This window comes from Haemorhous mexicanus, chromosome 1, assembly GCF_027477595.1.
Source record: "Haemorhous mexicanus isolate bHaeMex1 chromosome 1, bHaeMex1.pri, whole genome shotgun sequence".
Lineage (NCBI taxonomy): Eukaryota > Metazoa > Chordata > Aves > Passeriformes > Fringillidae > Haemorhous > Haemorhous mexicanus.
This window is the reverse complement of record NC_082341.1, coordinates 48,526,566-48,777,242: the sequence shown is the minus strand read 5'-3', so window position 1 is coordinate 48,777,242 and position 250,677 is coordinate 48,526,566. Positions and strand designations below refer to the sequence as shown.

General features: G+C 39.3%; 1 protein-coding gene across 22 annotated transcripts; it reads left to right on the top strand.

Annotated features, from left to right (window-relative positions):
- The first annotated feature begins 40,764 nt into the window (after nt 1–40,764).
- ARPP21 (cAMP regulated phosphoprotein 21) lies at nt 40,765–238,069 on the top strand. 22 transcript variants are annotated; one of them, XM_059849099.1, is made up of 23 exons: nt 40,772–40,902; nt 96,321–96,476; nt 133,421–133,589; nt 135,274–135,436; nt 135,836–135,877; nt 136,283–136,315; nt 137,203–137,292; nt 141,359–141,503; nt 142,760–142,838; nt 144,164–144,223; nt 145,132–145,272; nt 160,811–160,919; nt 162,684–162,785; nt 169,078–169,115; nt 171,193–171,252; nt 173,746–173,978; nt 184,626–184,856; nt 189,153–189,322; nt 190,835–190,939; nt 193,336–193,599; nt 201,217–201,343; nt 235,979–236,130; nt 237,278–238,069. In XM_059849099.1, exons 4-23 carry the CDS (start codon nt 135,275–135,277, stop codon nt 237,533–237,535), a joined length of 2,601 nt encoding a protein of 866 aa, XP_059705082.1. In that variant the 5' UTR covers nt 40,772–40,902; nt 96,321–96,476; nt 133,421–133,589; nt 135,274; the 3' UTR covers nt 237,536–238,069. The 22 variants fall into 22 exon arrangements, with proteins under 22 accessions (XP_059705090.1, XP_059705082.1, XP_059705109.1 ...); XM_059849088.1 differs by lacking the exons at nt 40,772–40,902; nt 96,321–96,476 and adding exons at nt 99,188–99,466; nt 100,525–100,799; XM_059849068.1 differs by lacking the exons at nt 40,772–40,902; nt 96,321–96,476 and adding exons at nt 99,530–99,607; nt 100,525–100,799.
- The last annotated feature ends 12,608 nt before the right edge of the window (nt 238,070–250,677 follow it).

Sequence of the window (250,677 nt, the reverse complement as noted above, 5' to 3'; positions counted from 1 at the left end):
GGGTGGGACAAAGGGGGTCTTCTGAGCGGTCTCTCAATGACAATTGTGAGGCAGATTGGAGGATATTTCGGACAGACTCTCACAAAGGGGTAGCAAATTTTGTGATCTGATCTGACTGGGATACAATTTTAAGAATGTTAGTGTTATGAATAGTAGACATTTGTGATTATGTTTTGATGCAATCGGTCACTAATCCTTTGTTTCTGTGACAACTGTTTCTATTCTGCAAATCCAGATAAATCTGCATTGTATCAGATCATCAGCACTGCCTCAGACTGCTTTTCACCAGCAGAAAGTTTATTTCTGAACTCTCTAGGATCTTAAAAAATGTTAAGCTGTAGCATTTCGATCTCTGTAGTATTGTTGATGGTTGTTACTTTCTTTAGGTCTGACTTTTCGAATTGTAATGGTTTATGTACAGCAGAGCAGTGGCAAACATTCTTCAAGAGGCATTGTCCAGTTAGAGAGAGAATGATCCATCCTACCTCAGCTGCTTTTAGGCTTTCATAGGTTTAGGATGTATTCTTGTTGTTGAGTGTGACCTTTCTTTGGCACAGACACTTTGTCTCCACTCTTTAAAGACGATTGCCTGCTCTTTTGGTAGTGGCTGCCATGCAGCACAAAAACTTCTGAAGTCCCTTTTTAATCCATTAAGAGATTGGTTCATTTATTGTCTGCTATTGATTATTACTTAATCTTAAAACTTCTTCCCTCAAGGAAAAGAAAATAATCTTTTCAGGTTTGTTCTGAAAAGAAAAAGCTCTGATGCAGCTGACTGAAGAGACTGTTCAGCTTTGAATCAAAGTGCATTTATTTTCATTTTCTAGCCAAGTTTCTAGCTAAGAGATTTATCTTGAGCTAAAGTTTAGTGAATATTGCCAGGTTGTTGATGCCCCTAGAGTTGAATTTCTCTGTTTACTTGTAGGGCAGATGCAACCAAGGTAGCCCTGGCACATGATGTTTCCTAGATCTGTTTTCCTGGTTGTAAAGAAGACTAGAGCCCCCATTAGAGATTCAGGACTAACCACTGTTGTTGAGTGCTCTCCACTAAAGCCATATCTGTGGCTCCCAGGCTGCTATTTTTTAAACACTTTGGGTTTAAAAAATAGCAGCCAGTGGTATTGGTGGGGTTCATGTAAGCAACATGTAAGCCATGCACAGAAGCAAATGTTTTATTTTGTCCCACTGTGTTGAACAGGCAATGAATGGCACACATGTACACAAATCCCTCAGTGTCCTGCACCACTTACTTAGAAAGGAGTGAAAGCCTTCAAATAGGACAGAAATGTCTGTTTAAGGAGCAGGAAAAAAGCCTCCCAAACAACATTCAGGTTTGTTCCTGAGGAGCAAAACTGGGAATGCCAACTTTTCTGTGTTTTTACACACTGACCCCTGTGCTCCTACCCACTGCAGGGGCTCCTCCCTGGCTTCTCATGGCTTTGCTCTCTCTTGGTTCATTCTCATGTCCCCTGACCACCCACTGAGCAAGAAAAGCTGTAGGTACAGGCATAGAGCTGAGAGGTGCATGTGCTGACAAGTCATGTAGTAGGTAAATTGCTGTATGGATATTGGGAGGTCATGCACAACAGATGATGGCTCAGTTCATGCTGAAGCCCTTTTCCTCCTGGGAAGAACTCGGCTCTCTTCTCAATCCATCCAGACGTAATTTGTATGAAATTTTCAGGAACACAACTATTGTTATGATTTCTGCTACTTTGTCAGATTTCCATCAAGTTAGAGAAGAGCAGACAGAGATTGATGAAGGTTTTCTTCATCAAAAAAAATCTAGAGGGAAAACTAGGCAACTAAAAGTACTGATTTAATTAATTATACTTTTTGTCCAAAATTAATTTTTAGCTACACCTTGTATTTAATTATGACAAGGAATTTGAGAAAAGAGAGAATTTTTAGTGCTTCCTGTACATTTTGTACAAAGTTTGTGATCAAACCATATATCTTCTATATCCAGAGAAAGATAAAAGCAAAGCTGAATGGCTTGATGCAGTATTGTAATCTCATAAATATGAAAAACAAATCATTACCCATAATTATGAAGTGCAATAAAGAATAACAAATATTTCTATTTCTATAGTAGGGGTTTTGTTATTTGTTATTTTCTGTGTTGTGGTATTTTGTTTTGAATATTTGTTAGGTAAATGGTGGGTCTAAAGGGCTTTTAATTACACATTTTTATACCCTAAAAAAGAGCTCCCTTGCATCTAGCATCCCACATATAGCTGCAAACTTTTAAAGGGGCTTTTCTTTCCTTCCTTGGTCTTCAAGAGGCAAATTTGGTAGACCTTCTATCTGACATTTCTGGAGCCTGAAATCCCTTATTTCCTGACAGAGGGGTCAATCCTCTCATCCCTTCCTGTTTCCATCCCCTCTCCTGGGCAGATGGGAGTTACAGAAGTGCTTAGCACTGTCCCAGCTCTGCTCTCTCTAACACGTAAGAAGGGCTGCTGTTGCCAAAGGCTGTAGCTGAACTGGGCAGTCTTGAAAACCCCATACCTGATCATCAGCCCTGTATTACCTGTATGTGTATGGAAGGAAGCAGTGAAATTCTTTTGGCCAGAGGCTCTAAGAATATATACAGCAAAACCCATGTGGATAGAGTTCTGAATATTTCCCTAATCCTGACTAAGGCTTTAACCTCTCCTGGTTTTATTTCAGTTTTATATCTTTGAGGTCAGAGGATTTCCACCTCTGGAAAGAAGAGGGAGCTGGCCCTGTAGCTCTCACTGTGGGAGTGATTTGTTGATCAAGACATATAGGCAGCAAATATACCCATTTCCCCTTTAATCCACTTATTAATACTAGATTCTTTTCCAGTATTGAATATTAACAAGCAAAAAGCCGTAAGACATTTGCCTAGGAAAATTCCTCCAGTCCCCAAATCCATTTTTCTCTGCAAGTTATAAAACATAACTATCATAAAAAGATTGATAGTGATTCCTTTGGGCAGAATTTACAATCCCTCTCAATTATTCAGATGCACTGCCTTTAGAAGGGTGCTGTGCCTCTGCAGTGGTGCCTGGAACCAGCAGGGTTCTTCTGACATAGCCAGTGAAACATTCTGCAACATCATGAGTTAAGTGCACATCAGTGAGTAGGAGTGTATTGGCTGCTCAATGGGTTCCCGTCTTCCCCTTTACTCTCAACATCTACAGCACCTGTGCTTCCAGCTGTGAAAGTGAGAAATTGTGCCAGTCAGTCCAGCTAGGATTCTGGTCAGCATTACATATGTTGTTATTGCATTACTCACTCTTCTTTTTTTTTTTTTCCTTTCTTTTTTTTTTTTTTTTTTTTTTTTTTGGTGGGGTAGGGGGTAGAAAGACTATTTGTTGTGTACTTACTTTACAGCTCCTCACTTTCCTTGCAGCAGAGAAGTTTCCAAGCAGATTTTTCTAACCTAAATCATTTCCCTAATTAGTTTAGCAAGACATTTTCACAGCCATCTCTCCTGCAATGGTACCATGTAATTTTGAATGTGCTTGAACTTTCCAAGCCACTCATGCTTAATGTGAATGTTCCCAGGCTTGCTGTGGCCAAGCACTGATTTGGGATATCCTGCCAGGTTGCAGGATCATAGGGAGCTTGATGTGGGAGGCATTGAATAACAAGTTAAAGCTGGTCCCACAACAGAGCTGGAGCTATGTGTGCACTTCTACAAGAAAGGAGGAGGTGGAGAACAGTTGTCTTTGACTTAAAGCCAGGAAACCCTACAGGAATGTGAAAATCTTCTCTGTGAACTCAGCATACAGGTAAATCCCAAGCAAAGAAGCTGTACTGTAGTTTATTAATACATGCATGTAGAGCTTAAAGCCTGATAAGGGTCTTGTTTCTATTCTTCCCTGTACTGACCCTTTTTGGGAGCAGGAGGTACTACTTAAGATCTCTCTATGCAGTTTATGTGGTTTGAATCTTGTTCTTAGGTATCTAATTCACTATGTGTGGTGAGCAAGGAGGTGGGAGAGAGCAAAAATCAAGAGTGTAAATGTAGGTGGACTCATGGGTTGTCTTAAGATACCAAAAATAATGCAGTTACTTAAAGAATCTTGCCAAGTACAACTCACCTTTTATATCTACTAACTATGTAGGGATGCCTCTCAAGCCTAGGGATGTCTAAAATGATGGTAGATCCTTAAATACAGACATATGGATCCCACTATGGAGGTTTCTGTCTCTGTTCTGGATTTTGCTTCAGTGGTCTAAAGTCTAATTTACTGTGGGATTGGTGAGCAATTCACTCATGCCTTTCTTGGATAAGAGCCTTTAGTGGTAACTATTACTGCTCCTAATAAGGATATGAGGATCCCTCAGGTTCATCAGGTGTACTCCAGAGAAGCTCCTGTTGCTGGGAGTGATGACATTTCTCATTTAATATAAGTATTCAGCTATCAGCCAATAAAAAGAAAAAACCCAAACCAAACCTGATTTAAACGTCCTGCACTAGTGCCTCCAGCAGCTACTTGCTTCATGATCTCAATAACAATTCTAACCAACTCTCCCTATTAGAACTATTTCTGTCATGAGTTTCTTGGAGAGAAAAGGTGATTTGGGTTATTTCCCCCATGCAAATCTCTAACCCAAGAGGGCCTGCTGAGTTAGGAAGAGGAATTTCTAAAATCTGTCATGAGAAACGCAATGACTAACTAAGGAAAAATGCTCAGCATGATAAAGAAAGCAAAGAGAGCTCGGGCAAGCATTGAACTCAATAAGAAATTGGGAGATGTGATTAACTTTTATGTGGTATTTTTACTTCCATATGTGTCCCTGTGATTTATTCAAAATTTGTTTTCTCGCAGTTTTTTTAAGGCTTTGTGAATAACAAGTGAATTAGTGATGTTTATTCAAGTGAATGTTTGTAAAGCTGTTTTATTGTGTAGATACTGCTGCATCTCAGCATTACTTTTCAATTTCATTTTAGTATAAATTATCTTCTTTCTAAAGCTAATAATCCTAAAAGAATTAATATTAGAAAGTAATGCTATCAGTGACAAAGCTCATTAATGGCTTTTTATCACTGCAAACTGGTGAACTATGGCCAAGATAATTGGAATAAATGGAATATACCTCTTCTTCAGCCAGGTATCCCTTACTCTACTTTACATTAATTATATTAAGGTTTTGTTCTGGTCAAATAAAAGTTGAGTGGCTTGTCTGCTTTTCTGAAAGTCTGAGCAAATGTCAGGTGTGCTGTTTTGAGAAGGCAGAAAGGTTAAACCTGCAGCAGTCCAGATAAGGACAGGCAGAATTCCCACAGAAAAGGGGGACATAGCTTTCTGGAAGGAAATGATGCTCATTTTGGAAATTATGTTTGTTTTTTACTAGTGGATAGCTCAGGCTTGCTGGAGGAGGGCAGATTTTCCTTTTTTAAATAAACTGTTTGTAAGAAGTGTATTACTATTTTTGTTTTAAAGTCCAGTGAAGGCTGGTCTGCCCCAGCCTTCTCTGAGAATGCACCTGCACAAAATAAATGCTCTTTTGATTATGGACCTTAACAGTCCTTTCCAGAGAGATAGCCTTGTCTAGTAATTCCACATTCAGAAATTCAAGTGTAACATGTTTTTAACATGCTTTAGTACCCTTATTAAAGCTCTTAAGAGCCCCTCTCAGAGGCCTGTAAGCACTAGCTAAAGACTCTAACTAAAGAAAAAGGAGTATTCATTTGAGTAGGAGCTCTATGCTCTGTCTCTACTGGGAAACACTGGTTTACAACCCAAAGATAGAACACTGGTTTACAACCCAGCTCTATGGTCTGTCTCTACTGGGAAACACTGGTTTACACCCCCTGTTTTCCTGACAGCTTTTTCTCTGTTATACCTCAGAGTGCAGCAAACTTGCATCCTGTAACAGCTTCTGCATTGTCTTTCCTTATGTTATCTATCTTCATGAGGTACAAAGAGCTCATCCCTTTACTCCATTTAGTTGAAACCTTTGTTGTTGATACTTGGAAAACAGGATTGCATTCAAAAGAGAGCAAATCAAAGTGTTAGGGCAACCTGTTCTTCCCTCTTCTCCCTCTCCAGTCTGGATTAGTTAAGGTAAGGAAAACTATTCCCACATGATTTTGTGCCACACAGAACAAGCAGGAAGAGTGCTATGGGGTTTAGGTTTTGAAAGCATGAGAATAAATGTACTACTCATTTATGGCAAAAAGTAGAAGAAAATTTTAACAGTCTGAGGGACTGGTACAAAACAATTCTTTTTTTTTTCCCCTCCTTTTGATCCAGTGCAAAATAAAAGAAAAAATTAAGCTGTGAGAGACAGAAGGGGAAGTTCTGAAAAAACTCTTCTGAAACCGAGCACAAACTGTTCCTCCCTTATTCTTTTCTTCCACAGTTTATTTAGGAAAAAAATGTTTGCAGTGGCCATGGCATAGTACATTTACTCAAGTTCAGACAGCTTTTACTTGGTATTCCTCTGGCATTTCTGGTGGGAAGTAACTGAAAGGGTCTATTTCTTCCCTTTCCTACACTTCATTTATTGAGCAGATCCTGCATCTGGCAGACAAATCAATTGTAAACCAACAGACTTCAGGGAGGTTTGGTGCCATGATCCATGCATTTTTCAGCAATTCAAATGGAATGAGTTCTTTTACCCATCCTAAATGTTTGCTGTGTTAGTGCAGTACCTCAGCCAGTACTCAGGACCTGGGCAACTAAATGGAGTGAAATAGGTGCTTGAAGAGTCACATAATGTATTAACCATTTTTTTAACTTAATTCAGGGCAATATATATAGAGCTGACATCAAAAGCCTTTCATAGCTGTTCTTTAATTTCAGCTTCAGTAATGAATATAGATCCAATTAGAAGGAAGCTGATACATGATGAAAAGAATTAACAATACCCCTAATTTCCACATTGAAGTAATGACTGCTGTTATAGACTTCTTGATTTCAATCAGATATTCTCAAAAATGAGAGTAGATTTGGATTCATAATGCTCAGCTGATGCTACAAGTCACACTCTCTCACGTTCTCTCTCTTTCTTTGTATTTTAAAAAATAAATTAAACCTTACAAGCATAGGCCAAAAGCTTCTTCCATGTGCTATGTGTCTTTTTTTTGCACATTAATGTTTACCTAAGAAGCAGATTACAACAGCATGTTACTGGTTGTGGAGGTTTGCTGTAGCAGACCCAGAGCATCAGGTATGTGAGACAAAAGTTGAGTCAGGGTTATTGTGAGTCTGGTATAGGTTTTGAAAGCTGTGTGGCACTATCTTCAGATCAGACCAGGGGCTCTTGCTTCAAAGCGTTTTGATGGTATAGAAAGGAATGTTGGAAGAGCTGTCACAACTCAATGTCATGATGATTTATCCAGTTTTACATCACAATCTACACAGACTGTGAGGAAAAATGCCCCTGTGAGTGGTCTCTCTCAGCAAGTGGTAATGCACCTCTTTCAGAAATACATGCTGAGCTAAACTGGATGAGAGCCTGCCAGTGAGAGAGGATTACTTGTGTCTGCTACATGACGCTTTGTGTCAGAAAATGCTCTGTCTCCAGGACTGCTCTAATTTCTATGCCTTATTCCAGTTTAAGAGGAAAGAAAGAAATTTGTGGACATGCAATACACTGGGAATGAATCTATTTATGCATTCTTTCATCTCATTCATCTACCCTCATGGTAAGATCTGGGGATGCTTCTGATAGTGTCTGTATTGACTGTGCTTTTCCTGTGCATTTTTGTAACCATTGGGATTTGGTACTGTAGGGAAGCCACAGCAGCAGTTGCCACATGTACCTTTTCGATGTGGGCAATATATCAGGTGATGATGTGAGGTCTCTTCAGTTTGTCTTGCTTTCCTGACATTTTTCAGTTGGTCTGTATGTCAGGCTTCAGTACCTGTGGGAGCAGGTGGGATATGTGGTATCTTTTCTAGAGACACTGGAGAATATTATATTTTCTGAAGCAATAAAGTCACAGAGTTTAACTGGGAAAATAAACCTATTTGGAGAAATTGAAAGTGCACTGGTTTGTTGTCACTGAAGAAAAATTCCCCAAACGGTCTCACCTTTTAATAAGGGCTTGACTGATGCACAAGCTCAAAATGGGAGCTATTGCTAGTGTCTGGCAACAGCATCTGTAATGCAATATAGATACATCTATCCAAATCTGCTTTGAAGAACACCTTGCATGCAGTTGAGCTGCTAATCTAAGCATGTATTGGTCACAGAATTTTAATCAAGTAGCTTGAATTAGAAAATTTCAGCAGAAAGGACACAATCCTTAAATTGAAAGAGAAATTGCATGCTGCTGAATGGATGTATTTTTTGTGTTCAGATTTGACTCAACAAGCAAGTAGTTTTGGGATATACTGTGTTTATTCCAGTTATGAAGCATATGTGTGTTCTTTCTGGAATGTGCTTTCTTCATCTCAGCAGGTTTTGTACCTTATAATTAATGTTAGTAGCCCAATGTTAGTATTCTTGCTTCTTTCTGTTTCTATGTTGTTGCTGGAGAAACTAAGATAAAGGAGCCTGTGTTTAGTATCTGAGATAGTGGAGAGATGGCCTGGCATGTAACTTGGTCCAGAGCCAACCCTGAAACTATTTTACATGTAGAACAGAGTGTAGAGGAGACATGTGGATGTCAGAAAACAAAGTTGGGAAGTGGCAGCTGCATTCTGAAGGAGTGTTAGGAAAGGAAGCATTGAAAGTATCTTTCTGTTTAATAATACTAATGCATAATCCTATGTCTCTTGTACTTAAGAGCAGCAACAATTCTGTATATAATATGTTTGCTGTTCTAGAAAAATGTAACTTGATCATATCTACTATTGCCTGAGATACATATGGGACAGAAAATATTGAAATAAGTATTTTTGAAGCGGGGTTTGTTTGGTTTTCTTTTTTTCTTTTTTTCGTTTTGTTTTGTTTTGTTTTTATACTAAGCAGTATGCTTGGGAGCAAAATTTCTGGAGGACGATAAATCTTTGATATGTGCTGATATGAGCCCATAATGGTAACTCTTAATTCCTTAATATGCTTCCTTCCTCTCAGTCCCTTATTTCATGCTGCATTGTGCACAGCATCAATTCAGTTGTGTTTCAGTAAATTTCTACTTAACCACTTCTCAGCTGTTATGAATTCAAAGCTTTTTCTTTCTTTCTAGAAGCTGTTCTCCAGTTCCAAACTGCATTGTTGTTATGTAAAACATTTGCCTAGAAAATACTAAAATTCAATCTAGGTTGTTGGGGGTTTTTTGTCCTCAAATTAATTGAAGAAAGAATGTTTGAGTATTAATATCTTTGAGGGGTTTGTTTAGCTTGCCAGCAAATTCTTTTAATTGGTATTTTGGTACTTATTTTAAAATGTAAAAATTGGTGCTGGTTTGAAGGTACTAAACAAATATTTGGAAAGAGTTAATAAATATTAATTCATGCTTAAATGTATGAAAATTAATTAATTTTTTTGCTGTTAAAGGTTTGCATCTCAGATCTTGTTTATAGTGCAATTTATAAATGTATGTTCACATTGTGTGTCGGTGATCTGTCCCTCCTTACATTGTGGCTGCAATGTGTGGGTAGGTCATCTATTACAACTGCACCAAATATTTGAAAACTTGCCTTCTGTATAAGAAGAAACTCCTTAGCCATCAAATTTTAGTAATTGCTCTTGTTCACTACTGGTGCTTCCATTCTCACCATAATATATTTAGTAACCCAAGAGTGCAGGAGAAAAAAGGAGTGGATAAAAGCACCAAGATCACAGAGGAAAAAGCAGCATTAAAATCCTAAAGACAGGATTTTAAAAAGCCAGGAAGCCTGGGAAGACTGAGAAGCCTGGCTGTGGAACTACCAAATTGGTGTATACCTAGAATTTATAAAGATTGCCAATCCATTTCATACCTAAACCTCCAGCCATTCCTTTCTTAAGCACCTCTGATAGCATTGGACTATGATAGGCACTGCTTGTGCATTCCATTTCATAGTCTCTGTATCTCTTGAAATGGCACATCCAAAGTGAGGGGCAGAGCTTGTGGCCATATCCATCGTCCTCCCTGTGGTTACTGTCTCTGAGATAGTGGCTGGGTCATAGACCACTACAAGCAGACTAGCCAAGACCCCAATCTGAACCCCCATCTGAGTGAGCCCAGTCATATCTCCTGAAGCACCAGCAAGTGCGCCGTGTAGATGGACAGAAAGATTACAGCCTGCTCTATCAGTTTTTGTGGGGCAACCCTTTACTTGAAAAAAAAATGCAGAATTAATTTTCTCTAAAAAAAAAAAAGGCAAGCCAAAAAACCCAAACCCACATTTGGAGTAGATATCAAAAGGAGATGTAAATGCAGACTTCAATAGTTGTACTTGAAACCAGACTTTAGAAGCTGCAAGTAGCCATTGTGTATACACAAATGCTGTGATTTGGGTCAGTTTTAGGGGTTTACCTTTGGGACTCATGTAAGAAGGCTCAATATCCTGGCCTCCCTCAAAAGAAAGTGAACTGAGACAAAACAGGATGAGTCTGGACCTACCAGTTCTATTAGGCCAATCTATCCTGACCTATTCAACTTGAAAATGTTGTGATCGTTGGACTGTTAATATTTGTGCAATTTTTCTGGTGGTAATGTCTTCTCCTCAGCCATAGAGGAAAGCAAGGCCTTTGTGAGAGGAGTTTTACACTTTAATTTTTCCTTCTTTTCTCTCCTCTGATCAGCAAATAGAGTGGAGACTGTAGATGGTAATTGTTTCAGATGTGTGCTTTTGAAATTATGATACATGGTTTCATTTTTCTATTATGCAGCTTCATGGAATCCTGAAGAAATTACTCATGGTAGGGAAGTGCAGGCCAATTAAGGCTTGCAGGATCAGTGGCTGTCTCTGTTCTGTAGTCTGAAGTGTTGTCGTTATATTGTGTGTTAAAAAGAATTGGTGTGCCTCAAAAGTATTTTTATTTTGCTTTTAACATATCAAACTTTTGTACAAGACCTACTGCTATGCTTTTCTCTCCTAATGCATGGGAGTCCAGAATGTTAAGCTGCACTGTATTAAATGCTCTAACCAAGAAAATCTGCATTCTGATGGTGTTGCACAATAAGCAATTAAGCCTTGCTGTGCTGGGCCCAAGCAGGTGGTTTGATTCAAACTTAGCTGGTTTTGTGGTTTTCTTGATCAAGGCCTCCTCGTGAATGCTCTGGTGCAAGTTCCCCTTCTCTACCTGCTGGACTAACTATAGTATATTATTCATTGCCAACTCTCAGCAACTTTCTTGGTATTTGGCATGTACAGTTTATGTACACATCCCGTCTCTCTCAGGCAGTGTCACACAACGTGTCTCTCAGGTGGAGGGAGGGTGTTTTTCCAAAGTGGAAACCTCTCTGCTTCCTTCTCAATGAAGAGAAAGGAGAGTTGGCTTAAAATATGAGTATTAAATGTACTGTCTCTAAGTGCTGTCTTTTAAAGACAATGAAGAAAGATATGTGTCATGATTTGAGAGGAAGTGAGTTTTTTGGGATGCTATGGTCAAACCAATAGGTGCTCAGATTTGAATATTTGCACCTGGTTTGGCCACTGAGGACATGGATACGCCTCTGAGAACACAGAGGGTTGAAAGCTGTGAACTCCTGGGGGAAAGTCTCTTGGGTTCCGGTTCATGGAAGAGAACAAACCTCCCCTGCCCAGCTCCGAGCTGGGCAGGGGAGGGGAGCCATGAGGCCAGAGGAGGAAGGCCACCAGGCCGGGCCTTGGGCAGAGAAGGGAGGTGAAGGCCCCTGCAAGATCGAAGGGTGGAGGAGCACTGAGAGAGATCGGGCAGCCCACCCCCAGGGGAGAGAGAGAGAGAGAGAGCTGGTGTCTGTGCCTGTGCCCCCTCGAAAATAGCACGGCCGGAGTGAAGGAGAAGGGGGGGGGTGTCAGTGCCGGCAGGGCAGTTGTGGGAGTTCTGGATAGGCAGGGCCTGAAACTTTTAACCCCTTTCTTTCATGCTGGAAACCTTGCAAATGCTGATTCCTCCTGGAGTTGAATGAGAGAGACAGAGATGAGATAAGAAGAAATGGGCCACGAGAGAAGCTGAAAAGAATCTTGGGTGGGAGGAGGTGATGGAGTGGCCTTTGGCTGGACTTTTCTTGTATGGCTATGGACAGAACCATTTTTCCTGTGACACAGAGACTGCATTTAGGGGGGAGGCAATGGCTTGGAGCCAAGAGAGTGCAGTGATGTGATGTGAAGGAGTGGCTTGAAGAGAGATGACGAGTGAGGAGGGTGGTGGTGGTGCCCTCCATCTCCAGGGAAGAAAAAGAAGAAAATGATCTCTGTTCTCGAGACCCCTCGGCCCCAGGGGGTGAAATTTGGGGGGGGGAGGTTGGGAGGGGGGGGACAGGTGTCCCAAAAGTGAGAGACTGTGCTCTTTTTGGAACTGGGCAGACCACCCTTTAAAAAGGAAAACCCTAGAAGCAGCTCTGGTCCATGTGAGGTGGTGAGAGCACTGGGCATGGAAGGAAGATGTCACGATGGCAGATGATCACCGAGCGGTGCCACGTGTGACATGGAAACACAAGAAGTTTCAACTGTGTTTCCTGGGGAAGCCTGTGGTGCAAGAGGGACTCCTCGCTCCTTGATGAACTGAGAATTGATAATCTGAAGGGTGGTGCTAGACTGAGAGTGGGTGATCTGAGGGGCCATTGGAAATTTGGTGGGGGGGAGGAGGAATGTTTTTGGAAGGCTTTCATCCTGAATTCTGTGTGTTTTCTTTAATAGTTGTAGGTCAATAAAATTTTTTTCCCCTTTTATCCTAAGTTGGAGCCTGCTTTGCTCTATTTCTGATCACAGCTCACAACAGGCACCAGGGAAGAAGTATTTTCATGGGGGGCACTGGCATTGTGTCAGGCTCAAACCATGACATTATGATTGGATAGTTTCTAAAGAGAGGAAATGATGAAACAGCCAGTGAGAAAATTATGTCAAAAGGGTAGTCTGGGAGGCAAAAAAGACTAGTTTTTTGGGGGGCATAGTAATATTAGCTATTACAGCAGCAATAAGATTTTTTTTTTTTTTCATTAAGTAATCTTAGTCTGAAATTCGTGCCCAAAGTCAGCTGTAGCTAGCTGCAGATTTACTGCTTTGATACAGATCATAATAATGAGAATGTAGATATACTGTTCTTTGTTTATTTACTTGTACTTTTGAGGGGTAAAATACTTCAGGCAACAACTAGTTCAGAGGTCTTGGATTTGGATGACTTAGCGGTTGGTTGGTTGGTTGGTTGGTTGGTTGGTTGGTTGGTTGGTTGGTTGGTTTGGGGTTTTTTAAGTAGATTATCTTTGGAATCTGTTTCCCTTACTATTAGTGGTACTGTAACTAACAGATATATGGTACAATTAATGAAATGTCCTATAGATAAAACAGAATAATTTCATAGACCCTGGGAAGCACTAATTGTTTATGCAGACAAATTTCCAGCTAAGAATTTCTTAGGAGTATTTTCAATTTTTAATGTCATGTAAATTATTCGTACACTAACATAAACAGGAAAGCAGGCTATGATTTCCAGAGCTTTTGAGTAACGTTTGTTCACATTTCTTTCATTCATTCTGCATTTTTATTGTATACTCCTTCCCTCTCTTTCCCACCCTGTTCATCCATTAAGGCTCAGATAATGACCTCACTGCATTTCTGTGAAATACATTTATCGCTGGGATTCATTATTCTGTCATGACAAGGCTATTTTTAGCCCAGACTCCAGCTGGCAACTGAGAAGGAACATAGGAAGGGAAATTGCCTCAGGTGCTATTAGTGTTATCTAGTTGCCTGTAGTGTCTGCAGTTTAATGTGAAGTGTCCTGGAGTGCATGGCTCTAAAATTATTTTTTTTGTTATTTTTTTAGCCTAAGAAGAAATATTCCAGTCGGTGGGGAAAAAAAAAAGAAAGAAAAAATATAAACTTAAAATAAATACATGGCTTTGGGGGGGACTACTTCAAATCTCATAATTAAGGTCAGGTAGAAAAATACATAGCAGCATAGTTATGATGAAATTTGTTCCTTTTGCATCATTCACTTTACACCTTAGCTGTGCTGGGCAGAAGCTCACTTCATGTTGGCACGTCCAGAAGGCTGGGGATATTCATCTAGAGACTTGTGCTTGGGAGTGATAGGTAAATAACATATTGCCACTTTTGTACAGCACAAAATGTTGAGAGTTTTAAGGACTTATTTGGAAAAAAATGACTTCTGGAGGTTTTTCTGCTGCTTTCACTGAGTTGCTGATAATTTTAATGTACTGTCCTATCTGTGGAAAAGAATTTGGAGAAATTTTCCAATTCCTCTCTTTCTCTAGATCTAGTTTCAAATGGGCCCATTGCATGTACTGTTTTCCTTACAAAAGATTTCAAGAGGTACTAACTCTTGGAGTAGAAAAAAAGAGAGTGAAACTTGCTGTTCTATGCCTGGCAGCCTTGCCTTGGGGAATGGGAGCTTAAGGCAACAGTCCTGCTCACAGTGCACAGATTTATGCATCAAAATTTACCAGTTTCAATAGAGAAGTTAAATGAGTGGGAAACATTGAGCTATACTGGAGAGATCTTCCTTGGGTTTAAGCAAATATTTTGGAGCATGGTCCATCTTTCATTGCTCCAGAATCTGACCCGGCTTACCACAGTCCAGGACTCCTTCTCCTGTGGGAACAGACTTGCATATTTAAAGTTTTTATTCTGATTCCATACATTGTTAAGAAGATTGATAAAACTGATTTTGATAAAAATTCAACATTTCCATTAGAAGAAGTACCTTATTTTCCACGCATTAATCTGTGGTGCATAGTGTCTCTGTAAAATACTCCTGAAAAATCATTATTTTACTGCAGTCCAAATACCGTTTATGAAAGCATGCATGTATTGGAAACCTTTGTAGTAAGACTGTGCATATCAAAAATAATTCCTCTTAGCCTCACTAGAGCTTGATGTGTAACAACTCCACCCTGATTTTCCTCAGATACTAGACTGAGCTGGTGAGAGCTCCTCTTGAAAACCCATAAAACTACAGTAAGTTTTCATGGAAATTAGCTGTTCACCTCTAGATCTTTTTATTTAGCATAAACAGCTATGGTGCCTCTGTGATGCACGTAACTAACTTGATAGAGACAGCTACAACCTGTGATGGGAGTTACATGCCTCTGGGAACTTTGTGCTACCATGAAATGATTTCAAGGCATGCTGTTTAATAAAGGAGAAAGATACGCTCTTACAAAATGCAGCTTTATGGTGCTGAGAGGCATGGCACCCAAGAAATTAAAAAGTGTAGCCAGGGGGGAGAGGGGAGGAGAAGGGAACAGCAAGTTATTTCTGAAAACTGAGATAGCAATAGGGTCCATTTTTAATGGCCATTGCCAACACTTCTACATTTAGCTGAGTTAAACAGAGCTCCATGCTCCATGCTCAGGCATCATTACTTCCAAATGATTCTAAAATGACTATAATATTCTCCATTATATCCTTAATTAAGCATCAAAGGACAAAGAAGCTTTGCAAACGAAGAACGTGTCTGTGTGAATTGTTTTGAGGAGGGAATTGTTGTGCATGGCATCTCTTCATGGTTCTGGAAAAGCATGATGAAAAAAAACCCCTTTCTTTAATTTTGTAATATGTTTAATCAAATTATGTGTTGTGAACCTGTGACTGGATAATGGCTTTACAGTGACTGTTTAATGCTAAAGTGATAATGAAAATAGGTTTAAGGAGCTAAACATAAAGCAACTACTATATGTGTAAATCTATTACCTTTGTTCCAGGAATACTGAATAATTGGATTTAAACAATAGATAGTAAAGTACTGGTGAAAAAACAACCCTCTTCTGGCTTTTAAAGCTCCTAGAAATCTCATTTAGCAGCAGTTGAAGTGGGGGACAAATGGTTTTTAAACTTTAGAACATTTAAAAATCACAAGATATTAACTCAGCAAAGAGAACATGAATTAAAGTGATGAATAGAAATATTCTGACTGGCTTGGAAAATAATCCTTTTCTTTCAGACACTTGGAAACTAGCATATTCATTAAACAGAAAATTCAATTAAATTAAGCTGAAAATATGTTGGTTTCCAAGTTTCTGAAATGCCACCGTATTCTCTGTGCCTTTAAAAAGCTCTCTTCTAAATGATAGTGGCTGCACTTCTGCATCCATGTTCCTTTGGGTGGTGTCCATGGCAGTAATACCTATAGATGCCAGCTGAGTTGATTCCGTGGTATCAGGCAAGAGGCTCATGCCTGAAATGTGAGGCAGCCTGTGCTGAAGAACACAAGGAATTATGGCACTGGAGAGGCAAAGGACTGACAAGCATATAGGAATGTATGAGAAAGTATAAAGGCAGAGAGGAAATAACAGCACTTCCTGAACCTCGAATGGATGAAACCTCTCTGAAAATGGAAAAACATCTCTCTTTGCAGCTGCAATCGTGGGGTCCAAAAGACCCCTAATATTGGATATTTCTGGAGTGACTCAAGAGCTAGCTAAAGAAATAGAGACAGCTAAAAACCAGGGGAAATTCAGCAAACCCCACAGCAATTCCTCCATTTAGAGCTCAAATATTTTTAGGCACTTAAATAGGACAGAGAAAAACACCAGCACAGTGCTTCAGGGATTAAATGCTAGTCATTAAAGAAAAAAAACAGTGGCCTTTGCTAGTTCAGAGCAGAATTCTGTTATTGAAAAAATGTTATGACCACCCTCTGCAGTTGCAGCTAATAAACAGTTACATTTAACTAGTAAATTTCTCCTAAATGAATGGAATATTACTTATGAAAACCCAACATTTCCAAGTGGTTTGGTTTTCTCAAAGAAGGTTAGCGCTGCTTGACACTATTTCTCTGGTTTAAAGCAGGTGAGTGGAGGTATCTGAAGACTGTGTGCATGTAAACACTTGAGGTGAAGTTCTGTGTGGCCCTGGGGAACAGCTGCTGAAAGGGCTATGATGCAGGACACCTGAATTCATCCCAGGCTGCAGAACAAAGTCTGGGCTCTTCTAAGACCTTGTATGGAAAGAAAAACAGGCCAGTTTATTTAATGAAAACTGTGGAACAGTTTAGGCTATATGCATGTATATATATCAGCCTGGTTGCAGATACTGAGATTAATTTAATGACAAAATCAATTTTCACTGACTCTATCTTCCTGTTTTGATCCGACAATTAAGCTAGAAATGGCTGTAGCTCACTGATGGTTTCATAGCTCATTTTTGCATGATTTTACAATTAGAACCATTGGGTTTTTTTCTGAAACTCTTTAAAACTTTCACTACCTTTAATAAACATAGGGATGTGTCAAAAGCATGGTTTCCTACATATTGAGTGAAACTTGATGTTGAGGAAAGGTCTCATTAGTACCTAATAAAAGGGAAACAAACATAAACCATTATGCCCGCCACACACAAGTGAAGCCTGAATCTGGTCATAACATTATATAGTGAAACATAATCCTTAGCAGGGAGACATAGGAGAGATCTGGGGAGCAACGCAGGGTTTACGGGACATGAAGGAGGAATGTATAACCATGGAGCAGGAGGCATGGAAGACAGGTTTCAACTGTTAAGGTAGGCATGGAGCAGCGCCCCAAAAGTATGGCACAAACCTGCAAGAAAACGAGCATCCTTAAGGTGGTGTGTACACCACATCTCTGAGGTGTGTAGAATAGCTTGTCCTGCATCACATTTCCAGTGTTGGTAGCTGGTATCTGTATGGCAAAGGAGGTCTGTGACACTGTGATGATCTGCAGTTTATATTATGTTGTTTGCCTCTGACTGGACTTTTGCGTCATGTGTTGTTTTTTCTGTCTCAAAGTGGATGAAAATAACTCCAACTGTTTGTGAGCTTGTCCCAAAATGAGCTTCCTGTGGTGCCTGCTTAAAAGCATCCCAATTGAATTTTCTCCAGTGTTTGCTTAAAATGATTAGCAAGCAGGTTTTAAGCATTAATATATCTTCTAGCATCACTAAGAAAAATGAATGCAGCTTGAATAAACTGCCTCTCTTACTTCAGTGACTGCTCTGTGCATACATATTTTTTCCAAATATCCAGGGTGCATAATGTAGCTATTGTGGTTGTTTAATTTTATCCCCTAGCAGTTTGTAAAATATTTCAGGAAACCAGTAACTCACATCACAAAGAGTAAATATAATCTTTTTTCTCTTCCTTTTTTCATTTTCCTCCAGTTGATTGAAAGTATTCTGTATGTGAATCTCTCTGGTTCTTCCTCGTTGCAGCAAACATCAAATGGGCAAATAATTTTCTGCTTTTCTTACATGGCATTTCTAGCATTTCCTTTCTTTCCTCTGTTCTGAATGATATCTTAAGGTGTTATAACTGAACTTTTAATATTAACTCATTTATTTGATAAGTCCACAACTACCTGTATTGATTTTGGAATATATTTAGGCCATTATATTTGAGGACAGGCTAGGATTGAGGGGTCAGAGTGGAGCAAAAGTCATGCTGCAGACAGATCTGCTAATTTCACATAATTTCCAGTACACTTCAGTGTAGTTTAGAAGTTTTCTCTCCTTCTCCCCTTATGTGCTTTTATTTTGTTAGTTATTTTTATTTTTTATCTCACCTTCAAATTTGCCTGCATTTAAATGGTGATGCAGCATTTACTGAAGGAGTGGAATTTTTTTTTGTTTTGGGGTGGTGGGTTTTTGTTTTATTTAATTAGGGTTATAATATTTTAATTTTTTTTATATACCAAAAATAAAATTTTTTAAAAAATAGAAAATGCATATCCTCATAATATGAAATCTTGAAAATTTTAGTTGTAAGTAAGGTGACTTATGTTCTATGTGACTGTGGGATGAGGAGAACTGTCATATCAGTGCCTAATGTACTGAATAATGGGCCTTCTGCATAAAAATGCATTTGCTTTGTTCCTATAGTGACAGATGCAAGGAATTAATTGCTCTTAGCAAGAAATATTCATTGAAGATAAGGCCTGAAATGAACACTGACACACCACTGTGAAACACCCTGAAACTGTTTCATGGTGACAAATTACTGCTGAGGTATATAGACCCTTCCACAAAAGTGACACCTATTGAATTTATTAGACAGATTATATAGAGAAGACTGAATCATTTTTTGTCCTGTTTGTGGAGCTGATATTTACCAGCTTCTTCTAATGAATTGGATATAGGCTACTGAAAACAGAAGTCAGATGGTTTTGAAATCTCTTGCACTGACTGCCATGGATCATGCAGCCACCAACAGTGTTTGTGCAGCAGCATTTTTTCTGAGGAGGTGGACAGACTCAGATTTTCAGGCTTAGGCAGTTCTTCTTTTTCTGTGAAATTGTTGCAATCAGAGCTGTGAAACCCCAGTGAGCACAGTGAGGCATGCAAACTGTTTGTATATTGCACAAGCTAAGGCTGGATGTGATGATCAGCTTGCAGCAAAGGAGGAACCTGAAGGGTTGAAAGTTATGCAGTGGAGCTAGTGTCAAAAATCAAATTTCTCAAGTGAAGGAGCCAGTGCAGTCAGTGAAGTGTAAGCAAGCATTTCAAAATCACCTTTTTGTAGGGGAATATGTGCTGCAATAAGTTTATTTTTTGGATGTTTATCTTTGGATACTTTTGTTAAAATACTTTATTTGGTCACCAGTAAACTTGAATGTAGGCTAATCTTAAATTACGTCTCTTCTTTACATGTAGCCAGAGAAGATTTTACATGACATTTCTTATCAGTGTTTTGCAAATAAATTAATATAATGAACTCTAGTTTACACAGAGTCAAGCAGAGATGCAGGAAAGTGACTGAGTTACTAATTGCCCTCACTTCCCAACCAGTTGACAGAATCAGCAACAAAAGCAAATCTGTCGATCACAATCCTGTGTTGCTTTCTACAGTCCAGTTTGTATAGCTACAGGTAATTTTAGTCCCTTAATTTTGTTATTTTGGGGGTTGAGTCCAGTTTGCTATAGCATGGGGAATAAAGGCTTTATCTCCTGTATCAACAGGTCACCAGTCACTCAAGAATCCAGGAGTGTGGCAGTCCGTGGGCTCAGCATGCAAAGTTCACTGAGTTAATTTAATCCTGTAGTTAAAATGCAAGTGAGCAAGCTTGTAATTAAGGGCTCCTTTATAATTTGCAAAAGCAGAACCATAAAGAATTTCTGTCTTGCGCCTCCATCTAAATTATTATCAATGATCTCTTAAGAGCTAAACAGAGAAGTAATCCTTTCTCAAAGTATTCTGAGGGAGAGGAAAATAAAGTGCTCTTCAGCAGCTTAGGCTCAAAGCATCCATGAGACAACTTTTCAAAAATAGGCTATGTTACTGAGCATTTACTATAGGTGAGCATCCCATGACATGTCTACTTGTAGTTGTTTCAGAAGGGTTAGATCAACCCTTGCCCATAATTTTGTATAAACCCAATGCCCTGTTTTGATTCTGCTCTGCTTCCTGGTTTGCTGGATGCCAATATATGGCTGACTGCCCTAACACCACAAGCAAAAATACAGTGAAAAAAAAAAAACAAAGACGTATAACCCAGTATTTTCTTTCCTTTTACCCACTACAGAGCTACCTGTGGAGATAAATAATCTTCTGATTTTAGTTCAGCTTTCAAGCAGGGAAAGTTTTCCCTCACTTTCAGGCTTCCTAATGAGTTCTCCACAAATGTGTAAATGGAGCAAATATATCTGAGTAGCAAATTCCAGCTCTATTTGGCCTGATGGATGTGAAGACAATCCAAGGGTATCATGTTTCTGTGGTGAAATGTTAGAAGAAATTCTCTGTCATGTTAGCCAAAAAAAAAAAAAAAACCAACCAAAAAACCCCAACCAAAACAATCTCTTATCCTTTTTTTATTCCCTTCAATCCTCCATTCTCTAATATCAGGGCTCAGCTAGACATTTGACTCCCTGCCAGTCCTTTCCTTCTTTTTGCCTACTCTAAAATATCACCTGCATCAGAGAGTGGCAGAAATCTTTCTCTATACAGCTTTAAAGCTTTCTGAACCCCAGACCTCTCTGTCTCAGAGGAGCTATGGGGATGCTCTAGCCGATGAATTCTGCAGCATTGCACTTGAGCAAGATTGTGCACATATAATGTGGTGTGAAAAAGGAAATTTCAGCCTAGCAATGTCAGCCCATAAATGCTTTGGATCTTGGGAAAGAATTTTTTGATATTCTTCTATATGTGTAATTTTAGTAATTTTTTTTTCTCCCCAGTGATTTAAATTAATTTGAATCAAATCATTAGGTTCAGTACCATCAGAGTGGTACTGAACATAATGACTCATTCCTAAATTAATATTGTCTATCCTGAACAACTCTTGTCTTAATGACTGGAAGTTTCATGCTCTTCACAAAGTCAGCTACATTCAAATGAGTTCTGCAACAGTTCATTAGATAATGGTGTAATTTATATGTCTGGGTCAGCAAGTGTTTTTCTGCTTCGACTTAAAACGGACAAAGTGCAAGTAACTAAACAGGTCTCCTGTAATTTTTTTACATTTCTCTGAGTGGGAAAAAGAGGGGTAAAAAAAAGAATGAAGCACTTGAATCAGGAAAAAATGCAGTGTACAGTACTGCAGTTATTTCCAGTTCCAGCCTCATTTCTTCCTTGTACAGAGAGTCATTATGAAATAAATCTTCTTCCCTTTCAGCAAATTCTGTCTTAAATGATGTGCTTGACACCAACACTTGAAAGGTTCAATGCTAAAGGGATCTGTTAGTATGAAGAATAAATGTACATAATTAGTCTGAGTTCAGTGGTAGGTGAAACCTCTGTCCAACGGAAGTCAGTCATTCCAGATGCTTGCTGTATGTTGGACCTCCTGCCTCCCTGCTGTATTTCATTCAGTGGAGGAGAGACTGCCAACAGCACAGCAAGAGCCTCCTACAAATGCTTTTCTGTGGCTGTAGAGCCCACATGCTAAATGGTCTGCAAGCTATGCACAAGGAAATTTATCTTCTGAAGGACTTAAATAGCATAGCCTTCATTAAACAAATAGAGAATTGTTTGTCACCGACATATTTTATGAAAAATCCTTTCCTTAGGATTTTTCCTCCTGAGAAGCTGAGAGGCCTGAGGAACAAAATGTAAACAATGTTTATCTGCTGCTGTGGAATGCAACAGGTGGATCTGTGATTGGTCTCATCTGGTTGTTTCTAATTAATGGCCAATCACAGTCCAGCTGTCCAGACTGTCTCGGTCAGAGACAAGCCTTTGTTATTCATTCCTTTTCTATTCTTAGCAAGCCTTCTGATGAAATCCTTTCTTCTATTCTTTTAGTATAGTTTTTAATATAATATATATCATAAAATAATAAATCAAGCCTTCTGAAACATGGGGTCAACTTTCTTGTCTCTTCCCTCATCCTGGGACCACTGCAGTCACAATTGTTATTAAATTTTTATCAACTGAGCACCAAACCTCGTTTGTTGTTTGTTTGTTGGTTTTTGTGTTTGTATTTTTTAACTGATTATCAACTCTGGGTAGTGACTATTTTTATGTATTACCCAGCCTGCCAGTAAATGAGCTTCTCTCTTGTACACCTGTGTTGACAGGGTATGGCATTTCAGATTTAAGTAATCTTGGCCTCCTTAGGGGAAGAATCTGTCAGTTGTTCCCTGTAATGAATGATGGGTTTATGGTATGAGGCACTGCCTGTATTATTAGCAGCAAGGAGAGCACAGCTGTCCTAGATTGTATAGTGCTGGTTTCTAGTTATGGTAGCTGCAGTAATGAATGAATAAATGATATGAGTTGACAACTGCTCTGCTTTATAAAACATAACACTATTTTTGCTTAATTTCTGTGTTACTGTGAACAGCAAAAACTTCCTATCTTCCTCCCACAAATAAGAGAGAAGTGGTGAGAGAAAATGAAAGAATTATTTCCTTCTCTTTTCCATTTACTGGCACAAGGTGATTATCTAGCTATTGAATCCTTTACCATGACTCTCTTTCAAAGCAATCTTGCAGTGAATTTATGTGACTGACCTTGCTGGCGTCAGTTACTTTTGTAACCTGAATATGCGGGATGCAGCACATTTATTTCATTGTGTTGTTGATCTTGGAGGAAGGGAAGGAATAATGCTAAAAATGAGTGACCAAGCTGACAGAAATTACTTTTGATACTGCTGTTTGGAGGGGCTCAGAATAATTCAAGTATAGTGGTTGTGAATCATACCCACATCAGCAGATTTGATATCTGGAAGCCACTTTACCGAAACTCTTTATCAAGCTGTGTCTCTGTAGCTTCTGGGTTGTTGGTGTTTGCTCAGTCCCCAGGGTGTCTGGGGATGGGCTTATAGGCCACTTTTCATCTGCCTGCTCTGCTCTAACTGCTCACTGTTAGTCGTCCCATCTTGCTGCTATCCTTTTCAAGGATTTGAAGCATATGAATTTCTTACCATACCAAGGTAAATTCCTGGGGCTATTAGTAACAGTCATTTTTATAATAGATGGAATCTGTAAGGATCCCAAATGCTTCATAAATTTTCAAAGTACTTTTTTTTTACACTTTTGGTTCTAATTTTTGCTAAGGTTCCTCCATTTCCTCCTTGTGTCTGGTCTTGTGTTTATGTTTTGTTTTTTGTTTTTTTTTTTTCCAGATAAAAATGTATTATAGAACTCAAAATGATCAGGAAAGGATTCAAAAGAACATTTTAAGTTATGCAGTAAGAAGTTGTTTTGTGTATCAGGTCTAGAAAGCGAAGAATGACTTTTTTTTCTTTTTGTTTTTAACAGGAATTTCTAAACTATATATGGTTGAACAAATTGTTGGGTATATCACAAAGTCAATGACTAAATTTTTAAGCAGAACACTGAACAAATTCATTAGTGAAATATTTAACTTTGATTCCATAGAAGCTGTTGTTCAATCGTGTAATTTTCTCCTTTGGCAGATTTTCAAAGTTTTCAAAATATCGATTGTTCTGTAATTTTAGCCCCCACAGCTGTGGCATAGAGTTAATTTCCTTACTAGAGAAGCCAATCTACATAATCAAGATCTGAAACAATGGTATGTTTTCTGCTTTTCCTGCTGAGTGTTTGCCTAAAGTAATTTTTGTCCTATCATAAACTACTTTCAGGAATATGTAACACAGAAGTTTCACATAAAAAATAATGCAGTGAATAATTTCATGTTCCTGCAAACTGATTGTATGCATAAATGTATGCACTTCTAGTGTCACTGGAAGAATAGTTTCTAGCCTTCCCACTTCCTGGAGCACTGTTCTTTACACATACACTCCTCTTCTGCTTGAAAACCCATGCACCCTTCATTTCCCACAGATAGCCCTAAGAAGACTCCCATTTTCCCAGAGGTGTGGAAAGAATTATATTTATCCAGATGCCCACATAAAGTCTCTCTTAGAATATGTCAAAACAATGACAGTTTAGAGAGCTGACAGGCACATGCAGCAGTGAGCCTCTGAGAGGTCTCAAACACTTCATCTGATGAAAGCAAAGTAGTAACTGGGCAAGAAAAAGCAGGGACAACAAAAGAACTTGGATAATTATTCCTCCGCAGGTGAGTTGCTGTGCAACATCAGTGGGGACTGGAAAGATACAAAGTGTTTAAAAATAAGAATTTCTGCAGTGTTGTTGCCTGCTGGGCAGTCTCTTGCAACATAGGTCCTGGCTTCTCATGCTTAAATCCGTGAGTTTTGGTAACTTAAACATTTCGTGCAGAACGTGTCATTCTGTTGCAGGGACCCAATCAGCTCCACCCAAGGAGATCACCACCAGTTCAGTGTAGCTTCCTTCCCAGGATAAAGAGAGAGGATACTGTGCAGGTACACAATTTGTCCTCCACTTTCCTGGTGATCAAAATTGAGATCTGTGCCTGTGAGAGGCCTGGAATTTAGGAATATTTTAAGTCACCTCGTATGCCTTAAAAAACTGACACCTAAGCGTCCTCTGGTCTATATGTCTGTCTAGTGTCACATACCCAATGACATCTGCAAGGATGAAGGGAATTACTCAGCCACATCCTCAGACAACACTTTGAACAACTCTCCTGTTCTGTCTTTAATACCAGAGAGCATTGCAAGCTGTGATAAGCCATGTGGCTGATCTGCATTTCAGTTCCTCCACAAGCTACAGCAGTCAAACCATTTGCATAAGTACAGTTTGCTCCTCTAGACCACAGCTTTGAATTCACACCACATGTAGAAAGCTAAATCTCCAAAGCAGAAGAGGACCAAAGCGCTGGTACTTAAAAGGAAAAGTCACTGGCTCTTTCAGTGAGAAGAAAAGAATTACTTGAAAAATAATAGTAATCTCTGTTCATGAAATATGGATTTGAGGAGCTTGCACACTGGTTACTGGAGCAGAGGGTGCATGGAAACTGAATGGGAGCTCACACTGCTCTTTCAGAGCCCAGTGCTGTGCTCTTCCACATGCCAACACTTTGGAGAGCAGAAGTTATTTGGGTTTAGGAAGTCCTGAGCTTAACATTAAAATATGCATTCTAATGCTTGGACCCTTTAAAGAATAGGTCAATATTTCCTACAGCTGGGGAAACTGAGTCACAAAGAATAAGTCCTATTTAAGGACTAACAGTGAGTGTGTGATAGAATCAAGAGTAGCATTCAGTTCCTTCCTTGTCATGATCTAGGGTCAATAGCACCCTGCAGGTGGTGAGGAGCAGCTGTGTGAGCTGGGGTTGTTTATCCTGGAGAAAAGGAAGTTGAAGTGGGACCTTATTGACCTCTACAGCTTCCTAGAAGGAAGTTGTAGTGAGGTGGGGGCTGGTGTCCCAAGTAACAAGTGACAGGATGAGAGGAAATTGCCTCAAGTTGTTTCAGGAAAGGTTTAGATTAGATATTAGGAAAAATTTCCTCGCTGAAAGAGTAGTCAGGTATTGGAACAAGCCTCTCAGGGAAGAAGTGGAATAGCAATCCCTGGAAGTGTTCAAAAGGTACTTGAGTGCAGCATCTGGTTTAATGGTGAATACGGTCTGCTGGGTTAATGGTTGGACTCAATGATCTTGGAGGTCTTTTCCAGCCTTCATGATTTTTTACATTGGATTATTGCTTCTTCCCAAAATGCATCTGGTTCAGAGTCATGCTGACACCCCAGCCCTTTTCTTTGTTTTTAATTGTTAAATTATTTAAACTAGGGGATAGCTACATGTTATTTAGATTTTTTTTTCACTGAGATTGAGACATGTTTATTTAATTTAGGAAACCAAGCAAAGCAGCCTTCTAACTATTGTTACCTTTTTAAATAGGCATTAAATCTAAGGATCTCTTTTCAGGTTTTAATTGTTTGTGTTTCCCTTAGTTTAACTTCACTACTGAATGTTCTAGTTACTTTTATCAAAATTTAGGCTTTTGCTTCATGTAAGTATGAAGCTGTGCTACTTGCCTTTCAAGTTATTTTAATTGTCCTAACTAATTGAACTATTTTGCACACAGAAATACCATTTAATTGGTTAATGTCTGTGAAGATTTTGGGAAAGTTTCTATGATAACTAAGATGCAGATAAAACCGTGTTAGTTAGAGATGATAAAAGTCAAAGTCTGTCTCTTCTTTCCAAGCCTAATGTGGTTGGAGCATTACTCATTAATCTCAGATTTCTGATGAATTTAAATATTGAGTGTCATGATTTTATCTGTGTCTCCTGCTGCTCTCTGCTGTCTCACTTCTTAAGCAACAGGGATCAGATAGTGCCACTATTTTCAGGGACAAAATGTGTTTCATTCAGTGAGACACCTTAGCTGTTCTTGTGAACGAACAAGCAAACTAATGTAGCTGAAGTACTTGGGAATCACTTTACCTTACAGAAGAACATTCTCTATCCTGCTTACTGTATTTTTTTCCAGGCTCTAACTCTAAATGGTCTTTCAAGGCTCTTTAATCACAGCTTTGTAATTATAAACACTGTACCTGTGATTCACAGAAAACTCTAAATTTGCTTAAATCTGTTAGCATCCCTGAAAGGCCAGGAAGCCTTCTGGAGGCTTTTCACATGGAGAGCTAATGGTAAAATACAATGCATGGAAAAGAAAGTAAATTCTGTTTTGTTGGAAGAGCCTTGCTGTCCAGACATTTTTGGCAAAACATGCCAAAACATTTGATGAGTTCGGGTCAGAATTCCTGTCTACTGTGCCAACCCTCTGACACAGACACTGAGTCACATGACACTGTCTTGACCTCATCCTCAGAAAACTATGCCTTCACCAAATGTCTGTATATCTCCTGGTCTTTAGATGTGATTTCTCAGCTTCTTGGGTGTGCATGAGGGAAGGTTAATGATATATACAGGCATATTACATCAACACTTAAGGGTGGATTTTTTTGAAGCCTCTCTGTGTGTGTGTGAGAATGTAAGACTTTGAGAATGGGGGTTGCCCCTGTTGATGTCACTGTTGAGAAGTTTTGACATTGGTAAAGGGTATGTGGAAAGGAGGGGATCTAATGGTGGGACCCATTGAGTAACCAAAAAAACCTGAGCTTAGTTGTGATTTTTAAGCTGATATCCATGAGTTTTAGATGCTAAACAGATTTGCTGCTGCACAGGGCTGATTTAAATGAAGAGTATGACAAAACTTGAGAGATATCCAGTTGACACTGAGTATTGCTTCTTGACTTTTTGGAAATGAGGGGCTCCAGATGTAACCAGTGATTTTGCGCATCTAAGAATGAGAGAGCACCTGAGTTGCACATCTGCCCTGTCAGCCCTGCAGTAGGGTTCTGTCTTTGAGCATAACCTCAGAAACTATGCAGGATCATTGGGCTACAGAAATGGGTACAAAAACCAGTTGAATGAGCATTATATTTGGTTGTGGTGCCATGTTCAGATCCCTAAACGTGAGGGAAACATCCCCGCCTGCAGTTTCACAGCTCAGGAGCTTGTTCTTGTGAAACAGTGTGCCCATGGGCTCATCAAGTCACAGTACCTCCCTCTCCAGCTCCTCCTGGCCCTGCCCACACTGCCTATCCAGGGCACCAGGAGGAGGCAGCCTGAGAGGAGACACCAAGCAGCATGAGCCCTGCTTTCACTTCCTCCTCACTCCCTCTTCCAGGCACACCCACTGCTGGTCAGGGTCCACCAACTCCCAGAAGATGAGCATGGGACATGCTAGGGTGCTCTCCCCATCATCCAGATAGAATCTAGTGTTGAAAACTTTCTCTTTCCTCATTAGTTCTTTAGCTGCTATTTTTGCCAAGCCTTTTTTTTTTTTATCCCATGAGGGCTTAGGGCTTGTTTACGAGGGATTAAGTCCCTTGAAGGGACATGGTAAAGGATCTCTGCAGTTTGCCAGCATAAAGCTTTTCATATCATTAAAATCACAGGTGTGCTTTCTGTGGGAGAATGAGTTTTCCTTCTTTTCTCCTTTCTCTACCTGTGACAAAGGAGGAACTACTCCTGCTTTTCAGTGGCGCTGTAGGGTTTTTTTCCTTATTCATAACATTCCCCCTACCTCATTCCACACATCCCAGGGAGCGTCAGACCACTGCTATAGCACTGCAGGTTTGAGTCATGCTGCTTCCTTCATCCTCTGCTGCCTGACTGGCTGTGAAGGCATCCTAGCAACTCCCACAGCCTCTGAGTGCAGCAGGATGGGCAGAGCTACTGGCAGAGTTTGCTTTCAGCTCTCGGTGCTGAAGCGGTTGACAGATGTTCGGAGGATTTCTTGTCTCTGGACCAGCACTTCATCTGTTCCAAGTTATTCAAAACACAAACAGTGGGTTGGCAGGAGTGAAATATGTTCAGAACAGGATGTCAAAACAGAAATATATTTTTAAAAGACAAGTGTCAAAAAAAAAAAAAAAGGGAAGGTGTTCATGCAGTTTATAGGAAGATGTACTGAAATAGTTGAAATTTTCTTCTTTTAACCCCTTGGGCTCCCATCTGACAAACTATTCCACTATGTCTATGGTGGTTTTCTTGCTTAAATGTTGACAAGGGCATTTTGGGTCCTGGATCCCTGGTTTGCAGATGGATGGATTTGCCACATTTACAAGGTGTTTGGACTACCATCTAGCAACATAATTTGGGACTATCCTGTCAAGCGTACTGTTGTAAAATTGAAGTGAGATCCTGCAAATGTGTTGAGTGGTACTGTTCAACAGAGTGGTAGAGGAGACATTAAGTGAGAAAGAAAATTATTCCAAAAAAAGAGAGGAGCAGGGCAGAGACAGAGAGGAGAGCATGGCAGAAGTAAAAGATGGCTTGAATTTAGAGAAGAGAGGCATCTCTGTTTATTTCAAGTCATAGTCAATATAGAAAGAAGAGTTTCAGGGTCCTGTAGCAGATACAGCTTGCCTGAAGCCTCCTTTGGTTGCATGTGCATAGTAAGGCATGGGTGGTAGCTGACAGCAAAATGAATCAGCACCAGAGCCCTCTGAAAAGGTCTGTGCTGCTTTGGGTGAGTTACTGCTAACAGGGTACTAACTGGAGTTAGTAACTCCAGTCCCAGAGAGAAAGATTCCTCTGCAAAACCAGTTCTAATAAAATTTGAGAGAAAGGATAGGGAGCAAGTGTTTAAATAGGCAATAGAAATGAAGACAAAAGTAAAATTATTTAAATTATGCTTTTTTTTTTTTATTTAGTGTGATTACCTCAGCAAAATAGAGGAACAAAAAAATATAAAAACAACAGTCCAAGAATGTTGAAAGTTTTAATGTCCTATCAAAATGCTTTTTGGTCAGCAAAAGATCTGTCACTATTAGAATAAGGATCTCATAGGATAAGAGTACCATCCCATTATTGCTCTGCTCTAATAAATCAGCAAAATGCTGCTTTGCTGGCTTTCCCCAGTTGCAGAAATGATTCTTTCTTCAGCTGTTGATGCTGTTCTTGTGGGTATCATCCACATAATTTTCTGTTCTCATTTTAATCCTTGTCATCAGGACAGAGTCACGCAGTAACATTACCCAATCTAATGATAATCTTTGACCTGCAAATCAATCTGTTGCTATGCTTTATTTTTGATGAGAACATTTTTGATGACAGTGGATACTTGGTGTCTTATTGCTGCTCAGTGTCATGACAATGTGCTTGGTAGGAACACTTTGGGATTTTTAGAAGATTTCTGTTCCCATGGCATATCGTACTGATGCTCTGGCATTCTCCATTTTTGTTGAGATTTGATGTGAAACTGAAAGCTCTGAATGTACATGCATGGTGGATTTATGAATTCTAGTTTTGAGCTTGCAGAACTTTTATTACCTTTATAACAGTCTGGACTGTGACTTAGTGCCCATTCCTTTTTCTTCCCAATTGATAGATGGCTGTGTGACTAGTTAAAAGTGGGAGGACTGCTTTTGTTTTTACATTTGTGCAATTTTGCTTGCTTCAGCCCAGCTGAACCTGACTGATATTAATGCCAATGAAGAATTGAGCAAAATCTGCCTGCTTTGAGTAGATGTTTCATGTATTTCTTCTACACCCTCTTTTTTTTTTTTTTTTTAATGTTAATGTAAGCAGATTTTGTGAGTTCTTATTCATGAAGACAGCACATAGCCAGGGAAGGTACTGCATTTTTGTCTGAAATGAAAATTATGATTTTTACCCATGTTAGGTTCATAATAAATGTCAGTTTGGATCTGCTTCTGTGCATTTGTGGGTGGACGATACTTAAACATTCATACTTAGAGCATTAAAATACTTTGCAAACTATTATAGCCAAGGGCATTGTGACACCTACTTGCCTTGTGCAAGAATCATTGAGTGGGTGTGGAGAGGAATGGACAGAAAAAGATAAAAAAGCCAGCCTGGGAGATCTGTATTTCATATAATTTAATCCAAACAATGATATGCCTTTATTCTCTCTAACCCCTGGGCTTCAGGTATAATTGCTTTCGGTCACTGGAGGCATTTTGGCTTGTTGTGTTGTAAATCTCAGGGAGAGATGATCTGTAACTGGCTATGCTGCCTGTCTGCTGAGTGATGCTAGAAGCATCCTGCTGCCTCCAGCTGCTCTTGCTTGTGTTGGTGGACAGTTTTTGAAGCAGACTCAGCAGGCTGAACGTAGATCAGACTCTAAGTATGGATATGAACCCATAATGCTGGGCACAGACTTTTGACATGGGAAGTTAGAAGACATATTTTCTATGCAAGGACACTTAGGAGAGCCCAGATACAAAACCCCTGCTCTGCCATAGACTGGAAACTGGGGATGTTTATAATTTCTGTCTTGATGGCCAGTAGAAAACAGCTGAAATGTCACAGCCTACACTTAAAAAGCATTCTGATTTGGGGCTTTTTTCTTCCCTTTTCATTCATCTTTGTATTAGGACAACTTTATTTTAAATTGATTTTGTTATTAGTGGATCTGCTCAGCAGCAGTGTACCTGTTATATATATTGAGAACCTGACTCCTGACTTTAGCTGGTGCAAGTGACAGTGTTTTAAATTAAGCTGTCCTCCCTGCAACTATCTTTCTTTTCTTTATCTCCCCACCCAGACATAAATAACCGGGCAGAAGAAGGCAGGTAGTGTTATAAATTGTCAGGCTACACAATTGCCTCATGTTTTGCATTCTGTTCTCTTCCCCCATTATCATCCATTTTGAACTAAAAGTTCATCCATTTGTGGTTCTGCCATGAGAAGATGTTAAGTAAATTGATATTGTAGTATTCAAATAAGTATTAAATAGTACAAATATATATCGATACATTGATAATGCTCAGCAACTACAACTGTAGTGCTTTATTACTGACATTTAAAGACCAAGGGAAGTAAGATCTAATGTAGGGAAGAGTGATTATCTCTCACAGTGTCTAATTTAAAAGTCGAGCTGGTTTTGCTCGCCAGTAGGCCCATGATCTATTAGTCCTCTGTTTCCCTTACACAGTAAGTGTTCCTCTAATAAAGAGTTTGCTATTTGCTTCTAACACATCAGTATGTTGTCCATCCTAGGTCTTCATGGTGGTTCTGCTAAGCAGTCACTGTCAGGAATCTAAATAGGATATGGCCTCTTGCTTTCCTGAATGCTCAGCCAGAAACTCAAGGCTCAGTGTTGGCCAGGCACTCGAGGCAGCTGATGGGGGCAGCATTCTAGGGGAGCCTGGCTACCTCTCTGGGTGTTTTCATAATGGCATTTCAGGCTGCCTCACTCTATTCCAATCCTCTCTGGCTGGTGCTTTGCTGTATTTCTAGTGGAACCATAACAAGTGTAAGCTGGTTTTCATTGCAGTTACTTCCTTAAACATGGCTCAGCTGTTGTGCAGCGTGCAAGGATCGTGTCTGAGTTGCAGAAAAGTACTTACATAATACCTAGAGCTTGTTGCCTCCACTGGGGCTGTGAGGAGATTGTGGGGATTGTGACTTCTCAGGGGCACACTGCTCCAGCCTGTCATGTGCATGCAAAAAAGACTACTCCAGTTCTTTATGTCAGCCCTAAGTTTTTGTCTATATTTATTAAAACATGCAAGGGTGTGCCTCAGTTCAGCTCAGAGAATTCTCAAAAGAAAAAGGCAGAGCAATATACACTCCTGTCCAGACTATCATGGGCATTTCTCATTCATGTCTCAATAAGTATAAGACAACAAGTGGGTCAGTACATGCTGATGGCCTTAAAGGGTCCCTTTCCCTGACTCATCAACTATACCAGTGACCAAGTTTGTAGGGGCAGGACCCGTTGGGGGAGAAGATGGGTGGAGATTACATTTTGGTTTTTGTGTTTAGTTGGGTATTTTTTTACTTTTTTTAATCCCTAGCACTTTCTAAAATATCTAGTCATGTACTAGGAAATAAAACCTTATCTGTGTTGCCAGTTTCCTCATCAATTTGTCTGAATGCTTCCCATTCTGTATAACCTTCAGATGTTATGGAGAACTCCACAGGCTGTAACCTGCTATCAGTTTTAGAGCTGAACTCCCCTCCCATTGCCACAGAAATTTAGATGGGGTGGGGAGGGAGGTTTGCATAAAAAGCAATGACACAATATAGTCCATGATTTTGTTGTAACAAATCAGGCTGATTTGCCAGATGAGTTTCTGCTGTTGAGAGCAGACAATGCAGCTCTTGTGTCTGATTTTTGGAACTCTGGGCATAGAGACCAAAAGTGCAACCTCCCTCCCTTTTTCACTCTTCTGAAAATGTTTAGAACTGTGTTTTTGACAGTCAGTATTAAAAATAATAATTTAAAAACAGGCATTTACATACTTGAACCAATATTCTGGGATAGTCTTTTGTGCAGTGCCAATCTCAAAATATTATGCAGTGCTGTTGATAAAGCTCAGAAGGTCTAGAAACTAATAACACCTGAGAGAGAGCATGGTCAGTAAACTACTCTTCACGTTTCTCCTTTTTGTTGAGATTTCAGTGGTTAAATCTTCAGGCGGGTTTTTCATAGAAATAGTCACTAAGAAAACCAGCTTCAGCAGGAGGATGACTATAAACTTTATTATATTTATGCTGTCAGCTTCCAGGAGAATACAGGACTATTTGAATAGATGGTCTGATTCCATGTAAGGAATCACTGGCCATGAAAATGAATACCAGAGTGACAGTAGAGGTGTATTCCAGGCTGGAGAATAATCAGGAGAATAATATGTGTTTGTCCATTTAGGTGTTAGTCTTGCAAGTTAAGCTGATTAGTGACAGATATAGATAGGGATAGGGCAATGATTTGTTATCCACTATAACAAATACGTCTAAAAATAAACATATGACAGAATAAACACCATGAATCGGGGAAACTGGGTTTTTTTTCAGAGAGATAAGAATGTCTTATTTCATCCAAAACTGGAGGCAGTCACGCTAATGAGTGGGAGATGATTGTGATATATCAGAAACAGGGATTGGAGTTAGTACTAATCTTTGCTCTGGTTTTTCCTTGCAAGTAGGAAGCTTTCTAAGAGGGGAACTCGGTGGTAGAATGTGAGTTGGCCTTGGTAAGTGATGCTAAGGAAGGAATTCACAACAGAATGGGATGAGCCACACATAATTTGGGGGTGGAAGGGGGAGCCTGAGTGAGTGAAATATAATTATGCTTTCCTAGCTGGTATTGCTGCCTTGAAGTTACCTTCCTCCCTGTATTGTGAAGACATTTTCAGTGCAGTTGGAAATGTGTTGCTAATCAACACACAAATGTGAACACTACTAATATAAAACCATTGGCATTTGTTAAGAGAAAATATAAAGGCTTTTCATCAGGAGGATATTTGTGCTTGCTTGTATCACTTCTGACAGTGATAAACTTGTGGGCAGTGTCATTTCACAAATGAGAGGTTAAAATTCTGACAGATTCCTTGAAACATGAACCCAGGGTCTTTTTAAGGTTCTTGTCAGTGAAAAAGTCTAGAAGTTTAGCCTGCTCTGACTTGCCATCGAAACATGGACTTGTTAATTCCGTTTCAGATCTTCCTTTTCTTCTGCTTAGAATTGAGGATTAAAAAAAAAAAAAAAAAAAGAGAGGAATATTTCAGGAAAATACATCGTATAAAGACAGGAATTGCTGTACTAGCTATAATGATGCATCTAGTCAACCACCTTTAATAAGCTCCTGATGCCCTAGATCATTTGGGCCAGCCAGCAATTCAAGGTGGGTGTTGGAAATTAAAGTTGTCTTTCAGAGCTGCACCCCCAAGCCAGAGACGGATGCCATTTCACCTGCATGTTCTGCCAAATGATCCATGGTGTGCAGGGGCACTACCTCTGCAGTGGAACCTTGTTTTAGCTATCTTGCTAGACTTCAGTGTCACCTTGCCCCTCATGATTTACAGAAAATCTTTCTGTGAAATGAAAAGTTTTCTATGAAAACTGGAGGCTATTGCAGTATGTGACATCTGAAGAGCAATTGGAGATATATGTATTTCTTTTTTTAGTGTTGCTTTCCAGACCATGCTCTTTTAGGGTGAGACAATAAAGTCTCAACATTCCCCCAAATCATCTTTGAAACCACTCAAACATGTTTTTCCGAGAGATGGAGAATTAACTAGGGTTGAACTACTCTTGGCTTGAAGTATTTTGTATCGAAGTCAGAATAGCTTTTTTTGCATGTTCCCTTGTGTCAAGAATATGTGTAAATAAAAGCAAAATAGAGACAGATAAGTGTACTCAGACAATGATGACACAGTCTTGTTTCCTACCAGGCATGTTTCAGATATACTTTTTCTAGTTAATCTCTAATCATTAGTGTCCCATCCTTTGACAATCTGGGTTTGCTAGCAGCTTGTATCAGTCAAGTGTTGAGGCCAGCATCTTGCACTGAGCTTGTTCTCCCTGCTCATCTCTGCTTTCTCTTCTCCTCAGATGGTGCAGTTAACACACCTCTTCCTCCTCGTAGGGCTGCAGCACTCACTAAATCCTGGTCCAAATGACAATCTGGGATAGCATCACGGTGCCTGTAGGGATGCTATCCCAGATTGCCAAAACCAAGTGGTCTTTCCTAAAACCTCTGCCACAGCAGCCAGCCTGCCTGTTTGTTGGGTGAGCTGCTTTGTGAATGGGCTGGTGCAGAGCAAGCAGCTTGGATGTTGGTGGGTTGTGTGTGTGTGTATGTGTGCACAGGAACATCCACTTAGGTACCTGCAAGGGGACTTGTGTGTCCTGATCCCTGCTCATTAAGAATTTTTAATTCTGCTTCTTGCTTCAGCCAGGCTCTTGCATCATCCAGGGGCATTTTTGGGTACCTGCTTAATGCCAAGCTGCCATCTGATTTTTTTTTTTTCTGATTTTTAATTTTTTTCTGTTTGGGGGAAAAGCAAGCTGTGTTTGAGCACTACTTCACATCTCTAAAAATAAAAGTTGGCTTTCTAAGTGCACAGCATACTCCCTCTCTCTGCCTCTCCATCTCCCCCCACTTCCCTCTTCGGGTTTCTTTCTGCAGGAGAGACTGGGAGGGGGTCATTCTTGGCAACCACTGAAGATGGATTCTAAGTGGCGCACAAGTGCACACATAGCAATTTGGCACACAGCAGGGACTGGGGGCAGGAGGCATTTTGGATTTGTCAGCTCATTGGCACAGCTAGGTTCTTGTCAAACAGCAGAAGTTGTCCAAGTCCCTGGTGGCTGAGATGCAATTGGTGAAGCTGTGCTAGTCTGGAAAAGCAAAAATGTGAGGTCACAGGATCATTTTCTCCCTCATGCTGCAGCACAGTTGACAAATTAGCTCATAATCCAGCATTACCTCCTCAACTCCTATTCCCTTTCCTGTCTTGTGTGCCCCAAATTTTATGTGAGTTCTGATATCTATTCTTTGCCTCTGTATCTTCATTTCCCTGTCATTATGTATCAACAGTTCTGTTAATTTGGATCCTATGAATGGCTAGGAAATTTTAGAGACTTTCTTGTGGTCAGCACAAGCTTGTGCCCAGGAAAGATTTTGTCAAGCCCAGGGATTTCTAAAAGGTGATGCATGTACTGAGGGAGTTACGCAAGCTGCTGCAAAGCAGTACCCAGTATAGGGCTGAATCAGGGGTTGTTTTTTCCAATATTGCTGCTGCCACTGATGTGCTATTGATGGCCTGTCAAGAAGTATATAAAAATTGAAAGTGTATTATGTTCCTGGTCTAGGAGCTGAATATAGTCGGCATAGAATGACACAGATTTCCTTTGATGAGATGCCTCACACTTTCCTAAACTCATTTTCTGAGTTAAATTATTTTTTTCACTGTATTTTTGCATGACTCAGAGATGCCTTTTCTATTTCTGCTTGCAAGCAAAAAGCATTGGAGCTTTTTATGTCTGTGCTGTTTGGGGGACGTGCTTTCATCTGCAGGTAAATACAGTGTAGCTTTGGGAATGATTGACTTCCTTCCGTGACTCTGTCAGTTGCTTCACTTTGTGGTATCAGAATTTCTTTAAGGAATCTCAGTGACAGGTCCATGTAACTGTGTGGATTAAGTTCCTGCCTCGACCTCTACTGCTGTAGATGTTGAGTCCTAACATCTACATGAAGGGAGTAGGAGGATGCTGACAGGTCCCTGCTTTTGTGTGTTCACAGTCCTACACCTGGTGCAGCACTGCACTCTGATATGGTGAGGGGGACTGCTTCTCTTTGAGTAGGTGCAACAAAGTCCTCAGTAGTTATTTTGGAAAAAAAATTAAGCCAATCTGTCACATAAGGCTTGGCCTGGAATTAATCTTGGAGTAACCTGATGATCAATCCACCTTCCCCAGTGTGGTAGAGACTGCATAATTACAGACTTCTGTAGGAATGGAGCTAGGATGTTCTGGAAATCTCACCTCAGGAGCAGTGCAGAGGAGCTGCTGCTCCTCCTTATCTCCCACAACACAGCCCTGCACATCACACAGACTGCTCTACACACTGGATATGTATTGCTATTCTTCAGATGAACTGATATACTTAAAAAACCGAAACAGAATGAAAATTTAATGATTATTAGTAACCGAAGATAAGAGTAGATCCAGATCCATGTGCATCAAAACATTCAAATTTTTGTTTGGGTAATGAAACAGAGTTCAAAAATAAGACTCTAGTCTAGAGATCAAGGCATTCTGCCAAGTTAAAATCCTGTTGCAGAAATATGTGAATATTCCCTTGTATATCAGACTAGCTGGAAACTTGGATATTGCTTTTATCTTATAAGAATTTATTCAAACTAATCAACTAAAATAGAAACAGTTTTAAGTTGCAGAGGTCTCCCTCAGAGTTTTGTAGCTTTAACTGGATGGGTAGTTTCTTGTAGATGGGGAAAGGGACAATTTATTTCTTTCATATACCCTGCCACAGCTCTAACCACCAGGTGTTTTGGAGAAATAAAAAAGGTATGAGTTTGATTGGCCTGATCTTCAATATAATCTACAGATATAAACCTACAGCAAAACCTCTTCAGTTTTGCTGTGACAAAGTACAAATGAGTTGACTCAGTGGCAGATATTTGGAACAGTTGTATTGAAAACTAGAGGCATTTCCACAACAAGGCAGAAGCCAAGTGTTTCTTTTGAGCACCCAACTCTTGTGGATCTGATTGTATCTATTTTTGTCCTCTAATATCCTTGGGAGTACATTCAAAAACATGGGTAGAGGGGTTGGACTAAAAAAATGCTGTTCTTTTCATTATTGTAATTTTGATTCTTCTGATAATCATAGCAAGCTAGGTCAACAACATCATGGGAGACCACACACTCCGTAGAAATTCTACAGCACCATATGAAACAAAATCAACATATACATGAGAAAACTCGATAGTAGGGTAAAATCTCTTGTGGGAATTGCATGCAGGCATATCCAGCTCCAACACTAGCCTCCTGCCAGCGCCTGAACAGCTTGTTTCGTGTTCTAAGGGCTTGCACAATATTGAGTGATGACACCAGCTGTGCTCAGGTTCTTGAATTACAGCTCCAAGGATGGTGGCCATCAGGGGACACACAGGGCCTGCAGGAATGATTGGCTTGCTGCTAGACTGAAAAGCAGAGGGTTGGGAGCTGAGGCTGAGAAAGAAATAAGTAGTTTCCTGAGTCTCTCTGGTTTTCACTATAACTCTCTTGGAGAATATGGCTTTGCATGTCAAGTTTTTGTTCTGATATGCTTACCTTCTAGTGGTACGTGCTGGCAGGTTGTCCCATATGCAATAGAGGCTTGAAGGAGGCAGTCTCATCCCAGTGCTCTCAGAGGTGAAATAGTCTCCTACCTGCACTCAAGCTTTGCAGCTAGATTTGGCTTTCATTTGGCTTGAATTATCTGTCATGAGGATTCTGGCTGAGGACACACGTTTCCTGAAATGGATATACAACACAAGCCTCAGCCACAAAGATTCCTCACTAAACAGATGTCTGGTACCTTCCTCTCTTAAGGAAAGCTGTAATTTTCTTCCATAGCAAGCTTAATGCCTTTGACAGAAACTGAACAAAGCAAAGACCAATATAAGTAATTTGTTTATATAGGTGGCTGCACATAGTCACTTAACTGCTTGTGTCAGATAAAGACAAAGCAGACTTCCCATGTTCCAGTTTGGCATTATAAGGACTGGAAGACGTGTATCTGAATCCACATTCCTTAAGAGAAATGTTCCTTTCTCTAGCAGGCTGGATTATGTAGCTTTCATCACCTGACATCTTTTCTCTGAAAGGCTGTAAAATACCAAGAAAAATTTCCAAATCTAGCAAAAATTCTATTTGAAAGATGTATATGTACATTTTATTTTTAATTGTTTTGTAAGATTTAAAGATAGGTTTTCTTCTTAAATTGAAATATGTTTAAACTGAGTTACTTGAATGATTAGTCAGGGAATGAATAGACATTATTTGGCTATTGCAATTTGGCGAGCCCATCTTGATTTAGTCAGCTAGCAGTGAAAAAAAACAGTTAGTAGGGAAGGAGGAACCTGTCCAGATCTTGGCCAGGTTTATATATTACTATCACAAGAGAGAGTTGGCTTTGGAAATTAATCAAGTTTCTTTTCTCCAGGGACCAAAGACGTTACTCAGAGGATGCAGGAAAAATGTAGGGATTCAGCTATGTCACATTTTCTCTCTAATTGAGCTGTCTAGGGAGCCTCCCACGTTTTGCTGAAGTGGAAACATCCAGTTTCATTTTATCTATCTTTCTCACACTGCAGCAGCTCTCTTCTTTGGAAGCCAAGGTCACACTGCATTTACTTTTGGTGTTTGTCCCTTTAATTCTCCTACAGTTTCTCAAATGCTTCTGGTGTATTTTTAAATTTTAGCTTATAATCACTATTTCCTTTTGTTTTAAGGCACCATCTGGTCCCTGATATAGTTTAAAATAACAATCTAGCCAGGACACAACAGAAGGACTTTACACCTTTCACAACCCAGTATGAGAGCTTCCCCACCCATATTTTTCCACAGACACTGTCACCATCAGATCCTGTTCCCTCCAGAGAGGTCTTGCAGAAAGCAAGGTCTTACAGCTCTTGCTTTCCATCCATTTAATCTTGAACATAGTCATTTCATGGACACAAAATGGATGCACTAGAGAAGCTTATAGCTAGGAATGTGGGAGGTCTGCTGTAAACAGCTCAGTCAGAGAATTTGTAGTTGGAGCTCACGTCGGCATTTAAGCTGCCCTCTGGTGCTTACCACTTCTGCAGTGCATGTCTTCATCGTGTCCCCTGGTGCCTGGAGACATCTGCAATATCCAGGGAGAAGAGGGAATCAAGCATTGCAAAAATCATCTCAAAAAAAAAAAAAATTGGCCCCCCTTCTGTAGGTGTTTTATTTTAAGCAAGATGTTAACATGCTATGTTATCATTGCAGGTTATGCTGGGCAGGAAGGTTGTTTTTTTTTGTTTTTGTTTTTTTTTTTTTTTTTATTTTTATGAGTCACTTACAGCATAGTTTATTTTATCCTCATACTGTGTGCAACAGCACTGTCTGTCATGGTGCTTTCCCAGTAGCCACAAATCAAAGCGTGATACTAAGCAGAGTGATCGTGTGACTGTCACCCTCAGCACAGCTGAGCCTTAGCCTGGTGTTACTCCTCTGGCTGTTGGAGGATCTGAGGTTATCAGTGCCAAGGTAGCAGAGACAATAAATACGAACGTACCTTTTCCTGCTGAAAGGACCTAAACAACTGCTGGAGACGAAAGCAGGCTAATGTAATGAACGGGACTTCTGTGTTGGTTATCTGTCTGGTGGGATATTCACTGCTTTTTTTGGTTTGTTTTCCTATTAACTAAAGGCAAAGGGGAACAACTATTTCCCTGAGAGTTGCTCTGACCCTGTATCATGCTCCCGTCCCCGCTGCAGTCCCCGGTGCTGGCGGCACGGCTGGTTAATATTAGCCGCACAGCTGATGGTCCCGCTTGGTGCCCGCCCTGCAACAGGTGCGGCACGGCCGCCGTGCTGGAATCCCGCCCGGCCTGATGCCGGCGCTGGCACAAGCCTTCCCATTATATCAGGAAGGGCCATGTCCCGTCGCCACGATGCCCTGGCACCCCAGGCTGGCCCCAGCTGTCTGCAGGACGTGGAGCCGAACGACAAGCACCCAGGGAGGCTGCTGCGGGAAGAAGCGCACCGGGATTCCTCTGGAGCGGGAAGACGGGACGTTTCTGGACAGCACTTATGAACTGTGGCTGTGGGGTAAGGAGAAGGTTTCTGCAGAGCCCCAGGCCCGTGGTTTTGCGGCATTGCTACTAGAGGAGGGAAACACAAACAAATAAGTACTAAAAGTCAAGTATCAGCACTCTGAAATGAGCAAATGCGGGTTGTGTTTGCTTATCCTGTTGGCTGTAGTTTCTTTACAGCACAGTACTTTGAGTTTGCATTAATTTTAGTTGGCACTCTCTGATTTTAGAATGCTCCTGTGAAAAGTTACTGTCAATTAAATGAATGCTTCTGTGAAAAGTTAGTGTCAATTCCACTGGTGATTACGTAGTGATGACGTGTTTTAATAATAAACATGGGACAGATACTGAAAAAGAAATCAAATGTGCTGGCTGCACTTCTGGGGAGGTGAAGAAGTGCTATTGCTGTCCTCTAAAATTATCTGATCTGTCTGCTCTGGCATGATATCTTAAGGTCTCCCATCTCTTTTTTTATAATTTCTTTTTTTTTTTCTTTCATTTTCTTAAACCATAATAGCATCTTTTGGTAAGAACAACAAAATATCTAGGTGGTGTTTATGTAGCCTGAATGTTAGAGGAAGGAGGAGACGAAAGGGTTGTAAGGTTTTACAGGATCACTTCTAGTGTCCTGTTCCCTTAATTTGACCCCTCTCTGTTGACTGTGTGAAAAAAGGCAGGGCTGTAAGGCAGGTCAGAAGGGATCTGTGTGCCACAGTGTAACTTGTGTGTGCTGGTGCTCTGCCTACATGCATCCTCAGGGATGGAGCCAGGCAAGCTTGCTCAGGGACTCAAGCAGGCTCTGGCTCCAGTGTGGCAGTCTGCTCTGTGCTGGAGAACAAGTACTGTTGCTGCTGCTGCTGCTGCTTCTAAATTAAAGAAAAAAGAAAAAAGAAAAAAATAAAAGAGGGGCTCATCTCTGCATTCAGTGATTTCTGCTCTGAATTGGTCACAACCTGGGGCAGTAGGTCAGCCTGAAGTAATGCTCCTGGAGAGTTAGATTGATGCAAGGGACTGAAATCAGTGGGAATCTCTCCCTTCACTATGGTAGGTTTTGGGTGAGTACAGTCCTCACTATTTCTATGTGTAGCTGTGAAACAACTTTTTTTTGGGAGTTGTGGAATAAATAAGCGCTATCTGGGCCAAATAAGTACAATAGGGAACTGATGAGAAAGGTCCAACTTCATAAGTGTCAGGTGTGTATATGCATAGACTAGGTTTAAGTTCCTTCCAGGAGAGGTTTTTGATTGAAGCCATTAAAATTTAGGCATTGTTTTGACATGAAAGTGAGAAAATACCTTTTCTCAGTGCTTCCTGTGGGGTTGTGCCACAAAGAGGTGGCTTTTTGCTGCGGGAACCCTAATGTCTGAGGGGATTGTGAGATCCTTCCTGGGCCAGTGCCTCTGGCTGAGGACACTACTACTGTAACACTACTACTGTCGTGCAGCTCCTGGCCTCTGCACAGGCAGCACTGCGCTGGGGTTTGGCATGGTTGTTTGGCAATGAGGACACTATGTAAACTATGACAATCCCACACATCTCACAGTGCCTTGAGTCATGCTTCCAGAGAAACCTTTCTCTAGCTCCCTCTCTATTTCCCACCGCCCACCGACACTGGTTTCTATTCCTCTTATTTTGATACGTGAAGCAGAATCTGCTGCGCCTCAAGCTGGTGCTTCAGCCATGCCTGAGCAGGAGCTCCCACAGGGATGGGTCAGTGCCGAGGGTTGGTGTTGTGCTGAAGGGACATGTGCCAAGGCACAGGGAAGATACATGACTATCTCCCTTTGAAAGGGAGATTTTTGACTTTGAAAGGGCCTCTATAAGCAGCTCACAGAGAAGCCATTTGCAAATTTGATGCCAGTTTTTAAGGGCAAGATGAAAGTGGATTTTGCTGCCACTAAAATCAGCAGCCCCTTAGGAGAGGTGCAGCAGTCTGCATCACTGGAGAGCCAGATCTGTCGCCCCACTAAAGACCTTGTATCCAGGTAGGAAAGCATTAACAGACATGTGGATCTCCAGCAGTGCTGGGTACAAAACAGCATGTTACTAAAAGTTTTATTTGTTTTTTAACCACTATGATAAAATGCTCAGCGTTACAAGAGTTTGAGAAGAATAAAATGTTTATCCTATTTTGTACACAAATTGGTGATCTTGGAGAAAAGTTAGAGGGCATATCCAAGTAAATTTTACAATTAATCTTTTATAACCAAGGAGGTCATGAAGTCATTACTGCTTCTAGAAATTGTTTATATATTTTTCATTAAAATTATGTATCATTTTCAAAGGAAACTGACATTATGGGTTTATGAGCTCCTATATTACATTATGTAGTACATCATTATCATAACTTACCCTCCTATCATTCTACTAATTTCTTGGAAATTTAGCTTGTAATTTCACAACATATTTCAAGAAAACCCAGTTACATTTAGAAGCATTGTGGGAATCCTCTCTTGTTCTGTAAACACGTTACCTGGTAAGATTTATTTTAATTTTCTGTTAAGGAAGTAGAAGAATATACTCTAATGGCATACAAATCTAGGTAGTGAGAAAAGCAATCCCTTTTACTTTCTCAACTACCCCAAACATCTGCCTTTTCCTATGCCCTAGGAGTGTACATACATATATGCATTTGAGAATATAATTTCTAGCATGTAAAGAACCTGTGCTAAATACTTCAAAAATTGACCTTTTTAGGGTCATTACAGCACTGCTGGTGAAGCTGATGATAGCCAAGCATGCAAGCAAGGTATCCCTTGGTAATAGACTGACAGTGTTGCTCTTCTGTGAATTTATCAAGTAATGCTCTCTTCTACTTCTAGCACATCATCACAAAAATGTGATGATGGCCTGTTCCCTCCTCATTGAGGTCTAGAGAAAAAGAGCAAGGGAGAGAGGATGTTTGGCAGAGCAATTGAGAAGAGAAGAATGGTACAATTTCTACGAGATGATACTCTCCAGAGCAAAGGCAATATGCAGACAGGTTTGCCCACAGCTAGAATTGTGTATTATTGAGAAATCTCACCTCCTAAAAATCAAAAGAGAGAAGGGAAGTTACTGGAAATACAGAAAAAGGATGAACAATCTTACTGGAGGCTGCAGGGGTACATCAGCGGGACTACATGACGCATCTCTTGGGAAGGTCTGAGGAGGACATACCCCTGTGGAGCTGAGTCTGTTGCTGTCCTGTTCTTGCCTGACTTGTTATTGAAAAACTCCACTAGAAAACTAGAGTAATGTTAACATGTTCTCACTAATCATGATTACATTTAGATGTCATTCTTATATCTAGATCTCAGATGTATCTAATTATGGTTTTTCCCTGTACTTTCCTGGCAAATTCAGACATTTCTCCCTTGTTGCTATGATGGGAACTGCATCCTTATTTACTCCTTCATCTCTTCCCTGCAGCGATTAAGAAAGGTTAGGTGAAAATTTGTGTATCCCTAGGCTAAAGACATCCATATGTGAACATGCAGGAGAGAGCAGGCAGGCACCGCAATTATTCACAGGGAAGGAAACCTCCATCTATTTCTCCTTCAAAGAAGGAGGTGAGTTGTTCATGAAGCATGCAGGCAGGTTGGCTTCTCCTATATTAGGAGGAGGTCGTAGGAAAGGCTCATAAAGAAGGTGCCCACTCAATCCTTATCAACATGCTGGCTGCTTCAGGCAGGTCAAGTGTTGATGGAAGAATGACAAAATGGAAAACGGCAGCAGCCCAGGCCCCTGGCCCCTGAAATGGTGGATCCCTGTGCAGTGCAAAGGCCCAGAGCAGGAGCAGGGCATGTGACTACCAGTGATGGATGATGGTGAGACCTCAGAGGGAAATGATATAATAAATGGTTGGTCTGACACAGTAGGAAATGTTTGCATAGTGAAGTGATGGGTTATAAAAAAGAATATTTTTATCTTTTCTCTTAGGGAAAAAAGGTACAGAGGCAAGGACTCTTATTTGTAATAGCCAGGCATGAATAAAACCGTGTTTGCTGCGTACAGTCAGTGTAATCTAAAGCTGATGCAGATCCAAGCCAAGTATTGCTGTAGGTTTTCAGTTGCCATAGTTAAGGTTACAAAACAACTTCCCTCACAGCTTGTCTAATGTTGCTATCTGGAGCTGAGACCCCACTACTGTACCCATGGTTAAAACAGTGTCTTTTCTTGCACTTGTTATCAGGGCTGCCACTAAGACTGGAACAATCAGACAGTTTGCCCTAGGCATTGGCTCATTATATGTGATACATGATAATACATAGAGGAATGCAGACTCAACTTCTCCCCTGAAATCCCCTGAAATTTCCAGGTGTTATGGCTTATTATTTACAATAGCATTTTTTTTTCCCCTTTGGGAAAAAACCCCTTGTTGTTTGGGATTTGTTTGTTTGGTTGGCAGATTTTTTGGTATAAATTTTCCTCTCTTGTTCATTTTTATTTGAATAGCAAAAATAGACCTCTATTACTGCTCCTGCAGCTGTCCATTAAGTAAGCTCTCCTAATGCTGTTTTTTTCTAGGTAGATAAATACTACCTGGAAGCAGCATTGCCAATTAATAAATAATTTGATTATGAAATCTATTCATTGCTTAACTGCCTGAAAGGGATTATTCAAGGAACATCTCTCAGGTTTTTTTTTTAACAAAGCAGGAATGGGGTACTACAGTGAGCATATTTTTGACATTTTGAGCTAGTTTCAACAGTCTTGCCCTCAGCTCCCTGAAACCAGTGAAACAAAGTTCCCTCTCTTTTATTTTTCCTTATAAACACCTAAGAAACACATAAGAAATTTTATGTTGAACTTTTCTTTTCTCTTAGTATGTGTCTGAGGGTTAGTGAGGAGCAAGGGAATGAGAGTACTGAAATTACCTGCCTAGCTGCGATGTTTAAGGTCTTGTACAATGCCTTTCAAAATACTTTCTGTGGGGAATTTTTGGTGGCTTTCTCCCCCTCGAGAATCTTCCTTCATGCAATGTCAGCTATCCTGCTATCCATGTTTAATGGACAACCATGCTGCAGGAAAAAATAAACTCACTAAAAATTCCATTTTATGCCACTGAGTTCTAGTTTCCAGAGATTACCCTGCTGAAAGTATGAGTTTTTGTGGGCCACTGGTAATTAGTTAGTGAATAAGGACCAGAAGAACATTTGAGGCCCCTCCCAGATATGGTGCTGGTGTCTCCAGTGGGTCTTCTAGGACTGTTCAAGAGAGTGAGAGTTTAGAAAATCAGCACTGAAGTTAAATTATATAGTTTGTGTGGTTTTTTTCATATATTTATAATTTTGGAAGATTTGTCATTTCAGTGCCTTCCTGTGCACCTGATTGCATATCTCCTGTTTTTATCATCTGTGATAAGGATTTCTGGGACTTAGGACTTGGCAGGGAGGGAGAACTATTTTGGAATAGGCATGTGACCTATGATCTGACTTAGAATATCTGGCAAAGACCCAACAGTTGCTGTATAGACCTAGTGAGTACCAGCATTGGAAAGTGAGAACTGCAAAACAAAATAAAGCATTTTTTTCCCAAACCCATCCCTTAACTATATTAACTCAGTGATTGAATAGATTCTTGCTCTTTCTTGTGCTTCTGCAGTACACTAAGCCCATGTTAACTGGATTTTAGGATTACCTGCTGTTCAGTACAGTATTGACACCACAGAATTATAAGGCAGAACTTTCTAGCCACTGGAGTATACAATATTAAATCCTGCAATATAGTTTCCATAGTATTGCATTACATTCTCTCCTCATTAATCCAATGTTCCCTTAACCCTGCATTTTTAATGAACAAATAATTATTCTATTACAGATAACTCTAATAAGGTCAAACCTATTTGGTAAAAAAGACTACATGGTTTTACATAGGTGAAAAATAAGGGTGGAGGAAATATGCATGTGGGGAGGTGATAATTATATACAACACAGATTGGTTCCAACATCATATTTATCTTAATTATAAGAATATGTTTGAGAGAAAAAGTTTCCCTAGAAGACAGCCAGCTAACAGCAGTGGTTTTAGCTGGCTGCTCTTTTTATTTGTACGTTTCATATGCTTTACAGAATAGTTGTCTATATGGTTATCCCCACTTTACAGATGAGAAAGAAATTTACAATTTCTTGAAAATGAGAGAGTTAGAGGGCAGCACCAGTTGCCAGCCATGCTGTGTCCTCTTTGACTTTCTGAAGAACATTTTTACAGCCACCCATTGCAGGCTCCAAGCAGCACATACACATCTGGGGGTTGGATTTCAGCCCCACTGCTCTCTTTTTGCTGACACTGCAGTAATGAGCTGAAACAAGACATTATTCCCAGGGCTGTGTGGACATTGCTAATGCCAATGACTGAGTAAAACTTATTTGTTGTGACAAGGTGATACTTGTATATTACACTAGATCTTAGGTTGGTAAACAAGAAAACCTCTACTGATTTTCATTTCACATAGGAAATAAATACTGAAGAGGAAAAAAGGAATATTTTCAAGCTGGGAATGTATGTTTATTAGGTTTCTGAGAGAGACTCAGGAAAAAATACAAAGTCTCACATAGTAACTAAGGTTAAGGAATTTTGCCTTGAAATTAGAATCTGTTTTCCTTTTCACATTTCCAGACACTGGGATTATAAAAGCAATGTCAAGTCAGTAAGCTTCAGAAGGGCAGGGAACTGAGCTGCTCATTACCTTCCCAAATGCTTGCCAAGGCCTCAACAACACCCTGAATTTAAAGCCCCAGTGGTTGTGTGAGAAGACAACATGTGGAGGGGCAAGAGCTGTTGCTTTGGTTGGCATCGGTTGGTTGTGTTGATAGTATTGGCAAGAGACAATGTCAAAAGTTTCAGGCCCCATCTTGCTGAGATGAGAAAACAGGCATGGACACCATCACTGGTTTCATTGTGACCCAGGCAAATACAACCGTAGTCCTTTGGTAAGCTTGGCTGCCGAAAGTTGGGAAACGTAGCTGAAATGAGGTTTTAGAGAAGGATATGTCTGATTAAGCTTATACTAGAAGTCTGCCAGGAAAGCTCAGGGGTCCTCTGCGGATGTTTGAGCTGTGTTTGATTGCAGGAGAGAGAGGAGATCTCGACATGGACCCTTCTTTTCCTTTGCTAGCCCAGGAGATGAGGAAGGGCCCTGAGAAACTGCAGTGTTTCAACCACAGGCTCTTAGAGCCTGAACTGAAATTCCAGGATCATGCAGCATATTTGGATTAATAATTCTTCTATTACTACTTTTACTTTTGTAGCATTATTTGCACCATATTCTTGACAAGTTGCAGAAGAGATTGGTTTGCCTGTTTTACAGGATGGATATAAAACTTCCCTAGGTGGGCTGATCACCGAGGCAGTTTTAATCTGACTCCTCCTCATAAAGCCTTCTTCTGCATTGCAAGGAGGCTTCAGTGAACATCACAGCTGAGACAAAGATGGTTTTGAACGGCAGATTATGGGACAAAATCTTCCAGCCAGAGAAGGCTTTCATTTTTCAGAGATATCCATGAAATCTGGAGATGTCTACTTTTGCTTTCATGAACAGCTTAAGCAGAAGTGGACATCTCTGGATTTGGCTCTCAGAAAGGGTGATGAATAAGTCTTAAATGAGCAATTTTATTGACAAATACCTCATTGTGTGATGTGTGAAAGGATGTGGTGCTTTTCACTGAGTCAAAACTGATCTGTGCCATAGCAGCTGGATGGATGACTTACCACACAGGGGTCAGAAAATGTCTTGTGACAAATGGTCAAACGCAGCACAGGGCTGTCCTGGGTATTCTTCTCAAGATGGTCAACTGTGATCAGAGGCATCTCTGCACTGTCAGACTCAGAACCACCAGGTCCACAGTTCATATCAATTTTTCTGTTTGTTATGGGGAAGAGGTGGGAGACTACATATTCATCTAGCTTGGGATCCTGCCGAACAGCAAGGACCAAACCCTCCTTTCCCTTCTACAGCTCTTTGCCTTCAGGCATTAAGAAGTTTAGGAGGGACTTCCTGAATGGTGTGGCATCCCAACCATCCTGTTTGTTAGACACATCCCTCATAAATTTGTCTGGTCCTGGCACAGGCTTATTTTATTCTTACTGGCCTCTGCAGCATCCTGTGGCAGTGAGTCACAGCTTAATTACACCTTGTGTGAATAGGTTCAATGCCTCACTGGAACCAGCAATTAATACTCTCAAAGAGACATTTTCTGTGTGAAATGTACTTTTCATCAGCGCTACCCCATGAGAGGAGCTGCCTGTTTAAGCTCACAGGAGATAACAGTTTCAGGGGGAGAAGGGGCCAGTGCCAGCAGTTGTGTCACCAATGAGCCAGAGGAGAAAGTCAGGTAGTGCCAGCGTGGTGTCACACACCTCACATTCCCCAGTGCTGGAACAATTAAAAACCCTGCATTACACACTGAACCCCAGCTGCTTATTTGGTTCACTGTGGCCATGGAAACATCTGACCTATTTACACCTTCAGCAGAGTGAGTGGTGGCTGGTGGAAGAGAGGTGGGAAAAGGGGAATGCTTTGAATTTGGATTTTGGCAACTTTTAATTAAGATGGATGCATGTGCACGTGTGCTCAAAAGGGAGAGTCAGAGGAACATGGCCTGAGCAGACCCAAGGGTTCCTGCTCCACTGCAGCTGTGGCATCAAATCCTCCTTGAGGAAACATGATTTGCCCAGAGCCTCTGCTCTGCATACACAAAATGACACCCACCATTTCCAAACATCTTATGGAAATTCCTTCTTCTGTCACTTTGTCAGCAAAGTACTTCACGCTGTCTCTGCAGCATTTTTTCTTGAAAAGGCTCCGGTGGATGAGAATCAGCTTGTTCTACCAAGGAAGGAAGGAAAATGAGTCTCATTCTGCACAAGGCTTGCCCATGCACCTCACAACACTCATCTGCTCCTTGCCTATTTCTCAGTACAGATGGGAAGATGGGAAAGAACAATGTGAAGTCATTTGGACATATAAGATGGAACAGGAGATTTCATTTAATTGCAGCTGGGGCATTTTCCTAGGCTGAAGATTCCCATGACAAGATAATGGCATGTAAGTTACCAGGCTGGGGCACAGCGTGTATCAGACTGAGCCTCCAAATCCTATTCTTCTGAGGGCATGTATTGATATAAATGGGGATATTAGCTTTTAGATAGCAGTTACCTGAAATGGACCCTAGCTAAAAGGAGATCTGCGGAGAGTGGAAAATATTAAACGCTAGGTATAAAGAAGACTTCTGCAGATACAACGTAATCACAGTGAGTATTAAGAGTAAAAGGAACATCAAGACTTTAAAGATCTGTTGGGAAATCTTGAGGAAGAAAGGGTGTTCACTTTTGATATTAGTGAGTGTCTTTACTATCCCCAAAGCATCTGATTGATAACCATTGCACCAGACCTCAGGAATGCAAAATTTGGTAGCTCTTTAAGATGAAAGCTCCCCCTCCGCATGCTTTTTAAAATTTTTTTTATTGCACATTTCAAAACCATTCATATTCTGGTAGGTAACAGTTTTTTATCCTGAAAGTAAGGGTTGACCGAGGAACAAACTGTGCAAATTCTGTTCTCAAACACCAAAATTAGAGAGAAAATACCATCTGTTTCCTCTACAGCCTACTTCCCCCAGTTCCAGCGATATCTTCTCGTGGAAAAACACTCATGAAGCTAACAACAGGACACACAGCAATGCACCATAATGCAATGGTTTCTTTGTGTGTAGGGTTCCTCATTAGAGGAGGTAGCTGGAGGCCCTATTCCCAGCTGGATGGGGAAGATATATATAGTGCTCTGTGCTGCTGGGCTCCTGCCTGGGCTGGGTGGCATTCCTCTTCCACAGCAAAGGCTTTCAGGTGGCATTCCTAAGAGTTTTCTCCTCACTTGCTACAGCAAACTGATGGAGCTTTGACAGCAGCTGTGAGTCATTTCAGGAAGAAATCCACTTGAGTACTCATTATCACTTCAGCATCATTTACATTTTTCCCAGTCTGGGTGAATATTTGTAGTCACAGGGCACAGGCTGTTTTCTTTGTCCTGGGAAGCCCACACAAACAGACTTTCTACCTGTAAGCTCTTGCCAGAAGCTTTGCAGCTGGATGCCTTTTTTTTTTTTTCTGACTTCTTTTTTTTCCCCCTCCTCCGTGTCCTTTGTAGATGAGTTACACAACACTGTTTTTTCCTCCTGCAGAATCGCTGAGCAAATTTCAAGGCTGCGGAGGAGGGGGAGGAGAGACTGATGCACTGAGCCACCTTTGCCCATCCACTTGTGACTGGGGTATAATAGGTGCAGTTGATTTGAGACTGCCAAGAGTTTGCTGCCAAATTGAATTTTTCATAAACTGATTACTGCAAAGTGCTCTTGGCAGAGGAAAGTTAACACCTTTCTAACAAGCTCAGCTCAGCACAGCTCATAAAGAGGGATACTGTAATTATAATCCTCTTCTGTATCCTTGGCCAGGATTTCAGATTTTCCGAGAAACTGTTTCCACCCTCATTCCCTCACCCATGAATAAATCCACTTAAGGCTTTTTTTTTTTCCATAGCTGTTGGTGAAGCATAGGAAGACTCCTCTGCTGGTGTAAAGCAACCAACCTCCATTGATTGCAGTGCTCTGAGTTACTTTAGTGCTGTGCGGGTGATAGTATGATTCAGACATGGTTGATAAAGTTAATGGTAATCTACCCTTAATAACTTAATCTTAGCATTTTTCTCTAAAGAGAGCTATGGAGCCAGGGAAAGGCGTTGGCTGAACTACTCAAATAATTCATCTGACAATTTCTGCCTTGTGTTTTCTGCTTGCAAAACACTCATCCAGAAAGCTTTTGCTTCATAAAGGATTTTATTCTTCATTTTGTGTCAGTGGGTTATAAAATAGGGAGGTAAATTTAATTCCTCAAGTTGCAGTGTTGTTCTTGCTGCCCAGATGACTGTCACCCTACAATCAGAGACAGGCCACTTCCAAGGAAGAAGGACAGTCTCATACCTGCAGGCAAGAGTACCTTTGCTCATTCAGAGACAAAAGTGGACAGAGTTCCCCAGAATTTATTTAACTTTCATGAACACTCACAAAAAGAAAAACAGAAAACAGATTTTAGGAGCATCAAAGCTGCTATTTGCAATTAGCCCAAATCACACTTAGAGATCAAAAAACACACACCAAGAGTATTATTTTGGACAGACTGCATCCCTTTAGTTTAGCTTTTGGAAGCTGTCCCCACTCAGTCACCGTGGAGGACCTGGTTTGTGGTGGTGCCTTGATGTGAACTCCAGTCAGATATTCCAGTGGGTGGGCAGGGATCCCACAGTGTGAAACATCTGCTTCCCAAAACATATGCTGGGTATAAGCAATGCCTTAAAATAATAATGAAAATCATAATTTCAGATCTCCCATGCCTCAGATAACCTTTCTAGCAGGTGCCCCTAGGTTAGAATAAAATGTGCTATAGCAGTGGCAACAGGGAGAGAGCATGTCCTTGTTAATTATTCTCTTTGCTATGCTCTTCCTCCATATTTATATCATTAAAACATGTCAGGGCTTCATACGTGCCACTGACATAGACACAACAAAAAGCTTTTACTACTCCAAAGGGGGAGCATTTATGGAAGTGCCAAGGAGTGAACAACAAAGGCCCAATGTACTGCTAGGTCCATCACCAGCAAGAGCTTCTGTGGAATAATCCACATGGTGTACAGGACACACATGGACCATGTGGTTCTGGTTTAAAATAATGCCATCTGTTTAGGAGATCTGAATGGGTTTGATCTGCTTTGAAACAAACAAGAAAAAAATGAGTACTGGGGCTTTTATTCTCTTTGGTAGTGCAAACAGGCAAGATGTTTCTAAGTCGAAGAAGATCCTCTTCTGCTTGGCAAGAGGGGTGGCTGTGCTGGCCCATGAAGCAGGCAGGGAAAATTGGGTCATGTTTACAAAAATTACAAACTCTCAGTTTACAAAAATTGAGAGTTAATTTAGTGAACGTAGATATGTTGATATTCATAAGTCTAATGATAGATATGTTGATATTTATAATTCAAAATTTTTCCACTATTTTTTTCCACTACTTTTTCAAGTATTGCATCACTTGAATAATTTTGTGGACCAAAAATTTACAAAAGCTTCAGGTGGGAGAGGAAGAAACCTGTGTGAGGTCAAGTAAGGAATTCTAGTTTAGATTTTACTCCAGGAAAATTTATTTTTGCTACCCATTAGCATCCATTTTGAAATGAAAAGTCATTTTTATTTGGAAAATAAAACTTTGAAATTAAAAGTGAATTTCAGTTAGACATTTTATATTATGTTGAATGTTCACTGAAAATTGCCTAAACCAATGCCAAATCCTCTCAAAAAATGCTTTGAGTGGCTTGAGCCAGTGTGTGCCAGCTCTTCTCATCACAGAGATATTATCTATAGCAGTAGGAGTTCTGGTGTTAAAACAGAAAGGGCATATCATGAAAAACTGCAATTTCAGCCAGATAATTCCTTAATATTAAGGAAACTTATTGACATGAGAAATGATATTGAAATTCACTGTGTGGTAAGAGAGATAAAATGGCTGTGAAATGATAAAATGTGCTATAGTTAGGTGTCAAAATAATTTGGTGATAAAAAATCATGTATTTGTTGTTTCAATGGGAAAAACTATGTTTTATTGTGGTTTAAATGCTTCAGAAATTGAATAGCATGTCAGTAAGGAAGAGTTTTAAACAGATGAGAAAGTCAAAATATTTTTTTCTGATTTTTCTCTTTTAATCAACTAAAGAGTTGAGAGAAAGACAAGCTGCAGTTGCAAAGTTCAGTTGCTTTGTTAAAAAAAAAAATTCTTTCATTCCTTAAAAAAGCTACTCTTAAAGAGGAGTATATGAAGCTGACTGGGAAACACCAACATTTTTCTTGCTTCTTTGCAAAACCACTTGTAACTGCAGCACAGCTTTAGTGAGATGTGTCTGTCAATCCACTCTTTTGAGTTGGGAGTCGTTTCTTTTGGTCAGTGCTGAGCCAGGAAGATTGTGGCATGTTTTTCTTCTTTTCATGGCTCCTTCCTAACACTTGCATGATTATATACATAGTAAATACATTTTGATTCAGCTTCCAGAAGGACGGTGGCTTGTAAGACACCGGTGTCAGGATCTGCCCTGCCTGGTATGTATGTGTCACTCAGTTCTTGAGTTGAAGGAGAGACTGATGCCAAAGACTCAGATGCTCTTTCCCTTCATCCACAAACCTCCATGCAGTGGGGGACATACCAGAGCAGGGGACACAGGTTTGTGAAAGGGAGTGTAACTGCAGTGATTTCTCTGTAACCTGTCACTCATCCTCACTGCTGTCTCCCAGCAAGCCTGTTCCCTCACCATCCCCAGCAGGAATGGGGGCACAGTGCCTCTCTGGACTCGCCCAGGCATGGGTCAGGTGTAGCAAGGACCAGAAAAACTTTTTGGGTTTTCCTACTCTGCCTCCTCTAGGCAGAAGAGAAGACAGTGTTTTGTTTCCTCAGGTCCGTTCTAGTCCTTTCCCCTTTCTTAACCTAGATGCCAGATTTGGGGGGGAGGGGGGGGTAACAATTCTACATTTATCTTAGAGAAAATGCTGAAGTATTGTTTTGATTCTGAACTGGGAGCTAAAATGCTCTTGACTTTCTCAAGGCACAGAATTCTAAAAATTCACTTAATGTCCTATTTTACTGGCTTTTCAGTTGTCTGTTTTCCTCTGGTATGTCAATAGCGCGCAGTGCTGGTTTTCATCTTTCATTTGGTCTTGTTTGCAATAGCTGAAATACTTATTTTAATCTATTCTTTTTTTAAACGTGAAGAGCAGCTGCTACTCAGTGTTGACTAGCACATCTAAACATTGCTTGTAGATCACAGGGTTTCTTTTTCAAATTCTAGTTGAAAGTGTTTTTCACTTGGCCTAATCTTTTTTGTAGGTATCTAGATACCGTACTTTTGAATTATTATTTTTTAAAAATAAAGCAGACTCTTTTTTCTCAATTTGCACGGCATTGTTATGTTAGACCATATAATCCAGCATCAAACATTTATTTAGACACATATCTTGCCTAATTTCATTCAGCTTGGAGGCATCAGGCAGAACCCTTGAGCAGTTTGTTTCCAGTTGAGAGATATTAATGTTTCTGTGTGATAAAGTGTTGTTGCTTTCTTCAGTTTCATCCTTCTCTGGCATTAACACTGTAAAGGCAACAAGTGTTGGTAAACAAAGCGCTCAAAGAGCCAAACAACAAACCCACACCAGTGAAAGCAGAGTGACGTGAATTAGAGACAAGAGCCATCTTTTGATCCACTAATATATACTTGGTGTGCACATCTAGGTTGCGGTACAGTGCTGTCATTTACTCACTGGCTGTATGACAAATTAGGGGCCCTTGTCATCTCTGACCTGTGCCTAAGGAAAATGAGCTTTTAAATCTAGGATCTTGTGTATATGTACTGCCCAGTTTGCTGCCAGAGAATGTTGCATATATGTATGGTATCATCATCTGGTAAACAAATGGTATTTGCAGTTTGGTCAGCATCATTAGTTAATTAGACTCTGGTTGTTTAGGCACCTGGAACAAGCAGTGGGAATTTAAATTCTTCTGATAAAAGGATTTATTTGTAATGACTTTCAACCCATAATGAGTTCTAGCCAGGGGAGACTGACCATTAGCTGATGACTCAAAGCATTACTGTAAAGATCAGAGTCACACATTCAATTTTATATGGCTTACATACTCTCATCTAGAGCACAGATTGTAAAAACAAGTCTTTTGGCTCCAGTTTTTCAGTCATTTAAATTTGATACAGTCCTCCTATGCCTGAAAGTAAACAGGCAGGATACAGTAGACTATTTATTTTATTTCTTTTTTTTTTTTTTATTGCTCTTCCCCTCTACAGTTTCAAGAGGAAAAGAAGCTGAGTTTTTAATATTGTGAGAATGCTCAGCCCTTTTCTGCTGGGAGATGTCAGAAGCAGCTGCAGACCTAAATGAAAGGAGCTCATCTCTGAAAATTTGCTATGCTGTAATAAATGCAGGGTTCTGCTGGTGAGCTGCTGATTGGCCCTTTAATGTCTTTAGCAGTATTCCAGGGCACTGTGGTTCCTCCTGATCCCTTCCCCCCACCCCCCCCCCCCGCCCCAACCTTCCTGCCCACCCAGGCTCAGGATTTCATCATGTGAAGGCAAAGATTTCACTGCAACACTCAAGGGCCACGCTGAGTTTGAAGAAAGGGTCGTGCTTAGTTTTGTCATCCAGCCAGCAGCTTCCCTTCAGTCTGGATTGATGTTTTTTACTGGCATATTAGCTTTAAACATTTGGCTCCGTGAGTCACATTCATATAATGGGAGTTGTTGGTATGCAGCAACATGGGGGTTGTTATCTATTTATTTTATCTAAGTAACATAAGTTATGCAAAGAAAAATGTGTTTTTCCAGCACCCTTATGACATATTTTCATTATTAGTTACAAAGCACAGTCAAATGAAATCCAAGAACTACCTTCCAGCCTCCAGGTCCCTGCTTCTCCTTCATTAATCTGTGATCATGGGCATCTGCCAGTCTGGAGGCTTGAAAAGTTTAGGAACATGACAGATTCCCAAAAAAACCAACTTTTACAGCTGGGAAGTGAGCATAGCATATGTGGATCTTGGTAAAAGGATCTCTGAGTTTGAAGAAGACTCTGGGAAACTGTTTGGTTTGAGAGATGTTGAGTCTAGTCAAGCTGTATTTGATTATGAGATACATGAGGCACACGGTATTTTGGGCTGGCGGGTGTGATCCCAAGGAAAGGGGGCAGTATCACTGATGGGCAAACCAAACACTGCCTGGAGCAGCTCTTGGTAATGTAGAAGAGCTACTAGATACTTATAATGGTCAAGACAATCACTCTGAGGCAAATGGGCATATGCAGACAGATGATAAAACCACAGGATAGTTTGGATTATTTGGAGATTATCACAGCTGAAGGGCAAGAGTACTTTCACTGCTGGGTACAAATAGGACTAAACTCAGCATAAAACCAAAAATCTCTCTGACAGAGAAGGAAACAGGCCAACTGTTGGGATCCTTCTCAGCCTAAGAGGGACATTTCTAGGCATTGATAAACACATGGTTTGAAAAAGAGCCGTATGGGGTTTATGAGACTGTAGCGAATGTGGTGATTGGAGCCCTGCAGGAGGCACTGAAGCTGGCAGGACTGTGGTCATGTGCCGTCGCCATAGTCACTAAAGCTTCATGGTTAAAGGCAGCAGTCCCCCCTGCAGCAGGAGACTGGATGTCTGAAAAAGCCAGGGCTTCCAAAACAGCAAAGGATATTGTAGCAAAAGCAACTGAAGATTTCTAGCAGTCTCCATCATTTGTCCTGACTCAAGAAGGCATGAATGAGAACATGCATTGTATTAAGTGCATGTTTGTGGGGGGAAAGAGTCCCATGTGAAGGCATGCCAGCTACAGTAAGAAAGAAGCATCAGATGACCCAATGGTGATAAACCCCAGTATCCTCAGGCAAGTAATGCTCTGGTAACCTCTCACCCTGCAATTCAGCCCATGCCTGTATGTCAGACCAAGCAACAACCACTGGAGTTAGAAGTGATCTCTGGAGTCTGGAGGATGGGACATTAGTGGTGAGACCACCAACATCCCCATGACCAGAAGGTGTAAGGTGTCTCCACCTCATGGGAAAAGATCTGCTGGTAAAAAGCTCATTTTGTTTTGTAAGCTTAGAATCCTAACCTGAGTCTACCCAGCACTCAGCTGGCAGGTGTAGTGTTATAAAGAAAAGAATCAGCAATCATCATTAAAATGAAACAATGGTTTTTCCATTGCTGGGAATATTGCAGTAAAATACCACCAGAAAGCAACTTGGTCTGAGTGACATGGTAAGTATTAACATCAGAAAGTCTTTTTTTTTTGTCTTAAATTCCCCTCACTTTTTTATTTCAGATGATGCTTTTACATTAGTTTGAAGCTTTTTCAGACCATAGTCTGAAATAGTCCATTATATAAGACTTTAGCTACCCCTTTTCTCTAAAGTTGCTCATTTGTTCTTCTATTGTAGGAAACCTGTTTGTAGCTAGGATATGCCAAGAAAATGAAATGGTCTTTTTGCTCCTTTTTCCCAGCATGCTACTCAGCTGTCCCTAAATCTCTCTGCTCTGTAATACTGAATGCTTCAAGGCAGAGGGAGATAAATAGAAAGAGACCAAAAGTACCTTTTTATGGGGCAATTTGCCATTTGGCATGAGTCTGTCTGAGTCAGAGTTTAATTGTATTTGCTGATCATAGTTTTGGAATAGATATTTTAAACTAGATGTTATCTATTGAAAAAAAAAATAAAGGAGAGGGTTAAAGAGAGGCAAATTCACACTTTAAGTTGTTTGTGCGCTTTTAATTTTTTTTTTCCCTTTTGACATAAACAGTCTAGGAAACTGAGAACATGCATTATATTAAATGCAAGTAGAGACTTTGGAGTTCCAGTTTACCAATATGTGCAAAATCCACATATATAATTAATCCCTGATGTTGCAGCCAGGATGAATTCATTCCAAGATCTATATAGAAGACTTTAATTCCCTGTTTTGACAGAGACCAGCCATGTTCTCAGACATGTTAGATTAGATACTTGAAGCATTGAGGCTGTGGTTATACTTTTTTGCCTGAAGTGCCCTCAGTGCCCTCATTGTTGTCAAATAGTTTCAGTGACATTGCATGCATGAGCAGCCAACACAGTTTGTTCACCCTAAAATACCATAGCCATTAGCTAATGGTGACATGTTTGAGGGACATTTTTTCAGTTTGTTTTAGGGAATGGGGGATTTTACTCCCTTATCCGGTGAACCTACAGTTTGAAATTCCTCTGCTGACCGTATTGTGAGAATGAACTATAAGGCTGTAAACTGGAAGTATGAGCTATTGAAAAAAATAAGTATTTTGGGGGTGTCTTTCTCTGTATTGTTTCTTAAAGGATTACTCAAGCTGTATAGGAAACATCCTGGGAACTGCAGTGGATTTCAGGAAGGGCAGGTGTGGAGGCTGATGCTCCCACGTCCACACTGCCTGGGGAGCAGGCACAACTCTCTTAGATTTTGGCAGGTGAAGTGTGACTCCCGGCAGCCTAAAGTTTCTTACTGGCAAAGCTTTGCTTTTCCATCAGGGGTCCCATGCAGGTGTTTCATACTTGATCAGGAGAAGAATCCAGCTCTCTGTGGCTAAACTGTTTCCAGGTGCAGGCAACAAACTTCATGTTTGTCTCCTCATGCTCTGCCTTCCTCAGAGTAACTGTCGAAAAAAAACCTTTTCATAGCTAATTTTCCTTTAATGATCGCTGTAAATAAAAGAACAAAAAACCCCATAGAAAATGGCCTCCAAAAACCCAACCCTGAAAACAAACCACTGAGAATTTGGGGTGGAGTTTGTCATGGCTGTGGACTGGGATGGGGGAAGAACATCAAGATCTATGTTGTGTGTGGGCATTTACCATGATAGCTTTTCCCTCTGAGAGTGATTCCCAGGTTTGTTTTATTTTCAAACTTAGCCTCCAAAGAAAGTATGAGAAATGGAATAGATCACATATAAAGTGCCCAGGTTGCATGACACTGGTTTAGGTCTTTCATTCTTAAACTGTGAAGAACGTTGTAGGTTTCCTAAATCATGAAGGATACATCTGTGTTCCTCCGGCAGTGCAATAATAAAATCAGCAAAGGCTGATGCTCCTGTGCTGCTCCATCACTCACAATAAATATTTGAAAGGCACTATGGCTCTGCAGTAAATGAGGCTGTCAAAGAAGGCCACTTCCAATAGCTCATACTAAATTATGGCATGTGAAAAGTACTGCAGATTAGTGGCTCTTCATTCATTCAGCGCTTAATGGCCAGTCTTGAGTGGCAGGCAAGAAGAGGGAAGTTGGTACTATTCAGCTATGTATTATCTATGGAAATACAAGGGAGATGTCTTGAACCCAGTTCTGCTGCCTGCCCTGAACCTTTCAAAAGCCATGGAGCTTCAGTATCTCTGAAGAGGTTGGCAGCAAGTGCTTGGGCCTGACTCCTGTGGATGCTGTACATTGTACTACCCACCATGCTCCCGCTTTGTGGAGTATTTTCCTCTTCCCTGATGTCACTGAAGCCATTCAGGCTGAAAATGTGTATGGCTCTTTGTGTATCTGCAGTACAACCAACATCAATGTCTCCTCACTCTTGGTGAGTAGGAATAACCCATCCTTGCCTGCCACCAGCTCTCCTTGCAGCCTTGGTCCTTCTCTCTGCTTGCAGTAAGCACCAAATGGCACTCCCAACCCTTATTTCTATTTTTGTGTGGATTAGATGGATAAAAAGCTCCACAGAAGGGAATTATTAGTAATTGTGGAGTGAATTGTTAGCATTTATTGTGCCTCTGGCAAACTCTGCCTTTTTAAAGGAAGTGCCAATAATTAGTTATGGTGTTTTAATTAAAGAGAGCAATCTATAATTAACAAAGGGATGTTGTACTTTATATCTGACTTTTATTGTTTTTATTAATCAGCAGTACTACACAGATATTCTGAATTGTTCTTACTGCTTTTCTGAATATTTTTTTTCCCTACTTCAAGGTGCACTAATTGAGTGAAATATTTTCATCAGGCTTTAAGACTCAGTCAAACTGACAGGGACACTCTGTTCATGTCATACTGGTGCTTGTGACAGTGTTGTACAAGATACTCCAGACACTCTTCAGAGAATGTAAATTTAAGTTCTTGGGCTTTAGTTTCAATGTTTTGCTTCTTCTGTTGTGTAAGTTACATGCTGAACTTAAATCATATAGGGAATTTAGAAATTTAGGTTACTACCCAGCTTCTTTTCTCATTAGTGGTCATTTTTATTAACTGAGTGGTTAGGTGTCATTGTATAGTATTTAGATAAAAATAACTTGCATCATTGCCCATAGGAATAAAATACTTTTCAGTTATTCTTTTTATTTCTAAAATTTCGCTGTGTGGTGAACTCAGACATTCTTAATGTCAGCAAGATGTGTATCCCAAATGGCCAGTTTGACTGTGAAATAGATTTTGTTCTTGTAAATCGTTGTTCTGCGTGTGGTTTTTATCTTACTCTGGATAGCTGAAATTGGTATTAAAACCTAGTAAAGACCAGGGATGGTACCTGAGCAACTTCCATTTCTCTGTATTTTGCTTTGGAGACGTATGCATTCAGTTCTAAGTGTCTAGCTGACAATGACCGTGGACATTAATTTCCTACAAGATGCATAGGACCATTCATCAGTTTGTGTGTTCTTTAGAGACATCAAGAGGCACTGTCTCCAGGATTGTATGCTCCTTAAATAGGTTGCTGTGTTGCAAAAGCTGGCAGAAAATTTCCTGAACAACTTCTCACTACTGGCATTAGCAGTTAACACCTTTCTTGTGTATGACAGGCCATGTGAAAGAAGTGTGTGGTCACCTAAGCTCTCTGTGAAAAGCAGAGTAAAATGGTTCAGAGCTGTCAGTACTACAAGATTTATATTAATTCCTTGCTGTTATGTCCTGCACAGACCATGCAGCCTCTAAGCTGATAGCCCCCTGATTTTAATTTTCAGGCTAAGTCCCTTGACACTTTTGCAGTCCTCACAGCTTTGGTGGCGAAGATGTTCCTGCAAGTTGTAGCCTGATCAAGGGATTGTAACTGCAGATTTAGTCTGAACGTTAATGGATGTTGAACTGATGTAGGAGGGGAGGGGGAGGAAGATATTTTCTTTCCAAACAGACATGCCTGTAGCCAGGTGAAATTGGTGTGATCCCATCAGTCTCCTTCTTAAAAGGCTCTTGCTGGGGCTCGCAGAAACAGTGATGTGATCCCTGCCTCGGAGCGAGGGACACACGTACATGTGTGTATTCATCCAGGCTTTGCAGTGGGGGCAAAAAGACTTTAGCTTTTTTCCTCCTATTTCTCCCTCCTCTTATGTCTTTCTTCCCTCCTGCAGCTCTAGGTCTAGATGTAATTGCTATTGTTTGTTTTGAAATCATTTGGGAAACTTAAAAAAAGAAGCTTAGCATACTGCTATCTTGCATCAGCCTTATTTTCCTTATTTATCCTTAAAGATATCTTTTAGAAAGAGTAGCCAGGCTTTACAATGTCCAAACTGACTATAAGGTGAATCTTCTCAGATATCCTAGTCACCTTTCCTCCTAGCTCCCCTTCTAACTAGTGTCTCAAAATAAGAGAGACCTTTCTTGAGGCAAGAGCTTACCTACACTTAATTAGAGATTTAACCATAGCCTTAAATGCTTTTCCAAACAGAATCATCAAGTGAATCACAGACTTGTAAAAATCCCTGGCAGGGAATCATTAGTTCTGAGGCTTCCAGATGGTTAACCATGCCCTTGTTTTCAACTCCACTGAAGAGTGCACAAAAAGACTCACAGCTAGAAATACTAGGGCTTACATTTATTTATTTATTTTATTTTGGTTATATTCCCATGAACACAAGTTCATGATCTTCTTGAAAGGAAAGTTGGAGAATGTTGGCATTTACTAAAAAGGAAATGTTTTCTTGTGCCAATGTGTGCATGAGCTAATGCAGTTTTCTAGGGTAATGGAGAGAATGTCCTGAAAGTCCCTCTTCCTAATTGCTGCTGAAGGAAAGAATGGAAAGGAAGAGGCAAGAGAGCAAAAGATGGAAGGAAAAAAGAAAAAGAAAGAAAGAATTAAGAAGCTTGTAACAGTGAAAGCTCACTGCTCAGGACATGTCTCTTTTTGTGTTTGAATGATTTTTCTTTGTAGACAGCCTTGCCTGGCACTATTTTTAGAATCTCTTTAATAATTGAGCTCTCGTGATTGTGCTCAGCAGTTAGAACAGGCAGGGAAAATAGCATGTCAAAGAAAGTATGCACCAGGGTAATAATTTAAATCAAACCACATTAGACTGTGCTCCCTGTTCTTCCCTCCCCCTGAAAGGTGAAATGCTGCAGAACACTGAGCACAGGGGGAAAATGAAAATTGGTCAAGTTCACAACATGTAATAAAACCTATCAAGAGAGTTTATGTTTTAGAGGTGGAACACAGGAAGAGGTGATCTGGTCAGCTGTTAATGAATTGCTGTGACTGGGTGGTTTACGAGGGGAGTGCCTCAAGTTCCCACTGTCATCAGTGAATTAGGAGAGAAACAGCATGCCTCTAACTTGCAAGGAGAGGATTGTCACGGAGGAAAAACATTTGTCAAACCACTCTGAAAGATTCACAAAAGAGCAGTCCAGTGACATGCAGGAAGTTCCAGTGGCATTGTCACTGTTTGGTACGTTTGTTTTTTGCCTGGCTGTACAGCCAGGTCCGTGGCAGTCCTGACATAGAGCTGGGTGCCCACTCTGTTCCTACCAACTGCCTCATACAGGCAAATTTTCCCATCCTGACTGCAAAGTATTGTCCCTAACACCTCTTCTTACAAGCAGCAAACCTGGGGCTCCCACAGGAAAATGGCTGAGGTGTGGACAGTAAATCTACAATCAATGAATCACTAACCTCTCTTGAAAATACAGAGACAGCAGCACCTATGGCAATTTTTAGGTTATTACCACACCCTCTGATTTTTTGTGAACTCTGTCCATTCTAATACTGCTAGTTCAAATACCATTTTATCATAGTTTTGTTTTTCATTCCATTGAGATAATGTTTTTTATGGTATGTCCAGGCCTGATGACAAGGTTAAGTCCTCTTTAAGAATTTCAGACATTTAACTTGCAGTTCCATGTTGGTTCCCTCGTCGTAGATTCCATGTTACATTAATATACAGACTGAAAACATTTTGAAACAGAAAAAGAATATAATGTATTAGGATTGGAACTAAGTGCTGACTGGCTTTAAAGATTCAAAAATAGAAAAAAAATCTGTTATCGTCTCACAGTGTAATATTACAACACAGTAATAACCAGAAGCGATTTTTGAATAAACCCTTGGGAATTGGTAACAAATTCATAATTTCAAAAATGAAATTACAAGGTTCAAGCTTCTATTCCCTAGAATTTTTATTTTAACACAAAAAATCTTCCTCTTAAGAAGACTGAAAGACATTGAGAATTTCTTAACAACAAAAGAGCCTGAGTGTTGACCTGTTCTGCTCTGCTTGTCTGCAAACTGTGTGCAAACTTGAAAATACATAATAATCCACTGGGAGTGGGTGTAAAGCTGTTATAGATTATGACTATAAAGAAGCTGTATTTGCCTCTTAGAAAGTTTAATTTTCCTATCAGCGCATGGAAGATTCTCCTCAGCATTTTTTTATTCAAACCTTTTACAACTACTGGAGTTTATTCTTTAATATTTAAACTCATATTCTTCTCTCATATGATCTTCTTCCACTTCTATGACAGTTTCTATAAAATAATAATATTGACAGTGTGATATGAGAGATATCCTGTGATAAGCTGGTGTCAAAGTTATTGGCTTCCCTTCAAGTTTTAACTTGTCTGTCAGAGTGAAAAGATGCTTTTCAAAAGCAATTATAATAGCTTAAGTCATAAAGATCCACTAAAAATACTAGAAGTATCATACAAGACATTGGCCTTCTCTCCTGTTCTGACCTAACTTGGAAAGGATTCCCTTTGAAATTCAAAAAGAATATTAAAATAATTCACTTCTCTCTGTTGTCTTTATTAGTTGGGCTTTTATTTCCTTTAAAAAAAAGCTTTTTCTTTTTTTTTTTTTTTTTTTTTTTTTTTCTTTGGTTGTAATAAGACTAATTTTAAAAGATATTTTCTTGTTTTACTTACAACTAAATTTTAAGCCCCTGAGTTTTGACCAAATATGAATTTTGGTATCCTCACTCATGAATTGTAAGCTAACCTTACACTCAGCTTAACCTGGGAGCTGTCAAGCAAAACAAAAAGCATGGAAGTTTATTTCCCAGGGTAAGTTATTCTTCAATAAATGTGTAGATAAATAGATCCAAATTGTTAGCACCGAAGTGTGTATTGCCTGTCTGCAGGCAAGCTAATTTTAAAATTAAAATAAGAATATCACATAATAAATAATGAAGAAATCCTGGCATGCTTACTGTGTCAAAAACTGGTAGTTTGAAGACTAGGCTGAGACTGTCAAAAACTGGTAGTTTGAAGACTAGGCTGAGACTGTGATCACTGGAGCAACTAGTGCAGGCTTGCCTGGGCTATGGCATGGCAGGAAGAAGCACAGAAATTAGGCCAATGTGTACCTGAAGGCAGATTATATATGTTCCAGTTGTCTATAAGTGGTGGCTTTGGGACTGAGATGTGACTGAGGGACTCTTTGTTAAGCCTATGATCCATACTTTTCTGATCTATCATCATGGGAAGATCTGCCTGAGAAACTCTTGAGTCCTGTTGGTGTCAGGAGGAAGGGTGTGAGCAAGATGAGATGTGGAAAATGCTTAGGACAGTCTGCTGCAGACTAAAGGGTCCACACAGAGAAAGCCCAGGAGGGCTGTGGGCTGTACATGACAGATGTCCAAGGACTGGTGACTGCAGCCATGGTGGGACAGCAAGGGGGAAAAGGGCAGAAGTGTTTGGGGCCAGTACTCTGATCTCTCTCCCTGGGAGGATGGATAGGATTTAGTCTACGTTACACCCCCACCCAGGAAAAAATGCACAAATTTCTGTCAGACAGCACCTGTACTAATCAAAAATAGAAAGAATGAGCCGTAAGTGTCCAGTATCACAGCAAATTCCTTAGTCCCTGAAGAGCAAAATGTCTTTGCTCTGGATTTCTTCTTTGATCCTCTGCTTGCCCTGTTCCCAAAGTGCTTGCTCTGTCCTCCCCCTGTCCTCTCCCAACACAGAAGAAAGATGTGTTTGGGGCTAGCTGAGAGCTTGCACACACAGCTTGGCTGCTTGACCACTACCCAAAAGAACTGGCAACAGACAACTTTTACCTGTGTTTACCTCAATAAAAGCAGTGTCTTGGGATCTGCCTATCTGCCCTTGTCTATAAAATTTGTAGGACCCAAAAAGTCCTCATGAGAGTTCTCTATTCCAGTGGCCAGGAGGAATTCCTCAGTTATGGGGGAGTAAAGAGAAGAAAGGGAATGTCACTAGGTAGCATGTAGGCAGTACCATCACTTTATCGAGCTGGTCTCACAAGTACACTGAAAGAGAAGTTTGGCCTTCAGTTTGAAAAGAAGCTATTTTAAATTTGTTAATGTCATATGTAACAGAATGTTTATAGCGCTATCTAAATGCTAAACAGAGGGAAATATCATTGCCAGTCAGTGGGCTTTTATATGAATAAAAGAAAGAAGAAGTAAACTTTTATTTGGAGACTTATCAACTGATAAGAAGTTAGTGGTGGAATAACAGAGGGATAGAGATATATGAATAAGCAATAAAAAATTAATTATATTGTTTTCTTTTCAGCCTCATATTTGATTATATGCTTACTGAGTGTCAGCTTCTATTTATTGTGGAACTTAATGTTGGAGTTATATCTAAATATGAAATAGAAAATTAAAAAAAAAAAAAACAAAAACAAACAAAACCCCAGAAACATTAATTCCTTGGAACAAAAAAATTTCATTGTTTATGGTTTAGAGGTTGGCTGATATGCAAAGATTATGTGTGAGTAACATCTCTCTGCAGAAAGGTAGGAATATACATGTATCATTATACTTGCAGGCATTCAGCAGAATGGCAATTTTCAACTTCACAGACTTTCCTAAAGCTCAGCTGCATGAGCCAATTGGATCCATGAAATTTAAAATGAGCTCAGATTGGTTTGAAGGGATTAGAGCTACAAAGAGCATCCATGGAGTGGTGAACTTGGCCTCTCTGAATTATCTCAATCCAACCTCAGAAATTCTAGTTGGAAACTTCATTTGATGGAATTTGCAGTGTGCTGGAGAGCATCAAGTGGACCTGTGGTCCCAGAGATGGCTTTGTGGCTTAAATGTTGTGAGCTCTCAGCTCAACCCTGACTCGTTGGAAGCTACTTAGTATTTGAGGGTATTTAGGTGGATTATATGTCAGCTGGAAAGCCCATGAGTCCTAACTGTCCATGTAAGCTTGTAACTCTACTTCTGTTCCTCTTAACCTTCTTTTTTTTCTGAATTATGAGTAATGGGAATTAGTGTTTAATTTAATAATTTTTCAGTGGTGGGAGAAAAAGAGGAATTCAAAATTTAATTACAACTTTTTTTTTTTTTACCAAAGAAAGAGACAGAGCTAATAGTCAACTATCTGGAAAATCGTTCATGCTTCACCTTGTTAGCATCTCCAGTATTCTCTGTATAAAAACAAAGATATCTTCTACCACAGATTCCTAAAATAATAGTTCCTGTTTTTGTTACATACAAGTGTCCCAGCATTATGGAGATTAAAGTGAGGCCATATCTTCAATAAGAACTGCGGTGGCTGAAACACCTGTATTGGTAACAGAAACAAAAGATACCTACTGGTGGGAAGGCACCCATTTCTTTTTACTGTGTGTGACATTCTCATCTCCTCAGTGTTCAGCCATTAAAATAGAATGAACTTCTCAATGTGCATTTGTTTACAGAGACAAGTGACAGAGGAATAATTTAATTTGGTCTTCAGTGATTTTCTCAAAAGTGAAAGTCTACCACTCCTCCTACTGAGATCTTTGTGCAGGTAACAAAGGATACTGTTCTAGAGAGAAAAAGAGCTTTTACAGGTTTCTAGGATCACTTGATGTACTGGTAGGTTTTTAAATTGTGACTGCCAGCAATTGTATCAAAGCAGAGCTCTAGTCACAGACTCATTGCACCATCCATCCACTTGATAAAAGACAAGTTCTTTTAAGGAAATGCTGAAAGGGAGAGAGATGAAGATATTAAAGGCTCCTATATTCATGGACACTAGACTGCAGAACAGTGCAAGGGTGTCTTTGTATATAATTTCTACAGAATTATAAAATCTTGTCATCAGCAGTTTTATTTTTATAAAAAAGATTTAACAATAAAATATTTTAAAAATCTTTTCCACAGGCAGATAAATATCTATCTTGTGTTTCTCTCTCCTCTGAAAGCTTGAGAGAAGCTCCTGTTTTCACGACAGCACATTCCTGCCGTTGTTCTTAACCAGATTGTCCTCAGCTAACATGCTATCATTATCCTTTATTAAGATACCCTTTACAAAATGGCCATTGCTTTCTGTGTCAATCTAGTGAGACTGAAATAACTGTTAGTATGCCTTTTAGTAGTCTCATGGTGAAAATTCAGGTAGATACAGCAGAAGGCATCTGAGTATTAATTATGTAGGAAATACAAAGCCTGTCCATTGTTATAAAAATAACTTGGGACAAGGCAACAGGCAGTTGTGAGATGCTAAGTTAACTGAAGGGTTCATTTCAAATTTTATATTCATTTAGAAACTAATTTAAAAATTTACTTGTAAACACATGGAAATACCAATTATGTTCTGAAAGTGTAAGTGCATCAACATTAAGAGGCCAAGCACTGTCCTTCTTACATGGCAATGTAATTAAATCTGGCTGGAGGACCAAGAGCCAAAACAGTTCAAGCTGTTCAAACTGTATGCTCAGTCAGTTCAAGAGGACATACACATAATCTATATATATAAATATATATTCGCTGAATATATACTAGTGGTCTATTCTGGTATTTCATGCATTCATTCCTCTGTTCTAAAATGTTTCTTTGAATTGAGAGTGTTTTATTAGACTAATAAGTAATTTAAGGCTTTGCATTACATTTGGGCAAGGATGTATTTCTAATTTATTTTCATTAGATACTCAGATGTATAAATGCACTTACAGCAAACTTACAAAGCCCTCAGGAGGCAAAAATTGCCTTGTATTGAAGAAATTTTATGGTACAATTAAGGCTGACCCTAGATAACTGATTAGAAAAGCTTTATGCTATCACTGCAGCATTCAAGGTAAAGTGCTAACCTGGCATTGTTATGGCTTCTGAAGTTAAATGGAGTTTCCTGATAGGTATGAGCAGCTATTTTACAATATTTATTCATTAATATGTACAGATCCTGTATGGTTTACTATCATTACTTCAAGCAGGAACGAAAATAAAGGTTTTAAGAGCACTGTAAATATCCAGTGTTGGCATATTACAGTGCTAATACGCTGTGAGACAAATTTTCAAAAATATTTGATGTTTAGGCTGACTTCTCAAATGAAGCTAGATTGCAGTTCTGTAGTTCAGTCAGACAGCAAAGCTGCAGAGGAAAAAATCTTGCTCCATTAACTATTCTGATGAGAAAACCAGTTAATGGGACTGGACCCAGTATGCCACCCCATCACACTGACCAGCAGCATCACCATCCAGCCTGGGGAGGAGGGAGGAGTGTGCAATCATAGAACACAAGGGCTACTGATGTTTCATTCTGTTAAGATTAAAAGCACCTGTTTGCAACCCTCTAGGCTGAAGAACAATGCTAAATTATTAAGTTTCAAATATCTAATTAAGTATTCAGGTGCACATGCTTTCTAATTCAGCAAATTCTGGAAGTTTGCAGAATATGAGGCTTTGGATTTCACTGCCTTTTTGAAAAAAATGCATCTTTAGACAGTGCTTGAGATAGATCAAAAATATGGTAGGATGGAAGCAAGGCTAGTAGAAAGACTTCTACATCCCTGCACGAGATTGTTGTTTATACACAAGTTCATGGAATGTAAGGGGTAAACGTGTTTATATTTGCATCACCTTAATCAGCAAACAGAAAGAGAGCAGAAATTGAACTTTTAATATCTGCAGTACCTTCCCTAGTACAGGCTTCAAAGCACCAGCCTAAAATGATCACAGCTTTTCTTCAGAACCTACATTTCCTTCACCATAAGGAAGACAATCCCTAAAGCAGATGCATGGCCGCTGGCATCTAGTCAGAGACTGCTGTAGGTGGAACAGGTGGCACAGCCAGGCACTACCCTTTAAAGAACAACAGCAACTATGAATAAAACCCACTCTTATTTCAGTAATTTATAGTTCTGCCTAATTGTCTGCCATTCTCTCTATAGAGACTTTCCAAAGTCTATGCTTTGGGCAAAATTTCATTGAAATTTCATTCAGTGCCATTCAGCTGTTTCTAAGAACAAATCTAGGCAATAGTATTGTCTGGCTTTCCCTTACCAAAACCAAGCAAGTAGAAGAACCATTCTGACAGACATTCCTTTAAAGACTCATTTCCCTGAAGACCTGAATCAGATCTTTGAAAATACCATTGTTTTAGAGATGTGTATTTTTATTCTTCCCACGAGCCCCTCCACTAAAATTACACATTTTGGAACTACTACTCCAGACATGTGCAGAAGAGATTTCCTTTAATTTTAGCAGGAGTTTTTTAAATAATTTTTCTCATGTTTTCACAATATTTTTCAAATTCTCTAAAAACTTTCATTGTCTAAAGCTGCAGCTTTACAGTGAGTTCAAGCAGCCAGTCCTGGCAGTGTTGTGGATCTGTTTAGGAAATACCAATGGACTATTGATTTTCTGCCCCTTGCAGTCTGGTTTTTTTTTGTTTGTTTGTTTTGGTTTTGGGTTTTTGGGTTTTTTTTTTTTTTTGTTTGTTTGTTTGGTTTTTTTATGTCATAATATGCTGCACAGAAGTTTTGGCTCACAATATTAATATCTGACACTATCTGACATGCACAGATCATATGTGCCTCATTTCTCATGAGGACCTTTTAGAGGTCAGAGCTTTCTCGAGAACATGATATGTGTGTTTTATCAGCTCTTTAGCATATGGTGCTGCCTATAACATATTTAATTATCTGCAGAGATTTACAGTTGGTCTTAGTTGAAATGGTTGATCAGTCAAGTCACTGACAAGCAAACAGCTATGTTTACTTCTGCTGGTACTTTGTTTGACCAATTTACTTTGATCCCTCTATTAAAGAAAAAGCCATTTATTCTGTTTTTGGCTCAGCAGAAAATGAGTCTGATGGCCTCTGCCCTAACTGCAGTTCTGCTTCTGCAGGCAATGATGGAAGGTGGGTTTCAGTCCCACCCTAGTAAAGGTGTGAGGGGAGCTGAGTGGGATTCTCTGAATCACTAGCAGTGACAAAAGCAGAGACAGTGATGGAACAGTCTGGATGATGAGAAATCAGGCTCCAGGCAAACCTGAAAAGGAGATATAGAGAAAACAGGAAAAGGCCATAAATAACTATATCAATGATATTGGTGTGTGTACCTTAAGGGTTGTCAGAATAAGCTGGCTACACTTGGGTTATGATGAACATTAGGATACTAAGGAAGAGCAGTGGGTCTGTGATAAATCTCAGGTTTGGAGGCTGTGATAAGCTGCGCAGGGAGAACAAACATGGAATGAGGAGTCCAACTGGATGAGAAGGAAGTCAAGATCACAATCAGGAGCTTTCAACAAAGCATGACACTTGAATTCGTGCACTATTTCCAAAACCTGAAGAGGCTCTTCAAGGACCTTAGATACAAGCTTTACTTTTTTGAAACTTCTGTGAAGTTTCTCCCATTCCAGCCAAGTATGTACTTAATCCCTTTTAGCGTTGTTGCGCCTTAACAATAGTAACCTACGAGACCTCCGCTAGGAAGTGACAGAATTAGTTTTGCCTGTCACTTTAATTAGCTTCTCCCTGCCCTGCACATAAATAATTTACTCTTTGCAAAAGAGACTTTAACTGCATGATGAAATTTTTCGCTCTGGACTCATGCTTTGTTCATTGCAAAGAACAGTTCTGATACAGCAACAAATACAAACTGAGCAGTTAAGGATTCTATAAATCTACAGATGTCCTCCCTCACCAGCTGGGAAATTAGGGATTTTACAAAGGAACTAAAAATAGAGGTAGAAAATTATCATAGTGGAATGTTTTCCTGAAGGATTTTTTCCCTTACTTCTGCCATGTTGTTTTGATGCAATATCAAAACCAGAGAAAGGCAGTGACAATTTTACAAGTCCCACCTGAACAGCTCCATAAAATGTTGCACTAAATGTCCCCTTAACAGATTCAGTCACTGATAGTGTGAAAATTACAGTACTGTGACACTGGTTGCTTCTGTAATGGATTCAGAGAGCCTTTTCTACCTTGTACTGAACAGGAACCATAATACTTATGTGGTCACTTCCTCTCCGCTGAAGGTGCAGTGACTTCCATGTCAGCTGCAGTAACTGGGAGGGGAGAGGCAGAAAGACTGTCAAATTCAACTGCAGCAGCACCTAAAACCATTCTTTCAACTGGGAGTGAAATGTTCATATCAACAGAAATTTGAGGGTCTGATCTCTGTGAGCATTTGAAGGATTCAGCATCAAATGAAATCTGTGAGAGAGGTACTTTGGACATAAATGATGCCATTGAACACATTTCAACTCTCCAAGCAAGTAGAATGTCTCTTTAGCCTATGCTTTTTTTTCCAAATCTGAGTCTCAATTCCTGTAATTTAAAATTGAGTTAGTATTGCTTTTTAACCCTGTAGATATTTAAAAATAAAAAGTAGAATTTCAATAACTGCTTGAGTGCTTCAGTGGTATGTGCTGAAATGTCTGTATGTAAATTGTTCAGAGGAAGGTGTAAAGTGTGAAGCCAAACCATTAGCACTGATGAGAAATGAAACACTGAGCAGCTTCTCATAGCATGGGTACCATCCATCCCTGGGGCTGTATGCTTTGAGGAATCTGCTAAGCAGACCATGTGCTTAAAAAATCCTATGCTAATGCATCCTCATCAAGGGAGTAAATTGCAGCTGCACAGGCCAAGAAGCAGGAGCTTAGGAGTAGCCTTGAGAGTGAAGTGAGCTCTAGGGTGGAGTTGAGCATGCTATATACAACACAATGAAGTTTATTGCATGGCTTTCATCATGCAGAATTTTCTGTAATTGCAGAAGAGTTTTCCATAAGACCAAGTTTTCTTTCTTATAAGAATGACCGCATTTTGTCTTGTTTATTGGTGTTTTGTTGATTGTGACTCTTAATGGAGAGTTTTTAATGTGTTTCTTCTCAGCATCACTCTTTTTTTTCTAAATGAAATTTACTGTTCTATTTGGAAGAGAAATATTACCTTTCTTCTAAACATGAAGACTAGGATCTGTTCCATCTCTGCTGGAGGCAGTTTTGTAATAAAGTGTTTTAATTACAAGTAGTCTTGCTGTCCATGATAAAAGTGCATAATCATGCTGTACTGTGAGCTATGACTGATACCTCTGCCTTTTTCTTTCCTTTATTTTGTCTTTCCCTGAACCACATTGTTGGCAAAAACACCATATATACTTTAATTTAGTTACTTGGATATGCTGATCAGCTGGTACTCATTAGAAATACCTAAGTAATTTATCTATGGAGTGGGTTTGTTAATTTGATTTTGGAGTTCAGTTTGGGGGGCAACACAAAGAACATGTGGCATGTTGGGGAAAGAAAAATCATGATGTAAACTAAAAGGCATAAAATGGAGCAGATATGCAAAGTGGAGGTTCTCCTTTATCTCCTATGTCAAGTCAGAATTAAGGAGTCAGTTTTGGAGGGTCTGCTACTGGCAGGAGAGTAGCCAGAAAAATAGATTAATAAATTTATGAAGTGCTTAAGCTGAGGTAGAACTAATTTTCTTCACAGTGGCTGGTGTGGGGCTGTGTTTTGGATTTGTGCTGAACACAGGGTTGATAATATAGAGAGGTTTTGTTATTGCTGAGCTGAGCTCACACAGAGCTGAGACCTTTTCTGCTTTTCCTACTGCCACAGTGGCCAGGAAGTGCATGGGAGATTGGGTGGAGATGGAACCAGGACAGGTGACCCAAACTGACCAAAGGGACATTCCAGACCATGAGACATCATGCTCACTATATAAACTGAAGGGAAGAAGGAGGAAGAGGGGGATGTTTGGAGTGATGGTGTTTCTCTTCCCAAGTCACTATGTGTGATGGGACCCTGCTCTCTTGGAGCTGGCTGAACACCTGCCTTCAATGGGAAGCACTGAATTAATCCCTTGTTTTGCTTTGCTTGTGCCTGCAGCTTTTTTCTTTCACTATAAAAATTTCTTTATTTCAAGCCATGAGTTTTATGGCTTTTACTCTTCTGATCCTCTCCCTGATCCTGTGGTTGGGAAAGGAGAGTGTGTGACTGGGTTGTGTGAGGCTGGGTTGCTGGCTGGGGTGAAATCATGACAGCTTGTCTCTCAGTATAAGCTCAAAATCTTGTTTAGCCCCTTTGAACTCTGAAGGGCCCTCTGCTTTTATTAAACAACAGAAAGCATATTGGTACTGAGAATGCTGAGTTCATAAAACCAGATGTGTCTAGATTACTCTAGTCATTGAGTAATCTAAGGTTTTTGTTTTTCCCAGCAAACAGTGAATCCAAACACAATATAAATCATCAAACAAAGTTATTCTGCATTTTTACATGAAGTTTCTGAATCCTCTCTAATTTCTTTTGTGGAAATGTGTCCAAACTTAATAAAAAGGCTAGTAGCATTCCAAGTTTGTTTGTGATCTGGGGAGACAAGAAAAGCAGAGTTTGATGTGTCAGCCTGTCCCTTTTAGTGAAAGAGCCTCGAGGGGTATTATCCTGCAGGTGAGATATAAGTTTGATTTAATTCCCAGCCAGGACCACTTGAGTATTTTCTGCCACTAGGTCTAGTGATAACAGGGAAAAACAAACCAGTCAACAAGAAACAGCAGGAATTAAATGGGTGTCACTGGTAAGCCAAAGCTGCCTCTAGGTGGTTTGCCCCCTGCAATAACTGTCTTTTCTCATGATAAAGAAAGCTATCTTTGCTCATATGAAGAATGTTTGAGAAGCCAAGCCAAAGAAAGGCAGAGCCAGGGTTTTGCAATGAATTTTTCTGGCAACTGAAAACACTTAAGAAAAAAAAGGGTTTCACAAAGAGTATATATTTAAAAAGTACTTGTTAAAATTAAGTTGTTTTATTTTAAATTAGCAACTCTTCTGAGAAACTATTTTTTTGCATAAGATCTGGTAGTGTAGAAGGTTCAGCTATCTTACACTCTCTCTGGTGGTCTGCTATTGCCCATAGCACAATTTTTCATTAATATGGTTGCATTTTAATTATGTTTAAAAGTTGATTGCGATCACATTGTGATTATAGACTATCCTGAGTTGGAAAGGACCCACAAGGATCATTGAGTCCAATGCCCTTCTCCTTGAAGGACTACCTGAAACTAAACCATATCACAAAGAGCAACATCCAGATGCTCTTTGAACTCTCTAGTAGTACTCATTTATCTTGGAACTAAGGGAGGATGCATGCAAAAGATTGAAACTGACCAGTTTATAAGATACACTTCTTGTTTTTTTCTAGTGTATTTTTGTATCTTAATGATACTAATACAAGTAAAGTAAAAACAGGAAAAAAACCAACCAGTTACTTTTCCATTCTAGTTAAATCTTTGAGTGATTTAGACAACAAGTCCTACTTTCAGTTGACCTGAATTGTTTACCATCATAACAGAATCCAGCATCTCTCATCAGGGAGTTACTTTCACAGCCAAGCCTGGTTTGAAATCTGGTCTTTCAGCACCTCTATGAGAGACTCTTTGTGTGATTGGAAGCAGTGCTTTTTAACAGTGGGAATCTCATACTGCAAAGGATGTAATAGGATTTGGATTTTCTGTTAAATATCTTTAAAAACTGGCCTTTAGCAATAAGTCCTTATCACAACCTCAGAATAGTCTAGGATCTCTCATTTCTCTGACTTCACAGCCATAGAGGATGCTATCAAAAGCAAACCACAAATTTTGTCTCCTTCCCACTCCTTTCGAGTTGCCCCACCTTTCTCTACCAGCCCCAGATTAGGTCTCTGTATGGCATTACTTGGGAACTCCACTGGAAAATCCAGCCTATATGGAAGACAGCTTTGGCTTCCCAAAGTAGCAGTGTGAGACAGAGAGAACAATTATGATCTGTTAGTTTTTGTAGGCCTTGCTTGTCAACTGCTGATTGTTTTTAGGCAGTCAAGGGGGGTTCTGCAATGCACTGAGCCAATTTAGAGCAACAATTTATGTGAAATCACCTTTCACTCTTTCTTTTTTCACAATTCAGATAATTTGTAACTTTCTTGGACACCCTCTGACACTTGGCAGTGCAATTCATGTCTAGGAAGTTTCCCCCCCCCCCCCCCCCCCCCTTTTGTGCTGAAACAGCATTCAGGGAGGCTGTTCTGTTCCAGAGCATCTTTAATGCTTTCTGTCCACTGGTATCAATACCCCTTTCCCATGGGGCTTACTTTTCTTGGCAAGACTGGTGAGCTACATCAAGCAACCTTTAGATCACCACTCGGGGCACAATTTTGCTGTTTCTGTCTTTTTCATTGGGGTTTTGAAACCAGCCTACATAATTCATGTAGCAAGTGGAATTTCTCATTGTTATTGTGCTACAATATGGCATGAAGTACTGATCAGTAAAAAAAAAAAAAAAGCACTGGAAATTGAGAGGCAATGATGAGAAGTAAAAATATATGGATATACTTGGTTGGTAAGCTGGAAATTAAGTGCTGCAGTTGTGTGCTACTACCATTCACAGTATTCTCTCTGCTTCATTTTTCTTGTGTATAATGCTTTGAAAGCCACCTCCATCAATTAGGAGTTTAACTGGATAGGTCGTGTAATGGAGTTGCAAGCTTAAGTTAGTCACAAATGAAAAAAGACATTCTTACAAGTAAGAACAAGAAAGTAAGAAAAAGAGAGTATCACAGCTTAAGATGCTTTTCAGTTGCTCAGGGAGGCAAACCAGTTTTGCAGTATTAATTTACATTTTAGGGCATGCTATATCTAAAGCAAGAGACTGTGTGTGTGTGTGTAAGGTGTCATTTCACAAAAAAAGATAGAAATAAATAAAAAGCGGTCACTTTTTAAGGAGTAATATTTTACTTATGTGGTACAATAGAAAGGTGAAAACCATGTTTTTACTATCAAATTAACGAATTTGGGTGTTTTGGCAAAAACCTAGCACTAAAAACATCAAGGAAAACTATGAGGTGTACGTGCATCTTGCTCTCTCCTTCTGTTGCTAATCACTTCTCTGTGTCTCTGGCGATCAAGCTGTCCCTCCTCCACTTCAAATGCATGGAGCATGCCAAGAAAAGTTGTCTGGCCCTTTCCCCCTAACTCGACAGACACACAGTGGGGCTCCTCCTTCAGCACAGGGACTTTAGGATTCTCGGTGAAGCCTCCCTCAGACAGATCTTTATAGCTTTGTTTGTTGCTGGTGACTTTCACGCATTGCTCCACCGTATCCCAACTGCATAGCCAGGGATGACAACCTCAGTCCCTCCGAGTCGTGATTCCTCTTTCTAGTGCCTCCCCCCAACACGTGGCACCTACACAACAGCAGGGCTCATACAGCTGCTCCTTCTCACTGGTGTCTTGCTTCATAGGTCTCTTCTAGATGCAACACCTATTTTCTGAAAAGGTTGTGGACAGATGAAGAGGTGTATCTGTGATGGCAATAAACCATGGAATCTTTAAAATACCTGATTACACTTCAATGTACAGTTACCATCTCACCAATACATTTATTTGTATGCATCCTTTTCTGTGCATCTGTGTGCTTTTGAGCCCTAAGCTTGCTTTTCATTATGCCAGGATAGTGATTTCCTACATTAAAAAATATTTTGTAGGTGTTCCTAATTGAGGGTGTTGATGTTTTAGCATCTGACCAGTGTAATAAGCCCGCTTAGGCAAATGAAAGGAATTTGGCACAAACTGAAAAAAAGCTGTGACTAAGAAAACATCAGTAACAATGAGCAATTGAAAAAAAATGGATAGTAAAAGTTTGCAAGGAAATTTGTCCAGCTGGGAAAAAGAAAAGAAAGTAGCCAACTTTCCAGGGAGACTTAGGTAAATAATAAAACTAAATAGTGAACATAATAAGTCCTGAATAAAATGCCTGAAGAGAAATCCTGATATCAGCAGCAATTACAAATTTTAATATGTTATCAGTAAGGTAATGGAAATTATTAGGACAGGTGTCTGGTTTTATATTCTGTTTTAAATTAAGGCTTTATTTGATGTAATTTTTAAGCCAGAAGTGGAAATTGAAGAACATAGCATCATTTTTTTGAAGAAGTCTATTCTTCGTTTATCTCTGTGGCCAACTGTGTATTGATATCTACAGTTTTGTTGTTAAAGAAATCATCAATCAGTCATTATGATACAATGCTGGATGTACTTCAGCCTTACATACTGACCACTACAAGCCAAAATATTGATAGATTTATTTTCTAAGGTTATGTGTTTTACAAGTTAACTGACAGTTCAATAACATCCTTGAATATAGCTTCTTTATATTGTTTTTCTCTCACAAAGCAAAACAGAAGAGGGGAAAAACCCAGCTGAGATGCACAGTTTCAGAGAGCTTTTCTGCATTTTTCAGGAAATAACTCAGAGAAATGTGTTATAAGTTTAAAATATAGAATATCTCATCAACTAATCAACTCCTGGCTCTGCCATGCTTTGTGGCAGATTTGGGTATGAAAAAAAAATTCCATCTTTTCACAATTGTTAAAAAAAAAATTGGAATTTAACTGAAAATATATGCATATGCCTATCAATTATAGCTGCATTTGACTTACCAAAAAACCCAAAGCTTCAAGATTGCATACTTTTATTTCAGAAATCTGAAAACATTTTAATTCTGGAAAGTACAGGAAAAGTTTTTTGACTTAAGATTGTTTAAAGACAAAGAAGCTAATTTAAAAGATATGAAAACCTGTTGTCATTACCTTTAACATTTCTGATGAGTTGGACTTCTTACAAATTATGAAAACTAAAGCTCTTGTAAAGTTTCACAAATGGCAAATTTTTTCTTTAAAAGATAGATAATAAAAGAGGAGGCTTTCAAAAAGCCGGCCCAGAAATACTTCCCCATCAGCATGACTCATGCTCCTAAATCTCATTTTGTGTTTGATACATCAACATGTGCTACCCAGCATAAGCCTATGAATTACTTTCCATTGAAAAAGGAAATAAGATGTTCCAGGCAGGGGATCGAAGACCCGATTTTGCAACATGTATGACAAGATCTCGGGCTGACAGTGTTAGCAGAGATTTACAGAGTTTAGGAGGACTGCCTGCCTATTAGCACCACTCAGTACAGTGTGTTTCGTGTCTCAGAGACATTGCACAGCCTGTGTTGGAAGCACCAGCCATGAACAGGAGTTGCAGTTCTGTGCTTACTGTGCTTAGGGATCCACAGAGCCAGGGCTTCTTTCTGGATGGAAAAGATAACATCATTCCTGTATTATGTACTGTGCTGCGCTGTGCTGCCAGAGGTCTACATGGAATTACATGATTAAGCAAGAAAAGAAGGGGGAGATTTAACCCAAGTTCGTGCCTGTGTTTGCAGGTACATATGCACACTTGTATATATTTATAGGCCTTTCAATGTGCCAAAAAAGCATGAAATTCAGAAAGTAAACTAAGAGGCATTCCTTTATCACAACATGATGAGGTTGTTTGAAATGCTCTCATTCTGGTGCTCTGAGCATCCTTTTAGGAGGTGCCAACATTTAGAAGTATCTATAAGAGCTCCACTGAGTTCCTAGTTGTATTACCCAACTGCCTTAGCTGAAGAATATGTTACAGCAAATCATAAAATTGATCATATAAATGAGTAGAGATCCATGCCAAGTTCTTCTTCTGCACTGTTTCTCATGTTCCTCCAGCCTTAAATCAAGGTTACCTAATACATATGATTGCACATGCAAGATTTCAAAGTGTCATTTAGCAACAATTAGTTTTCGCAAAACAATTGAAAGCTAGCAGAGCTTTCTCACCAACACTCTCCAGAGACAATCAAATGCTTCACTAAAGCTCAGTCTTTGCCATGAGTTCATTTTCTTTCCATCTTTTGCTCTACAGAATGAAACAAAAAGTTGAAAAATATAGAAAACTCTAATGTGAAAAAGTTACAAAGTGAAGAACAGAGCATACAGCCAGATTATGGAAAAGAGTATTGACTTCAGGTTAAGAATGTCACTGATTTTTGGATATTCAAAACAAACTGTTCCAGGAAAAGGTCATTTTGGCTTTTTCCCTTAAAATTGGTGGTTTTTGTGGTTTTTTTTTTCAAATCTTACTGCATTATGGACTTTCCCATGTTTGATATTAATGTATACACATGGTTATATAGACAAAAAAAAAAAATTTGTTCCAAATGTTTGTGTTGAAATTACATTATATATCCCTCATAATAGTAGAAGGTCTGCAAAAGGAGTTCAACTGTTTTTGAAAAATAAAATTTCATCTTGATTATCTGCTAGTCTTTTTCACAGAAGAGGGAGGGAGAGGAAATCAGAGGGCTTTGCTAGATTCAGGTTATGATCCTCCACAAGTAAGCTACGTGCCACTGGGAGACTGTGAAGGTCCCAGGGAGAGCAGTCAAGGTTTTTTTGGTGTGGTTTGTGCACACCTTCTCTCATGTCTGCTTTTCCTTTTTCTTAAAATATTTGAGAATCTTGTTTTGAAGTAGAATATTGAAATCTTGGCATTTTTTTAAAAAATGTCTCTTGCTTCCTAGACAGACCTCAGAGGATTTTTGCATTACAACCAGTAAGATGGCAAAAGGGACATCAGCATGCAGGTTTATTATTATTATTATGCAGACAAGGTGCATTTGTGGCTAAAAATATTAATTACAAATGCCATGAATCATTAGGTGCTTGTGAACAGTACAGACAAGTGTTGACATGTTTCTATGTGACTCACAAATACTTTTTCACCTGGAGTGACCTGTATAGAACTGTAGGTCAATTTTTTTTAGAGAGGTTTCTATGGGTTTAGAAGGTATTTGTGAAAAGAATGATGACAGTGAATAAAAGCAAAAGATAGCTCTCATATGAAGTGAAAAGTGATTATCTTAGAAATAAGAAGATTCAGAGTTGACATAAAAGTACAAAAAGCACTGAGTGGTGGCAAAGAGCCTTTATTGCAATGATGGTGGAATTCAAATGGGGATGTTTAAGACTAGAAAATGAATCCTCCTCACCATGGCAGCAAAATTCTATGGCACATTGTTTGCAAAACTCATACACTTGAATCTTGGTCATTGGTATGGATAAAGAAAAATATCTCCTAAGTGCTAAGATAAAAATATCTTCCTAAGTGCTAGGAAGAGGCTTATAAAGAATTATTTCAGTATTTATTTAGTGCACTTGACGATCAGAAGTGGGCTTCTGGTAGAATCAGATCTACCCCACTGACTTCTACATATGGGTGTGTGTGCACATTTCTCAAATGGCCCCACCTTCACAGAAAATTTAGGTGCAGTAAAATGAAAAAAAATTCCATCACCTCAACCCTCACAGAGCAAGCCCCAGGAGGCACCTTATTTTTATCTAGTGGGAGAAGAAACTTCTCAGGGAATGCATAGCTGAGCTTTGTCCTGGAGGGAAGCAGTTAATAAAGCCATCCTTGCTTCCAGCCCAGCAGAAAAGGGTGTCCTGGTTTTAGTGATGGAAGTGGAATATGATTCCTTCTATTTCCCAGTTCCTTTGGAGAGATAAATAGAAAAAAAAAGGGGATGAAAGTTGACGGAAGGGCCCTTGCAAAAATGAACAGATAGGGGCAAGCTTTCTTAAGGCAACTGATATCAAACAATAACAACAAATACTTTCAGAAAGATCTCATTTTACATGAGGAAAATAACCTGTATTTCTTCTTAACAAAAAATGTATAGTATTATATCCCATTAATATTGTGACCTTCTTAGAACATCAGAAAGAAGAATGTGAGACACATACATTTCTTTTTTCTGCAGAACTACATGGAAAATGCTAGGATTTTCCACAAGTTGCAGTAACAAAAAAGATGAAAAAAATATTATTTTTTCATCTTTGTTACATTGATTGCATGAAATGTTTATAGGGTATACATGAAATTTAACACATTGTTCTTATTTTTGTTCTCAAATTGGTTTTTTTCCTCAGCAAATCTGGGATTGACAATAGTAACTTTTCATTCACCTGAAAGTCCTTTCAAATTTCATGATTGATTTTTTTTGTCTTTGATTAAATTGTATGGTTGATTCAATTAGGTTTTAAAATATACTTTCATTTGGACTTTAATTTTTCCAACAGCCATTCTTGTCTCACCAGCCAGCTGAGGCTATTTTTTATTGGAAATTAATTCTCTCAACACCTATCACATAGTTAAAAAGCAAAGCAAAAGAGAATCTAATTCACCTGAGCAAATAATCCTGGAAGAATATAATAGTACTTCAGAAAAAGAAAAAAAATTAACTTCTTCATTCCTGGACTCCTATTTGCAGGACATCACTGGGACAGCTGGGACTCAACGTTTCTGACTCCATCAAAGTCTGGGGTTTATGTGCAAAACAGATGGTTCCTCTATTGCAAAAATGGTATCACCCCCTATTCTAGCTGTTGGGCACTGATCTGAAAAAAAACAAATATTTTCTTTTCTCCCAGCCCACCTCCATGGACATAGTGTTTTATTGTTGGAACTGAGCAATTGTTTTGGCCTGTGATCCATTGCTTCTCTCTCTTTTATTTTCCCTTCTGGCTCTGAGCGAGGGCAGCAGAGACATCTGCTAGAGTTAAGATACACTGCAGCCACCCAGCAGATCTGGGAGCCCTGGAGCACTCTGGCTGGGCAGGAGCAAGATGGGCTTTCCTGTCTACATGATCTATAACACTGTGCACCTAATTCAAGAAGAGTGAACTATTTTTGGAGGTTACCAAATGACTCAGAATAAAAAAGCAATTGTATAATGCAGATGCAAAACTGAACATTCAGATTATCTGTCTGCTCAAAAAACTGAAAGAAAGCAACCTAATTTCAGTTCAGCTGTGGGGAGTAGGTTTCTTTAACAGCCCCCCAAGTTAATTTAAAGCATGTTCCTGAATAGACAACCTTTGCTATCGTGAGCCACAGATGCTTTAAAAATAATAAAAAAAAAACTTTTACCCCCTTCTGATGACAAATATGAATTATAGTGCAAGAGATTTAAGCCAGTGTTTGATGTAGACTTCATTGCACCTAGAGTTTTAAATCCTATTGTAAAATTACTATCTTATTAAATGAGGAGTTTAATAGTTTGCTTTTATAGTTGATGGTCAAAATAAGATCAGTAGTATTTTCACAAAATAAGAAAAATGATAGAACTTATGATGACTGAGTATGTATAAAGTGTCAGCTTTGTCAGGATCATGGGCTTGGGATATAAATTTTAATATAATATTTCTCAAACCTTATCGATCATCTTTATTAAAAATTCACAGATTCCCCTTATGATGCCTCAGGAACATTGCAAATGTCACTACAAATTCAACACCTTGAAAGTTTTGCACTTGATTAAAAAAAAAAAACAAAAAAAACCCCCTGCAATATTTACCCTTAAAAACTGAGACAACCACATAGCCTTAATATTTTAACAGTTTTCTAAGGCAGTGTGTTAGGTACACTGCATGAGGTTTTGACAGTACATAAAAGGAAATAAGCAACTTTAAAATTTAGCCACTGCTGTCTAACCCTCATTATTACAAAGAGGAGTTATAAAAATTAGGCTCAGGTGAAATCAGTGGCATGAATTCAGCAGAGCATTGATTTCATCCCTGCTTCCAAAATTCTACTTTCTTCAACAAGATCCTGGGCTTAGAGGAATTATTAGTAGGGATGTGACTCTAATTATACTGTACGATAGGATAACCTGATGTGAACATGCTGAAGTGGAACCAAGGGATTGAGTCAGCAGTGGTTTATCTTTGCATATTGAGGTCTGAGGGAAAAAAATGCCACATATACAGAATGAATAAGAAATATGGGCAGACTGATGGAGGACATACCCTGTTTTGGCTGACATGAGGGCTGTCAGCAAATTAGCACTGGTTGAGTAGGTAGGTGGAGTTTTTCCTGCTGTGTTGGATTTTGCCAGTTAATATGGTGGAAGTCCTTACTGTTTCTGTGCTGGAGGCTGGGTGTTTGAGGAAGCAAAGCAGGGCTTGCAGGGCTCTGGAGAAGGGACAGAGCTGTGAAAGCCACTAGAGCCAATCTCAGTGTGTGCTTCTCATACTTGTGACACCTACGCGCAGAGAAAACTCTGCTTGTTAAGAGGAAACAAATTCAGTTCCACTGTGTTTTTTTCTACTTGGCTCTCCAACTCTAATGAATGAAAATTCATCTGGAGAAATACTAATTGTGTTTAACTCCACAAACACGCAAGCAATGGGAGCAGGTTTCTCATCTATGCAATCTGATGATCTAACAAGATCTCTCAATGAGAATAGCTAGTTTAAGGACTTGTGATGTTATTCAGTAGTTTTCTAACACCAATCTTTACAGTACGCTTCCCAATTTGATGTTGTATCTTCTTCTGCAGCTATAGGCTCTGTTCTTTTATACCCAAGATAATGCTTCTTGCTAATTCATTGACAATCATCAGCAAAAAATTATCAGTCCCCCACACTTCAGCATTGTCACAGTATCACTGAGGATGTTTGTTTCACATCAATGTCATTTTACCATCCGTGGCAAGGTTACCAGATGAGTTGATCAAGAAGGTGTCAGTAAGTATTTACAGGTGGATATCTAGGAAATTTTTCAATGCTGAAATTAGTTTTGTGCAAGAAAGATGGTTGAATACTACTATTATGCTTTTAGGAATGGCCAAACTGTGGGAGTGTAACAGTTGATTGCTCATAGGAAGTATCAACCTCCCGTGATTAGCTAGTTGTTTGTTCATGCCAGTGCAGGAATTTGAAAAAGGCAAAGGGGTGAGACTGTTTGTATTTCCACGAGCATGGCAAGAAGAGAAAAATAGAACAAACATATGTGTCTTTAAATAATATTAAATAATAATATAATAATAATATAATAATAATAATATCATTAGGCTTGCAGCAAAGCATCCTCTGTATCTTGTCAGACATTAAAATCATTGATAACTCTCCTTGTACATCCTACATTCTTGCTGCTTTTTGTTATAATTCTTATCAGTGTAAAAAATTCCTCTTATTAAAAGAAAATGTGTTGTTTTAGAACCAATTAAAAAAAAAACTAATTTGCTATTATAGAATAACTGTATTTAACTGAAAGGAAAAATATAATTTTCAGGGACATGGCATTTGCAGAGAGAAAATACACTGTTCCATTCTTTAGCTCATCGCAAAATTATAATATGGAGGAAAAAGTATTTTATATGCATAAATAAAAATCAACAAACACAGTGCATCCAACTATTTGTCTAGGAAGTTTCACACATTTCTTCTTTTATAATGAATCATAATTTGAATGTAAAAATGAATTGCAATCTTCCAAAAAGTAGAAAGTTTCAGCTACTATTTTTGGTCACCTCACTGTGCAAATAAACACTTTGATTATCATAGGAAAAGCTGTTCATAAATGGAGCATTTCTCAGTTTAGAAATACTTTGTCCTACACTGGTTTATTTAGGCTATACCTATATATAGAAATCAGCTGCTGAGAAATGAGTTTCCTATGCTAAATCATTCCATTTTATTTTGCTACACAGCTAATCCTGGCGAGGCTAACAAATAGTTAATAGGCAGTCTGTAAGATCTTATAAGATGACATTTGGAAATCCTGCAGTCATATTAGTCATTAGCCATGGCAATATTCTGCCATAAGGCAATGAGTCAGACGATTGATTAGAGAACCTCATCATGAAATACCCTCCGGCATGAATATGGAGAGAGGGAAAGGAAAATGAGAAAGAAGAGTGCATGGGACACAGAACAATAAGAACACGGAGGAATAGAAGGGCAAAGAAAGTTTGAAACAGTTTATTTTTTAGAGGTAAAGGGTAATGGAGAAGGGGAAAACAGCATAAATCATGGATCTTGGGGACCCACAAGGTGTACTACTGTTATACTTTGTGAGTGAAGTCCTGTATCACTGGAAAATCTAATTTTTCTTACACTCCTGACATGACATCTTGTCTTAGACATGAGGCAGCTGTTGGCTACCTCTCTTACAGGTGTTCACTAAAATCTTGGAGAAGACTGGCATTGAAACGCTCTCTGCTTTTAATTCTGCACGTTTTCTCAAATGGATGTGTAGATGCATATTGTTTTACCAGCTATCAACATGTGTGCTAAGGAGCATCAGCAAAATAAACAGTGCACAGAAGCTGAAAAAAGGCCTACAGGGAACACTGGACAAATGCTCACTATTGAAATAATTGCTAGGCACTGCAATTAAAAGGAAAGATCTGTGCTATTTAGGAGTTTGTGATGCTTTTACTGGTGGCCCTAATATGACTCCCCTGCTGCTGTTTTGGAAATTAGCACACCACTTTTGGCTGTGCTACTCAGGTATGCAAGGCTGAGTACCTGCCCCATCCTTGCAGTCAAGCTTAAAAGCTGCCAGCTCCTAGTAGGAGGCAGGCATACACAGAAAATACCGTTTACTGTACCAACTATTGTACAAACAATAAGAATGAGAGATGCACCTAAGTGCAGCTAAGCTTTTACTGCAGCGCTTTTTTTTTTTTTTAATAAATTCATGCCCCTAATGTGTGCTATTCTCCATTGTAGGGCATGATTTGCAGTATTTCCAAATGACTGGGTCTGTCTTGGTTTTGTCCTGTATCACTTTAATCTAGGTCCTCAAGTGATGTGCAATTCTATCAAAAATTGGTGAGCTTTGCAATTTTACTGCTGCAGATGTAGTACAATTTGTTCAATATACTCATATGATGAAAAGTCAGAGGCGCTTGTGCCTTCAATGACGGGGAGCTGATAGTAACATGTTCTCCATAAAGGCACTGTCTTTTATGATGTTCACTGGCTTTCCTGCCTTGATGGGCTAATTCCTTTCTGAGGCATTTCAGGAAAGAGCTTCCTAGTTTTGTTTATGATTATAGAAAATATATTACATTTATATTACAGGGAAATGCTTATTTGTTGGGAGGTTTTTTGGCTTATTTTCTAAGTATTCTGATTTGTATGAAAATACTCTTCCTGAAATAAACATTTACTAAAACTACTTTATAAATCAAAATGAATAATTTATTGTTTGTGCTTTTAAAAACTATCTTAATCAATACAAGACATTTCAAAAGAATACATACAGATGATATTACTGGCAAACAAGATTGCTGCCAAGATCAATGTAAAACTCCTATCGTCTTCAATGAGACTGTTTCTGTTTTCAGACTGGGATGTAGGAGGTTACATTTTTGCAGACTGCCATGACAGAAGTTCATCATGACAGATAGTACTTTCCCCAGAATTACAACAGCCAGAAGAAAGATCAGAAGAAGCAGCTGTGAAGAACAAACAAAGGCAGGAAACGGCTTGAATTTCTCAAAATGATCAATTCAACAAAAGGTAGAATCAGGCTCAGAGCCCTGATATTTGAAATAAAGACCTGGTTTCTGCCTAATGACGTTGCTTCACATGCAGCTTTCCCAGGTGATGCACAGCTCATCTTTCGTGGGCTCATAGAGAGAGAGATCTTATACTGCATGCAACAACAAAATCAATTGTAAGAACAAGCTTCAGCAGATTACTCCCCACCACCACTAATTAGCTTCATAGTGGCATCTTGCCTTTCTCTCTGCCCTATCCCCTCTCTTCTGAACCACTCTGCTCTCTGTCACTTGCTTCTGTAAGCTGTGAAGCTCTCCTTAGACAGAAAAGGCAAATGGGGAGAAGACTTCATGCCTCACATACTTCTATAAGCAGAGGACCACAGGGCCAGGTAACAGTTACATATTTTAAAAAACATTTCTGTTTGCCATGCCTGTCTCAGTTTCAAATTATTTAATAAATCTTTTCTTCTTCACAAGAAATCTTGAGGGCCTATGTCTAATTCATCTTTGGGGGAATATGGTGATATAAACACATCTAATTATCTTAAACAGCTAGAATTTCATGACACAAATATTACAAGAGAAATACTGTTGAAAGCTACACAGCATAAGGATAATGCCATATGCCATTAAAATATATTTATCTTAATTGTTATATTAATGGGTAGATCATGTGGGCTGTAAATTTATCACAAGTCTGGTCTGCATTAACAATGGATCACAAGATTGTAACTGCAAATCCTCGTGCCACTTAATAGGTAAAATTAGGTGTCCCATTAGTCACAGTTGTGACTAATTTCACCTGTTCTGACATGATTATGAACCTTATGAACATTATGCAGTTGTTTTAATATCTTTGTATAAAGATTTGCCTAGCTGTTTTATTATGTTTGAGTCTTAGTCTATGATGTCTCATTTCTTTTGTCTGACTGCTATTAGTAATAGTCAGTACCTGAAGGAGTCCAAGGACTATACTCTTTTCTTTAGAGTCCAATTATTCCTGTATAACATTGGAAAATTATGAAGGTGTCTAACATAGAAACTATTTTACATGAAAACAGTCATCAAGATTAGCATCTACTGAAGTTCATCAATCACTAAAATTTAAGGAAAATTATCTGCAATATAAAACACCAACAAATAAACCACAAGTTAAGGTCACAGTCCAATTTTTCAAGAGTATATAGGACATCTCTTATGCCAATCAAAGACTTTTTGAGTGCATTCTGAAATTTTTTTGTGGGCATGTAAAGGTGACTGAGGATCATAATCTGGGCCTTTGTGACAGCCTCACATTCTCTGCCCAAAATATCAGGAGGCTTTGAAAATAAAAGACATATCCTACAGATATCTTAGTCCAGGGCTCTTGACCCCAGAGTCAGCAAAAGAAGATGAACTGCAATAGCCACAGAAAGCAGATGAATCTTGAGAAAAAACAGATTTCAGGAGGACTCTATTTACACAGAGCAGCTGTACAATATCTGAGAAAAAATGGTGAATCCCCAAATCACATGTTGATTAAAGCTGGAATAGTTGCCTTTTTTCTGATTGCTAAACAAAGTAATTTTATTAGAGTCAGAAAACTAATTTTATTTTGAGACCTACTCTCCTTCTGCATCTGTGTCCCTTTCTTCCACATCTGATACTTGTTAAATATCTGCCAGCAGCCTGCCTGCCCTCTAAAGCTCGGCTTCTGGCAATGGATTTAAAGAAATAATAGGAGTGTTTTATACTTTTTGCTTCATAATGTACTCCTAATAATTTTTTGTAACATACACAGAATGCAAAACAACATTAAAGAGAATGGAAGAACTGATTTTCAATTAATCTGAGTTTGTTTTTTGTTTTTAAACTACAGAACATTGTCTGATGTTAGAGAGCTTCATAATTCAAATTGCTGATGAGTAGCAGTCTTGAAATGAGAGCTCAAATGAAGATAGTAGGATGATTATGTAGCTTACTCGGTGGACCTTGGATCAGGCCTCGAGAAAATTTCAAGTTATTTGCTGTGTAGGACCATACAGACCAAATTATAGTTACCATACCTCAGAGCTTTCACAAGGCTGAAGTTACATTTTATGGTTGCATTGTACTGAACTTCCATGGAATTATTTAATGCAATATGCTTCCTGAGTTTTCCATGACACTGGAAACTAGAAATTTAAAGTATAATGATATTAAAAAGAAAACAAGCCAAATTTTGAAATGAAAAGGCTTTTCTCACAACAAAGCAAATTTTCTTATCTGCAGCAGATCAGCAGTAGGAATTAATATAAAGACAACACATAGGTAAAGGGCTCTGACAAGTTAATCTTCATCACTCTAGGTGTCTCATGCTTGCTCTAAATGAATATGTCATTCATAGCTGGATATCCGTCAATTAATTCATGATAGGATGGGCTTTTGCCCCGTGAGGAACTATATTCCTTGTATGTACTTACATCAATACTGACTCCTGCTTCACTAACTTGGGAGAGGCAGAAAAGGGAACTTCCTTGGAATGGCAAGAAATAAATTTTTTATATGTACAGGTTCCCCCAAACTTAAGGTCAGGTTTACTAGCCAGCAAATGGAGTAAAAGTTGCCACACCTTTTAACTAACCCATTCTTTCTCCCATGGCTGTCAGTAAATTTACCTTTGGCTGCCAGAATCTAATTTCTGTTGGCAGCATAGGCATTGAGACATGTACAGCTTGTGCAGACTGCAGCCCGTGTCAGTACTTAGTGAGCTCTGAATTTCATTGCTAGACTGTTAAGTGCCTCCACAATGTCTTTCAAAGTCTTCTAGGCTCTGGTTTATTGTATTACCTTTGGCAGTCTGAAGTGCAGTAATTTATATTTGTCACAACTACCCTTCAACTGGTGTGGTGCTGGTAAAACCTTGGGCTTTTTTGTCTTGTCTATTTTTTATCAATGAGGGAGTCCAGTATTGTGAATAATTAAAACCCCATAAGTAGTTGATCTTACTGATACAGCATACGACACTAAATCACTTATGTAAAAACCATATATTTTTACTTCTACCCTCTCATTTGCTTGAACTATGTTAAAAAATTCTCGTCATGAAAAATTAAAGATTATAAGAATAGACATTATTATCCTGTTTACTACATGCAGCTGATGTAGAGATATTTAGCTTTCTCCTGAGGAATGGTTTGATGTGTATTTGTTTTCAATTAAATTTGCATATGCCATTTTAAAGCAAAAGATACTTTATTTATCTCTTATTTGCTTTTACTAAGGAGGGAATAAAAGTTCCACACTTCCCCCCCCCTTTCCTGAATCACTACAGGAGAGCTCTGCATTGTGCATCATAAAGAGATTGGGAAGCTGAGTAATTAATCATGGGCTTTTATGTAATAGAAAGTTTGAAATTCATTAGCTTTATATCGGAGCGAGTGTTATGAGGGAGAACATGTTGTGAATGAAAGGGAGAGCCTTATAATTAAGGAAGCGTGTAAATAATAATGAAAGTCATTAGTGCCATTCAGTTTCTAAGAATGTCATAATGTAATTGGAGCATTTAAGTGAAATTTGCGATGACAAACATTAACAATACAAAAGAGAGAAAATGTCATTATCTTTAGTTTGACAGATAATGTCAGCTTTCTTGTAAGGTCCAGATGGTGCATAGGAAAATGTTATGAACAGTTTTGTTTTAATATTTTTATGATGTGATATTTGGGGTTACAATGTCACAAACACACAAGGAGGTTTACATTTGTCAACCAATAGTGCCTTTGGGTACCGAGTTCAATGCTGAATCCAATATATAGGGAAAGTCTTGTCACTGATACAAGACTGCTGTTGCAATAAAGTTGAGTTGCAGTGTAGCACATTATTGTGTGGCATGAAGTTTTCTGTCTGTCTCTCTCTTTGGATATGCACATTGAATCTTTCTCTCCTTTATATGAAAAAAAAAGAAAAAAAAAGAAAAAGAGAGGGGGAGGCAGAAAAGGAAGAAAATGATTTAACAATTATGCAGGAAATTATATGATGCTAAAATTGTACCATGTACTGCTCTTTCAGTGAAGGGACTTTCTACAGTTATTGCACATTGCAAAGGCTATAATTTTAGGGCGTGAAAAAATGTAGATTCCAAACAAAGGAAAATTTAAATATGTCTAGTGGATAAGGCAAGGCGAAACAAAAAGAAGGCAGCTGGAGAAAATTTGAGGGAACGGTATTATTTTAAGTGAAGTGACTTAGAAATAACTATGCTTAAGACTCCAAGACCTGGAAGGCCCGAGACCTCAAAATGCTGAAATGTTAAATATCTGTCTTTGTGTTCTGTCCATGAAGTACATTGGTGGGGGATTTCTTACTGCCCCCATCACTTTGTGTCAAAAAGACCTAATTTTTATGTAAGCAGCTATTTATTCTTCACTGTCTCTTTTCTGCAGCCCAGCAGTCAACACAAAAGTTAATTCCAAGTTTTGTGAAAATTGCTAAATTAATGCTAATTAATCTCATATTTGGTTGACAGTTTTAAGGAAAGGAACACTGGTCCAAATGAGTGAAAGTGGAGAGGTGAGGGTGATTACTTCAGTAGGATTTTAATCCATGCTCTTTGAAAAACCTTTATGACTTCCAACTGTATGACAAAGGCTATTTTTTTCACCACTGACAGAACTTGAAAGTTTTTTCGATGGCATAGCAAGAATTATTCTCTCCATACTGTGGGGCTGCTACTACTTTTGGGATCTTTGAGTAGGATGGTTCGAAGTAGAGCCACAGTGACTGTACCAAATTGTGATTACCTATCTGCCTTTTCTGGTCATTTCTACTGAGGATGAACAAAAACAGCGTGATGGTTTTGTTCATCCTCACAAGCTGTGAAAAGAGGTTGCCTCCAGTAGTTTGTAAAGGGCTGTTTTTGGAAAGTGTGATTAGCTGGTTAGGCTCTTTTGTTCAGTTTGATTAATTTTGTTTAGGTTTTTATCCTGGTTGCTCCTGTTCTTTGGCACATCTGTACACAATTTTGCATGTAAAGCATAACATGGCCTTAAAGGGGGCAAGTACTTAATTTCATTGTGAATTGATCTGCCAGAAAATTCTGTTACTCTCTTGACTCTGTTGTGGAGGGCACCCTCACCTCCTCTTGAAAAAGGTTCATGGCCAATGTTTGCTGTTTGCTGCTTCTCCCACTGGCTGAGTTAGTAAAGTGAATGTGAGCCTCAGAGCATATATTGCAGTGAGGCAGGGTGGGCAGTAGGAAACCAACACATCCAGGTTACACAGACCCTGTGGCCAGGATTCTTTCTAGAGATTCTGATGGGAGAAGATAAATGTTATTCTTAAAAATTTTAAAGGAAAACTGAAAAATGGTGTCTGGTTGAAGAGTATTTGTGAAAAGTACCTGCAAGGTAAGTCCAGGCCTCATGTGAATTGGGACCCTTCTGTTAAACTTACATTTAAAACAGGCATTTCAGAGAAGGCTAGACCTTCTAGAAGGAAAGGTTAAGAGGGCACCATGTTCAGGGGAATTTCAAATTGAGAAGTTGGTGTTAGTGAGTACTCAGAGTTACATGGACTGATTGGCACAGCAAATCTTTCTTTTTTCACCTCCAAATCATTTGCCAACTTCATGGTCTAGGTTTTCATATGGTATCCAATCTACAGCTGGGGTGATGGTCTTCTCTAAAATATACATGGTTTTGAGAGTTAAAGCAAACCTACAACTCCATAAGCATGTTTTACTGCTATTCTTAATGTTGCTCTCGTAAGATTTCTGTAAGGTAAGTGGGGACTCCTGTCAAAATTGTTTTTTTCTTCTTTCCCCCTCTCTGTCATTACTGGATCCACTTGCTTTCCCATGAAGTTCCCTGGTCCCTCAGCTTCCCTTCTTCCAGGGCACCTTAGGGCAGATGTAGGTGTGTAATATTTTAGCAGTGAGAAAGACACCATGCATCTGTTGAAAGCCTCTATTACACACATCTTATTATGATAGCTGAGAATTGCCACCAAAGCTTGTCTGCTGGCCAGGTGTGCTGGGAGGTAACCTATGCTTTTACACTTTGCTTTAAACAAAGGGCAGCAATAAAGATTTTATTGGTAAGATCTAGATGGGAAGCTGTTTTTTGCCAGTAGAAGTTGTTTGTGACTCTTACGGCTCCTACACCAAGGGCTGCAACTACTCTCTCTCACAGATGCTGTGTTTGTCATATGTCTCCTTAGAGCCACTCATATTTGTGAGCCAAGCAGTTCCTGGGCTCTTAGGTGACCCTGAGCTGTTGGTTTATTAAAGCTCATAAATCCTATTGAAAGTGTTTGGAATTTCCTCAGCCTGATTCCTTCCCTACTCTAATATGTGGAGGTAGTGCACATTCTCCAAAATGAATCACAGATCTCAAGATAACCAGCTCACTGCATTCTCTGCCTGGGACTTTCCCTCCTCCTCTTTTTCTCACCATTTTCTCTCTCACCCATTCTAACACCACAGTTCACAACACTCTAGCTGACTCTCTTTTTTCTACTCTTTCCCTTATTCACCACTGCATGTTTTGTAGCTTTGCCCTATCATGCATGCCACATACATATTATAAAAAGGACTACTTTGCTAAGTTCCTATATCAGAAATGTGTTTCTGTCCAGTGCAACTGAGACCTGTTGATGAGCCCTTTCTGTGGTCACTTTAGTACATCCTTTTTTGAGCTGCCAGCCACTCATCAGCCCATGAAACAGGCCACTGGCCCTCCTACACTCTGACCTGAAAGTTCATTAGTCTTCCTGGCTGTAAATATAAATTGAAGAAAAGGCTACACCAGGAGAGACAATGTGCACAAATGCTAGCTGTCAAAGACAAGAGTTCAAATTCCTGCTCATCTTCTTCTGAAAGTCACAGCTGAACAGTGCTGCAGAAGCTACCGTTTCCGGTCTGAGGGGGGGATCAGGCAACTATTTTTTTGTGTGGGGTGAGGAGCTCCACACTGTAATGTCCTTTTCAAGATACACAGATAAGGCACATCAAACACGACGGGATTTCCAAAAGAAACTATGAGGGGATTTGAAATGTCAGATACAAAGAAATGATTCTTTGTTTTCAGTGGGGGAAAAAAAAAGCTTTCTCAGCCCCTCTAGCAACAGATTATATTTTTAAAGGGTTGTTCATTGATCTTTCTCCAAAGAAAGAATCTGAGATTTAGGTACCTGATCTTAATCCTAATGACATCCATTGCAAAATTCTGAGTTCATTGGAAAGAGCATAAAGCTTCATTATTTTTGTCAAGTCTGAGATACCACTATATGCTTTACACAAATTGCTTGGGTAATTTTCCCTTACTTGAGATGTAGCTGAAAAAAATATTTTAGCTCTTCCTGAGAAAAACTGGAGCAATTTGGCTATATTTACATATTGTAAAGTGCCATTTTAAACAGACGTGCTATATTTTTAAGTCCGTCTGCAAATTATGCATGATTAATTTGCTTGTAACATGTAAGAAAATAAAAGTGGAAAGGAGTTTAAAAATAAATGAAACCCCCTAAAACTGATCTCTTTCACATAAGATTATGATAAAATACATCAACAGTTAGCTTATCATACTGTTGTGCCTCAAACTGAACCATTCCATAACTCCAAAACACAACAGATTTTACATGTTAGAGGGGCTTTTTCCACTAAGAAATGACTAGAAGCAGAAGAAATGTGCAACCAGTTGTGCAAGATTTTATTAAGGTATTTAGTAACACCACGTGCCTTCTCTCCCAGGAATCCGTGATTGCAGAAGTGCAAGAAGCTCTGTTTATTTTTCTGACATCTCATACTTCCAGTCTGATACTGGGTTTTGAGAGCCCAGTAAGGTTTTTTTTGATTTCTAAGTAAAATTCAAATATCATAGCTAAAAAGTATGCTTGCAGTGAACAAGTAATATAATCTGTTGTCATTTTGAGCTGAGGCATTTGTGCGTGCACATTCCCATGTGCTTCACCTCTATATGTTGCTTCTATTGCACAAGAGCACTTGGCAATACCAGAATCCGGGAAAGCATGGGCTGCTGGTTAATTGGTTAGATGTTTTGCTCAAGAAAGTACTTGGTGAAATAGGTCTTGTGTCTTTTTTTTTTTTCCCATTACCCTCGAAATTTGGTCATGTAAGACAAAAAAAGGCGTCAGAAGTCTGAAGAGTTGATCTTGTTCAGTTTCTGCTTAAAAACACAGCTTCTGCTGTGTGGGAGCTCAGCACATCACTCCTGATGTCCAGAGCTGCCGAGAGAACCCTTGGGGGGCTCGGGAGTCCTCGAATGTTGCCAAAAGCACTTGGTGGCTTGATTTTGATCCATCTAGAGATGTGCCACCGATGTATGAGGAAATGGAACCTGCAAGAACCACTCGGGTGTAAATGGTGAAGGGAAGATATCATTATAGGGTGAATCACAAATTTTGGGGTTTCAGTACAGGGGGGTGGTAGAGACAAGATGGAAGAATCAGGGTGTGCCACCAGGCTTTTCCTTCTTCTTCCTGTCTTCCATCTTCTAGAGTAGTGTTAGCACTTGTAGATTAATCTGAGATGAAAGTGTACTTAGTGACGAAAATGATAAGTATTGGGAACAAAAATGTAAATATGATATACGTAGTTTTTGTTATAAAAGATGCGGCCGCCTTAGAAGTGGGCAGAGTGCCTTTAGCTGCCATGCTAGTCAAATCCTTCAAACAGAGAAAAAGACTTTTTAGATAAGAGATAATAAACAAAACTAAAGACCGAAAAAACCTAGCGTCCAGTCTCATCCTTTGAAGCCCAGCGTGCAAGAACCATCCTAAGCGTGTCTAAGAGCAGAGACAGACAACCGACCCCAAACTGCTGTGCTCAAGAAAGTGCTGCCTTTCATGAAGATTAAATGGACAATTATCCCTGTCCATGTTTACAGATCAGAACAGGCAGCAGCAAGTCATTGCCATGGTTTGTCACCTCTTCAATATTATGTTTGTGCAATGATTATGATTTTTCTTTCTACAAAGTCCTGAAGAAAGGGATGGAGGCTGCCTATTCTGTCAGATTATTATCTGAATGAGAAGGTCTGAGGTAACTTCTTAACAAAGGAAGGCAATTTCACTTATTTTCACATGCTGTGTTTGATGCTATTCAACATTCTGAGTTAAAAAATTGCAATACGTGATACTGGAGTGATACTGGGGTTTTTTCCTGATTATTTCCACTGGTGTTGCTGTAGCTGGCATCTTTTAGCATTCGGTAACTTGCTCCAGGCACATACAGCCTCGTAGGAGAGGGTGGAATGATCTACCAGACTACAGCTTGGATTAATTTTTACCTTCTTGCAGATCTGATGTATAAGTTTTGGCTCTTCCCACTGTGAAGACACGCCAGTATCTCAGTGCTGGGAGACAAGCTGTGGACACGTGGCTGTTTTACATGTACATGGTGTCTAGTGACTGGAGCAAGGTTCCAAAACGTTCTCATCCCCTTCCCTTCTGGAGGTGAGTTGCAAGGCATTCAGTGAAGGCATGAGTGAGTACTGCTTTTGTGTCCTGGTGCAGAGTGCATTTTCTCCCTTCTTTGGGTACCCTGCTTGGGATTAATCATTTGATAGGCAGCAGCCAGGTGAGGCCCTCTCCATTTCACTGTAGGTTCAGAATAGTTTTGATAACCACATTGGAAAATTAACTTTTCCATTGTTGAGATGCCTGCAACATCAAATGGCAAAAAGCAAAGAACTGGTCCTTTCCCTGTCACCAGGTGTAGCACACAAGTGCCATTTATAGTGTCTCGGCTGGTTTCTTTGCTTTCAACTGGAACCTGTAGCACAGCATTAAAGGGAATATGCTAAAGAATGAAATTAAAAGTACATGGAGCCACACACAACCATCCTAGGAGGAAACCGCATCAGGAGGTGCATTAGCAGAGCAGGTTTTGGTGGGCCTGGCTGAATGCCTCTAATCACTTGAAGTGTGCACCAAGAGCTGGCTAATGCACACCCTGTTGTGGCTCATCACTCACTGTATTTTTCCAGTCTGATTCCATTCAGCAGTCCCCAGTAAAAGCAGGTGTTTGCTTCTAAGGGGAAAGAGGTGTTCCAGGGGTGCAAGGATACTACCTACTACAGCAAACATTTTCCTGCAACACTCCCCCGGCCTTCTGTATATTTGTCCCTATTTACTGGTACGCAAGTTCTGCTACATTCATTAACTATGGCAAACTGTCTTCTCTAACTAGGGTTTTCTGAAAGCACATCATGAAAGGAGTGCATTTTTAGCTGTGTGTTTTAAAGAAGAATTGTCTGTCTGTGGGAGTTGGGTCATTTGCATCACCGTAGACAGAAATGATGTCTATATTTCATAAGATCTTGCTGCTTTGTACTTATTGACTTGTTTATTTTTCATCCATAGGATTACTAATTGCAGCTAGTACCAGACGCTTCTGTCTCCTTTCAGGTTATTGTAGTAAAGGGCATTGTACCAGATGCATGGTTATTCACAGACATGCATTTCCAGCAGCTGAATTGCTGGATCTGCTCTAAATGATCTATGGAAATTACATTTGGCGCTGTAAAGCTATAATTTTACTGCATATTAATAGCCACCTAGCAAAGAGGTAAATGCCCTTTTCTCGGCTGGGTGCAGGATGAATGCCTGGATGTATTCAATTGGGTAACAAGAGGCCCGGGTTTTAAATGCATAGCGGCGGTTTCATGTATCGGAAACGCGTGTGCTGGTGAATTGCCTGTTTCCCTCTGCCTTGATGGTGTGCAGCAAGGCACTGAGGGAAACATCATCAAGCCAGATCCTAGATAGAGACATGCTGGGCAGGGGAGGGGGAGGGGATCATGTGCCCCATTTTTAGTGGCTCATCTGCTACCACCCAAAATCTGCTGCAGTTTTTTTTTTTTTTGGTTTTTTTTTTTTTTTTGTTTGTTTTGTTTTTGCTTTTTTTTCCCCTTTCAGCAGCTCGGCTGATCAGCCTGAAGGCTGTCAGGTTGCACCAGCAAAAATAATAATTAAAACCACCCTCCCCAGAGCTTTCACTTAAAGATGTCCTCTGGAGCCAAGGCCCATTTCCTTCCCTCTTTATATTTCTTGGGGGGGTCGTGTGTCGGGGGCGACAGGGAGTGGGTGGGAGCAAATAACAAGGAATCGGAGGTGATTAACGAGCTTTCTCCTTATTAGCCCCGCTCGGGTGCTTCGTCTCTCTGCTCCTGGCTGAGGATGGGCTGACGGGGGAGGGCTTGAGGGAGGGGGGGAAACAATGTGACTGGGGGGTCCGCGTGCGGGAAGCCACAGGCGCGCGGACGGGCGGACCGACAGAGCCACCCCACCGACAGACAGACAGACACCGGCCCAGGCGGGCATCTCGGGCCGTGCGCGGGGCTGGGTGGGGCGAGGGGGAGCAGCGCAATGGCGCCGGGGCCAGCGGGTGCCGTGCGGCAGCCGGGGCAGCGGTGCTGAGCGCAGCGAGCGCGGAGCCGGCAAGTGGCGGAGCCGAAGCGCGGCGCTGCCTGCGGTCCGGGGCGCACCACGCTGCGTGGGTGGGGAGAGAGAGAAAGGCAGAGGGAGAGATTCGCAGACAGACAGTACAGCCCGGGAGCGCGGCAGATAAAGGACCGAGGACAGGGAGAGAGGAGCGAACCAGAAGGGGATCCAGGCAGGCGCCGAGAGCGGACGGGCAGAGGCGGGCGGAGCGGCGGACCGGGCCAGGACAGGACAGGAGGCGGCCGGCGGGTCGGGCGGTGCCGCCGCGGCCACCGCGCTCGGCGAGCAGCGCGGCGCGGCGGCAGATCTCCTTCCGCGGCGGAGGCGGAGGAAGAGACCATGTCTTTCAGGAAGACAGTCGCTGTACTGTAACAGCAGCGTATCCGCAGCAAAATAAACAAACCGGCCAACCAAAAATACCAAACAAACAAAAATAGCCCGAGCCGCCAAGACGCTGGGGGCAGATCCCGTTTGCAGGCAAGGTAAAAAAAAAAAAAAAAAAAAAAAAAACCAAAAAAAAAAACAAAAAACGAAAAAAAACCAAAAACAAAGCCCAAGGAAGCCAAAGCAGAATCTGTCATTTGTGTGGCGTGATGTTCTTTGTTGTCGCGATTTTTTTCTTGTCTATTTTCTTTTTCTTCTAGCATGTGTTTTCTATCATTTCGTTGGAGTCATTCGCCCCATCCCCCCTCCACCCCCCCGCCACCCTTCCCCGTGATCTTTTAATTTTTGAGGTCAGGGCGGCTGGAGCATGTGGAGTGGAGAGAGAGAAACAGGAGCTGTGTATGGAACCGAGGCTTGCCTTTATTGCGTGCGAGAGGCAATTATTAATAGCGGCTGCAGGATTCCGGCTCTAAGATGTGGTATTTACTAGAGGGGGAGGGAAAAGAAAAGGAAAAAAGGGTGTCGCTTGTAGCGCGACGGGGCAGGATGCCATCGGTACTGGAGCCGGAGCCTCGCACGGGACTGCGGAGCGGCAGCGTAGCGGTGGTGACAGCCAGGTAGGGCGGGAAGGGCTCGGCGCGGTGGCGGGGCCGCCTGCCCCGCGGAGGGCGGCGGCTTCCCAAAGTTTCGGCCGCCCGGCAGTCATCGCCAGAGGCGCTGCCGGCGGGAGCGCAGGCGGGTCGGGTGCGGGCGCGGAGGTGAGGTGGCCGGGAGCCGGGCTGGGGCAGGGGGGACGAGCGCCAGGGAGAGGGGGGTCTGCGGGGGGAGATCACCCTCCTCCTAGCCGTCATTTTAGCTAAAATGGATCAAACTCTTAAGAAAATCTCAACTTTTACTCTCTGATTTGTGAACGGCATCGCGGGATTCGCTTTCAAAGCCGTGTTTGCTGGAGGGCAAGCCTGGGCTGCTTGGACTGGCATTGTTCTTATGGGTGGCGGTGTGAGGGCAACAGATTTACTTGATGCTTCCTCGGCATCTCTTTTTGCATGCAGTGGAGGAGGATCACAGTCCAGGTGTTACAGCCTTATTGTTAGGTGTCCCGTTTTCACAAAAAGCAGTTCATGTTACTCCGCTTGTTGTATTCTGCCTACTTGTCTGTGCGTCTCAAACGATATCGTTTGTACATCTAACCCCGGCTTGCTCATCTAGTGCAGCCATTGCGCAGCCTTGTTTAATTGCTGTTATTTATTTTGCCTTCATTCACCGCGTCAGCCAGCGGGGGGAACACGCTCGGATTCCGGGTGCATTTTTACGTGCTAGGTGTGTCTCTGCGCTTCCAGGTGTGTGCGGTTTTGCTTAAAACTCATCCCGCCGCCCTGTGACATCGCTGTAAATGTGCCGGGAGGGGGAAACAAAAGCATTAGAGAGCCACACAAGTGTCTGTGTATCACCTGTTTGACTTCTCTGCCATTGCAATGCTGAGCCAGATGCATGCCCGGTGCGCGTTCTTCTAAATGGCATATGCACATTTTAGGCAAGTACAAACAACTGAAGCTGAGGGTGATGGGGAGGGGGTAAAAAAAAAAAAAACAAACAACCGAACCAAAACCGTACTGTAAACTGATCTGCAACTTTTTCAATCGCATAATTTAACTGCACACTGATTTTGTTTTAGAAGTCTTCGTCACGGATCGAGGCAAGTTTGTGTGCGCAATTGGGCTTGCAAATTGCTAATCTCGCACTGACTTTGCCTCTCAGCTCCCAGCTGGGCATGGTTACCTTGAGAGCTGTGGTATCAGCACTGTCAGAGCATGCTCCGGTGGGGAGATCGGGTGTGTTCTATTTTTAATACTATTTAATGAAGATGCTTCTCACTCTGCAATGTACGAAGCATAATGGAAGAGCAGAGCGATGATTGGTTATGGATACTGGAAAAGGAAAAATGCAAAGGTAAAAACGGAAATCCCTCAAATATTTCTATTACATTAATGAAATAAAATGCAGCTGTGCAGAAAGGGGATCGATTAGCTCATTTTAAGCTGAAGAGTTTTGTGGTGTCTAGGATGCTTTTTTTTTTTAAAGTTCTTTTAAAAAGTTGCATGGAGCAAACTGGATAGATTATTTTGTGCTGTTGATAAATCTTATTCTATGTAGACATGTTTAAGTTGAAGAATATGCCATTTTATGTATTTTTTTTAATAGTGAAGTATCTTACAGTGGAGGAGCGCTAATATTTAATTTTTTTCTTGTGATAACCAGTTTGAATATTAGCTCTATTTACATGCTTATTGGTAGCCTCCTAAAGTGAGAGTTTTGAGTTTTTATTCCTTGCAATTGAAAGTTAATTCAGTTGATATTAAAAATCTTTGTTGCATGCAATGTTCACAGAATGCAAGGAGCTGTAAATCTCTTGTGAAGTGTAAAGGAAAATACCTATAGATAACTACAGAGTATACCACTTGGCAAGAACCATGGAGATGCTTTTGAAAACTGCCCTGTTATGTTCAGTGTACTTGTAGTCAGAAATGTGTTTAGTAGCTATTTGAAAGAATACACACGCTTAGAATAATGTAGAGAAACTCACCTTGATTAAAGATGACGTCTGTAAAAACAATTTTATTTTCTCTTTGTTGTCTGCAGTTTTACAGGATGGTGGTCTAAGAAACAGCTGAGTACCCCTCCTGCAAAATCCTTTTTCCAAGCAATTATTTCTCTCTGCTATGTGCTAGACATTTTGACTGCCCCTGGGCTAAGTGTGCAAGAGAGGATTGCTCAGACGAGTGTTGCACCACATCGTACCCATGAAGGAAAAATTACATAATGGAGATAGAGGAAATGCAAAGAGGTTTTTAACACAGGTGTAATTTTAGTTCTCAGAGAGGGAGAAAACAGTGCAAAAGTAACTTTGAAACTTCATTCTGTTGGAGGAAAACTGTGGGCCAAATTGTATTTTCCTGATGGTGCTGCTTTTCTTGTGGACTTTACTAGGGTTATTTGCATGATTACAGTAACTAGACTTGGCCTGAGAAATCACTGTTATTAAACAGAATTTCAGGGAGTACATAAAAGAAACCTAAGAAGTTTTAAAATCTCCTGTGTTCTTGACTTCCTCACAGGTTATGATTTTGAATGACTAACTTTAAACTTGGAATGAATAGGGGGGAGGAAAAGTGTACTAATTCTAGGATGGCTTACTTACAGTCTGTCTTGTGTCCTGTAGGCATTGGTCTCGCTGCAGTCAGTGGGAGCTTTAAAATTGGCTCCGTGGTTTAATCAGTGCTGAAGACAGACACTGGGACAAATTTTCAGCAGCTGTAAATTGATGTAGTTTCTCTGGTCTTAAGAACAGTGTAGACTTGCACCAGCTGATGGTAACACCTCTCTGTTATAACATACAAGATCTGTAACTTGCATTGAATGGTATTACCAATTTTGTTGGCATGAATTTCAGAGTAGAAAAATTATTTTGGCAGACTGGCAAATCCTTGTTTATAGGGACTGCTTACGAATGAGCAGCTTGATCCTGTGAGTGCTCCCAGCCTAATTTCCTTGCTAAGTTTTAAAGCTACATGTGTGTAAGCTACATGATTATTTAAAGGCAATGCTCTTCATGTTAAGTAATGGCTTTTCAAAAATATCTTTACAGATTGGCCATTTGAGAAGTAATGTAACTACCATGCAATAAACTTGCAAAATCCAGTTGTCCCCTGCTTATTCATTTATTAGATTTGAAGTTATGTATTAATGTTCTTAGCAGGTAGTAAGTCAAGCAAATGGGACCCTTTTTCTTCTAGAAGATTGAAACATTCATCAAACAAGTAATACATGTCAAAGACTCTGTACGTTCCAATGGAGAGCACTTGGTTCTGAAGATTTAAAATACTGTGTATGAATATCTGTGTGATAACATGCATTTCTAGGATACATTCTATTTTGATGACAAACTGCAATCCAGGTAAGTTAGATTTTCCCTAATTCAAGTTGGGTAAATTGAATTGCAGATAAATTATGCAAACCATATGAGGTCATGCATCTAGTTCTTGACAGTCATCAAGTGAGACCTGTTCTGGTCTCCAGGCTTCTAACTGGGTCACCCCTCGATTGTAAGTTTCCCTGATTCATTGCTGGTGTTTGTTTTATTTTCTAATTTTTCTACTTGATACATGAAATACTGATTTTCAAAAACATGTAGATGTAAATAAGCTTACATGTTTGTTTGTAACTATCAAAGTATTTTATTTTTACATAGCAATTTAATGTTAAGCCCTTCTAACAAGGAAGTAACTTCAGAACAAGTGCAAATAATGACTTCTCTCTGGTTTGTTTTGGTTTTTTTTTTTTTTTAATAAATTTAATCTGCCTGTAAATTTGTGTAGACGTACTGCTTGCTGTTCGTGGACAGAATAAGTTTTTCTTAAGAAGGAGGCTTAAACCCAAATCAGAGGAACAGCCACTTTGGCTTGCATGAGTATGCTGATGTTCTCACACACACAGATGCACAGTTTATTAGAGAAATGAAAAAGACAATACACTACAAAGCTACAATACTTTCAGTTTTAATTAAAACTATTTTTTTTAGTAAATAACATCTATGATGGATTCTAGCCAATTCCTCATTTGTCACTGAAGGTCCAGATTGCTTAGTTGGAGGACTTCACCGCTGCTTAGATGTTTGAAGTGACTCTAGTTTTAGGCTTCATGTTTTCTCATATGTTGGTTTTACAGTAGGCAAGTTGTATGATAGGGTAAATTGAATTTCCTTAGCTTATCTTAGTTTATGACAACACATAAATAATCTGCATTAATGTGTGACATAGACAGTCCAAAGTTAGGAATTGGATTGATTCCAGGGGAGGAGCCCTGGAGCTCTCTGTCACCTTTCAGGAAAATACCCCAAGCAAACACTTCCATAATGTCCTGCCCTCTTCTGCCTGGTAGTAATCTTGTTGGTATTTACTATTTTTTCCTTTTTCACTGTGGTAGTTTCCAGGCTTTCAGGTAATCCACCACCAGTACACTTTTTTTTGGTTCCTTGGAAAAAGTTGTTGTGGAAATGGTCTCTTTTCATTCAAATGTACAATTTTTTAGTTATGTGGTGGGATCTTTAAACCGTGTTTGATCATTTTAGAGTCCTAAGTAGGTAATGAGCTGTTACATGAAAATGATACATCACTTTTTTTGTCCTTTTTTTCCCTGGCTATTACACATATATTCCCTGTTACTGAGAGGAAAAAGCAGACTAAATACAGAGAGAAATACATAAACAAGAAGTAAACAAAATTGCTTTTTACAAGACTGGGTTCATGATGACAGTTTACATGAACTAACTGCAGCTGTGGTAAACATGGTCAAAAGAAACCCTAAGTAGGTTGTTAAATTGGTGCTGAAGGAAGATGCGAAGTGCGAGAGAGTGATAATGTCGTATATCATGACTAAGCTGAAGTGCAGAAGGCATAGTTAGGCAGTGACAGCTGGGAATTTGAAATTTGTGATTTGGATATCCAATAACTTCATGAAGCGGGGGGTTTAGAGTACTTTCTAGTTATTGGCAGTGTGTGGAGGCAGTAACCATGTAAGGATGTTTCTAGGGCAGACATTCACATAGCATATGCTGAAGTATGTAAGGTGAGAAGTGCATTTTTATAAGTGAAAGAAAATTTTCACAGGGAAATTGGGACACTTAGGGATCAGGTCAGAGGTCTGATCATGATCTTTTAAGGCCAAGAGTCACAGATTACAAAGAGTAGGACCATGAGAAAGCAAAGTCCTATAAAAGTGTTTTTGTAATTTAATGCTTTCTGAAATGTTCATGATTTTGTCTTGGACAATACTATAATTTATTTGTGAGCTGTTTATACAGCGCTTGTGTTAAAATTCTAGAAGCTTGGTAACAACTTCCAGTTGATAAAACTGCCTTTTTCCAAAATTGGATGCCTTCAAGTCAAAGGAAAACTTAAATGGTTGGCAGGATGGAGTGAAAAAAAAATAGCAATTAAGAAAAACCCCAGCAAATACTCCCACACCCCCTCTCTCACAATTAAATGCTCTGGGTTTTGATTTCTCAAAGTTTTTGTCTTCTGTTTGCAATCTATGCTAAAACATGGAAAGTAAGTATACACAAATCACCTCCTTTCAAGCTTCCGTTTATCCCAATTTTTACAGCCATGCTGCAATAATTGTTATTGGATTCATAAAATCATCAGAGCCAGTTTTATGTTAGATTTGAACTCTGTGATGAAATGCATGCCTGAACAGCTAATAATTTTGTGAGTAATGAATCCTGTTGCAGTATTTGTATTTTTACTGCATCATGAATTGAAGTCTTCTGGGCTTTCAATATAGAAATATTTTGTTAAGTTTTCATTATTAAATATCAATCAGAATATGCTGCTTTTCTTCACAGGGAATGTATGCATCTTGGGTTTGGTGACCTGCAGAGCTTCTTGTGGTGTAATGCTTATTTTATTGTGAAGAGAATTATCACAATTTGTTCCTGTGTAAAGAGGGATGGCAGGGCTTCTCAGTAGATTAAAGCAAATGAAGATAAACTGCAGTGATTAGAAGCATTTTAGAAATACAATTAAATTATTATTAATTAGTATGAAGTGTTCTGCTAAATATTTGATTCAATTTGATTCAACTTTGAAAAGTTTTTTTCAGTGGTGGAACTTCATGTGACATAGGTACAGCATGATGTTCTTCTGAAGACTATCCCTACTTTGTGCTTTTTGGGTGTTTGTGCCATTGAACTTTATTTGAAGTGCCTGAAAGTAAATCATAAATTGTGGTTGTACAAACTATACCTTGAGGTTTTTCCATTTTCAAGTGACTGTTCTGTTTCTAAATACATTGCCATTGGCATAACATCTAGAACAGTTTAAATGAGGCTGCTTAATACATTGTAAAGTATTTGTCATGGAGTCAGAAATGTTTATGGTGTCATAAAATCTTTGAGGGAAACACATCAAATAAATTGGTCCACACTAAAGACTCACTACAGATTTTAATGTAAGCCTGGGAAATGTCTGATAGCTTTATAATTTGTGTACTTTATAAACCATGAAATCTGAAGTGAGAAGGTCTGACTTTCATGCTTTCAGGTTTTGTTCCTTTAGGAAAAATTCAGAGCTTTCTTCTACAGAATCTAAAAAAAGGGAAATTCTGACTATTGATCTATAAGGAAAGCCTAATGAGTGACTCAGGGCACCCTAAAAGTGCTGTATTTCATAATGCGTGCTACTGTTAGTATCTGGAAATGCTAATGAAACTATGTTTGATCCATGTATGATTTCTGGGTAAGCTTTAACTCATCAAAAATGAGCTTCAGTTGGAAAACATAATGTATTTACTAGCTTTGTGTGTCTCAATACTCTTTTCCACTACCGTGTAGCAGTCTGTTCTGCAACTGAGCTGCAGAATGGAGTGAACTCTAGTGACAAGAGCTATGGCAAGCAGCATAAGAATCCTGTTAGATACGGAAGACAATGAATTATTACTGAGGGATAATGCAACTTTTGTTTAATCTATGTACTGTTGAAAATGACTGCATCTGAAAGAAGTCCTTGAATGACCTGCTTCTTAAAGTAGCCCTCTCAAAATTGGTGGCTGAGATAAGGGAGTGGTGGGGTGAGGGCGTAGTGGAGGATTAGTGCTAGTAGTATTGCTTGTGATGTGAAGTCAGGTTAAGGGGCATCAGAAGTAGGACGACAGCAAAGGGAAATAGAATTTTCAGGACATATTCCCTGAAGATTAAGTAACTGGAATTTTGGATAATGCAGAGAAAATACATAGACACGTAGCTTCTTTTCAATATAATTTGTCTTCTGATTTTTAGAAAAATAAAACTCCTTATGCGTGTTTTGTCATGCCTATCTTTGTGTAGAGGATCAGGACAAAATGATTGTTCCTCTGCAATCACACCTTATCTCACTAAATCTGAGGTTACAGGGGTTGTAAATGGTGTACGTCTCCTGATTTTTGCTGTTTCAGAATTGCTCCTCTCTGCCACCTATCTGGCAGGAGAGAAAGAAAGATAACAGAATTGTTGCCAAGGTCTGAGGGCAGCTCCGTGGTAGTGTGGGCTAAAATGGGACTTCATAGCTTGGCTTAATGTCAGTGAAAGAAACTGGTGGGTGAGTCTTCGGGAGACATGCAAGATTGGGGGTTGTGTGGTATGTAGCCAGTTCTTTGAAAACAAATTGGTTTCTATCCTTGGTACCTCTTCTCTTGGCATGGCAGTACCTCATAAGTTAGTCAGGTATTTGCTGAAATAGTGTAATGTGCCCTGTGACTGCATAAATCCCCACCTTTCCATTAAGGGCTTTCTGTTGGTGGGGAAGGATTGGTAGGAAAGAGCAAATTGAGAGACAGATCTTGATGCAGCACTCCAGCTGCCTGTGGTTTTGCTGGCGGTAGCCGTGTAGGCATGGTCTGTGGTTCCACAGACACCCTGTCCACTCACTCTTGGTCGTTTGGGTTTCCGCAATGCGGGAGGAAGATGCGGCAGGCTCCTACCGCTCTCAAAGCCCACATATTTCTTTGATATGTGTTTGTTACTCCTCAGGGTTTGTTGTTTTTTGTTTTTTTTTTTCTTTCCAGGAAGTAGACCAGAGAACATAATTCGTACTCACGAAGGCTAATTACAATTTTTCCTTTACGTATCTTTTCTTGGAGAGCTGTGTGTTCAAAGAACTGCTGCTAACTATTTTCTGTGCTACAGTTATGCTCAATGTCCAGGCAGTGAGTGCTGAAATGTAGGTTCTTTTGGCACCTGTTCCTGTTCGTGTTTGTTTGATAACATACACTTGTATCTTTATTAATGTTGTCAGGCATGTCAAAGCCATCTGTAATAAAACTGCATCAGGAGAAAAGCATGTCAGAAAATGTGACAGTAAAATATTGATGCTTCTTAATGAAACTTTTTAATTGATTAAACAGCACAATTTCAATATGTGGAAAAATGAAATCAGTTCTAATTATTTCAGGACTTTGAGAGCAACTCCAGTGAGCCCTGAGTCTTTGGCTTGCCTATAAAATGACAGCAGACTGAGCAATTTAGTGGTATGTTACGAGAAAATTCTATGGCATGGGAATGTGTTTGCTAGTTTTGCATTGACTGAGATCATAACAAAAGAGGAGCATAAGTGGCCCTCATATTTCTGGTGCATAGTTAAATATTCTCCTGGAATCTGTCATTTATTACCCATACTCCATAGTTGGAATGAGGCTGGCATATGATGTAACGTACCAGTGGTCCTTGGAACGTCAGCTGCATGTACGAGCAATTTCAATGTCTATTCACTTCCAGACAGATGATTTTAATAAAAAGAATTCAGGGGCTCCGTTCCTGACCTAAGATGGTTTATTTTGGGACCAGTAACTTGACATACTATTGTGTTATAAAATCCAAAAAATAGAGATAATTTCAAGTAGCTTTGCCACCTCAGCAGAGAAAATAAAAAATATGGAGGGTAGCTAATGTTATATTCTTTTGTCAAAGCTGAGTGTGTGAAGTAAAGCATAATGAAGTTAGGAGACTTACTATGTCCCTAGGAGTAACATAAACAAGGGATTTTCCTAAAAATTGGTCCATAGCCCTGATTTGAAGCTTGCTGGAAGTGCAGGAAGATAAATATTGGAGGAATTAACCACAGTCCCAATATAAACTCTTTTCTTGTTCTGCTTCTCGACACATGAATTTCAAGCAATCACTGTCACGGATGTTTCTGCCTCTTTTTTGGCTGTTTTGACACTTTCATCAGTTGTCTCTGTTCTGCTCCATATATTCTCTGGCCATTCTTCATACTGAGCCTTTGCCCCTTATGTAAACTTTACTTTGTTAAACTGACCCTTTTGTCTTTTCTTGGGTTTTCATCATTTGTTCACATTTTCCAGCTTTTTTTTTTTTTTTGTTTGCCTTCTTCTATATCAGGTATTTGCCCCTGTTTGAAAGAGTTGAAACCTTTGATTTAATAGTCATATAGTACTGCAGTTTCTAAAACAGCCTTTCTTGGTAGATTTTTGGACATTTAGTTTATAATAAGCATGTTATATAAAACATACTATCATTATTCAGAATATGCTAGTTCCCAAATCTCCTGGATTTTGTTCTGGTCTTTCTTTAGGAGAGAGTGCCACCAGGTCTGAGTGCATTTGTGAAACAAAAAGTTTCATGGTAAAAGCCAGAAGACCCTGTGCTTTTGAGCTTCATGTATGGAGCTCCTGTTGGTATATCTGAGTCCCTTTGAGCCTCCATCCAAATTCAGTAAGCTCCATAGAATTTTGTGTGTGTTTCATGCTCCTGGAAGATGTTGTGTCCTGTACTCTCTATCTATTTATTTAGATTATTTTGGTTTTCTGGGATTAGCAGTATTTTCAATAAATTTTTCTCTGTTACCTAGAAAATAAAGTGTGATGGGAATGACCCAGAGTAAATACCTTTAAGTGTTTTTGTTGTCAAAGACTTATGTGTTGGCTCTCCGACCTTTCAGATGGACTTCTCTCTACGTTGTGAGCACCATAGCACCTAGAACAGGATGTTGGATGCAGTTTACTGTGTTCCTGTGGGTTGTAAAATGAAAGAAGGGGAAAATTACCAGAGTTCTTACATATGGAGAATTATTTTGTATTTCATGTCTGTAGAATTGTTGAATAAGCTTGGAAACTTCGCCAAAAGCTGAAGGCTATTTATTCTTCTTGTACCTCTGATTATCATGATGTCATGGCCACAGATCCTGGTCAAAACTGGAGGAAACTGATTGATTGTAGAGATTGTTACCAACTGAGGCAACTAGCTGCCCACATTTGAGGACCTATACTAAATACATGATCCATACATATTTTTGTGAAATGCATATATAGTAGCTCCTTCTAAAGACAGAAGTAAAGAACTGTTGGCTGAAATTTCTCACTCTTGTGTTTGAAGGAACATGGTTTGCTGCCATCATCTGAAAGCTGAAATTTATTTTCTCCTATATTTTGTTTCTTCTTTTTTCTTGCTGCTGAGATATAGCAGGAGAATTGCCTGTATTCAGCTGCCAATTATGGATTTAATTCAGTTATTTGTTTTTCAGTAATCTGATTGCCATTAGTGCCTAGTTCACTAATTGATCACTGTACTCTGTCAGTTTAATATGCAAGTAACATTGTGAAATGAAACCAAATAAAGAAAGGATGGCAGCACTCTGAACAGATGATGTATAGTAGTTTTGAACTGATTTTTTGTTTCTTTTAGTGGGTTAATCTCCAGACTGGTGGACAGTCAACTTAGTTCTCTCTCAAGTAGCATGTATTGAAGAAATCTCTTACCTTTCAAACACAAAATTGTGTTGTGTGGAGTCCTTCCATTTTTAAGAGGGATGTCATGTTAACAAGCTGTTTATTCCACAAATAATGGTGCCTATGCTTTTCTCAATGTCCTTGGTGGTAATTTAATTCTTGAATTCAATTGTTTGCCAAGGAGATGATTTGTGATTTTTAAAAGCATGAGTGCAAAAGTCTATAGTAACACAGACTTGGAATGCAGTGAGAGGGACTTCTTTTTTTCACATAGCCTAGGTTTAATTTGACTGACTCTTGTTTTTATTGACTTGATTTCTAATCTTAATCCTTGTAAATAAATGCATGAAAATATTAACCCATATAACCCTATTGCTGCAACTCAGTCAAATATGCAGCAGGATCCTGTTTCTGTAGCAGCAAGCTGGTATGGGAGAAGATTCTTCCAAAATGTGCATCTACATATTTTGTGGGCTCAGAAGTTCAAGATCTAGCATTTGTATTACTGAGCAAAATAAACTGGAATTTTCCCCAAATGACTGCATTATCAGTCTGCTGCTCAACTGCCCTTCCAGTGCAGTGGATAGGAAACAACAGGATTGCATTTGGAAGACAGAGAGGCATATCACTTGTTTTCATCTTTCTGCTAAATTCAGACATTGAAACGGGTGAACTTCTGATATATAGTATGGGAAGTTGCTATAAAAGTAATGTTAATTGTGTTTAAAGTTTATGTTCTTTAGCCCAGTAGAATGACTGTAGATGCAACATGCAGTCTTGACCCTGCTCTTGTGCTTGCTAGTGTCAGTGAAGCTGAACGCATGTGGAAATGGGCTGGGAGTGGTCATGTGCCACTGGAGACCTGTTCCTCTCGGCCCTGCATGGGCTATAGGTGATTGGTGTGATGGTCATAAAATGCCTGTTTGTTTCAAGAAGCAAAAGGAGACCCTTTTATAAACTGTCTCACTAGTCTGCCAAGAGAGGATGTGTTCACTGAGTTCCAAGTGGAAAAATTGGGCTGCTGCCTTTTGAAGTATTTTGTGGTAGTGTCAGTGAAATACTATGACATGTTTGGTGGTGTTTTGTTGGGTTTTATTTCAGGAAGGGACAGATTTTCAGTACTTCCAAATGCCTTTCTGAGGTTATTTGGATAATTTAAGGTTATTCTTTTTCAGTGAAGGCTTTTAATAATCTTTGTCTTTAAAAGAGGCCTAATTGTGGGAATAGCTACAAATTCAAGTGCTACAGGTAATATAAGTTGACAAGTTCAACGGCATACTAATGTCATCACAAAACCCAGCAGCTTTCTCCAAAAATACATTTTCCAGTAGTAAAAGCAGATAAATGGGGGGATTGTGAATGAGAAGCATGAAGCTTTTCCAAGAGGAGAGTGGTCTGCCATGAGACAGTAAGTTGGAGAAAGATGTGAGAACAATGAAAATTCCCATTGATCAAGGGTTTGGTGTTTTGGGTATTTTTTTGTGGTTTTTTTTTTTAGTTGGTTGGGGTTTTTTTGAGTTTGTTTTTGTTTTTGCTTTGTTTTCTTCCAAACTTAGTCCATCAATCCAGCATTAAATTTCCCTTCCTCACGTTCAGCTTTAGAAAGCATGAATGTCCTTCTGGAAGGAGAATAGGCAGCTGGCCATTTCTCATCACTGTGAAACTTTGTAAGAGATGAATTTGGGAAGTGATTAGAGGAAGAAAACAGTACAAAAGGAACTGCTTTTAAACAAAAGATACATTTTTGTCACCATTTGCACTGCTCAATGACAACTAAGTTGTCCCACCTGTAACTGTGGTGACCCAAAATATGTCTGTCCCGTATGCTTGCAGCTGTATATGTGGTAGGCAGTGAAGGTAAAACCCAAGTTATAAAAGAATAGTCCCAGCAAGGCTTTGGAAAGCACTTGGAGTGAATTCTAAGTTGGGTAATGAAAGCAGGCTTGGAGGGAAATTGAACTGCTTGCCCTTCCTGATTGCTGTGTTCAGCTTGCACTGGTACCCTGCAACATCCCCATTGATACCCCATAACACAGTGGGACTGTGGCTGAGGTCCTCAAGCCTCAAGGTACCCCAGAGAAATGCTCCTCCTTGTGAGCGAGACACAAAGAGATGGCTTCAGGTGTGTAGCCACTGCTAATCAGGCTGGTAAAAGAAATGTGAAAAATAGCAGTCCACTTTCAATGGTGCATTTGTTGTAAATAACTAAAATGCCATCAGTTTACTATTTACATGGTGATGTAGTTACCTGGTTTTCCTCATCTTTATGGCCAGTTTTATTATGCAGGCTTGCATGCTGCTATTTCCTAGTTCATTTCTCTTAAGGAGGTAGTGAGTCTGAGCCATTATTATAAATGGATTGTAAGTGCTGTCTCAGTCTAGTTAGATTTATAACAAAATGGATCCTATAAGCAGAGTTTTGCATAAATAAAAGCATTTGTCTTTCATTGCTCTTTCACTTTCCTACCTACTATCTTGTAGTACTAGTTTCTGAATCAATTTCATCTGCAGATAATTCTAATATGCTTCAGGAGGTCAATATGAAAGAAGCATAGAAAGTTTTTCTTAGTTGTTATTACTCTTCTTAAAAATGCTGATGCTCAAGGTTTCTTATTATGTGCCCCGCATCTTTATGTATATAGGCAAAATAATTTTTTAAAACATCCTTCAGTTTTGTTGGTGGCTCATTTTCCTGCACAAGCATTCACTGCCTGCCACAGAAGTGTCTGTTACAAAGGGGGCACTGGAGAATGCAAGGAACTGGAGAATAATGGCCACGTGTCTGGGAAAGGGAGTGCTTTTTGCCCATCTAGCTCTTTATTTTGACCAACTTCATTGCTTATTTAGCCTCTGTATTCCTCAGTGTCCTCACCTGGAATGAAATACTCACTTTTTGTGCCTATTTTCCCTTGAATCTTGTTTTTTCCCCCCCATTAATTAGAGATGATGGCATTTTAGAGCCTTTTATTATAAAGAGGCACCATAGGAATATTCACTTTGCCTCTGTTGGGCTTATATTGGCATATACAGTCAGGTCATGATACCTTCACAAGTTAGCTCAGTCACAGTTATTTGTGTGCAGCTCCACAATCTGCAGCAAATTTGAAGACTCTCACTTTGCTTTGGCTACAGTTACTCTCTGCTGTCACTGTTGGATGTTACAGACTTTTCTTACTGGCTGCTTTCCAGACAAATAATTTGATAGCATGTTTCTGTTTCAGCAGGTGATAATGTTGAAGAATTTAAACAGGTACAAATAAAGATAATTTGAAAAATAAAGTCTCATGTGTGTGAAAATTTAAGAGACAGAACTTGAAAAAATTGAGAGGTTTCTTTCAGCTGGTTGAGTTCATATTTTAAGTCTAGAAACGTGTTTATATTTAGCATTTTTTTTAGTATTAGCTCTAGCCAGGATAGATTTAAAATAAAAACCAGAAAAAAACAATACCCACCATTGTTTGAACCTGATGATAAGTATGAGTAATTAGAACACATCCAAAACCACCAAATTTAAGTATTGCAGACATCTGTCACTTATGTAGGCAGCTTTTTATTTTGCAAGTGAAAGTTCAATAGGCAAAACATTTTGAGGGGGAAGTTTTTGAAAATGTTATGAAGTAGGTATGACCTGTTTTGTTCCAGGCATGTGAATCCCCCTCTAGTGCCTTTTATTTTTTTTTTTTTATTTTGTGTAGAAAGTATATTAGGTCATCCCCTTTTATTAAGCAATAATTATTTATAATCCTCTATCCTAAGTTACTTTCAGTCTTTATAAAGCCCTAGCTCTTCTGATACAGCTGTGATTCTAAAATAATCAGTATTGAAATTGGAGTCTTTATTTATCTGTTTTATTTTTGGATTGTAAATATTTTTCGCAACAGCTTTTTCAGAATATCATGAAAATGAATATTGTAATGATTGTGTATGCTTGTATAAGGATTTAATTGCCTTCGGAATCTGTGGACTTTGTAACTTTTATTTTGAGACTAATTCTTTGCATTAGAAGCTATTATTTTTCACTAGACCAGGTTTTTCTGGAGGCTGGAATGCAGAAGTGATTGAAAACCAGGTGTTGTCTGGTTTGCTGGGCTCTGTATGTGTGAGAGGTCCTGGCTTTTGCTTTTCAGCCTTCCATCGGCTTCCACTGTGGCATGACAGTTTCACTCTTGGGTGTTGTCTAAACATCACTGAAGTTTGTGACTGAAATGACCAGGTATTCATGTACATGTAGCTTTTGCTTAAATCAGTTGCTTTTAGATAGAAATTTAACTTTACTTTCTCCTTACTAAAGTATTTCTGTAACTGTTATAACTGGGCTTTCTATAACTGCTCCATGCTCTAAGTTTCAGTCTTTTTTACAGTCTTTCTCAGTGCTGCTCTAGGTTCATTTTGAGGAGTACCTGTACAACAGGTATCTCCTTTGTGCCAGGGTTTGCATCCCATTTGCCTGCCTATCCAAGGAGGAACCAGCCATGGATGAATGGCTGGGACAAGTGTGTTAGGTTTTTTTTCCAATTTTGTGCTCAGCATAAAAGAAGAGTTTAATTTAAAACAGCAATTGTCCTTTTTGTTTTCCAGTTCCCCTGGAGCGTTGTGCTTCTCTGATCTCCAAATTTTCTTTTGCTACTGGAAACTTTTCAGTTTCTTCTAGCTGCAGCTAGCTCCAGCCAGTCTTTCTCTTTCTTGTTTTCAGTAATGCCCAGTTTATCTGTTCCTGAGTCCCTTTGAATTTTCTGATAATTTTGATATCATGAGATTACCCATTTCTCATACCTTTGTGAACCAGGGAACATCCCTATTCCTGTTCTGGCTTCCCTGTCTGCACAAGAGCAGCTTTCTGGTTATACAGATTTCTTTGTTCACATCTTTAGTAGTTCCTTATGTTGTGGAAAAAGTGTAATGCATTTTGAATTTTGAAAAAACAGATTGACTAGAAGCATGAATTGCAAAGATTTTTTAATAAAATAAGCCAATGGCAGCTGTAAAACATTAATGTATTTACCATTACTTTGCTTTTTGAGAGGGAAGAATTCTTGATAAAAACTTTTACATGAGCCAGAAGAGTTGAAACACAATTCTTTGCCTACTATGGTAAAGTATAGATTGAGCTACAGACTGTTGTGTTGGATTTCTCATTGTCTGACAAGAACATATATCCATTGTCTGAGGAATTGAAACTAAATGTGCATTCAGTAAATTTATCCATAGAGTGTGTCAGAAGCATAAACACTCTTCCATGTGTGTCACTAGCAGTCAGCACAAGTGTTTCTTTGGGACTTCACTCTGCAAAAAAAATTCAGCCTGATCTGTTAAAACAGCTGTGAATGTTTAAGTGTTGAATTACAAGTGTTTGTCAGTGCTTAGAGGATGTCACTACCCATTTGCCCCAGTAGGATGATACTCAGCTGACCTTAGCTTCCATAAAACCATGTGAAAATATATGCAACTGCAGTCTAAGAAGAAATAAAAGTTGTTTTACCTTGTTTTACTCATACTCAGGTTTCTTGTATAGATATACAACTATATTTACACAAGTAAGCTTAGCTGTACTTTCCTGCAATTAAATTTTTGCATTCTCTGTGGTCACAAGTAGTAAAATAGAGTGAAGAGAGAAGGAAGCCATAAAAATGTTTAGGTTAAATTTAACCAAGTAAACTAATAGCATTTCTGTTTCTTAAAAAATATGTGTATGCACCAGTTGCACACATGTAATATTGGTGTTTATTAAAAAAAACAACCCCCCAAAAAATGAGTGTTAAAATACCATTTTTCATTTAAAAAGAAGGGCCCTATCAGTTCTTTTGTAAACATTCAGTGATTTCACAAAGCTGGTACAGTTACAAGTGTCCACATTTTGAGAGAGAAAGAGATATGTAAGTTTTATGGTACATCTTTGTGATCAGGCTTCCCCAAGAGACAGTGTATAGATGAAAAACTGATTAACTCCCTTTAGTTCCTATAGAAATTTCTAAAGGACCAAGAAAACAAAAATGTGGTGGTTGTAAGGTTTTTTTACCATTCCCAGTTCACATCTGGAACCTATAATCTATAATATGGGAGCAAACCCAGAAACAATGAAAGAAAGCTCCAACCTGAGAAACTCTCCTGGGAGGTAATTTTGAGTTTGGAACATGCTCAGAGAAGTGCTTGGCAGAAGAACTAAAGACCATTGAAAGAAGTTTTATGTTGTGTCTCTTGAAACAGAAATAAATTTAATGTACTTAAATTATCCCTTCAGACCTCAAGGTCTGTTTTACTATGTAATTTTTTTTTCCTCCCTATTGTGAATTGCCAGAGATTCCAACAAAGTATGTGAAATTTGTTCTTGTACTGGTTTACATGCTTGGACTGATACAACTATTTACCATATGAAGTCAACAAGCCTTTTTCATAAGGGATTATAAAAGCTGAAGAAGTAGATGCCATGAAAAATTATGCATACATTTTTACTTTGAGAGAATTCAAAAAAGTTGTTTAAGTGCTTTGGTTAGTTTTATCAGGTCACTCATGCAAAATCTTCAGTGTTTGTATTGAAATGAGAAGAGCTTTGATTTCAGTAGAAAAGAGCAGAGCATTTTCAGAATAGAAGGAGGTAAGCTGATCTCGAGGCGCCTAAAACAATGTGTTTAATACATGGGTGGAATTACAACCCGTGGCTGCACAGCACTGTGGAGTGGGAGGGGTGCATCAGTAGCTTTGCCAATCACAGCTTCAGCTGGAATACTGTTAATTCTGCTGTGGCAATGAGTCAGTGCAGTCTGATATTTGAATCAGTTGTTGCAAGATACTAAATGTTCGCATACCGAGGAAATTACTTCCACTGAAATTGAAGCAAGTTTCTCCTATTGCATTTGAAACTTTGGCAATCCCTAAAAAAAGTGACTATCCAGAAGTTAAACACTTCAGATATATTTTTTACAGCTCAGAGGATAATCATGAGGCATGTTGATAATGAATAGGAGGGAAAGAATATCCTCTAGAGGAGGTCTTCTAGCAGCTTGTTTTTTACCAATGGCATGCAAGTTATTTTGCAGCGCTCTGTGAACGATGCTTGGATAGCCAAGTGCATTGTCATTTTTCAGGGATTAGCCTATTAGTTGTTAGGATGCTAGTGGTGGTACTCGCCAAAAATAGGGGAACTGACTGTCTTCATTATCCCTGCTCTTTGACTTCATGCTTCAAAAGTTTTTTTATGCTGAAAAGCCTCTTGAGGAGGAGAACAAGTGTTACAAATTGTTTGAAAATACTTATTCTAGCCTCCCTTATGAAATATCTATAAGAGTTGTATTTTGCAGTTGTGCTTAGAGTTTACACAAATATGCAGCTCTTCCCTTCTTAGTCCCACACACTGAAAAAAGAGTCCTTTGCATTGAGCAGGCATAGGTGGGAGGCAAATGAAGTAATAGAGGCAGAGATCCACATTCATGCAGCCAAACAGCATGTGAGACATGCCTTTGTATCTTCAGGGTTTTATTGTTTCAAGAAGGTAAGTGATATTCTTCCTAGCAGTGTGTGAGAAAGAATTCCCACATACAGTTATAAGGATATTGATACCATTGTTATGATATTGATAAACCTAAATGTAGTTAATTGATTTCTCAGAAAGTTACAGAATAAGAATACCTTTCAAATGCCTGTTTTACTTTGTGTTTTCTTTCCTGGTTTGTGTTTTTAATACTTCCCAGAATTCTTGTCAATACTCTTAGTTGTCCCTATCATGAGTGTTTTTACGCAGCCGTATGAATATCAAACTGATGTGTCCTGTTTATGAATGTTCAGTGTACTGGAATGTCAACATACATAATTTCTTAGGCTGTCCTAAGTATGAAAATGTGTATGCCAGAGCCTTCAAATCAGTAATATTCTTGTCATGCTCTGTTTATAGCCAGAATCAGAGAGATGAAAGATTTTGGAGTAGATGAGATAGCCGAAAATCAGGCCAGTCCTGATAACACATGGAAATTTTCTTGTGACCTTCTGCTCTCCACAACTTGAAGGAGTGTAGAGCAGATTTGCACACAGCAGACAGAATATTACAAGTGTTGGGCTTCTCATTCACTGTTGGTTTTAAAGCCATTGTTGAAAAGATCCATTTCTTCTGCTATAGCTATTCTTCCTTTGATATTTTAGAATTGGTCACAAGCCTCTTGCAGTGAAGCTTGATTCTGTGAATATTTTTGGTTAGGTTGAAATATTTTGGGACATGTTGCTTTTTTAGAAGTGGAAGTTTTATTAGTCAAAGGAAGTATGTTTCAGGGAGATGGTGGTTTTGGTAGACTAGGATGACTGGAGCAGGTTTCATTCAGCTGGCACTCAAGTCCTGCCCCATTGTTCCATTCTGAGTTGTCAAGCCACCAATATGAATGCTGGAGGCTGCTTGTTTATCTCAGTATTTTTCAATTCTGACAGTGCCTTGGTATTTTGATTTTGTGAGGTCTTAATGTTTCCCAGAACAAAGATTTCCAAGAAACGAGACCCTCTGTTGAACCTAGCAGTTGAAATTTGGGCAGTTCTATCAGATAATACCATTTAGAAGACCATTAATCTTTCAAATTCTAACATCTGGTTGAATAAAAAAAAAAAAATCAACATTGCACATAAGGTAATATGTGAGCAATTACAGTTGGCAGCCTTTGCACCTGTCTTTGGCTACAGTCATATACAAATGTAAACAGTCTCAGATTTTTTATTCCTCTGTATCCCATCAGACTAGAAGCAGGCTAAAATTTGTCTGACTTTAAGGTGGTAATGGTTCAGACAAGGATTGAAAAAAAACAGATTAAGGAAAAAATATGAAAGAGCAGTAAACTCCCTCTCTATTCCTTGTTCTTCAAGTACACTTCTAAAAGAAAATTGGAGTTTTATTTATCCTCTTGTGGCTTTGAAATTTGAATTTTCAGGAGCAATAGCGTGTCTGGATATTTTTGCAAGAGAAAACAGGCAAAAAAAGACTTGTTCAGTGGCAAGAATTCTTTGCTTTTTAATAATTGCTCTGTCTCTAAATGGGTGGGAAACTCAGCGTTAGGAGATAAAATTAAACACATAAATACAAAGCTCTTTAAACAAGAAGTGTGTGGGCAGAGTTGGGTTTGTGGGATTTGCTTGCTTTTTTTTATGAAAATGATCTCCAAAGCCAGAAGTTACAATGCTTAGTATCCAGGGTTGTAGTAATATTTAAAGCATTGGTCTAGTCCTTTTGGTTTAATTGTGGTGTAGTTTCTCAGGCTTTGTCTATATTGAGAAGATGAAATGGGAATGGGGAAGTAACAAACATGCAAACTGAAAAAATAACACACAACAGCAAATGTTGTAAGAATTACAAAATAATGTGGTTTTGTATGTTTTAGGAAGGTGGGTTAGGCCAGAGAACTCTTATCTCTCTCCTGGGGATAAAGAGGGAGCATTGCTTCCCTTTGTATTGAATTTCACAGAATCACAGAATAAGCTAGGTTAGAAGGGACCCACAAGGATCATTGAGCCCAGCTCCTGGCCATGCACAGGACTTTTCCATCATCAGACCCCATCGTTGCTTGGTATTTTTTGGGGGGGATCATATAGTTATAGATGGAAGAATTTCCTTCTAACTAGAGAAGATCTGGAGGCTGTTAATGGGAAATACAAGGTCCTTCAGTTGTCCAGGAGACACAGGCTTTTTCTTGGCTGACTGCATTCGTAACAGGGGATGCAGAAAGGGGAATTTGAGGGTGTTGGTGTCACTGCCTGTGATAGCAGGGTAATGCATTCCAGGGATAACAGATTTGCCTGCAGGGTGTCTTAAAACTGGATTAGTGTAAGCACTGGTTTTCCTAATACGCCATGCTCTCAGCTATTTTTATGTACCAAATTCACCACGGACTTAAATAATTAGAACACAAAGAAATTAAAATGTTCTTCCTCCTTTTTCTTGTGCTATTTCCTTGTATCTTTTCCTCCCTCATTTTTGAAACAAACAGGGAAATTAAGTACCAGAACTCCCTTAGTGCAACGTTGCAGTTGAGAATGAAATTTGCAGGATGGCTGCTTATGGTTTCCACAACCATAATAGCTAGGCTAAATTGCATAAAACATAGAATATAGCAATATGAAATATTTCTTATGACACATTATGTGTGCTGTGGGAGCCATCACTTTGAAAATCTTGACTTCTGTGTTTTTTTTAAATATCTTTTGAAATTTAACATTAATGTTTCTTTTTTTTTCCTTTTGCATGAACATTTTTTTCTGTGTCCACTAGTGATAAAAATCAGCTCATGAATGCCACCCTGATATTCCTGTGAAAAATGCATAGCAACCAGTCCTTCTCCTTTATTTAATGAAAACTGTTACAAGGAGAAATAAATTAAATTATGCAGCGAAGTGAGAAGGCTAAACAGTGGGCTCCATTACAGCCACATTGCATCTCAGTACATTCTTTTAAATGATCTTGGATAAATATTTTAGAAAAACAGTTTGAAATATTAATTCTTTGGCTTACAGACAACTGAAGGGATACTTTAATTGCGTTTGTATTCTGCCTATTCGTGTCATGCCATTTTGCAATCTAGCAAGCCCTTGGTTTTTCTACTGCTGTACAATTAACAGTTCCTGTGCCAAGGCTGCACCATGTAGGTATCAGGAATGTTTCTAAAGCCCTGAGCTGAGCAGAAGTGAACTCTCAGGGGTTGCTGAAGCTAACCTCTGCAAGCTGCTATGGCAGCATTGCAAGTCTGGCTCTGTTCACTAGTGCTGGGACTCGTGAGCTGTGGTCATCTCCTTTTAGTCTGCTTTCAGTGTCATCCGTCCTTTAATCTGCTTGATTTGATTCTAATGTTTGAATGTTTTAGCTTTCAGACAATGAAGGTTTCATATGTAACTTGCAGGACCAGGAGGACTGGTCTGATACTGGCCATGTGAGAGTCTGATTATTTCTGTTTAGTTCAAAAAGATAGATCCATTTTCAGTGTCAACGTTACTGTTGTTCTTCAGGTGTTCCACCATCCTCCTCCTCTTATGACTCCCATTTAAATCAAGAGGAGTTTGTGTGGAGCAGCAGGATCATTTATAACTGACAGCTGGGTATTGCATTTACAATGATTTTGGTTAACTTGCTATAATTGGAGTTCAAGTGCAGAAATTCTGTTTGGTTTTATCCTATTGTGATAGGAAACTGGAATTTTTGTAAGGGTCTGTGATATTTTGGTGTCCAGCTGTCCTTGGAGGTTTATGAATGTTTAAGTGTCCTTATATTTATTGTTATTCTTTATTCTATATTCTGATGAGCAGAATCATGATAGGTGTTTTATGTTTTTAGTCAAGATGGGGCTTCCTCCCTAAATGTCCTTACCACATTCTTGTCTCATTTTGGTGGATTTCCTTCCTGTATTATGGTAGCCCGAGGCAGCTCCTGTCAAAATGTGGAGGATTCTGGATAAACACAGTCGAAAAAGTATTTCCCTCATCAAACAGGATGCAATCTATTTAACTTGTTAATTCTAGTTAAAATGGCAATTTTAACTTTAAAAGCACAGTGCTATCTGAAATCCTTTAAAAACAGTTACAGCTTTATGTGGCTTCACAGATGTTATCTGTGCAGTTTTGCAGTTGCTGACAGTCTTGAATGAGTGTTGGAACATGTACTGTGTGAGTAGCTCTGACTCACACAGCTTCCAGACTCCTTGTTTATAGGTGAGGGTGGGGTTTGCTGTTGGTAAACCCAACTATTTTTATGGTCCTGTACTAGCATGCAGGTACTAACATGTACATTTGTTTTCCAAACAAATGTACATATTAGTTTAGCTGGCTGTCTAATTCTGAAGCTCTTTTAGGAGAACCAAGATTCAGAAGAAGGGTAGAAAGAAGAGAGAAATATTGCTGTTCATTGAGGGCTTATCCATTTCATTTTTCTCTGATGCAAGCAGTATCCGTTAGATGTAAGAATGAAATCACAGGCTTGAGGTTGGTTCAGGTCTCCATGCACGCAGGAGCTTTTGAGGATCAAGGCTTTTGTGGCCCACTTCTCAACTTGAATCCAACCTAGTTTTTTGGGTGTTGTTGAGCCTTTAACATATTGGTCTGCATGGGTGGTTGTAGGAGTTGCTGATGGACCTATGCTTGGTCCTTCCGAAATAATGGATATTTTCTGAAGATATTACTTTGCTATTTAGAAGACAGCCTGTAGTGTGCCCACAACTTCTCAGACTGGAGATAGCTATGGATCTAATTAAAAGTAAATTCCAGAACTGAACCTACTGCTAGATATTTTAATTTTAAGGTATGCAGCAGTTTTATTAATTTTCTTTTCTGTTAGATTTCTAGGGGAAGAAAATGAAACTAGTCAGATTGTGTGTATATGGTACATGTGTATAAAAGCCAGTGCTCATCTCTGAGAGTGAAAAAATCACCTGTGCAGCATAGAAGGCTAGGCAAATAGCAAAAGGAAAAAACTTCAGCCTAGGTAAATCTGATCAGCATACAGAAAATTAGCTGACAGTTGAAGTATGAGGTTTTAAGGAGAAGAGAGAGAAGGTTGCTCGAAGATACAGCTATTTTAATTTAGTTATTTTGGAGAATAGCTAAATTACCTAGCAGCTGAAGTTAATGTCAAACATATTTTGTTGTAAAATTAGTTTTTCAAGTCCTCTCAAGTTCTTTTACAATATGGCCATAGCTTATACTGTCAGGTGATTACTCATTTAGTCAAAAAAGGTATTTCTTATGGTAATAAATGTTTTGATATTTTAGACCGGGATTTTTTTAATTTTCTTTCACTCAGTTGTATGGATTTTTTTTGAAGTCATGCATTATTGAAAGTTCAGTGATTCTCTAGCGGAGTTGCTAGTTTGTGGTTATTTACACTTGCTCCTCGTGGTATCTGCTGAAATTTGGAATATTGGTGAGCTTACTTATAGTCAGCGCCTATACATAACAAGCCACTGAGTTTTTTAACCCCATTTTGAAACAGAGCATATTTACTTGGGATTTGGGACAGAGGGGGAAGGAGAGGGTGTGTCTTCTATTTATTTATTTATTTAAGATAATACTTATAAACTGGATGTCATAATTGTGTGATTTTGAGATATTGCGACACCAAACTTACTGTAGCAAACGGACTGTTTTTGGAATAGTATATTTGCTTTATTTTTCTGTATGAAATTGCAGTTCTCTTTCCCTCCTCTCAGTGTCTCAAATTGTACGGCAGATAATGGGTTTTAATCAGTATTTGTTCAGAAGATTTGTTTTGCTGTAGAGTGTGTCATAAATTAAGCGAAGCATACAGTAGATTACTTATATTGTCTTTTGCATAAAGTTCTCAGGCACATAAGTTTTAACATCAGAATCAAAAGTCATAAATCCTTGCCATTGCACTTTGACGTGTTACAATAAATGATACAAAGGATAGGGTCTTTTTTTTTTCCTTTAGGAAGATTGATTTGCAAGAAGGATCACAGATCTGAGGGGAACTGAGATTACAGTGACAGAAGTGGTTATTTACTTGCCGTTTCTCATAGTTGTGTCATGTTTCATCAGCCTTTGAAAATCTTGACGGTATCAAAATATATCCTGAGGCTCAAATGGCATGGTGTTACATGCGAAGAACTAATTAACCAAACAGACTTTGTGTTCTACACAACAGGATGGGTTCAGTTCTTGGAAGGGCAAGGTCAGCCTAGACTCTAAATTTGGGTACAGAGGTGAAAAAACATTAATTCACAGGTGAATTTTTTAAAATGTTTAAAGGTAGAAACAAGAGAGTGACCGGATTATGCTGAATTCCGCCAAAATATCCAGAAGCAGCCAATGTGAAATTCTAGCTACATAATTTAAGGCAACTGAAGTTTTGAAGTACTCATTAAATTCTGAAATCTTAGAGATACCTTCTTGAAATATTATGAATTTTTTTTTTTCCAAAAAACTTTGAAAAGAAAGCCCCATTTAACAGTCTCATTTAAGGGTCAGACTGGAACTCAAGCCTGGAAATACATCTTTACTTTAAAGAATTTTTAGCATAGAGCTGTCTCTAATACATATCATAATAAATTTCTACCACCTACATTTTTCTTCTTCAAATTTCATGCAGTGTATTCTCCCCTGTGATTTTGGTGTTGTGCTTGATAATTGTATTTTTGTTTTCCCTGTTACTGAGCCCAGCAATGAAAAAAAATGTGATGATATGGCCGTTCTGCAGTGGAAATCAAATGCATTGCAGGCTGTAGAGCTTTGGTCCCACACCTCTCTCCTGTAATTTAAATCTCAGTATTTTTAGATCATTGATGTAGTTAGTGGTTTCTAGTGCCAAATAAGACAGATTGTTTCACTGCAGGTAAACACAATTCTTGATATTATAGGAGTTTTTTTAAAATCATATTTGAACTTCTGGAGGCTTCAATCTGTATAACAAGATTTAAAGTACTGGAAAAGCTCACTGTTTTTCTGATTGTTTTTTGAATGTCCTTTTGGATTAAATATATATATATTTCCTAGCTTAAATTTAATATAACATATTCCTTGGAGACATTGGCTTGAATATTTGATTTCTTCTGGGTATTCATTGCTCTTTTATTAGTTCATGTGTCATGAAGCTTTCTGGCTGGGTGTATGTGAGGTGGCCAATTATGCTTTTTACAAAACTGCTTCTCTCTCTTATAAATATATCATAATTTCTGTCCTGAAAAACACAATCAGACATTGAAACACTTTTTCTACTTTTTCTTTTGTTCACAACATCACAGGGAGCCTGGAATTACCCACTGGAAAAGGCAAACATAATGTTGAAACCACAGGGTTTCTGGCAAGATCTTTTCAGAAGCCAAAGCTGCAGATCCTGTGAACTGGCATTGCCTGTTCTGTGAACCTGAGCTTCTGCCTTTTTTCTCTTGACAATTGTAACTGTTTCTGAAGAGGATTTCTTCCTCTTGCTGGCCATGGGGGTGACATTGAAAATACCTGACTGGTATTTCATAGTTGAATGTCTTCCTTTGTTTCTTCAGCAGATGATTGGAATGTGTAACACATTGTCTTGAAGCTGCTAAGGAGGAAATGTGGTGTATAACAATATATATTTTAGGATGGGTTTTAATCTCTTTTTCACATGACAAGGGAAGTGACAAAAGTTAAAAAGCTCAATTTTTTTTTTATTTCTACAAGTGAGCATAAGTTGAGGTTATTTGGCACTCCAGTGCTTGGAGCATTATGCAAAAACATCTAATGCTTTCATTGGCTTTTGTAACATGCAGTTAATAATTAGGCCTTTTGACTTATAATTTTTACGTATAATTGGCAGTTTTCTTAATTTCCTTTTGAAACCATGGCAACATGGATTGTATTGAATACAATCCATGGCATACTTAAGGCTTCTTTTTGTAATGTATTGTATTTATTGCTTATATGCGTTGCCTTAGACCAGACAAAATTGCAACCAACAAAATGGGATTCTTGTGTTTTCATAAAGTACAAATAGCCTATATTCAAATGTAAATATGTATAGATTAAATACATTAAAATATATTTTCCTATAGCTAAGAAAAACTAATAAAATTATATATTAAAAAGTATAAAACCATCTGGTACTGGGAACTCTCAAAGGATCTATCTAGCCTTTGTGGGTTTTGATAGAGAAGACTTGGCTGAAATAAGAGCTTAGAAAACTTACTAAGCATTGAAGCAAGCTTGATATGAGTTGTCTTTGAATTTTAGAAGTATAAATTGCACTTTCTGAGCAGCAGAGTACATGAGGGGACGTCTCATAGTGTAAGATGGTGCTTTTTTGATTTTGTTTTTTAATCTTTATTATCTTTACTTTTGGTTTTGTTGGGGTTTTTTTCTGGAATGAAGAATTTTACTTCAGCTGCAGCCTGGTGTTGTTTCAGAAAATGGCTTTAGGAAAGCAGGATTAGCTGCTATGTTTAATTCTGGTAATCAGAAGAGACTTTTGAAGGAAAATAAAGTAAATTTTTTTCTGTCAATTCTTACATGAAAGCTTTTTGCTGTTTTGCAGTCAGTGTTTGTCTGCCAAGGCAGTTCTGGTTGTTAAGCTCATGTCTGTTTCATCAGTGTAATGCTGCTTTGCTCTTAGCAATTATTTTCTTTCAGGATTTGCCAATTAAGCTTGTGCTAGTGAAAATGCACCTAATTTGTCAAGAAATGGCAGGATGAAATATAGGAGCTATTATATAAATTGGGAAAGAAAGAGATCAGGACAAGCACATGTGCAACTCGGTGATACTTGGTCAGTTCCTGATGTATTTTCATCAGTTTATGCTTCCATCCCCTGGTGATATTGGAAGAAGTGTAAAGCAATTGCTCATAAGTTATGGACCATCTATTTACTGTTATGTATTTTAAAATACTGTGCTAGTAGTGTACAAAGTTGTTTTGTTTCTTTTATTTAGGGATGTTGTGGGCTTTTTTTCCACCCCTTGGACTGAACTGTTTTGTGTTTGGTTATTAGTGAATGATGAAGGATGGCTCAGCTGGCTGCTCGTTCATTACCTGCAGTATACTTAGACTGAATTCTTCAAAGGCATATGTGCTCAAAATGCAGATGCGCAGTGCTTAGGTTTTCTAGTGAAATCCTTAAGCTTTAGGAGGAGCTGAGTAAAGAAATAAGTTGATCTTGTAGTTCTGTGTGTAAAGCAAAATGGACATAATGTGTAGCTACGTGATTGAAATGGCAAAGAGAAGGCATTGAAAGAAGAAAGAGTAGGGATGGCTTGACTTAGAGAAACAAGAAATGTTTCAAGAGCTTCTATTCTATAAAAGTCAAAATTAGTGTAAACTGTATATTCCACCAGATTTCATTATGCATGGAAGTGTATCATGACATCACACCAGCAGCTTTAATTATCTCACTGAGCTTGTGCTGGGTACCTGTAGCCTCATCACTTCAGTTCAACAGCCACACTCTGGCTGTTTACAGTAGCTCTGATTTGCCCTCAGCACTGCTGAGACCCCTTTGTGAGGAGCCCAGGTTCATTTAGGCTGTGCTGTTGATCAGGGTTTCATATTGAAATGATAGTATTCCTTCTGGGATCTCCTTGTGTTATTCATTGTCTTTAAACTGGTTTTAGATTTTGTGGAAACAGAGCTCCTCTGGTGTGCTCACCACTGTGTATTGAAGGGTGGAGAAGGAGGAACATGTGTCCAGAGTGTAGTCTTGGTGACAAGTGAGGAAATGATGAAGCAGAATGTTAATTGACCAAAAAAAAAAAAAAAAAAGAAAAACAGACTAGAGGTGGATAGCAATGGAAACAATGCAGACCTGTTTTACTGGCAACTAAAAGGAATGGGCTTCTTTAAACCTAACAACAAATGATGAGGTGATAGGCAGTTAATTCCCACAGGAAGACAAAACTATTGTAAAATCAAGAAAGCTAATTAAACTGGCACAGTAAGAAAAATGTATAAAGTATTTGATGTGTACGATGGGGTAATGGAGATGATGTCCTGAAAAAACAGTGAGATTCTTGAACATCCTTACAGCAAAATTAGTAAAGCATCCTCCCTGGACGTCATCTAGTCATAAAATAAAGATATTGGTCTCTAAAGAGGACTTTGTGATATAATTATCTTCAGTAGCTGAGAAATAGGACCTAATTGTCTGGGAAGATGAGTTTTGGTCCCTCTTTCCATTTGAATTGTGTATTTGCCCATGCTGGCTATTGTTTCCATTACGGGTTTTAAGGAAAATGACTTTTGTGTGTTTCAAGGAGATCTGTGTGCATTGAGGATGGCTTGGAACCTCACTGTCTCTCTCTTTGGACTCATGAGTCTTGTGCTGTTTTCCACCACCCAGCAGTGGGACCAGTTAATGTAATGACTTTGATTTTAGGGAAATTTGTCAGGTTTTGTAAGGGAATGAGAGAAAATTTGGCGTGTGTGTTTGAAATGCATGAGGTGGTGTTGAAGGCTGTTCTAAAGCAAACAGCTCATTCCAGGAGTGCTGATTTGTACATCTGATTAGCTTGTTAAAAGTTTGGGTGTTACTCAGTTCCTACAAAAGTTGTGTGATTGACATTTATTAGCCAGATCACTCAGCCTCATATCTTTTCATGCTGATCCTGGAAGACTTCAAATGATCATGGTGACAGATAAAAGAGCTTTTTTTTTTTTCCCCCCAAGCCTTATCTTAAGTATTAAAACAAAGCAGACTCTCCCTATAGACCATCTATATTTATTTTTCTGGGTAAAACTTCTAGTTTTGCAGAAATATAACAAGCTGGAGGGAACATCTATTACTTGTCTGAAGATGATGGCATTGACATGAGGTCGTCTGACAGGGGATTAAAGTGGAAAAATATTGGTGGCAATCTGTTAGTAACAAGAGGATCTCTTTGAAAAAAGCAATCAGGTGTACACCACAAAAAGTTCATTTGCTTCTGGGATTTTTCTTTGGTTGTTAAACTGTTTTTGAGAATCCTTGCTATTATTTGTAAATGCTGGGTTTCACATGCAGATTGAGATGAGAGCCAGTGCCATTCCAAGACAGACATTTCAGCTGGGAGGCTGCTCGATATTATCCAGTTGCCTCTTTTCAGAGACAACTGTTTTTTTGTATAGGATTTGAAGTCTAGTTCAGTGTGTTTCAGTCTGCCCTGTTTTCATCAAAATTTGGCTGCCACTGCCACTGATGGTTGATTGCTGGCCTGTTGAAGCTGGGTCAGGGGCCTCTGCACTGTTGCTTGTATGCAGATGCTCATGTTTTTTTAACTCATGGGAAAAAATAGCATCTGCTGACAGTTTCTGGTAAAGTGCCATCAGTAAATGAGTCTAAATAACCTTTTATTTGTAGAGGTCTGTGGCATGCAGGAGCAGAAAATATAGGCAATCACACTATTTAGTTTTTTAGTGATGATGAAGAAGGGAGGGACAATGTGAGGAGGAGGAGCAGGTGGGAAATAAAATACAACATCAAATACTTCAATTACAAATATTTTTACACTCTTTTTTAAGGTTTAGTCTTCAGTCTTTTAACAATCAGTGAACTTGTAGGATTCCATGCATTTCACAGCTTTAAGCTTAGTGGGTTTTTTTTCATACTAAAGCATTTTGATATGAGAGCTGGTATGGATTATTATTCTGCTCTGCTAATACACTGGCTTCCAAGTGCATTTATGTATTTCTTTGGGAAATGTGGGAAAACAATGAAAGAAGCATGCAGTCTAATGATGTAAAGACTAGGACTAGGACTAGTCCTAATGACTTGGAGATGGACACCTGAGTAGTAGTGTGTTTGATCTAAAACTGCAGGATTTATTTTACTTGCCTTTTTGTGCTTGGTGGGGGTGTTGTTTGGGGGTTTGTTTTTTGTTGTTTTTTTTTTTTTTGACAATACATTTTATATCATGAATGTTTTCTTTGAAGACACCAAAGAGTTGAGTTGAAGCTTTTGTTTTCATTATGAAACCTGAGATTTTCTTTGATTTTCCTAATGGTAGAAACAAGAATATTTAAGTAAGTGTCAAATAACAGGAAGTTTATGGTTTAAGACATAAAAATTTGGCAAAATTAGGGGTTGTGCTTGCTGATAATCTTAAGATAATGCTGGAGTCCATTTCCAGTGGCTTCCAGGAGTCTGATGAGTGATTTAGCAATAATGAGTCAAACCTTTCTTGATACGTATGGGTGAGGTTTATATTGCGTAGTGGAAAGCCCAACTGACAACTCTGCTCCCACCCTGTGGAGTCATACCTACAAACCATTCTTGAGAATGGAGAATCATGATGGGATGAGAAGGATCCTGGCATACAGATATGGGCAGCGTCAGCAAGTTTTCAGTAGCAGGATCTGTTTGAACTTTGGAATGACTTTAACCTCTGTGCTTGTCAGATTTGCTTGAAGAAATGCCCTTGGAATTCACTCTGAGTTCTGTCCTGCTTGCTGCTCCCTGCTCGTGGTTAAGAGTGTGCTCTTTGGCCTTAAAGCCTGCTCATCTCCCTGAGAGAGGAAATGTGTGACACTGGGAGCATAATGATCTTGAAATGCCTGCTTCACCATGTGTACCTTTGAGGCCCTCAAAACACCTCATACATAATACAGAAGGGGCTTGCTCACCTGTAGTGGCCTCTGAGGGCTTTGTCAGATGTCTCTCTTGAATTTCAGTTGATGGTGAGCTCTGAGGTGCTCGTTGCATAGGGCTTTCTAACACCTTTGCTTGCTTTTCTCTTCTGGTTTTTTGTTTTTTTTTTTTTGACAGTTCTTCTTCTGGGTATAGTTTTTAAACTCTTGCATTAAATTAATTGTATTCCTTCCCACAGACTTTTCTTGGAATTTGCGTGGTATGTGTTGTATGAATGTATATGACCATCCACGCCTTCTTCCATCCCTTTCTCTTCAAGCTCTGACTGTAGTTGTTCAAGCTCAGTAGTACCTTCAGCTTCTAAAATGAAAATCCTGTTAAAAGGAAAAGAATTTGAGAAAAAAAAAGTCAGCATTCCCATCCCACAGTGTATGCTGAGCAGCTGGTGCTTATAAATTCCGTACAAACAGATCCTATTTCCATTAAAGTGGACCTACAAGTGACTTGGTGTGTCCCTGTATTTTCTGTCATTTTGCTGTATGCAATACTCAAGTTATTTTAAGGAATCAGGGGCTCAAATTTTGCCGCAAGCTCCTGTAGACTGCTAAGATCCCAACACCCGATGAAATTTTGTTCCCTTGCATATCAAGAGGGTGGTTTTTGCCTAGCAACAAGCTCTGTGGTTTCTACCTGAGGATCAAAAACAGAAGTGCTTTTGTTCAGCCTTTTGCGTCACTTTGGTACTGAAGGTTTTGACAGTCAAGTCATCCCTGACATTTCTGTTGATGCACAAGAAAGAGAATAATCCAGTGTGTTTTTCCATAGCAGTGCTGTCATTGCAGCACTGACACTAGTAAAAAGTACACTCATCACTGAATAGCGAGATATCCTGCAAATATACGAGAAACAGAGACACACTTCCAACAAAAATGTCTCACTTTTAACGGCTATTTTCTGACTGATTCCTTTTTGTTATTTATATTTGAAATGTTTCATGGAAACTTGAGTCCCTCTGAAAACCCACCCAAACAACCAGAAGTGTATTTTACGTATTGTAGTATGTAAATGATTAGTCATCATTTCTAAATTGCTTAATAAAGGAGGAGGAAATCTGTATTAAGGGAAGGTGAAGAGCTGGAATTGATTGCTATATGTCTCACTTCTTCTTGCCTTCTTTTTGTTTCCCAGAAGATAATTATGAAGGATTTCTTTAAAAAAATCATCCTGACAGACATTGTTTTTCTGGGTTTGAGGATGGTAGCTGTACACTGTAAGATTATTTCCCACGTTCTTGTGTTTTCTTGGGGAAATTTATGGACGGCTTTTTTTGTTTTAATTTAAGATTCTGTGGTCTTCTTGTACATTGCCAGTGAAAAATTATTTGTCTTCAGAAGTCTTAAGTGTAGCAATATGGGGAACGCATTTTATAATGAAATTTGCTTTGGGTAAAGCATGATAAGATGATGTTGAGCATCTGTGCACAAGACCATGTCTTGGCAGATCTCTTCACCTGCTGCGTATGATAACCTTTGGTTGATTGGTTTGTTGTCTGGTGTTTGTTTTGCTCTGTTTATTTGTCTTATGGTCACACTGGAGAGTTCTGCAATAAATTTTGTGTGTGTTCTGATTTTGGTTCAGATATCTGTGTCTCTGTTGGTTTTGGAGGCTTTTGATTACAGCAGTCTATTTCCTGGTTGGCTGTTTTCCAGGTGAAACCTTCATGTACTGCACTTCTTTGGGATTTTTGGTTTGTGATTGATTTTGGTTGATTCTCTCTCCTTACCCCCTCCCATCTCTCTTTTGGAAGTGTGGGGGAAACAGTCATTGGAAGATGAGTATGAGCAAACGATTTTGAGTCAGTGGTTTATTCACTCTTTGCTTGCTAAGTATTGGCTCCATGGGATACTTTTGCATGTGCCTGAGTACTTAGTTTTCCATGGTGTTCTTTCACTCTCATTGTGAGCCTACATTTCTAATGAGCTAGAATTTCCAAAAATATCCTGCAAGAAATGCCAAAAACCTAGTAGGTATACTTATATTACTCTCTACAAATTATGAAATGGTTGGAGGAAAAGAAATAGTTGTGTTTATAAATTTGCAGGATGGCAGTGATAGTTTACAGAACTGCCTGCTGGTCTCCTCTGTGTGCCACAGCTCCCAGAGAGAGCAAGACTGGAATATTGTGAAAGGCTAAACTCCACTTCTGGTGCAGCAAATTCAGCTCTTTTCACATGGCAAGTTGCAGTGTGTACACACGTGCTGTGTGGCAATTGCAGCCGTCCACAATGTAAAATATGCTGAAGACACTAGGAGTCTGGTAAAAATCAAAAAACCAGAAAATCATCTCCCATTATTCTTGCTTGGCTCCCCCCCCCTCCCAGAAGAATGATATGTGCTTTCTATTTCCTGGTTTTGTGTGTCTGCACTGACTGCTTCAGCCATGACTCACATGCAAGTCTTGAGAAGAGCTGCCTGTCGTATCAAGGCAGTTCAGCACATGGCCGTGGCCTGTAAATCAGTCTGACTCATCCTAAAATGCTTGTTTTTCTGTTAAATCAGCTATTCAGCTGGCAAACCCAATCCCGATGAACAGTAAAAGTTGCATTGCTGAGGCAACTTTTTCTTTAGGTTTATTTCTCAAACCATAACATGGAAATCTCATTTTTCCTCCTCACAAAGTGCTTCTGAAGAATTTTTTTCAGTGGATTTTGTTCAGGGAATAGGATTTCTTCCTTCTCCTCCTCGTCCTCCTCCCATTCTGGATAATTTCAAATATTATTCAGCTTATTTAATTAACACCTCAGTTCACTACCCTGGTAAAGCAGATCGCTTTCTAAAAGCGCCCACCTAGCTATTTTTTCAATAGTGTTTGACTGTTGAAGTTTTAATTGGAGCAGAAGCCATAGTTAAAAAGCTGGCAAATCTTTTCTCCTCATTCCGTCATTGATTTCTGTTGAAGCAAACAGATGAGCTTTTATATAAATATGTATATATATTTTTTTTTTTTAATGAAAAGTGCTGGAATTCGCTAAAAAAGGTTAGAATTGAAATGAGTAATCTTCAGTGCATAATGCAATTGTTAATTTTAGCTTCTTGCGTAGGAGCTGTTATGACTTGAACAGCCGGCTCTAGCCTTCATTAGAGAAGAAGCAGGCAGTTTTGAGACAGGTGGAGCTGGATCAAGCTGTGAAAGTGACTTGCTGGAAACTGGTCATTAGTTTTAGAAATCTGGTCCTGTCTTTTGCACCCCTCCCTTGTGCCATGATCACTGCCGGTGTTATTTATTTTTCGTCTTTTCCAGGTTGACTATGGTGCGTCAAGCTCTCCGAAGGACCAGCATGGAGATTGGCACTCTGAACTGTTAATAGGGACATGGGACTCACGTTGCCGTTGATCATTTGTGTGGACTTAACCAGCAAAGACCAACAGAAGACGCTAGAAAGGCAGTTGGAATTATAGCAGTTTTTCAGGTAAACGGCTTCTTTGGTGCAGCTGATCCCAGTGTCATTGTTTTTGTGAGCACTGTGTAAAGCATGTAGACGAGCTGCAGGTGAATCTGCTCATGAGGAGCTTGTGCGTGCATGTGCATTTCTTGATGAAAATCCTGATCAAATTAAGGGTTATTTAACAGACCAGTTGAATGTCTTGAAGCTCATGTTTTGAATTTTCATCAAAGCAGTTTAAGTTTCAGTCGTAACTGCAGAATAGCCAAAATCATCGGCCTTCTTGGGGATAGTGGTGGGAGAAAGGAAAATCACAAATTAGCTCACAGTAAGACAAGTCAAGCTTCAGGTTAGTTTCATATTCCATTCAAGTTGTTTATGAAACTTAGAGCTTGATTTCTTGTGAAGTTCACAGTCCTTCTCAAACTGGAAGATTATACAGGAAATAGTATTTGCTTGCAATGTGAAAACAGAAACAAAACGTGGGAGAAATAAGTGCTTATAACTCAGTATGCTTTAGGTTTTTTCACTTAAAACATGGCTTAAAGAATTAAGGTAAGCTATACTGGTTCTGTTGAATTTCTAATTTCAAACTTTAAGAAGAAAGATGGCAAAGTGTGATTTTGCTTCATAGCTCCCATTTCACTGTTGAGAAGTGGCAATATGTTGCAAAAGGCCCTTCCTGAAATAACTTCACTTTTCAAATACAGTTGTTTTTCTTGAAGATGCTTCCTAAGTGAAGTGGATGGGGAAAGAAAAGGTAAATTATTCATGAGTCTTCTTTGACAATTGATCAGTGGGGGAGTCTTCAGGAGGGATCTGGGGGCAGAGAAAGAGAGAGAAAATAATAGGCTTTAACTCTGAAAAGCCTTTAAAGCTTCTGTACAACAGCCCCATTGTAAGCTGAGAGTAAATGCAGTTCAGTTGAGAATTCTTCATTAGAAGTACCTGCCAAGGGCTTTCTGTACAATTTTCCTAGTACTGAAGAGTGACATAGGTTTTGAGAAGAGGCTTAAGGTTTTAATAATGGAGCTGTTGGTTTGATCCCTGAAAATGTTGACCGTGATAGCTTTATTGCCAAATTTAGAGTTCATATTTATCTTGAATTATTACCTTTAAAAAAAAAAAAAAAGAGAAATATATATTTATAGTGATAATGGGGACCATGGCTTCTGCTATGCATAAAACCCACGGCTGAATATTAAAAACAGTGCTAATGCTTGGTTCTTTTTTCTGTTTGCTTGGCTATTATTTTTATTCAAAGAAAATTGAAAAATAAAATTAGAGGAGGGGAGCATCAAGATGCCAGAGACCTAGACTGGGTCCTTTTTGCCTGGTACCATGGAGCTTTGTGGTAGAGAATCCTTCACTGTCCCTGCCTGAACCTTGACAGTCCTTGGGGTGGGGCTGGGGAATCTCAGCACATTACCTTAAATCTGCCCTCCACAAAGTTTGTTCAGATCTGCTTGCTTAACCTGACACAATTCTGCTGTTAACCAATGTTGTTGATTCAGTACATCTCTTCAGCTGAGACATACATAGTTTTCCACTCCCAAACTCCACATTTTGGTTTGTTTATCAAGGGAATTGAAATTTGGAATTAAAAGAAAAAAATAAATTTCATCCCCAATTTTTTTATGTGTGTGTTTGTGTCGTGGTATCTTGACCATTTAGGTCACCAAATCTTGTTATTTTAATTTCTGTCTGGAAGAATGTCTGAGCAAGGTAAATTGAACCAGGAGACAGCAGAAGAAGCTGCAAAAGAGCAGGAGACTGCCATCTCTGAAGCCAACCCGGACAACTGTGTTCTTAACAAATCTGAAAGCTCAGAAGTAGAGGAGGAGAAGCTCAGTGATTCCAAGACAGAGCTGCAGGTAAGAGAGGACTAGTGAATGGGCATTTTAGATATCAATGTGTTAACATTATTTTTCCATTTCTGTTATTTCTTTCATTGCCTACACTTGCCCCATTTTTCTTATGATTTTGAGACTGTTTCTATTTTTTCCTTTTAAAATTATTTATTTATTTATTCATTTTGGGTTCTTTTATTTCAATATAAAATAAATGTTGTTATTTGTTACACCTTTCAAGCTCTTTAGGCTGCTGTCCATGGTATTACTTTTTCTGCAAAGTTAATATCTAGACATCTGTTTTAAAGCTTGGTGAGACATTTGACTGTTTTCCCTCTTTGGGGATTTAGAAAACTACCTTGATCTCATGAATTTACAGGTAATACTAATAAATAATTACTTAATGTGTGGTTTGGTTTATAGGTATTACTGCCAACAAAAAGTTGTTATGCAAAGCCTAAGAAGGTAATTTGATAAGAAGACTTTATCGGATGAGGGGTTTTTAATCCTTTTTGCTCAATCGAATAAAAAAATAAAGGGGGAGACGACAATTTAAGAGGAATTTGGAGAGGGGGAGCATTTCCTTAAGTATACCTTTTCTTACATTTTTATTATATGCAAAATTACAGAACACTGTGTAATGTTTTTTTTTTTTCTTGTTTATACCTGTTTGTAAAATGAATGAAAATGAACAGAGATGATTATTGGTTTTCCCTGCTTTCCAAACTTGGTTTGGGGAAGTTGCTTTTGCAGTCAGCAACTGATTTAAAACATCAGATAGAAGTGATTTAGTCTCTTTACTGGTAATGCTTTCATTATGCTCACTGTCCACTGAAGTGATAACTGCTTCTCTTTTTTTGCTATACCCAGAAACGAGGGGCAAATCAGAAAAAGAGATCCAAGGTAAGGGTCCATCTCTGTTTGGAGTAGGATGAAGGATTTCAGTTAAGTGTCTTTCTGCAATCAAAATTACTTTTTTTCATAACTTGTCTGGTTGAGTTTTTTGTTAGTGTTGCAGGTTTTTTCATGCCCCCTACCCTGTATCCTTTTACACAAAGGCAAAGAACTGCCTCCAGATAGAATGTGTCAGGCTTCCCTTTATCCATTCTAATTTAATGCTGCTGGGCTTGCTGTGTCCTTGTGTTAGACAGCATGGGTGCTTCTATGCACCACTGGAAAAAGAAAGCATTCTCCTTTTGCTTTAGTAATTAATGTTTCTGTTGGAATTTTATTTTAATGGAATAATCTTGACATAAAGAAACAGAGATTGACTAGCTCCCTAAGGGGGGGGATGGGTGGGGGCAGGTGTGGAAAGGAGCTTCTAGAAACAAATAGAACCCTAAAAAACTTCTTTTAATTTTTTAAGTGCAGATCTGTAATAGACTTATATTTTATTGTCCATGTTTCTTGGATATATACTACTAGAAGAAGGGGAAGGACTCCCAGAACAAACGAAAAAAAAAACCCAAACCAAATGACAAAAGGAGCCCTTGAGTTTATGTTAAATTACTTGGACTGTGTGTTCTTTGTTGTAACAATTTTTGGTGGAAGTGAGTGAACTGTAGCGGAAGTGATAAAAGCAAAAAGAAACCCACCACCTTCCCTGTGTGGCAAATGTCTTGCTGCTTAGAACCCTTTTTTATCCATGTTATATCCAGGCAATTGCATTTTTTTTAGACTGGGTGGGGAATAGTTATTTGGGATATTTGGGAACAGCTGATGTAGGCAGCTTATGTGACTTGGGATCAGTAGTAGTGTTTCCTGTTTTGTTCTCTCTCTCTCTTATTCAGTCAGGAGCCAAGGGAAAGCTCGTGCGGAGTCTTGCTGTGTGTGAAGAGTCATCCCCTCGCCCGGGAGCAGAAAATCTTCATGACAACCAGGTACACTTGCAGTCATTGCTATTAGCTGCATGGTTGACCTCCATCTCCAGTTGCATGATTGTGTTACTTAATTGGGCATTTAACAATGTCTTTCTTGGGGGAAAAATTACATCGGACAATGAACATGTTTTTATGGTTATTACTGGTTTAGCGTGAACTTTAATTTGAAATACGAGTTTTATACTATATCACAGGGTGTTGTTTGCTTTTTTTTCCAGACCCCCTGAAAATTTCAGCAAATGGAAAAGAATTCAAAAGAATTCAGATTTTAAAATTTAAATAAATAGTAACAATCAAAAAGAATATTAATATGTTCTTTCCTCTTAAGGCTATCTCTTTCGAGGCTGCACCAAATACAGTTATGAATATGCTCTGATTTGTGGTTCTTCTAAGACTTCAGTTCATATCAGTGTCCCCCTTCACATAAAATTCAAATATCCTTCATTCTCTAAAATACCTTGGTAGAGCCAGGTATGCCTCCTACTGAGTGGCATTCATTTTTTAAACTCTTAGTGTAAATTAAACTATATCAAAAAACGTGTATTTGAGTTTATCTGTACTGGTGGTGTTGTATTCCCAGCAGCTAGTAGAGTTCTGTCCTCTGCATTCCTCACCTCAGACAATAAACACTGGTGGCAGTCTTTGCAGACTAACTTCAAAAAGTACTCCAAAAAGCAAAAGTGAAGCCTCAGTTACTCCTCTTTGCTTGCCTGGTGAGAGCAAGGCTTAAAAATACCCAGCTAACTAAAACGCAAAATATGATGAACACTGCCTCTAATTTATGAGATGTTTATGTGCAACTGAAATCAGCTATCGAGAGAGCTTGAGTAAGTGGCTTCTTGTGAGCTTAGCACAAAAATAAAAATGACATTTAAGTGTACTTTCTCACTGTTTCCTCTATTGACTTGAAATGAAACAAATCTGTCTCTCCTCTTAGCTCATAAGTAAGGAGAGGTTTTTCTATTTTTTTAATTTTATTGAAAGACCAAAAACCAAGTTGTTTAGCAGCAGGACATTTACATGTTCTGCTGCTCTACAATGATGCTTATGCAGTAGATGGGCAGGTTATTTTATCAGTTGTTCTATTGTAGGTAGATGCTTTTTGCTTGACTTGCATTACTTAAAATGCGTGGCTTTTGTTCCAATTTTGTTTGTATTTTCTATTGTTTAATGGAGAACGAGAAGGAGAGCAGTATAAAGAGATTGTATTAGGCATTACTGGTAGTTTACATTGTACTGCACAGGACCTGTACTAAACTACAGAGAGACTGGCAGGTTTTGAGGCAAAATCCCTATCCTTACACCAGGCAGCGGGGAGGTTTCTGTTTCACATAGCCGTTGGTCTTACCTGACTGACCAGCCTCAGCAAACATTTCTTTGACCATCTTAAAATATTTATGAGAGATAAAATATCTCCCTTGACCCCATAGTGTTTTCTAAGGAAGCAGTTGGCTTGGTGTCTTTACTTTGATAGGAATTGCCCTTTTGCTCCTTTTGCTGACCTTTTACTGATGAATGAGGCTCAACTTTGCCATGGAAAGCTGGACCTGCAGGCTCCTCCCTGGGCTGGCTGAAGGATACAGGAAGTTTTGTGCCAACCAAATTGTTTTGCTTTTACTTTAAGAAGAGAGGTAGCTTATTTTTGGTTTGGAATTATTTTTTATTAATTTTTATTTTATCTTAATGGTTTATAAACCACAGGGAATTAATTATCAGAGAATGTACGGTACCTTGCCAGAACTACTGAGTATGGATTGTACTGCAGACTTGATGTTTGTACTTATATTTGAATACTTGCCTTCATTTTCCTGTATAAGGAAAAAACTTGTTTACCTGTATTACTTGATCTTGAATGCTTATCCAATGGTTCACTATGTCCTTATTTAAAAGAAATGTTGCCTTTAATGTTATACTATAGACCAAGAAGTGTATTATTATTGCAATTTGAAAATCTATTTTGTTGTTCACTATACTTGTATCAATGTATTTATTAACATTGTATTTTATTATTGAGAAAAATCAATAAAAATCTAAGAAAATACAGAGTAGCTTGCTTTCACGACTCTACAGCCCTTTTGTGTGTTTTTTCTAGTGCAAATACATCAGTATTACGTTACATGTAAAACAGTATTTACTGTATGTTCATATATGTGCTTTTCTGTAAAGTCTGTCATTTTCATCAGTGCATTTTTAAGAACCACTGTGAAGTTTAGGATTAATATCCTGGGAACAACGTGGCCAGTTACATTTTTCTCCTGTTGAAAAGCTAGCACCACAGTCACTCTGCTCTGGGCAGGGCAGGGAATCAAGTTATCCTTTGGGGTTATTTGGAAATAGTTGATACAAAGTTTGTTAGAATGAGAAATCAAACTGCCATTTGAAGTGAAAGAAAGCAGACACAGCATTAGGTCTCTGAGTGCAACAGAGCAATTCAGAAAACATTTCTCAATATATCCTTATCTCAAATGACCAGGAATTCCCACTCTTTGCCTCTGTAGGCTCAGATTTTGTGTAAGACATAACTAACAGCAGTAGGAATGAAGGGTAGTAGGTCAGGTTAAATTTTGGGTCCAGGTCTTCGTTGCTCTTTTACAATGCTTTTCATTTCAAGTCTTTTGTGCCACATTCAAATTTCACAAAAAGTCAATAATGATTAAGCTGAGAAGTTACCAATTTCTGTCTTACTGTGGCATGTTTATGCTGATGCCTTGTTTTATTAGGATCTTGTCTTACGTGTCTTGTGATGGCTGATTCGTAGTTCTTTAAAGAATTCAGAAACCTAAAATTTGTAATAATTAATGGAAACATCTTTTGGATTTGTAATGGTTCCTTAAAAGCACACCCCTTACTTTAAAATTTTCTCTTGATCTTTCGGTATGCTAGTATTCTTGGAAAAAATAATGAAGGAAGGGAATTCACTAGCATTCAAGAAACTCTGAAAATCTCAAGTATTGGTTAAATTAGGTTTTCATTGACATGATGTCAAAAAATTACCAAGCATGCCTGATTCTCTTCTATTAAATAAAACTGCTTTTCCAGGGAGTTTTATGACAGTTTTCTTAAAATTTGCTTTTTTGCACTACTTAAGCATATAGTTTTCTGGAATGGCTTTTTTTTTTTCTTTAAAAGAATAAAACAAAGAAGTATGCTTCCTTCAATTTTGACCAATCCCAATAGGATTTCTTGAAATACATAAATTATGCCATGGTAACTTAAAAAGAAAACAATTTGGGTTTTGTTAAAACAAAACCAGTATAAAGTAATGTTGTGAGCAGGGAAAGCAAGTTCTTTAAAGAAACTAGAAAATGCAAACCAGCTTGAATTCTCAAACTGCTTAAAACTAACTTTTTAAAGCTGAAGCATGTTTCAAAAGGATTCACAGTCTCCGAAATACTGAATTTGTGGTGCCTTAGAGAAGTTCACTTACTAAAGTGTCCTTGAAAGATCACAGGGCACATTTTCCCCCTTTTGCAAAAGACACATCTGCATATATCTTTAAATATGAATTACCTGATAAGTTAGCAAGCCCTCTTGTATACAATGGAGTGTGGAATTTGGTGGCACTCTTCTACTATTAGAGCAAAAAAAACTCCATCTACCTGATACTGCACTTACTGTGCAAAACAATTCATATCAACCTGCAGACTTTCTAGTGAAAGGAAAAAAGTTATTTTTTTTTAGATATCTATCCATTGATCATCACAGAACATATGTAGCATTAAATGATATAGTTAAAAAAGGCCATATGAAATGTATTTCATTATTCTGAAAAGTCATAAGGGAGAACTACTGAAGTGTAGAATAATATAGTCCCCTTAATAGAAGTAGGCTAAATTTTATAATACTCAAAATATTAGAGAAGTAGTACCTACTTAACACTAGAATTTGGCCTCTAAGATATTGTCATTCACCTGGCTAAAAAATGCCGTGTTTCAAGTAGGAAAGAAATGTACCTGGCTTCAACTTTTCTAGCTACACATAGTTTAATGATGATATCTGCAGGTTGGAAGCCATGGGAAGCATACTGAATCTTGCCCATAATTTATCTATCTTTTTTTCCTAACAGGAATCAATCCAACTCCAGCTTTCAAGTTTTCCTAGCTTGCAAGAAGAAGATAAATCTAGTAAAGATGACTCCGAGAAAGAAAAAGAGAAGGATAAAAATAAAGATAAAACCAGTGAAAAAAGCAAGATCAGAATGTTATCAAAAGGTGAACTTAAAAATACTTCAATTATTAAAATTACCATTGCAGAAAGGATTGTATTTTTGCAAGGATGGATTTCTTTATTTGTGTATATGTGCACAGTACAAGTGTTTTCACACACTTGAGAAAATTCAGAACCTAAAATGTATATGTGTAAGAATGTTTTTCATACAAACATCAGGCTTTTAAGTGAAGAAACCTTCCAAACTGAGGTCTTTTATTAGATTTTATTTATTTTCTAATGTAAAATTCATCTTTTGAATGCTTAACCATGTTGGTATGAGCACATAAATACATATACAAGTATGTGTGTGATTGCATAATAAGTGTATATAGTGCATAAGACATTAATGCTCTTTTATCTAGATTAATGATAATATAGTGGCATGTAACTTGTTCACTGTAGGTAGTAGAGGGTAATCCTCTTCATTATTGTTTCTCTCTCACAGAGAATTTATTTTGAATGCTGTAAGGAAATTAATCCATGACATTTAACCTGCATTACCATCTTCTATTACCACCTACCAAGACTTCTTCAGGAAAGATGTTTTAGCTAAACTTGGCATTTCTTTTTAAAGTCCTTTTATTAATCCATGGTATAAAGTTGCATTGTAATCTCCCAAAAATAATCTTTGCCTACCTGGGTGTGGATCTGCAGCTGGAGTGAATTGTCATTTGGCTTCAATGGAGCTCTCACAGTTCACATCAACTTGAGGACCTGCGTGTACATTTGAGTCAGGAGATAATGCTGAAAAATTAATTCTGGCTACTGTCATGCATCCTTATTACCTGCCTACTCCCAGGTGTCATTGGATTTCAGGCTTTTAATGCAAATAGGGTTCCCACTGGCATGATTCCTTATTTGCTGAGTGTACAGCATTTATTAAGTGACGCAAAGAGACACTGATGAATAAAGCTTTTCTTTCCTCATTTTAAAATGTTTTTTTTTAGTGGTTTAAAGGAAGAACTTGGAAGGGTCTTGAATGGCATTGAAGGTTTTCTGTGTTATTAAATGACCAGCAATTTCTGTCAATATTTAGTTTTGATGCAGTGTTCTCATTGGAGTTGTACAGAGGAACAGTGAATATCCACCTGATGCTTCAGAATGTATCTCTTTCTTAGTTGAACTCCAAATGACTCTTTTCTTTCAGAGCATATTCTTTCAGATTGTTGCTGAAAAATGGATTTTGATTTGTAGCATAGTTAATCGGAACTGTTGAAATGAAATAAATGAGTGGAGGCTGTTTGTTTTTATTTTGCAGATTGCAGTCAAGAGTATACAGACTCAACAGGTATAGATTTGCATGAGTTTCTCATTAACACATTAAAGAATAACCCCAGGTAGGTATTTCCTGCAGTAGAGCTGACATTCCTGAAATTGCAGTTGACAGTCTTTGACTTCTCGTAACTGTACACTGTGTTTTATTTGTTCTGGCGATAGTTATGAGGGAAAATATAAAGGAGGTAGGCTGTTAACTGAGAAAAATGGTATAAAGAGTCATCAACTTCTTCTTCCCCATCCAATCACCTTTTGCTTAATTTCACTTTCAGTAGCATCTGGTCTTTGTCCTTACCTTCTTTTATACAGCTCTACGTGGTGATTGCAATAATATATTATAACTATTGCAGTTGGAGATTTGTATATGAATGTAAATGCTTTCTTCTAGCAATGCTGCACACAATTAAAATCCTGTGTTCAGTGCCAAATTCTGCTCTCAGTGCCACAGTTTTCGTTTGGAGCTACAAGCCCATCTCATCGTTAAATTTGCCTCTAAACATCCAAGGAAAGATCTGTAACATTTTTATACATTGTGATTTTCAATGCTCATTTCAGCTGGATTTGTTAAATAGGTATCATGTAATTCTGCAATTATTCCCAGGAGAACTGGGAATAACTGGGTACCTAACAGCTTGCATAACCCCTTGTACAGATGATGGAAAGTCCTTGAATTGCTTTATCTGTTCAAAATGAGAAAGTTCAAAAGAACTAAGGAATGATGGGACTCTGTCCAGCAAAGAAATGTGTGGAAACATACTGGGGAAACTTCTGAATGTTTTTGACGAGGGAGGGGCGGGAAAAGGAATATCTGAGACCTTCCAGTGAAAACCAGAGCATTTTGCCTGAGAAGTACTGTGGCATTGCCTCCTGGGAGCCATAGCTCAAAGGTGGTGTTCTTCATTGTGCTCTCTAACTAGATTAGATGTGTCCAGCTTTTTTTCAGCAAATCAATGCCTTACGGAATTCCAGTATGTCTCAGGAAAAATGTTAAAAATTTCTGTTGTTAGCAGCTCTTCTTGTAAAAGATCTGACTTAGGTGGAAATCTCATTTTCCATCAAAAAAGGTTTAAAAAAGACCAAAGCTATCCATAGCAGCTAGTCTTTCTACACAACACATTGATTGCAGCCTGTGGTGGCTGAAAGCGTCCTCAAACCATAGTTGAGCTCATAGAAGAGTGAATCTGTACATCAGTGAAAGTGCAGAAAAGCAGGCTTTAGTCTTTTGCAGATGATCCAGGGTAAAAAAAAAAAAAAGCGTGTTTCATTTTTAATTGAGATGACTGACAATGCTTGCAAAATAGCCTTGCGAACTCTGTTATATGAATATTTTCTTCCAAAATGTCTACTCACAGTTGATGGTGCAGATCCTTGCATTTCTTTTTGACAGGGACCGAATGATCCTCTTGAAAATGGAACAGGAAATTATTGATTTTATTAGTGACAACAAGTAAGTTGAGTTCCACACTTGGATAATTAAGTCACGTGCAGGTGCTGCAGCATGGGTTGTGTGAGGGATACGCTCATATGGACTACAGTGCACCTGAGGGCTGTTACTGGCACGCTGCAAGAGCAGGCTTCTATTTCCTGCCACGTGGTGGAACTGCTTAAAACAAAGTCCATGTAAATGAAAACCTTTTGCTTTTCATTGTGTTGTAATTGCACTGGCTCTGCTCATTTAGATCCAAAAATGTAATTAAAGCTTTGAGTGTAGAGGATAATCAAATATGTTATCTCATGGCTTTTCCTTTGTGCTGTGTTATTCTAATGCATTGGAAAATAAAACTGAGCTTAGGTGGAGGGATTCTTGCTACTATGTGGTCTTTATAATAAAATATTCCTGCAGCTTTAAAATTAGAGAGTCAGAATAGCAGCAAAAGAAAAAAATTATGCTGGCGGGTAATAACCATTTTGTCAGTAATAGAGGGGAAAAGGAGTGTTTACCAAACTAGATCTTTCCAGAATTGCCCTACATCTGACCTTTGGGAGAAAGGCAGAAAGCTGTTGCTAGTGTCTCAGCAAATCTGTAGGATTGGTTGTGCAGCGAGCATGAGTGTGTGTGGGGGATTGGGGGATGAGTTCTTCCCAGCACTCAGAACACTGACTAGGTACCGTGAAGCGTGAGCTTTGTTTGTCCCAGGGTTGCACATGGAAATGTACTTATTAGAAATTCTAAAATTAATTCCTTTTATTTTTCTTTCAGCCTTTCTGTAGAAAACATTTATATGTAAATGCATAATGGAGAAGTTTTCAGTGAGATTTCTGTCCACTGAATAGTCAAATGTATTGCTGTTTGCATTTATTTATGGCTTAGAGGGAAATTTAATTATCAATGCTATTCATTACTTTTGTTTTTAGTAATCACTATAAAAAGTTCCCTCAGATGTCATCATATCAGAGGATGCTAGTGCACAGAGTGGCAGCTTATTTTGGAATGGATCACAATGTGGATCAGACTGGAAAATCTGTAATTATCAACAAGACCAGCAATACAAGAATGTAAGTAACAGTGCTGTTGCGTTTTTCCTTGTTCCCTTTCTCAAGACAGGAGCTGGTTTGTACCATGACTGCATGGTGTAATTTTTATATTTATATAAATTTTTGTTTGTTTTTGTGGCAGCAGTGCTGTTTATTGTTTTCCAGGTTGGGAAGGGAGGACAGGGCTCTCATGGTGAGGTTATCTAAGGCTGTAAAGAGACATGAGGAGAAATCAACCTAACTGATTTCTTGCAAGAAAACAGTATCTTGGAATGTCACTTGTCCTGATTCCTTAGTGCCACCACTTTGCCACAGAAGTGAGCTCTTTGCTTTGCAAGTCACCTGATACCATACAGCTACATCCCAAAGAGCCCAAACATATCTGGAAGATTGCCTCTTTCCTTGTTCTGGCTCTGCCTGCTTCAAGAGTCATTTTCTGCCCAGCCTGATAATTTAGAATTTGGTTTCCCTCTGCTGCCTGCCACCATTCATTCCCTTTTTTTCTCCTCCCATCCCGGTTCCACTTTATTTTCCCTTCAAATCTCACTGTTTGACTACAGTGTTTCTGTGAAATAAAAGTTCCTTCTGATGGTTCAAATGCATTGCAAAATTCCTGTCAGGTTAAACCTGTTCTGGCGTAAGTTCTGTGCCTCTCCATTACCTGGTTAAAGCTCTGTAAGGCAAAACTATTGAGCTAACCAAAACTCGATTTGAGCTGCAGTGATGTGCCCGTGCCTAATCACCATCACTTTTCCTGCCAAGTGCCATGTGTGTTAAACATAGACTTCCTGTCCCTCTTTACCTATGAGCTACATAATGAAGAGGAAGTAATTACAGCTGGGTAATGAAGTTTTGGTATCTGGTATTGGAACAGGAAAGCCCCATTTGAAAATTGTATACTTCCTGTATTCGATTAGTAGGAGAAATCTAAACATTTGTTTTATTTATATATCCAGTAGCTAGGTGATTTATTTATATCCAATTGCAGAGAGCCAACTCAGCTTATTCTGATTCTGTCACTACCAAATTCTTCAAGATCAATACACATTGGTTATTTGCTTTTTCACTCAGCCCTAAAAGTCTACTACTATGTGAACATAGTAAATTTAAGATAATGGCAATTTATTTTAGATCCTTTTCCTGGGCTGTCCCTGGGATACTTGGATATCTGTGAAACTTGGGCATTAATGTTTTTAAAGGTTTGAGTAAAGCATACACTAACAGTTTGATTTTCAGAAGTCAAGAGAATTACAGTAGCTGGATAAAACACTCAGGCTTAGCCTCAGGGTCTGATAATACCTGCTACCTACAAAGGCTATCTTAGGTTTTGAATAAGAAAAAGCTTGGTATGCAGCAATCTGGTGTTCAGTTTAGAGCTGAAAATGAGTCCCCTCTTAAACAGAGCACAATCAGTCATATTTGAATGCTCTTTAGGCATTCCTCTCTCTTTTACAGTCCTCCCTTTTCCCTTCCCATCTATGTCACTGGTGTAGTGCACCAACTGCTTTACATCTTTCCTTGCAGCATTTCCTTCTCCTAGTTGATTTGATAATAGAATAATACTAACACATTAATAGCTGTAAGTGCCTTGCTCTGTTGTGTGGCTTTCATCTCACAGATGGGTAGCCCTAGAAGTACTGTTGGAAATGCTTACATTATGCTTCTGGAGAGGACACTGAAACCTTCTTCAACAGTCAGAGTTTTATCTGAGCACTCTGGTGAAGCTGTGGCTTCATGCGTGGTGGGAGTGAGCAAGCAAGGCCATTTGCTAGGTATGAACTGACCTTCTTGCAAGCTCAACAGGCAGGATCTTGTAGGGATATAACAGATCAAATGGCCTCTTCAGCTGTGCTCTTGCAGACTGGAGGTGAGGCCATTAAAGATTTTTGCTGACACCATTCCTGTCTAGATATTCCAGAAATAAACACAGGGTTTTGCCCCTCTGTTGACTGTAAGTACAGCTGTTTTGTGAGCACCACACAAGCCACAAACTGCTGCTTTCTTCCCTCTTCAATGATTTGGTAGTAGGTAACTGGATTATATGAAGTTTGTATTGCCTTGTGGTTCTTCCAGTGTGTTATTTACATTATTTTGATATTACCATAAAATAAAGCTTTTGTGAAGTGGCTGTTTCTTTTCATAACTGGAGATGACATGTTTTTTTAAAACATCCCTGGCTCTGACAAAAAATAGTTTGTTATTATCTGTTATTATCTGGCATGAATAAGGGCTGATGAGATTTTATTATCCTCAGCAAATATTGTGTATGTTCCACATCTGAAAGCGTCTAATGTGATTTCATATGTTCTGCATTTCACTGCTCTCAGAGGAGACAGTTTTGTGCAGTTTCAAGTCAACACCAAATACTGGGAATGTGTTGACTCTATTAATTACTACTTGGACAGTATCCAGAATACTAGAGAATCTGAAGAGTGTCTGAAATGCTGTTCAGCGTGGTTATGTTGTGCTGTAAGCCTAAGGCTTGATGGCTTCATGTGAATTTATGGAGAGGACCCCACAGACAGATGTTCTAAAGATTTGCATTTTGGCAATAAATTATCTCTTTATGGCACGTTGTTTCCAAACTACTTTAGCTACTACTGTGGAGGGAGAAGAATATTCTTACATACTCAGGAATTAATAAATTCTGCACTGGCTGTGACTTCTGTGTATGTGTGCTTGTTTGAGAGGAACATGTGACTCTGCAGTGTTGCCCTGTGGGCTTGCATAAGCACCTTGTGTTTATTTCTTTGACTGAGTGAGGGTTCATGTCACATCTATGCTCCCTCTTGCAGGAGATGAGTTCTTCCCTGGCCTCAGGCAGTGAGGTGCATTATTCCTGTTCAGCAGAGACCTCCCATGCTCACTGCCTGCAGGTGCTTGGAGGTGCAAGTGTCAAAAGAGTTAATGGTTTTGAGATGTAAGAGCTGTTTGGAAACCCTGGTATCAGTGTTCCTTATGGGTGCCTCGGAAAGGACTAGTGTGTGACAGTCAGGGGATGAGCATATGAATGAAGCAAATCAGGGCATTTGCTTCCTGTCATCAATTGGCTGGTTTAGGGCAATGTGGATCCACTTTTGTGTACCTATGCCTGCAAAGTACCTACTTTATGAGGGTTTGGAATGTGAGAAAGTGTTTATTGAAGAAGTTGTAGCTGGAGGGAGGGCTGCGACTTCTGTTAATCCATGCTGCTTTGCATAGAGGGGAAAAAAGGTGGTAAAAATTCATTAGGATCTGAATCTCTGTGAGTGCAATCCTGCAGCTTTCATGAACTCTCAGTGAAATCTCTCTTAAAAATACAGTCAGACAATATTGGCAGTTTTTCAGGCTGAAGAGTATTTATAATGAAGAGCTTACTCTAAGAATCTAAAATGCTTTTTTTTCTTTAATTTTATTGGAATGTGAATAAAGCCTGCTGTTTTCAATGGTTTTTTTTAAGAAATTAAATTTTAAAAGACAGTGAGGACCTCAGCTGCCTAAGTGTTTATTGACCTTTATAAAGTTAAGTCTCTGTACTCTAGCTTTCATTAGAGAATAGTGGATTTTCAAAACCAATTTTCTTTTTATATGAGTTTTGAAATTAAAAGTGCTTGCAAAGTCCTGCCTAACTAAATCATCCAATTTTTGAAATCTTATTCTCAGCAGTATATATGAGAAAAATTGATTAGAAAATTAAGGAGGATTTTGTTGTTATATTGTTTTTATAGTCGAAGAACTCAAATACTACTTAAAATGGGAAGTCTGCCTTGCTTGGTATGCAACTGCTCTTGTGTCACCATTCTAATGTATATTTGTCTGTCATCTGTGTCTGCCTGTCATCTATCTAAAGATACACAGAAATATAGGGGGAACTTAGGAAAGTGAAATTTGATATAAAGAGAAGTTTGGAATTGAGGCAATATGTTAGACATGGCATCCCTTTTTGGAGGCAAAAAATGTGTACATACTCCCTTCTGTTCTGCATATTCCGCATAATTCCTGTCAAACAACTGGAAGTACTTAAAGGTTTCTTGCAGACCTATTAACATTGTGAACTGTATCAGTTCAGTCAGATTCATTGATTTGGTTATCTGTAGCTAGGTGGAGAAATGTAGGGGAAACATATTTGGTGTGCTTGGTAAATTGAAAGGGTTTTCATTTGGTTGAGATCATCAGCCATGTGACAAGCATGTCTGTACCACAGCCCACACATGCATTCATGTACTTGTTTTATATAAATGTGAGTGGCAAGGCTCATCAGAATTGATAAGGTAGGATGATTATGATCTATAATGCTGTGTTTAGACATTTTAATATATTCTGAGGGTGTAACATAGCTATTATGAACTTCATACCGATTCTCACATCCTCAGTTCTGACTGTTTTGTTTTTCAGGAGTGTTGTGAGTTATGATCCTTGTGATGCATGGGTTTTTTTCCTCTGTTAATATTGCTGACTCAGTTGGGCTGTGTTTTGTTGCCTTTGAGATGCTCCAAAAACTTGAAGAAATATTATTTGTTATGTGCATTACAGGGGTTCCTTACGATCTAGAAATGAACTGTATCAGCAGAAGGAGACATAATGTTCAAGTTGTACTTTGAATAACCTGCAAAGCTTTTGTAGTTTGTCATACAATCTGTGTTATTCTGCCTCCTCTGTGTAAGAGTGGTTTGAATCAAAAGCAAAGAAGAGAAGTTCTTGTTTAATTTCTGTTGTGTATTCACTGAGTGATGTTGCTGTAGATAACATCTATATTAGTAGACGTGCACTGTAACAATTTCACCATCTTCAGAGTCTGAACTTTTGTACAGGATCCTACAGGCATGTCAATATAATGGCATTCACTGAATATAGCAATTTCAATGCAGAATCAATTCTAGAATTGATTTTGCCCAAGGCTGAAGTGCCAAGAAGACTTCCTTGGGATACCAAGTGTTACAGCCTTTGGAGCATGCAGAAACGTATGCCTTTCCCCTTGACTTAATAAGGTATTCAATGTAAATGACTTTAATTTCTTTAAGCGATTGTTTGGGTGGGACATTTTAGCAATACAGGAGCAGTGACAAATGTATACCTGAAAGTGTAGTTTTGTTACCCTTCTTGTTGTAAACCAGAATAGTTATCTTGCAAATGGTTTGCTTGAATCCCATCTGCATTTAAGCACCTTATGCTATTCTTTATAATCATATATATACACTGAGACGAATGATCTCATGAGATCAGAATTGCTTTTATGACCCGCATGATGCATGAAAACATACATGAACACCCTTATTTCTGCTTTCATTATTTTAATTGGAGTCTGGCATTGCATTTTTTTCTTCAAGGGGCTATGGAGTCAGAGGACCTTGTTTTCCTGTTGTACTTACCTCTTTTCCATCTTTGCAGAATGGTTACTCCTTGACTACTAAGAAATAAACAGAAACTGGATGTAGCCAGATGACCCCTCTGGTTTACAAGTGCTGTTGCTCAGTCAATATTATGACATTCTCTGCTACAAACGTGTAGAGAAATAAAAGAGTGTGCAGTAGATGTATGCAACTGAAACAAAGAAACTGTGTTGCTGAGAAATAACACTGTAATTGGCTGACACATTTTGGTTTAAGATGAACTGATATGTGATGTGACTAATAATTTAGTAAGAACATCAATAAAAGAATAATATATAATAAAAACTTCGAGGTTATGTAGCTACATTGTAATGTGTACATTTAAGTAACAGATTACATTGGTTTTCCTGGATTTGAGGGTTTTTTCATATGAAAATAATCAGTTTAATTCAGTCAGTTCAATTATTAATTCAATTATTAACATGATTAGAAAAAATTGTTTATTTTGTTAATGATAGTTGAATTAGGACAGCCTTCTATTTTCAGCAAGCACTCTGTAATTTTAGTAATATTTCTCTTTTGCACGAAAGAGTCAGATGAAAAAATATAGATACATGGTACACTTGAAGTTGAGTTGAATTTGACCCTTAAATACTGCCTTCATTCTTTCTTCAGTGTGAACTGTATACTGGACCCATAAGATATTACTTATTCTGTAAATGAGATGTTAGGGTTAATGAACCAGTTCTAATAGTTCCCATATTAAATTTTCATCTAATGTAATTTATTAAAACTAAATTGTTTATAGTGAAGGTGGACATGTGCTTTTTACAGCTGTTCTATACTGTGATGAAATACCAGTTATGTGTTAATCAGAAGATATCTATGGTATATCTTCTTCTATTTTTTTTCTTTTTAATCTTGTTAATCCACACCACTTAATAGTATAAGTTTTATTAAACCTAGAAGGTTACTGTCACCTGCTCTGTGTGGGTAGATGGAAGGTTGCCCAGGAAGGGAGTGCTATGGAATAGCAAGTAGGTAATTTGGTTGAAGGAAGCTCTTTCTTGCATGAGTAATTAATCCTTATGCTTGTTCAAGCACTCATTAATCAAGGTGCTGTTTGGTCACCTATGCTTTCATATCACTAGGGAGAGATCTGGAAATCTGAGATGACCCCCTGTGCTTTCCTCAGAGGTAACAGTGCATCCATAGCAGGTGAAGTAATGGCTTTATGTCTGAGCATTTCAGGAAAAAGGTATTGAAATTTGAGCAAGTAAATTTTAGAGGAGGTTTAGATTGGTTATGTAATTGTCTTTTGCAATATTCTGTAGCCTGCCACATTTTTAAGACAGGAAATCGGACTCATAGAAATCTAAAAAGTATTATGAGTTTGGAGAAGTCTTTGTCCATTGTTTCAGCTTGCTGTTTCCAGGGTAGCCTTGTGAGGCTGTGTTTGACAGTTTATTAGAAAGAGGCCCTCTTCTTCAGGCCAGTGATTGTTCAGAGTATGCCTTCTGATCCATGAGTCTTCCTGCTAGAGTTGGCAAAAATGTTTGTGGCGTGGAGCAGAAGTCAGAACAAGAATTTGTTATGGTAATAATGTGTATATGTGAGGCATTTCAAGACGACTGATAGTTTCTTTGTTAGCCTGCTGGTTTTTGGTGAACTATCTTCAAATCTTCAGCAGTCTTCAAATCTTGATTTTGCTTCCTTTTTCTCTATCTCTTGCATGTTAATTTTTGAACTTCTGAAATAGAAAAGTGTAATTTTACATAGATCACAGCCGTAATGCAACACTGTAATTTTCAGCCACTTACAGAATATGCCACATCCTTTAAATCAGATATTAATGAATTCCATAATAAACTGTGCTACCACTTTTGAGCCTCTATTAGCTGGAAATAAATTGGCACTGTGCAAGATGTTCAGTCTCAGTAGACACCCTGAATATCAAGAATTAAATCCAACAGGGGAGAAAGCAGCAGAAGCAGGTCCCTCAGTAAAAAAATAATCTTAGTTTGATCACAGGACGACAGCAGAGCATTTTGAAGCTCCTAAAATGGTCTCTGCCTGAGAGGGGACATTGTGCTTCTGCCCCATCTATCAGAAGAGCTGGTATTTGCATGTGCCCTTTGCCTACAGACTTCTCCCCTGTGTTCAAAGCCTGTGTTCTGGCTCAGGGATACTGGGCAAAATGTTGATGTTTGTACTCAAGCAGATGCTCAGGGAGCCCAGTACTGTTTTTGCATCCATATCTTAAAACAGGTTGATTTTCTGGAAATAAGTTTAGGAAAGCTTATGAGGGTCGTGAATTGTGCAGTGATACCGCAACATTAAATTGAGGTTTTTAAGTACTATATCTTTGAAATCCCTCAGGATCTGGTCCCCTGCTTGGTCCACACACAGCATAATTTGGCATGAAAAAGATTTCTGTAGCATCTTGATGGATGGGCAAAGGTGACATAATAAAACCTCATAGTCACTGAAGGAAAAATGCTTCCATGAAGCGTTCCTGCCTCTTTTCTTCAGCCTTTCCAGACTTATTAGCAACCCCAATTAGAGGGGAAGAATGCCTGTGAAACTAACCTGTTTAATAATTGCTAACATGTTTAGAGGCCAGCTGCTGTTCTGAAAAAAATTATAAAGAATGTATGGTCTTATACTGGGGAAAATGTAGCATTTGGTTTTTGTAGATTCCCCCCGCCTTGTTCGACAGAGAAGGCAGCACGTTGAAGAACCGAAGAACCATCTTGTACAGGATTGATTTTTCTTTTATAGCTTTCAATGTGCTTTTACCATCATAACAGAAATTCTTAGTGACTCATATGATAAAAGCAGCAATCTGCTAATGAGACATTTACCTTCAAATGCTTGCAATGCCATATTGAGTGGTTTTAAGTTGTGATAAACTGCACTGTACTTTAACAATTATCTATATTTAAATTCCCATTCTAGCTTTTTGAAACCAATGCTTTAGCATCCATCAGCCCCTAAATATATGAAACGTATTTGAAGGGTGTAATTTTGGGCCCTCATTCTTGAAGGATGTTGTTCTGATAGAATTTAATCTGCTAGTTTAAACTGACGGGATAGAAAAGGCTGGAGTGTCTTTTTCACTAAGTTGGGTGATGAACCTTTTGACAGTGATGATATTTGTTTCCATGGTCTGTAAATTCTCTAACTTCCAGAGTAGGTTCCTCTGCTTCCAGGGTCAAAACAGGCATTTGTACTGCAGATAGTATAGAGTTTTGCCCCTCAAGGTGTAAAGCAAAGAGACAGTAATGCTTCCATGGTTTTACTAGGGTAGTAATGCAGAACCCTAGAGGAGCCTTCAGCCTAAAACCAAAAAAACACATAGCAGGCAGATACAGAAAATACTCACAAATTAGCACAGCAGGGAAGGTCACCATACTGTGTCACAGCATGCCTTCAAAATAGAGGCCAACGTGATGTTGGACTGAGCAATCCATTTAATTAAAGACAAGTGTAAATAACAAGAAAACACTGTTGAACCATCAGAGCGCCTGCATAAGAGTGGCCCAAATCTTAACAACTTCTTTGAATTCTGTCTGCAGCAATGACTCTCTCCAGCTCTTGCTACTCAGTGGCTTTCCTCCTGGCATCCTTCTGTAAGACCCTTTTTGTCAGTTTTTCATTTTGTTTGCCAGATGGTGATTCTGAGAGTACCCAAGGTAGTGTTTTTCCCTTCCCTAGCCCCATTACCCTACCTGTTTTTTGTTTCTTGTTGCCATTTATTCAGGGGAGGAATATTAACCTGCTGCACCATGTAATATGCATTAAATGAACATTGCATTGCAAATGCAAAGTTCAGGTTTTTTGAGCTCCTGCCCATCTCAGTGATCTCCCCTTTTGAACTTGCATTTCTGTGTGGAGCTCTTTTAGACAGCTGCCTGGCTATTACCTGTGAGGCTTTTGCAGATGACATACACTAAGTGCTTGCTAGATTTTTTAACTGCATCAGGCACTATAATGGCAAACCCATCTTTTCCACACATGGTGAGGCTGCTGCTTCTTTTGAAAGGTTTCTTGCAACAGCCTGTGTGCTGTGGGGCTGTCAGAAACATATGCCTCATAATAAAGATCTATGTGCTGTATAGAAGTCAGCCCTGACAATACCAGACTGTTTGTGAGCTGTGCTGATACAGTGACTAAGTCTTCAGAATTGTAACATTCAAAGCTCTTGCTTGTCTCTTTCCATTTGTCCTTTTGGTGTGGAGTCTGTGCTTCCTGACTCTTAGACAGCTATTTCAGAGCTAATTAACTTATTTTAAATGAGTGCAGGCTTTTTTTTCCCGCCTAGTATTTAATTTCTTATCTCCTGTGCAAATAGAGGTCTGTGAAACTGCATTAGTTTGCTTGGCAGACTCAAGGAAATTCCCTGTTACTTTCCTTAGTCGGTGTATCATAATAGCTATTACCATTTTGCAATATGTTTTTAAAATCTGTAATTTGATTAAATAGTGAATACCAGGTTAAGGTAGTTAGGGCTTGGGGTTTTTTCATTACCACTTACAAGGGCTGACTCAGAATCAAAAGCATTAAATGAGCATGTAATGGGGAATTCTCCTTAAAGAGTCCGTGTGAAAAATATGCTTGAGGGATGAGCTCCGTTTTCTGTCATCCAGAGATAAATTCAGAGGAACTCTTCTACTGAAGTGAATGGAAGTAGCTCACATTGAAGTCACCATAATGATAGAAAAGAAAAAAAAATTGTCTAATGCCATCAAAATCTTCTTTCTTTTTTTCCCTTCCTGACACACATAAATACTTTGCTGCTTACTCCAGCTTTACCATTTCAAAAATGCAAAGTTAATTGTAAGGAATGAGTCCAGAAAAGTGCCTTTGGGGCCTTGCTTAAGTAAGGACTGCCCATAGCTTTTAAGGAACTATAACATCAGAAGGGAAAATGGCCAACTTATAAAAGAAACAACAGACCCAAAAACCATCTAAAAGGTATTGATGGAGGTTTGCTCTGCTATGGACCTTTTTACTGTATAACTGATTGTTTCACAAAATGACAGCATGGTTAAGGATGGAAGGATTCTGGAAGTCCTCTTTTCCAATTCCTGGTCAAGCAGCACTGCCTGGACCCAGTGGCCCAAGACCATGTCCAGGACCATCCCTTGCCCTGTCTGGCCAGCCTGTGACAGTGTTTGGTCACCCTCACAATGAAATAATTCCAAGCACAGAAACAAGAAACTTATCTTGAAGTGACCATTACAGTATTCTACCAACACAGAAGTGAGGCTGAAAGATTTGGCATGATCATTGGCTGCCTGGGAAGAAGCACAGCCACAAGAAAGGGGGACGCAGTATTGCCATGAGATTTTACCTGGGTACTCCCCACAGGTCTGGACCTGATATTGCACACAAATATGTAGAAGTGCTCCTGAGCCAGGGAAAAACACTGGATAGTAGGGTTAATGATGCCTGTTACATACTGTGTCTGGCCTTTGGTTAAACTGATCACTTGACAAAAAGTGATCTCTTTTTACTGTGGGGAAAAAAAAAAACACAAAAACACGAGATTAGGAAACAGTGTAAAGTGATGGGAGCAGACTTTGCAGAAGTTTACAGATGCTCAGAGAGTTTTGGGAAGCTTTTAACAGTGAAATGTTTGGGTGCTGCAGGACACCTACTGAAGCTGGCTACCTGGAGATATGCTGGTGGCACCTACTTGAATATCATGGTGCCACCTTTCTAGGCAGGATGGAGAGGAGAGGCTGTCTTGGCTGCTGAAAGGGCCGGTGCTTTCTGGCAGGTCTGGGAGTGACAAGGGGACTGTGCAGCTCCCTGAGGATTCACTAAGTTACTCTCAGGTCCAGTCTTCGTTAAACATTCGTAGTGTCTGATCAAAAGCTTTACAGGGAAGCAAGAAATAGTTCTACATTTTGTTCAGAACCACATTGCCAGAAAGGTGACTAAGCTACCTGACAACTGTTAGGAGCTATGAAATTAATTCATATGCAGTTGTGGTCTTGTGAAGTTGCATTTTCAGGGCACAGATGTTTTGCTTCCACCCCTATCGTCAAGTTGTAAAAATTTGAATGATCAAAAGGTTATATTAGAGAAAACCAAAACAAAGAAAAAAACACACCAGACTTCACATCTTTTTAGCCTGTGTGCTTTTCCGCTCCCTGTATGTTGGTTTCTGAGCCTTTAAGGTATAACTGGGTTATACTTTTTGGCTTTCTCATTAGAGTCCTCAAATTACAAAAAATCCCATTGATTTAAAAGGTACTTCCTCCTTAAACTTCTTTTTCTGGAGTAGTAGGCTTTGAGATTCTCAAGTGGTACATGAATTCCCTGGGGGGTAAATTAAATACTGAAAGGGCTAAATGAAATCTTGTCTTACAGGTAGATAGCATTGCTTGTAGGCAAATATTTGCATATCTTTTGTCTTGCAGATGGCTCTTACTAAGTAGATGGGTGTACTATTATCCATGGTCAACCCACCTGTAAAGTACAGGTATTGTAGGTTGTTTTTTATGTGATTTCTAATTTTTTTTGAAGATCCCTAAACAGTGATGAGTAGAGTTAGTGATGATGCCTTCCGAAGTTCTCAATGTCTCTTCAAAAAGGCTGTGCAAGTCCCATTTTTAAAATTACACAATTTTTTTTTTTTTAGGATTTGATGACAAAATTTAGGTATCCAGTGTGGTAATAGTGAGAAAGTTCCTGATTTTTTTTTATGGGTTTGTAGTAATAATAATAATTGTAAACCTTGCTTTGATGTCAGTAAGAACTTAGTTCACACCATACTAAAAATAATCTTGATAAATTCACTCCCTTAAATGCATGAACACAATCTGATAAATTGTGCTGAATACTAGTAGCAGTATCAGCTAAAAAAGCTAAACATGATTGTTATTAATTTAGGACTCACATTAATTCACTTAATCTGCTGTATTATTGTAATTATATAGTGCACGACATTACATCTTACACAAAATTGTGCATTATTTTCCTTGTTTTAAGCAGTTGATTCACCTTCAAATTCATAAACTAATGTAACAGATCTCCCCGGAATAACCACAATGTCTCTGGTTCCTTACAGCAAATGCATTATGCTGTTACAGGGAACTTTATAGCTGGGAATGTGGAGTTTACACTGGCTTCCATCCGTGGAACAGACCAAAACCATTTCAAAGTCAACCTGTTCTCTACCCAAGTGATTCTGAGCATTTGGTTTCACTTACTGGTTTTAAATGTTGTTTGCCATCTGTATCTACTAATAATTTATTTGTACAATAGATGATGAAAAAGAAAATGCAGTTGACAGTATTAAAGAGAAAAACACAAGCACATTTGTGAATATCTTCTTTAAAATAGTCTGCATTTCTTTCTACTGATGATTTTCAGTGTTTGAGGGAGGCCAAGACTGTCACATGACAGTCTTCCTTCAGGCTTTGCCTCCCTATGAACTGAGCTATTGTATTTGCTGGGAATGCCCAGCAAAGGCAGGAATGATGAATCTGACTCCATGTTCTCAGAAGGCTAATTTATTACTTCATAAGATTATATTATATATTAAAGAATACTATACTAAACTAAAGAATACAGAAAGGATACTTCCTAAATGCTAAAAAGATAATAATGAAAACTCATTACTACTTCCAGAGTCTCGACGCAGCTTGGCCCTGATTGGCCAAAGAGCGAAAACAAGTCACATGAAACCAATGAAACAATCACCTGTGGGTAAACAATCCCCAAACACATTCCACATGAGCAAAACAGAGGAGAAGCAAATGAGATAAGAATTGTTTTCCTTTTATCTGAGGCTTCTCAGCTTCCCAGAAGAAAAATCCTGGGCAAAGGGATTTTTGCAGAGAATGTGAATGCTACACTGAGCTGGTCCAGGTCTTTTCAACCTTGTTGGTAGCCGTGGCCCAGAGCTGCAGAGGTGGCTGAGAGGGGTAGATATTCTCATGGTGCTGAAGGTACCCTAGTGCTCCAGAGTGCTCTGCACATTTGCAGAGTCTCTCTGCCCGTGTAAATTTCTTTTCATGACTGGAGATTTATCACCTACTGGGCTTGTAGATTAGTTTTATTAACAGGCACATACAGAATCATTAATTTTGAGTTGTGGTTTGATCTTATATTTTTCTCTTATGATAAACAGAAATATTTTATAAATGGTAAATGAAGTGAGCATGGGATTTAAAGTTTAAAATAATGCTATGAAGTGTGAAAATCATGTTATTGTTTAAATAAGTTAGTAACTGGAGGAGACATTTTTTTCAAACTTTTTTCAAGCTTTTTTCTCTGATTTTTTTTCTTTCTAATGACTTCTCCCCTGAATTTTAAAATTTATTTTTCTTTGCAAATGGTTTATTAGATGTTAAATTGATAGTTTACAGCCCTAAATGTTACACTGATGGTACAACCACAGAAATTTGGTTTGTGCTTTAGGATGTACAACCAGAAAAATAACAATTCTCAGATAGTCCTGTGAAAGCACAACATTTGAGTGAAGGAATCTTCATTTCTGGCTGTGCAGGCATAACGCTCATTAATGGGAGCAAAGGGATAACAACCCACCTAGCAATCCACTAATGGGGCTTTGTAGCCTTTCTGTTTATGAGGAAACATAATGAATGACTCATTAGATTATGAAACTACTATGCAGAGACCATGGTCCTCTGGGTTTTTCCTAAAGAAGGCTAGTAAAGCATCCAGTGAATCTAGTGACTTGGGCCCCATAGCTATGGATGGTGGTCAGAGGCTTATTGAATTGTCAAAATCTGTGGAAACTGGGATATAGTGTGTTTTGTTCCTTGTCACAAAAATGCAAATTGTGGGCAGAAGTAGAAGTGCTCAAAATTCATTAAGAAAGAGAGGTAGGATAGCTGGTGTGCCTTACTATTGAATTTCTTACAATTTATTACAAATGTTTCCTGTATATCTGACAATGAATTGTTATGGACTCCAATTTTGGCGTGAATGTGTGCTGTATTTTGATTTAAAATCCATAACACTGTAACAACAAAATGGTTGCTGATTTATGCTTCTGGTTTAATTTTCTGTTTTGAAATAAGATAAAGATGAGAGGTTTTTTTAAAGGTTGTAGAGGACTCTTATTTGCAAAAGCACTTCTTTAAATTCTGCCTTTTGATTTCTTCAGCATTGCTTGCGTTGATGTCAGCAGAAGCTTCATGTCTTGTTTGTGTAGGTATCTAGACATGAGCATCTCCTACCGCCACTGCAGTTGGCAGCTCTTTCAGCACTGAGAACAAGGCTTGCGTTCCCTGACAAATCTCACAGTGTATTGCTGCTTTTAAAACACAGTTTGTGCAGTAATAGCCACTCAGTCGGGTGATGGCAACATATGAATGTGAGCTCAGTTCTTGAGACCATTGGTCACCCTATTGATGGGGTTGGGCTTAAGACTCTGCGGGTTTAAACACTGCAGGCTTAAAACAGGCTCAAACACCACTCTGGGAATGGTGCAGGCTGGAGGAGCTGCGAGGCATTGTCCGTGACCAACTTGGTCACAAAAGTTGCTTCTTAAAGTTCTCTTTTTGCACAAGGTGGGGTGATATAAGATACTGCTTTTTGCACAAGGTGAGAACATGAAATGGCATCATGACATAAACCTGAAAATGCTGAGCCAAAACCTTGAGGTTTGACTTAATAAGTAAATAAGTAAATGAGTTTAAATCAGTGAACTAATTGATGCTCTATGATTGTTCTAGAGTATTTTTCCCACTTAGTGGTGATGAGATAAAATTTTCTTTAAGCAAAACATTATCAGTCCCTCCCTTTACTGGTTTTGCTTACCAGGAATGAGGAAACTCTTGGGTGTCTGGTTTTGGTTTTGTGTTTTTTATGATTCCTACCAGTTTTTTCATTGCTTTTCAAGATGGATAGGCCTCACTAAGTGGCAGTGTTTCCAGAGATCCCAGCTACTGAAGGAAGCAAATTAACATACAATATGGTAATTTGTTTTCTCTGTCCTTCAGTCACAGGGAGGAGAGTGTAAATATTTCAGTGACTGAGACTTTGGATTCCCATTCCTTGCTACACAACAACAACAACAAAAGCTATTTATAGCAATAACAGTTAGCATCGGTACAGCAGCCTCAGACAGCTATAGGCACCATCTCACAAATGTTAACTGCTTTTGCACTAAATGCCTGTGTGAAAACAAAGAGCACTGAGAGATAAAGATCAAAGCAAAACCAAAAGAAAGATTTTTTTATTGCTATGTTTTACTTTGCTGGCAGACCAGAGCAAAGGTTTTCTGAACATTTAAAAGATGAAAAATGTGAAGAATCCCAGAAGCGATTTATCTTGAAGCGAGATAACTCTAGTATTGATAAAGAAGACAATCAGGTTGGTTTTCGGTTCGAGAGTTGCTGAAATTTGTTCTGTTTTTGAAGGTGGGCTGACTGATGTTATTGTTGTTCTTTTGTTGTTGCTCTCCTCCTCCCCTGCCCTCCTGCCCCTCCCCGCCTCCTTTGGCACACATACCACCATGGGTGGCTCCAAGCCCCAGCGTGGCCGCTTCAGCCGTGGCAGTGTGTGGGTCTGCATGGGTGGCTTGCTTGGCGCAGGACTTGCTGCATGTCCACGGGAGGGGGAATGCCTGTGGCTCTGGGCTGTGTGGAAGGCTGTGTCAGTCGCATTCCTGAATGTCTTGCCTAACTATGGCAGTTGCTACGCTCTCTGTAGCTTCCTTCTTCTGTTATACCCATTCAGAGTTGGATTTCAGTATGGACCAGTGATGAACTGATGCAGCCCAAAAAGGAAAGAGGGGAAAAAAAAGTGTAAAAAAAAAAAAGTAAAAAAGCCCCAAGATGTGATGGTGAGGTCAGGTTGATTTTTTTTTTTTAACCATCCTAAATTATGTTTTGACCAAAAATAAGTGAGGTCAGTCTTTTACTTCCCTTCCTCCTCCTGTGCCCTCACCACCTTTTACTGTCTGTGTAATTTACTTGCTTGTGCATGTACTGTGGCAGACGTTCCCCCCTGTATTGCCTGTGCCATAACACTACATTAACTTAGGTGAGCTTGATGAGTAGGGGAGCGCCAGGGAAATGTGTTTGTGCTGCCTTTAAAAGCGGGTGTTGTGCTGTTTCAATCCAGTGCAAGCTGTGTATGTGGAATAGATTAACAAAAAAAAAATCTGAAATGGTTCTGATGTGATTTGCTTTTATGAGAAAATTCTCACAGGTAAGAGGACAGCATATGCTTTCTTTGCTAGGGCTATGTTTGTTCAGGAACCAACCAGTGATTCTCTTGTTGCCACTTTCCTTCATGTTTTCATAAAGGACCGTATTTTTTTTTCCTTTAATTTTTTCACCCTTTTTTCCTTGACTTTCAGTTGTACATGGCAGCCTTGGCAGTTGTGCTGCATACAAGGTGGCTTTGAAACAAACCCCAAGCAATTTCAGGGTGTGGTGACTGTGGGGATCACTCAAAGGAAAGCAGCTTGACCTATCCCACCCTGTCCTGGGGTGCAGGGGTAGAAGGACCAGTCCTTGAAACCCATTTTTCATGAAGCATTTGCCGATGGGGCTCATCTCCTCTCCTTCTTCCCATGGCACAGCCGTTTCCCACACTGTGGTTTACCAAGAGGCAAAAACAGCCCTTCCTTTTCCAGCCAAACTTCAGTAGAGGGTTCCATACAGTGTGAAAATGGTTAAAACTGTTGTGCCGTATATCTGGGACTTCTTTTTGCACACACAGACTTCGTGGGTTTCTTCTAGGATTTACAGTTTAGCTCCAGCAGCCTAGTTACCCTCTTTCTTCCTTGATTTCTTACGTAGCCCACCACTGCCTGCCCTCCTGCTCCTCACAGCTGGTAGGAGAACCAAGAAATGTTAGCATTTGAGAACAATAGTGCTTAGACCCAGTTTTAGGATGGTGGGTCCACAAAAGCTGTGCAGAAAGCCTCATTTTGGCCACCTGCTCAATGAATCTATCTGGGAATCCTTGAGCGCCCAGTCTCACAGGGTTCTTTGTGCAGGAACGACAGCTATCATTTTCGTGCTTCATTTGTTTAAGTGAACATTTATTATTCTCAGCTGACAGTTACTTAATGGCAGTTTTTAACAGCTCAACTTATATAACCCTCCTGGTTTTCTTTCTGCTCAGCAAAACAGAGTTCTTCCATTTAGAGATGACAGACGAAGTAAATCAATTGAAGAGAGAGAAGAGGAGTATCAGAGAGTGAGGGAGAGAATATTTGCACAAGATGTGAGTAGTTATTTTAATTGCCTCTTTAGTGCCATACCTTTGCCGGTAGTCAGACAGTTTTGCCCCCCTCCTCCAACAACACTGCAGCTGGACTTGCCCTGTGGAGCTGGAGGTGACAGGGAAAGCAGATTGGCTCAGGGGGTCTCAGAGGAGTTTTAGAGGTGTGGAGCTTGGCTTCTGGAGAGTGAAGTGATGAGAGTTGCAGGGAGAAAGGTAGAAGAGAGATTAGGCCCAGCATGTTGTCTGGGGTGTGCCTATCCTGTTTCTTTGAATGTTCATGTTCACAAGGCCTAGGTTTATTTCCTTTTTCCTTCTGCTAGCCAAACAGCAGTGATTTAAGTGGACACTCTCAATAATTTCAAATAGCTGTGTTATTTTATATTTCTTTCAAAGTGGATCAAATCTTTATAAGTGTCCTTCTGCAGAGACTCCCTATGTGTTTTGGTTTTTTGGGCCAATGCTGTTGCATCAAGACACTGAGAATAAAAAAAGGGCAGAGGTTAAACATGGAGTTGCATCATTATTTTGAAATGACTGATTAAAGAACTGTACTTCTGCCATCAGAAAGAGTCAGTCATGCTGTTGATGATTATATTCTGAAAGGAATAAAATGAAGCAGACATTAAAATTCTTGCCCTTAACAAAAAATCAGAACTTGCTCAACAAGGTATATTGCTAAGGAAAATACTTAAATCTGAAACATCTGTGCGCAATACCTGATGTTCCTGAAAAAAAGAAGAAAAGCACAATTTGCTATAATACTGTAATGATGAGGTAATGAAAGGAAAATAAAGAAAAAAGTCAGATTTTAATGTTTTATTTCGTATCTCAGTGGGAGTTCTGCCATTTAGGAGGAATATGGGAATAAATCCAATTAAAACTACTTTTGAAAATCATATTGGGCAGTGTCCTTTTAAATTAAAACTGTTCATATGTTGCAGAGCTAATAGTACTATTAGGAATTGCACATGTCCAAGTTGGGTTTTTTGGCAGAATACACTGTATCATTTTAAAGTGTGTGTTGTCTCACTTGCTTCTTAGTAAATAGCTAACTGCATCTAAATGTTTTTAGCCTCAGTTTTTCCTGGCTGAGATGATTCCTGTAAAAGCAGAGGCCTTTCAGTTTCTGTTTTGCTTTCAGCATGTTGGCCTGCTATAAATACTGTCCCAGGCTATACATGGTGGAATTGTCAAGTTGTTCAAGAGCTGTAAAAGCCACTTTGCAACAAGTTTCTTATATGAAATATAAGAGGTTTTGACACATTACAAAAGAGCTTGTGCAAAACAAAAAAGTCTTTGGGTTTTGATGCAGAATTCAGATGAGCCAAAATGCTAAAAATTACCAAATGGAAAGTTATTTCCAAAATAGTCCAGTTTCTATCACAAGCTGCAGCTAGAAATGCCAGGCTGGGAAACAGAGGTGGCTGGAAAAGTGTGCTGAAAGTGGCTCCATAGTATATTGCTGCTGTTACCTTTAGATATTTGAGTTCTAAAAACAGGCAAGTGGAGAGTGTTTGAATTGCCACAGCAGGAGGCTGTTGTGGTTCATTGGGTTGGCATTTTCAAGTGGCAGGACCTAAGTAAAAGTGTGCTTTTTGGCAGACATTTTAAATAGAATTGGAGGGAGTATTTTTAAAGATCAGCAATGTTAGATCTCTCTCCCTCTCTCTCTCATATCCACTCCTTTGCTCTCTCTCTCTGCTATTGCAGGTATTCGTGAGCATCATAGTGCAGTGAATTTCAGCAAGTTGTATTTTTAATGTCAAAGGCAATCTGTGTTTTATCTGAGCTTTTTTGAGTGGAGCACCCCTTGCCAGATACAAGGTGTTTTTAGGATGATGCCAGTGGTTGTGGTGGTGGACAATGTATTTTTTCAATTTTAGGAAAGAGAGAAATGGCTTCCTGTTATAGATAGTCACTAACTGCATGTAAGACTGTGAAGTTTTAAGGCCCTCTGCAGTCATTAATTAATCCAATTCTCCGCAGGTTTGTGTGAGGTAGGTACCTAAGCCTTGTCACTCTGCAAATTACAGATACAGAGAGTCAAAGATGAATTAATCATGTGATATTTTTGTTACCTCTATACTGTTTACACTGCTGTAGTCAAGCCTTTATCAATGCCTTGCTTGTGAATCTTAGCAAATGGATCACAGATACATCACTTCTAGTTAGAGTATGCATGAAGAGAGCTTGCATGGGAGGTCTTCAAAGTGCAGCCATGAAGGTCAAGAGTACTGCCATAACTTGCTGCATCCAGCAGCACCCCCCCCCAAAGATGTTTGAGACACCCAAAACTCTTAAGATAACAGCCCAAAAGTCAGAACTTTAAACAAAATTTATAAGGAAAAGGCAGTCTGGGGACAGAGGCAAAAAATTCCATTCATGTTTCGAGTGATATGAAAAATGTCTTAACCTGGACCCCATATAACAATATAAAGCTTGCCTGTTCTTCCTTTGATCTTGCCGAACTCTAGTTGCACCAGATCTCTTAAATTCAAAGTGGGAAGGTTTTAACAAAATAAGTATGTTCATGAGTAATGCTATCACTGTGATAGTCTTTATGATGATTACTCTAGTATTAGTCAGTTTAAATTATGCTTTCTAGCAGGTTTTCCATCTGCTGTGTTGGCTATTACAAATTTCAACAAGGAGAGCTGGAAGTCTTGCTCCTGTCTCAGCAAGATTGAGAAGCATGTTAGTTTGATATTTTAATAAAAGAATTGTGAAGAAATAAATGGCTAATAAACAAGATCATTCCAGCTCACTGAAATAAGAACTGCAAAGTGCACCTCAGATTTTTCAGGCTGCTAAAAAAAGTAAAAAAAGTGGAGGCTGAGCTCTGTTATGCTCAAAACTGGTTTCAAGGGTTTATTTTTAAATTGCAAAACTTATTTTATTGAAAACTTAGTTTTAAAACAACTTGTGACTTTTACAAATTGTAAACTGGAGCAGAAGACCTGCACTGTCTGGGTCTTTCAGAGAAGTTCCTTGTTTGAACTGCTTTAGTTGCGTTTGAGAAGTTGAAAAGTTACTGCCCAAGAAGGACAAAGAACAACATACAGGAATAAAAAAACATTCTTTCCTGTATGTAGAGAATCCCAAGTGTGTGCATAAATGATACACAATGTTTGGCTTTGAAGCCTGCAGAAAATTGACTGTAAATACTAGAAATCAAATTACATGGGGGAACTTTCATTCTTCAAGGTTAGTGCAATGTATAACCTCATGGGCCAGAGTCACGCTAGGACCATTTAGTGTTCATAAATGCATTCTCTGGGAATCATTCTGTATTCACTGAAAAATGTAGATGTTTTCTTACACAAATGCTAGAATTTCCCATGGTACACATGGAACTTATTAAAGGAAATACACCATGCTCTTTATTTTCTGTTGTCAACTGTAGTGGCTATTTTTCACCAAGGAGTGTTTTCTAAAGAACCAGATCCTTTAGGTACAGTTGGTCACGATTCCTCTAGTTAAGAAAACTCAGAGAATCTTTATCAGTCTCTGATTAAAGAGTGGAACAAAAGAAAGACCTGTAGGCATGGCTTCAGCCTGTTCTGTCCCTCTAGTGTGAAAAGATTAGGAAGAAGAGGACTTAAAATTAATAAAAACCTGTAGGTACTAAAACTCCTGTACTGGTGTACAGAGACTTTCTTTGTGGCTGAGGATGAAATACTTGTTAAAGCATTAGTTGGAAGCCTGAGATCTATCACATCTTATTAACTGACGTGAAAATTATTACCTGTTGATATCCATTGCAGGATATTGCTGCACGTTAATAGTTATCTGTGTTTGCTAATGTAATTAAAAACAAGAGCAGCAACTCCCAGTATATCTAGTGCACTGGCAGAACTGATGCACATTTTCCAGTTGAGACTTTAAAAGGTTCTTGGAAATTGGAAAAGTGAAATACTCATTTCATAAATAACAATTAGTCATACAGAACATCCTAATGGAAATCTTGCATGCAGAGATCTCCAAGGACACTAACTTGTAGGTAATCTTACATAATTTTTTTATCTGATAGGTTTGTTGCCAGTCTGTTAAAAGGGTAAACAAGAGTCAGGTGTTTTGACAACATCTGTGCTGGGTATTTAGGCTTTCCTGGTACTTTAAATTAAGCACTGTTGATGCTATACATCAGGAAGGTGAGTCCTGACCTTGTAGTAGCTAAATTTCTATCCGGAGCTGCTTAGCCACTTGATTTTTAACAGTAAGAATAAAATAATAAAAAGTGCCTGTCTTCTCTGCCTCTCAGCCTCACACCTTTACTGAAGAATAATTTCCAGGGATTGGAAATGTGTTGGCAAAGTGTGGCACTATGCCAACATCATCAACCAAGAAGACAAATTGAATTACTATGGGCTCTCTTTAAAGTCTGTAATACACTTGATAGTGGTTCCCATCAAGACACTGAGAAGGAAGCAGACATTTCTGCTTGGTTGATAAAATATAAATGCCAGAAAATTATTCTGTTTTATGCCCCAGTCTCTTTAAAAACTTTAATAAAATGAAATAAATATAGACAAGTGCATTACAGGCCCCTTTGCTTTTGTAACTTGGGGGTACACAGTCTAGTACTCTGGTCTGAGCAAAGGTTTTTCTGTAGAAATAGCTGTAATCCTGTGCTTTGGAATGTGACTGCACAGAAGTCAATGCACAGATGTCCATCATGAAGCTCGGGATGATGACCCCATAGCTGAGGTTGTGAGGTGATCTCAGTATGCTTTTCTGGGGCTTTTTGCTTCAGCATAGTTAGATTATGCTGAATTCTGCACATTTGTTAGTGAAACCTGGTACCTGAGTAAGGTATGTAAAATGAGAGAAGACACAGTGTTATAGTTGTACAAAGGATCCCACTGGTTTAGGTGAAACAGTTTGTATCTTCTCTTAGCCTGAGGTGAAACCCTAGGTCTGCTGTAGCTGGTGGGAATTTGGTTCCTTGCAATGGAGAACTTGTTTCCGATGTCCTGAGGCTTTGTGCTAAGGAGAAACATATTGCCCCTGATGCAGCCCAGTGCCTTGCAAATTTAGCAGGAGTGCAGGGTGGGAGCTCACCTGGGAAGCCCACAGAACTGTCAAATGTTCCCTAATGTAGATTCTGAGTGGGTGAATTACACTCTAATGCAAAATTGTAGTGCCATCTCAGGGCTAAATTTCTTCCTGTTGTAGATTGATGCGGCAGCACTAGCTGTGCTGTCAAGGGAAAACTTTGTCCAGGCATCAGCTGGAGCATTAAGAATGAGCAGGGTGTTGGCTAAGACTCTTTTGAGTGGGTCATTAGCTCACCCTTTACAAAACAGAAACATCCAAACTCTGTGCCTATTCCATACTGTTAAAATTTGACACAGTTAATTATGGCATTTTATGATTCTTTGGACTGAGTCCTATTGTTACAAAACTAATGGCCATGATCTCTGGTGTCCTCCTTCCTTTACCTGCCTTTTGTTTAAATTCAGTGCAAGTGCTGACTATTCTTTCTTCTGTACCTCATCGAGATATAACCCAGTGACAGCTACGAGGCTTTTAGTGTAGCAAACATGAAATAGGAGGGAAATGAAAAAAATCAGAGAGGGAGAATAATTCATGGGAAATTGAACACAGCTTCATTTCTCTGCATAAAAAATTATGTAATTCTGAAAGAGATATACACTTGCCCATAGGATTTATTTCTTCTGAGCCCTTCACCTTTTTTGCGATCTAAGTCCTCCAGCAGAGAGCCTTCTTGCTATGATTGCTGTTAATATTATCATTAAGAAGGTTATTATCATTTATATCTCAGTGTTCCCTCTCCAACCATAAAATGTGAAGTCACACACTATTTCTAAGTACTGCAGTATCTTCTCCCCCTTTGAGTAACTTTGTAAATTCTGCATGCTTTCCTTCTGTTTGTCCTTCCTACCAACAACTCTGTGCCATCCTGCAGTTTTATTTTGAGGTGGTAGGCCAGACCAGTGGAACCTTATATTATGCAGGAAAAATATTTTTTCCCTTCAAATTGCCAGTATTTTGCACATAGTACCTTCTTCAGATCTCTTAACTGAGAAGTTTCAGTTTGTTCCCAAACGGAGACACCTCATTGGCAATGTGTTGTAATGCATGGAATGAATTTTACTGGCCTGACCTTATTCTTGACCTTTTTCCCCTCTTGTCTTCTGCAAATGCAAATGGTGCATGAATTGAAATCCCCTTAGGCCTGAGCAGGGGAGGTAATTCTAAAATCAAGGAAGAAATTGGAACAGCAGAGCATATCTAGAACGTCTGATACAATGCCTTTTTTATTTTTCAGTCAGTTTGCTCCCAGGAAAACCTTTTTGTGGAAAACAGGTAAAAAATAGCTTTATTTTGTGTGTGTGTGCTAAACTTAGCTGTTTCTCTTGATTTTTTTTTTTTTTTGTCTATCTGTAGTTCTATGGTTATTTATACTAATGTGAAGACTGTTGAACAAATTTGCAGTCCGTATTATCTGCAGTAGTTTTGTGCTTAAGAGGGAGTAATAGAGCTTGCCTTGCAGTATGGTACCTGAGCAGATAAAGTATTACTGCTGCTTTCCTGAGGCTTTTGCATTTCAGTTTAAAAAGCAGATTGTGGGAGATAGGGTGGGGGCGGCACCTAAGCTTTCATTTCAAGTGACCATTCTGTCTCTGGAGTGCCAGAGTATTAGTATTTAACTTACTGATCTTTAAAAAGCCCTCTAGCAGTGGCTGGATGACAGTATTTATGAAACACTGGCTTGGGTGTCTGTTGTTTAACCTGCTCTCCTGTGGGACTGAGCAGCAGCATTGACATGACTTGTTGCTTGTGAAGGCTCACAAGTTCCACACAAGTTCCTGTTTTATTGCTGCAATGTAGTAATGAGGTGGTGATGTTTGAGCTCACTCTTACTTTGCATTACTGCATGATAGTTGTTGTGAATGTTATTTTTGTTATCCACTCAAGCCAAAAGGGAAGAGTTAACTGTGTTTGAAATGTTGAATATGAAGTGTTGGCTCCATAACAGCCGTAAAGTAGCTTAACTGTGTTGAAAATCTTAAAAAATGTGCACCTTTATGGCAGATAAGGATTTTAACCAAAAGTGGGGAATTTAATTGGTGGGTGTTTGAGCAGTGCTGACCCAAGTCTGTCCTGCGCAGGTTTAAAAACTGTTTACCACCTCCACTTGAATAAGGAGAGGCTCTCTCTCACAGTATTTTGTTCTCTGTCCATCCTTACATCTGTCAGATGCATTTATGGGTGAAGCTGTTTCCATAGAAAATGACTCCACAGTAATGGTACAAACCAGCTTTTCCGATGGACACTTCTGTAAGTGGAATGAGGGAAGGCCCTCAGGAGGTCATGGCCTCTGTCATCTAACCACCTCATATTCTGAGAGCCAAGGGTATTTCCTCAGCTGCTACTTCTGTGTTTTGACTATGGAGATGTTTTATCAAAATAAATCAAAATTCCGACAGAGGAACCCATAAAGCCAAAAGGAGATGCTCCCATAAACCTGTTTTTCCCTCTCAGGGGAGACTGGGGCAACAAAGATGACACAGTTGTTCACACTTCCAAGTCAGTATGGAAAGCACTCAGAGGCTGCACTGCCAAGAGTAGGGTGGGTACCTCTATGGGATAAACCATGAACTCCATAGCCTGGCCTCCCCTGGTTTATGCATTCAGTTCCACACCTGCATGCAGGAGAATGTGGTCAGTTCTGGTATTTACACATGGTTTGCTGTCCTTGAACCCGGGAACTGACTGACCAGCCCAGTGTGAGGATGCATACCCAAGTGGGGACCACTAAAAGGCCAGGTTGGGAATTGTTCTGCCTGCACTGTTGCTGAGGGAGACTTCAGCTGCATTCTGCAGAACACTGCTTTTTCTTTCTGCATGCCCTACGGCCTTTGATCAGGTGAAGCACTTAAACTTGTGCTTAGCTCAGTGCACATGAACAATCCTGTTGATTGGCTGTGTTGAAAGTTAGGTGTGTGTTTAAGTGCTTTGCCTTTCTTTTTGTCAGAGGATCTGAGCCTTTCTCTGAGCTGCAAAGACTTCCAAGCGACTTAGCAAGTACTTAAGATTACATATGCAGTATTTTGATGGCTTGCAATTTTTTATGTTCTTACTAGATGACATTTTTATGAATTTTCCTTTGGATGGAATGGTTCCTTAGCTTCTGAGAATTACCTTTCTCGGTAACAGGAAATGCTAAATTGGCCCTCAGCCTCGCTGGATGATGTTTCTTATGTTCAGTTGACTGTGTGCAACTATGGGAGAGGGAGGAAGGGGCATTTTTAGCCTTGGTTCTTTAAACTGAATCTAGCACAAATTGAAAAATGTATCTAGAAATCAAATAAAACTTTACAGATCAGAAAAAATTTGAACTACCATGTTTTTTAGCATAATCTTTCTTTTCATTTTTCAGTAGGCTGTTGGAGGACAGTAGCATATGCAATGATATGCATAAGAAAAGACAGCTGTTTAGGTTTGTATGAATTTTATTTAATATTTATTTCCCAGTGTATCCCACTTGTGATTCTGTCTGTGTCCTTGCTGAGACGCACCTCGACATGTGTGGGTATGTCAGTTTGCTGCTTGGAAAGGAGCATGGAGAACAGAGTTCGACCCCACTCTTCTCATTTTCTCTGAATGAAGAGGTAACAAGAGGACCCTTTTCTTTGGGTCGCTGCCTCAGGAACCACATGAGATTTTCAGCTGCCTGGCTGCTCAGACTGTGACTGTTTGGGAGAGACTGGAGAAGCTCAATTTTTCCTGGAGCATATATGACAGGCACGTTTCATAGACTAGTGCCCAGACTGACCTTTTTTCCTTTTGTTGGTTTGTTAAAAGCTGAAGTACATTGAGGCAAAACTGATTGAAGCTCCCTTATCTAAAGTATCTGTGTTTTGAAACTTTTTTCTGTTAGCTTTGTCTTCTCAACTCCAATTCCTTCCACACATTCAGATGCATTCCATATCCCAAAGAGCATCCCAGGCCAACAGGAAATAATTAAAATTCAGTTCCTATTTTCATGGAGAAAAGTTCTATCAATTGACACACGAATCAGTGGAAGTCTGAATCTGGTCATGACAGTATTCTTCTGAGAGTTTTAGAAACTCATGGTGTCTTCCCCCACCATGAGCGCTCACATCAACCAGGCTCCTTTAAAAGTCGGTCAGCTGCCACGAGTCTTAAGCAGAGGAGGCTTTCAGAAGGAATGGATGCTTTCAGAAGTGTGCCCTTCATCTGTTAAGGCACATGGACAGCAAGGCAGATATTCACTAGATGTCTGTGTGCATTGGGGTTTGCATATTTCACTTCAAACCTGTATCATTTATATTACATAATTTTTCACTGTGAGGAGAAATGGATCTGTGAGGAGAAAATTTGATGTGTGGTTGCTGAGTCTGCATGTCATCACAGCAGCCACAGAGGAGATGGAGAGATTGCACCAGATAAGGAGCAGTGCTGGAGCATCTGCTTCTGTGCCCCATGACCACAGGCAGCAGGCAAAAAAAATCTTCCTCCTTGCTTTGGGTTAGCTTTGATGATTTGAGAGTGTTGGATTGGGCATACAGAACTTAGGAGGTGTCTGTACACACACTCTTAATAGCTAATGTCTGAGTCTGGGGAGCTAAAAGAATTTTTTGTAACCCAAAACCACAGATAGTGGGAATACAATAGCATTCTGTTTCTCTCCCTCTTTTTCTCTAGCATATAAATAGAAGAGAATTGTTAATTTCTAAGCACAAGAGTACAAAAGATTCTGTAAATAATATACTTTGGGGTTTTTTCTTTCTGATTAAATCTTAAAGGATGATTTATTTTTAAAACCTTTTTCCTTTTTCTGTGTTGTTGCTTCTGTGCTGTTTCTCTTCATGCTTTCCCCCTGTGTGGGTCTAGGAAAGGTCAACAGGTTTATACTGCTGATCACATCTGAGAGAGGCTCTGTTACAGGCGAGGAATGCAACAGCCTGATTCCATCTTTGACATGCTGCCTCCTACATGTCCCAAGTGACACAGCTCAGCAGGTTCTCCAAATAAAAAGCAGGAACCAAGTCGACAAGGAAAAAGGGGACCAAAAAAAATTAAATCGATACAGTCCCATCCTTTTGATCTGTAGAAAGAGTTTTGAGCCTGCAAGCTCTTATGCTGTAATATATGACAGAGGAGTGGGAAATGTCTTTTAAAATCCTTCCAAATACAGTGTTACAAGCACCACTTGGGATAACAGTCATGGTGCACTAAGCCGTGGTAGGCATTTTGGTTCTGTCATTTTGGCAGTACAGTGCAAGTAGTTTACCATAAATAAGCCAAATTCTGATCACAGGATTTACTGTGTTATTACTCACAGTACACTGCGTGCTCTGCAACTGTTTAAGGACAGGCAGCCTCTCCCCCAGAAATTTCATTATTATTCTGTGCAGAGTGGAAACAGAGTAAACTGACTTGTGGGTCTCTAAGTGAAGCATTAACAGTGAAGAGATTGGCGTCACACTGAGAGGACACATGTTTAGGCAAGGCTTTGGATGGGCTCACAAAGCTGATAATGACTGGGAGCAAGCTGCTATAGAAATAAGACAAAGAGTGCAGGTGAAGTTGATGACAAAAACATCACAGTGAATGGACAGCAAAGTGAGAAGTGGTGAGGGTCTTGCTGAGGGAAGAGAACACTCAATGGGCACAAAAGTGCTGCATCAGTGCTGCATAACACTGCTGTGTCAGCCCCATCTAGTAAAGTGCTCTGAGGAGATATCCAGAAGGGGAGGGTGGTAAGTGCCATGCATGTAAAAGGGCATAGCTGTGTTTGCATGCTGAAGGCAGATGAGTATGGGGGTCAAATCCCATTTCAGACCTGCTTTTGTAAAGGCAGAGTATCTCCTTTTCTTTATTTGGGTTGCTGCAGGGTACCTGAAGATAGACTTTGCCTTGACATGGTTTTATTTGTGTATAAATCTTTGTGTCATGATATCTGTAGGGGCAACAGGGACAGCATTGGGAAGACATCTGGCAGTCGGCAGAGCAGTACAGAGAACGAACTGAAGTGGACAGACCACCAGAGGCCATGGAGCAGCACAGACTCGGACAGCTCAAATCGAAATTTGAAGCCAGCCATAACAAAGACAGCCAGTTTTGGTGGGATAACCGTCCTGACAAGAGGAGATAGCTCATCAAGCAACAGAAGTACCGGGAAACTGTCTAAAACAGGTAGCTAGTACTGTATTGGGTTCACAGTGCTTCCTGTTGTGCGGAGATAAATGGCTGTGCTGCTGCTTGTCTGAGTATGGTCTGTCCCACTATGGTGTGGGTTGGAAAGGACCTTTAGAGACCAGGTAGTCTGACCCTCGTGGTTGGACTAGATGGCAAAATACATAAAGAGTTGTGTTTCCTGAACACAGGAGATGTGTATGTCCCTCTGTGGGTGCTAGTATGTTGGTACTTGCTCCTGAGTTTTTAGGAAGCAAGAAAAAACACAGTGCATGAGGTTTACAAATCATGGAGAGGTAGGCTTTCCCTGGAGTATAGTGTGTGCACACCATACACATACTGCACTTGTAGCCTGAAAAGGTGGTACTCCTTTCAGAGAAAGCACAGATTTTACCTTTTTATTAACCTTAATATTTTTGAGTTGTGAATAGTTAGATGTCAGATATCTGAGGAGAAATACAAGAACATGTTGTTGTCATTGCTGAAGTACATGCCATCTGTGGTTTGGAGTACAGCCTCTGCCTTGGCGGTGGCATTTGAGGACATGGTGGGCTCACAGAGGTCCCACAATCTCTCCATTTTCTTGTTTAGTTCCCATTTAACATAAACATCCTTTAAGGGGACTATGAATCTGGTGGGAATTCTGGATTTATTTGCATTAACTTTGCGAGTACATTAACATATATGCGAGCCACAGGGTCTGCATCTAAGTAATTTCAAGCTATGCCATTAGGCTATTCTATTATACTTTAGGTTGAAAGTGCATAATAAATAACAAGGCCATCAGATCATTCCATCAGATTGGTTCATTTGATACCTATAGTACAGGACAAATGGTAATCAATACGTAGCACTTAGTGCTCTTTCAGCTTGAGAGTGTTTTATGGATGGTACTTAATTTACACCCAGTTTATCAAACCTGACTTGGTCAGATTTCATTCCTATTCCCCAAATTTTGCAGTAGCTTTTGTGTGGTTCAGGATGCTACGGAATGGAGTTTTTAGAATAAATAAATAAAGCCATTGACATAGTAATTACATTTTAGATCTCTGGATGTTGAACAGAGTTTAAAATTAGACAGTCATAAAGTCATTTGAGTTGAAAAGGCCTTTAAGGTCATCAAGTCTAACCATTAACATAACATGGTCAAGTGCACCCCTAAATCATGCTCCCAAGGGTCACACTTACATGTGTTTTAAATCCCTCCAGGGATGGTGACTCAGCCACTTCCCTGGACCGTTTGTTACAGTGCTTGACAATTTTATCAGTGAAGAAATTTTCTCCTGGTATCCAGCCTAAACATCCCCTCTAGAAACTTGAGGCCATTACCTTTCATCCTGTCACTTGTTCCCTGGAAGAAGAGAATGACCGCCGCCCTGCTACAGCCTCTTTTAAGGTAGTTGTAGAGAGCAAAAAGAACACTGAGCCTCTGAGCCAGTTCTCTCAGCCACTCCTCATCAGACTTGTGCTCCATACCCATCACCAGCTCCACTGCCCTTCTTTGGACGTGCTCCAAACACCTCAGTGTCCTTCTTGTATTGAGGGATCCAGAAATGGACACAGGATTTGAGGTGTGGCCTCACCAGTGCTGAGTACAGGGGGGCAATCACTGCCCTGGTCCTGCTGGCCACGCTATTGCTGATACAGGCCAAGATTGGCCTTCTTGGTGATTTATGCTGGCCCATATCCAGCTGGCTGATGACCAGCACCCTCAGGTCATTTTCCACTGGCCATTCTTGCCCAAGCCTGTAGGCACTACATGGGGTTGTTGTGACCCAAGGGCAGGATCTGGCACTTGGTCTCATTGAATGACAAAATTAGCCTCAACCCATCGCTCCAGCTTGTCCAAATCCTTCTGTAAAACCTTTTTACTCTCCAGCAGATCAACACTCCCCCCCAGCTTCGTATCATCTGCAAACTTCCCGAGAGGATGCATTTGATCCCCTTGTCCAGATAAAGACATTAAATAGCACAGACCCTAGGGAACACCACTTGTGATCAGCTTCCAATTATGTGTAACTCTATTCACCACCACTCTGGACCTGGCCATCAGCCAGGGTGAACTGTACACTCATCCTGGCAATGAGCAGCTAAATTTTCCAGGAGAGTGTTGTGAAAAACAGTGTTGAAAAATGGCTTTTCTGAAGTCCAGGTAGACAACAATCATAGCTTTTCCTTCATCCACTAAGTGGGTCACCTTGTCATAGGAGATTGGGTTGGTTAAGTAGGACCTGCCTTTCATAAACTCATGCTGGCTGGGCCCTGTTGCCTGATTGTCCTGTGCATGCCATGTAATGGCACTGAAGAGGATCTGCTCTGTAAGTTTTCTTACACCAAAGTCAGACTAATGGGACTTTAGTTCCCCACATGCTCCTTGTGGCTTTTCTTGAATGTGGGTGTCACATTTTCTAGCTTCCACTCAGCTGGGAGATCCCACTGGGACTGCTGATAGGTGATAAAAAATTGGCTCAGTGAGCACTTCCACCCTCTCCCTCAGAACCCTTGGTAGATCCAATCTGACCTCATAAACTTGTTGGGTCTAAGTGGTGTAGCACATCACCACCTTTGTCCTTGAATTTTGGGGGCCTTGATCCCTCTCTCTGTCTCCTGGCTTTGGGGACTGGGTACCCAGAGAACAGATCTGGATATTACAGACTGAAGCAAAGAAGGCATTAAGTACCTTAGCCTTTTTCTTAATCTTTGTGACTGTGTTCTCCCCTCCAACCGATGAAGGATGGAGATCATATTTGTTCCTTCCTTTTGTTGCTAATATGTTTATAAAAACATTTTTGTTGTCTTTTACAGCAGTAGCCAGATTAATTTCTAGCTGAGATTTGGCCTTTCTAATTTTCTCCCTTCATAGCCATTTTTTACCCTGAGCCAGGGTGGCTGTGTTCCATGCTGGCTTGTCTTTTAGCACATGGTTACAAACTGCTCCTGTGCCTTTACGACATCCTTCTTGCAGAATGTCAAGCATTCCTGTACCCCTTTGTCCTTCAGGACTGCCTCCCAAGGCCAAAATCGCTCTCTCAGAGTCCAGGGTAGCCCATCTGCAGACCCCTCTTCCTACTTCTCTGAGACTGAAAACTGTCAGTTTTGTGATCACTGTACCTCCAACCATCATGTCACCCACAAGTCTTCTTTGTTCACAAAAACAGGCCCAGTGGGGCGTCTTCCCTAGCTGGGTCCCTCACCAGCTCTGCCTGGAAGTTATCTTCCATGTACTTCAGGAACCTCTTTAATTGTTTCCTCACTTCAGTGACATATTTCCAGCACTTTTCTGTTAAGTCAGTCATGTGCAAGAACAAGGGCCAGTGATTGTGAGACTTCTCTCATCTGCTTTTAGAATATTGCATCTGCTTCTTCATCTTGCTTGGGTGGTCTATAACAAACTCCCACCCTGACATCTGCTTTCTTGGCATTTTCTCTGATTTCTACCCATGAACACACAACCCTTTCATCACCACTGTCAAGCTCTAGACAGTCAAAACACTCTCTAACATACAAGGCATATCCCACCATCTATCCTTCCCTTTGTATGCCTTCAGAGGCATTTCCAGCCATCACTGCAGCCCTCCCCTTGAGCTAGTCGTCCCACCATGTGATGGTAACTGTGTCACAGCTTTCCTGTAGTGCAGTTACTTCCAGCTCCTCCTGTTTTGTTACCCATGCTGTGTGCATTGCTGTAGATGCCCTTAAATTGAGTTACTGATCCTGCTCCCTTTTTGTGGGAAGAAGCTGTAATTCCTACTGATCATTCTCAGGCACTTCTTTCAATTCTAACACATCAGTAGCCTTTGTGTCTTTACTGCCCCGTGCATCTCAATCCCCTGCCTCCACTGGAATGTCAGACCAAAGAACCTCACTAGCACACCATCCTTAAACACTGGCAGCTGCATAACATCCCTTTTGCTTTTTAATTCTAGTTTAAAGACATGATAACTCCTCTGCAAAGATACTTTACCCCCTTTTGACAGACAGGTGTAACCTGTCTGTCTAGGCTTGGTGTTCTATAAACCAGCCAGTGGTTAAAACCCCAAAAGTTCTGTCAATGATACCAGGCTTAGAGTCTGTTCTTAATCTTCTGGCTCTTCCCTCATCAGTCCCTGCAACTGGAAGGGCAGAGGAGAGCACTACTTTTTCTCCTGATCCTTTAATTAGTCATCCCAAGGCCTTGAAGTCTCTTGATTGCCCACAGACTTCCTTTTGGGACTTCATTGCTGCCAAACTGAAAAATCAGTAATGGATAATGAACTGAGAGCTGTATCAGAGTAAAAAGTTTTCTTTTCCCATCTTTAGCTCCGGCACTGAGGAGGCAGCAGACAACCCCAAGAAGTGAGTCTAATCAGCATATTGGGTCTTCCCTTCAGAAGCGAATCTCCCATGATCATGACCCATCCTTTTCTCTATATGGAAGCAATTTTGATGCAGGGAGCAGTCTGAATTAACCTCCAGCCAAGTGAACCGCCATCCTTGCTGTTGTTTGTTTCCGCTTGCAGAGTCTCACATCTGTTTTCCCAGGGCCCCTGAGAGAGTGAGATAATGACATAGGAGACATGCCTGCTGTGCTGGGCAGGAGCTTGTTGCCATTTCCCCCTGTCCCTTCATCCCTGTGTTCGGCCAGGTGGAGAGATGACAGAATCCTCCCTAACATGTATTCTGTCTGCCTATGGGATGTGCCCCACAGAAGGCAAGGTGGAATTTCAGTGTGTATATAGTTCTGAAACTACACTCTAGTGTATTTTTTATTTGAATATAGACTAAATAGGCTATACAGTGGGGCTTGAATTATGGGATAGAGCATGGTTTCACTTCCAGATTTCTTTTCCTCCCATGAATATTTGAATAGCATCAAAACTGAATTTGATGTGCAAGAATTAAGGAGGCGGCACAGGCTCCTGCTGTACTTTTATTTTTTTATGTCATTCTACCTTAAGTAGAGTGCGGGTAAATGTATTTCTCTGAAACATTGTGTTGCAGAGGTGCAGAGCATTTAAAATGGTGTCAGGGAAATCCGGTTTGGAGGAGACATCTAATTGCAAGGGCAATATTTTTAAGAAGCCATTTTAGTGTTAAAATCAAGCATAGTAAAAAGGATGCACTTAAGAAATGTATTAAAGAAGAGACTTGTGAAGCATGCCAATACTTGTAAATTCATCTGCACCCTGTAGACGCCAAACCCCAAATTGCATTCAAATGTAAGCTCTTATAATACATTTTTAAAATATCAGTGATATTAAAAATCAATGTTCTTTTTTAAATGCTTTGACTTTTTTGAGGAATGCGTTTAAACTGGAAAGCTAGCCAAGGCACAAAAAGAATAAAAGAGAAGCAAGATAAAAGGAAGAAGTGGGGAAGAAGAGCAAGACTGGATATCAAAACAAACGGGCACCTTCAAAGCCAGGAGACAAAGTCAAACAGCCTGAAAAAAGTCATAAGAGCTAGTATCCTTATCACTATTTCTGTCCTTCTCTTTAAAATGCTATTGAATGGCATTAAAGCAGAAAAGAATAATAATTCAAAAAACAATGGGGAAATGTGTCTTGATAAAATGTTTTCTCTTCACCAAAAAAATGCTAAGTGCATTCATACAGTAGTCAATGTGATATTTGCATTTTCTAAGGTGCGTTAGGTACCAAGTGATGCTTGATAGTGAATGTTTTGCATACTATGTTCATTACTTTCTACTTTTGCCATAGGCAGCCCTGGTGTTCTGTAGTTCAAGTAGACATTTAAAGGTTGATCATGTTTTTATTTTGGATGATTTCATTTTGGTTTGGTTTTTTTCCCTTGTGTTCACTACAGTAGTTGAAATGGAATTGCAGAGGTGTTGCTACCCATGTTAGACATACTGCCCTCGTAGCATGCCAGAGTCTGCTAGGCACCAATTCTGTCCTCGACTTTTCTCTGAAGGGCTTTAAGGTTCACAGTAATAAATTTAAAATATTTTTGTCTTGCATAAAATTTGTATTGAATCAGTGTGAAATCATTAAGTGGTCAAAATGTTCTTCATTGGCTAAATGACGGAAAATATTTATGGAATCTTTAAATGTGAAAATTGTTCTCTGTATATATGGCAGTCATCCAGAAGAATTGTTAAACATTCTTCCTGAGCATAGGAGTATTAAAATTTTCAGGATTTTTATAGAAGGCTTACAGTTGCCTCCAACAGGGTATACAGTGATGCAGTATTAGCATTGTAGTCTTTCTGGATCATTTTTCGTATTGCCACCAAAATTAAATGTTCTGTCCCTAACCTATGATAAATCAGTAATTAATGATACATAGCAAACAAGCAGGAACTGAAGCTCAGAAAGATGTTAGCTTCCCTTTAGGCTCACAGAGAGATCACAGAACATGCTGTTCTCTGCAGTAGAGTCCAGTTGTGTCAATTAGTCTTAGACTTTGTTGTTTTCAGCTGCACAGGAATTTGAGCTTAGCAAAGGAATTATGTTACTTCATTTTTACAAACTTCACAAAAGGGGCTGTTTGAAACCCATTACATGGTTGTCTTATTGGTTCTGATGGTTATTTTCATGCACCTGTTGACTGTTTAGAATACCCTGTCCTACTGAAAAGCACAGATTGTACAATGCAAGTAAAATTTCCTTCTCTGTTATTCTGTAGTTCACTAGGTACAAAGAGATGTTCTAAGCTATAATTCAATATCAAATGGGGAGTTAATAATTTAACAAATTTCAGTTGGATTGCCTTCCTACTACTTAGGACATCATGCAAAATGTTGGTTTGTTTAGCTTTCTAGTAATACAGTAAACTTTCCAGGGTTGACTAAGAGTGGTGAATGAAATGGTTGTCGTTGTAGGGGCACAATAATACATGTGTTCAGTCTGTAACACCCAAAAAGAGAAAATCTAGCATATCAACTACCATGTTATTGTCACTGACACATTGCGACAGGTTTTAACATCATGAGAGAAGATATGTTTCACATAAATGTCCTATGTGTTTCTACATATCTAGTTAAAGAATTGTTGGGAGGCTTAAAAGTTGTAGTTATTGCGCCTTTAGTTTCTCCTAATGCATTTTCCATTCAGTGGAATGCACATCTGTCAGAGCATATTTCTTTCCCCCTTAGCTGCAAAAAGCTGGTTGCATTGGGGTATTAACTGTGTTGTTACCGATCTGTAGAGATCATTAGCTTCCTTGCAGGGCTCCAAGTAATCAGAGACCCAGTCTAATCTCTCCTGTTAGGTGCTCATTGCTACTCCTGTTGGGGAAGGCATTTCAATACATTACTGCTGGCATTTTAATACATTAACCTTCCTTTGCTGTTTTTTTTTGGTTTGTTGTTTAGGTTTTGGGGTTTCTTAAATAAAGTGTCCTGTATACTATATTTTTTCTCTGAGTTTTGGAACTGGATTTTTCCTTCTTTATAATTTACTTGAATTAGGCATTAGCTTGATGAATCTTGTAAGTCCAGCAAAAACTGTCAGAATATTGATGTATGGGCAGCAGGTCACGAACCAACTGCTTCCAGTCATAATCTTCCCACCAACTATGCTGAAGCATCAGTTTTATTTTTAGAAGTGCAGCTTAGAGAGAAATAATCATGTTCACATGAGCACGTGCCATTTCATTAAAAGATCACAAAATATATTGTTGCATAGAGAAAGGCAAGTGACTTACAGAAGTAGCAAATAAATATTTCTAATCCAGGAATCTATATCCGAGACAGAAATACTTCCAGTATTCCATTCCAGTTCTATTGTTCCTGAAAATGATGATGGTCTAGAGTAAACAGTGATAGTGGATAGATTTGAGAGTGTAGTTGATAAGAAAGGAGAAATTTGCCTTGGACTTGAAAGGTGAGATGGGCAGAGATGTTGAAAGTTATCAGATACTGAATGCTGATCCAAGGAAAATAGAGCAGGACATGTTGCATCACTCACTGTTACTTAGAATATTGGAAAATTAATGGTACTTCCATGCTCTCCCTCTGCAAACCCTCTAAGCTATTAGGCATTTTTGGTGGTTTTTCTGTCTCTTTTTCTTTACAGGTCTTTGAACTTCTGTATCTCTCAGAATAGTTAAAAAATATATTAATGGAAAGTGATGAGAATGTGAAGGTTTTTACTATCTCAACTGTGAAGCAGCAGGAAAATTATAGAATAATCTAGAAGAACTATCCATCATTACGTGCTGAAAAAAAGAGGTTAGATTGTGTAATGGGGGCAAAAATCTCATTTAGTCCAAGTTCCTTTCAGAAGTCTTTTGCAAGACATCTTTTAATATGAATCTGAATAAAGTCAGATAGTTTATTTTTTCCCCTTTTTTACAGTGCTGAATTCATTATAAAGTGATTTCCCCTTTCAAATTCAGGCAGCGTGAAAACAGCTAATCAGAGCTACAAAGACAAGATTAATTGGTGTTAATTTCCAAATATTTGTGTTGGAATTTACTTGGCTTAGTATGTCTAGACTTAAAATGATAGGAAATAAGTTACAATAATGGAACTAAATAAAGTAGATCATTCTTATACTGTATAAATGGGGGCAAAATTGGTACAGCAGTAATTTCTGGAATTTTTTTTTCTTTTTTAAATTCAGAAAATTCTTTTTATGGTTTTGTGACTTATTTGTGTTATTTCAAAATCACTAACTTGATCTACTAACATGAGAGAACAGATCTTACATCTTTTAAAGCAGACATTTCAAAGCTATGAGCTTGACCAATGTGTGGGGATAGCCTCAAAGTATTTTCTGCTGCCTCCATGCCATGTGATGAGTACACCTGAATTCATTGCAGTCCTCGGGCTTTTATGATTCAGAAGCTGGTGTAGATCAATACATAATTCTGCCATAAGAACAGCAGAAAGGGAGGAAAGGAAAACCAAAACAATTGAATGTCAGCTAAAATCCTCTTTTGTGCCAATAGCGTTTCATTGGAATAGCACAAAAAGTGGAGACATTCTGAACTTAGGCTTGGTACTACTCACACACACACTTAGAAATAATGGGAGGTTTAAGAAATCTCATCACCACTACCATCTCCAGGCAGCTTCCTGACCCATTGAATTCAAAAGGTGAAGGAAAAGAGGAGAAAGTAAAGATAGAACTCAATGGAACAACATGAAGTGCATGTAGAAAGGCCAGGGAAATACAGCAAAGGACCTTGTAACTGATGTAGAAGGAAAATTGAACTCCAGCAGTTGTATTTACAGTTGCAAGGAAGATGCCAAATACTACTTGCAACTTGATGAGGATGGCCTCCAGGAATAACTCTGCAATTTGTAGAAACACAGGAATCTGAAATTATCTAATAAATAAAACTATTTCTTCAGGAATAATATTTCTAAATTTCTAACCTCAGTCTGCTAGGAGAGGAAAAATATAGCAACTAACACAACTTTGATGTTTTATTAAAAGACTTATTTAATGAAATGAAAAAATTCTTTGGAAATCTCTATTACTTTCTTGATTAGATACCAGAGAAGCAGATATAGGGTCCGACTTATGGCAAATAGTGCACAGCTCAGAGAGAGGACTGTGTCTGTAGTGATTGCAGTATGATCCCAAAGTTTGAAGAAGATGGATAAAAAAATGTGTGTTACACAGGAATCTGCAATAATCTGTGGAAAAATCCTCTGTTATGTAACAGGATGGTGGTGTGATTTCTTTGGAAGAAACCTCTTCTGCTCTCATTTCTCTGAGTATGAGAAAATAAATGAATTTCAAATGCATTTGACTGAAAATGAATTTGAGGCTCTAAGCAGTCCACTACAGGATCCACCTGCAGTATCCCATATCTGAAAGGATAATATATAATTTGCCTCAAAGAGGTTTGCTAAACTGACGTCTGAATTCTGTCCTTGCTTTTAGTCTATACCTGCAGATGGACACTGTGGAAGTTATATGCATAGACAGTGGACTGAAGTAAAATGAAAGAAGTTGCAATTAAAACATACTTTGCTCTGTGGAGTAAGCATCCATACCATCCTACTTTAGGGGAGCTAATCACCTGAGCCTTATGCTCTCAGCAGTTCTTGTCTTTTTTCTGTGAAGCAAATTAAAATCCAATCAAGTAGTATCTCAGAAGTTCGAATATTATTTTGGGGAGTTAAAATAATGTGTCTTTCCATTCTTCCAGGCACAAATGTGCTTTAGCACAGTTGATTTATCTTAACTGATCAATTTTAACAAAAGTGGCAAATGTCTTAGGTAGTATCTTAGGTACCTTTAAGTAAAATGGATATTACACAGCTACCTTGTGACTGGACTGATCACTCAATTGCTGTTGCTTTGCAGAGAATATTAGGTGATTTTTTTTTGTGTGTGTGTGTGTTCCATTTTGTTTGGGTTTTTTTAAATTTATAAACACTGTGTTTAGTTTTTATGCCTTATGAACTGATCCCTTGGTGTTACACATGCTGAGGATTTTGTGCTCCTCTTTGGTAAATCCGTTTATTGGCTGGGGGGGAGCTGATGTTGCATGAGGAAAGTGGGCTTTTGATTGTGAAAATTACCACTGGGTACTGGGTTCAGTAGGGAGTGAAAATCCTGCTCCTAGTAGCTGGGCATGGAGTGGTGCATGCCTTTGCAGTCCGTGAAGCTGTCCTTGTATTTGCCCTATCTGGTGGGGACTGGCATCCCTTGTAACCCCCTTCCTGCTGTGCTTATGTCTCCCTGTTAGGCTCAGAGTCTTCCAGCAGTGCTGGCTCCTCAGGATCACTGTCACGAATACATCAGCCTCTCCAAAGTGCATCTCTCGTCCCTGGGGTGACAGCCAATTCTTCAGGCAGTGTGTCCTACCCTGAGAACGGGATGAGTGGCCAGGTGGCCCCCAGCAACACCAGCTATATCATTCTTCCACTTGAAGCTGCAGGGATACCTCCTGGCAGTATCCTTCTCAACCCGCACACAGGTCAGTACCGCTCCCTCCTGCCTGATTCTGCCCTTTGGTGTTTCTGATGTCAGCTGGTAAATTGGCAGATTTCTTGTTTCTAGACATATTTTTCTGGAGGCATTTTATGAGCAAATATACATTGAAATGATGTTTGGCAAATTGTTGTTTTCAAATGCGCAGGCAAAGCAAGATTTGATTTCTGAGGCTGTTGTGGCATAGCTGGTAGGAAATGATACAAAACACTCTTGCTCCATCCCAGACAGGATATTCATCATTCAGCAGTCCTGGTGCTCCCTGGCCCTCAGTGAATCCTTTAAGATCCTGTTAGCATCAATAAGGACAGATGGTCTTCTATATGTAACATGCTGAGATATTGTGCAACCAAAATATAAAGTCACATTCTTAGAGATTGTGCTTAACAGCAGAACTTCAAAAGGCTTAAAGGCTGCATTTGAATCTGCACTTCAGAATTAATTTTATGTGAGCTATATGATTAGCAATTGTATTTAAATTGTGAAGTTTGTGATATGAGAAAGATGTAACTCTTAAATTCCTGATAGTTTTCAACACTGCAGCTCACAAACGAGGCACTTGCAAGCACCAAAGTGCTGTGGGCATTTCAGAAACTCTTCAGTTTGAACTTGAGTGCTTGATGAAAGCTTAAGGCAATTTGTTACCTCCTTGGTCTGGATGAAGTGTGGATCATGTTATGCTGTTACTCCCCACCATATTGTACCATCAGTGTTAAAAGGGTTCCGGGAGTTTGATGGTGTGGTGCTTCTTTGATAATTTGGACTAGTCCAGTGACCACAGCTGGCTGTGCTGTCAACCTTAGCTGAGTTATGCTGGGTTCAAAACGAGAAAGCCTGTAGTGAAATGTAGCTTCCATTATACTGAGAGCTGAGGGTTAAACTCCAAAATATTTTTTCAAAGTACTTAACAGAACATTCAGGAGCTTTTTCTTTGGGGATTTTTGTTTATAGCCTGTATTTTATATGTATTACATCCCTGTGTTCCGCTATTTTGGTGGAGATGCTTAAAGCTTATTTGCGCGTCCGCTACTAAGAATCATTTTTTTGGCCATAGTTCAGCCAAGAAAGTTGCAGCATTTAAGAAAAATACAGCCTTGGTAAACTCTTCAGCCAATCTTACCACAGATATTTATAGATGGTAGTATCTGGAGCTGATAATATGTATCAGCATATTTAAAATCAAGGAGGAGTTCTTGTTTGTTTAGATTCAAATGTAACTGTGATATATTCTCTCCAGAGAGATGACTTAGTAACTTGCACGAACCTTTACTCTTCTAAAGCCTTTCCTCTTTAAGTGTACTTTTTTTCCAAGCTATTGCATTATTGACATGAGAGCCTAATACTGTCAGCAAGGAAAAGATCCATCATTATATTCATCTGCTCATTTCTCTTCTGGTAGATGACAGTTCTGTCTGCACCACTGAAATTTCTTGGTCAATACAGAATACAATATTTTGTGTTCCACCATGTGGTCCATTCCAAAACTCATCAGGCCTTGGCAGGAGTCAACTGTAATTCAGGTGACAGAACTGAGAAACAAATGAAAGGAAATTATGTTGCATGGAGACCACAAACAGCTGAGAGATTACTGCTTGTTCCTGGCAAGGACAGAGACCATACTTGAAAGCAAGAGCCATGTAAGAGGAAGATCTCCTACATTTATCTTGTCAATTTTGCAAATTGCAGCAGCTAGTTCAGATTTTTGCCTGGTACACAGGGTTTTTTTTTGGGGTTTTTTCTGCTATAGGTATAATGCCTGTAAATAATGTCTCTAGACCAGAGCACCTTATCTTCCTGCCCTGTGTGCCTCTGTCTGCAGATGCATCCTTGGGAAACCCATGCATGTTTTTATGGTTAACATTCAGGGAGCAAGTATTTTTGTGTATATATTATTTTGTGTTTCCCTCAAGCGTTGTGTTTCGTTTCTGCAGCTTCCATGTAAATATATACATAATAAAGTAATGGAGAGAGCAGATTTCTTTAAAAACTTGAAATTCTTGTCTCACACTCCTAGCTTCACGCTGCTACCTCGTGCTGGAAGTTGGACTGTACTTTGGCATCTGCTGTGTTTTTCCCATGCAGCAAAATACATGCTGCAAAGCTGTCACTCTTTGCGCTCAGAGTCTTTGCATCTTATTAGGGAAACATTACAAAAGGAGCTCCATGGGGAGGAAATTTAGATTGCTGGATGCTGTGATTGACTATCAAAGTGATGGATGCTGTCAGAAACAGAGATGAAGAGAAGACAGTTGAAAGAAAAGGAAAAAAGGTCTTTGTTTCCTGTAATGAATAGATTTTCTTTCCCTGTGTCATACCATTCTTTAGCTCTTTCTTCTCTTCTTGCAGAGGGGCTACTTCCAGTTTTTTTCTCTTTTTTGATCATAACACTGTGTCCTTTAAAGATCTTTCCTTCCTTTCACACTACATAGTCACTGTCTGTGCAAGCCTCTAATGGCATCCAGAGATGCAGTCAATTTCTTCCTGCTCTGAGTATAACTCTGCTCCTTACCAGATGTTGGGAATACACACTTTCTTTTCCATATCTGCAGTTTCCTTTATTTTCTCTTCTTTGCTTTATCCTTCTCCTTCCCCAGATAGTCAAGCTTCTGACTTGCTTTGGCAAAGAACCATTTATGTGGCTGTGCTCTCCATTTCACTTATTTCATCAGCCTGCTTTACCCTTTAAAGGATTCTTCTTGACACATTCTTCCTTAACCCCTCTGACAGTTTAAGAGCATTTGCTTTTCATTGGTACTCCTTGAAATGACATCGCAATCTTCACCCTTCTATCAGGGCCACAGGTCATAACTTATAGATGTCTTCCCTGTTACCTTCTGATCTCTCCTTTTCATTTCTGAATTCAAGATTTCTTCTTGAGAAGTCTTCTCTTTTTTTTATCTCTAAAAGTGTTGCTGGGACTTTAGACTTTCTGCCATCTTTCATTAAGCCACAGGAAATGCTCTTTATTAGCTTTCTTTGAGAATCTGACACAGGCTTTGGGACCATGTTATCCTGCTCACTCGGTCTTCTAAAGTACTTCTGGGGCTTGAGATTCCCAAAGCTTGGGAGTCTGTGCCATAATCACCCAGGGGGTTCACAGCAAGAATCAGGAAATAATTTGACAGAACTGCCCCATGCTTCTTTTCCATTCACTCGTGACCTTTCTCAGCATAAATGTGGTGTTGAGTTCATCCAGAAACTTGATGCTTTAGAGAGACAGAAGGCAAGGTTCTTTGGCCAGTGCTCTTAATGCATTTCTGACCATGATTCAATTGAAGGAGAAACTAGAATGCTGAGGAGTAGATAGAGCAGATAGAGATGCTTTGTAGGGTACAAATCAAAAGTTCATTACTGTTACTCTAAGTTACTGAACTCCTCCAGATTTCTCTTTTTATGTTAGGTATTCATACTTTAGTTACCTACTTCAAAGGTTATAACATCATTGCTAAAATTACTTTTTTTCCTCTTGGAAGTATTCATAATTCCTTTGATTTACAGATTTATGATGGAAGTAAAAAGAGAACTGAGGTCGTGGAAAACATTTTTCCTACTGAGAAATACCATTTCTTTTTTATTTTCAAGACAATGACTTGGGTAAAATTTTTATTTTAAACAAACGTTGTTTTTCCAAGATTATTTACCCCAGCTTAATTATCCAAAGCAAAATGAGTTCAATAGCTTAGTAGAACTCTGAAAAGAATTTGTCTTGTATATAAGAGATTCTTAAATACATCTTAAGTGTTGATTCCTTGAAAACTGGAGTGCTAGCTCCTCTAAAGCATAAGGCACAGTTCTGTGTTGTTAGAATGTGTAAGCAAATTAGTAACAAGAGTGAGTTTGGGTTTTTTTTCCCTTTTCCTACAAACCGTATTGTTTCAGAAGTAGTTGTGTACATTTGACTGCTGTTGTGTTAGAGGAAAATGTAAGGGAACATTCTCTACCTTCAGTATTTGCTCCAAAGTTCAATTTTAATGTTAATTGATTCATCATTGAATGATTTCAAGTAACCATAGCATCTGAATAATCTTACAGCCATGGTAACTTTCCACCCATTCCTTGGAAAATCATGCTGCTGAAACAAATATCTGCTGTCTTGCCTGAAAAAAAAAAAAAAAAAGCTGTCTGATACTGTAATTACTGTAGTGAGATATTGTGAGTGATGAACCCTTTACTCTTGTAGCAGGTCAGCTGAAGAGTGATCAGTTAAAGCAAAATTGTTTGCTTTCACACAGAAAACAGTATCTTCTTAAGTGTCCTGCAAGAGCTGGGCATTTTGTTTCAGGTCAACCATTTGTAAATCCTGATGGGACACCGGCAATATACAATCCTCCCAGTGGCCAGCAGACAATGAGGAGCCAGGTGGTGGGACAGTCTCAGCAGCAGCCTTCACCCCAGCAGCCTCAGCAGGTTCAACAGCCACAGCAGCAAATGGCAAGTCACCTTGTCACACAGGTAGGTGTGGTGTCACTAGAAAAAAGAAGGAGCTCTTGGGGATATGAAGAATGACCTAGAGGAAAGAAAGGGGGAATGCAGCTACACCAAATGTCAGGATGTTCTTTTCAAGATGGATAAAGCAGATGGAGAGGGAAGATTACATCTTCAATTTTATCTAAAGGATGATTTCATTTTCAAAAATACTGTTAAGCTTGTTGTTGCACGTCTACATAAAATTAGTTTGGAAAATTCACCCATTAGTTGAAGCTGAACCATTCATTCTCAAACCAGTGCAGTCTGTAATTCTCTCCAAAGAGCCAGGGACATTTGTCTTTTGATACCAGTGGGTTCAGTCAAAGAATAAGGTACAAGAGCTCTACAAACCCTTTCATGTCCAGTTGTAAAGGGCCCAAGCTATGGATGCTCTCCAAGCACTTTTGCCCCAGTTTGGTGGTTTTCTGCCTACACCAATATTCTGGCCATGATCCTGCTCTGAGCTAGAAGTTCTGGAGCTGCAGCAGGAAGAGCAATTTTGTTTGAGCACAGTGCAGTGTTGGCTCTCTGATCCCTGTGCTGTCTGTGGCACATGGCCAGATGTGGCTGAGCATGGGCAGCAGGGTTTGGGTCTGGCTCAAACTTCATTTTGTGGATTCCATGGCTGTTCTCTCAGGGCGGAGCAGGCAGAGGGAGCTACTCAAGCAAGAATCCTATATCCTGCTTAGTCACAGAGCAGCCAAGATCTGCTTTGGTTCTCGTGTAGCTTTATAATTTGGTACAGCTTCAGCCCAGCTTACGCAGAAATACAGTGTTTGAATTCAGTGAAGTTGCTTTTATTTTACTAGGTTTGGACTTTTATGCTTATGGCTCTTACTTCTTGATCTGGTCTTCATAGTTTTAGAAGACAGAGATAGTACCAAACCTGTAAGAAGTTATATGAGAGGTTTAAATGAAAGGAATACTAAAGCTATTCCAAGGTAATAGTGCTGTGGAAAATTGTTTTTTTCACTTAGATAAACATCTGCTCCAAGCTGATGGCCTGTTTGTTGTTAATTCACTGTCTGTTCTTTGTCATTTTTTGAACTCTTGTGTTCTCCCAAAGCAGCTTTACAATCATTATTCCTTTGCCTATGACACACTTGGAGTTAAATCAGTCACTAACAGCGAAATTCAAATATACACTTAGGCTATGCTGCTTTCCATTTTTATCTCTGTAAATTGAATGTGGAATCATAATTTGGCTTTGCCTCATATTACAAGTAAGAGGGTATAGCTGTGGCTATATTTAATCTAACAGCCATGAAATCCACGAAAAGAGGCAGAAATATCAGTAGTAAATACTTGTTTGGTATAAGGCTAAAATGAAGACTAAAATCACGGTAATTGACCTCTTCTACTCAGGCAGGTGATGAGTCACCTGTATTTTCAGAGCTGTGTTTGAGATCTTTGTTCTCAATAACAAAGGGGGTGATGATGGTGCTTGTTATCTTTTTCTGGTGGAATTTATTGTATTTCCCTTTGCTTGTTTTGCAGCCTGTTCAGACAATGCAGCCATCTTCTCAGTCAGTCCAATATCCAGCAGTTTCTTATCCTCCCCAGCATCTCCTGCCAGTCTCTCCAACACAGCAGTTTTCTATGGTACTAAAGATTTCTTACTTCTTTTTTTCTTTGAAGTTGGAGGTATGAATATGTGTGTCCAAGAGCCTCTGGGGAGCACTGCAACAGGTGTCCTACATGATAACCCTGTCTAAATACCTGTTCACCTTTATGCTTTACTACTGACAGGCATTTTGTATGAGCATTCCCACTGATTCTGGTTACCTAACCTGAAGGGTGATGTTTTAGCAGGGCTCTCTCCCTGCTTAGCAGACCCTCCAGAAAAATGCTTTGTTCAGCCTGCTGGTAGGAGCTTATGTCTCCTCACTTAATGCCAAGTGACCTTAATTTGCTAACTTGAATAAGTGACCTTAAATTGCTTACTTGAATATTTGAGATTAGGGTTATTCCTCTTTTGTGTCCACAAAGACAGGAGAAGAGACCTCAAGAAATCATTATTTTTATTTTATATTCTTTTATCCATATACAAAATGCACTGCCTGGATTTATTCGTAGGTGATATCACAAGATTTGGGAAGGAGAGTAGCACTGAACTAGCTGCAGGAGGTGTGGTGTGCTGTACATCATGACAATGCACCAATGGACATGTATAATGAAAATAAATGGAGTGTTCTTCTGGAGTCTGAATCTGGCTTGGTGCTTACAGGGCAAGATTATACTGTTCTGAAATGAAGCTGACATTTTAAAGAGGCACCATGAGACTTTTTCAGTTGTTTTTCACTCTTGGTCTAGTAATCTTGTTTAAGATTGGTTTTTTTTTTCCCCAATGTCACATAGTTATAGTAAGATATGCAAACAAAGCTGAATGGGTCCTTGCAGATAAAATAATGTTATTAATGACTAGTAATACCATTTAAAGGAAAAGAAATATTCCATGCTGAACAAAAGTTGCATATCTTAATGCTGATTCTCTTGAAGAGTCTGTTGCAGGAATATCAGGTTCCCCTAATGACAGTCACAAGAAAGCTAATATTTTTATTGGTTAATTTAATAGTGAAACTTCATCTGAATTACTATCTTCAATGCACATGAAATTATACAAACACTCTATAGATCATATGTGTTTGAAGGTGTTTTTCCTTTTTGTGAAAATCTAGAGGCATTCCTGGCTCAGTGAAGTTTCTTGCAGAATCTGTTTGCAGTCATTGCATCATACTGATAATGAATATCCTAGCTTTTTAAAGGAGCAGCTTCACAGAGACAACTCATGTGTCTGAATATGAATGTAGGATGACAGAAAAGTTAGAAGCATTACTTCCATAAACCACCTGATGATCTGCCAGTAGTGTTTAAAACATTGATCCATGACATCTGCTCTCAGTTGTGAGTGTGAGTCTCTCTATGGGAGGGTGAGTCCCAGAAGCGCTTTCCACAAGCAGTCTTTTTGTTTTGTTTTGTTTTGTTTTGTTTTAACACATTTTGACACTTCCAGACATTAAATGCTTGTGCAGGATGGTTTTGGAGAATAAATACCACAGGGGTGCTAACAATATTAAGAGGTTTCTTTTAAAAAAAGAGCCTTTTTTGGGTGCTTATTTCCTATCTGTAATTGGCATATTAGCACACAATGGAATTTAAGTTGAGTATTTGAAGGGTCTTATGATACGAGCACAAAAGAAGATGCCTAGAACCACACCTGCATTTGTAAATCTTTGACCTTCACAGAATGAACTTGAGAGCATTGAACAGTATTAATCTTTTTGCAAGAATGAACAGATACAGTTCAGAATGCATGTATTATTACTAGCATGTAATGAAGCTTAGGTCCATTGACTTTCTATAGTACGTTTATCCTACCACAGATTTATTTTTTTTCTTTCCCCCTTTAATCAAATATAGAACTTGTTTCTCTTCAGCACGGAATAAAAGCCTTGAAATAGCAACATTAGGCTTAGCTTTTTTTAAAATTTTCTCTGTGTTTACCACCTTGGATTTTCAAAGCAGTCCGAAAAAGGAAAGATCCGCTGCTGAATCCTACTGAATTCCTCTTGGGATCAGTTTGAAACACAGGTGAAATAACCAGCATATGTTTGGCTGACAAATTCTGTATTTGAGGATAGAGGTATCCATAATGTTATTTCCATGCCCTTTAAATTTAAAATGTCTTCTTTCAAACACTGTAAAGTTCACTTGTCATTTTGGAATTAAAGATGAAGGTGGCAGGGGGAAAGAGCCAAAATAATTGGCTTTTTTGCCAAATGATTCCGTTCACCTTGAAGTCTGGAAGTCTTTGTCAAAGCATTTACGGTGATTTTCATTTTAATTGCCTCCATTTTTGTTGAGATCCTTTGCAAAGTTTGGCATGGATCAGAGCTGAGTGATTCCTTTCTCCCCTCAGTCTCTGAGCCTATTTTGTTTTGCAAACTCATGTGCCTGCTGCATCTGTATCCTCCTCTCCTCTGTCTTTTGCCCCGCAGCGCGATGACATGACAGCGCAGTTTAACCAGATGAGCTTGAGTCGTCAGTCATCAGGAGACAACTCTGAGTCGCCTTCTGGCCCTGTGTACCCCTCGCCCATGCTGCAGCAGCCTGCCCAGCAGACAGGTTACATCATGGCCTCCCCGAGCCAGCAGCTTCCCCCAGGAGGCTTCACGGGCTCCGGAGCACCGGTGTCCCAGCAGGTGCTGCAGCCGCCACCGCCACCCCAGGGCTTTGTGCAACAGCCACCACCACCTGCTCAGGTAGGCAAAACCCCTGCTGCCCCTTGGGCACTGTCCCCTTCACAGCATCAGGGAGGGAACAGAAATTCCAGATTATTTCTTATTTTTCCCCTGCTAAACGTTTAGCAGATCTTTAGGCAGCAGGGTACTTGCAGAGCTTCTGTTTTTTCTTGTGTTTCATCCTTTCCTTCCCTCTCTTAAAAAATGTTTTCTGAGCATATGTTCATACTCCATGACACATCTGCACATGAATATGAAGGAGGAGGGTGAGTAAATGCCCACACTCCTTTTTTCCTGTGCATGTACCAAAAGAGCAAAATGCACATCAGCCCATGTAGTCGTTAATCATATTTAATTGACTTGAACATGTGAGGTGTCACAGATCAGTAATTTTAACTGTCTTCCTGAAGACTGATTTTGTTTTACTGTCACTACCAAACATCTCTGCTTGTCTCCTGGGTACCTTTACAGAATATTGAAAGTGATTACTGTCAAGAAGTAAAATGCACAGATGACTTTCTGGCCAATATTCAAGGCATACACATTAAAAAGACAAATTTCTTTATCCAATTATAAATATCTTCATTTAAGTTTTACTTTAAATGGTATTAATAGCATTTCTCTTGTTTTCATTTTATCCTTTGGACGAAAAAAAGTAAAAATAGAATAAAAAACTTCACCCTTTCTTTTGTAAACTTTAATGGAAGTGGTTGTTTGGTTGGGCAGTTTTTGCTTACTGCTTCTCACTGAAAATTTCCACTTGTGCTTTTCAATGGAATATGGTATTGACATAGGAATGAATAATTTTTACTGTTACAGTGTTTTGAATGGGCTAAGGATCTAGTTAATTAGATCACTAATTAACAGTAAAAGAAATCTGAAGACTACTGGATGCTGACATCCCACAGAAGACTGTGCAATCCATAATTTCTGTTATTGAAAAATGTGCTGCTATTTTTACTGAAAGAAGGCTTGGCAAGAAAAAAGTTTGAAGGAGCTGAAGTTCAATATAATGTGTTTTCTTTTATAAAAAATTGAAAATACTGCTAGAAAATTTTTGTTAGGAAATTATTTCACAGTTTCTCAAATGTAGCAGGTTTGGTGTTTTTTTAAAATCTGGGAGAAAAAAATTACCTAAAGAGCAAAATTCCCTGATGAATCCATCTAGATTGTGTGTCCTAAGTATAGGCTGTCCAGGCTTTAGTCCTCATGTACAACCCCCAGGTGCTCTCAGTGTTTTCCAGCATCATTTAATCCAGCCTCAGGACACTTCCAGTGAACCAGGTAGCTGTGAGCACCTCCGTGTTACAGGCTGCCACCACAGCAGGCACTGATGTTTCCCAGTTCTGCCAGCTAGGGTTTGCTGTGGGAGTTGAGTGGGCTGCAGGATGGTGCTCCCTGTCCTGACAGGGACCCCACACCAGCTCCTCACCCCCTTGGTTGAGGCCAGATGTTCGGCTCACCCTGGGGTCTCTCCTAGACCTGCCTTGGCTGACCTTGCATAAGCTGCTTTGGGTGGATTTGCCCCCTGCTCATGCCCCTGGCTGAGCCTTGCAGTGGGAGCATTGTATTTCACCCCTGCATGAACAACGGAGCAGAGGGTTTTCACCCAGCACAGTGCAGTGTTACTTGGTGAAGCTCTTTTCCAAATGAATCCTTGTAATGGTGCTACTTAGAGGCAGAATAACTTTTCCACAGACCAAGTGATGAGGAGGTGCCTTTTCATGTACAGGCTGCTGTAGGACCAGAACAGCACTGGTGTGTCTAATGGTCACTGTGTCTCTGTCCGTTCTCCAACTGCTTTCCTCCTATAGTTTAAAACAGTGAAAAGTTGTTGACAGCAGAAAAATATCCTTTGGCTTTGCAACGGCTGCAGTTATTTCACTGTGGAATGGTTTGTCCTCAGGGGGAAGTGTAGACAGGTGAGAAATTCAGCTCTGTCAGTTTCCTCTAGTTCTGCAGATAACATCCATCTCCAGCTTGTTGCTGTTCTAAAAAATCCTTGTCAGATACCTGTGGAGGAGGGCATGGGAGGGTTTAGTGTCTGCTGCCCATGACCCTATCCCTTGAAAGCATAGTGGCCTGGTTCTGCCAGAAGGGAAAGAGGGCAACCACTCTCTGCATCTGCATGCACAGACAGGAGCTTCTGATTCACATTTCATGTTTTTATACATTCACTTCAGTCCTAGAAAGTAGTTTGGATACTACATTAAGCACATGTACAGCAAATCGGGATCCCTCTTAGAAAAAAAAAAAGAGTGAATCCCTGGGAAACAGTAGTTTTTCTGCCCTGGGGGCTTAGCTTTCTGTACGCAGGCAGGTAGATCCCAAATCCGTGTCCTGCCCGTGGCACAGCTTCTCTGTGGCAGTGGCTATTGTCAGTCTGAGTCAGCTTTGTTACTCTTTAGGGCTTAGGTGCAATAGTAAGGCTGCTCTCAGACACCATAGCAGGTGGTCTGAGGCAGGCTCTGAGAAAAAAAGAAAGCAATAAAGATGGTAATGGAAGCAAAACATTATGTGATGCATTAATCAATGCAATGCAATCAATGTAAAAGCACTTTTATATCTTAAATGTTGCTATTGAATTGATACCAGTAGAAAAGTGGCATGACTTTAATGGCTAATTAGTTCCTGTAAATGCACTGCTGATAAGGTTGGCTGTGATACCCTGTATGCTGTTGGAAAATGGAAGTGAAAACTTGGGTGGAGATCCTGTGAGTGTGATAATTTCCTTTGGGAGCTGAAAGTAGGAGAAAGAAATGCTTCAAGCCTACACACCCGATAGTACTGCATTTAAATTACTAGTTCTTCTATTAAGTTCAGTTAAATATGGCTCTACAGCTGCTCTCCAAGATTCTTTCTCCCAGTCTGTATTAAAGCAGAAGCAGACTGAGTTTGAAATGATATGCCTAAGAAATGGTGAAAGAAACCTTTGGGTTTCTTTTTGTTTCTTCTTTCATCACGGGTATCCCCCAGCTTGACAACAAGGTAATCATTTAATAAACTGAAAATAAGGATTTCTGTTTGTTCAGCCAATTAGGAAAAAAAAGCCAACAACAAACCAACGACAACAAAAAACCAACCCAAATCCTAAATGTTACCCAGGGTTTTCTGAAAGGGATTTTTAGCAGCAAATGCCAGTTTGCTTTCTATCTTGGATATTGAACATATAAATATTTGCTTTCTTTATTTTCAGTTTTCTTCCCTTCCTGATAGTTTTTCTGTAGCACTTATGGACCAAACACTTTAACAAGGGTCCACATTCTGCTTTGTAGTACTTTTTCAATGGCACCTGTCTTTGCCTCTGCAAATGAAGAAGTGGAAAAAATATGAATATTATGTCAATGAGAAGGCATATCTTCCCTGAAATGTTATTTTCACTTCTGACTCATTCTGGAAGGTATACTGGCAGAATGATATCCAAAAGTGACATGGCGTGAATTCTTGAAGAGGCCTGGAGATGTAATTAACATGTTGAGGGATTTTCATTTAAATTAGTTTTGTGTCATCATTAATTATGTGTCATCTTTAATCATCTGACTCTTTGCAGAAGCCCTGTCCTTGAGCGTCTGTAATGACCCTAAGACAAAATCTTTATTAATAGCATATCTCCTCTAGAAAACTTGTTATGAAGAAGGTTGGGGAGTCACTGCAAATGAGCAGGGCTTTCCTTGATGATCTTTGAAAATTATAATGGAGGACATTTTCCAAGGCATTATTTTTTGTTACCTGCTACTGTAATTATTATGGAGGGGGCAGGGAAGAAGAGAAAAGACCTTAAAGAATGACTGATTCCTGTCAGTTAGATATTGAGAAGAAATGGCACTTTCATGTGTCTGTGCATCACTGGGGTTTTTCTTTGTCTTCTTCACCCCCATTTCTGTGACTGTATCAGTGGCATTAGCAGTGGTGTCAGCAGCTGGACAGAGGTGCTAGTCCAAACCTGTCTAGAAATCAGCAGTGTTAAGAGAAGGTAGAGTACCAGTCCAATGGCTGAATCAAGCTGTAAGCCAGTCGAGAGGCAGTTTATGAAAGTAAAATCATCCTGAAGTATGTGTGGACTCCTGACCCTGCCACGGGGAAATAAACAAAGTACCAGTGAATTTCATGGATGCTGCTGGAGAACAGCCAGGGAGACACCCAGCCTCATAGTGGCTCCAGGCTGTATGTGGACAGAACAAAGCAGAAAACCAATGCTGCACTGAGTCTCTGCGCATCATCTAGGGACAAAGCACATTAGAAAGAGGAGAAAGTAATGCCTCACTCTGCCATTTCATCAGTGTCTCTGAAGTGACACGCCCAGTCCTGTTACAATTTAAGTTAAAGTGTTGTATAGGAGAGAAAAATTAGAATGCAGTGGAATGGTCAGCCTACAAACAAGGTAATTTTAAAAAATCATACTAAAAAATTATTGTCAAGGATTAAGATCAAAAAACTATGCTTTTAGACTAAAGAAGGTAGCATTTATTTAGATTATAGTCTTAGAAGTGCATTTTTTGTTAAATTTATTTTAGTTTTAGGGTAACCATACAGCTTCATTGGCATGCTGTTAGTGCCATGGAAACCTTCTGGTTCTGTAAATAAAATGTTTTACAAGCAAAAGATTGAAGGTTGGCTTGTGCATTTCACATGGGAATGCAACTCAAGTATAATTTGGCATGTTGGCTGGCTGCTACAGAAATGTAATGCTTTTGTTGAAGAGCACATAAGTAAGCATTTTAGTAACACTGATGTGATGAGAAGGTAAAAAATTCAAGAGGATCAGAGCAGATGATGTAAGTGATACTTGTTATCTTTGATCCCTCTAATTCCACTGTTCACCAAAGTAGAATCAGAAAAGAAAAATAACATTTCAACTACTGACACACAGACGTACTCAAGATAAATGAGAATGGATCCTTCCAAGCCCCTGAAGCATAAAAGACCTATTTTAGATCATGTCTGTATTTTACACCAAGCTCTTCTTTTAATGTGTGAGCTTTTAAACAACAAACAAACCTGACCTCTCCCACCAAACAAAAAATGAGCTAACAAAACCAAAAACAACAACAAAACACACACACGCACAAAACCAAAAGAACAAATTCCATCAAAAGCCAAACCTCGTTTTCATGTCATGTGTGCATGACTACTAATTCTTCAATTAATTTTTATAAGTGAAATAATTTTTTTTTTACCCTTCTACTACTAACATTTTTTTCATGCTAATAGATTGCACTCTCATAAACTTTTAAGTGGGTTACATAACAAATGTACTCCAATTAATTGAGAAAATTAGAGCAAGGGAGGTAACCCTTTAACTAATGCTGAGGTTTTATGTGTGTATAAAAATAAAGGAGTGTATGCTTCAGTGTATATATTTTTTTGCTCAGCTCAACTCTAAACCTGACTTCAAAACTTAGATTCTTCAGGTTATGTTTTAAAGTTAATACCTACAGAATCATTTCCAAAGAGATAATTCTAATTGTTGCCAAATGCTCATGTAGTTTTAAATATCTAGGGGCTTGTCTGCACTGGAAAATGAGGAAGGTGAGGGTAGATAAAATAAATCCTTTAAGTGAGATTAAGCTGCTGGCAGGATAAGTGAGAGTATTTCCACAGGGGTTTAATGTTCTTTGGTTTGTAGAATATGTTAATAGAAAATAAAGAATATTTGAAAGAATGTCTGTTCTGTTCCCCTGCTCCAAGACTGGATCAAATATTTGTAGTGACTTGACTTAGAATGGGTCTCCTTATTTCTTTCAAGCCTCCTGTAGCATAGTGTTGCTGAGAGCAGTCAGGTGTCCACAAGATGAGTTTATCACACTAAACTTTCCTGATCCACAGCTTATAGTGCTTAAAGAATGATTTTCCACCTTAAATGTGGTGGCCCACTTTCCTATTCCTTCGGCTTTTCTTTGCAGAGAAACAAATTCATAATGGTGGTGTCCATTCTACACAGGCATTTTGTTTTTGTTATATTAGTCACTAACAAAACAAATGGCAGGAGGGCAGGCACTAGCCATTAGGTGTCACATGGTATTGTTTGAAGGGAGGATAGTTTACAACATTTTCTAGTCAAAACCTTGTTTTTCTCATACTTGTTTGGCTCAGGGTGATATAAGCAGAGAGAGGGTGGGAAAAAAATCAATTGTTTGAAAAGAAAATTAATAGACCTTGAAGAATGGATGGGTGTTCAGCCTCTTGACTGACAGATGCTGTTGACTGTTAGTTGGTCTGCAGGGTTAACTTCACTGACACCATCCAGTCCAGCTTTGTTAATCCTAATCCTTCTCCCACCACAGTTACCCATTTAGTAGGCTTCTACTTGCCCAAGTAGCAGTCCATAGCCTATTCTTGTCTAGTATTTTGTGTCTATGCTGGTTTTTTTCCTTATCTGTGACTGGAAATTTTCCAAGGAGAATTTCTGATATCTTTTATGATGTCCTAGCAGTAGTTTACTCTTTACTCTTCTAACTTTATGGATGATCTAATTGAATGATCTGTATCAGGAATATTTCTTCCATGCAGATAAAAGTGGCAAAAATAGTTCTTGTTTTTGCATGAAAAAAAAAAAGCATTTGTTCTGACTCTGTGCATATGACTATGCACAAAGTGAGAAAAAATTGTATGATTTATTAAGAAGTGCTCACTGCTGTGGCAGAAGTTGAGAGAGAAGCAATGTTCTCCCAAACCTCCCTCTGCAGTCTGTTCATACCATACATTGCCAAACTCTATCAGATGCCTACAGTATCCCTGACAGCTGAAAATGAAATTTTGAGTGCTTTGAACTTGTGAATGGTCAGTTGAAAGCTGTTTAACTCAAATGTCTCAGTAACAGTGGTGTGACATGTATAGGAAAAATCTTTTGCTGCAGTCACCCTCAAACTTTCACATTCACCTGTGTGATAAGGAAATGTAGTACACATTTCTCTGTAATGACAGTAATAATAGAAGGAAAAAGAAACCCATCTAGCAGAACTTGATAACTTAATGCCTATCCTCAGTTCCTGAAAGAAAACAGCTGTGATTATTTTTTGGACTGTAATTGTTTTCACAACAAGAGCAAGAAAGGCTTTAGAGGGAGATGTTAATGTAAGGAGGGATGTACATGTTAAACAGAAGCATCAATCTAATAATTTCCTTTCAAATGTTAAAGGGTGCCACACTCCATCTTGCTCTCCACCTTGTTTCTATGTGTTTGTACTCCAGGCCATTCCTTACTTTGATTGGACCATTTTCTCCAGAGTTCCTTTAATGGTTCAATATGCTGTCTGTAAGTGTTATGTTGATACAGAAGGTGTTGTTTGCATCTATTTTTTTTGCAGCTTTTGATATATTTCTATGATAAAATGTTACTGTGATATTTTTTCTTTGGTATAAACATGTAGCTTTTTATGAATCCTATTTTTTTTCCTCTTTCAATTAAAATTCTTTCTTTTTCCTATTTCTTAAATTATCTGAAAAAAAATGTTGGCTCTGATAGTCCTTTTCCTAGCACAGCAGCAATTCTTGAAGAGACAGGAGGGCAACCTCTTCTCTTGATTGCCATTACCACTAATATGCTTGAGTTGAACTTCTGTTCCCCCCCGCCATCCCTGTTTTGTTTTATTTTATTAATCTTTGATCTCTAGAGTTTACTGTTCTCTTTCTTTGCAGATGCCAGTGTATTATTACCCATCTGGTCAGTACCCTACCTCAACAACTCAGCAGTACAGACCCATTGCCTCAGTTCAGTACAACACACAGCGGAGTCAACAGATCCCCCAGACTGCCCAGCAAGCGGGTATGTACATCTGGTACTCATTTCTTCAGCTGCTCACAGTGCCTTTGCAGGTGAAACCTGTTGGTTGTGCTTTAATTGAACAGCAGAGGAGAAAGCTGTTTGCTGTTCTGTTTGAAAAGACAGTGAAAATTAGAAATTGAGAACCCTTTTGCTTGGACATCCCGATCAGTGAAGAGCAAGGGTTGCATCCTCCATCCCTGCTTATCTGCATGCAGTGCTGCTGTGTCCTCAGTGTCCATGCTCCAAGTTTCTGAGCACAGAGAGAGCTGAGAGAGAGCTGGTGTCAGCAGTCACACCGCACATTCAAGCCACCCATTGTGGTTGCCCTCCGTCATGGGAGCTCCTCAAGTGTTTGTACCACCCTCCGTGGTGGGTAGGTCTGCTGTGAGGCAGAAGGGGCTGTTTGTTCTCCACCACCTTGTGCTGTGCCTGTGCCAGAGGAGCAGCAGGGCTGTGCGTGGTTGGTGCCATGGGAGCGGCTGCCCGCAGCGCCGTGCGGCTGGAAGGGGGGCCGTTACACTGTAAGAGAGTGAGTAGTAGGTCTCACAGTGAACCGGTCTCTTTTCCTGCCATGTCACGCCACTCCGGATGACTCCAGAGTAAGAGGCACAGAGGGGGGGAGCTGGGCTGGTGCATGTTGGGAGAGAGCAGGAATTGTGGTTGTCAAGGAGTCGTCGCATTTCAAGGGAATAAACAATTCTGGTGTTGGAGATTTTTTAAATTTATTTATTTCCTGTCTGTTTCTTTAGTGCACACCTTCTCTTATAGGGTGTCTCAATCAGTAACTCCAGGCTTACGGGGAGTTGGTGGAAGGGTGGGTTTTGTTTTTCCAGATGTGCCAGGTAGAGCAAAGCATTCATCATTCGATCTCAGTTTGGCAGAAACCCTTTAGAATGGCAAAGCAGATTCCCTGCAATAGCTTTGATATGGAAGTCATTTAAGATGCAAGTCAAGAGCCCAGACATGAGATGTGAACAAGACTTACGGGGTCATCCAGCTTGTCAACCTGTCTCCATAATGTGACTGCTGGCACATTTGTTCCACTCTCTCAGGCTCTCAGGTAGACAAAGACACGGCAAACACGGCTATAACTAAGCAATTCATTACTTTTTTTTTTATGCTGTTCTGTGTTCTAATAAAATTGGTGACATTTTGGTCAGTGTCAGTGGTGACTGACTGTGTCTGCTCTCATACCTTCATATTATGCATTCCTGAGAGAGAAGAGGGTGAAGTATTGCACAAAGGTCATCTGTCTCTTCTAGCTTCTCCTGCCTGACAGTCTAGTAACATATTTATTATCTCTATATAGTGGATCCTTGAAAAAAAGTGCAAATCAACTTAGATGACATTATCTAGATCTACTGTGTTGTTATAAAACCAGATTTATTAGTTTAATGTTACATCTATAGCCTAGCGGAGGGTATGGTAAGTGATATGCACAAGACATGGTCTGACGTAGGATTGATGTTCTGGAGAAGATCCAGCTGTGTGAAAATCCTAGTTTTAAAGATATATTGTAGCACAGGAGCTGTTGAGTGTAGACAATGCAGAGATGCAAGTGCTAATTTTGTTTCAGTGTTTACTGCATCATTTTCCTTACATGTTTGGAAAACATGAGTCAAGGAGTTGGTGTAAAATCTCTAGCACATCAGTCTTTCCCTGCAATTGGCTCTTTCAGCTGCCTGCTCAGTTGGAAGCACTATTTTTATCTCTTGTTTAAAAATGAAAACATTATGTCTACAGTTTAGAATTCCTGCTGTGGTGATGATTTTAAGTGTTTAGCTATTCTCAGATCTTGAGACACGTCTGAGAACAATTTTGCACACTAGTTCATCCCTTTGGCCTCTGATACATCCTTTTCCCAAGTCATGGTCCCAGCATGTGGTAAGTGTGACAGGAAGCAGATTGCAGTTCCCTACTGATCTTGTTTTGGAGGTAGTGTAAGAATCGTTGAGCGTCTCTTGGTATGTGGGAAACAAATAGCTGTGTATGACCAGAAAGTAGCAATCTACAGGCAAGTGTTTCAGACTTCCATTTTCCTTCCCACACAGACTTAGCTTCAGATCAGCACATGAGGAGCCAGGGATAACGAGGAGCCAGAACAAGAAGCTATGATGGAAAGTAGTGTTTGTGAAACAGGGTGTAGTACGGGAATAGTGAGGATGGGAATGGTGAACAGATGGGAAGGATGCAGATGGAAAGATGATTTCTGAAATGGTTTCCCCAAAGACCTCACATCACTTGCTGCTGCTTCAGAGAGAGGACAGCTGCAGTGCAGGCAGGCCCACAGGAGCCCAGCTGGGTGCCCGGACCTGCTGGCTGGCTCCTACGACAGCGCAAGCAAGGAGGCAACCCCAGCCTGGCAGCTCAGGAAATATTTTATTGAAATCAAAAGTTTGCCTGCCTGGAGGAGCTTTTGGAAGCTTTCAGAGCAACAATAAGGAGCTCAGATCTTACTTCCCCTACTTTGGGATGCAGAGGTCAAAGTTTCATCTAATGTTAGCAATTTGTTTTCATTTTTGTTAGAAAAGGTCTCTTCAGGATGAAGCGATATTGATGACTTTTACAGCAAAGAGCTAAAGTAAAATGTCTGCGCAGCATCTGTGGTGGCTGGGGGAGCCTGTACTCTCTCGTGGCTCTGGAAGGAGAGCAGTATTGAGTTAAAATGGCTCCAGGGCAGAAGAAAGGATGAGCTCACCTAAAATTAGATTAGAGCTCTGGCAGCAATAAATCATTTGGAGAGGACTGAAAACATTTTGTGTGTTTATTTACCCTTTTTGTTTTTATTTGCCTAAGTGCTGGCTTATGTGAGAACCTAAGTGACCCATTTCTGGCAGAAGCCTAGCAGTGTCCTCCATGAAGATTTTTGTACAAATGCCTGCCATTTGAATTATGTTCATTTCTGTTCAAGCCAAAATGTATAAACAGAAATAGTTTTGTTTCACTCATGCCATTTCTCATTATGCTTTTCCTGCACCACTTTCGTGTTTAGAGCTGCTCAGTGCAAAGTTTTTCAAAGTGTTGCCATTAGGTGGGGCCAGGGTTGAGCTGGTGTCTGTCACACCATGGCATATGTCCAATGTCACGGGTGGATTCTTAAGGTGTGTTGAGGCAGGTATTCTCAAAAACAGTATGCTCATTTTTCAGACCATTTGGGTATGTTGCTGTTTCCATTTCTGCTCCCTGTAACAGGTGATACTGTGGAGTGCCCAGTTTTGGAAGTGCATGGAAGAAAATATTATTCCTTTATTTGCATCTAGCAGAACTCTGTAAATTGCATGTCTGGCATCATCAGTATTTCATTCTTCAGTAATTATCTCTGTTTTGATAGACTGATCCTAGTTACTGTCTGAGTAGAAAAATAGGGATATATTGATGATAAATCAGTAATTATTTCTATTTTGTCATGACAGAAGAAGTCAGCAATATTTTATTTTATATCTGTGTCTCTATTTTCTCCTATTTTAGCAAATGCTGAGCACTTTGAAGATTTTTCATCTCTGAAGTGCTTTATAAGTATGAGTTGGATAAATACATGAGTATTATCTTTGGATATGCAACTCTTATTGCTGTTCAAAAATGAACAAGCTGCAACAGATTACATTATTTTTTTTTCTTCACTGGTTCATTGTTGTATGTTTGCCTCATGTTCTAGATAATTTCAGAGTGCAACAGAAATTTTATGGATAAAATAATATTTATCTTCTTGCTTGGGTCTAGTTCTAAGAGGCTGTTGGCTTGATTTATCATGCAGTTGTAAGGTAAATGTGGAGTGTGTTTTGCATCAGCAATGAAATAATCTTTTGAGGAGATTAGAGCTAAGATCTTTAGTAGATCTTTCAGTAGCTATAGTACTTTGATAGTAAGTTTTTCTGCCAAAACTTTACACTATAATATTTCCAGACAAAATAAGATGCTATTTGACATAATTTGTTGTTCTGTAATTCTGGTGATTAATGTAATGATGTTAGGATTCTTGTTTCTCATACATTCAAGAATCAACAAATAATGCCATTATAACCTGTATCAGGGCCCAGATATCAGGAGAAGACTCAGAGAGAATAGGAAACCTCTCTAATTTTTTTCCTAAAAGCAACATATTTGCTTGTGTACAGTAGGCAAAGAAAGCCCTTATGTGAGGAAAGTATATATCTGAACATTGTCTGGGTGTACAATCCTTTCTTAACCAGCATTCATGGATCTTCAGTAAACAGGAAGTGTTTGTCTTGAAGAAAAGGTTCCTGATGGAGAGCAGTATTTATTATAAGCCTTTACAGCTTCCAGTAAAGTAGAAGAGGTAATTGTCTCTTAAGTGCACCTCTGAAACAAATTTTAAGTGAAGACAAAATGTACCTTAACAGAGTCCATATTTTTTTTTAGGTGGGAATCAGAGTCAAATAGACAGTGAAACACTGAATTTTTGCTTAATTTAATCATTTCAGTGTCAGCATAATTGAGAGTGTTAACTTCAAGCCTCTTTTATCCTCCTTGTCTTCTGAAAGCATTTGTCACTATAAGCTGATACTTCATCGGAAAAAAAATGGGGGAAGGGAAATGTGCAGCACTAAAAACAAAATTGGTTTGTTATCATGGTCATTAGAGAACCTTATAAAGAAAGATTGCTGCTTTCTACCTTCATTAGCAACCTGACAGGAGCTCATGGTCCATGATGGATTTGTTTGCATAATTCTGTCTATAATTTCACTGCTTATATAAACATAAACAACTTCAGTTTTTAAGTATCTAATTATCTGAAGAAACTGTTTCTCTCACAGTAATTGCTCATTGCATTATTGAAACAGATTTGTATGGAAAGTGTTCATCTGTGTTCAGTGCTACTCTTTTCAGCAGATACTGCTGCTCCCAAAAAGCATTACAAGGGGGGTGAATCTCATTTTCACGGAGGCTTGACAGGAATAGGAGGGACAAAGCCCTACTGTTCTAGATACATAAGTGTAGTGTTATGCTCATTAAGTTGATGGAAGGCTTTGAAATTTAAAAGAATTTAGTGAAGTAGTATGACCAGATCAAGAAGGAGTTTGGAGCAATTTCAGTTGGACGAAGTTAAAAATTGTGATCTTGAAAGGATCCACACCAATATTACCTGTTTCTGTTCAAGTATTTTATGTTTAAATTATCCAGAAGCTTAGAGCTTTACCTACAAGCATGCTTCCATTTAGATAGCATGTCTGCCCATGCTACCTGAAGTTTTATGCTCTGGATTTCATTCTTCCTACTGCCTGAGGAGGATGCTGTGAACAAATTGTTCATTCAAGACTTTTTGAGAAGCTTCCTAAATGAGTCAGGATTGTGGCTTAAAATTTTTTCAATTTTAAGTCCTAAAAACACTAAATCCTTTTGTCTCTCTGGCTTTATGCAATAGTGCTGCACCAGTACTGAACCAGCATTCAACTTTATAGAATATCTGTATTTTAAATTAATAGAAGAATTAATACTATCACACTTCCTACAGCACACCTGACTCTGAAAATTAAAAGATGAAATTACTTTTGTCAGAAAACTTTGTTCTTCCTCAAATGACTTGTTTAATTATTCAGCATTCATACCAGGAGAGAGCAAGTATTGAGGGAAGAGAACACTGGTAGGTTCAGCAGCTAGAATAGTCTTAAGGCAGGTACTTATTTCTGGTTTTCTTTCAAGGCATCACAAGTTGTATTCTACTTCTCTAATACTAATTAGAATATAAGCCGTTTCTGACAGCTTTTCTAGTGTTTCAAAGTAAAATACAAATTTTTCAATTAAATTTCGTTCCAGAGAATGTGTTAGTCTCGTGTTAGTTAATACACAGGAATAACAGAGAAAGAAGAATATTTCTAACAGTGTTGTCCTTGCTCTTGAAAACTTGAAAACAGTGTTTTCAAAATAGCCTTTGTAAAAATTACAGAGGCTATTAGATAATGAAGATAACGCACTAAGGTATTCAACAATGTCTACAAAGAATCTTTCTATTTTTGGCTTTCTTTGCCAAAAAGAGTCATACATCATCTCTGTTTCTAATACTGTGTTGGATCAGTGTGCAGCGCTCCCACTTCTTGCAGTGGAATTTTCCAGCACCGAATAATTGAGAGGTTTATATTGTAGTCCTTGAAAGCAAAGGTAGATTTCATCTTTTCTTTTTTTCTTTTTGTTTTTTTTTCTTCTTTTTTTCTTTTTTTTTTCCCTTTTTCTGATACCATCCTGCCATTGGCAGAACTAGTGGAGCCCCACCATTGACAGAAATGCTAAAAAGCCTTTCTGCAGGGACAGAGGCCATCTCCAGCTCTGCTTCAGGCATGGTGCTCACAGGAGGTCTGTAGACTTCGGGGCTCACTTCTCTGTAGCTACTCTCCAGATGAAAGAATGCAGCAGGATGCAGAAGTGGAGGGCTTTTAGGTCTCAGCTAATAAAGGAAAAACTCTGAACGCATAGCAGAGATCTGCACTGCAGGAAGGAAGAGTGGGGGGAGCTTTTGCCTCACAGTTGCTATTCATTGAGGATTTAAGAATCGAAGCACACTTTTCAGTTGTAAAACTCCATAGAACAGGACACATATTTAGATTGGGAGGCAGTAGAAGAATCGTGTGTGAGTATGCTGGAGGAAGGGCCCACAGTTTGTTCAGTGTTAGGGCAGAGGAACTCAAGAATGATGTTGCAGTAACTAAAGCAGTGCTCTGCTAACCAGTACTGTTATATTATAAAGTCCCAGTGTCTTTACCTGAATTTTGTTCATCCTTTGTCACAGGCTCTTATTGTTTACCTAAACTACCACAAGAACAGCATCCCTCTGCAATCGCAAGGATATTTTTATTTTCACTCACCAGTGGTAGTTATATAGAATGTATGAATTTATATAGCATGTGGGCAATTTTTGAAAGTTCTGCTTAGTTGGTTTGCGAGTGAAATAATGCTCGTAGTATGGGTATGTGAAAGAGGCAGCCCTTGAGTCGTCCCAAAGAAAACAGCTGGTTTCCTTAGCAACTGGCAAGGATATGTGATACCCCTCCAAAAAGTTCTTCACCTCTTCCCCAGGTCCTGCTCTCAGTTGCTGCTCACTCATTATGCACCAGAGCAGAAAGCATTGCTGCAGCATGAGCTAATTGTAATGCGTAATGGCTGGTAGCTGTCATTGGTATTGAACAGAAAATTTAAAAAAAATTGAATTTGCTGTCTGTGTGTCTGGTTCTAACAACAGCTTGATTATTTCTGTTATTATTAGTAATACATAGCCCCTGCTGATGTTTCACTTCCAGTGGGTATCTCTGGCATTTGTCATTATGAATGATAAGGATAAACACAGGTTTTCTTGCTGCAGACCCTGGTGAGGGTTCTTTCAAGTCTGATGGGATGTAGATTGAAGAAGCAAAGAGGTGTTTCTTTATTTGGCCTTGGTTGCCAGTCTTAGGACTTCACTGTAAACATGAGTCATTTTATGTTCATTCACTCCAGAATGGAAAAATAAAGCTGCTATTTCTGCTTCTGCTTATGTGTTGGTGGCAAGACATGACTGTGACCAGATCAGGAATGTTATTTTCAGGATAGAGAGACAAACAAGCAACACTACTCAATATGTTGAACTGCAGTTCCTTGTTCCACAGTGCTTTTTTTAGAAGTTTGAATCCCTAGTGCAACGAGTAATGGGAAGTTAGGTAAGCTTTTACAGTTTCTCTGAGAAGAGCTGAGATTAAAAGTGCTTCAACACAGATTTTCATTCTGAATTTTAATATTTAATTTAACTTTTCTTTTCAATGCAGTTCCCAGGATCATAGTGTGTTGGTTACAAATGTGGTCTTTTGATTACAAATGATCTTTTGATTACTGTCATGTAAATGCTTAAGGACAAGGAAAGAAGAAGCCAACCTGTGCAATAATGTTTTTTGTGCCATAGTCATACCAAGGAGCTACAGCAAATCTTAAGACACCTCTTAACTAAGAGCTAGGTATGAAGAAATATGAATATGAAGATATTTTCTTTTTTGCTCCTGAGGACCAGGCAGAAAGCTTGCAGTCAGGGCTAAAAGAATGTTAAGGCAGCTGCCATGGTGGCCATCGAGTTCAGGGCTGTTTTCCAGCTCTAAAAAATGTTCCTTAGCTTAGGTAAATCAAAAAGAAAAAGAAAGAAAAAGCTTTTACTTTGGCAGCTGTTTATTCATTCACACCTGTAAAAAATTGGGCATCCAAAGCTCCTACTGAGTGCTGAAAACAGGAAACATACTTTTGAAATTGTACATACAGAGTCCCCAAGTCTGTTTTCCTAAATGTTAGTGTTTGGAGTAATTTGTGGATTTGTTACTGTTTGAATTTCTCATTGTCTTCATTCTTGGTGTTCCTTAGATTTGTTTATATAATGAAAATCCCCAGCCATCATGAGACATGGGTAGTGGACTCTGCCTGAAAATAACAGCAGTCTTTTTCTTGTAGCAGATAATCTCTTTCTGAAGGACCTTGGCCCTGTGGCATTGCTGAAGGGGAAAAAAAATGAAGAAAAAAAAACCCCAGCCATTTCTGAGCAAGCAAATATTTAGGTTATGTGTATGTATGTATATATCTGTATTCTTGCTCTTTCTGTCAGGCTGTGTTATCATATTATTTTGTTATGTGCTTCAGCATTGTCCTCAGGGCTTCCAAGTAGCATGCTGGTAAAACAGAACATCTTCAATAGCATCTGCTCAACATTGCTGCATTTCCAGCTTTCTCTTTGTTGAGAGCTGTCTTTCATCAGGTACTAAGTCTGCAGGAGTGCAGACTCACATTGCAGACCTTTTTACAGGTCCTACAAATGAACCTCCACAAATTGAATTTTTAAGGTTTCCAAGTACTACTTTATAGAATAGGAAAAAGAGGGGAAATGTATTAAATTATAAGAAGCAATGTGCTACTTCAAAATGATTGCTGGATTAATAGTTTGTATCAAATGGCAATTTTAATTCTCTCTCAATTGGAGAAATAGAAAGCAATTAATCTTCTGTAGCACATTGTGAAAAATAAGGGCTTCTACAGGACTCTCAATGAAGCTGTTCCTTCACTTAACCTTGAGCTGGGGAATAAATAATTATAAATGCAGCTACATCGCAAGGCAAAAGTAATTTGGTTAAATAGAATTATCATCTAATGCAGGAATAAGAAACTTGAATTAGGCTTCCTGATGTTCTTTGTTCCAGAAGAATATGAATTTGATTGTGATTTGCGCATAAAAGAGTGGAGCTGGGTTTTACAGAGCAGATTTTATACGCAAACTATCACAAGATAATTTATATTGCAGGGTTGACACAGGCAAATACTGCTGTGCTCTCTCAGCTATAACTCACATAGAGCCTCTGATGAGAGGACTTGTTTTACAGAGGGAGAAGGTGATGTCCAAGGTGAATAGGTGCATTAACATCTGTCAAATAATTTACTGCTCTTCACTAAGGGCTCCCTACTGTCAGTACTGCCTTCCACAAAATTTTCAGTGGGTCCATCATATAAAGTTTCTGTTCCACTGTGGCGTGCTGCTGAGGATACTGAGGATACAACAGAGAGCTGCTTCATCCTGAGCTTCTCTCCTGCCCACAGTGCCATTCCTTACAGCTCCCATGCAAGCCTTGCAGATCCCAAAACAGTGTGGTAAACCTCGCTTCACCTTGGGACTTTTCAGCCCGGTCAGTGGAGGCTGGCCAGTGAAAGGATCAATGAAGCATGTATGAACGGGTCAGCAGTTCATATCATGGAGCAGTGCACAGGATGCTCTGGTACGGGGAAGCAGAGGATGTGAGAAAAAAAATAAATGCAGGAGTGAAAAGAGCTGTGGTTTTTTAGTGCAGAACCATGCCTCAGCATACTGCTCCACTAGAGCAATAGGCAGGAGCTATTCAAGCCCCAGGCTAATTCCATAAAAATGGGAAGCCATGAGTTTGTTATGTCAATTTCTGTTCAGGAAGAAAGCATTCCTAAATATAATAAAGCAAATATTATTCTGCTTTTATTTGAATTGTTCATCTCTGTTTCCCAGAAATCTGTCTTTGCAGTATAAGGAACAAGAAATTTGTTCCTAGAAAACACAGCTAGCAATGGCAGTGGGTTTGTAGGACATTGTTAAGTCTGCACACTAATTTCATAGAGATAATGTATGTCTGGAGTGAGCCATATTTGTACTTCCCTCGTGGACACTTCACAGTGATTAAAACTCATCTACTTTTACCCATTTTGTTTAGGTGTCGATAGAGTACTGTGGAGCATTTACAAATTAAAGTGAAGATTTCTTTCTTTTATAAAATTTAAATAAATGTGATGTACAATTGCTCATACGCTCTTAGTTTCTTCTCTGGAAATTTGAGACCAGCCAAATGGCTACAAAGGCTGATGTGGTGTGTCAAAAGTTATGGAACTAAAGAAGGTATGGAATAGAAGATACGGAACTAACGTTTGTATCTTCCCCCCCCGCCCCCCCCCCCCCCCCCCCCGATGTATTTATTTGTTCCATTATAAGGAAAAATGTAGAAGTGCAAAGCTAGTCATTTTTTATTACAGGCTATGTGTGGTCTTAAATCAGTTTTCTGACCAATTTGAAACCTAGAGGAAGGGGACATTTAGTTCAGTATCTGTCTGCTCAGTCTACTTGGTCCTGATTGCTACATTGAATAAGTTTAGAGTGTTTGGAATGCATTAGACTGCCTTTTTTGCTATAATGTGGCCCATTGTGTACTTAGAAAGGTATGATTTATTGGAGAAACAGGTGTGGGCACATGGAAAAACAATTTGTCTTAGAGAGTTATTTCTAGATGACTAGTAAAATGTTGATTCCAAGTAGGCCATAATTAATCAGCAAGAAGTCTCTTCCTGAGTTTCCTCCTGTAGGTAAACAGACTCAGGACATCCATCAAATTGAAACTGAGAGAATGAGGGGGGAACAGCCTGAGTCTCCAGTTAGCAAAGCGGTTGTGTTTCTTTGAAGTAATCCCAGCAGGGTGCTTTGCTGAATGATTGCAAAATCGGCTTCAAAAACAAATCCTGAATTTCTTATTTCTTCTAGGTTTCTTTAAGTTTTAATATACTTCTGGTGGCTGCTGCATACCAAGAAGGTGAACAATGGCACAGAAAATGGGCTGATAAACCAAAATCTTTCTCTGATTTCCCCTGAAGTGGCCTCACACCTTTTCTTTCATCTTCTTTTCATTATGTTGTTGTCTTCAAGTATATCAGTAGTTACTTAGGGAGCTCTAATCATGCTGAGCGCACTAAGCACAAAAGTAAATGTCAAAAACTTCTGTTGACTGTCTGTTTTAAAGCAGCTTTGTCACAGTGCTTTCAAAAGCTTTAGGTCTGGAGATGTTTGATCTGGAGATGAAACAAGTGGTAGCCTAGTTTTTATGCTATACTATAGTAATCTGAAAATCTCAGTAAGTTTTGTTAACATTAAATATGATTGGACTTGATCTATGTCTGTTTTGTGCTATGAGAGATCTATAATGCTGAGAGGTAGGATTTGCACTGCACACTGTGCTGGCTGTGGAGCAGGGGTGTATATTGGTGGATCTGCTCTGCAGGTGGTTGATTTCTGATTTTGTTTTAGTAGATGCAAGAATATGTCATTCGTCTTGTTCAGCAGTTGTGGAATAAGAGTCGCTTTATAATACCTAAAAGTCAAAGAACTCCCAGCTGTCCTTCGTTTAGGGTAAGGTCCATAGAGCTTAGTGATTAGAGAATCTTCAGGGAAGTTGGAAGCTTTCTGGAGAAGGGGGGAAAGTTTGAGTGTCCATGGCAGGAATCAGCCCTCAGAAACCACCTGCTTAATTTGCAAGATTTGACGTCTTTTCAAAAATCTGAAGAGCTAGCTTGCTGGAATGAATCCCAAAAGTCCAACAGTTAGGTGAGGTCATGCATGTATTTTCATAATTAGGTTGTGCTGTAAATGAGGAAAAGCCATAATCAAAATTGTTATTCAATTCATTAGGTAAAGGTCATGTGTCACATCTTTCCAGTGGTTTTGAAACTAGGTATAATTTTAGATTAATTTTCCAAAAGTGCCTTTGAATTGCTCAAGAAATTCCATTAGTTTTGATGTACAATGAAGATAGTAAAAGCACTGTTTAAGGAATTAGTATATTAGCTGAATGTTTACCTTTGCTCAGAAATTGGCTATCCAAGCATTTTCTATTGCTTTCTAGTGTCTAAAGAAGGACTGAATTAAGATGCTGAGTCTGTCTTTTTAAAACCTTGTTTATCTGAACACCTGTAATTTCTACAACTCACTGTATCAGTCCTACTAGAAACACAGCCTGTGGACTGCTGGTGTCCTTGGGGAGATCTGTGTTGGGCCCAAGAGCTGTCCTTTGTTGCATGAATGTAGGGATCTTCCTCGGCAGAGCTGTTTGCTTCCTTAGGAACAGTGAATTCTTCTTGGATCCCAACTGGCCAGCAGCTGATTTTTTAATTCCTTTAATATGAATGCTTTGTGATGACCCCAAGACAAGTTGGTGTGGAAGTTTTTTCCTTTTTTTTTTTTTTTCTTCAGTCTGCCTTGTGTCCATCTGTTTCTTTCCAAATATTAACCTCTTTATATAATTCAAAAAGCCCTACACGTGTGCGTTCTGAGTAAGAGAACATGCTTAGAGAGAGAATGCTTAGAGAGAACGTCTGTTCTCTCCCATGTGACTAAACAAGGAGGAAATAAAACTTGTGGCTTCCAGCACCAGTTCTCCCCTGGGCAGGAGGTTAGCATTTGACAAGATGTCTGCTCTTTTGAAGAGTCCCAGCAAAAGCAGATGCAGATTTCATCTTTTGAAATTCACTTTGCCTACTCAGCCAATTTCTCACAGGATTTTTCCCACAGCTCACAAAGGATCCATCTAGAGAAAATTGCTAAGCAATGTTTACCAATCCATTTGTGCTCTTGAATGTCTAGACCTGTGTAAGGGCTGAGGTAAAGTCTTTATAAGCTGTCATTCTGAATACCATTTTGAAGTTCTCCTGTGGTTTGCAACATAGGAAATGTAAAGATTAGAAATTCTGCTGAGGCATTTTTCGCATTCATTCCAATTCTTCAGCAATCTTTAGGGCAAATTCTGTTGCATATACGATTATTAGGTAATTAAATATTGCATCTCATTCATATGCACCTATGCCACTGGAAATAAGGTTGTAGGGACTATTTTTGCATTGTCTTTTTTCTGATTTCCAAATATTTAACCTTGTTTCCTGGTGCTCTGCAGGCCATTCAGACACAAATGCATTGACCTGTATTCCCATTTTTGAAAGCTAGAAATGCGACCTCTAAAGAGAATGCAGCTATAGCCAAGCAATGACAAATTTCTTCCAGTTTTCAGTGCTTGATTTTCATTTTATGGATCTGTTTGTCTCTGTATAGTTGTCAGTTTGTGTGGTTTACTGCAGATTTATTTATCAAGCTTTTTCTTACAGTTCATGCATCCCTAACTGGAGGAATAATGCAGTTATCTGCTGAAGTGTCCTTCAGTAGTGAAGCTGCTGTGATCACACTGTGGAAGAGCAGGGCTGGCATGAAAGGAATCTTGGGGAGTATAAGATTTCTCTTTACTTTGGACCTTAACCCTCTGCTGGTGTGAGCTGACATTTGGACAGGTGCATCTGCACAGACCATCCTGCACCATCAGAATTCTGATTTGCTTGCAGGGTTGGGAAAGAATGGTGCAGCATACTAGAATATGTGAAGGCTTTTTATCCTGTCTACTTCAGCCTTTGGTCTTGAAAAGCAGATTATTATCTATTGAGTAAGAATTGTATTTGTATTTTGGCAGTATGTTAAAATAGAGCCTTAGCAAAGAGACACCAGTTGCCCTTGCCTGAGAAGTAATATTGATTTCAAGAAGATGAAGAAGCTTTTGTCTTCTTGTTACAAAAGATTGTAATATTGACATAACAGAAACTGAAAAATTGAACATAATAAAGTGGAGAATTTTCCTTCCATTTGAAGCACAGCACTGCAAAGAAGTTCTTTATAGTTACTAGGCTGTAAAAGCATGTGGCAAAATACTCTCAGCTTTTATACTATATTTACCTTCCAGGACAGCTTTCCAGAACCACTGTCTTAGGCCTGGGAATCCTGCTGCTATTTTCCTTGGAGACCTGAGGAACCTGACATGTATGGAGCATTTCTAGTTTTTGTGTTAATTTGTTTGTGTTGCTGAGCCCACAAATAAAGCCATGACTAGGATTGAATACCTAGTAAAAGTGAAGGGGGTGGTGGGGACAGTGTGCCTCAGCAAGTTTCGGAGACCACATTTTCTCCTTTCCTTTTGATGGTGCTTTCTGTAGAATCTTCCCTTGCAAAGATAATAATGAAATCATAAGTCCATCACACTATTAAAAGATGTTGGTTTTGTTCTGTAATGAGATCTCAGAGGCTCAGGACACCATTCCTGCTCTCCCTTGGGAAGAAAAATGAGCTGCAGCTGCAGCAGCTTGGCTGGCTGCTGTGGCCAGAGAGGCTGGGAAGCTGTCAGAGAAGCTGGAGATGGAGCAATAGGTTTCCAGTAATTTTGGCTCTTTAGACAAAATAACATCTGTGCCCATAAAGAGAAGTTATCCTTCCAGGGAAGTGTTCTGAAAGACATTTGAAAGCCTGCAGCATAGAAATGGGGTTTTGAGAAGAAGGTAGATTTGGAATGTATTTAAGAGTGAAATCTTCAGGGAACAGGGGATAAAGTGAATGTTTTCTGGGTTAGAGTATGTGGGAGGAATATAAATAAACATTTTTCTGGTCACTTTTACTGTGACTGCCGGAATGCTGTGAAGGTTGTTTCATTGCTTCAGGACATGAAGTCACAAGCAGGTGATGGGACAGGGAGGGGTATTGCTGTTTCTTCTAAGTAAAGACAACAGGCTGTAGTAATGACTGCTGCCTCCTACCCAATTTGCAGTAGAGGGGGATTATCCCTCCCCTGCCCAGAGGTAAAGTTTAGCAGAATATTTCTGGTTTTTTGGTAAAGTAGAATTTGAGGAATGCTATGAACATTCCTTTATTTTAAGTGAAAAACACGAATCTGAAATGTATAGACAAGAAAAAGAAAGTAGGGGAGTGCATTTATTGTTACAGTTTCCATATCCAAGTTGTTGTTGAAGAAACAAAAATGCTCTCATTCCTTTCCCTTGCTTGAAATAATCTATTTATGACTTATATTTCTATGAAGTGCTGTAGAAAAAAATTGTAATTACACTGTATGAAACTAATTCCTCTACGCTGAATTAAGTTTAAAATAATGTTGAATACATATTTCCATTAGCAAGCAATGAAAAAGCTATTAAGACTAAGGCTTAACACACAATCAGTTCAATTCCTGCAAATATTTCTACAGAAGCATGGTGCTGCAGAGCTGTAAATAAATAGAAGTGATAGCCTGAAATGTTCTGTAGTATCTGTACTACCTAAAATTTCAATTCAAGAAAAAATGGTTTTTCTTCTAACTGTTAGATTAGAACTACAGAGGGAGAAGGCTCAAAGAGGTACCCAGCTCTTTTTTCCTCTATGTTTTAAGAAAATTAGGAAAATCAGTTTTATCACTTCCGCATTTTCTCCAAGCCCCCATCTGTAGACGTACTTTTAAAGTGTCAATCCATGTATAGGAGTTTTATATCCTTTCAGTTACAGTGTCACTGAGCCATTTTTCATCCAGAGCCTGTAAATACAGAAAAACTCCAGAAATGGCCAACTTCCACTAAAAAGTTACTCACAGACTCCTTCTTTGAGCATACCATATGCCTGAGGTCCTCAGGTTATACAGTAATGGGTATCATAGAAATAGGATAGATACTCATTATCACTTCCCAAGGGAGTGTTTTGGATTAAATAAGTAAAAAATTCCCACCAGACAGGAAGTCTTTGTTAAATGTGTTTTATTTTTTGCAGATGAGCTCATTACAGTATAACTGCTGATAAACTTCTTTTAATCCGTGGCAAGATTTAACTGCTTTGGCCTAGTCATTAATTCAGGACACAAAGATGTGCTTTACCAGTGTGTCAGAATGGGAGGACTGCAATAATTGGAGGCAGATAGAATTTATTAAACTTTCCCTAGTAATATGAGAAAAGCCTGGCACATGGCTATCCATAACACTGTCCAGGGATGTGTGCTCTTCAAAGGACACCCCCTGAAGTACAGGTTGACTCTGAAATCAGTCTTCAACTGGGCTAGTACATCAGAATTTAGCCCAAAGTGTCTTAAAATAATTTTTCAGTGCTTTACATTAGTAAAATCCCGCTGTGGGTTAAGACATTGTCATCATGCTTTTTCTGTGCTCCTTTTCCAGTGCTGCTCTGAGCTACAGGAAGAGCGTGGCTTTTTCTGTGAGACTGAACTGCTGTGATCAGTGAACAAGTGTGCCCGGAAACTTGATTCCCTCGCAGAAGGGGTGCTGCAGGTGGTGACTGCAGCGTTCCCATCCCATTCTGAGTGTTAGCAGAGCTAACCACAGCAGCTCTTGGGTCCCTTTGCCCACTGTGCTGAAGCCATGCAGTAGGTGTGCTGTAGGTCCATAGCCTGCAGCTTGCTTCAGTGCCTGCAACCTGGAAGCAGGAGGCAGTTATTTTCCAGCTTCCACCCAAGAGGTAGTATCTAAATTGTGACCCTCTGAGCCAGACTTTTTTCCAGAGCCAATTTGTAAATGCTTTGTATGTCAGCTTTACTGGGAAGTCCCAGCCACTCTCACCATTGTACCATTATCTTCCAAAGGGCCAATGAAAATACAGTTTTGATGTGTTTCTATTCGTGCTCAGATGCCTGTGCGTGTGAGGTATTATCCCAAAAACCACATTATCAAAGTAGCTCAGGACCTTTGGGCATCTGATGTTGCCAATTGCCTTCACTTCTTGCTGGTATTTAATATATCACCAGCGTGGCCTACCCTGCTAATATGCACCCTTTGTAGGCAGAAACAAAGCTAATATACTTTCAAAGTGTATTTGAATTGCTTCCATAAATCACAGCTGTCACTGTGAGCAGTTTTATCACTTGCCAGAACAATGTGTTATGCTCACGCTTTATAGCCTTGGTACTATTCTGAACTTCTATTTCTCTAAATTGTAATGCATCATAACTTATTTTATCAAACAAATTTGAGCAGCCCCAGGGTTTTTTTTATTATTCTATTTTTACGTGGAAAACTGTAAAGAAGAGCATTTTTATGGGACTTGTTTTATAGTTGTAATTATTACTTTTTATTAGTAATTAGCTCTAAGAACTCTAGCAGTTTGCTTTCTGTTTGTTAATTTTCATTCTTCTAAGAAGTTTATGCAGCTGGAGCAGCTTTGGTTTTTGTAGCTCATTTCCTCTCCTACTCTGCTGTGTAGCAGGAAGAGCAGCTACGTGGCAGTCATGAGCCATGGAGTTGGAGATGGGGAGGAGGAGCCTCATTGCCTCATAAATTTTATTTGCTATCTGTGCAGAATATCCACCAAATTAATCAACTGTGTGGATTTAAAATAAAAAGCCTTGTGAAATCCAGAAAGAACTTGCTTTCTCAAGGAGAGAGAACTCAGGGATAGTGTAGCAGGGAGGTCACGAGTTGTTATTTATGCCTAAGGCGTAATTAGTGCCTTCATCTGGCAGTGCTTCCCCTGAGCCATAGCAAGCAGCTGGGAGCATGAGCAGCATGAGTACTCAGAGCTGTGCCTGGCTCAGGCAGGCTTGGGGAGTGGAACAGTTGTGTCTCAGCAGCCAGAGCCACCCACCTGGGCAGGGACCAACTGTGCCCCCTCTGCCTGCTCGCCCCGTCCCTGCCCCAGGCGTGCGGAGTGGGGCTGCTCCCATCTGCCAGCTCAGATTCCCCGCCAGGCAGGCTCCTGCTAACACCACTTGAAACTCTGCACAGGTGTAAGCTCATTCATCATATTTGTCTTCTTCTGCCACCATTTTAGATCTGTTTGTGAGTGTGACCTGTGACTGGTTTAGGACTTCACTGCATTAAGAGACTCTCCTCAGCTCTTCTTTCTCAGAGATGCTCTGGCATTAAATGCTCTGTTTCCAGAACAGTAAAGTATCTCCTTTTTTACAGCCATGCCTAAAAAAACAGTGAATATTTATGAACCAATTTGCTATGGCTTCTCCTGTGATGGGAAAAAAGAAGTGTGGTTTGTTTTTTTTTTATTGATGCAATAGCTCATTCCAGAATATGAGAACAAGGTCTATAAAGTAGTCAGTTTTATAATTAGAAAATTATTTATTTGCAGCAGATATATTTGCTAAAATGTGAAGATTGCAGTCCTCTGTTTCTTAATGTGAAAAAGATAAGCTAATTGTTTAAAATTGAGCAGTGTCTCTGATGGAATTTTTTTAGGTGTAGATCAAGCTCCTTGTCATGAGCAGTAGTCTAAAGGTATGACTTAGGTTTGTCCTTTTACAGAAGTTAGAGTTTATTCTCAAGGTTCGCACTCTGAATGAACAGTAGTTGCTAAAGAATGTTCTGCAGATGTATTTACAGATCCTGTGATTTTCTCTCTTCAAAAATTTTAGCTACACAAACATTTTCAGCAGATTGGCTAGGCACATCAGCTACCACTTCAGAAATGCACGTTGTAAATTTTACATGAAGAGACATTTTTGGCAGCTGCTTTGTGGTTTGACTTTGAGCAACCCCAGAAAGGGTATGTGAAATTAATTACCCCATCTAGACCATGTAGGCAAGAAATAAGTATTTTAGCTTAAGGATGATTTGGAGGATGGTACTATATTAAATTCAATGATTGCACATGGAGGAATTCATATATAATGAATATATTCGTCTGCCCACGTACATAGATTGTTTCATAGGATGAGAGGAACTATGGGTGAAGGATACTCACAATTCATGTGAAAAAGAAAAAGCACTAAGAAACCTGTTTTTCCCACCAAAAACATCTCTCCCACCTCAGCTGAGCCTGGGGAGCTGGCAGGTGCCTTTAGCAAGCATTGTAAAGCCTCTGCAAACCCTTCCAGTTTAATTGGAAAACATCCATTTATATTGCTTTGCTGACAAATTTCTGATTCACAAAGACCTGTAGTTAAGATTTTGCTTTGGCAGCTGACTCTTACTATGCCCTCTTCCTCACCTTCCTGCCAGCATTGACAGCCTTAGAGCTCTGGGAATGTGGCCCTACCTCTTGCAGGCACTGCCAGAAAAAAAAACAACCAGACTTTTTTTTTGGTTCAAAGAAGCATTCTTCATCTAACTGAAAATTTTGCAAAGTTCTCTGTGTAACTCTTAATTAATTCAGCACTTAAAGGTCTCTCCTTATTATAGATTATATTGAATACCAGATGTTTTTCCACTGACTTTATCAATTGAATATATAGCACTTTTCAGCAGTGCTGGATTTCAAAATGTTTTACGAAGATGCCACCCCTCAAAACCTTATTTTACAGATGAGAAAACTAATAAGCAGAAAGAAGTAGTAATGCGCTCAGAGTGTACTAGGTCCCAGGCAAGAAAAAAGCTATCAAAATTTATGGTGTATGCAAGGAAAAAAAGTTCTGCTGCTGTTGGCTCTCAAATCTACCTTGACAACACACTCAGGTTGATCTTCAGTATTTATGCTGAGTTGAAGACTCCATATGTTTATGGTCTTTATTGTGCATTTTCCATCTCTCTGATTACTTAGCTGGCATCCATCAGGAATTCAGACTTCGCAAATAATTTTGGCCATGAAGGTTGTAAACACGGCCTTGCTGGGGTTGCAAAATATTAAGTGTGCTGTGTGGCAGCAAATGTGCTGTGGCAGGTCTGTCCCAGTGATTTCTGAGGGCAATCTTCACCCTGGGGAGACCCACAGCAGACAAAGCACAAAAATTCAGAAGACTTTCCTACATTTAAATTTGTGCTATGCTTTGTGGAGTTTTTGCTAATGAAAGTGTATTTTGCATTATTTACAGTTGCACAGTTGCAGATACCTTGAGAGGAGATAAGGGGATAAAGACTGATCCTGTGGGTTTTGCAGAAGAAGTCTGCATAAAATGCTCTTGCTTGGCAGATCAGCCTTCTCAGGCTGTTGCGCTGGTGGAGTTAACCAACATCATCTTCTGCAGCAATAACACTGGACCAGCTATACTGGGAGTTTTCCAGCTAATGTGCTGTGCAGTGGAAGCTGGGGATAGAGGGGAGGTTTTGGTTCATGTAGCAGAATTGAACCATATGCTGGCTGGACGTTATGACATCTGTTGACCAAGGGCCTGATTCCAAGCTTTCTCAAGACTGCCCCTAGCATGAGTGAGGCAGGGACTGGGGCAGTGATGCCTGCCCCTTTCCCAAGCACTGCTGTCAGCCTGTTGTCCAACTTGGTAGAGACTTGGGAATCAATATAGAAAATAAGTGATATCCTCTAAAGTCAGCTTCATCCTCCCTCTCCTTTTCTCTTTCTTCAGCTCCCTTTGAGCCAATATTTCTAGGCACAGCTGTTCAGGAAAGCTTGCTGCTGAGTGTCATTTCTGTTAAATTTTTTTGTGAATTATGCAAGGAATTTGTGACTCCAGGTGTTAATCCTCTTGTTTTCAAAAGTGACACTAAACCCTTGTGAGGAAAAGGCAAATGTGAAAGTTTGCATCCAATGCATTCCCTGTTTTCTTTTTTTTTTTACCCTTTTATTTTTGGATATTTGTATTATTCTGCAAAAGTTGAAAATGCACTTGGCTGTGATGTGGACATAGGCAGGCTTTGTGAATTTAGCTGCCTGATTAATCAAAAGAGTTTGTAAAACTATATGAACAAGTTATTTTGCACATTCCTTGGACAATTGAAACAAAAACTCAAATTCCTCTGAAATGAGACTCATACCCCACACATCCTCTACACCCAAGACAAAAAAAAAAAAAAAAAAAAAAAAATACAAACACCAAAATTGCCTATAGGTACTAAATCAAATAACAAAAAAAAAGAGTTTTAGAAATTGGTGGTGTTCTATTTGGGATGTCAAAGGGGAATGTTTTTTACTTTTCCAGAGATTTTTTTCTTTTACTCACTTATTCCCTCCTTTGTAAGATGCACAGTTTGGCCACAGGGGAAGATAACTGGGCACGGGAATGACCACACCTGTAGATTCTACCCTTCACTTCCTTCAGAGAAAAAGCTTAAGCTGGAAGATACAGCCCAGTTGTGGTGTAGTGATCGAATGTATTGCTTTTGTACCTATGTCAGAATTGCAGTTAGTGTTTATATTACTGCAGTGATATGGAATGGAGGGGATGCCCAGAGCAGACACTGATTCAAAGTACATATAGGTACTTTACAGGTCTTGTACCTTGTACTTCAAGGGCTAAAGGGGAGGGAGGGTCTCAATGATAGCAATTGCTTTAGCAAAGGCTTAACCCACTTTCATTAAGGCACTTTTAATCAAGAAAGACAGGAAATGTAAACTAGTGTCTGCAGTAAACTAGAAGAGTTGGTAATTGCAAGGCAGACATGAGTGGGAGCTGCCTGTGTCTGTGCCACAGAAGTGAAATAAGGTAGACTCATCCCTGATTGCCATCTGGTTTATTAGTTGCCAGTATCTCTTGGTACATAGCCACTGCTTGGTCTGATGGCTCTTTCATACAGACATATACAAGTGCAAGGGCCATGCATTAATGCAGGCTCAGTCCCACCTTGCCCCATTTTTTCTCTTGTGGGTTAAGCAGTGATTATGCAGAAGGATTTGAGAAATTAATTTGTTTCATATATTGTAGAACTGAGTTTTATTGGAACAGGACCTCTTTCCTTAATTTGATTGCTACCTGTCTGGTAAAGTTTCTCAGAAACCTTTTAAAGCAATGATAAGAATATAGTGTGAATAAATGTGCTTGTATCTTTCCCACTGGAGATCCTCTCCTTCAAAAGGTTGAGTTCCCTGGTCCAGAAGTGTATTCAAGCCTGAAAATCATTGCTCTGAAATCAAGAAATTATCTTACATGCTTAAAAGTTAAGCAAATTCTCAAGGGTTCTGCTGTATAGGGGCCAGAGCAATCACTGTGTTGCAGGCAATTGCTTCTAATATGGTACAGAGCTGGTTAAGGTTGATTGCTAACCCCAGTAGTCTTTGGATTGCATTCTGCATGGGTGCACTTGGAAAAGATGAGATTTTTTGCAGTTGGACCCATATGGACAGGCATATGCTCCATCAAAGTCCTGTTGGCTTCAGTAACATCCCTGTGCCTGTTTGCATCGAGCTGGGGGCTGTAGTCTGCAGCTTGCTGTGTCCTTATGTTATAGGTAAACAAACAAACTCACGGCTTTCTGTGATTTGGTACCTTTTGGTGCATGCAGAAGCCGTGGGGAGGAAGAGTGCCATCAGGCAGTGGCTGTGTCTTTGTTGCTGGCAGTATTTACAGTTGGTGTTGTGTTTATGAGACCTCTTTCTGAGGCTGAGACACAAAACAAAACCCAGCTTGTGAAGGTGAAAAAGCAGGGTTTGATACGGTGCTAGCAGTCGTTTACCCCAGTCTGCCCACCGTAAAATGGAACACAGTGCAGTGAATGGTATCACCAGAACACTGCAGTCTTCTTTAATAGAGAGGATGTGTGCAGGGCAGGAACCTGTACCTGGAGTTGTGTGGAAAAAACCAGCCTGGCAGAGGCAGCCAGAGCCCAGGGACCTTCCATCTCCACAGCCACACTGGTGAGCAGCAGCCTGCCCAAACAGTCCCTGCTCAGAATAGGGGTCTAAGCACTCCACACATATTTTGGTGTACTGCCAGAAGAGTATTGTGCAGTTCTCCTTTTCTCTGGGCAATTTTTTTCCCTTGGATGCTTATTTTTCTACCTGCAGTTGTCTTTTCAGAAATGCATCATCTTTGCTGTAGTGACTGCAACTATTCCTTGAAGTTTGCACAGTATCTGGCATGGAAGTTCATCCTGAGCTTGTGGTTGTAGATATTTCATCAGTATCAAGACCTGATGCCAAGATATCAAGCTGATATCAAGAGCAAAATTATAGATAGATCAATACACAGGGCGAAACAACTTTTTTTACTCCAACCTGACGTTATTTATTAGGAGTCAGTCCAAAAAAATCCAAAAGCGGAACAAATGAATCTGCTGAAATTCAGTAAATCTGAATCAGTAAATCTGAATCAGTGGTTTGCAGCTGGCATGGAAAATCTGATCCTGCTAGTCTTGTATTTGTGCTTTTTCTGAATCATACTGAATTTTGTTTTGGCAATTAGCTGTCCCATCACACAGTTCCTTAGGGATTTACTGACAAAATCAATAGATATTTTATATAACAGTTACTCTATGGCCATGAACTGTTTTATGTAACACAATGCAAACATAGACACAGGTACGTATGGGCAGTATTGCAGCTGCTCTTCATCTAATGAGCATGTCATATGCCAAAGGATTCTGTAAACATTCTAATGGGTTCTCACACTGGTGTTTTAGTTGTACATTAGCAATTCAAAAGCCTCCTAAAGAGGAATTGCAGCAGACCTCATCAATGTAACTGTGTCTACAGTAAGGGCTACTACCAGATTTGCATCTGCTTTGGTCTTTGAGCTGTAAATCTCGCTTAAGAGCATCCTGTATTTTCTCCAAAATTATCTATTTCCCTACCCATGGGTCTCAGTTGACTCTCCTAAAGGTTGTTGGAATTGGTGGGCAGATCCTTAGAATTATTTTGGACCTCCCTGTTGCTGTGAGAACTGTGCACCAGCTTGTAATACGTGCCTCCAGCGGCTTAGCTCTGTTGGGATGAGAAGGCTTCACCCTTCTCAGAATAATGTAGTATCCTCCCAGGTCCTGTAGTACCCTCCCTGCAGGCACTTCAGCTGACTTTGGGCATCTGCAACACTCCAGTGTAAACTCTTGCTCATGGTACTGGCCAAGGGGAAATGCTGTCCAAAGCTCGTTTCTCCAAAGCTGTTGAGCCTGTCATTTGCTAGCTGGGTGTCTTTTTTTTTTTTTTTTTCCTTCTTTCTTGGTCTCCAGTAAAATGCAGAAGCCTCAGATTACAAAAACAGCTGCACATGCTTTCGGTTAATGCATTTAAGTCAGGCTTCAGGGCCTGGGCAAGTGCCAAGATCCTGGATCAGCTGCTTTACCGGAATTAGGCTGCTGTAATGGAGCCTTGCATTATTGTGTTGCAATTATTTTGTATTGCAGCTGGCTGTTCCCTGTATTTTTTCCCTGTATTTTGTTTTGAAGTGAGATAAAAGTATTTGTCTTAAAAATAGAATTTTCAGAATCTTTCAGAAGCTTTGAGTTATATACCATCTCTGTAAGATGTGCTCCTCTGTTTATCTTCAGATTTATCTTGAAGGAGAAGTGCAAGAAATATTTGTCATAGTTTTTGAAGAGCAGGAAGAGTACTAAAAGGTCTCAAAACATAAATGTGTATTGGAAAGGAAATAAAATAAGTGATTAAAATGTCATATAATTACATGGGTTTAGGTTTTCAGAAATAACAGGTTTATTTTCAGCATCAAGCCACTTCCTAGTAGCAAGTTCTTCTTAAAGCTGTCCCTATAATTTGAAAATTTGTATAGAGAAGTAAATGAATGGATACAGATTTTAAACTGACAAATTTCTCCAGCCTCGAGTCTCCTGTATTTGTATCCATTCAAGCTCTTTTTGATGCCTGTTTATATACATTTCTTGTCAAATAACAGCTCTCTCAGGTTCTCCAATTGATAGCAAAAAGTAAACTGAATGCAGTAATTTATCTTTGAACTGTTCAACTGTGCCCTTCTTCATGTTCTCGTTAATAATGCCAGGTCTCCCAGGAGCACTCTCACACAATTTTATCACACAAGATTTTTGTTTGACCTTACCTGCTGTTCCCCTGGAATATAAGGGGGACAAAAAAAACCAAAATGCCAGCCTGCCTTAATTAAAATTTTAGTCTCAGAAGATGTTACAGTATGTGATTTCATTAGGAATAAAATGAAAGTATTTAATCATACCTCTTACTTGTCTGGACCTTTTTACTTAGTAGTGAAGTCACAGAGTTTTAAACCAACTCTGTTCAGGTGTGGAAAGGTAACTCAGGGGTGGATATGTATCTTTAAGTAATTAATAAATTCAATTTACACAGGATTTTGCATATTTGTCCTAAAGGTAGTTGCTTGGATTATGGAGTAGAAGGCACTAAATGAAAGTTCAGCACTATTTGCAACCAGTTTTTTCACCCATGGGACATCGAGCATGCATATAAATGTTTTTTAAAAGATAATGCTATTCCTCATTTTAAGGTTGGAACTTAGCATCATAAAAAAAAGGTAAAAGAACAGGTAAAAGGTAATGGATATTTCTTTGACATATAAGAAGTCCTAAATCTTACATTGAGATATGTGGTGTTACTTCCATCATTTCTTATTGCCATAATCTAAATCACCCCAACAGGAGGTTTCTACCTCCCAGGTGAACTCATTTGTTTTATGCAGTGACTGTTCTCAAGAAGTCTGTGCAAAAAGCAGTCTATCTTGGCTTTTTTAAAAATTTACCTTTTTTTAGTTTATATAGGAAAAGCAGAGTTAAAAAGTATGGTTTTTAAGGCTCTGAACCTGCACATCTTTTGGACCAGGAGGGTTTGATTTGCTAGGGAAGTTATGTTATTTCCCTAACTTTTTTTTTTTCCATTTTGTTAGCAGTGGAGATATGCCCCCAGTTGGCAGCAGTCTTGAGTGGTACATGAAACTATCGATGCTTCAGCTGCTTTGTGCTTAGGGCTTCTTCCAGCCCCTGGGGTTGCAAAACAAGTAAAACCAAGATTTCATAGAGCTTTTTGAGGAAGAATATAGCAAGAGGACAAGGAGGGGCAGTTCGCCTGGGCAGTTCCTAGAGGAACTTGGCATGTGGGCAATTTTGGAGCTGTTATCCACAAAAAAAAAAAAAAAAAAAAAAAAAAAAAGGACAAAGGAGGAAAAATAAAAAAATAAAAAACCAAAAATCCCCTAGTGTAGCACAGTATTTTCATCAGCAGTTTTTACTAAATCAAATTAATAGGTTGCTCTGGAATAATTTAAAATTGTGGGAAACATCCCAGTTTTATTTCTTTTTCTAAAGCTGGATGAAGATGTTTTTGCCCTGTTGCTTTTGTGGAATTTGTAGCTTTGTCAACCTGAGAGAGAAAGGTGGGGGAAAGACAGTCCAACTTCTTTTATCCAGGATTTTTGTTCTTTCTCTTGTGATAATAAATCTTACTGGTTCATATCTTTGATGTATATGCATCTTGTTGAGTTTCTTAATGCAGCTGAATATGAGTCTTTCTGTGTGAGTCTGACAACAAATGTGGCTGTTGGTCTGTTACCAGGTTTGGGCAGCATCAATGTGTTTTTTGCAAAGCTGTGGCAAATTTAGGGACTCAGAGCTGCTGTTCTGACAGCAATTATATTTCAAGACTCAGAGTTCAACATCCTGCAGTTTTACAACCTCAGCTCTGCAGAGAATTATTTGAGTCACTGTCATTGTAATCACTTTAGGAATACATTTGCTGTGTTACATATTTCCAGTGAATGTAGCTGGAGTGTCATTAGCTAAAAATTGTTTTGATCTCACAAACTTGAAAGAATCAATGCAATTAGTTTAAAATTCTGAAAACAAATCTAACATAATAACCCGTGGTTTCCCCTGCAAGGTGTACTGTTGGAGTAGGATGTGCTTTCACCTGAAATGAAAGAAGCCAAACTTATGTTAAAAGGCTTCTCTTGTTTTTGGAGGGTTTGAATTTGCCAAGTGCCATGGGCAAAAGGAGTCAGTGTGCTGCTGTGATTTTTGACATGTGCTGTTTTATGTGCTACCTCGTACCTCTGTACCTTTTCTGTTGCTTCTTAAGACTTCCTTACTTCAGGCATAGGTATTCTTGTTTGTTTTTTCCCCCTTTGTATGTGTGTGAAAACTAAGTAAAATAATTGCATGGACTTGTGTTTTGAGGGTAAAGGGAAAGAATTTTAGCATTCAGCTGTTATGAACTTGTCCTTCTAGCTCACACGGTGTCCCGTTCACACCCAGAAATTATCTGTGTTGTCTTCAAGTAGAATATAAAGCTGAAATGTCTTACTAGGTCAAGACATTTTTTTGTTTATTCCAGAGAGAAAGCGCAGTAGGAATGGATAGACCAACTGCAGCCGATTTGCTTTGCAGTGTGCTTTGGATTTTAGATCTAAGCTTAAAATACAAAATTGTTTACAAAGTGGTTTGAATTTCAGCTGCACAAAATGCAGTTAAAATCTTCAGACTCACACAGAAAATATCACCAGGAGGATGAACTTAATTATTATGTCTTCTGCGTGAGTCTTCTAAACTGCAGACACTTTGGGGTGAAGCTAAAATCAAAATTAGGTTAAATTTATAGATTAATTTTACGTCCCATGACAGTTTTGTCCATCATTTGCCGTGAAACTTGCCAGATAATGGTCAATGGCATAATGAAAAAAAACCCCAAACCTTTTCCTCAGGTCATTGGGCACCCAGTTCTAACACATCACACCTGGACATGAGAAGCCAGCAAGAGCAAGTGCCTTGGAGCAACACTGCTCTAGAGGAAGCAGTGCATAGGGATGGTGTTAGAATGTCCACATAGGAGGTGAAACACCTGGTTGCAGTCCAGTACTTGAGTATCTCATGCAAAATCAGGAGGGACTGATGGACCCCTGGAACAAGAAGGACTTTGTTCTGGCCACCAAAAACACTTGCCTGGAATCACTGCTCTCACTTGTGCTCATTATGTGGCTCCCACAACTTGGCCAACTGTCCTATGCAAGATTCCCCAATTAGGCTGGCTTTCCTCCTGTTTTACAGATAACCTTTAGGGTCTATTTGAGAATCCAAAGATTCTTTGGGATGCTTAGGGGTGTGGTTTAGTGGTGGATGTGGCAGTGTTAGAGCAATGGGTGGACTTGATGATTTTAGAGGTCTTTTTCACCCTAAGCAATTCTCTGATTCAATTCTGTGATTCCATTCTGTGGTTCTAAGACTGTGTTCAGTCTTGCTGAACAGTTTGCTTCAGTTTTTTTCCTCCTTCCAGTTTTGCACATACTTTGGGATGGACCAGCTCAGAGCTTTTGGTAAAAAAGAAAGTTGTTAAAAACTTTACCAAATGTACTGATGTGTCTATGAGTGAATTGTAGTTCTACAATGACATTTTTTCTTTGATTATAACTTAATCATGGACATTGTAAATTTGTATTATTAGAAAGTGAAAGCTACATCCATCTACTTTAATACTTTGCCCATAGCTTATTTCAAAAAGTAAAGGAGAATGTAGCCTAATTAAATTGTGGGAATAGATACCAACCATTTTCTTCAGTCTACAAAGTCTACTGAGCACTACTCCAGCCTGGGCAAAGTAAACTAAAATAGGCCAGAAATATCCCTTAGAATATTCACTATACACAGGTGAACCCTGCCTGTGGAATGAACTGTGTGGTATTGCCAGCCTGTGATTAAAGGGAGGAGAGGCTGGGGAGAGGATCCTGTCTCCTATGCAAAAGATTGGTCATTTTGCTTGGGAGGCAGGAAGAACGTTAAGAGCTAACTGGCTGACGTTTTCCTAAGTATTTCATATCTGGAATGTGTAATGTAATGGTCTGACTAATACTGGACAATGAGCACATTCTAATAATTTTTATTACCAGAACTACTTATTAAACTGATTATTATCTTCTAGCAAGATGTCCATCCTCATTTTAGAGGTTTTAAGTGATACAAAAGTTCTACCACTCTCAGCAAGTTGCCTCCTTGTTAATTATAGGGTCTGATGAAACTTTGAATTTTTTTTCTAATCCATAAAGTTCTAGGTTTATCTTCCAGACATGTAATTTTATTATACCATTTTCTGATCTGTTCAAGAGCTATTGTTACTGTTTAACCCTGGCCAACAACTCAGCTCCATGCAGCTGTTTACTCATTCTCCCCAGCTGCACAGAGAAGACAATCAGAAAATTAAAAATGGGCAAACTCATGGCTTGAGATAAAGGCAGTTTAAAGGGAAACCAAAAGCTGTGTGTGCAAGCAAGGCAAAACAAAGAAACACTTCCCATAGGCAGACAGGTGTTCAGCCACCCCCAGGAAAGGAGGGCTCCTTCACGCCTAAGAGTTATTCAGGAAGAAAAATGCCCACTCTGAGCATTCCCCACACCCTCCTAACCTCAACTTTATATGCTGAGCATGTTGTTATGTGGCATGGGATATTCCTTTGTTTGCCTGTGTCTCCTCCCAAATTTTATGTTCACTCCCAGCCTCCTTGCTGATGGGATGGTGTGAGAAGCAGAGAGTCTGAGTAAGCACTGAGTAAGCTCAGCAGTAACTAAAACATCCCTGAATTATCAACACTCTATTCAGCACAAAGCCAAAATTTAATCCCATACTAGAAAGGCCAAAACCAGCACAACTGTCACTTGCAGGTACTTCTTTTTCTTTTTTAATAAGTTGAGCAGAGTGAGCTCATTAAGCCTTTCAGAAATAGATGTGCTTCCTGACTGGAAGGATCATGTTTTCAGCTTGGTTCTCAACTCTTACCAGTTTTGGGGAGTCGTCTGCAAATGTAAGCACTTTCTGTGTGCAGAATTTGCTGTTAAGGTGTTTTCAAGGGCTTCACCAGGTCCACACCAAGAGTTGGTGCTTGTTCTCCTTGGCTTTTTCATGTGAGCTCCAATTCAGTCTCTTCCCAGTGATCTTGGCAGTTGCTGCAAGGGCTGAACTAGTCTGTACTGGGGGAGGGAGGGGAAAGGACAGGGAGGATGGCATAGGGCACCAGAAGGGCACTGCACAGAGCAGGCCAGAGCATGACCAGATTCTGTGCAGCATTCCACCCAGCCCAGTTACCTCTCCTCGGGGTTTGTCTTTTAACTTTCTTTTGGACTTAGCTTGCCTAAGCCATTGCAGTATGTTGCTGAGGTATCTGAATTTCAGGTGGTATTACACTGAGTAAAGCAGAAAGGGAGCAGGTGAGCTCTCAAATCATGTTACATCAAAAGCACTGCGAGTGTATGTGTTTGCATTGGATGGGCATGGATCCGAGGAGCCTCTTCAAATGGAAAGAGTACAATAAGATTTGCAGTTCAGGGACTCTTGCCTGCATTCATCAGACACTCTTTACTCACAGTGCTGATAACACATGTTCCCAACATTGGTAACACATGCTTCAAATCTGAAATGAACAATGAACATGTCCCTCCGAACATGAATGTGCCATTTATGAAGAATGTATGCTGAGGCCAGGAGAGCACCAAACATGCCTTAATTGCAGCTCTGGGTGACACTGCCAGAAAAGGTGTAAAACTGCTGCATTTTGTCTTTTGAGCTGCATAGCCGCATTAGGAAATTGAAACGTTTGTGAGTCTTTCATGCAGTCCTTCTCCCCTGGGATGGTTAAGTTAGATGACTTTTAGCATGGTAAGGCAGGCTGTAAAGGTTCAGAGAATTGCCTTGATGATATGACGGCCTCTTCCATTTCAGCTGGAATCCAAGGCTCATCTTTTCTCTGAGGCATTCGTTGAAATTCTGTGCACGTTTTGTTCCTCTGGTTGTTTAATAATGTCTCTCATGTTTGCCCTGATTTAAAAAAATCCTCCTTTGTAGCAGAGATAACATAGAGCAGGATGATATAATTGCAGTAAAGAGGCCCTGGAGCTTGTAGTAATAGGATGGTTCATCTGATGTGTACTGCCATTAGAAAATAACCCATGTATGTATGTTCTCAGGGGACTGTAAAGAGGCTTTTAAGGATTACTCTTCATGTAGTATGAAAGCTAATGAGCAAAAGAGCAAGTGCAAAGAAAACTATTGCTGCATAAGCATGTTGCCACTTCCTGTTCTCACTTTTCTTACACCTATGTAGCTCTAAAATATCCACCTCTGCCCAGTAATGCCTCGTTTCTCATGCACTGCTGTCAGTTTTTCAAGACTCTTGAGAATACAGTATTATTTCCATGTCACTGAAAAGTAAATAGCACGTGAAAAGCATGGTATAGTTTAAGACTGTGCTGTGTGTGTACAAAATAAGTAATTTTGGTGGAATGGCACTCTCTGATAGTCTGTGCCTGAGGAAAAAGAAAAAAAAAAAAGAATATCGTTTCACAAACAGTGCTAAAAGGTTGATATTAGTCTCAATTCTCCCACCTCCATTCTTTTTCCTGGCCAGAGTGCAGAAACATAAAGAGATATCAACATCCAGTAAACACTGGAGGACCTGTTTCAAGTATTACATGGAAAATTTGGGCTGCACGGATAGGAAATTCAAAACAGCTGGTTTCTAATATTAGCAACTTCTTGTCCAAATGGATTGCTACTTAGACTTCCAATTGTTCTACTTTCATTTGTGCTGAAACAGAAGCCCTATAGCAGAACAGATATTGGCTTTTTTGTTTTGTCACAACATTTTTTTCTTGCTTATAAAGCTTGTTGTAGATAAAAAATTAATTCACTTTTTAATATTCTCTACCTCCTCTGTAATGTTGGAATATACTTTTGTACTTTTGTACCTTGTCATGTTTTGTGTCATGTCAGGTTCAATAGAATGGACAAACCTGCATCTTTCTTCATGTATTTGACATAATAAAGGGTCAGGCTTTGCTATCAGGTAAAATTAAGTGGCTTTATTGAGGAAGATCTTGAAGAAGATGCTGGGTTTTGGCTAAATGCTATACTGGGTTCTACAGCACAGGCTGACATCCACAGCTTCATTTAATTACAAACAGTACTGATCGTAAAAAAAAAAAAAAAGACTATGAATATTAAGTAAAGAAGAGACGACAGCCAGCATCTTTGCAAAGATACACACAGGCCAGTAAACTTCTTAAACATCCCCATTTCTACTCGCGAATCAGGGCATTAAATATTCAAGAGTACCTCCTTCTGGACAAAGATGGGACTTATTTTCTCCTACATCCTAAGAGGATTCAGGATACAACCTATTTCTTCCCATCTAATCAAACTGGAAATGTGTTAGAGTGCATGTGAAGTATTTGTATTGGGGCTTTTCTGTGTGGTCAGAGCATTGCAAACAGCTGACACAGGGAGCAGGAAAAAGGTCTTATTCTCACTTTCAGGGATGTAAACATATAGTAACATTCGGGGATGTACTCAGCAGGTTGGGCCAGGGGTGAGGAGTATATATGTCCTATGGTCAGGAGAAATTGCTTAAGTTCTTGAAGAGGAAGTCCTTGTTGAAATATTAATGCATAGCCCAGTGGACCTCAGCTCTTCAGCCTGCCTCCTTTTCATATTTCTGCCCCTAAAGCCCAGAGTGGTTATGCCATGTACTAAGCAGTGCTTCCCAGTACAGAGGAGATTTTCAGGGCTGGGTGTTTATGTGTGTGTGTGTGTCATTTGAACTAGATGGTCTTTAAGATCCCTTCCAACCAAACCCATTCTATGACTATATGTCATAGGAGATCTTGCCTATACATTAATTATACAGGTAGCTACTTCAGTGTTTCCATGATTTTTTGTTTCAGTTTGATAGTCATGTCTGCACTGGGTCATAAATCTCTCATATTTGGAGAATATGGAACACAAAGCTGAGGTGAAGAGAGAGCTGTGTATTTTTAAACACACAGCCGGGCATTTGTGGTAGTTTCACAAAAGTAATGTTAATGCCATCATATCTACTAGAGATAACAGAAGGCTGCTTTCTACTTGGCCCCAGTGGTGTCTGTCTGTCTCTCCAGAGCACCAGTCTGCCACCCTGCACTGATTCATTACAATGCAGTTCTCTGAGCCCAAATCCAGATTTGGATTACATTCCACAAAAGTGTCACTTGATCCCTAGCTCACTATCCATCTATGGTTCTTTACACTTCTGGGATTTAACTTTAACAGCTGGAGGTGAGAGGAGATGAATTTTGTGTTGCTGTTTCTGCTGTCAGTTGACACCGCTCTGCTTAACTTCTAGTCCTGCAAATACCAGAAGAGTAATGCTAATTTTTTTTTTTTTATTTCTATCCTTTATCCCCTCCCTCCATAATTGGTGTACTGGAGCAGAAGAGAACTTGCAATTTTATTATTGCTGTATAAGCCTTCTGTAAATTCAGTTACAGCAGTTCTGATGTTGGTAATTTTTATGACTAAAAAATATGTTGACATAGTGAGCATAGGAAAAGAGCAAATCTGAATGTATAATAATCTGGTGAGTTTGGGAGATGTTCAATGCTATATCCCAGCCAAGTTAATTACTCATGGAATTTTTTTTTTTTTTTAATTTTGCTCAGTTGACTGGAGACATTAATCTCTGGAATAGCATCTTTAATGCCAAATACATGACCAGAAATCTCAACATTTCCCTGGCATAAGAACAGATTTAGAAGGAAAGCTATCAACTGACAATAGACCAATAGAAACAGACATTTGTTACTTTATTTCTCTTACATAATGAAGAAATATCCAGATGATGGTTTTCACTTGTGAAGTATATTGAAATAGGGTCTGTATTCATGAATATAAGATTGAGTAGATGTGACACAATTTTTTCATAGAAACATGACATAGAGTTGCTCCTTCTGGTAGTTCTTTGTCTGAAATATGCTTATTGTAAAAACATCACTACAAAGTTAATAGTGCACTGCATAACTGCATGTTAAAAATATGAGTGCTAAAGAACACAGAATGTATTAAGGAGAAATTATTCATAGATTTATAATACCTTTGTCTGGCCACATTTTTCAAGGGCAGTATCTTTCTGCATATTCCTTTCCTTTCCTGCTTTTTCCTTTTTTTTTTTTTAGTTCTTAATTGCTAAATATCACCATCACCCAACCAGCCCAGTTCCATCTGTCTAGGCTCATTCCCAGGCAAAATCACATTGCTGCTGAGCAATTTTTTGTTTGTGCTTGCCTTCCCATCCACACTGCTGCCTCATTAGCGGCTTGGCTCTCTAGATCATCCCGTCTTTGCCCATTTCTCCATTCAGTCCTAGAGGAGCCATCCCAGCAGAAAATCTGCAATGTTCTGGTAACTTTGAACACAGTCACAGGTTAAAACAAAAGCATCAGCTTCTTCTTATCCTTGGGCAGTGTTCCTACCAAGCAATGGGGAGGATACTCCCTAATTTATTATTTTACTGCTTTGACACACATGAAAATAGTACAGTGGATTATATTACCCTTAATATGCTCTACTTGCATAAAAAGCCTTGCAAGTGAGAGACAGTGGGTATAGAGGTGTTTTTGATTAAATAAAGGCTTCTCTGTTTATATTGAGCTAGGGAGCTGCATTACAAGGAGGGTAAGAGGGTAAGTTAAGAAATGGGAAGGAAAGAAAGAAAGAAAGAAAAGAGAGAAAGAAAGAGAGAGAAAGAAAGAAAGAAAGTGAAAGAAAGAAAGAAAGTGAAAGAAAGAAAGAAAGAAAGAAGAGTCAGGTTAGACCATGAAGGCCAAATGCTGGTGTCCTTGAAGTTGTTGGGAGTTTTTCCTCTGAGGAAATAGCCAAAAGACAGTAGCACCCTGTGTCTCTTTAGGGCTTTACAGCCCCGTGCTGCAGTCAGACAGTCCTCCAGGTGGTCTCTGCCACAGTGTAAAAAAGCATAAGGAAAGTGTGCTGCCCACTCAGGTCAGCTTGCTAGGGTTGCCAGCTCATGGCACTTGTTTACTGCACTTCAGTTTTCATTTCCAGTGACATTTCTGCAGGAACGAGTAACTTTTTAACTAATGCAAGTATAAATGATGGGATCATTTGCTGTGCCTTAGAACTGTTGCAATTTTGCTCCTACAAGCATCAGGGCATTTGAAGATGTCTGTCCTCTTCCAGGTTACCAGCCCGTCCTGCCGAACCAGCAGCAGGGGTTCCAGGGTCTCATGGGAATGCAGCATCCGCCCCAAAGCCAGAACCTGATGAATAATCAACAGGGGAATCAGGTGCAAGGCATGATGGTGCAGTATCCAGCCATGTCGTCTTATCAGGTATTTAGGAGCTGTAAGAAAAGAGTTTTTTCTTGGAGAATGCTTAATTGAATTAAGTTTTTTGCATCACACAGTGCCCTTATAACTTCATTTGGGTAGTGTGTGGCAGGAAGCCTTCTGATGAATACGCTTCTAAGTCAGTCTTTGCTTCCTATTTACATGGTTTTAGTACTCCTGATTTTCATTCTGATTTCGAAATGCTTCAAATGAACTATTTATTACAGCCTACAGTGAGGGTAATGTCACAAAGAACGAAGGAATTAGACTTCTTCCTGTGAAGAAAATTAATTTTAAAAAATATAAGAACATTGTTCATTTCTTCTCTTTTTTGCCAGTGCAGTACTGTTTCCTGTAATGAAGTTGAGGGCTTTGCCTGATCCAGTTAAAAATTACTCATCTGTGGAGACTCCTGCCAAGGATCTCAACATGTCTTCTATAACAAGCTGTAGCCAGATGGATTATTGTTTATTGGGTTCTGGGGAGAGGGAAGGCAGTGGCTTGATTTTTACCAAGTCCGTAAGTTACCCAGACTTATTTCCCAACCTTTGTACCTAGTTCCTGTGAGTTATGCCGAGCGCATGTGAGAGGTGGCCTGTGATTACACTTCCTTCTGGTCCCTCTGGAAAGTTAAGAAGCCAAATGACATCTAATTCATTTTAATAGATTGCCCTGATTGAGCAGCCATTCCCCTTTTCCCTCAGCTTCTTTGAAAACACTTCAGTGACACAGATGGAAATGGGGGAATTGCTTATGGGTAAAATTTTCCCCTTACATCTTCAGAATTTCTATATGGAAAGCGTGTTTTAAGGTTGATGATCAAGTTAAAGGTTTAGACCTTTTAGATGGCCTAGATAACCAGGGTTGAGTCTTCTGTTTGCACTTATCCCAGTGATGCATATTCTGCTAGGTCATGCCAGAGACACTTTCTAGGCCTAAAAGCAGAAGGAATTCTCTTTAAAACCTTCTGTAACAAAAAAATCCTCAGAGATGAGAACAATTCCAAGCAGCAGAAAATAGCACATTTTGGCAGAACATACAGTATACACAAATTCAGCTAGAGGGAATGTAGGAATTCTGGGAGCCTACTTGAACTTGCTTAGTAATTGCTGTCTTTTTTTCCCCTACGTCTTTCCGTATTCCTACCTAGGTGCCAATGACCCAGGGTTCTCAAGGATTGCCGCAACAATCATATCAACAACCAATCATGCTACCTAATCAATCAGGTCAAGGAACACTTACAGCCACTGGAATGCCTGTCTACTGTAATGTCATACCTCCTGCCCCCCAGAACAACCTCCGGTTGATTGCCCCACACTGCCCCTCCAATAACGTTCCAGTTATTTCTGCCAGCTGCAGGACAAACTGTGCAAGCATCAACAATGCAGGGTGGCAGGTCAAGTACTGACACTGTGGCTTAGATTTATGAGGATAGAGGTGCATTATTTTACAAATAAATCATGGCCTTCAAATGAAGAGGAAGACAACAGAATAATCAGTTGAGGACACGAGTATTGACAATGCTCAAGTGATTTGCTGCTTGAAAAACCTGTAAAAAAAAAAGTAAAATAAATTTTGAAAAAAAATGTTTGCTGGTTAATGGTGCATATTTTTGTCATGTCTGCTAGGTATGCCTTTATAGCTTAGCTAGTGACATGAATTCATTGAGGTAAGATTTTTTCCTACCACTAAACACCACTGTGTAGATTGTAATATCCCCGATTCGGATTAGTTTTGTACTTTGTGTTGAGTTTGTGAAGCTAAAAGTATTTAAAAATATAATAAAATCACATTGTACCAAAGCTGTAATGGAAATTAAAAAAATAGTGAAAACAAAAAGAGAATTACTGAATGGAAGGAATAATTTATATACACTATAGAGTTTTTTTAATGGATATATACTGTATTGTAGTGCTTAATCACAATAAAGCTATTTGACCTCCAGAGGGAAGGTCATGTTTCTACCACCTGCTTCGTCTCCTCTGTTTCTGAGAGAATTTCCATTAGTTTCTGCATTGTCTTTTTTCGGGTGAAGCTAAGGGGGTAATGGTGCTTAATGGGCTTAAAGGAGTTTGATGAGAAGGCAGTACAGCTATGTCTCAGCATGAGGTACCATCACAGGTAAGACCACTTTGGAATGGTAGCATAGCTGCCCAGGAAGAGAAGACATAGTTGTCCCATGATACTCCATCCACTGGATGGAAGATCAGTTAATACTGTAGCAACCACAGTACCCAGCAATCCTGCCACATAGAGATGCTCTACCCAATTACTGGTACTCCAGCTGCAGAGCCATTTTGACAAAAGAAGATGACCCAAGAATCGGATCTGTCATTTTCAAGTAAGTGGGGATGAACAATATATATGGGAGGTTGGCTTTTAAAACACACTGGTTTGCCACAAAGTTTTAGGACTTTTTTCAGTTCCTGTGGTGGTGCTTTATTATTATGTCCATCTTCACTCAAATTCCCAGCTTCTGATAAATTGTTCTTGATTCATAAATGCTGCATGCAGTTCCTCATTTTGCTTCAGTGATGACAACATTTGAGACAAAAGTCCGAATAATTTTTCACTTAAACTTCATTTTTGATCAATTTTGAGCACCTGTACAATAGGTAAAGTTAAGCACTCCAGAATTAGCCGTACACATTATGAAAAAACAAAGATCATTCTGTGTGTAAAATCTGTTTACGACATAATACGATTTTAGGTATCCAAGATTATAGCAGCCTACATAGCCCTTGACCAATATTAATCTGAATGTGAAAAAACTTTAATTTTACCTTTAGCATATGTGGCCTTTCCTTTGATTTCCACTTCAACTGTGGAAACAGGAGCTGGAGGGGCTTCAAATCTGTATTTGAAGGAAACATTTTTCTTTTCTATACAATGAAAAGATATCTTTCAGAGTTCAGTTCTTTTTTTACATATGTGTCTTAAAGTGTGGCGTCCAGTCCTGTGGGATCATAAGAAAGCCAAACACTGAATTTTATGTAGTGTAATCACGATTCATTTGCTGAGAGACAGTCAAGAGCATGAGCAGTTAACTAAACACAATTCACTCTTCAATTAGAGGAGGAATGCCTTGGGAGAGACTGCTGATTGATTTTTTCTTTCTTTCTTTTTTTCAAATCAAGAAACTTCATTTGAATTTTGCCTGTTACCCTGAGCTCTCATTTCAGATTCCCTGCATTGTATGCTTTATTTCCTTTAAGAGTTTCATATACAACAGAGGTTTCTGTGCTAGCATGGATATAATTACATAATTGATGCTGTGTTTGCTGCTGTGGCATCACTGACAGCTGAATAAATGGGTGTCCTCTGTCAAGGCTCCACAGTCCAGCAGAAAGGGCCTTGTCCTGCAGGTGACCTTGTGCAGGACAGGTTGTGTGTGCCCAGGCTGAAGGAGAGGGAAGGGAGGGGAAATCTCTATGCACCCAGTGTTTGGGTTGAAGAGACCCTTTGGTCATCACTACAGTTAAGTCCCATTTCTTCTCTGAAGCACTACTGTTACCATATAAATCCCTCTTGTCAGGGAACAATGAATGAATTGCCTGGTAAACAAAAATCTGCCCTTAGTGTCATAGATCAATGGCAAGCTGGGCTGTAGGTGCTCTCAGGAGAAATGGGGCAGGGACTCAAAAAGGAAAGCCTAGGAATCTTGCTTCTGTAGACAGTATTTCCTCATGTCCTTGGGCTGCTCTAGGTCAGGCATGGGAAACAGCATTTCCCATGCCTGACCATGGCCGTGCTTTCCCATGTTACCTGTCTGCTGGCACAATGAACACCTGCTTAGCTGTGGGAGCAGGAATCCCACTTCTCTCAGCCTTGTGGCAGCAGCAGCTGCCTGCATGTTAATGTGCCTTCCTGCTGATATGAAACTTGAACTTTTTTTATTAAATTTAATTTACAGTTTTGGTAGACGGTAACAGCCACCTAGCCCAAAATAGCCTACGTCCTCTGATTGTCTTGCTCTCCAAAAAGTTTGAATCTCCTTAGGCATATCTTGTATTTGCAGGGTTCCCAGACAAAGGAAGGGATGATGCATCTGTTCTTAGAAGGCTAATTTATTATTTTATGATAATATATTATATTAAACAATACTATACTAAACTATACTAAAGAATACAGAAAGGATACTTACAGAAGGCTAGAAAGATGCAAATGAAAACTCGTGACCCTTTTCAGAGTCCCAACACAACTTGATTGAGATTGGTCATTAAGTCAAAACAATTCACATGAAACCAATGAAACAATCACCTGTTGGTAAACAATGTCCAAACACATTCCAAAGCAGCAAAACATAGGAGAAGCAAATCAGATCATTATTGTTTTCCTTTTTCTCTGAGGCTTCTCAGCTTTCCAGGAGCAAAATCCTGGCAAAGGGATTTTTCCAGAAAATATGATGGTGACAGGCATATGAGGAAACTGAATCTCTTCTTCCTCAGCTATGGAAAATGCCCCAATTATTACAGTATTATGTACATGGGGGAGCCATCTCACATGGTGGTGCATTGTTTTTGCTTTATGCTGAAATAATTTGTATTTGAAGACAATTAGGTAATTTTTCTATATCAAGTGAAGCAAAAAAAAAACCTCTTTTTTTTTTATTATACTATATTTTCAAGTCTTTATCCTAGTTTTTATTCATTAGTAAAAATATTCTGAGCTGGATTGCTTAGTACCTTTCTGCTATTAAAAAAGAGATGTTTCAGCATTATCAGAAGGGGAGGGAATGAGGAGGAAAAAAGAAGTGATGTGAATACATATCACAAAAATGCATAGGTGGAGCTCAGTGCTTTTGTCTCAGTCTTTTGAAATATTTGTAGGTAATCTCTGTAAAAGGAGTGGTGTTGGATTCACATGGCCAGACAAAGCAACTCAGGAACTGGTCACCATGAGTTCAGAGTCCAGCTTACAGTAGTGAAATTGTTTACAGAACATGTGCCTCTGCTGTGGGGATGCTCTGTCTCTGTGGGCTTGTTTTTCTCTAGTCTTCTCTTGGAATTTGGCAGACTCAGGCAGCTGCTCCGTGGCAGCCCTGTTGTTGTGCTAGGGATTGTTTGTTGCATTTTTCCTTTGCCTACTTTTCCTTTGCCTCCAAGGCATACTTGCCTTGTTAATTGTATATTGCTTTCTCCTCCTTTTCTATATTCTATAGCTGATGGAAAGTTCTGCCTAGGCCCCATACATATTTAATTTGCAACTCTTTTTTTCTAATTTGTATTGCACTGAGAAACCAAAGAGGCATATCCTGAATTAAGCTGACTCTGTTTTATGACACTGATCAGCCTTTTGGATGGCTCTTATTCATTTGGGCTGTAATTTGCGGAGGCCGTACGTCCTGACAGAAACCAGATGCCATTTGCTATTGTTTTGCCCTTTGTCCTGCCCAAGAAGTCAATGATTTCCTTCTAAAACTGTATTCCCTTATGTTTCTGTTTAACTCTGGGTGGAAAGCTTCCTGTACTAAAGGAAGACTGCACAAATTATCCCAGCAGCAAGGAAAGGGAATGTGCAGAGGGGATGTAGAGCAGCCAAAGAATCTTGCTCTCTGCTCTCTTAGCTGCTCCATAGCATGTGGACATGGCCACTTAATGCTTCAATACAATTATTCCACTTGGTGTCCCTGAAAATGTGCACAGCTCAGCGTCCTTTCAGCCCCTCTGTTCAGCAGTCTTTTGAGTTGTGACCCATGTTTCGTTTCCCCTTTGGGCCAACAGCAGAAAAAACAGACCTTAAAATTGGCTGCCCAGGGAACTGGGGGAAACACCATCCCTGAAAGGATTCAAAAGGCATATGGACATGGCACTTAGGAATAGGGTTTAGTGGTAAATATAGAGCTGCTAGATTAATGGTTGGACTCAATGATCTTAAAGGTCTTTTCCAACCTTGATGATCCTGTGATTCATATCTCTGTAGCAGGATATAGAAATGCCGTGAGTGTTTTGGAGTAGAAAAAGACTCAATTAATGCACATTGCCTGCACCTAACACAGCATGGGTTAATGTATCAGTTTGGGGTGTATCTGCTCCCAAATCAGAGCAAAAGAAGACCCTTTCCAGCTGAATTTCTGCCCCTGGTTTACTTCAGGAATATACTGTCTTCCCTGCTGGTTCCTTTCACTCTTCAGAAAAGTGCTTATAATGACCCTTTGGGGCAGTGGATTGATGGTTAAATATTTAATGCCATGGAGTGTTTCTGAGGACAGTTGGCCCTGCATTCAGAGAGGGATGTGAGCTGTTGATGTACCCCGTATGTTCTGCAGACCCTGGCTTACACACTCCTGAAAATACACCTTTCCAGTGCACATCAGAAGGGGGAATCAAGCCCCAGGCTTCTGGCTCTTTTTTACAATATCTCACCAGCTGTGGAAGGGGATGACTCCTCATTATCTCTCCTGATATTAGGACCAGGGGACATAAGAGAAATTTTGCCTATTAAACCAGCACTCTCCAAACAAAGGAAACATGAGAAGAGGTCTTTTTTCCTCCACAGAGTATTTAGGCAACCTGTGGCATTCCTTGCCGTAGGATGCTAGGTGCTATTTCAGAGATGGGTGGACATGGTCAGAAAAGAATGTTGTACAGAATGAAACTGCTAAATACAGCCAGCCAGTATTTAGTCCACAGAGGCAGAAAGCAACCTGGAGAAATGTCACCATATCATTGCCCCATCTATAAATCCTTTCTCCAGACACTGTCAGAGATGAGTATTGGACTGGGAATGAAGCTTTGACCTGATGGAATGTGCAGTTCCATAATGCAGTATTTTTAAAATAATAATAGTAATAGTAATAGTAATAATAATAATAATAATAATAATAATAATAATAATAATAATAATAGTTGGTATCACTCATCAGAGTCCATCCTGTAACAAAACAAAGGCATAGAGGGAGGGGCTGAGACTAATCTTGGGTTAAGTTTCTTCAGTTCGTTTAGTGTCTTATGGCCCTGACTGCATGAGTGACTATGACTGGCCTTACACAGTTGTTTCTTCTGCTATTCAGAGCAGGAGGTGTTACTACACTGACAATGAAATAAAGCTTAAAGGGAAGCACCTCATGTTTTTTTCCTCATCTTACATTTCTTCTTTGTAGCATATACTTGTTCATTATTGTTGTAAAGGTCAATCATTCACAAGCAATGCTTTTGTGCTAAGAGTGATTTGCTTCACTTGGTAATAACTGATTTTTTTTTTTTTGGTGGCTTTTGGTATATAATCTCTTATTTCATGTCAAAAGTCTTGGCTTTCCTGAGCATCAGGTGTAATTGCTACTAAGAATGGGGTTTGACAGTATATTTTCATTGACTTAAGGGGGCTTAATTGATGTAGGAATTACAGGAAAAAACTGGAAGAGAGGAACTGTGATTAAATTTCAAGCTGAAGAATAGGAGATGTTCAGGGTAGGCTTATGGACATCTTGTTGAAAAGCAATATTAAATTCTTCCCTGGCTTATATTTGCAGAGATCAGCTGCAAAACTACTCTCAATGAAGCGCTATGTTCCAGTTTGAAGCACTATGATCCAGTTTATCCTTGTGTTGTTAAGAAATAGTTTTAGAAAATAGGTCAAAAAAAGTTGCCTTTTATGCTATGGTTACAGTTTTACAAAAGGCATTTGTGAAATGGAAATGTAAAACTATGTATGGCTACTAAATATATCCCTAAAGAAATGTTTGAAAAAGATTCCCTCAAAGAGTACTCTGTATCTTCAGATAAAAAGCAGGTTTCACAGATACCAAGGCTACATGGGTTTTTTAACCATAAGGATAAATCATATGGGTGTGAATCAAAACACTTGCCATAGCTAGGCTTTGCATGCAAATTTGTGCCAGATCATCTCTGCCACCAGGAAAACTGCTTTTATATGCATGGAAAACAGATGTACATGAACTCCTTTGGTAATTTTTTTTTTCTACTTAGGCAGTGTCTTCTTAGTATGATTGGAAGAACAAGTGAATTGACAGTAGACAAGACTGGAAATTTTCTACTTATTTCCCATTAACTTTGATCTCACCAGGTTCCTATGGCTGGTGGAGCCTGTAGGAAAAAAAGGGATTCTGTGAATGTATGTGCATGTGAGTAAAAATTTTTGTGATTAAGAAAAATGAATTGTTCGGATTTTTCTAAAGCCTTTCAAATGAAACAAGATTTTCAAAAATTTCTCATGAACTGGGCTCCTGTCTTCCAAGCTAAGTGTTATTGATTCTTTGAGGACATGATTAAACATGGGACACAATGTCAGGAGGTGAGTGGTTACAGTACAGTCCTTTGATATGCGACATTTCATGCAGATGCTGGCAGGAAAAAAATAATCTTATCTAGGAATCAAGGAAGAAACAAATTGACACTGAGATCAAACTTTATTTGGAAAATCTGGACAAATTTTGCCTTTGAGATAAAAACTTTTAGAATACATTAGAAAATATCTCCACAAGGAAAAAAAAAAAAAAAACATTCAGTGTCTCAATGCCTATTGTAAAAACTGGAGGTCAGACCTTAAAGCAAAGTGCTGGATATTTTTAAGCTTCCTATAAATAATGGTTTAGAGCAATTTGCACATACATTCTCAGCTAATCTCATTAACAGTAAGTAAAATGGAGGCCAGCAAGCATCCAGAATCTCCCTGGCCCAAATATTAAGTGAGGGTCAAGTCTTGGGTATGCTTTAGCTTAAGGCAAGGTTTCTTTCACGGGAAGCAAGCAGAGTTGCATTTGCATGAAGCTCACATGTGGCACTTTAACCGAGCTCATGTGTGCGCTAATGGCCACCGTTTCATTTTGTTTCATCTCTGCAGATGAAACACTGAGACAGACAGCATGCTGTAATTCAGAACTGCTTCAGGCATTCACACTCCTGCTTCCTACTTGGTGCGTGAGCCTGTTGGGCAACACGCTCCCATGACTATGGGCTATGCACAGCTTGATGCTTCTTTTATTGGCATGGATATCAGAAAACCACGTGGCATGGGGCTTGCTGTCATCTTCCACGAAGCTGAAATTATCAGGGAGTGTTTCAGAAACTACAAAGGGGTCTGAATTATATGGAAAACACTTGGGTAAATCTGGATGCGTGGATAAATATGGATCTTTCATGCTGTCCCAGAGATAGAGAGAAGAATAAAAAAATACTGGCTTAAGTATTTCTTGAGCATATTATATCTTTCCAGTCCACTGGGACTTGAAGATTATATGTAGTTGGTATGTGGTGGAAGGAGTTACTGCTGATGTGTGAATAAAGATGTTGCAGACATCAGAACTGTCACACAGCAGTGGAATGAGCTCTGGACATGAAGCATTCATACAGCACAGAAAAATATTCTGAGTGTTGTTCTATTATTTATTCATGTGCTTCTGTGCTCCCCTGGACTGGGTCTGTATTTTTTAGCAAGCTGTCTTGCTCTACAGCAGATGTTCTATGGTTCAGGGCTAGGAGCATTGCTCCTCTTTGCTTAAGGAAAAACCTAGTGTTTGGCTCAATTTTTTGTTTGCTTGGTTTTTGTTTGATTGTTTATTTTGGGTTTTATTTTGGTGTTTTAGTAGAAAGGTGAATTTTCTGCACAGATTTAAGTATCTCTTTAGCAAAAAATGTCTGTTAGTCAGAGAAGCATTGTCCAAGCACAGGTATGGAAAGGGAAGCTGCAATTTTTTAAAACCACTCATCCAATAGAGAACCCTGCTGGTATAACATTCTCTCATCTATAAAGCATGGGGTTTTTATAAAAGAAGGGTGGTGTTTAACTACAAAGGCACCGGTGGTTTTTAAATGTATTTTTGTGCAAACAAGTCTTTTTTGTTGGGTTTTTTTTTTTTTTTTTGGGAACTGATAATTTCTTCTGCATTAAAAAGCATCATAAATAGCTGACAGCAAACTGCAGTGGCCAGCCATTTTACTTAGCTCTGTGTGATGAGCTCTTTGGATGCTGTGAGCCAGGTACCAGTGTCTGAAACAGAATTTTTACTGCATTTTCTTCTCTTTTTCCTTTTTTTTCTCTTTTTTGCTGCCCAATTTTTTTCTGGGTAAATAAGCTCATACTGCTGGGAGCAGAGTGTTTTCTCTGAAACATCTTACAAAGAAAACAAATGGCTTTCAGATTTGGTGAGAGAGGTGTGATGGCAGCTGTTTTTTGGGAGCACATGAGGAGGTTCAGAGCCGCTAAAATGCTGCTGTGTGCTTCAGAAATATGAATTGAGGCCCTGGAGATTAGCATGACAAAATCTCTGAAGCTGCTAGCCAAAATGAGGAGCCTGCACACATGATGGTTTGTGAGGATGCATCAGCACCAGCGTGAGAAATGTGTGTGACCTGATGCCAATGTGGCTTGCAAATGAAGTCATTCCATGGCTGCCTGTTCCCTGTGCATATTATGGACAGTGAGATAGTGGTCTTTGAACAGCAGAAGCATGAAAAAGCCAGCTGTGGCCATACACAAGGTGCCAGAGGAGGCATTTCTAACATCAACAATATGTATAATATCAGTAAATAAAGGATGCATAATGCTCTGGCACCCTTGAGATCCAGAGGGGAGATGAAACAGATGCTAATAACCATACTACAGGACTGGTTCTGTGGGAGAGGACTCATCTCTTGAGCTCACAGAGAAATGCAGGCAGAAAAGGCACCATTTGAGATTCTCAAGCTGTGCTAGCAGCAAAGAATATTCCTTTTGCTGATGCTGCTTTCATTTAAAAGAGCTAATATCCTCAGTTTTTCATTATAAAGACATATCCTTTAAAGAGATCTGTGAGGATGCAATATTCTAGGGTGGCATGAATTGCTCTGTGCAAGTTCCCATTCCTCTGTCTAGGGGAGCCAAGGTAATTGACATGTAACTTCTAGACAGCAAGATGTGGGAAAAATGATACCCAGAGTACAGAAATCATTCCAGATACACCAACAGCAACTATTGGATTGCCAGTGCCCTGTGGTGGCTGTTGTTAGAGCACACACTGCCACCACCAGCTGGAGCACAGCCTTTCTGAAATGAATCAGTGAAATGTGTGTCATGGGTAGTAGCTGGAGAAAAAGCCTGAAGGTATGGGATACTCTCTCACAGAAATAGTTATTTCTTCAGAAATAGTAACATCTTGAGCTGAGGGAAGACCGAAAGGAAGTTCTGGGGTGTGATCTTTGCTGCTGACAGATAATGGAGCAAGGTGTTTCCATTCAGCACTGTGTGTCTGTGAGTCCCATAAAACCAAGGGTCACAACTGCTCTGTCTCTCAGCCTATTACCCACTGTATTTCCTTATAACAGTCATTTATCTGTGTCTGGCTTCTCAGCTGGTGCATTTGAGATTGAAATGGTGGCTGTCAGCTAGTAAGAGAAACTGGCTCCTGCAGGAGTTAAAACCCTCACAGCAGAGATCCACATTGTTGGTGGCTTTCAGATAACTGACAAATATCATCTGCTGGCCCAACTGCCTCAACAGATGCGCATTCCTGTCAATCAGCTTTGATTCACATCCACATTTAGCTTGCAAATTGTGCCTAATGCCGATGGCCCCAGACATGCAGCTATGTGACCTTCTGGCCACTTGTGTAGACCAAGTCATGCTGGTGTTTGTGAAGCTCAGAGTCACAATAAAACAGGCATCCCGCGCAGTAATCGGCTGCCACACTTAATCCTGCATTTGTTCCTTGCTGACTTACAGCAGCCAATGTGGAATTAAGAGAGCCCTGTGTCAGTGGCACTGGGATCTGGAGCTGGGCTTCAGAAGGCAGCAGTGCTGTCTCCTTCCAGCCAGCACTCAAAACTGCTGGACAAAGCCCAGCGCGGAAATGAATAGATATGACCAGTATAAATATTACACATGCTCAGCTTTTAGGAGAGGAAGAGCACTCCAGGGAATGGACAGCCTACTTAGCCAGCAGTTTTTTTCAATTCTCAGTCTGGGTAGAAGCATTCTCCCCAGAAAATGTGTGCTCTTCTGGAGGCTGGGGCAGTGTCCTGAAATTTCCTGCACAGGTACACTGCTGGAGTCCAGTTATGCCTCTGTTTGCTCTTAAACAAAATCTCAGTTCACCTTTCAGAGAACACTAACTTTATTTACCCTCAGAAATGTTAGACTGTGAGTTGAGAGGATTAGAGTGATGCTGGTACATGATAAAGTTAAATGCACTGGATGCTACTCTATGAGGTAGCAGAATTTTTTTATCCTTGTAATTTCCATAAAGCTTCTATAGAAGGAGGTAGGACACATATGAAAGTTGGTTTATATCAACATAGCTAATTAAAATTGTGTTGTGTTCTGATTTTGTTGTCTCTTCTACCCCACGAGAGCGTGGCAAACACCAAAAGCAACATGGAAAAGTGTAATTAATGAGGAAATTTAGTGGTGTACTTGAATGCTTTTTAGATATTCACTCATTTTTATTTGTTCCTGCTTAGTGCTTTCACAGTTCTGTATTTTTCTTAAAATGCCATTCCACATTGCACTTTGATTAGAAGAGAAGGAAGGATTTATTTTTTTTAAGCATGACTCTGTCTCTGACCTTTGTCTTGAATTTTGTATATTTTAGATTCAAAATCTCCTAAATTTAATTTATTTATTTTTTCTTTGAAACAGTCTTCATAGCTACAAAATGCTCTTGGAAACAGAATGTGGTGCATAGAAAGTGTATAGAAATCAAATTTTCAGCCAATATGCTGAAAAATATGTTTTTCCATAAAATAGGCCTATGACTAGCTCTCTGTCTAACTTTTGGGTTAAATACACAAGATCCCAAATGTGACTTTAACTGGCACATCTCTTTGAGAACATTCCGTGGAATGTGTGCAGTGGAGCTGCCCATGACTGTGGAAACCCAGAACACTGGGAATATTTCTCTATCTGTTCTGGGGTGTCCTGATCCCCAGGGGAGGACTGACTGACCCTCATTCATGGAGAACGTTTCCTAGACTTCAAGATAGACTAGAATCCACAAAAGTGTGAAATAGATTATAGCAAGTAGTGTAGGTGTATCGCTTGGTGAGAAATTTATGTTTTGGGATTTTTAGTATGTTGTGGATGGAAGCAAGATGGAGGGCACAGGGTGTTGTCCTGGGTTTCTTCTTTGTGCTTCTTCTTCCTTCTTTTTCATGGGTTTGGGTGGCTTTTTGTAATTGAGCAGAAAAGTCCACATTGCAGGCTCTTTGGGATCAGTTATTGGATTAAAAGGGAAAAGCAATCTAGGTGTCAGTTCTTAATTGGATAGTTTAGTCTTAAAAGAGCTTGTAACAAGAGATTGTTAGCCATTTTGTGCCTTCTAATGAAAAGCTGCTGAGCTCACTGTAGTGAGACTGTTTTACTGATAAGAAATTATAAACACCTGAGTCCCAACATGAACTACTGTCTCTAGTGCCTTCAATCTAGACCCAGAGAAATCAATACATGACAAAACCCAGGTGGGCAGGAAAACTGCCATCTCAGGGGCTAGATTTGCTAAGTCCTTACAATTGCCTGTTTTACCCAAGGTGAAACACTAGTACCTAAACCGCCACCTTTACCCAAGGTAGCACTAGTGAACTTGCACTAAGGTTACACCAGTTTGCACTTTTGTCACCATCCATATGCACAAATTCAACCTCTAGTGCCTGCTGGTATCTAGAAATAGCAGTAGTGGCAAGGATGTACAGGAAAATGAGGTTAGTTTCAGATGTTGATAATGCAGAGCTTCCTGACTGAAATATGCTTTTTCCTGTTCCCTTGCATTAAAAGTCTTAACATTTCTACCCTCTTTCAAGGGAAGTGCTAATACTATGGGAAACCTTCTCCAATAGTACCAAACTCTTGATGTTAATTTTCCCCAGATGTTTCATTGTATACTCCCTGTGTAAGGAGATTAGCCTCATAATTTCTTAGCAGACGGAGCCACATGGGTGAAGGGGTTTGACCAAGATCATGCAGGAAGTTAGCAGACAGAAAAAGAAAAAAACAACCAGAAGACAAAAAGAGTGCAAGAGCTCAAGAGAAACACAAAGTTCCTCCATGCAGCTGACGTTAAAACTAGGAGACATCAGCATGGTAATGCTCAAGGCTGTAATGAATTCCTTATCCCCAGTGTTGCAAAGAAGGTGCAGGATGAGTCCCAGAAGTAGGATTCATGCCTTGCTCATTCAGAGCAGCTTAACTTCAAAGGCAAGGAGTAAAACCTCTGTGATTCCACTACTGCCATCTTGTACTGTTCTTTCTCTCTCAATTCATTTTTTCTCATAAGAGGTGGATAACAAGTGGTTGATATATTGGCAACAGGAGAAATCCAATGTGGGAAGATTATAGAATTATGGAATCTGACTTTTCAAGGTGTCAGAGGCTTATATATATATATATATATATATATATATATATATATATTCTTTTGGTTATCACTGAAATAAAGTTGTCCAAAGTTGGTAGTGTAGAGGGCCTGAGAGAGCTGGCAAATCTCAAAGAAGAAACAGACAGATTTGATTTCAAATACAGCTTTAAAACTTCCCTGCTTGAACTTTTCCTCTTCCCCTTCCCTCTCCCTGGGGTTTCTGTTTTAGAGCTCTTGAACTGATTTGTTGAGACAGATCAAAGTAT

Excerpts from the sequence above, each read along its gene's own strand:
- ARPP21 (XM_059849107.1), top strand. The coding sequence starts at position 135,275 with ATGTCTGAGCAAGGTAAATTGAACCAGGAGACAGCAGAAGAAGCTGCA. Across the intron at positions 136,316-137,202 it reads ATCAGAAAAAGAGATCCAAG|TCAGGAGCCAAGGGAAAGCT; the intron begins GTAAGGGTCCAT and ends TCTCTTATTCAG. Across the intron at positions 190,940-193,335 it reads CAACACAGCAGTTTTCTATG|CGCGATGACATGACAGCGCA; the intron begins GTACTAAAGATT and ends TTTGCCCCGCAG.